This window comes from Esox lucius, chromosome 19 (genome assembly GCF_011004845.1).
Source record: "Esox lucius isolate fEsoLuc1 chromosome 19, fEsoLuc1.pri, whole genome shotgun sequence".
Taxonomy (NCBI): domain Eukaryota; kingdom Metazoa; phylum Chordata; class Actinopteri; order Esociformes; family Esocidae; genus Esox; species Esox lucius.
This window is the reverse complement of record NC_047587.1, coordinates 43,907,533-44,195,890: the sequence shown is the minus strand read 5'-3', so window position 1 is coordinate 44,195,890 and position 288,358 is coordinate 43,907,533. Positions and strand designations below refer to the sequence as shown.

Sequence of the window (288,358 nt, the reverse complement as noted above, 5' to 3'; positions counted from 1 at the left end):
TGTGGTATAAGTGGGACATCACCTTGGAAAAATGAACTGTCTCTTTGCATCGTCCACTATTCCATTATGTACAGAATGTCAGTGTTTATCCCTAACTTATTGTTTACTTGACACTGCTATTGTGCATTGTCAAAGCGTGGAAAACATTTGATATAGATAGAAAATATATAGTTGTCTTTGTACTTGGCTTGACACAGATAGCGTTGGTCTTTAGAAATATGCACTTGATTTCATTTGCGCTGTTAAAACAAATAATTTCATAGCCCACAGAATTATAGCTAATGTAATTACACACATGCAATCCCACCATCCCCGGGTCGCCTGTCTGAACCCTGAGTGTTTTGAAAGTCTGGTGACACGCCTGGTTACCAAATACGAAAGACAGACATGGACTGTTCTGCCCTTCAGGCATTTAAGTTGAATTTGTATGCATTTAACTTGGCATACTTTCAGTTTCATGCAGACTCTTATTTTGACATTTGTTTACTGTGCTAAAACCGGAAGTAGGAAATCACGTTAGAATTCACCATGTTAGAAACGTATTAGAAACGGCGGACTGGTTAAAAACATTCAGACGTTCATTGCGCCAGTGGAAATGCATCCTGTCCGTTGACTCCCCAGCAGAAGCATCGCATGTATGTATATAATCTTTGTTCTGACTAAGTTAACTTTTAAGCATGTTGATTTTTTGCTGTAAAAGTAACGTTCACTGTAAGCTAGGTGGCTTAGCTAATTATAGTATTTTGCTGTTTGTTTCCTAGTTTCACTCTCTCGTCTCTAATCACACATCTCATGTGTATGGATTCAGCACAATGTGAAGAAAATAAATCTGCATACAAAGAATTCAGGATTTCTTCATGTTCATAAATAGGGAGAGTTTAGCTCACTGTTTAGTTGGAGTTGCTACCCCTCAGCGATAACAGTACAGTGAAAAAGCGTAAACCAGATGAAGTTACAACGTCTTGAGAAGCAAGTAGAGAAGTAAAATGGAATCAGAAAGGACTGACAATGCATCTGCCCGCACAAGGAAATCAAAGAGCTCTCAGTCATTGGCATCGAGTGCAGCAGTAAGGGCGCGCGCCAAAGAAGAGGCGGCGAAGGCACGAGCAGCGTTTGCTGAGAAAGAAGCAGAGCTGAAGGTACAAAGGGCAGCGAAGGAAGCAGAGCTACAATTAGGAAAAGCAAAGCTGGAAGCCGAACTAGGTGCACTTGAACTTCAAAGAGAGGCAGCCGCAGCTATTGCCCAAGCTGAGGCATTAGAAGCGGCTGAATTGGATCTAGAAGATTCAGTCAAGACCGATGTATCTTCTCAAGCAAATTTAAATAATGAAATTGTAACACGCACTAAAGAATATGTTGAAGCACAAGCTGACATGAACTCAAGCATCTGCCCATGCAACATTACGTGAGGCAGCATCGTCAGAAGGGAGCTACGTCACATGGAATTCTCTATCAAGACACAACTTACAGTTATAGGAAGGGCAAGAAGAGGTTGAAACCCATAATAAACCATCTGAGCATAAGACAGCACCGGAAAAAACATTCTTCAGTAACCATGCTAAATTCAGGGATGTAACCCACATCAGCACACCACTTAAGGGAGGTCATACAGGCCTGTTAAGATATGATGGACACCATACAACACCCGTTATAGACAGTGGACTTTACATAACACCTGCTAGAGACAGTGGACACCCAGCAAAACCCAAGACAATACATCAACCTCTCAAATCACAACTTAAGGCAGCAGCTCCATCATATGTGCCTGTGCATGCACCATCCATCCCAAGAGTGACACCTGAAACAGAACACCTGGCACGATATCTAGCTCGTCGTGATTACAAGTACAAGTCTCTACCAATTGGATGATAAACCTGAAAATTATTTAGCATGGCAGTCATCTTTCAGCAATGCTACTACAGGCTTAGAACTCACCTCCACTGAAATGTTGGATTTGCTTATTAAGTGGCTCAGACCAGAGTCTGTGAAACACATCAAAAGGATTCACTCTGTGCATGTCGGGAACCCAGGTGCAGCCCTTAAAAAGGCCTGGGAGCGCCTCCAAGAGTGCTATGCTGCACCTGAAGTAATGGAGAAGTCTCTTTTTGAGAGATTGGATGAATTCCCAAGAATATCAACAAAAGATTATGGGAAGCTGAGGGACCTAGGCGATCTTCTTACGGAACTCCAGGGTGCCAGAGAAGAAGGTTACCTCACAGGATTGTCCTACCTGGATACCGCCAGGGGCATTGGGCCCATCGTGGAGAAACTCCCTCACAGGCTACAGGAGAAATGGCTCTCAGTCGGCTCAAAGTTTAAAGAAGATAACAATGGCTACTTTCCTCTATTTGATTACTTTGCCGACTTCATCTGCCATGAAGCACGCCGGAGGAATGATCCCAGTTTCATCCTTCTATGCGCCAGCACCATCGGACCAAAGTCAGACAAAGCAGTCTCAAATACTTATGGAAGAAAAATATCTGTTCACAAGACAGACATCTCTTCAGGTAAAAACCCACCTGCAAACTCACCTGAGAGAAAGCCCGGTGGGCCAGAGAACTGTCTCATTCACAACAAACCACATTTGCTAAGGAAATGCAGAGTATTTAGAGGTAAGACTCTTGAAGAAAGAAAGAGCATTCTCAAGAAGAATGGAATATGTTTCAAGTGCTGCACATCAGCTAGTCATCTTGCAAGAGACTGTAAGGCGACAGTAAAGTGCATGGAGTGCGACAGCGAACGACATCATGCTGCTATGAATCCAGGGCCACCACCTCAAGTCTACAGAAGGCCTACACCCCCACCAGACAATGGCGGGGAGGAAGAGGAACATGCTGGCGAGAGCACAGCTATCTCCTCACACTGCACCCAGGTATGTGGTCCAGAGCAAACAGGAAGATCCTGCTCGAAGATCTGTCTGGTACGAATATACCCTCAAGGTCAACGTGAGAAGGCAACCAACATGAATGTCGTTTTGGATGATCAAAGCAACTGTTCACTGGTGCGATCAGACTTCTTTGAGCTTTTCAACATCAAAAGCCAACCATTCCCCTACTCACTGAAGACCTGTGCCGGATTGGTTGAGACGTCAGGCAGGAAGGCAGAGGGTTTTCAGGTTGAATCGCTTGATGGGCAGACTAGCCTACTGCTACCACCGCTAATTGAGTGTAATGACATTCTCATTGATCGCTCTGATATACCGACGCCTGATGCAGCCCGTCACCATCCACACCTACGAAGTGTAGCAGCACACATACCAGAACTTGACCCCAAGGCGGAAATCCTCATCTTGCTAGGCAGAGACATTGTGAGGGTCCATAAAGTCCGACAGCAAATGAACGGACCTCACAACTCCCTCTTTGCACAAAGACTGGATTTGGGATGGGTCCTGGTAGGAGACATGTGCCTAGGGAACGCACACAAACCAGCTGTGAGCACGTTCAAGACAAGTGTGCTGGAGAATGGCCAACCCTCTATTCTCAGACCATGTGAAGGCTTCATGAAGCTGACTGAAGATGTGTCCCATAGCAGGGAGCAGAAGAACAAACCACACAAGGCATCGTTAGAGGCTCTTGGACTACAGGTCTTCAATGAGACTGAGTCCGACAACAAACCCGCCCTGTCCATGGAGGACACAATCTTTTTGGAAATCATGGACCAAGAAATGTGTAAAGACACATCAAACAACTTGGTCGCTCCTCTCCCCTTTAAAGTTCCCCGTCAACGTTTATCCAACAATCGTGAAAAGGTGTTCACTCGCTTCACCTCCCTGGAGAAAACGCAGCGGAGGAAAACTGAGATGAGAGACCAGTTTCTAGAATTCATGAAGAAAATATTTGACAACAGACATGCTGAAGTGGCTCCTCCATTAGAGGAGAACGAAGAGTGTTGGTACCTGCCTACCTTCGGAGTCTACCACCCGCAAAAGCCTGGAAGCATCCGTGTGGTGTTCGACTCCAGTGCAAAGTACTTCGGCACATCTCTAAATGGTGTTCTTCTGTCAGGCCCAGACCTCAATAATTCACTCAATGGGGTGGTGATCCGCTTTCGCAAGGAACAGGTAGCAGTGATCGCTGACATACAGCAGATGTTCCACTGCTTTCTTGTCCGCAGAGACCACATGAACTATCTGAGGTTTTTGTGGTACAGAGACAATGACATGTCTAAAGACATCATCGACTACAGGATGAGGGTCCATGTGTTCGGCAACAGTCCGTCACCATCCATAGCCATCTATGGACTAAGCAGAGCCATCCATGAAGGTGCACACAAACATGGAGAAGACACGGTCCAGTTCGTCAAACATCATTTTTACGTAGATGACGGGCTCATCAGTGTGCCAACTGAAGCTGAAGCCATCAGTCTCCTACAGAGAATGCAGGCCTCTCTCAGTGAATCGAACCTGAGGCTTCACAAGTTTGCCTCAAATAGCGAAGCCGTCCTTCAGGCGTTCGCACCAGAGGATAGAGCAGTTCTGAAAGACCTTGACCTAAGCGGTGAAGCTACACCAGTGCAACGCAGCTTGGGACTGCTGTGGGAGACAACGACAGACACCTTCCCATTCGCAGTCTCAGAACACAAGAAACCCTTCACTCGCAGGGGAGTTCTGTCAACAGTGAATAGTGTATTTGATCCTTTAGGCATGGTTGCACCGGTGACTATTGAAGGCAAAAGTCTCTTGAGGGAACTAAGTGTCAACACTTGCGACTGGGATGCTCCGCTTCCAGAACAAAAACTGAAGCAATGGGAAACATGGCGCGAGTCACTGCATGACTTAAGCAAGCTGCATATCCCACATTCATACACAGCAACATCCCTTTCCAAGGTTGTACACACAGAGCTATGTGTTTTTTCCGACGCGCCCACAAAGGCCATTGGAGTTGTGACGTATCTCAGGACCATTCAAGCTGAGGGACAAGTCGAAGTAGGATTCATCTTAGGGAAGGCTAAGCTGGCTCCACAGTCCGAACCTACCATTCCTCGGTTGGAATTGTGTGTCGCAGTGCTAGCCGTGAAAGTCGCTGAACTCATCCAAGATGAACTGGACCTGAAGCTTGATGCGATCAAGTTCTATTGTGACAGCAAGGTCGTGCTTGGATATATTTACAATCAGACAAAAAGCTTCAATGTCTACTTCACAATCGAGTCCGACAAATTCGTCAGTCCACAAGACCTAACCAATGGTTCTACGTCAACACAGAGGACAACCCAGCTGACCACGCATCCAGGTCAGTTCCTGCGTCCCAACTGACAAAGACTATGTGGTTCACTGGACCAGCTTTTTTGCACAAACCAAATCCATCTGACACAGATACAAGCCGGACGTTTGAACTCGTTAACCCAGACATGGAAATACGACCTGAAGTGAGTAGTTTTGTGAGTAGTTTTCTTACTCAGACTCACAATCAGGGCCTTATCGCTACGCGGTTACAGCGCTTTTCAAGCATGCGTTTCCTCACCAGGGATATTGCTCTACTCGTCCATATAGCCAGCGCTTACAGACACAACAAGTCCAGTGAATGTAAAGGATGGCACCACTGCAACCTCCCACGCACTCCGGATGAGTTGTCTCAGGTGAGACACATCATAATCAGAGCTGCACAGGAAGATATCTTTGCAAAAGAGCTCACATCTCTTGAGCTTGGACAAACCGAAACAAAAGACAGTTCCCTTCACAAGCTCAGACCTGTTCTTGAAGGTGATCTGATTTGTGTTGGTGGCAGATTAAAAGACGCTGACTTGAGTACTCAAGAAAAAAATCCAATCATCTTGCCCAAGACCAGCCACGTTTCTTTGCTGTTGGTGCGACGGTATTACAAAGAGGTAAAGCATCAAGGCCGCCACCTCACCGAAGGGCCCCTGAGAGCAGCGGGCTTCTGGGTCATAGGTGGAAAACGACTTATTGCCTCTGTCTTGCACAACTGTGTAGTGTGCCGAAAGTTACGCCGAAGAACAGAGGAACAACTCATGGCAGACTTACCTCCAGAATGCTTGCACACATGCCCACCCTTCACCTATGTAGGAGTGGATGTGTTTGGACCATGGCAAATCGTCTCCAGGCGTACACGAGGCGGATAGGCCCAAAGCAAAAGATGGGCGATGCTCTTCTGCTGCATGAGCTCCCGTGCCGTGCACATCGAGATCATCGACTCCCTAGACATGTCCAGTTGCATTAATGCATTGAGACGTTTCTTTGCCATACGGGGACCTGTAAAGCAGATAAGATCAGACTGCGGAACAAACTTTGTAGCCGCTGCAAAGGAATTGGGACTAAGCCAACAAAAACCTGACATCACAGTGCAGAACTTCTTGAGTCAATATGGGTGCTCATGGGTGTTTAATCCTCCTCATGCGTCCCATATGGGAGGATCATGGGAATGTATGATAGGCCTGTCAAGACGGATCCTCGATGGAATCTTGCTCCAAGAGAACATCCAACTCACCCACAACGTCTTGTGCACACTCATGGTGGAAGTGACTGCGATAATCAATGCCAGACCTCTCGTTCCAGTCTCCACTGACCCAGAGTCACTGTTCATATTGTCTCCTGCAATGATACTTACCCAGAAGGTTGGGGTTGCCCCACCGCACGGAGACTTCACAGACAAGGATCTTCTCAGCAGACAATGGAAACAAGTTGAAGCTCTCGCTGACAGATTCTGGCGTCGCTGTCGTCAGGAGTTCCTCCCCACTCTGCAAGCCCGCTGCAAATGGAAAGATGCCCAACGGGACTTGAAAGAAGGGGACATTGTGCTCCTGAAGAATAGTCAAACTGCACGTAACACGGGGCCTATGGCAAGGATCACAGCTGTCTTCCCTGGGAGAGACGGCAAAGTAAGGAAGGTGGAACTCAAGACATCGGACCAAGTTTCTGTGAAGGTGTTCTTGAGACCAGTGTCAGAAGTAGTTCTTCTTCTGCCCGAAGACTGAAGGTTCAGAGACATTTGATAGTTAATAGTGACCTTTAAGGTCAGACGGGGAGTGTTCTGCCCTTCAGGCATTTAAGTTGTATTTGTATGCATTTAACTTGGCATGCAGACTTTCATGCAGACTGTTGTTTTGACATTTGTTTACTGAGCTAAAACCGGAAGTAGGAAATCACGTTAGAATTCACCATGTTAGAAACGTATTAGAAACAGCGGACTGGTTAAAAACATCCAGACGTTCATTGCGCCAGTGGAAATGCATCCTGTCCGTTGACTCCCCAGCAGAAGAATCGCTTGTATGTATATAATCTTTGTTCTGACTAAGTTAACTTTTACGCATGTAGATTTTTTGCTGTAAAAGTAACGTTCACTGTAAGCTAGGTGGCTTAGCTAATTATAGTATTTTGCTGTTTGTTTCCTAGTTTCACTCTCTCGTCTCTAATCACACATCTCATGTGTATGGATTCAGCACAATGTGAAGAAAATAAATCTGCATACAAAGAATTCAGGATTTCTTCATGTTCATGAATAGGGAGAGTTTAGCTCACTGTTTAGTTGGAGTTGCTACACCTCAGCGAGAACAGTACATGGACATCGACCTTATGTGGGGAAATGCTGCACTCTCCCAACATGAAGCCCTCTACTTATCAAATGTACAATTCTCCTTGACAGCTACAGCTGTCAAGTTTTCAGGACCAAAGGATATTTGGCAAATTTTCAGGACCAAAGGATATTTGGCAAATTTTGAATGATTCAAGTTTGCCGACCTTGCAGCTTTTATCTCTAAATCGTTGCCACAACCTTACCAGCAACCATTGCACAGATTCCAATCGTGGTTTTGTAGTAAGTCAAATTCTGTTAAAAACTGTTTTATTTCAAATATCTTGTGAAGTCCAAATATATTGTGGAATTGAATACTGTATAAATTAATTAGTCATGTTGAAGATAGAATACACTCCAGTGGAAGTGTTTGTTTTGTTTTTGTTGTGCCCAGTGTTTTATGTGTCTACAATGTTTTTATAAATGTTAAGACCACCCATTTTTGTCTGTGCCTGTGCAGGGAACTACAATGTTTGACTGTTCTATGAGTCTTGAGGAACACATTTGAAACAGCCAGAGTAATGCTGTACCAACTGAGCCATACAGCACTAATCATTCAGTCAGTGAAATACAATTTGAAACAAACACACTTTGTCTGCAATGCTGCGTATCCAATAACAACCAAACCTCAAAATATCTAAGCTAATCTTGCAGCAAAATCTTGCATTACTCCTGTAATGATATGGTGAGAGATAAGAGACAAGATTAGATATATAAATACTTGAATTAAACTCATTCTCAAAAACTTGAAGCCCAGACTTTTACTCAATTACTCATAACTCAGATTCAAATACTTAAAACTTGACTTATAATGTGCCATCCTATAATATTAGCACCCTATGTAAATATGACCAAAATGGGCTGTGCATTTTTTCTTATCGTAACGCAGTTTTTTTTTGCAAATATATGTCTGCCAGATCTATTGGCACTCCTTCATTTAATACTTTGTGCAACCTCCCTTTGTCAAGATATCAGCACTTCTCCTATAATGCGTAATTAGGTTGGAGAACCTCCCTTCAGACCCTTCAGATTCTTTCCACTTTGTGGAATCTCCAATTCAACTCATCCCTCAGGTTTTCTATGGGGTTCTGGTATTTGATGGAGTCCATGATATCATATATCCTAACAAGTTGTCCTGGGCCTTGGGAAGAAAAACAGCCCCACAACATTTACTTAATCGTGGGGATGAGGTGCATGGCAATATTTCTGTCTATACCAAATATACCTCTGGTGTTTGTTTCCAGAACGCTCTATTTTGATCTCATCGTACCATAGAACCCAGTCCCATTTAAAGTTCTGGTAACGTTTGGCAAACAGTAGACACTTGAGTCTGTTGTGTGATGACAGCAAAGGTATTTTTATGGCAAACCTCCCACACAACTTGTGGTTATGTAGGTGGGGTCAGACTGACCCCAAAAATCCAGCTAAATTTTTTGCCCACACAAACCATCCTCCTCTCTGTGTGTAGTGTCAGTACAGACTAGGGCTGTCACAATATCATATTTTCACCACACGATTATTGTGGCCAAAATAATTCACGGTTACGATATTGACGTGATATCTATAAAATAAATTGAAGAAAGAAAATGCTATCAGTCAAATTCATCTTCAACTTTTTAATACGTTTTTTCTCTTTTTTGGCAAATTAATTACACTCAATATACAAGTGTATGGAGGTGGAGAGAATCTGTAACCATAACTGTACAAATAAAAAATGTAAGCGTACAAAAAGAACAATTGCACTTTATGGATAGTGAAAAGGTAACCAGATGAACTGTTAAACACGAGCCACAAGGCCGAGTGGAGTTTTTGAAATATTACAAAACATTTGCCCTGATAACAGGCCATTTTCAACCATTGAGCTATTTTCTTATGGCCGTTTCTGGATTTGTTCAGCTCCAAAAAAATTTTTGCATATCATTACTGTATTCATTCATAATTCGTCTTTCCAATTGTGATTGATGAAAAAAAATGAAAGATGTGGTATATACGCATGCAAAATTATTTTGTCCTGTGTGTTATTTATATTTATATTCTACTGAAACAGTTCCTCTTCATCTTATCACAATGCCATACTGGTTACAAATGAACCTTATGTATCTGGCAGAGCCTTGAACTGAGTGCAAAAAACAACAATTAACCACCTGACAGTTTGAAGGGAGTTGAGACGCTGCAGTTATTGGAAGATTATGTGCTTTACATTTTGTGTGTTTGTGTAAGTTTACGATTCGTATTGAGAGCCAAAGTTTTGATTCACTATCAGACAACATTGCAAAATACTGTATATATACAGTTAAGCGCAAAAGTATTAATACCCATGCCAAATATTGAGCCATAGTGAATTTTTATTTGACCAATATGTTTCTTCTGGTTGGAAATGACATAAACAACTGACAAAACATGGTAAGACATTGTGGTGGAGATACAAATTAATAACATACAGTGGGGAGAACAAGTATTTGATACACTGCGGATTTTGCAGGTTTTCCCACTTACAAAGCATGTAGAAGTCTGTAATTTTTATCATAGGAACTCTTCAACTGTGAGTGACGGAATCTAAAACAAAAATCCAGAAAATCACATTGTATGATTTTTAAGTAATTAATTTGCATTTTATTGCATGACATAATTATTTGATACATCAGAAAAGCAGAACTTAATATTTGGTACAGAAACCTTTGTTTGCAATTACAGAGATCGTACGTTTTCTGTAGTTCTTGACCAGGTTTGTACATACTGCAGCAGGGATTTTGGCTCACTCCTCCATACAGACCTTCTCCAGATTCTTCAGGTTTCGGGGCTGTCGCTGGGCAATACAGACTTTTAGCTCCCTCCAAAGATTTTCTATTGGGTTCAGGTCTGGAGACTGGCTAGGCCACTCCAGGACCTTGAGATGCTTCTTACGGAGCCACTCCTTAGTTGCCCTGGCTGTGTGTTTCAGGTCGTTGTCATGCTGGAAGACCCAGCCACGACCCATCTTCAATGCTCTTACTGAGGGAAGGAGGTTGTTGGCCAAGATCTCTCGATACATGGCCCCATCCAAAAGCATCCCGAAAGAATGATGTTTCCACCTTCCTGCTTCACGGTTGGGATGGTGTTCTTGGGGTTGTACTCATCCTTCTTCTTCCTCCAAACACGGCGAGTGGAGTTTAGACCAAAAAGCTCTATTTTTGTCTCATCAGACCACATGACCTTCTCCCGTTCCTCCTCTGGATTTTCCAGATGGACATTGGCAAACTTCAGGTGGGCCTGGACATGCGCTGGGTTGAGCAGGGGGACCTTGCGTGCGCTGCAGGGTTTTAATCCATGACAGCGTAGTGTGTTACTAATGGTTTTCTTTGAGACTGTGGTCCCAGCTCTATTCAGGTCATTGACCAGGTCCTGCCGTGTAGTTCTGGGCTGATCCCTCACCTTCCTCATGATCATTGATGCCCCACGAGGTGAGATCTTGCATGGATCCCCAGACCGAGGGAGATTGACCATCATCTTGAACTTCTTCCATTTTCTAATAATTGCGCCAACAGTTGTTGCCTTCTCACCAAGCTGCTTGCCTTCTCGCCAAGCTGCTTGCCTATTGTCCTGTAGCCCATCACATCCTTGTGCAGGTCTACAATTTTATCCTCTCTGGTCTTGGCCATTGTGGAGAGTTTGGAGTCTGTTTGATTGATTGTGTGGACAGGTGTCTTTTATACAGGTAACGAGTTCAAACAGGTGCAGTTAATACAGGTAATGAGTGGAGAACAGGAGGGTTTTTTAAAGAAAAACGAACAGGTCTGGGAGAGCCGGAATTCTTACTGGTTGGTAGGTGATCAAATACTTATATCATGCAATAAAATGCAAATTAATTATTTCAAAATCATACAATGTGATTTTCTGGATTACAGACCTCTACATGTTTTGTAAGTAGAAAAACCTGCAACATCGGCAGTGTATCAAATACTTGTTCTCCCAGCTGTAAGTAAGGATAATATTTTTAAGGTAAGATTACAGAAATTAAACTTGGCTAAGCTAAAGAAAAATGTCTGGAGTCCTGTCCTCAAATGCCCAACTGTATTCAAAGACTTGAGAACTCACCTTAATGTTACCCAAGGACTTGAGAGTAGACACAGAAAGTGGCCCTTTTCTGTCTTCTAGGATTCATACTGGGTGGCTGGTGTAATTGCAAAGCTTGCAGTTCTGTTGTATCCAGTGTTTTTTTAGTTTTTTTTAAGCTGTTAATTGTTAACAAAATTCCATATATTTGCACTGTATGCCACTGGTTATTTCCCTTTCAATATCTGTTCTAGCAGTGAGGCCAGCTGTTGACCTTGCGATTGCAATGTTTCTTTATTTTGGTCAAATTCCTCTTCACCATCCCACTATGCCCCACTAGTTACAAATGAACCCTGTGTATCTGGCAGAAACCTGCAGAAACCACCAATTAACCACCTGACAGAGTCTGGAAGGAGGATAGACACAGTTGTTCTAGGAAGAGTGTGTGTTTCAGAATGTGTGTTTATGTGTGAGAGCGTGTACATTTAGGATTGTTATTCTATAAGGGTACTTTTTTAGGGCAGCAATATATTTAAGAAAATTATGCAATATATAAAGTATTTGTGCACACTTAATATGTAACGTTTATGCTTGTCTAATAATAATATATGCATCCGAGCACTTTTCCGAGCACTAAAAAGCATTAAGAAGTGGATTCCAAAGTTGCTTTAAAAACAAAGTTCTGGCAGTGGAATTTGACTTGGCGATGGTCTTCCCCAGCTGATTGTGATGAAACAACTGAGTGTTGAGGCAGTTTAGAAAGGCAGTATTTGTCGAGGGAGCTATATGTTTAAAGTAAGGTAAAATTTCCTACTCCAAAACATGTGAGAATAATGTGTTTCTAAGATGCTGACCGGCTCATTTAATTATGCTGAGTATTGTCATGTCTGTGGACTTTTCCTCCAGGTCCAAAATAAAAGTCAAGTGGGAAGGCATTTCAGTAATGCACTGATAGAAAATTTCAGGTCATAGAGATAATGAATCCAGATCTGCTGGTTTGTTGTCTTATATATACACTAACCCAATGCAATTAGACAATTTACATATAATGAAGACCCCATATGAGGCAACATTTGACCCTTGTCTTCCTCTGGGAAACACATTGTGCTTGGAAGTCATCATGCAATGACCCTGTGACCACATAAAAAATTACTTTATTTATGGCATAACCACATAGACCTACCCAGACTATCCCACACGTTTTTTTCTTCCATTCACTTATGACTAAATCATCAATGACCCTACAGAAGACAGTTTGAATAATAATTCAAAATGCCTCATTCAATACATTGGCATTTAGAATATGGTCCATATTGAGTAATGAGTTTAGATGGTGTATTTCTATATGGCTTTAAAAATTTACCAGATAGATTGACTTTTTTATTTGATTTTAATTGTAAACATTAATCTGCAAAACAACTAATCCATGTACACCTTGATTACAGCTGCCCCCCCCCCCCCCCAAAATGAAAATGTTCTGTTTTGACCTTTGAACTAATTTCATGTAGTTAGTAGAACAAGTTTAAAAATGCACATGTGAAGGTAACTCACAGAACACTACAAGACCTTGCTAACCTTGCTAATGAATTTTTCCATTAGCACTCCACCACAAAGTTTTATGCCTCCTCACCAAATCTAGTCCCCCTTTCCTGTCATTGTTTACAAGTCAGAAACTATGGTTACATAATTAGGAAGGCCTCCTCGCAGGGCCTGGCTGATTAGGAGTTGACAATTAGATGGCTTTGTGGGGCACTGAAGAAACACAAGCTCTTCTTTATGCCTTAGCCCTGTGCTAAATAACAGAACACGGCCCCAGGGATGTGGAGTGAAACTGATTTCATTATGAAATCAGTCCCTTTGGAAGGAGAGACAGCAGAGCTATCATGATTTCATTTCATTTACTCTACCTTTCTGTAGCAATAGGTAGAGCACAAAAGGAGAGAGATCATCGGGATGCACACATCGCCAAACTAGCCCACAGGGTTTCAAGGGGTTTGAACAGTTTGTCCTGGTCAGAGAGTCGGTGGGGTGACCCCCTTTCCATCTCTCTCTCTCTCTCTCTCTCTCTCTCTCTCTCCCTCTCTTTGCTCTCGCTTTTTCTTCACTTCCTCTGTCTTTTGAGTCCAGAGCAATTAGAGAGGCAGCGAGGGGACAGGAATGTGTGAGCACGCTTTCCCCAGGAGAGAGAGGGAAAGAATGGGGATTATCAATACAAGAGAGAATGAAAGATAGAGAGGAGCAGAGATTGATAAAGTAAGGTAAGATGGAGAAAGACAGAGAGAGAGAGTGGTAATGTTAGAGAAAGAGGGAGACTACATTTTAAATGAAAGAGGAGGGGACAGAGTCCTGGCGTTTGCTGGTTGTGGCAAAGCCTTTGTGGCTGGGATGAGATTGCCAAACCCTGTATTTCAATAGTTGGCTTGGGCTTCTGTGCATCCCGTGCGTCCGGCCAACCACAACTAACACCAGTGAGCTCTTTGGCAGTTTCCAATGTCAGGGGCCTGGGAGAGCTGTGTCACCCACACTTATTTTCTTTTCCTTTCTTCTTCTCCCTTCTCTTCTTTTCTCTACTTACCCCTCTCAAGGCCTCTATCAATGCCAATGCCCAGCCCTTCCTAAGTCCACCTGTGTTTGCAATCCTGGCTGCACTCACAAGATACACTGAATGACAACCTGAAACTGTAAATAAGCCCAGTGATGCATTTCTATATTAAACAGACTAAAGCTGGATGTCTGCCTGGACAATAACTCCCCTAGTTGGAGTGATGGCATGAGCATCTCATCATTACATACAGATCTCTCCTTTGGCAGCATGTGTGTTTAGCCTTCGATGAGTAGGGACTGTCACTGCAATATACTTGTAGGCACTCATTTCTGATAGCTGTCACAGTCAAACAGTGACAGTATGAAACTCATGTTGATTCCCAGTGCTATGCTAGATGACATGTAACATCATTTCGGTAGCATACTAACAGCTGTGGTGTGTGTTGAAGTTTTGTACCTAATGTAACCAAACTATACTTCCCGTACTAGGGTTAGCTAGCTAACCAACCTCTCTTTTTCAGTGCAGTGTGAATTTTCTGAGTATTGACCTGTCCGCTTCTAGAGCTAATTCAAGTGTCTACTTTTTTGGCAGACAGTTTATAACAAAGCTCTACAGGCTCAATTGGTCATTTTCATACAGTCCCCCAATATCAGTATATATTGTTATATTTGTATATGTGTTTCAGTACATGATTGTCTTTGAGTGTGACATCATGTATTATTTTCACTATGCCTTCTTTTTGATATGTAACTCAGTAATGCTAGTGCATTTTTTTCAATAAAATGGAACTCAACCTTGTGTCCTATGTACATGTTAGTGATTTCTGACCCAATGTCGACATTTGGTTGCCAGAATAAGTAATCAGTATACAGATGGCCTTCTTTAACTTTCTTTTTCACTCAGAAAAAGTTTCTAGAACATTTTTGTAATTTATGATCTGTCCATTTGTCTTTGTCCATATATGCAGTGACAGCTTAACAAAATATATATTTTCCATCCATCCATCCATCCATCATCTTCCGCTTATCCGGGGCCAGGTCGCGGGGGCAGCAGTCTAAGCAGGGATGCCCAGACTTCCCTCTCCCCAGACACTTCCTCTAGCTCTTCCGGGGTGACACCGAGGCGTTCCCAGGCCAGCCGGGAGACATAGTCCCTCCAGCGTGTCCTAGGTCTTCCCCGGGGTCTCCTCCCGGTGGGACGGGACCGGAACACCTTCCCAGAAAGGCGTTCCGGAGGCATCCGAAACAGATGCCCAAGCCACCTCAGCTGACCCCTCTCGATGTGGAGGAGCAGCGGCTCTACTCTGAGCTCCTCCCGGGTGACCGAGCTTCTCACCCTATCTCTAAGGGATCGCCCGGCCACCCTGCAGAGAAAGCTCATTTCGGCCGCCTGTATCCGGGATCTTGTCCTTTCGGTCATGACCCAAAGCTCATGACCATAGGTGAGAGTAGGAACGTAGATTGACTGGTAAATCGAGAGCTTCGCCTTGCGGCTCAGCTCTTTCTTCACCACGACAGACCGATACATCGACTGCATTACTGCAGAAGCTGCACTGATCCGTATGTCAATCTCCCGTTCCATCCTTCCCTCACTCGTGAACAAGACCCCTAGATACTTAAACTCCTCCACTTGAGGCAGGCACTCTCCACCAACCTGAAGTGGGCAAGCCACCCTTTTCCGACTGAGGACCATGGCCTCGGATTTGGAGGTACTGATTTTCATCCCCACCGCTTCACACTCGGCTGCAAACCGTCCCAGTGCATGCTGAAGGTCTTGGTTAGAAGGGGCCAACACGACAACATCATCTGCAAAAAGCAGAGACGATATATATATATATTTTCCAGTCATCTCAATTCAACTGAAGCTAGGAACATACTGTCATTGTCATTCTGCTTAACTGCATGATTTGCATGATTTGTGCATCTTGGCAAAGAGATTTTTCCCGCCTCTCTCAACAGCCTGCCTCTTACTTGATCATCTTTAATGCCACAAAGGATTCTATCTCTTGCTAATGACTCATACATTTGATTGAACACAGTATTCTGCTTTATTCTTCAAGTCAGTGACATAGGCATCAATACTTTCTGATTGCCTCTGAGTCCTTGTGAAAAACGTGTTGAATGTAAGGCAGTGGTGTCGTTAGGCCTGGGCGTTCAGATCTCACATTGACCCCCCCCGGAAAAAAAAGAATATATAGCCCCTGATCTATTCATCTGTAATTCCGATTGCGCATTTTGACAATGTAGACTTGTAGGCCGCTAGCGTGTACATCGAAATGTTCCGAATGTACATTCTAAACCCTGTACTTTCTGTCCCAGGCCGAATGGGTAGGTGGGCTAAGCCCTGAATGTATTGTAATCCTAGCAACGCCTCTGATGTAAGGTACTGGACCATCTATCTTGAGTTATATGATAAACCAGGTAAAACATGGATTTTTAATCTTTGAATCTGTGTAATGGTTGATGCCATTATATAAACACATTGCACTTGTTATTTACACAATAAGGCACAAGGTTGTGTGTTATTTGGCCAACCTACCACTGCTAAAAGCTGTTCTTAGGCACGACACATTGTGGAGTGCTTGTAAACAACATTAAGCTGTGGTGTATTGTATGAAGGGTCATAATATATTTTGTTTTGTAGAAATGTTGTAAATATGTGTTATGTAGCAAAACTATTCTGGGGGCATACCCCGAGACCCACGCCAGGCTGTCCTCCCCACTTCTAAACCAATATTTGCATCTCATCTCTTAAAAGGCCAATTCCAGCCATTTAATAATGTTGAGATATACGATAATAATAATAATATTTAATTAAACATTTGTAAAGCACTTTTTATTATAGTGGAACAATCTCAAAGTGAATGAAAAAGAAAATAAGAATTTATAATATTAAATAAATAAAATAAATATTAATAGAAATTAAATTAAATATACATACACAATATAGATACTAAACTATAATGATAACAGTAAACTAAAATGATTATACATATATTGTAATATAATAAAGTACAGTATCATTTGATTAAAGGGAATGGTAGGCTAACTGATAAAGGGGAGACTTAAGGCTTGTTTTAAAAGCCATGAATGCCTGTGCAGCCCATAAGCTGTCAGGAATGGAGTACCTAATGTAAGAAAATGTGAGGCCTCCCATTTTTTGGAGCCGGGTTCTTGGTTCATTGAGCCGATTGGCATTGCTAAACTGTAGAGGGCGTCAAGGTTCTTAGGAGGTGAGCAGGTCAGATAAACAGACAGGTCCCAAGCCACTGATAGCTTTATAGACTAAAAGGATCATTTTAAAGTCAAATCTTTGAGGGACAGAAAGCCAATGAAGGTCAACAAGGAGAGGTGTGATGTGGGCAGATTCTTTTGATTGTCTAAGGATCCTTGCAGCAATGTTTTGGTACACAGACAATACTAGAGCACTTAAGCAAGCCTCCAGGAAATTGGAGCGAAAGTGGCGCTCCACCAAGTTGGAAGTATTTAGACTAGCCTGGATAGACAGTACACTACCATTTCGAAAATCACTCACGTCTGCTCGATCAGCTTATTTCTCCAACCTGATTGAGGTGAACAAAAATAATCCAAAATTTCTCTTTGATACAGTTGCAAAGTTAACAAAAAAGCAAAGCTTAGCAAGTGAAGTGGGTCTTCACTTTAGTTGTAATGAATACATGAACCACTTTGATGAAAAGATCATCACCATTAGAAAACAAATAACTGACTCCTCCTTAAATAGTTATAGTCCTCAGAATTGTCCTAAAGAGTTGTCCTAAAGATTTCCTAAACCTCCCTGACCAGGTGTCAATGGGGACACTTGAGTTTTTTGATACCGTATCGCTCGACACATTTACAAAATTTGTAATGAGTTCTAAACCCACAAACTCTCAGCTAGACCCGATTCAACAAAATTACTTAAGGAGCTATTTCCTGTGCTAGGTCAAACAATGCTGAACATAATAACTTGCTCCCTTTCCTCCGGATGTGTACCAAACTCACTAAAAATAGCGGAATTTAAGCCTCTTCTAAAAAAATCTAATCTGGATCCCGACATATTAAACAATTATAGGCCAAAATCAAACCTCCCGTTCCTCTCAAAAATCGTAGAAAAATGTGTTTCCCAACAACTGAATGCCTTCCTAAAGACAAATAACATTTATGAAATACTCCAGTCCGGTTTCAGATCCCATCATAGTACTGAGACTGCACTCGTGAAGGTAACAAATGACCTTCTAATGACCTCGGACAAAGGTTCCGCATCCGTCCTGTTGCTTCTTGATCTTAGTGCTGCTTTTGACACTATTGATCACTCCCTTCTCTTAGAGAGACTGGAAACCCATATTGGGCTACGTGGACATGTTCTAGCCTGGTTTAAATCTTATTTATCTGAAAGATATCAGTTTGTTAGTGTGGATGGCATATCCTCTGACAGGTCAAAGGTATGCTTTAGTGTTCCTCAAGGCTTGGTTCTGGGCCCATTATTGTTCTCACTATATATGCTCCCTCTGGGCGATGTAATCCGAAATCACAATGTAAACTTTCACTGTTTACGCTGATGACACAGTTATATATTTCAATGAAGCATGGAGAAGCCCCTAAATTAGCTACTTTGGAAGCTTGCGTTTCAGATATTAGGAAGTGGATGACAGAGAATTTCTTGCTCTTAAACTCAAGAAAAACAGAAATGCTAGTTTTAGGACCCAAGAAACAAAGAGCGTTGTTAGCAGATCTCACTGTGAACATCGACGGCTGCAATGTCGTATCCCAAAAAACTGTAAAAAACTTACCCTTGACCCTGACCTCTCCTTTGAAGAACATATAAAATACATCTCAAGAGTTCCTTATTTTCATCTTCGAAACATTGCAAAAACTTTCTATCAAAAACTGATGCAGAAAAATTAATCCATGCTTTTGTTACTTCTAGACTAGATTACTGCAATGCTCTTCTCTTTGGTTATCCAGACAAACTTATGAATAAACTTCAATTAGTGCTGCACACGGCTGCTAGAATCCTAACTAGAACAAAAAAATGTGACCACATTACTCCTGTCCTAGCGTCCTTACACTGGCTGCCTGTTAGGGTTAGGGCTGATTCTAAGGATTTACTCTTAACCTATAAATCAACACATGGTCTTGCTCCTACTTACCTTGCTGAAATGATCCAGCCATACATATCTACACGTAACCTACGATCGCAAGATGCAGGCCTTTTAATTGTACCTAGAATTTCTAAACAAACAGCTGGCGGCAGGGCTTTTTCTCATAGAGCTCCACTACTGTGGAATGATCTGCCAATTAAGGTTAGAAATGCAAACTCAGTGCAAACTTTCAAGTGTCTACTAAAAACTCATCTCTACAGCATGGTTTATAATTAGGTGTAGTCTGGCCCGGGGGCGTGAAGTTGACCAGTAGGCTTGATACTGTCCACCCTTGCTGTCTTGCCAGGTGGGCTCTCGTCGCCACTGGGATGCCCTCCCTCCAATGCCTTTCGGGGGAAGAGTCACTGGCTTGTTGTTGTCTCTCTGTTGCGCACTTGTGCAATTGGGCTGTATGCTGCTGGCAATACTCGGCCCTCTTTCAGGGGGGTTGCAGTTGGTGGGTGTCCCTTTGGTTGATGCCTGGCAATGTGGGTGGATTGATTTCCTGCCTATTGGGCCCTGTCCGGGGCCTCCCCCGGGTAGGGCCACAGTGTCGCTGGACCCCCCCGTCTCAGTTCCTAGGTCTTACGCTGCTATATTAGTGTGCTGGGGGATTGGGTCAGTTCTCCTTCCCCACAAAGTCCTCCTTCTCCACTATAAATCGTTGTTGATATGAGGAATGCATTTTCTGAATTTTCCCAGTCTTCTCCCATTTTAATCTTTAGGAGGACATGAGGTCCTGGTCCACACCTGTGGAGTACTTGGTTTGGGGGACCGGTTGCTGTCCCTGTCCTTGTCCACCTGATCATACTTTTGACCAAGTCTAGAATCAAATAGACTCTGGATTTAGCCCAGAGAAATGTATTTATTATTCTAATTTGACTTAATATCTCACCCGGCACAGCCAGAAGAGGACTGGTCACCCCTCTGAGCCTGGGTCCTCTCTAGGTTTCTTCCTAAAATTCGGCCTTCTTAGGGAGTTTTTCCTAGTCACTGAAATCCAACACTACTGTTGTTTGCTCCTTGGGGTTTAAGGCCGGGTGTCTCTGTAAAGCACTTTGTGACAACTGCTGTTGTAAAAAGGGCTTATAAATACATTTGATTGATTGATTGATTTTGGATGAGCTGTATTTTATTAATTGAATTTGCTGGCAGGCCCCACATTACTGCATTCCCATAATCAATTATGGGGGAAACAAATGAATGGATAAGCTTTTCTGTATCAGAGAAGGTGAGAGAAGGTCTAAGGTGGGAAATGTTTTTAAATTTTAAAAATTATGTTTTACAGACATGTCTAATAAGGGTCTTAAAAGAAAGAGTAGGCTATTGAGTTGGAAGAATTTGTTCTGCATCCAATGTTTTACCTCATTAATTTTGGTAACACAGGGTTCACATGGCAGATGTTTTGTCAGGTTTGGTTTTAATGAACACCTGTGTGTCATCTGTTTAGCAGTGGAATTGAACACTGTGATTTCGGAAGATCTGTTCAAGTGGGTGCAAGTATAGCAGGAAGAGAATAGGTCCTAGCATTGACCCTTGTGGGACACCACAGGTTAATGTGAACTCCTCTGATCTTGCCTCACCAAGAGAAACATGCTGCTTGCGATTAGAGAGGTAAGAGGTGAATCAATTTAAGGCAGTCCCAGAGATGGCAGTGTGCTCCAGTTTGAGGCAGTCCCAGAGATGGCAGTAGAATGGTGTGATCTACTGAGTCAAAAGCAACGCTGAGTTCCAGAAGAATCTGTATGGAGGGGGATCCTGTATCTGAAGACATGAGCAGATAATTTACAACCTTCATCAATGCTGTCTCAGTACTATGCAATGGCATGAAGCCACACTGAAAAACCTCATAAAGTTGGTTAGCACTGAGGTGTGAGTGGAGTTGAGTTGCCACAATCTTCTCTAGTTCTTTAGATAAGAATGGGAGTTTGCAAATAAGTCTATAGTTTGAAAGAATGTCTGGGTCAAGGGAAGGTTTCTGTCAAGGGGGAGACGACTGCCATCTTGAAAAGTGACGGTACCTGCCCAGTGTGCAGGAACTTGGTGAACAAATAAGTAACAAAATCAATTAGAGTGGCTGAGCATTTTTTAAATAGTGATGTTGGAATAAGGTCAAAACGGCCGCTGGAAGATTTTAATATGTTTTCCAGAACAGTACCAGGAGTCACCAGAGGAAAGTCACTTGGGTGAATGGGAAGGAGCCTGAAGGGGATTAGGGTTACAGGATAGAATGTTCTCTCTTATATGGTTGATTTTATTCTTGAAGTATTCCACAGATGTATTGCACTGTTTGGTGGTTCCATTGGGAGGTCCAGAGTCTGTAGGTTGGGGGAGGTGACTGTCCTAGGGTTATATTTGCCATTCACTATCAAAGAAGAGTAGAAACTAGAGTGTGCTGCTCTTAAAGCTTTAAAATAACAATCCTGATGATCTTCATATGCCAATAGGTGGACCGTTAAGCCAGGTGCTCCAATGACGTTCTATTTTGCAACCATGGGTTTTCATGCTGCTCAGCTCATCTGTGAACCATGGGGAAGACTGTTGGAATGATACTTGATGGGATTTTATAGGGGGAAGAATGTTTAAGATGTTCCTCAATGTGCTGTTATACAGGTCAAACATCTCATCAGCAGTGGACTTGTGATAGTCAGATAGTAGGGCAGGCTGTACTGACTTCTGGAAGACAGACGTATCAAGAGACTTGATAGTGCTGGAGAAATTACGGATAATGTCACAACCCTATGGTCAGAGACACCAAACTCATGTACATCCAGGTCTAATGATGGGACTTCTACAATTGTGTTTGGGGATGTTGAGATTCTGTGTCAGGTTAAGACAGACCAGCAGGTTCAGGAAATCAGTGGCAAAGGAACATTTTGTTGAATCAATATGAATAGGCAACATTTTCAGGACTAAAAAATCTTTGTGGAAAACCACCAGACCACCACACCTGCCATGGGCATGTGCCTTTTCCAGATGGTTATAGCCAGGTGGACATGTTTCGTTTAGTATGAAGAAATAAAAATTTCTGTGCCACGTTTCTGTCAAGCCAAAAAGTCCTACGTGTCCTAGATAAACTCTTGTAATTATAGAGTTTTGTTTGTTAGAGACTGCACATTAAACAGTGCCAGTCTTATAGGTGCATGATTTAGAAATGGAACAAGGACATGTTTAACTTGCTAAAGACAGTCAGATTCTACATTTTGTAAATCTGGTAGAGCTGAAAATAGGGCAATGTACAGTACTTTGTGTTGTTTCTTGAATTATGTATTTATACAGTTAGGTGCTGAAATATTTGGACAATGACATAATGTTTTATAATTTTGTCTCTGTACGCCACCACAATGGATTTGAAATGAAACAACCGAGATGCAATTGAAGTGCAAGGGGTTTAAAAAAATATTGTTTGAAACGTTTAGAAATTGCAACCATTTTCATACAGTCCCCTTATTTCAGAGGCTCAAATGTAATTGGACAAAATTACACAATCATAAATAAAATGTTATTTTTTAATCTTTTGCAGGCAATGAATGCATGAAGTCTGGAATGAATGGACATGCACACCAAACATTGGGTTTCCTCTTTGTAATGCTTTGCCAGGCCTTTACTGCAGCTGTCTTCAGTTGTTGTTTGTTCGTGGGTCTTTTTGCCTTAAGTTTTGTCTTCAGGAATGGAAATGCATGCTCGATTAGGTTGAGATCAGGTGATTGACTCGGCCATTGCAGAATATTCCACTTATTTGCCTTTAAAAAATCCTGGTTTGCTTTTGCAGTGTATTTTGGGTTATTATCCATCTGTTCCGTGAAGCGCCATCCAATCAACATTGCTGAATCTGAGCAGATAGTATACACCTATACACTTCAGAATTCATTCGGCTGCTTCTGTCGCATCATCAAAAAACACTTGCGACCCAGTGCCATTGGAAACCATCAAACTGCCATCACACTGCCTCCACCGTATTTTACAGATGATGTGGTTTTCTTCGGATCATGAGCCGTTCCAAGCCTTCTCTGTACTTCCCATCATTCTGGTAAGAGTTGATCTTCGTTTAATCTGTCCAAAGAATGCTGTTCCAGAACTGGGCTGGCTTTTTAACATATTTTTTGGCAAATTCTAATCTGGCCTTTGAGGCTAATCTGGTTCTTGAGTTTTAGGAATGGTTTGCACCTTGTGGTGAGCTCTGTGTATTGGCTCTCGTGAAGTCTTCTCTTCATGGTAGACTTGGATAATGATATGCCTACCTCCTGGAGAGTGTTCTTTTACTTGGCTGGATGTTGTGAAGGGGTTTTTCTTTACCATGGAAAGGATCCTACGATCATCCACCAGTGTTGTCTTCTGTGGACATCAGCCCTTTTTGTGTTGCAGAGATAACCAGTGTGTTCTTTTTTCTCAGAATGTACCAAACTATTCATTTGGCCACTCCTAATGTTCCTGCTATCTCTCTGACAGATTTTTCTTGCCTGTTTCACATGCATTGAGTGCTCCTTTGACCGCATGTTGTGGGTTCACAGCAACAGCTTCCAAATGCGAATACCACACCTGGAATCAACTCCTTTCACCAGCTTAATTGATGAAGAAATAATGAAGGAAAGCCCACACCCTGTCCATGAAACAGCTTTTGAGTCAATTGGGCAATTCATTTCATCCCTTGAAAAAGAGGGGGCTACATATTAAAGAGCTGTAATTCCTAAACCCTTCCTCCAGTTCGAATGTGTATTCCCTCAAATTAAAGCAGAGAGACTGCACTTATTAATTATTTAACTGTAACTTGAATATATTCTGGTAAAAATAACAAATAAAGTGTCCAATTATTTCCGGACCTAACACACTACCACTCACATTTTTCGTCCTTTAAAATAACATCAAATTTATCAGAAATACAGTGTAGACATTGTTAATGTTGTGAATGACAACTGTAGCTGGAAATGTCTGATTTTTAATGGGATGTCTACATAGTCATACATAGACTCATTATCAGCAACCATCAGTCAAGTGTTCCAATGGCACATTGTGTTTTCATTTGGTCTGCACTTCACAAAATTTTTTATTTGTGGTCCTAACACTTTTTTCCAATCTTCCTCTGTCCAGTATTTGTGTTCTTTTGCCCATCTTAATATTTTAGTTTTTATTGGCCTGTCTGAGATATGGCTTTTTCTTTGCAACTCTGCCTTGAAGGCCAGCAACCCGGAGTCGCCTTTTCAGTGTTGATGTTGAGACTGGGGTTTTGCGAGTGCTATCTGCCAGTTGAGTACCTGTGAGGTGTCTGTTTCTCAAACTAGAGGCAAATATTTTTATCCTCTAGCTCAGTTGTGCACCAGGGCTTCCCACATCTCGTTCTGGTTAGAGCCAGTTTGCGCTGTTCTGTAAAGGGAGTAGTACACAGCATTGTATGAGATCTTCCGTTTCTTGGCAATTTCTTGCATGGAATAGCCTTCCTTTCTCAGAACAAGAATAGACTAATAAGTTCTTTATTTTCAGCCTGTAATTGAACCCACAATTGCTGATGCTCCAGATACTCATCTAGTCTAAAGAAGGTCAATTTTATTGCTTCTTTAATCAGCAACAGTTTTCAGTCGTGCAAACATAATTGCAAAAGTGTTTTCTAATGATCAATTAGACTTTGAAAATTATGAACTTGGATTAGCAAACAAAATGTGCCATTGGAATACAAGACTGATGGTTGCTGATAATGGGCCTCTTTTCTGCTTATGTAGATATTCCATATTCCTGTTTCCAGCTACAATAGCAATTTAGAAAATTGACAATGTTTATACTGTATTTCTGATCAATTTGATGTTATTTTAATTGACAAAATAATTGCTTTTATTTCAAAAACAAGAAAATGTATAAGTGACCCAATACATTGGAATGGTAGTGGATATATACAGTGGATATAAATAGGTCTATACACCCCTGTTAAAATGCCAAGTTTTTGTGATGTAAAAGAATAAGACAAACATAAAAAATTTCAGAACTTTTTCCACTTTTAATGTGACCTATAATGTGAACAATTCAACTGAAAAACAAACTGCAATCTTCGAGGGGGAAAAATGAAAAATAAAAACCTTACAATAACCTGGTTGCATAAGTGTGCACAGCCTCTTATAACTGGGGATGTGGCTGTGTTGAGAATTAACCAATCACATTCAAACTCATGTTAAATAGAAGTAATTACACACCTGCCATCATTTAAAGTGACTCTGATTAATCACAAATAAAGTTCAGAGCAAAAGCCATGGTCCGCAGAGAGTTTCCAAAGCATCAAAGGGATCTCATTGTTGAAAGATATCAGCCAGGAGAAGGGTACAAAATAATTTCCAAAGCATTAGATATACCATGGAACACAGTGAAGACTGTCATCATCAAGTGGAGAAAATATGGTATTACCAAGAACTGGATGTCCCTCCAAAAGTTATGAAAAGACGTGAAGAAATCTGGTCATGGAGGCTTCCAGGAGGCCTACAGCAACATTAAAGGAACTGCAGGAATTTCTGGCAAGTACTGGCTGTGTGCTATATGTGACAACAATATCCCGTATTCTTCATATGAATGTGCTATGGGGTACTGTGGCAAGACGGAAGACTTTTCTTAACAAAGAAAAACATCCAAGCCAGGCTGAAGGTTGCAAAAACAAAAATCTAATTACACAAAAGCATGTGGGAAAATGTGTTATGGTCTGATGAAACAAAGTTTGAACTTGGACATAATTCCTAAAGGTGTTTGGCGCAAATACAACACTGCATATCACCCAGAGAACATCATATCCACAGTGAAGCATGGTGGTGGTAGCAACGGGCCCCCCCGTCTCAGTTCCAAGGTGTTACGCTGCTATATTATTGTGCTGGGGGATATGAGGGATGTACTACTAACTTTTCTCAGTTTCCTCCAGTTTTACATTTTAGAAGGAGATGAGGTCCTGGTCCACACCTGCGGATTACCTGGTTTGGGGGGCCCGTTGCTGTCCCTGTCCTTGTCCCACCTGGTCATACTTCTGACCTAGTCTAAAATCAAATAGACTCTGGATTTAGCCCAGAGAAATGTATTTATTATTCCAATTGGACTCTTAATATCTCACCCGGCACAGCCAGAAGAGGACTGGTCACCCCTCTGAGCCTGGGTTTCTGAGTTTTTCCTAGCCACTGAAATTCAACACTACTGTTGTTTGCTCCTTGGGGTTTAAGGCCGGGTGTCTCTGTAAAGCACTTTGTGACAACTGCTGTTGTAAAAAGGGCTTTATAAATAAATTTGATTGATTGATTGATCATAATTTGGGGCTGTTTTTCTTCAGCTGGAACCGGGGCCTTAGTCAGGGTAGAGGGAATTATGAACAGTTCCAAATACCAGGCAAGTATTGCAAAAAACCTTCAGGCGTCCAAGCATGGCTTCACCAGAGGAGCATTAACGTTTTGGAATGGCCCAGCCAGAGCCCAGACCTGAATCCAATTGAACATCTGTGGGGTGATCTGAAGAGGGCTGTGCACAGGAGATGTCCTTGCAATCCAACTGATTTGCAGCGGTTTTGCAAAGAAGAGTGGGCAAATATTTCCACGTCAAGATGTGCCATGCTAATAGATTCCTACCCAAAAAGACTGAGTGCTGTAATAAAATCAAAAGGTTCTTCAACAAAGTATTAGTTTAAGGGTGTGCACACTTATGCAACCAGGTTATTTTGAGTTTTTTATTTTTCCCCCTAAATAATTTTCTATTGAATTGTTCACGTTATAGGTCACATTAAAGGTGGAAAAAGTTCTTACATGATTTTTCCCCCTTAAAGATTTCAGTTCAATTTATCAATTGAATAGTTCACGTTATACAGTGGGGAGAACAAATATTTGATACACCACCGATTTTGCAGGTTTTCCTACTTACAAAGCATGTAGCGATCTGTAATTTTTATCATAGGTACACTTCAACTGTGAGAGATGGAATCTAAAAAAGAAAATCCAGAAAATCACATTGTATGATTTTTAAATTATTAATTTGCATTTTATTGCATGACATAAGTATTTGATCACCTACCAACCAGTAAGAATTCCGGCTCTCAAAGACCCATTCGTTTTTCTTTAAGAAGCCCTCCTGTTCTCCGCTCATTACCTGTATTTACTGCACCTGTTTGAACCCGTTACCTGTATAAAAGACACCTGTCCACACACTCCATCAAACAGACTCCAACCTCTCCACAATGGCCAAGACCAGAGAGCTGTGTAAGGACATCAGAGATAAAATTGTAGACCTGCACAAGGCTGGGATGGGCTACAGGACAATAGGCAAGCAGCTTGGTGCGAAGGCAACAACTGTTGGCGCAATTATTAGAAAATGGAAGAAGTTCAAGATGACGGTCAGTCTCCCTCGGTCTGGGGCTCCATGCAAGATCTCACCTCGTGGGGCATCAATGATCATGAGGAAGGTGAGGGATCAGCCCAGAACCACACGGCAGGCCCTGGTCAATGACCTGAAGAGAGCTGGGACCACAGTCTCAAAGAAAACCATTAGTAACACACCATGCCGTCATGGATTAAAATCCTGCAGCACACGCAAGGTCCCCCTGCTCAAGCCAGCGCATGTCCAGGCCCGTCTGAAGTTTGCCAATGTCCATCTGGATGATCCAGAGGAGGAATGGGAGAAGGTCATGTGGTCTGATGAGACAGAAATTGAGCTTTTTGGTCTAAACTCCACTCATCATGTTTGGAGGAAGAAGAAGAATGAGTACAACCCCAAGAACACCATCCCAACCATGAAGCATGGAGGTGGAAACATCATTCTTCGGGGATGCTTTTCTACAAAGGGGACGACTGCACCGTATTGAGGGGAGGATGGATGGGACCATCTATTGCGAGATCTTGGCCAACAACCTCCATCTCTCAGTAAGAGCATTGAAGATGGGTCGTGGCTGGGTCTTCCAGCATGACAACGACCCGAAACACACAGCCAGGGCAACTAAGGAGTAGGTCCGTAAGAAGCAACTCAAGGTCCTGGAGTGGCCTAGCCAATCTCCAGACCTGAACCCAATAGAAAATCTTTGGAGGGAGCTGAAAGTCCGTATTGCCCAGCAACAGCCCCGAAACCTGAAGGATCTGGAGAATGTCTGTATGGAGGAGTGGGCCAAGATCCCTGCTGCAGTGTGTACAAACCTGGTCAAGAACTACAGGAAACGTATGATCTCTGTAATTGCAAACAAAGGTTTCGGTACCAAATATTAAGTTCTGCTTTTTTGATGTATCAAATACTTGTCATGCAATAAAATGCTAATTAATTACTTAAAAATCATACAATGTTTTAGATTCCGTCACTCACAGTTGAAGAGTACCTATGATAAAAATGACAGACCTCTACATGCTTTGTAAGTGGGAAAACCTGTAAAATCAGCAGTGTATCAAATACTTGTTCTCCCCACTGTATGACCAAATGGGTCAGACTTTAAAGTGCCATGTCATGTGTCCTGAGAATGCCCTGTTCCATTAGTCATGGTATATTGACTATATACCATCCTCTGACTATATTCTTATTCTGTACATTACAATGAAAAACACTATGCTATCATTGCATGACAGTATTATGTATACTTTGTGAAGCCTCAATTGAATATCATTCTTAATTAATTAAATTTTTAACTAAGCTGTTCCTATGCCACCCTTCATGAAGCACAGGTTTATGTAACATTTGACAGTGGTATTTGTGGCACATAATTATGTCATGTTAAACCTTTTAAAAATGACAACATATTGTAATATATGCTTTATAACACATGTGAATAGTGCTTATGAAGGCAATATGAAGCATTTATAAGCTCAACATCATTTAACGCTAGGCCAAGAGAAAATACCATGTGCTCATGTGCTTTCTATTTCTACTGCGCGCCTACTATAGCTTCTGTTCTGAACCTGGGATCTGTGAAGAGACTTCTAGTTACAATGCACAAAAGGGTAATTCCCCTTGCTGCTCTGTAGGCAATGTAGAATAGTATGAATGTATGCTTTTTATGTACAACAGAACATTTGTTTATCCGTACGCAGGAAGTCACGTTCAGTCAAAGTGCAACAGTAATTAGCCAATGGGCTTACAGTGTGTTGTGTATTCTGGATTGCGATGTGTATAAAAAAGAAGACGATCGGAAGTTTGAGATAGATCAATTTGTAAAAACGAGTTTGTAAGATTGTGTCTGTAACATCATGAACAACAGACTATCGAATGCTGCAATAAATAAATGAATTACTTACTCCCTTGACGACCGGGTACGCGATCATTATTTCACCACTATACGAATGGCTGATTTCTAACAGCAAGCACCATGTTCTTATAGTGGATAAAACCAGTTGAGTGCAGTGGCGCAGGAGGACACCAGGAAACTTGGGAGGGTTCAAAATCAGGCAGGCATGCTGCAGTGTTCTGTGAGTTGCAATAGTCCTAAATAGAGATAGCACATGGGTGGATTCGAATAGGCTCAATTGGATACATGTTTACAAGTATGTTTACAAATTAGATGAAAAGCAATTAAAGCAACTGTAATATACTTTCAGTATACGTAGGTATATAACATCTGATTTAATTTGTCTACAGGTGTACTCTAGGGCTAATCATTTTGATTGTCATTTCCTTCTTCTGCAAACTGAAGCAAAACATTAGAGTGGCCTTTTATTGTGGCCAGCCTAAGGCACACCTGTGCAATAATCATGCTGTTTAATCAGCATCTTGATATGCCACACCTGTGAGGTGGATGGATTATCTCGGCAAAGGAGAAGTGCTCACTAACACAGATTTAGACAGATTTGTGAACAATATTTGAGAGAAATAGGCCTTTTGTGTACATAGAGAAAGTCTTAGATCTTCGAGTTCAGCTCATAATAAATTGGGGGCAAAAACAAAAGTGTTGCGTTTATAATTTTGCTCAGTGTATAAACATCTGTAGGGCATGGGCACACACACCAAGACCAGCTCTGGTCTGGAATTGTCACGGTTAAGGGTAGGCAGGACACAAGGCACAGAGCGAGTGTAGGGTAACATCCTTTTATTTCGTACTGACAAAAACAAAAGGAGAGACAATCCCCAAACTGAAGCAAAACATAATTGGCACAAACAGTGAACCACCCAGGGTGTGGAAACTACTTAACTTAAATAGGGTCCCCAATTAGAGGCAACACGGGGCAACTGCCTCTAAATGCCTAGAGGCACCTCAGCGGTCAGGCCCTGACTGTGGCCCCCAGGCGTATCGTAATGGCTAGAGGCCCACAGCCATGGCTTGACAGTACACCCCCGAAGGTGTGGGCTCCCAACCACAAGACCGGATCAGGAAGGGACGCTGGAACAGGTGGATGTTCCACCCCTGGAGCAGGACAGGGTGCAGGAGTGGAGTGGGAGGAGGTAGCAATGGAAGGGGCTCGTCAGACCACCACTCCGGAGGCAGTGGCGACAGTGACTCGTCGCCGCACCCCTCCGAGGGTGGCACTGATTGCTCCGGCCAGGTTCGGGAAACTGGCGTTGGGGGCTCAGGGCAGGGGAACAGCACTGAAGCCCTGGTTGCGGGGACACCGGCACTGAAGCCCTGGTTGCGGGGACACCGGCACTGAAGCCCTGGTTGCGGGGACACCGGCACTGAAGCCCTGGTTGCGGGGACACCGGCACTGGATCCCTGGTTGCGGGGACACCGGCACTGAAGCCCTGGTTGCGGGGACACCGGCACTGAAACCCTAGTTGCCGGGAACCGGCACTGGAGCCCTGGTTGCAGGGAACCGGCACTGGAGCCCTGGTTGCAGGGAACCGGCACTGGAACCCTGGTTGTGGGAAACCGGTGCAAAGGGTACCGGGCTAGGAACCGGCAAGCTTTTCTTGGTCCTGGTAATGTGGATAATTCTGTCATGGTTTAGGGTAGGCAGGATACGAGGCGCAGAGCGAGTGTAGGGTAACATCCTTTTAGACGCTTACATTTTTTTGGGGGGGGCACCTCCATTAGTCACATTGTTTCCATTGTTGTCAACATTCTAATTGTATTTTCCTTTTGTGAATTTTTGTGCATATTTTTTTTACTCTAATGTAAATAAATGAATAAATGTATGTTGCAACAATTAAAGCAATATTTCTTTGACAGCTTAACGAAAAGACTTGGGAAGAAAATGTTTTGTGGGATTGCTGCAGTTTGCAAATTATATTGTGCTTGTTATCCTAATGAAGGTTGAGCTTCTGTCAAACCAGACATTCTACAGAAGGAATTTTGGATGCGGCCAAAACAACTGACCTAAAGTTGTTTCTAAACTATCCTGTTAATTGTATTAATATACTTCCCATCAAAACATTTACATCCACATTTACAATTCTCAGTCACAAATGATTGTTGTAATAAGCACCATATGGTGAATCATGACTGTTGTAAATGTCCAGTTCATCCTTTGCTGGTAGGAGGTTTTGGGTGCTCTGGGTATTACTGAGTCAAATAAACAAAATTTGAAAATATATTGTATTAGGAGCTCTTAAAGTAGCAGCTAATCCTTCTGGAATCTTGGAAAATGGTTTTACTTCAACTCAAAAGCCATATATTTTGTATAATTACACAATAGGGCCTTGGAAATATGAGACAAATATGTAGTATACTGTAAGCTATTTAGAAAATAAATGTAAGTTTGATAACAAAATACCCGGCAACTTTAAATTTTTGTAGCTCGCTAATGTCCTGATGTAGTGAATCTAGTCAAAAATGTTTTTGTATGAATCATTAGTAATGTCATTGTGGTTCCAACAGTAATGTACTTTAGACCACAAAAATATTGTGACATAACATGCAAACCAAGAAAACATTCTAGACCAATGCTTACCTAATCTGAAAATGGGAACTAGGCATATATATCTACAAATCACTCACTAAAAGTGGACTCTGATAATGTAAACTTCTGTTATTCGTTATCCTGACATGTATTTTGTAGTTGGCATAACAGAGATGAAGGTGGAGATGGTAGAAACCAGGGGTGGAAGTGAAAAAGGATTCTCTAAAACCGCGTTTCTTAATTCTGGTCCTCGGCACCCAAACGGGTGCACATTTTTGTTTTTGCCCTAGCACTCATGCACCTGACTCACTCAGGGCCTGACTGTAGAGGTGCCTCTGGGCATCTCCATGTGCACGACTGTTTAATTATCCCCAATCTGAGGCAGCTGCTCTCTATTGCCTCTGATTGGGGATCTTATTTAAGTTGCCCTGTTGTTCCCTGGGTGGTTGGTCATTGTTTTGAGTTAGTGTGGTTGCCTGCGCTTCAGTTTTCGGTTTGTACCGCTCCTATTGTTGTTTTCTGTTTTTACAATTAAAACAATGTTCATTAGCTCTTTGCCTCGTGTCCTGCCTACACTGAACCATGACACTCAGATTCTATGTAAAAAGCTTTTCAATATAATTAAACTTCAGGAGTGTCAGACAAATCCAATGAACCAGCATACATTTTTAGGTTTATGATGTTGGTCCCATCAATAAAACCACCAAGCAGATTGTGTTTTTTATGTTGTATGTGTGTGTTGTTGTTTATTATTACCATTATAACTGACATACAAGCAATTATTTGGCTTAGTTCTATTATTTAGCAACAGGTTTTCTATAGGATGAAGTAGCTCCTGACCCGTAGTCAGTTTTGGATATTCTCCATTAATTGCGGATGTGGAAGCTGATCCTAAATCTCTACTCAAAAAATATTTTACCCCTGAGCCATTTTTCCCAGTTAATGATGTCCTGAATATACCCACAAGTTTCCTGAGACAAAAACGTACTGTACATATAGAAACAGCATTTAGCTATTATGATTGTTCTGCAGATATTGTGTTCTGCTGAACACAGCATTGGTGTGGTGTGTGGAGTAGAGGGTGAGTTCCCCAGTAGTTAAGGTTGGGGTCCGGGGGAAGCGAAACTGATCCTACATCTTTACCCAGGGGAAACCTCACCCCAGTGCGTGATGTGCTTTGGAGGGACAAGGCAAGTGAGTGCCGGACGGTTTTTTCACAGCCTTCTGAGTGCATGCTGCTTTGCACATTGGCATGCTTTCCCCATATCACACAGCAGCTTGGCCAGAGAGAGGGAGCTAAAAGCAGCAGCAGAGATGAGGTATTATTTTTAAAGGCCTAGATATGTACAAAATAATTTATGCCGAACATATGCCGAAAAATGTATATCCAAAAAGGTGCCTTTACTCAACACTATTTTGTTCTCACAGTCTCCTTCTACTTTTTGCTTTTACACACACACACACACACAAACACACACTTATGACGCACACATATGCACAAATACAAAACACAAACAGAACACAGCAAAAAAAAAGAAACATAACAGATTCCAGATGTTTGATAAAATGTTTTTTCTTTTATTGATATTAAAAATGAAAGTACATGAATTGTGCATTTCGGACGTTCTAGCGTGCAGAGGTTAAATCAATAAAATACACACAGGCTGAGCGGGTTACTGACACAAAACAAAATGTAGCCGAGGCTCGGCAAGAGATCCCTTCATATCAAGCGCAAAAGAAGTGGTTTTCTTTCACGCCATTCAAAAGAACACAAGAGTAGCCTTCTTGAACAAAAAAATTGTGAATGCAGTCCTAGCAGAAAAATCATTTAAAATAAAATAAACCTTGTCATTTTTACTGTCTGGAAAAAAGAGATAGATAACCGTCTGGGAAATCTAATGATAATTGCACTGCTTTGTTACACAACTGAAGTAGACTATAGAATCAAAGACAGGACATATAGGCATGGGGGTCATATAGGTTGTACGGTAGGTCAGGGCCCTCTTAAATGAGGGGACAGGAAAGGATATTCAGAGTTGGCTCAATTCACCTCTGCCCCATTGGGACAAGTATCCATAAAGTAATCTATTCATATCATATCAAAGGCAACTAAAACATGTAGCACAGACTTCCAAGGAGTCTATCATTAGGTGCTGGTGTTTTGGTTGTTATGCAGAATCATTTGACGAAACAACCGAAATGCCTGGCCCTACTAATAGTACACTGGACCCAGTTGCATGTCACCTGGAATACAGCTGTCACTTGCAACCAGAAACAGGTAGCCACTCCTTGTTGCCCCAGTCCCGCCATACTAATTCATCCCATCTACTTAACAACAGCTTCACATCTCCCTCTTTAGAAACCATAGATTTTCCTGAGTAGTTCAACTGCTTCAAAAATGGTTCAGTATGGTAGCCCTTGATCGATTACATGTTGACGATTGATCATGGAGAGGGTTTAATGTGGAGGGACTGCCCCTTTTCTAATGGCAAAAGGCAGACAGATTGAAAGAAAGTCTGTGGCATGTTGTTGAAGGAGAGGGACTGAAAGAGCATGAGAGCTCTGGGTCAAACATCATAGTGACTTCAATGGGGATGACACAGTTACGAGATCACCTCCCAGAGAGCACACCACACTGACAGACTAATCATTGTCACATGCAAGTTAACCAGACTCTGGACTTGGAAGACAGGAAGGAAGCTTGTCAGTCCCAACAACGAATCAGAACAGACATCTCCCAAACAATTATGGCAACAGGTCCAGCTTTTCATACTATAAATGGCACCAGATATTAATGTAAAGGCTCTTTATACATCATGATTGGCCATCATGCACATTGATAAAGAGACAAAAGAAAATGTAAATGCAGAATAATTCCCCCGCCAGCAATACTAAAGTGGTTTAAAAACAGTGGGTTGAGTACAATCAATGTGTGATGTGTAACTGATTGCTCATCAGGTCAGGACATGGTCCTTTATCAAAGTCAGCCTGTCCAGACTTCTAAATGTCCAGGCCGACCAGTGTAGTCAGAGTATGTGCCTATTTCTGTGACATGACATGTCTAAGCAATCCAGACTATTTTGCTTTAAAATACTAATTTAAAGTAATTCTGTGGCAAACCCCCAAAAAAAGAAAAGAAATATTTTTGGTACAAAGCATCTACAAAAAGCAGTTACAAGTCGAATGGGAAAAAAAGATCATACAAAATAAATCTGTCAGTTGAGCATCAGTGCTTTGTATATTATTTGGACCAATTTTTCATATATATTTTTATAACAAAATAAATAATGCCTTTATACAGTGCCCTTAATTGTATTTCAACAAACAAACAAAAAAGCTTGGCGGCTCATTACGCAAGATACAGCTCAGACTAAAGAAAATAACACAACGTCCCTGGAAACTAATTATATATATATATATATATATATATATATATTCAAGTATTTGTTTTCAGGCAAAAGCATGTGAATACTACTGATATACAATAAAAATAAAATGTTAGTTGACATTATTGCTGTTTTTTCCCTTTGAATTGAAATTTGTGCCTTTCTTAAAAACGGTATCATAATATTATAACAACCATGGAAAAAAACAATAAAACCAAAAAAATTCTATCTCACTAAAAACAGGAATGTCACGGTACCAGAAACTGACAGGCTTTTCCTTTGTTCTCCTTAAAACACGGATATGAAAAAAAAAAAGAAATGATAAAAAAAAAATATATATATATAATAATTATCCCACTCGTTCTGTGTCCATGTTAACATGTCACTTCCTGCAAGAGCAGGCCCAAAGTTCTACAAAGCCATGACAAAACAGGAAGTACTGTCCCGGAAAAGGAAGTCAAAGTACTTTATTAATCCAGGCGGTTCAAATTGTCCTGTTTTTGTCCCCACACTGCTCCTCCTTTTCCTAGGGCACTGGGACCATCGGAGTAGGAGCAAGGAGTGGGTCTCATGTGCCCCATTCCACTTCATCCGGTGAGCAGTTAGCGTTGACTGCTAGCACACGCTGTTAGCTATGACGGTGATGCACTCTACGGCTCTTCTCAGTGACATATCCCCCTTTAACTCTGACACAGCCAGGTACTCCCCTTGCTTTATTCTCCTTTTTAAAGTCACACTTTCCTTAAAACGGAAAGTTTTAATATTTATTCAAAGGAGAAAAAAAACGTGCGTTCAACCTCTTCTTCTTTGAGTCCATTCCCAAAGCTAGCACCATGACATTTTTTTAAGCTACACGATCATTGTTCATAAAAAAATAGTGCCTTTTTTCTTTACTTTGACGTAATCCGTGGCGATGTGCAATTTTGCAGACTTCTTCTGCTTTTTGTTTGTGATAAAAAGGTGCTGGAACAGGAATCTAGTTTCATAAAATAATTCCTTACAATGTGGGAGTCCCTTTATAGTTAGAGGTGCAATCTAATAAGAAAAAGCACTAACAGATATATTATTTTTCTGCCTCAGTAAAGCGTTGTAGAATGGAATCTTTCATGCAAACCGTTTCTTCACTTTTTGTTGTCTTCCACAAGGACAAAAAACATTCCATCGGCTGTCCTCTTGACACTTGCAAGCCATCAAGCTCTTATTTTCTTTTTTCTTTCTTCCTTTCTCTTTTAGGATCTACCTGAATTGTATTCAGCCTAATTGTTAACTATTTGCTTATCATTTGCATTGGTGCCTTTTGTGTCTATAAATGAAAGAGGGAGAAAGCGAGAGAGAAAAAAGAGAATCGGAACAGGAAGAATGTGAATGTATGTTTGAGTGTCTGGGTGAGGGGGGGGGGGGCTAGGGTGGTTCAGGGCAGGGGGTCAATAAGTAGTTAATGGGGATAGAGGTTGGGGTAGGTTGGTTGGTGGGCTCGGAGAGGCTTGGGGGTGGGCTGGTTGGTTAGGAGAGAGGCCAATCGAGGACTTGCCACAGAAATGACGTCAGAGACAAAGCTATAATCCCCTAGTCTTTTTTTTCCATCTCCCTCCAAACTCGTTGTCTGTGCAAAGGGCTTGCGATGTGGGGGCTGGGGTGCTGGTGGGAAAGCTCAGTTGTGGCTGACGTAGTTGTCTGTGGGGTGCAGGACTGGGGGAAGCTTGCTGGGCAGGGTGATCAATGGCCGGTGGAACATTGCCTGTTCCCGAGCCTTGATCTTCTCCGCCTCCCTCCGAAACTTTCGGGCCCTAAGGATGGCCGGGACGCCCCTCCGGAGTCGCTGAGCAGCCTTCCTTTGCCACACCTCATATTTGGTATACTTCATAATCACATGCTTTCTCTGGGCATCCTGTGGAGTCATAGAGGAAAAAAAGAGAGAATGGAGTTAAAAGGTGTGTCAGTGGCCACAATTAATTGAAGGTCACTGCCGATTCCGATTACAACAGCTAGTTTCTAAACCACAACCCCTACAAAAAGTTGTCAACAGCAAGGCTCCGCCCCCTCATCACGATGTCTAAGGGAATGCGGGAGACTCCCTCGATGCATACTAGCAACCAGACATTCATTGTTTGCTAAATTATGCTTTAGCTAACCCACCCCCCCACAGGCACACAAAACAAACACATACACCTATCTTTGCAGTAAACACATTCTGTAAAAAAAATAGCTGGCCAACTCCTTAAATCAGTGAGACTGCTTTCACAAGACAGGGGGATTATTTGTGTGTGTGTTTGCATGTGAAAGACACGAAGATACAGACATAGGGAATGGGGGGCAGAATTTATGTGCAACAAGTACTCTTACTGAATGGCTTGTTTTGGTCCTGCCACTTTGAGAGTACTCAGGAGAAAGAGAGACACTTTCACACTAACAAACACATAAACGCACAAAACTATTTCTTCTTAATCCACATCCCAGCCGAGAGAGAGAGAGAGAGATCCATGGTTTGCAGCCCTTCAGCCCAACTTGTCTTACTGCCAGGACATGACTGGGGATGTGTCTAAACATATTCCCCTCGCACTTACAACACCTAGTGTACCATTAGTCTTTAACAGCTATAAACATAGTCCTAAATAGTCTTACAGAAAGTCACTCAAATGTCTCTGGTAATCGTAATTATGCGTAGTCATTTGCAGTCCTAAAAAGTCTTATTACCTTCTCCATCTTTCACAACTGATCTTAACATTAAATAGCAGATGAAAGTCATAACTGCGCAATATCTATCCACCAGGGTATCAAGGAGATAGTTGTAAAAGAACACAAGATGTGGTGGAAGACGTAAGAAATTTGGATTGCAGTCCACAGATTCGGCTGTTTTTATTGAGAGTGAAAAAGCCTGCAGCTTTGTTTGAATTGTTTTTCACGTGCACGCCTGCAGCGTATGATTCACAGCAAATTGTTTCTCAGGGCAAGGTAGCTGGTGCTGTTTCGTCTGCGGGTGCCAAATATATGCAAGTTTGGGAACATCTAGTGTTCCGTGACTAATCGAGTCCCGCTCCAAACTTTCAAAGAAGGAACTTGATGTTCTTTTGTTTTGGTAGTTTTTGAAGGACGCCGGTTGAGCCTGACATTAAACATTCAAGTGTAACGTGGCACAAAAACATTTTCTTATCTGCCCAATTTCTCACCAGCTGTGAGCTTAACCCAAACAGGCACACAAACACACACCTGAAGTTGACCCTGCAACAATGTACACACATTTATTCTTTAGCTCTATCTTTTTCCACAACGGTCAGCAGTCTTGGTAAAGAGATACTTGCTTTTCACAAGATAACAGCCATCAGATGGCTTTATCACCACTCCCACAGACGGGAGCATACGGGTTCAGCACGCAATGGAACAAAGGGGACTGAGATGAAGGGACAGATAAGGACACACAAGGACAGGTTAAGGTCGAAGGAGAGTTTCTGGTCTTGTTTCCTAGTTTTCCTAGCAGAGAGGTTGTTTACATACCGGTCTCAGTGCTGGCATCATGGGTATGGCCTGTAAAGATGTGGCCGACACGTCCCTCTCTGACTTGGCAGGTTTGGCACAATACTGCTCCAACAGGTTAAGGTCACAGCTACGGAAGCAGCACTCCTCCACGATCCCACGGTTTTGGGGACGTCTGCTATTGGATCTGCTGGTTGGCCTACCTGCGTAGGGGGGGCAAGAAAGAGGTCATAAGTAGAGGAGAGACACGGCCTAAAGGAATTAATAGCAGATTAGGAAAGCAGAATTGGAATTTTGTCAAAATCCATTATGTCCAGATTTACTTTGACCAAACAAAATTAAAGACTGTCTGAGGCCAGCTGTGACAGAAGTTATTTGATGGTTGGTACGATTGTTTCTGGAAATGCAAATCTTGTTAACGTATCGAACGTATCAAAAGCCTTTCAGTTGGTAAATACCTAGCTAAGTAAACACTCCTCACACACTGGAGACTGCCGATACAACACAATACAGAGAGAGACATCCAAGCACAGACACAAATAACTAAACACAGAGTCAGGACACAGTGGGGACAATCACTCACAGCCAAGTACTCTACGAAGGGGACTAAACTTTAGGGGACTAAACCCTGCAAAATGGACGCTATCCTTTGACCTTGTCCTTGCCAAGTCAGTACAGATGTTGCAGATATCTGAAAGACAGAAAGGAAGGGAGGGCTAATAGAGAGGAACAGGAACAGAAGTAAGGAACAGCATCAAGAAATAAAGACTATAGAGGAATAAACATAGGAGGTATAAAAATATAAAAAAAGGCTGTGTGAGATTGATAAATCAAGGGGACGCAAACCAAAATGGACTTAAAGAGAAGACATAGGAGACTGAGGTATGAGATACAAGAGAAAAAAAGGGGGTATGAAAAAGAGAGGGAGAGGGATTGGTGATGGGTTAAGTAAGATATAGCATAGGGGGGGTATTATGTACGATCAATACGGCCTTGTTTGAAGTCCTTTACTGCATACACACAATGTTGGTGAAACCTCAGGAGAGGCCAGGGCCGTATTTGATTGCAGGAAAAGAGTAGAAAGAAAGGGTGAACCAGAGGGTGGATGTTGGGGGGGGGGGGGCATCCATGTTGGCCTAAATTGGATAATGACCTAGGGTGGAGAGGGCTTCCGTGGCAAGCAGGAGCACAAAGGAGCGAACTGTTTGTCAATGCCAGTGGGTGGGATGGCAAATGTTTAAAAAGTTTTGTTCACCTTTTGTTTTTTGCTGTGTATATCAAAGGGAGAAGGAGCAAAGAGAACTCTATTTGTTCAACAGTAAATACTACATGGTTAAAATGTAATTAATTTTGATCAACTGTTTATAAAATCCCATGGATGTAACTATGCTATAGATACCTTAAGTCCAATCAAAGTGTAAAAACTCTTAATATACCAATCTTAATCTTAATAGACCAGTAGGCTAATAATCCATGCTCAATGAAATAATTGAATCATTCAGATCTAGATCAAACGCAGTGTAGTGCAGTCTGGGAACATTCGTGGTGAGGTGACTGGTATGCCTCTTGGGTGCTATTACATTCCCCAGTGGAATGCGCTGGTAAACAAGGGGCCCATTGTGTCACATTGAGTCGTGTGTGTCTCTACGCGCCGCCCTTTCATATGCAATCAGAGGTAGGCTATAGCGGCAGAATGCGTCCACTCAGCAGTATCGCAAAGGCTTGCGTCTTCAGACACATAACAGCGATGTACAGCTGGCTATAATAAGCTGTGCGTGCGTGCTTGTTTAACAAAGAAAGAGAAAGCGAACAAACATATGCGTATACCACACACTGACAGACACAAACATGCACGCGCGAAAAAGAATAGCCAGCGGGAGACAATTTTTCTGTTTGGAAGCCCCCCTAAAGGAATTGAAAACAATATTGGATCAAGGTTAACATGGGAAGAAGGGAAACCTACTGAAATAGAATCCTCTATCTTCACAGACGAACTGCAGCGCGTCCACCAATTCTCCTCCACATAGTGTTTCTGCCGAGGCCACTTCAACTATGTACAGAGTCACTGCGAGCGCAATGACCAGCACTCGACTGGACGAAGACATCTTCTTGACCTGAGGAGGGAATATGTTTACATAGGCAACAATAAAAGGAACACTGCCTACGTGAAACGGGAATTGTTAATTATTGGTGCCTTTCTTGACTTCTTAAATATCGAAAAACGGAATAACGGCTCCAAAGTCAGAAATCAATATCATACGTTAACCACCCACACAAATTACACAAGGCGTAAAAAATCTATTAAAAACGATTTAATATGATACGTGGGATTTTCTGGTTGTTAAAAGTTAGCTTGCACAAGAAACAACATGGGCACTGAAGGTGTATCTTCCAGTCACCAGCTGTTAGCGCCCTATTGCACCTCAAGGAGTTGCTTATTCCAAAGGAAAATGACCATATCTCTGCTGCAGCACTCTTGCACAACGTGCTCAACAAGTTGCACGACTTCAATAGTCAACTATCTTAATCCTCATACTCAGCACATTATTTTCCCTAGCTCTCCCCTCTGGTAAGGAGCAGACAGAGCTCTATGTCCCGCTGGACTCTCGCCTCCTAGCGGCCTTCAATGTATCTCCTGTTAGTCCAGAGTTCAGAGAAGGGACGCACAAAAATACGTGAGTGAAGATGAGAACAGTGAACGGATCTAAAAAGTTACGCTATTGTAGCCGATAGTAACTAAATGCGAGAAAAAAACATTCATGTTTTATGTTCTATTAAGTTATATGTCTGTGTTCTGAAAGTGTCCACTCCAAAATGGAGAGTAAAGCTTTTTGCATAAAAGCATAGACCGTGTTTGCCGGCCGACGTATTCGACAACGGATGTCTTTTCAATGGAGAAACGGTCTTGTTTAACGTGCAAAAAAAATCAGAAGAGCAAGAATGTGAGGTCTCCATAAATTACCTTCATTCTTGTGTTTTCCATTCTCCGGCAGGTGTGGCAGACTGAGGGGTGTCCGTGTCTTTGCTGGGTTTCCATTGTCAGTTGGCAGTAGTCTAATGTTGAGCGTTATTTGGTTGGATATTTTGCAGGTGAGTTAGTTTCCCAGTTGGTGAAGGCGATAAAGACGTTGAGTGAGAGGCTGTCCCAAAGACAAGGCGACAGGCAAAAGTTCTCAGGGAGACGTATTATATACCAAACACGCCCCTTCTCCATTGCCCCCTCCTCGCGCATGTCTGAACCGACGATTGGAGGGCTCGCTGGGATAAAAGTGCACAACGACGCTCGGAAAAGTGCGAGAGAAAAAGTCTTGTGTGCGTGAGTGAGTCGACTGCCCTAAATGGAGAAAAAAAGTAATTTTCAAGAATTACGTCTGGAGTAGGCTACAATGCAAAGGTTTTCAAGCCTCTTATATCCTACGTAAACGCCAAGCGGCAATAGATGTAAAATATTCAAATTCCAATATCCTACCAGCTGAACACAATACCGCAGTCACACGAGACAGCAGATTTCAACAGCGCTAGTTTATTTCAATGGAGGGCTGCTGCCAACAAGTAATTTGGCTTAGTTTGTGACATCGCATTGACATTGACACAGTGGGAGCCGTTGGCTAGTGTTGTAGAAGCCAGAAAAATGGCAGACAGAGACACAGCTCTCTGCAAATTGACAGTGGACTTTGATATGTGAGCCTACGACAAAACTATGTATGGCTGTATATGTTGTGGAAGAAAGATTTGATCTGCACATTTTGCTCAATTTACTGAAATAATAAATAAAAAATGTAAATGTATTACATTTAAATTAATTTAAATACATAATTTGTATTATCAGAGGAAGAACACAATGTTTGGAAAATGTATTATTAAATCGAAAGAGATTCCCCTTAGCAATTTATTGAGTATTCCATCTGAAAACATCAATTTAATTACAAGAGAAATAAACCATTCGTGCCTAGTGCTTCAGTCTATCTTGAAATTAGTCTTTAATTACTTCTGTGTATCAATAAAACAAACCAGTGTTCAGTGCCTGTCTAACAATGTTAATCTAATTATTCCTCATAATCAACATAGGAAGACTGGCATTCTGTAACAAGGTCATAAAAAATCATTATAAAAGTCATAAATTGTTATCAGTCATAAATTATATTGATTGATTCAGGAGTACATTTAAAAATAGCATACTAAATTAACACACACACACACACACATATATATATATATATATATACTGAATCAACTAATGGCGCCTAAACTAATTTCACACACCCATATTGCACACATAGTTCTGTGTTATATAAGCACAATATTGGAGTTTGTGAGCTGTTGTCAGCCAAGAGCTTGGTTTCCTTGGTAATTGGAGCAAATGTCATGCAAATCTATGCATTTTTTCCATCTGGTAGAGAAACCTTTTTGAACAAACTTAAATGAGGCTAAATGGGGTAAACAGTCCTTTTTTTCAAAATCGTATTTAACTAGTTTTTCATAAGTTGATTTTCATAATGTGTAGGTTACCCTCTTGTAGCTATCAGCGAGCTATGGCAGGTTATTTGGGGAATGTGTAGATATGGCAATCGTGGACAAGCTATTTTGCGACTGGGAAAATATATTTATGATTCACCATCCTTCTTCTAAAGTAATGCCTAGCTAGACTATTAAATTAGACAAATTAAATGGAATATACAACTGACTAACCCCTAAACCTCTGACTCCCACTCCTAAATGTGTATGCTGTCGACTGCTTATACTACAGTAAGCCTAGAGCTACCAGTGTTAGTTAGTCTTTAAATATGCACAAACTACAGTCATTGTGACCATTTTGGCTCTATGAAATCCTCACAATCTTTTTTAAATGTTTTGTGGTATATGATTTTTCTTCAGTAATTCTTTAGTGTAAAATATATATTTCAAAACTGAAAACATTCTTGGCAATTGTAGTGTTATAGAGGCATCATTGTCAACAATTTGCATGTTATACCACACATGCCTAATACATTTGCATAAATTATTTTCCAATAATATTTCAGTAAAACATTTATTGATTTGATTGTGATAGTCATAATCATTTCAGTAGATCAGTTTACAGTACACTGTAACAGTACACCAGTTTACAATAATATGTATGAAACAACTATTTCAGTAGTTGGTTTATTGAAAAGATAACGTCACAAATTATGTCCTTCAAAGTCATGTACAAATATGGCTATGAAGTCACAAGGTTGTTGCATCATATTTTGATGTTTGATCATTGGTGCCATTTGTGAGGATGTGGCGTACAGGGTAAAAATTCCCTAACGAGAGACAGATAGATATAGATAGATGGAGGATGCCCTTAGTGGCTAATACTGATTGCCAAAATAGGCAACTGATTTGATTGAATTCCTCCGAAGTCCAAGGTTGTGTTGCATTTTTTATATTGCTGGTTCTGGGGTTCAAACACACATCATTTTGATTACCAAATGTACATTTGAACATTGAGATATGAAAACAATGAGTCAGATGATTCCTGAAAAGGATTGGTTTCAAATCTACTGAGAGCCTTGCCATTACTGACACCTGGTGGCCATGCCAAGCACTCCCAACAAAACATTGGTGTTTCTAGTGTTCCATCTGCACAAGCCTGTTAACTTTAGTACGGACTATTTCAACATGCATCGTGTTTTCCTACTTGTCTTGAAGTAAATCACTAATCTGACCTAAACTGGAGTAGTGGAAGGTGGTGGAACCTTTACTTTCCCCTATCCAATCTTTTGAAATATATTCAAGATAAGGGATTGGCAATTCTTTTTTTAAGGTATTTACTGGAAGCAGAAAAACATTCTCTCTCTCTCTTTCATACGAAAGCAGAGGTTAGGTTTGGAAAGTGCTATCTGACTCTTCATCTGCTGTCAGGTGCAACTTGACAAAAAGCATTACATGTACAACACCAAAGTCTGTTGTCAAAATACTTCATAGGTCATTTTTGTGTGGTATTTTAAAATGAGTCAAAAGTTCCATACATACAGTGCTGCTTGAAAGTATGTGAACTGGACCCTACTAAAGATGGTCATTATTTTTGTATAAAATATAAAAATAAACAAATATATGTTACATGCCCTTGGTTTTTGTGTGTGCATATTCCACTCAATGCCCACAGGTGCCTTTTTGTGATTGGACGCCTTTTTCTCACCAGTCGTTACCCTTCCAATCCAGGCCAATCATCTGTCTTTTCCTCCCACATAAAAGAGCTGTCAACATTTCCCTTTAGAATTGTAGTTTTTCTTTGATCTTGGTGATTCTGTGATTTTCTGGTTGTGTTTGGTCACTTACAACATATATATTTTTGGTTGATCTCTAGTGGTTTTGTTATTCTTTTATTTAGCATACATGGCACAACTTACTGCAGGGGAAATAGTTGACAAATTTGCTTACACATAGGTCATTTCTCTTTGTATTAGTCCATTAGTGTAGCAGGTTAGACGGCGGTTGTCACACTTATGTATTAGATAGGGTTAGATAGTGTAGATAGTGTAGATAATGTAGTTAGTGTAGTCAGTTAGGGTTTGCCAAGTGATATGAGTTAGGTAAGAATTCTTCTTCAAGACTAGTTAGAGTAGGGATCTCATTTTCTGTGTTTCAGTAATATGAGGCACCGCCCCAGTATTTTTCCCCTGTATGTCAGTTTGAATCACTGATCAGTTGAAGTTCCTCGCACTGTAGTTCTATTCGCTGTGTATCTTTGGATAATATGCTAGTGAAGTGTAGGTATTACGTTTCCACTCTCCCCTGGCGTAAAGCCGTTGGGGTATACAGTGGATATAAAAAGTGTACACACCCCTGTTAAAATGCCAGGTTCTTGTGATGTAAAAGAATGATACAAAGATATAGCATGTCAGAACCCTTTTCCACCTTTAATGTGACCTATAATGTGAATAATTCAATTGAAAAACAAACTGAAATCTTTGAGGATTTCCCCCCCCCCAATAACCTGGTTGCATAAGTGTGCACACCCTTAAACTAATACTTTGTTGAAGCATCTTTTGATTTTATTACAGCACTCAGTCATTTTGGGTAGGAGTCTATTAGCATGGCACATCTTGACATGGCAATATTTTTGCAAAAGCGCTACAGATTGCGAGGACATCTCCTGTGCACAGCCCTATTCAGATCACCCCACAGATGTTCAATTGGATTCAGGTCTGGGCTCTGGATGGGCCATTCCAAAACATTAATCTTCTGGTGAAGCCATGCTTTTATGGATTTGAATGTGTGCTTTGGGTTGTTGTCGTGCTTAAAGAATGCCACGTAGAACATGGTCAGAAATAATGCTCAGGTAGGCTGTGGCATTTAAACGATGCCCAATTGGCACTAAGGGGAAAACATCCCCCACAGCATTACACCACCACCACCAGCCTGCACAGTGGTAACAAGGCATGATGGATCCATGTTCTCATTTTGTTTACGCCATTCTACCATCTGAATGTCTCAACAGAAATCGAGACTCATCAGACCAGGCAACATTCTTCCAGTCTTCAACTGTCCAATGTTGGTGAGCTCGTGCAAATTGTAGCCTCTTTTTCCTATTTGTAGTGGAGATGAGTGGTACCTGGTGGGGTCTTCTGCTGTTGTAGCCCATCCGCCTCAAGGTTGTGCGTGTTGTGGCTTCACAAATGCTTTGCTGCATACCTCGGTTGTAACGAGTGGTTTTTTCAGTTAAAGTTGCTCTTCTATCAGCTTGAATCAGTCGGCCCATTCTCCTCTGAACTCTAGCATCAACAAGGCATTTTCGCCCACAGGACTGCCGCATACTGGATGTTTTTCCATTTTCACACCATTCTTTGTAAACCCTAGAAATGGTTGTGCGTGAAAATCCCAGTAACTGATTGTGAAATACTCAGATCGGCCCGTCTGGCACCAACAACCATGCCACGCTCAAAATTGCTTAAATCAACTTTCTTTCCCATTCTGACATTCAGTTTGGAGTTCAGGAGATTGTCATTACCAGGACCACACCCCTAAATGCATTGAAGCAACTGCCATGTGATTGGTTGATTAGATAATTGCATTAATGAGAAATTGAACAGGTGTTCCTAATAATCCTTTAGGTGAGTATATATATATATATATATACATACACTTTATCTAAACTGTTTTGAAATAATTAAAGACATTCCAAATGTCACAAAGAAAAGGACACAAAGAAAAACATGATATTTGTATTATTTAATATAAGTGGTTTATTTAACAAAAACTCAGATTTCAGGTTTGCAAAAAATATATGAACCCCTTGATTCAATAGCTTGTTTGCACCTCCATTAGCAGCAATAACGTGGAAACAACGTCTGATATAGCTACTAATCACTCTGACACCTTTTTTGAGATTCTCTCTACTGGATTATGATCAGTAATTTAACTTGGCCAATTCAACAAACACATTATCTTTCTCCTGAACCATTCTTTGGTTTAAGTAGCCACCCCTGAGCTTGAAATACGCACCACCGGTCTTGACGGTTGGGATAAGGTTGTTTTGGCATTAGGCAATGTTGGGTTCTAGCCAAACATAGCAGTTTTGATTGTGACCAAAAAACTATATTTGGCACTTACCTGTTCAGAGAATGGACTTTCAGAAACTTTCAGGTTCAAGCTTCTTTCTAGCTACCCTCCCATGAAGGGCATTTTGATTCATTTCTTATTGTTGAAGCATATACAGTAACATGAGATGCATCAAGGGTTCTTTAAATCTCCAAAATGTTTAGATTGGCATTTACTGGATTTTTTTTGGTGCTAATTTGTGGTTTGCATTTAGCTATTATTTTTCTTGTGGCTCTTGGGGAAATCTTAGTATTAAGTTAAATGCTCTACATTTGTAAATTATTTGCCTTCCAGTGGACTGATGGAGATCAAATAGTTGTACAAATTGTATAGACTGATGTGCTCTCACTACCCACTTCCTGATGTCCTCTGAGATCTCCTTTCCTCCCAGCATGGTGTGTTCTGCGTTCATCTGTGTGGGTATTATCTAACTGACCAGAGGGCAGTACTACGAAGGGAGTTCAACCTAATCAGTTTAACTCTGGGTTATCAAGGAAAGTCAGGGTTGACAAACTCTGATTGCCTAAATTGGTATTAAACGGTATTACGATGGTGATTATGATCTTTGTTAGTTGACCGGGTGTTAACTTAATTAGAGTTTGTGTACTTTCGTCTAAACCAAATGCAAGCTGAGTTATTGCACAATGGCTCGTAAGAGCAGTGTTCTTGTCATATGTTCTCTATTTTCTCGTACAGACTCTTCTTTTATTTTTAGTATGATTGAGATATAAGTACAAGTAAAACAGTCTATTTAAACATGTAAAAACAATTAAGATAATTCAATTATGGCCTACACATGGGCTACATCTCTGATATTGACACATTACTCACTGTTAATGATTTAAGATCTACTCCATAAAGCACCTAGGTTGTAAGGCTACCTGTATGAATTTAATGATCTATTACCTGAACATTAATGTTGTGAAATTAATTCCTATTCACATAACCCCCCTCATGTTCTCCCAGGGACGCTCTAATTAAAATACGCGTACAGTCAATCGCACCAACCACCCTCGGGATTCCTATGGAACAAAATGTGTTCTGAATATAGCCTATGCAGTCTTTTTTGTGAGTTACTAGTTATCACATAAAAAACAAAGTATTAGATTTTTTTAATGCTTAAATGGCCAGGGAACTACACGGCATACAGTATTCTTGCTCCGATGTTCAGCATCACCTATGGAATACATGAAATATCCGCTGGCAAAATACTGCAAAGCAAGGCCCACTTCTCTGTTCAACAGTGAGGGCATTACTCCAGTGAGTGGTATTGGAGACATCTGGCCCTAGAAGCTGGCAAAGGTACAGAAATCCCTCAGATGAGAATTTATATCTTTATTAGAGAACATCATCGGGGTAAACTAGTATCTAAACACCCTCGCCCTGTGGAGTGAGCCTCAATCATCAATGTCGATTTCTGTGGGCAGAGGGGCAGTGTTTATGTTGGGTAACATCGAGTTAACCATGAAGATAACCTACTCAGCACAGGTTAGAAGTGCAATGTAAATTGCTATGAGAGCATACCTCGGGTAAAATGTATTCACCCTGTTACCTAGCTTTGTAGTACACCCCTCAGGTTTCTTGTCTGTATTCATCAGTCCTGATTCAAATTTCTTAAATATCCATGCTTTCAGAGGTTCATTTGTTAGGTAGTTAACTATCCACCTGATTGTACTTACCTGCTTTAACCAATGCAACTTGAGGTTCATTTATGTTCATACCTTTTTCATTTTGTTTTTCTGCTATACGCATGATGTCCTTCAAACCAATATGGAATTGGTAACTACGTCAGATAAAAAGGACTGATTCTGATTAAATAAAGATGAAATGGTGAACACAAAAAATTATATAATAACACAAGTGGATCACATACTTTCACCATATGTTACTTAAAAAACTGATTAGAGAAAGACTGCGGTTGGGTGTAACAATTTAACCTCATATCTTTAGAAAAATAAAACCCATGAAGTTTCTTAAATGCCCAGAATATTATGGTACATTTCAACCAAATCCGATTTGCAGTTGCTTTGTCATATTAACTAATTAATCTAGGTTTCAGGTACTTATAAAAATATACAAATATACAAGTGTGTATTCACTTCAAAATTCTAGATCTGTGGGCATGGGATGAAAACATAAAACATTACTACGGCAGGTTTGAATAAAACCAATCCTTCATCTCATAAACAACTTATGTGTAAACATTTTAGACGCTTACAGGAGTGTCATTAGTATTGAGTGACTTGCTGCTTGATTTGGAATGATATGCCCATGCTGACATCCCCCTCAAGTGGTAGAAAGGTGTAGTCACACCTATATTTTTTGTTATCAGAAAGGAAGTACTATTAGGGATGGACCGTTAGCCAACAACTAGCAAACTTGTCAACAAGTTTGGCTAACATGTTGGAATGCAAGAATCTGATGGTTAATAGCCACATTACACATAATTGTCAGCAGAAGAGAGAGGCCTTGTCCCATCGTAACCCCTCGTACCATCCACTGATATCTCCAGCCAATGCCTGTAACCCTAACAGTCATCTCCAGGGAGCTTGCCATGGTGGTTAGAATGCTGGAGGGTCCCCTGAGAGAAACACTTAGCTTAAAGACCAGCAATGAACCTTCTGCCAGGGATGTTTCCATCCACTGAGACACAGATATAGTCGCTATACAGTTATTGTATGGATCTGAAATTACAGGATAGATGAAAGCCATAAAGTCGAGTACAAAACTAGACTGAACCATGTGGCAATATATGGCAGAGCATATTGTCTGCGGGCTGGAAATATTCCAATAATTTGTACTGTGCAAATGACCAAAAGTGAGCCCAAAAGATTTTATTTGAAATAAAAAAATAAATGTATACTTTTATAAATCCTTTTCCATTTTTTTGAATAGGTAGGAATATATTCCATTCACATTTAGTCATATAGCACAGATACAGATTCCATGAATGAAACACATTTTTACAGACCAAGACCAATAATTCAGTAAACAATGTTCATTTGGGCTGTCAAACAGGGACACAGACAGGAATCTAAGGGCCCAGGAAATAATTGAATATTTAGGACCCATATCACAGGCCAAAAAATAAATGAATAGTAATGTTATTACTGTCCAAAAAACAGGTCATACATTTTTTGTTGTTTAAATGTTTTAATTCATAACTAGACCACATTCAAATCACTTTGTTTTCATCCATCCATCTTCTTCCGCTTATCTGGGGCCGGGTCGCGGAGGCAGCAGTCTAAGCAGAGATGCCCAGACTTCCCTCTCCCTAGACACTTCCTCCAGCTCTTCCGGGGGGACACCGAGTTGTTCCCAGGCCAGCCGGGAGACATAGTCCCTCCAGCGTGTCCTAGGTCTTCCCCGGGGTCTCCTCCCGGTGGGACGGGCCCAGAACACCTTCCCGGGAAGGCGTTCAGGAGGCATCCAGAACAGATGCCCAAGCCACCTCAGCTGACCCCTCTCGATGTGGAGGAGCAGCGGCTCTATTTTGAGCTCCTCCCGGGTGACCGAGCCATCATTTCGGCCGCCTGTATCCGGGATCTTGTCATTTCGGTCATGACCCAAAGCTCATGACCATAGGTGAGAGTAGGAAAGTAGATTGACCGCTAAATTGAGAGCTTCGCCTTGCGGCTCAGCTCTTTCTTCACCACGACAGACCGATACATCGACCGCATTACTGCAGAAGCTGCACCAATCCGTCTGTCAATCTCCCGTTCCATCCTTCCCTCACTCGTGAACAAGACCCCTAGATACTTAAACTCCTCCACTTGAGGCAGGCACTCTCCACCAACCTGAAGTGGGCAAGCCACCCTTTTCCGACTGAGGACCATGGCCTCGGATTTGGAGGTACTGATTTTCATCCCCACCGCTTCACACTCGGCTGCAAACCGTCTCAGTACATGCTGAAGGGCCTGGTTTTAAGGTCCCAACACGACAACATCATCCGCAAAAAGCAGATACGAAATCGTGTGGTCCCCAAACCTGACACCCTCCGGCCCCTGGCTGCACCTAGTAATTCTGTCCATAAAAATTACGAACAGAACCGGCGACAAAGGGCAGCCCTGCTGGAGTCCAACATGCACTGGGAACAAGTCTGACTTACTGCCGGCAATGCGGACCAAGCTCCTGCTTCGGTCATACAGGGACCTGACAGCCCTTAGCAAAGGACCCAGGACCCCATATTCCCGAACCACCCTCCACAGGATGCCGCGAGGGACACAGTCGAATGCCTTCTCCAAATCCACAAAACACATGTGGATTGGTTGGGCAAACTCCCATGAACCCTGCAGCACCCCATAGACTAGAGGGTATAGAGCTGGTCCAGTGTTCCACGGCCCGGATGAAAACCACACTGTTCCTCCTGAATCCGAGGTTCTACTATCGGCCGTATTCTCCTCTCCAGGCATAGACTTTCCCGGGGAGGCTGATCAAGTGTGATCCCCCTGTAGTTGAAACACACCCTCTGGTCCCCCTTCTTAAAAAGAGGGACCACCACCCCGGTCTGCCATCCCATAGGCACTGTCCCCGACCGCCACGCAATTTTGCACAGGCGTGTCAACCAAGACAGCCCCACAACATCCAGAGACTTGAGGTACTCAGGGCGGATCTCATCCACCCCCGGTGCCTTGCCACAGAGGTAGTCAAGAAACTCCAATTTGTTTTCAACACAGGTAATTTATTAGACTATGTCACGTCTTTTCAGTTCATAACCTACTCAGTCACAATCAACCATTACTTAACTGCAACATATTATCATGTTCTCTTCTAGATGTTGTCCTTCCATTTCTGTGTTACTTGTTTTGGTTGCATGGTTACAATGTTTTAGCCAGATAGCTACTGCAATGGTGGCAATGTTTCAGTCAGATAGCTACTGTAATACACATTTATGTGGGTTAAATTAGATTTTTGTTTTCGTAAATCTGCACTATAAATTCAGTAAAAAAAAGAAATCAGCATTTTGCAATTACTCACCAGTCAGAAAGTGGTTCCGCACCAATGCCTTATAGAGAATGACGTTCAAAATAAAAATATGAAAACTATAATTACCTGTTCCAGAAAAAGCTGTAACTCAGAGTTAGTCTTATCCTTAGCCTTGCATATGGTTCCTGGTAGCTAGCTATAGAGAATTGGTCTAAGTCTTTCTTTCGCTTCTTTAACGTTTTTGTTGTTTATGCTGTGGTAGACAAGGGAGGAATTGACAGTTTGTCATCCTGGTCTCAAGCTGCCATTATAGTTTCTTACTGTAAGCGAACTTCACTCCTTATGGCCAACAAAGTTGCTTTGGCGCTGGTGTTAGGGTATCACTGAATGGGTGTAGGTGTAACTTTAATTAATAATTAAGCCAAGCAAATGGGCACCCCCAGGCCTGGGCCTGGGACTACGCTCACAGTTGTCCCCCCTGTTGGTGTCACTGCTGTCAAAAACTGTTGCAGACTGATATGTAATACTACAATCCAACTGACCAATCTAGTATCAAGGCCTGTTACAGGTCTGGAAAAAATTAAGAGACCACTCCTAATTTTTCTTAAATGAGCATCTCTGCATGTATGGCAGCCATTCCATTGTAGTGTCTGTTAAATTCCAACACAGGCACACCTCATTTTACTTAATGAGATATTGATTAGGTGATTACCTGAACCAAATCTGATTTAACAAGGAAAAGTATGACAACCACTGCTGTGGTCATCACTATCCTCTTGCAATAGGACCAGCTGGATGGCAAAAACAGTGCAAAGGTAATTTGAATAAAAAAATAACTATTCAGCAAGACAAAAGAGTTGAAAAGAAAAGCTTTGAATGAGGAAAAGAAGGGTTCAATTCTGGCTTTACTGGCAGAAGGATAAGACGCCGGTTCATAAGAACACGGTCAAAAAGTCACCCAACAGCAATGTGACAGAATGGTGGAGAGTCTGTCACATTGACATAAATACTCTAAATGACAATATTTTGGGGGGAATTTGGGAGTAATGTTGTCAGTAGTTTATAGATTAAAACAAACACATACCTATGAATAGTAAATCCAGATAAACTGATAGTTTTGCATTGATCTCTTGCAGTGGTTCTCTTTTTCCAGAGCTGTATGTCGTGGAGCTCTGCCCCCTAGAGGGATTAGCTCCTAGTGGTTGACCCCAGCGCATACACAGCATAAATTAATTATGCACATGGCTCAACCAATCGGAGCACGCCTGCCCCTATAAGTACAGAGCATACCCTACACTCACCCTCCATTTTTTTTTATTACGGTCTCAACGTTACTGGACTACTGCACTTCTTGAGATTTTTTTTCTCAGTATTTATTTATTACCAGCGTCTCAAGCTACGAAGAGTTTTTTGCCAACGCCTGTCATTGTGCTGCTCTAGGTACCTTGCGTGTGTCCTGCTGGGGTCCTGCGCATGTGCGTGATGGTCTCACCGGCCCTCCGGTTTGCCCCTGTAAGAGAGCTAGCTTCTTTGAGGAGGAAGTGAACATCAACAGCATCCTCAGCTCTTCTTCTGACCATGGCGCATCTACACGAAGACCTTGAGGAAGGAGCGGAAGGGCCCGTCTCCTCTGACGAAGGCTGATCCACTACCCTCCCGCTGCGGGGAGGGAGCATGGAGCTGCTTTTCCCAGTGCATCTTGTGTTAATGTTCGACGACGACTTCTCCTTCATGATGCTGTCCACTCTGCCATTGAGACCTTCAAACAAGTTGACGAGGATGTTTAAGTGTATGTTTAGTTTACAACAGAAGATCTGTTTATCCATACACAGGAAGTCATGTTCAGTGACTTCCTGATAACGACAGTAATCAACTAATGGGCTTACAGTACTGTGATGTGTATTCTATAAAGTAGATGTACAACCGGAGGTTATTTGAGATTGAGTGAGATGAGATTGAGTCTGTAACATCATGGAAAAACTCTCTCCCTTGACGACCAAATAATGCATTTGGATGTGTTAACTATGCGCGAAATGGACACCAACAGGAACGAAAAGGATCATTAATCAAATCAATCAAATGTATTTATAAAGCCCTTTTTACATCAGCAAATGTCACAAAGTGCTTTTACAAAACACCAGGCCTTAAACCCCAAGGAGCAAACAACAGTAGTGCTGAATTTCAGTGGCTAGGAAAAACTCCCTAAGAATGCCAAAATCTAGGAAGAAACCTAGAGAGGACCCAGGCTCAGAAGGGTGATCAGTCCTCTTCTGGCTGTGCCAGGTGAACATATTAAGATTACAATTGTAATAATTAATAAATGTGTATGGGCTGAGTCTAGGGTCTATTTCAACTTAGTGCAGGTCGGAAGCATGACCAGATGGACAAGGAAAGGGACAACACGGGGTAGGGTGAGGAGTCAGCACAGTGGCAGCTGAAATCGTCAAGCATCGTCTCAATCTGCAACACAACCAGGAGGACTTTGGATAGGGACAGCAACGGGTCCCCCAAGCCAGGTACTCCCCAGATGTGGGCCAGGACCTCATGCCATCCTAAATTCAAAACGGGAGGAGACTGGGAAAATTCAGAAAATGCGTTCCTCATATCAACAAGGAAAAGGGTGGCTTGCCCACTTCAGGTTGGTGGAGGAGTTTAAGTATCTAGGGGTCTTGTTCACGAGTGAGGGAAGGATGGAACGGGAGATTGACAGACGGATCGGTGCAGCTTCTGCAGTAATGCGGTCGATGTATGGGTCTGTCATGGTGAAGAAAGAGCTGAGCCGCAAGGCGAAGCTCTCGAAATCTACTTTCCTACTCTCACCTATGGTCATGAGCTTTGGGTCATGACCGAAAGGACAAGATCCCTGATACAGGTGGCCGAAATGAGCTTTCACCGCAGGGTGGCTGGGGGATCCCTTAGAGATAGGGTGAGAAGCTCGGTCACCCGGGAGGAGCTCAGAGTAGAGCCACTGCTCCTCCACATCGAGAGGGGTCAGCTGAGGTGGCTTGGGCATCTGTTCCGGATGCCTCCTGAACGCCTTCCCGGGAAGGTGTTCCGGTCCCATCCCACCGGGAGGAGACCCCGGGGAAGACCTAGGACACGCTGGAGGGACTATGTCTCCCGGCTGGCCTGGGAACGCCTCAGTGTCCCCCCGGAAGAGCTGGAGGAAGTGTCTAGGGAGAGGAAAGTCTGGGCATCTCTGCTTAGACTGCTGCCCCCGCGACCTGGCCCCGGATGAAGCGGAAGAAGATGGTATATCAACAAGGATTTATAATGGAGAAGGAGAACATACCCTACTCCCCCAGCACAATAATACAGCAGCATAAGACCTTGGGACTGAGGTGGGGGGGGGGGGGGGGTATGGGGTTCTGGCAACACTGTGGCCCTATCTGGGGGAGGCCCTGGACAAGGCCCAACAGGCAGGAAATCAATCCATCCACATTGCCAAGCATCAACCAAAGGCACACCCACCAACTGCAACCACCCTGAAAGAGGGCCGAGTATTTCCAGCAGAGTACAGCCCAAGTGCGCAACAGAGAGACAACAACAAGCCAGTGACTCCGCCCCCAAATGGCATTGGAGGGAGGGATCTCAGTGGCGATGAAAGCCCACCTGGCAAGACAGTAAGGGTGGACAGTATCAAGCCTTTCTGGTCACCTTCACGCCCCTGGGCCAGGCTACACCTAATCATAGACCATGCTGTAGAGATGAGTCTTTAGTAGACACTTGAAAGTTTGCACTGATTTTGCATTTCTAACCTTAATTGGCAAATCATTCCACAGTAGTGGAGCTCTATTAGAAAAGGCCCTGCCTCCGGCTGTTTGTTTAGAGATTCTAGGACCAATTAAAAGGCCTGCATCTTGCGATCGTAGGTATGTATGGCTGGATCATTTCAGCGAGGTAAGTAGGAGCAAGTCCATGTGTTGATTTATAGGCTAACAATAAAACCTTAAAATCAGCCCTAACCCTAACAGGCAGCCAGTGTAAAGAGGCTAGTACACAAGTAATGTGTTCAAATGTTTTTGTTCTAGTTAGGATTGTAGCAGCCATGTGCAGCACTAATTGAGCTTTATTTATTGATTTGTCATTAGCAATGATGCCTGGAATCGAAATAGATAGAAAGATAAAGAAGATGGATTCTGAGGAAGACGTGAATGGGTAAAGACGAAGTTGGAACAAAGGAAACTTAAAATGGCTGAGAGAGGACAAGTCGTAAGGCAAGAAAGAAGACAAAGGAGACAATCAAAATGGATAAAGATACTTTTTGTTTGACCACCTGCCCGACCAACAAGTCACAAGATGTCTCTGTCATGGGACCCCGGAATCATGGACAATATAAGGTACATGACGTGAGCTTTCATAGTGACTGATTCAGAGTTCTTAAATGTTTATTTCCAAAAATATACATACATTTTTGGAAATAAATATGTATGCATACATAAACTTAAGTGAAGCTGGAACATATCAAGGAAACCTGATCAGTTTCCTCGTTAATAGCCAGGTTTAGAATGAAGAATCCACATGATCATAGTCTTCAATGTTAAAACATACTGTGTACTATAAGGACTGCATTTGAATCTAGTATAGTCATAGCCTACAAAAGAGGGTAAAACAGCCAAAGAGATTTTATACCCCACAATAAAATTTGAGATATTTTAAATGCTGAATTGAGTTTGGTTAAATAAAATAGTTTTTTTTGGTTTATGTTTACATATGATAACTGAGATAGTATTTGTGTTTTGAAAACCAACATCTGATACTCGTTAATGGAGTTTAAATTCTAAAATGGTAAATTGACTTATTAAATGGTAAACTGTATTATTCATGTACCTTGATTTTGGTGACATCATACACCTGTTTTCTGTGAACATCACCATTCTTACAACTTTTCTTAATTTCCACCTGAATGTTGAGTTGCTGTGTAGATATGATGAGCACATTTTTACAAAGCGCAACATTCTTAGATGGTTAGGACAATAAATCTGAATCTTCAGTTAACGAAGGATATCCGCTAAGTTGAAAGAATAACATATCTAGACTCTGGATTTAGCCAAGAGAAATTTATGAATTATTCCAATTGGACTCTTAATATCTCACCCGGCACAGCCAGAAGAGGACTGGTCACCCCTCTGAGCCTGGGTCCTCTCTAGGTTTCTGAGTTTTTCCTAGCCACTGAAATCCAACACTACTGTTGTTTGCTCCTTGGGGTTTAAGGCCGGGTGTCTCTGTAAAGCACTTTGTGACAACTGCTGTTGTAAAAAGGGCTGGGCGGGGGTTGGGATACTCACTAGCCCCCGGCTGAGTGCCGCTATGTTGGAGTTTACCCCAGTGGATGAGAGAGTCGCCTCCCTACGCCTACGGGGTGTGGGGGGGAATCTCTGACTGTTGTTTGTGCATATGCCCCGAACAGCAGTTCAGAGTACTTGGCCTTCTTGGAGACCCTGAATGGAGTCCTGTATGGGGCTCCAGTAGGGGACTCCATAATTCTGCTGGGGGACTTCAACGCACACGTGGGCAATGATGGAGACACCTGGAGAGGCGTGATAGGGAGGAACGGCCTCCCTGATCTGAACTCGAGTGGTCGTTTGTTGTTAGAGTTCTGTGCTAGTCATGGATTATCTATAACGAACACCATGTTCGAACATAAGGATGCTCATAAGGGTACGTGGTACCAGAGCACCCTAGGCCGAAGGTCAATGATTGATTTTGTGATCGTGTCATCGGATCTGAGACCGCATGTTTTGGACACTCGGGTAAAGAGAGGGGTGGAGCTGTCAACCGATCACCATCTGGTGGTGAGTTGGGTCAGGGGGTGGGGGAAGACTCTGGACAGACCGGGAAAACCCAAACGGTAGTGTGGGTGAACTGGGAACGTCTGGAGGAGGCCCCTGTCTGAAAGATCTTCAACTCACACCTCCGGCAGAGCTTTTCTGGCATCCCTGTGGAGGTTGGGGGCATTGAACCTGAGTGGTCGAAGTTCAAAACCTCCATTGCCGAAGCTGCTGTGGTCTAAAGGTCTTAGGTGCATCAAGGGGTGGTAACCCTCGACCACCTTGGTGGACACCGGTGGTCAGGGAAGCCGTCCGACTGAAGAAGGAGGCCTTCCAGTATATGTTATCCCGGAGGACTCCGGAGACGGTTGCAGTGTACCGACAGACCCGAAGGGCTGCGACCTCTGCTTTGAAAGAGGCAAAACAGCGGGTGTGGGAGGAGTTTGGGTAAGCCATGGAGAAAGACTTTCGGTCGGCACCAAGGTGTTTCTGGAAAACCGTCTGCCACCTCAGGAGGGGAAAACGGGGAACTATCCAAGCTGTGTTCTCAGTAAGGATGGGACAATGTTGACCTCAACTGAGGTGGCAGACGGTTTTCCAGAAACACCTTGGTGCCGACCGAAAGTCATTGGAACTCCTAAATCCCACTAACACACCCTCTTTAGTGGAGGCAGAGCTGGATGGGGAAGCATCGTCAATCTCCATGGCAGAAGTCACTGAGGTAGTCAAACAACTCCACAGTGGCAAAGCTCCGGGGATTGACGAGATCCGTCCCGAAATGTTGAACGCTTTGAGTGTGGAGGGGATGTCTTGGATGACACGCCTCTTCAACATTGCGTGGAAGTCAGGGAAAGTGCCTAAGGAGTGGCCGACCGGGGTGGTGGTTCCCCTGTTCAAAAAGGGGGACCAGAGGGTGTGTGCCAATTACAGGAGTATCACACTTCTCAGCCTCCCTGGGAAAGTCTACTCAAAGGTACTGGAAAGGAAGGTTCGGCAGATAGTCGAACCTCAGATTGAAGAGGAACAATGCGGATTCCGTCCTGGTCGCGGAACAACCGACCAGCTCTTTACTCTTGCAAGGATCCTGGAGAGGGCCCATCCTGTCTACGTGTTTTGTGGATCTGGAGAAGGCGTATGACCGGGTCCCCCGGGAGATACTGTGGAAGGTGCTGCGGGAGTATGGGGTGAGGAGGTCCCTTTTAAGGGCTATCCAATCCCTGTACGTCCAAAGTGAGAGATGTGTTCGGGTTCTCGGTAGTAAATCGGACTCGTTCCAGGTAGGGGTTGGCCTCTGCCAGGGCTGCGCTTTGTCACCAATCCTGTTTGTAACTTTTATGGACAGGATATCGAGGCGTAGTCAGGGTGGGAAGGGGTTGCAGTTCGGTGCCCTGGGGATCTCATCGCTGCATTTTGCGGATGATGTGGTCCTGATGGCATCAACCCTCTGTGACCTTCAGCACTCACTGGACCCGTTCGCAGGAGAGTGCGAAGCGGTTGGGATGAGGATTAGCAGCTCTAAATCTGAGGCCACGGTTCTCAGCAGGAAACCGATGGAGGGCCTTCTCCAGGTAGGGAATGAGGCGTTACCCCAAGTTAAGGAGTTCAAGTATCTCAGGTTCTTGTTCGCGAGTGAGGGGACAATGGAGCGGGAGATTGGCCAGAGAATCGGAGCAGCAGGGGCGGTATTGCATTCGATTTACTGAGCCGGAAGGCAAAGCTCTTGATATACCGGTCAATTTTCCTTCCTACCCTCACCTATGGTCATGAAGGCTGGGTCATGAACGAAAGAACAAGATCGCGAGTACAAGCGGCTGAAATTTGTTTTCTCAGAAGGGTGGCTGGCTTCTCCCTTAGGGATAGGGTGAGAAGCTCAGCCATCCGTGAGGAACTCGGAGTAGAGCCGCTGCTCGTTTGCGTCGAAAGGAGCCAGTTGAGGTGGTTCGGGCATCTGGTAAGGATGCCCCCAGGACGTCTCCCTAGGGAGGTGTTCCAGGCACGTCCAGCTGGGAGGAGACCTCGGGGTAGGCCCAGGACCAGGTGGAGAGATTATATTTCGACACTGGCCTAGGAACGCCTTGGGATCCCCCAGTCAGAGCTGGCAAATGTGGCTCGGGAAAGGGAAATTTGGGGTCCCCTGCTGGAGCTGCTGCCCCCGCGACCCGATACGGATAAGCGGATGAAGATGAGATGAGTATTTTTTTCTTCTCAATAGCTTTAATATCGAAATTTACAATTTTAAAACCAACTGAAGTGAGGGTAGAGACCTAAAGTCATCCCCCGTTGCTGACTATAGAACAATCGTAATGTCGATGGAACCACAGACGTGGTCAAAATATGCATGAAAGCAAGCTGGACAGATGAAAGTTGTGATTTTGGTTTTGGATGACCACCACTATTTGGAATAAAAATGAATCAAAATTGGAGAATTTCCCTAATATTTAGGAGGTTAATCAAGACATTGTTTGTCATGAGGTAGTTTGGCCGTTTCCTGTAAAAATGCTACATTTGGGTGATGCAGATATGCTAAAACAATCGCCCTGGTGGTTGGAACAGGTAAATCACTGAGACAAAGGGCTGAAGTTTTTCTTTACTACAATTTAGTTGCGCAACTTATCCCCTAGTGGGCAAACTGATTATTTTGTCAAGACTGTACCAAGAAACTACAGGAGATTATGAATGCATGATAGTCAATTTCGTAGACCTGTGGGAAGGTACTGAGGTAAAGTCAAACTTAAGAGCTGTTTAGCTATGTAAGACAAATTTGTCAATAGGTTAAATGGTTTATAATTCCTTCGTACAAGCGACCATGTTGCATATTGATATCTTTGTGTTTGTGAATGTTTGTATTTTTAACATTTCCACTGTTTTTTGATTAATATACAGTATATGTTAGATCCGTGAGTCCCACATGTGCTCGTCTCTCTCCCTAGCACACCACGCACTCACAGGCACCTGGCCACACCCACTCTGGCAGATCTCATTCCCCTGAATTCTGATTAATCCTGATCACCTGGCGCTTGTTATCTGCTTCCAGCCAAAGTACTTAAGCCAGGAGTCCCTGCCAGACCACCGTGAGATTGTTTAACCATGTGTGCTTTCTTTTGTTACAGTGACCTGGATATTCGTTTACGACCCTTGCTTTGGACCTATCGCACCGACTACGTCTTCCACCTTAGACCTCCGGTATCGTCGGCTAGCTTTCCTGTCCTCGCCAATGTCTGATCCCGGTCTGATGACTACGATTCCTGCCTCGCTCCACTGGTACCTTAGCCCGCTGTTTATGACCCTACCTGACGGCTACGATTCCTGCGTCACCCTTTGTGCTCTGCAATAAACGTTGTGTTCTGCACTTGAATCCTTCTCCGTTCCCTTGATTCCATACAGTATGCAACTCCGTATTGAATGGATTGTAGTTGTCCGTCCCAAAATGATGGCCAGTGCAGGTTCATAATAGCGCCTCCTGTGGCCGTATTTGTCATTGTTCTGCTTTTACTCATGGTGTCACTTTCCATTGACTTAATGTAGTGAAAGAATGGGGGTATACAGTGTGTTCACAATTGTTACGTAAATTGTATTCCTCAAGATTTATTTTATTGTTGAACAAACACAATGCCCTCAGTCAATCCAAAATATAATTGAACCTCAAACCTGAATGTTTAACAAAGTAAAAGTGAGTTTTGATGTTTCTCAGGGGAATACATAAGAGTGCAGATTTATTAGGCAACAATTGGTGTGCAGAATTATTAGGCAACTAATTAAATTCTCCCAACTCACGTGTTTATTCTCAATTATTAAAGTATAACAATTAAGTAACACAAAATGACAAAGATTTTGTCAATATACTCAGTGACCAATATAATCACCCATTTCAATAACTGCCATGAGCCCTCAATCCATGGAGTCTGTCAGTTTCTTGATCAACTTTCGCTAAAGCAGCAACCACAGCCTCCCAAATGCTGTTCAAAGAGGTGTATTGTCTTCCCTTATTGTAAATCTCACATTTGAGAAGGGCCCACAAATTCTCAGTAGGATTTAAGTCAGGTAAGGAAGGGGGCCAAGTCATTATTCGGGCATCTTTGTGGCCCTTGCTGGCTAGCCAAGCAGTGGAGTACTTGGATGCATGTGATGGAGCATTGTTCTGCATGAAGATCATGGCCTTCTTGAATGCTGAGGACTTCTTCCTATACCACTGCTTGAAGAAAGTATCTTCCAGAAACTGGCAGTAGGTTTGGGAGTTCAGTTTCAGTCCCTCTTCAACCCGAAAAGGTCCAACTACCTCATCCTTAATGATAGCAGCATATACCCCTCCTCCACCTGGCTGGTGCCTGACTGAAGTGGTGCCGTGTGTCCATTAGTGATCCAGCCACGGGCCCATTCATCTGGTCCATCAAGAGTCACTCTCATTTAATAGGTCTATAAAACCTTTGTCTTCAGGTATTTCTTTGCCCAATCTATACAGTACATTTCAAATCTTATTCAGTGGTGGTCATGTTTCAGCCTTCTTGATCTGGGCCATGTCTCTGAGCACTTGACACCTTGTACTTCTGGACACTCCAGGTAAGTTGCAGTTGTGAAATATGATGGCACTGGAGGACAATAAGTTCCTGGTAGCTTCACGTTTAATTCTTCTCAAGTCTTTTGCAGTTAATTTCTGTCTTTTCATCTCTGTGCATTTTTTGCACACCAGTTGACTATTCGTCACAAAACCTTGATTGTCCACAACTCATTTATTTGTGGACTCACTATTTCAAGAATGTTGCATCCATCTGAAAATCATTAAAAAAAATACTTTTCAGTGTCTGTTAAATCTCTTTTTTGGCCCATTTTACCTGAGGTCATGAAGCTGCCTAATAATTTACCACACCTTGATATTAGGTGTATGTTTTATTATTAGGGTTTCGGCAGTTCACTGGTGAAACCTTATTGTGTTTGTTCCAGTTCATTATTAGTGTTCCTCCCAAGGAACATATTTGCAATTGGGACTCATTAAGTCAGGCATAATGGTTTTTCAGCAATTCTGAATTTGTGAAAAATGCTTCAAATGCTACTTCTATAGCATCAAATGACAGATTTAAGCCTTTTCACAAGTACATTTTAAAATATTACTGAAGGCCCCTCAGCGTGATTTTTTTATGCACATTACTTCAGTATGCACAGAAAACTCAAGAATTGTACACTCACCTAAAGGATTATTAGGAACACCATACTAATACTTTGTTTGACCCCCTTTCGCCTTCAGAACTGCCTTAATTCTACGTGGCATTGATTCAACAAGGTGCTGAAAGCATTCTTTAGAAATGTTGGCCCATATTGATAGGATAGCATCTTGCAGTTGATGGAGATTTGTGGGATGCACATCCAGGGCACGAAGCTCCCGTTCCACCACACCCCAAAGATGCTCTATTGGGTTGAGATCTGGTGACTGTGGGGGCCATTTCAGTACAGTGAACTCATTGTCATGTTCAAGAAACCAATTTGAAGTGTGTATATATTGACAACAAAAATTGCCACCACAGCAGCCCATAAACATATTGTTGCTTATTAGATATGGAGCAGTATTCTGATTTCAACTGGTTAAAATTATATTTTGTAACTATTGAGGGCAGTAGTACTGTTAAATATTATACTGAATATTTATTGAGCAACCTTGTAAGATGTGTTATTTTCCTGTATCTATAAAACTTGTGTCAATAAAACATATGCTAACCAAAAGACAATGGTTTTTGTGTTAATAATGCCTTTATTTACGTGATTATTCACAATTTCACTAAAGATGGTGAAAAATAATGAATTCCAATTCTTGCAAATTTAGTAATGGACAAATACGATCAGTGAAAAACATCTCTATGAAGTTTATATGGAGCTTGTTTGGCTAATTACTGTTTATGTGCGCAGCCATTTTTGTTTTAATTCCACTGAATTCTGGGACTAAATGTCTCTGCGATCAAAGATGGTTGAACAAGACGATTCACCAATCTGACTTTATATTTATTTTAAAAAGGGCTTTTGAAGCATAAAGTGTAATAGGCAAGTTATTCCAAAACACTGCGATATTACAATTTCATTAAATACACTACTACACTTCATACATTTATTATTTGGCTCTGAGAAGAGCCTTTGTTTTTGTAGTAAGCATACGCATATTTTTATACCTTAGAAGTCAGTCCTTCCAGAGTTTTTAGCATATATTTATTTATATATTTTTTTACCTTTATTTAACCAGGAAAATACTTGTTGAGAATAAAAATCTCTTTTTCAAGAGTGTCCTGGCCAAGACAGGCAGCAGTACAACCATACATACAACAAAGAATACACAAGAACATAAAACAACTAAATTAGCAAATCCATCAACCACAAATATCATGCAGAACAACTACAGCCAGATGTGGCTTCTTCCAAGTCAATTAATATCCTCATAGAGACAAGAAGATTGAAACACAACGCTTGAAGGACGCTCCTGACCTTTACTGTTTTCTGATAATGATTTGATCGTTTTCCAAAATTTTGATGGGTTATTCAGGTTATGAGTGGTTTGAGAAAGAAAATAATCAGCTTTGGCTTTTTTTGAGAATTTTGAGAGTACATGCATTGCGCAGCTGCCTGAAAAGCAGCCAGTCAGAGTTCTCATTAGATTTTCTGCCCTTTTCCCATGCCACATTGCGCTCATGGAGGATATTTGCTAAATCCAGAGAAAACCAAGCATTGTTTCGGCCTTTAACTCTGTATTTCTTTAGAGGAGCGTACTTATTAATTATATTTACAAAGCCTTCATGAAAGAGGTTCCAGGCACTATCAACATCTGCACTGTTTTAAATTTTTTCCCAGTCAAAATTAGATAAATCATGAAGAAAGTCTTATTCTGAGAAGTGCTTCATATTACGCTAGACAATAATACATGGTTTGGTTTTAGATATTTTAGTATTTCTAACTGTTTCTATGACACAGTGGTCACTGATGTCGTTTGCAAATATGGAAGCAGTTGAGTACTTATGAGGAACGTTAGTTAAAATTACATCTAATAGAGACGATTTTTCCGGGTTTTTAAAGTTTGGCTGTGTGGAACTGTCAACAATTTGAAAGAGATTTAGTGAATCACAATTAGCTCTAAAATCATCAGATATTGGTTGTAACCAATTCTAATTTAGGTCTCCGAAGGCTACTAATTCTTTAGAGTTAAAATCTGAAAGGAGTTGCATTAAGGAGGGCAGAGCACTGTTAACAGCTGAAGGAGTCCTGTAACAACCAATGACCGTTATAAAAAGTGATTTAGAGATTTTAAGCTCCAATGCTAAAAATTCAAACTGTTTAACTAATGATATTGACCGCAATACATTAACATGATACTGTTTTTTGATGTAGATTGCTACACACCCACCTCTATTAGGGCGGTCAGTCCTAAAAACTTTATAACCGCTTACATTGATTACTTTATCTGAAACCGATTTACTTAACCAGGTTTCAGACAAGACAATTACATCGGAATCTGTAGAGTGAGCCCAGATACGCAACATGTCCATTTTAGGAACAAGACTGCGTACATTCAAGTGAAAAAAACCAAGACATGACCTTTCTTTAAAATCTGCTGGGGTGTTAAAGCCTATAGGGGTGTCTGGGCCTGGGTTTGGCTGCACATTTCCTGACATCAACAGTAATAAAGCAATTAGACATTTTATCTTAACTGATTTCTTGTACGATTCATTGCTTCTACTATTAAAATGGGAGTCATCATGGAGCACACAAGAGACAGTGGTAAAGTTGTCACATAACGTCATGATACTAGACAAACAGAAGGTGTCAGAAGGGAAGAATAGGCACGTGCCCTTATGTGATTTACACAATATTGGGAACACTGGACTGGAGTATCCATTCCAGTAATAGGTGTCCCCAGAAATAAATAAGGACAATGAAAAAATAAAACAAAGAGAGGCAAGGAGCAAACACTTCTTTCTCTCCATACCCGTAGTACCACTCAGACATGTAAAGACAAAATATTACTTAAGAAATAAAACAAATAATAAAACAGTCCAGATCAACAACGGAGAAGTCCAATATGGGTTATCAGTTTCTCTGCAGCGACCAATGATGTTACGTGTTGTCACTTGTAAACAGGAAGCCCAATGAGTGAAGCAATGCTGCGGGTAAAAGAGTTTAATCAAAACCAGCCGTCTCTAAAACATCAGGCTATATCTTAAAAACCAGCAGTAAGAACAAAGAAGCACTTTCCTTCATTGTAGGGAGATCAAGCCCATCAAACTCTGACACGTCTGCACTCGAGCTCCAGTAGATAAGTAGGCTCCAGGCACCGACCAGTCAGCATGAAACAGATCCTCCAAAAACAGAGCAGTTCCAGGTAAATTTCCGTACCAGCTTGGTGGTCGTAACCACTTGTTCAGACTGGGATTTTATGGATACTGTGTGTTTTCAGACTGCGCTGCTATTAGCACAATGCCAGTACACTGAGGATGTCACACCCGACTAAAACTATACGGATTTGTGTCATAAAACAACCATTGAGTATGACAAATACCGACTCTACATTATAGTTATATTGCACGAAAGCTCATAAAATGCTCAATTTGTAATTTTCCCATAAACAAATATCAATCACAGACAATCACAGACAGAGAGACAAGCTGCCATCTTGGATCAGACCCTTAACTTGAATCAAACTAACTATAACATTTTGGTTCTTAATATTCCCTCTTTTATTAGTTACTTATGGTCCAACTGTCAACATCATTAAACCATGGGAGGACTGAAAACTATTTCTGATTACCCAAAAAAAATTCCCTTTGTTTCAATTTGAATACAGGGAAGGAAAAAAGAGCAAAGCTATCCTAAACATATTACTAATGAATACACATGTACCGATCAGGTAAAAACATTTTTTATTTAAATTAGTTGGTCAGTATTGTTGGGGGCTTGTTTCACATCACACCGATCAGCTTCTTTCAAGCCTTTAGATCCTATCACTGTGGCCTTAGACTGGAGTTAAGCACATGTCTAAATCTTAAATCTTATTATTTACTTATTTGTGTTTTCACTGGCTTATACTTCCCTATTTTAGTTGTCAAGTGCCTAAGCAGGACAGCAGGACCAGGAAGGACCAGGAGAGAAAACTTGGCAAAACCTGTGAGATTTGAATTGGGCAAGACAAAAACTTCACAAATGCTGGGCAAACAACCCGACAAGTGTTACGCAGGATAGAGCCTCTACTAATGAGGACAATATTAAAAGTCATACTAACATTATACAGAACCTCAATATAACTACTACAAAAACAGTATATACACATACACTCACCTAAAGGATTATTAGGAACACCATACTAACACTGTGTTAGACCCCCTTTCGCCTTCAGAACTGCCTTAATTCTATGTGGCATTGATTCAACAAGGTGCGGAAAGCATTCTTTAGAAATGTTGGCCCAAATGGATAGGATTGCAGTTGATGGAGATTTGTGGGATGCACATCCAGGGCACGAAGCTCCCGTTCCACCACATCCCAAAGATGCTCTATTGGGTTGAGATCTGGTGACTGTGGGGGCCATTTCAGTACAGTGAACTCATTGTCATGTTCGAGAAACCAATTTGATATGATTCAAGCTTTGTGACATGGTGCATTATCCTGCTGGAAGTAGCCATCAGAGGATGGGTACATGGTGGTCATAAAGGGATGGACATGGTCAGAAACAATGCTCAGGTAGGCCGTGGCATTTAAACGATGCCCAATTGGCACTAAGGGGCCTAAAGTGTGCCAAGAAAACATCCCCCACACCATTACACCACCACCATCAGCCTGCACAGTGGTAACAAGGCATGATGGATCCATGTTCTCATTCTGTTTACGCCAAATTCTGACTCTACCATCTGAATGTCTCAACAGAAATCGAGACTCATCAGACCAGGCAACATTCTTCCAGTCTTCAACTGTCCAATTTTGGTGAGCTTGTGCATATTGTAGCCTCTTTTTCCTATTTGTAGTGGAGATGAGTGGTACCCGGTGAGGTCTTCTGCTGTTGTAGCCCATCCACCTCAAGGTTGTGCATGTTGTGGCTTCACAAATGCTTTGCTGCATACCTCGGTTGTAATGAGTGGTTATTTCAATCAAAGTTGCTCTTCTATCAGCTTGAATCAGTCAGCCCATTCTCCTCTGACCTCTAGCATCAACAAGGCATTTTTGCCCACAGGACAGCCGCATACTGGATGTTTTTCCCTTTTCACACCATTCTTTGTAAACCCTAGAAATGGTTGTGTGTGAAAATCCCAGTAACTGAGCAGATAGCAATACTCAGACCGGCCCATCTGGCAACACCTTTCTTTCCCATTCTGACATTCAGTTTGGAGTTCAGGAGATTGTCTTGACCAGGACCACACCCCTACATGCATTGAAGCAACTGCCATGTGATTGGTTGATTAGATAATTGCATTAATGAGAAATTGAACAGGTGTTCCTAATAATCCTTTAGGTGACTGTACATTGCCAATGTACATGAGTAACCTTACCAGATGTGTGCCATTTGTAATGTAAAGGAATGGGTAGGAAATACTGCCTCATTGTACAGTGTAGAAAAGGCTTACAATGCTTAGTTTTAAAATCTATTGAAAGTGCCTCTTGATGTTCGAAGGATCCAACTCCAATGTCTCTAAGTGGTATACTTCTTTTATACAATTGGGCAGTATTTCCTACCCATTCATATGCATTGCCAATGTACATGTGTCAGCCTACCAGACTTGTGCCATGTGTAATGTAAACGAATGGGTAGGAAATATTGCCCAATTGTACAACATAAAAAAGGCTTACAATGCTTGCTTTTAAGGCCTATTGAAAGTGCCTCTTGATGTATGCTTGGAAAATCCAACTCCTATGTCTCTCAGAGGTCTACTTCTGTTGTCCAAATGGGCAGTATTTCGTATATTCATATACATTGCTATTGGATGGTGTACGTTTGCAGTTTATTACATTGCCGTTGGCAGTGTATTATATTGCCGTTGGCAGTGTATTACACTGTAAGTGGCAATGATAAACCCTTCAACAGTACATAGTCCAAATTTAACAATGGGTAGGAATATCTGCCCAATTCTAGAAGGAAAAGATGTCTTAATATGCTTAATTGTACGGCCTATTGAAAGGGCCTCTTGTTATATGCTTGGATAATATAGCTCCGACGTCTCTAAGAGGTTTACTTCCTTTGTCCAATTGGGCAGTATTTCCAACCCATTCATATACTTGGCAATTGGATACATTTGCAGTTTATTACATCACCATTGGTGGTGTATTACATTGCAACTGGCAGGTTATTTCATTGCCTGTGTATTACACTGTACAGTTGAAGTGTTTATCATTGCCACTGACAAAGTCCAATTGCAGTCTATATCAATGGGTAGGAATTGCTCCCCAATTCTAGAAGGTAAAGAAGTCTCAATATGCTTAATTTGCGGCCTATTGGAAGGGCCTCTTGTTATATGCTTGTATAATATAGCTCCCACGTCTCTAAGAGGTTTACTTCCTTTGTCCAATTGGGCAGTATTTGAAAAACAACAAATAATTTGTTGTCTTAACCTAAAAATCTATAATTCTTGTTTAAACTTTACTCTTTGAATGGGACTAAAAAATTGCCTCCAAAATCTATGTAAAAAATATTATTTTGGAACCACTTTTCTTGTACTTTAAATACTATTTTAAACCATGTAATTTACTAAATATATTTAAATGTATTAAAATGGACTCTATTGTATTTAAAATATATTGTATACAACATTTTGAAATAACTGGGTCCATTTTCCGTCACTGAACTACTTCAATACTAATTTGTGTCCTAACAGTGGTCCCAAAATAATACACTTATGCCTTGTTTCCACTCGTGCCAAACTCTGGTGTTTTACCCAAACATCCAGAAATCTTTGCTTTTCCTTTGACATGGGCCAGCTAGTCGGCCCCGGACATTATGACTTAGGGCAGGGTTTGCAAGTTGACGCCTTACGTACTGCGAGAATATGACATGAACAGCTTGATCTATACTTAATAATAATACAATTTTAGAAACTGCATAATGTCCCTAATCCATCTTGTGAAGTTAGGGGGTGCTTTATCCCTCCTTGAATGAAGAATGAGACATCTGGCAATCACAGATGTGAATGCTATAATCACACGAGCCTGTAAGAAAACAAGTTTCAGGGGTAAATCCAAATAGAGCACAAATGGGGTTGATAGTAATATCTTTTTGAAACATCTTAGTATAGGCATTGAACATTCTGACCTAATATATGTTGAGGTTGGGGCAGGAACACATGTTTATATAGACAGCTGGTTGACCCCCACTATGGGGGCATGAAGGGTCTATATCGGGAAATATTTTAGCCAGTCTTGCCATGGTCATGTGAGCTCTCATGACAATTTTTAGTTGTATTAACTTGTGCCTAGTGCAAGGGGAGGTGGTGTGAATTAAGTGAAGCACTTCCTCCCACTGATCATCTTCCATTTCTTTTCCAAGGTCATTCTCCCAATGTCCCCTTACCTCATGTAGTGAGTGAGGGACAATATTGCATATATTGTTGTGAATAGTAGAAACAAGACCGATGCAATATAGAGACAAAGATAGAGTTTGATCAACCGGGTTGTTTGTCGGAGGTTTGGGGAAGGAAGCTATACTTCTCCAGGCAAAGTGTCTAGCTTGGAGATATCTACAGAAGTGAGAGTTTGGTAAATCGAATAATTGAGGGAGCTGTGCAAACGACCCAAACTTGCCATCAACATATAGATTAGAAATAGATTTAATATCCCTTGAGGCCCAAATTCCAAGGTAGAGTCAGAAAGAGAGGGTGAAAGGTTATGATTGTTCTTGATGGAGAAGTGCACAGATGTTGTGTGCAATTTGAAATGGTTTCTAAATTGTGAACAATTTCTAAGTGAATGCTGAACCACTGGGTTAGAACAAAATTTACTTTGAGGGAAGGGTGATGCGCATATTAAAGAACCTAGGATAAGTTGACTAATTGCATACACCATTTGCACCCAGGCCTCACATTTACCAGGTAACATCTTTATATTGCATGCCCAATAATAATACAATTAGGTAGGGACAGGCCAGCAAGGTTTTTTGGTCTCTGTAGGGCACTCATCTTAATTCTATGCGGTCTACCATTCCAGATAAACAAAGTTAGTTAAAGAAAGATTTTTTTAATCAGGATGGGAATGTTTTGAAAAAGATAGAGACATTTTGATAATGTGATTATTAGTTAATTCGACCTGTTATGGATAATGGGAGAGACATCTATCTAGCCATATCTTTTTTACATTTTTCAAATAAAATGCAAGAAAATTTTGCAAAAGTGGAAGAAAAAGTGGGAGTGATCTCAACGACATGATATTTAAAGCATTTCCTGATGATTCTAAATGGAAAGTGAGATGCAGGGAGTAGAGTGACTGTCCGATTAAGAGGGAACATTTCATGTTTTTCGTAATTCATTTTATAACCTGAGGATTTTCCAAATCTATCTAGGATATTGAGAATAAAGGGAATATAGTTTAAGGGGTCTAAGACAAATAAAAGGAGGTTGTCTGCATTTAGTGACAATTTGTACAATACCGCCTCGTTCTATACCTAGGAGCAATGGCTAAGGGTTCAATGGCAATGGCAAAGAGTAGTGGCAATAAATTGCAGCCATAGCGTGTCTCTGCCAAGAGAAAAATATCAGATTGTTGTCCATTTCTATGTACTGCAGCTAGGGGGTTAGAGTAGAGATGTTTTATCCAACAAATAAAATTAAATATTGCCATTCTACTCTGTCAAATGCTTTTTCCTCATCAAGTGATAACACCAATTCAGGGGAAGAGCAAGAAGATTGAAAAGCATTCTGAGGTTTGAGATGGAGTGTCTATTCATAATGAAGTCTATTTGGTCTGGTGAAATTATTTGTGGTATAATCTTCTCCAGTCTCGTTGCCAAAATCTTGGACAAAAGTTTGTAATACACATTCAATCAAGAAATGGGACGAAAGGAGGCACACTGGAGCGGGTCTGTACCTAGTTTTGGTAGGAGTGTTATAGCAGCTTGACGTAAAGTCGGCGGAAGATGACCAGGCGATAGATATTCAATAAACATGGTTTGGAGGAGTGGGTATAACTCAGGTGCAAATTTATTATAAAATTCTGAGGTATAACCATCAGGCCCAGGTGCTTTGCTGCATTTTTCGGATTTGTTGGCTTCTAGAATCTCTGTGATGGGAATCTCACCTCCCAACAAAGAGTTTTGGTCAGGTGGAACAGATGGGAAGATTAGGCTATCAAGGAAGAGGTTAAGTTGTGTGGAGTTATGATCATATTCAGAACTATATAAGTTGCTATGGTATCGCATGAAGGTGTTATTGATTTCTGAATGGTCCGTAATTATTTCCCCCGATGTACTACAAATCTTGGGGATAAGACAAGAGGATTGAGCGTGCCGTGCTCACTGGGCCAGCAGCTTGCCAGCCTTATCACCTGAATCATATATATTGTATCAAGCTTTCGTGATTAAGTATGTAGCTTTGTTGGTAGAAAGTAAGTTATATTCTGTCTGCAGTCATAGCCTCTCTTTAAAGAGTTCTGGGGAAGGGGAGTAAAGTCTATCAATCTTTGCTATATATTTAGAGATGTACTTAAGTTTGGAGTCCCTTTCTTTCTTCGCCCGAGTGGAGTATTAAATTATTTGCCCATGACGATAGCCCTTAAGGGTCTCCCAGAGGGGAGGCATTAGTGTCAACGAAAAATGTAATTAGAGAGGAAACAGAGTTTAAAAATTATTCATCAGCTAGGAGGAGGGGGTAAAGACTGCAATTGCGAGAGGCTCTGGGGCAGTTGGGTCGGGCTAATTTAAATGAAACAGCACCATGGTATGACATTGTAATACTGTGATAAGAGCATGAGCTAATATTTCTCAGTAATCTATTGTCCAAAAGGAAGTAATCCATGCGGGTATGTGTGATGGTCATTGGAGAAGGAAAATACTTTTTTGTCGTTAAATTTAAATCTCTGAATATCCGAAACACCATTCTGAGCGATGTAATTGTTGACAATTTTAGCAGACTTTGTTAGGGATTTAGTCCTGTTTGATGGTCTGTCTAATCCGGTGTGAAGTACGCAGTTAAAGTCACCCCCTGTTATCAAGTTGTAGTTGTTATGACTGGGTATTTTATAGAATAGCATGTTGAAAAAACAAAAATCACAATCGACATAGTTTGGAGCGTAAACATTGACCAACGTAACAAAACTGGCGAACAACCATCTGCAGCTTGAAAAGGAACCTCCTTGTGTATAAACATTGTTGCCCCTCAAGCTTTGGTATTGAACTGGGAGTGGTAAAGCTGGCCAACCCAACCTCTTAAGATATTTGACATGGTTAATTTTAAGGTGTGTTTCTTGTGGGAAAGCGATATCTGAATTTAAGTGCTGTGGATAAGATCCTACTTTATGTAATTTCATACCTGTAGAATTTAAAGAGACAAGGTGGAGGGGCCGATTTTCACTGTGGTTAGATATTGTTTTCATATCTGATAAGGGAATAGGATAATTGGTGAGGGCATCAAATGCGTAGAGGTTGAGAGGGGGGAAGGGAGGGGAGAGAGTGAGAGATAAGGGTAAAAAAAAGTTATAAAAAAAGTTATATAAAGAAACACAAAACTGAAGCACAACAGCATCTGGGGATGATGGGGGCTTGACCAACGCTCACCATTATTAACACCAGAACTGCCAAACCTTTCAGACGATTATCATCAGCCAGAGCCAAATGACATTTGTCATTATTAGCATACCAATCGACCTTTTTGCGACAATCAAAGGATATCCGCATGAATAGCCATACAAAGGCCTAAAGAACGGTTGCTTGATAAGCACGATACATTTAATAAATAAATAAAAGAAAGGATGATTTACAGTAGCTTTCACTGTCACAGTGCCTCCTGTGATCACGCCAGCCTCCAGCTGCTAGCTCCGCATTCACAGAACACCCTTGACTCTCCAGGATTACACACACCTGTTCTTTATCACATCACCCCAGACTTCCCATCATTACAGCTTATGACTGCCCTTCATGCCCTTCTCTTCAAGTAAAAACATTGTAGTGTATTATTCAATTAATTTTATTTGTAAATTCGATTAGCAGAGTAAAGGGATGATCAAAGGATGATTTACAGTAGCCTACATGAAAATATAAAAAACACATATGTCGATTGTATTGATGAAAAACAGTAACGTGCTATACATTTGCAGATTTGAGTATTGGTGATCGTTGGTATTTCGTTTTGTGAATAATTATTTAGCCTAATACATTTGCAGAATCATACTCTTCTGTAAAATAAGCTGAGAACATTTATTTGAGAGATGATAGGATGTGTATGCAATATTGTTTTTCTCTCCTAATAAAAACAGTAATGTGTTTGTTGAATTAGCGATTGCTAAAGATTGTCTGGTATTTCATTTTGTCAATATGTTTTTGGATTGATATTTTAGATTTACATTTGATTAATTAGCCTCCACAAGAATGCTGAATCTCCTATTGAAAAACAGCAAAGTGCGATACATATGTTGAATTTTTCAAGTAGCCTATATCGTTTGCATTATGTATCAATAATAGCCTAATTAAATAGTTGAATGGTCATGGAAATCTTGTATTTCATTTGTAAATTCATTCAAATTCAACCACGACTACCACTAATCTGGGAGTACCACATATTCTTCCATTGACATCATGCATTCAGTAAGGGGTGATTAGCGCCTGGGTACCATTTGGGTACCAAAGCCAAGTGCTGTGTGCTATTAGCGATAAAGTCGGAAAACATGGTAAAAAAACAGGTAAATAGTTTTCCGTTTGTGAGTTTAGAATTCTGACAACCGAACAATGTACTATATGCTTATTTAGGAATAGTCATGGAAGGAGGAGGGTGTAACTTTCAAAATGGCAGTTTTATTTTAATTACAAACTCAAAAGCTAACTCCCATAGGTGTTAAGAGCACCAAACTCACACATGAACTCTATTTTTACAGATACTTTTTAACAGGTTGAACATTATATAGTATAAACTTGCAAGGCAGTAGAATCATCGTATGACGTTTCCAATTGACCACATTTGTGCTTATAAAAAAGTTTGTCAATGAGTTTGTTAGCTCTCATTCGGATTCAATGAGCAGGCTAGATACTGAGCCAGGGAAGCAGAAAAGAACTGTCAAAAAACCTGAGTAACAAGTGTTAGATTCTATCCATTTCTGATCCATGAACAAAATTAATGCAACCGGAAGTCAGGGGAGAGACATCTTTATTCAACATGAGGTTACAATGTTAACCTTCCTTCTTTCATTTTTCTCTCTCCAATGATTACAACATAAAAAGTATTTTATACCAGGACACACAGGAGGTGGTCATTGTTCATAGCCAACCATTACACAGACTATTATAAGAAATTGTTTATCTACGAAATACCCTTGTATAGTGTATTCCAACCCATGACCCAAGGGTCTATTCAGAGAGTCCTATGACAGTCACATACACAGTTCCTAGCAGGTGGTATGGACAGGGTGTTTGGGACCCATCACTAATGGGGCATCACATTTCCTTCCTAGTGTCCTCCATACAGAGATGGTACTCTCATACATTGTGTCAAGCTTAATCCAATTACTTTTCATGCCCAATCTCTCACACAAGGTAAGGTAACATTATAAAGATGCAAAAGGATATACAAATATATCCAAAGCCTTGCAAATGCCAGTCAGTACTGTTCAATCACTTATTAAGAAGTGGGAAATTCGGGGATCTCTTCATACCAAGCCAAGGTCAGGTAGACTAAGAAAGATTTCAGCCAAAAATGCCAGAATAATGTTTTGGGATATAAAAAAAAGCCACAGGTAACCTCAGGAGAAATACAGGCTGCTTTGGAAAAAGATGGTGTGGTTGTTTCAAGGAGCACAATACGACAATACTTGAACAAAAATTAGCTGCATGGTCAAGTTGCCAGAAAGAAGCCTTTACTGCGCTAGTGCCACAAAAAGCCTGGTTACAATATGCCCGACAAAATCTTCACATGCCTCACAGCTTCTGGCACACTTTAGTTTGAGCTCTAAAGGCACGGGGAATCTTGTAAAAATGTATGGCAAGTTGAATGCAGCATGTTATCAGAAAATACTGGCAGACAATATGCTTTCTTCTGCACGAAAGCTGCACATGGGACGCTCTTTTCAGCACAACAATGTCCAAGTCCAAGTTATCCCTCCAGTGGTTACAGCAGAAAAAGCTGAGGGTTCTGGAGTGGCCATCACAGTCTCCTGACCTTAAAATCATCGAGCCACTCTGGGGAGATCTCAAACGTGTAGTTCATGCAAGATGACCAAAGACTTTGCATGACCTGGAGGCATTTTGCCCAGACGAACGGGCAGCTATACCACCTGCATGAATTTGGTGCCTCATTGAGAAATATTACAAAAGACTGCATGCTGTCATTGAAGGGGGCAATACACAGTATTAAGAACTAAGGGTATGCACACTTTTGAACGGGGGTCAGTTCATTTTCTACTTTGTTGCCATGTTTTGTTTTATGCTATGACCTGCAGAACAGAATGGCAGACCTACCAACATAAACACATACACATATACATAGACAAATACATAAACATACATACAGCTGCACATCTATATACATACAGTGGGGAGAACAAGTATTTGATACACTGCAGATCTTGCAGGTTTTCCCACTTGTAAAGCATGTAGAAGTCTGTATTTTTTATCAAATGTACTCTTCAACTGTGAGTGATGGAATCTAAAACAAATCCAGAAATTCACATCGTATGATTTGTAAGTAATTCATTTGCATTTTATTGCATGACATAAGTATTTGATACATCAGACAAGCAGAACTTAATATTTGGTACAGAAACCTTTGTTTGCAATTACAGAGATCATACGTTTCCTGTAGTTCTTGACCAGGTTTGCACACACTGTAGCAGGGATTTTGGCCCACTCCTCCATACAGACCTTCTCCAGATCCTTCAGGTTTCGGGGCAGTCACTGAGCAATACGGACTTTCAGCTCCCTCCAAAGATTTTCTATTGGGTTCAGGTCTGGAGACTGGCTAGGCCATTCCAGGACCTTGAAATGCTTCTTACGGAGCCACTCCTTAGTTGCCCTGGCTGTGTGTTTTGGGTCGTTGTCATGCTGGAAGACCAAGCCACGAGCCATCTTCAATGCTCTTACTGAGGGAAGGAGGTTGTTGGCCAAGATCACACGATACATGGCCCCATCCATCCCCCCTTCAATATGTTGCAGTCGTCCTGTCACCTTTGCAGAAAAGCATCCCCAAAGAATGATGTTTCCACCTCCATGCTTCACGGTTGGGATGGTGTTCTTGGGGTTGTACTCATCCTTCTTCTTCTTCCAAACACGGCGAGTGGAGTTTAGACCAAAAAGCTCTATTTTTGTCTCATCAGACCACATGACCTTCTCTCATTCCTCCTCTGGATCATCCAGATGGTCATTGGCAAACTTCAGACAGGCCTGGACATGCGCTGGCTTGAGCAGAGGGACCTTGCATGCGCTGCAGGATTTTAATCCATGACGGCATAGTGTGTTACTAATGGTTTTCTTTGAGACTGTGGTCCCAGCTCCCTTCAGGTCATTGACCAGGTCCTGTCGTGTAGTTCTGGGCTGATCCCTCACCTTCCTCATGATCATTGATGGCCCAAAAGGTGAGATCTTGCATGTAGCCCCATCTTGAACTTCTTCCATTTTCTAATAATTGCGCCAACAGTTGTTGCCTTCTCACCAAGCTGCTTGCCTATTGTACTGTAGGCCATCCCAGCCTTGTGCAGGTCTACAATTTTATCCCAGCTCTCTATGTCCTTTTACACAGCTCTCTGGTCTTGGCCATTGTGGAGAGGTTGGAATCTGTTTGATTGAGTGTGTGGACAGGTGTCTTTTATACAGGTAACAAGTTCAAACAGGTGCAGTTAATACAGGTAATGAGTGGAGAACAGGAGGGCTTCTTAAAGAAAAACTAAACAGGTCTGTGAGAGCTGGAATTCTTCCTGGTTGGTAGGTGATCAAATACTTATGTCATGCAATGAAATGCAAATTAATTATTTAAAAATCATACAATGTGATTTTCTGGATATTTGTTTTAGATTCCGTCTCTCACAGTTGAAGTGTACCTATGATAAAACAGACCTTACATGCTTTGTAAGTAGGAAAACCTGCATAATCGGCAGTGTATCATATACAAATCCCCATGGTATGTGGTGTAATGAAAGGTGTGTTTTGGAAGGTTTATGGAGGTGCCATTTTGTCTGGTGTCCCAAATGAGTGGGAAATCCTAATCTCACACCAATGGGCCTATTTTCTTCCTGAAAGGAAAGGACATACATGATGGTGGCCAAGGAAGCCCCATCCACTCAGACAAACCAGGTGTGAGGATGGACAAATCAACTAAGTAGAAATATGACTTGTTGTATCAACTGCACTGAGGTTTCATTTTTTAACGTGTTTCTCATAAATGATGAACTCTCCAATAGGTTTCAATGCTGTACATGTGATGTATAATTTGTTACTGGTAAACCTTTACTGGATGAAGAATCCTGCAAGACCAAGGGTCTAGCTTTGGATGGTGCTAATTGAATATCAGTAAAGGTGTGAATGTCAGTTTCTTTTTTTCCCCATTGTTTTACCCAAGGTGAGGTGATCCTAATATAGATGCAATGGGGGAGTTTAGAATAAGCCTGTCTGGGTGGGATTAACAGGGATGCTTGACATGGTTTTTGGAGTCTATCTTTAAAATAAGTTCCTAGCACACCTTTGTGCTATAGTGTTTTAAATTCTTATGGTAGACTAGTTGGGAGGACATTGAATTGTGTTGTTAGGTAACTATGTTTTGTATTGTAACTACATTACTTGATTGGAATAAATTGTAATACTTTGGAATATAGATTACTACGACATTCCTCTTTCATTTTCATACTCAAACTCGAAGGGTTAAATGACCAACACTTTATGGGCACACATGGTAACTGATATAGGCACACACACATACGTAAATCGAAGTGATCAGACTGGTCGTCACTTAGCTCCAGGTTCCTTCACAATCCCTTGTTTTCTGTACTTGATGAGGAGCACTGAGGATAACACAGGCCGTGAAACACATGATCATGATCAGATTATTAGATATTAAATTGTCAAGTAGGTCATAGATTCTCACAGCACACATTTTTCTTCCTGTCCACTTAATAGCATTCAAAAGGGGTTTACCTTTATCCCCCATACAACATATACACACTGAATGAGATAGCGAACGCATTTATAGTATAAACTGTAACAGCAGCATGAGAACTAACAATAATAGTCTGGCGATAGTTTGTGGAACAAGTTTGCCTTGAGTGAATAACTTTCAAACCTGGGTCGATTGTCAAACTCTGTGTTCGGTCTATGAGCTATAGAAAAGGGAACATGACAGCTTTTTCATTATTATTATTACTCACCAGTACGCAAATAGTTTCCACAGTATTTCATGAAATAGTTGGAGTGCGAGATGTGCCAGGTTGGCTGTTTGAGAGAAAGGAGGAAACCTCTCCAGGTGAAAGAAAAGTAATTTTTTGGCCATTCTTGTCTGTGACTTGGAGTTTGACAGAGAACAACTTCCTATACCCGATTCCAGTGTTTCTCTCCTGGGATTTGACAGCGAAGTATGCTGCTCTTTTCTTGGAGATTTCAGCGCTATAGTCGGGGTAGATGTGTACAGCGGATCCACGAAATGAGAGACAGCCGACCTCCCTACCCAGTTTACGGACACATTCCTTGGTCTGGTAGTGGTGAATCCGGGCAATAATCTGGCATGGAGGGTCATCTTGTTTCTATGAGCCCTGTCAACAGCTAGAGGGGTGGGAAAAGCATCTGCACCAAATGTTTCCTTCAGGAATATGAAGGAGGTTGGACGAGAGCCCTCAATTTTCTCAGGTATGCCAGTTATCCGGATGTTGTTGTGCCTTGATATATTTTCTAGATCTCATTTTCCTTGGACAGAGCCAAGCAGGCGGATTCAAAGGCAACCAGTCCATCTCCATATCGTTGAGAAATGTTTCAGCTTCTTGAATTGTTTGTTCGTGACAGTCAATGATCGCTCAGTCAGCAGAATATGTGCAGACAGTTTAGCAATAACACAATCCTCCATTATATCAGCAGCTTTTCCATGACCGTGTGATGGCAATTCCATCGATCAACACTCTTAAAGGAGTAAGAATAGAGACAAAATTATCTTGGCACAATTTAACAGTTTTATTAATTATTTGCAAATAAGAGACGTGTCAAACGCTTATGAACATAATCGTCTGAGGAGTCTCTAAAGTAATACATGAACAATCTGTATTTATTACAGTTAAAAGGGGTGTGGTAAGTTGTTGCCCATCTCTCTCGTGTCACATAGGATTTTACCCAAAGGGTGGGCTGTCCCCCCACCTTATCCTTCCTGCCATAATGTTTACTGTTGTGTTTACCTAAAGGGGCCAACTGACCCCAAGGACCACATTCCCTTTGTTCTATTACTACACAAAGGGCAAGCTATCCTCCCCCACATGGGTAACCTGTTCAACTCTAGGAGGAGACTCACAGCATCTGGACCAACAACAGATAGACACTGATGGGTTACACAGATTTACGAGTAACCCTATAATCTGCAGATACCAGTCAATAATGACCCTAAACACCAGATCCCCCTCTCCTACATTCCTTTTCTTATCCAAACATGGGTACTCAGTACTTTTAACTAGTAACCCATTCATACATGTATAGGACCATCAGTTCATAAATTTCCACAACAATATACAAGTGAGGTAGGGGAGTGGTCTGACAGCAGTATGCTGTTATAGTTACATTCTATCACAGGAAATAATCTATTCGTGAGTATGACTAAAATCGGGGAGAATAACAGGAGAATTCTAATGTATCTGGGTTTAGTCTCCTCCAGGGGTCACAAATTCAGATCATTTATATACTGTAAGTTTCTTCCTACTTTGTATATGAGAGGAATACATGCCATTGGACCGATCCAATTTAGGATCTAAAGTGCAGTTGAAACCACCTGCTATAGAGCCTTTCCTGTGAGAGAAGCAATTAATAAAAATAAATTTTCAAAGAATTTGGGATTGTCTTCGTTTGGGGCATATACATTAATTATTTTTATCTTCTCATTTATCAATTTACCCTGGACAATCAGGTACCTACACCCCATGTCACGGATGACATTGTCCAATTCAAGGGGTATCAATTTATGGATCAGGATCATCACCCCTCGGGTGTGTGATAAGTAGGAGGCTGACATTACTTGCCCTGGCCATCTCCTTTTTATCTTTATCACTTCATCTGACAATAAATGGGTTTCTTGGAGATACTATATACACAACTTCACCATACCTCTAACATTCCAGGATGTAAACTTCAAATTTAGATTAGAAGACATAAAAAGAAAATCTAGCATAAATGGTTTCAAACAGGCCACATATGTAATAGGAAGGAGTGATGTCAACTGTAATATCATTCTTAAAAGAAATTGGAGTGTATGTCGTTATCCCGAATTGCGAAATAAAATGTAAATTTATAACCCCTAAACTTAATCCCAGCACTGTCTCTCCAAATGAGATGGCTTACCTTCCCTGGTAGCATTAAGAGCGAGCTATACGCTCAACTGATCCACTAACAACGAGGAGCAGTTATAATCTGATAAATCACACACTAACCCCTCCGCTCACAATTGGCTTAATGCAATAAGCGAACAAAATATGCGCAACTGTCTGTGTAGGATTTAAACCACGTCAGCGTATAGTGATAATCAGGTGCAGCCTGGTAAAGCATCGTTACAGTACCTTTTATTAGTAGGTGGAAAAACAAAGTTCATATTAAATGATCACATCGTCTGTTGACGTTAAAAAGTCCTGTCACGGACAGAGGTCCTCAGTGTAATCATGTTAGCTAGCCGTGGTCAACTTGCTAGGTGTCCAATTCTTTAATAAAAGACTCCACACCTGCAGGATCATCAAACAAACGAGGTCTCCCTCCGTGGAGCAGCTTGAGTTTTACAGGGTAGTCTATCTTCACTTCCCGTAGTCGTTGTTTCACATCATCAAATCGCTTTCTTTTCCAGTGCAGTTCAGAGGAGATGTCTTGGAAAAGCATGACATGTGGCCTTCATACATGATCTTGCCCTTCTTTCTGGCTGCCTGCATGACTCGGCTCTTGTCTCAGAAGTTTAAAAACTTCAGTATCATGACCCGCGGAGCAGAGGATTGTGGCGAACCGGGTAGTCTATGAGCTCTTTCGATAATCAGCGGGGCAGGAAAAGACATCGCCTTTTTCAACTTTCTCTGGGAGATTCACCAGTCTGAGATTTGAACGACGGCTCCTGTTTTCCAGGTCAACCACCTTAGTGGAGAGCTCAGACACCTGCATCTCCAGTATTGTGATTCTGGTTTTCTCATTAGCAATATCATCTTCCATGTCACCAATACTTTTGGTTCCAGTCTCCCTGAAAAGTCTTTAAAGTCTGACTTAATCTTGTTGATTTGGAGCTGAAGTCATTTTTCAGGGCTGCAATAGCCTCTAAAATCCCTGCTGCTCCGGGAGCATGCACATCAGTGGTTAGCATGCTGGCATCTTCCCCGGTTTCTTCGAGCCGGTCAGCCTAATTCTGAGCCTTTTTTTGATGGCCCGAGTTGGTTTTAGATTGTTTGGTCGACATGTCTTAGATTACAGAGGCACTAAACTTCAGTTTGGTGAAGGAGTGCGTTTGCTTCTAACTCAGGATAAGTACATTTTGCCGATTCCAATGGAGAGATCGAAAATGCGACCACTCTGCTCCGCGCCATAGCCACTCCCCTCCAATATTGTAAATTCCCAAGTGAAAAAATAGCTGTTTATAATATACTTAAGTATTATATTTCCATTATACTTAAGTATAAACAAACTTAAATTAAAGGGTATTAAATTGACCCAGCTTAAATTGTGTTAAAGTTGTTTTAAATACACTAAACCTGTACTTAATATTTATTTTAATTCAATATATTAAATTGGTTTGACTTAATTTATAATAAAGTATATATCAGGTGATTAACTGTATTTTAAATACATTTCTGCCTCAAAATGTTGCATTATGTAAATCTTTATAGGTTTTGCCAAATTTCCACTGTACAGAAAAATCCAAGATGGTGGACTTTATGGGTTCTAGAGTATTTTTTGTTCACCACGAGAAATGAGGTATGTACACAAAGAATCAGCATTCTAGATCATTCAGGGTCAAAAGGGCACCATTGTGAAAAAACTGAATGTGGTAGGTATATGTAGTCTATATTTTCAGTGGTCCAATTTATATAATTATGGTAGGTATACGTGGTCTATATTTTCAGTGGTCCAATTTATATAATTTTTCACCAAGGACTTTAGTTGTTAATCAGTTTCAAGGAAAAATAATAATAATAAAACATAAATATAGTTGCAAGCAACCATGGAACAGGGTTCTCCTGTGACATGGTGACCATGGGGAAGCAGTCATAACAACATTGTAAGTATACGGCAGCAGAAATAATCCCATGGTATGCACTTTAATACACACTAACATTTTTATAGGTTTCATAAAATGTTGCAGTGTTGCATCGCCTGGGGAATTAGGCATGAAGACAAAGAATTAGCATTCTAGGTCATTCGGTGTGGAAATAATGTAATTGTGAGAAAAATGCATTAAGGCGTGGCCTGTGGCGCCCATTGTGGAGGAATTGGTTCGGGTGTCTGTGGTAGGTATACATGGTCTATATTTTCATTTTGCTATAATGTAATGCTTATTTTAATTTTATGGATGCGTTTGTTTTACACTGGTCAGCCATTTAGTCCGCCATCTTGTATTTTATCTCTTAGCTGTGAACACCCTATAGGGAGACGTATAAGACACATGGTTGCCGACTGCCAGGTCAATCAGAGTTATTGTTGAATTTATGTAGATTTGTATTGATTTCACGAACATTTTAATATACAAAATATCAAAGATGGCAGACATGATTGGTCCTTGATGCAGTATTGCGCCCCCTGGGGATTCAGGCATGTAGACAAACACTGCATGAAAAGGCCTGTTTTGGAGTGTGTTAACGGTTAACTTACCATCAGATTATAAGGGTCGAGAAACATTTTGACATCAATAGGCTAACGGTGTTCAGCAGAAAATCAGATGAAAAAAATTACATCATGATGAAACATTCCCCCCTTGAAAACAATCAAAACCCCACTTGTCCGTATCATGATCCATGCTACAATATCATACAAAAGACTCATGCATATCCTGTTGTACCTGTGAAAGATTCTACCTTTAAAATAGGGAAAACATATACCTTTGACAGGGACCACCTATAATAGGGAACAATTCACTATCCAAACATACCATTATAGCAGTCATAATGTAGATCATTAAGCATCGTCACAAAATACGCCAAAGTCCAATATTGGGATTGTCATCATACAGAGTTTCCCACCTGTTTTGCGAGAAACAAATCTTCATACATACGAAATCATCATATCAGTTAATTTAATAAAGTCTTATATTGTAAGGAAAGAAGTTAGTTTCCAATCAAGTGTCCTTTAGTTCTTGTCTTCAGTTCTTTGTCTTGCGTCAGTGAAAGTTCCAAAATCAGTTATTGACGTCAGTGTGATGTGGACCCAGCAAACTGCCTGGTTGTTTCCTAACAAGTCAGTTTAGCTGTATAATGCAACAGTGAGTTTCCAAAACTTCACTAATTCATGATTAACACCACAAAAGTGTCTTCCACTGTGTTGGGACCATGTGACCTTTCTAGTCAACTGGCCCATGGTACTCTGACCAGTAGTATGTGGAGTCCAACTGGTATGTAAACTGCTAATTATGCCAAGAGAATTATGTCTCTTTACTTACACCTTTAAGAGTTACAATTGATGGAATTACCATCACAACTCAGTTTTGTTGTCTACTGTCCCAATATTTATTTGTTTTGAATTAATATACGTAAAATATTTTCTTGTAACCCTTCTGTTGAACATTCTGTTGTTGCATCAGTGTGAGGGTACATAAAAGCATTTTATTGTCGAACTTGTTTACACTACTTTGACAATTGTACATATGTTTATTTGTACACATTCATTGTGAAATACTGTATTTTTTTGCACTTAAAAAATGAAAGCATTTTACTGGTATACGCTGTGGCTGAGTAAACATGGGGGGGGGGGGGGGTAGGAAAGAGAACAGGGGGATAAGAGGGGGGTTGAAAAGTGGGGGTTAAGGGGTAAAAGTAATGAAAATCCTAATGTCTTTACTGGTGGACACTCAATAAAAGTCAAGGTCTGGAATCATTGCCAGTCACAATCTGTCCTCTACTGATATGTTAATACCTCACAGCAGGAGGTGGGGTTTTAACAATGGTGAGGTTTGTGTGTCGCGATGTCCTAATGCCCAGTGGTGGGGTTCCCCTTAAAAGTAGGGAAGAGTAGAAGAATGTCCTATGCTGGTGCTGTTGCCAGTCAGGATTCTAACAGTTTTTGACTGTTGATAGTTCCTATGCGGTTCCACTTCGTGAAAATTTGAGACATAAACCGGCTTTGGAGTGTTGAGTAATTAAAGACTATTTCTCACGACTGGCCTGGAATTGGCAACATTCGTAAGAGGTGTCAAGATAACTAGGACTACGAAACAGGGGTATTTGGTGCAGTGAAAGAATCAGCATTCTAGGTTAATCAGGGTGGAAATTGTGTCATTGTGAAAATAATGAATTAGGATGTGGCCTGTGGCGCCCTCTGTGGAGAAATCGGGTCCGCTGTCTGTGTGGTAGGTATACATCAAGCGTGCCGCACAAGCCCTGAAAAGTGAAGCCAAAACGTCTCGATTGCCTCCTGGTGAGTGGTCCCAGTATAGGTCATAAACCCCGCCCTCCCCATGTTATTCAATGGGACGCGAGACCAACTAAAAAATTAAATTACCCTTCAAATATATTTTTTCCGAAGCTGGTTTCCGTCATTTACTGTAGTTTGTATCACGCTAATGTAAATTCAAGAGTTTGTTTTAAAAATAAGTTTGTTTTTAGTTAGTTATTTAATGCTCTAAAAACGGTGGTGTGACGTCGTGATTCACAGCTGTGATAGACAGCTATCTGAGCCGAGGAGCCACTGAATCTTCGGAGGACTGAGGAGATTGGAACTTTACATTTAATCTCTAAATTTCTATAATTGATATAATTTCACACGGACATAATGGGTTGTTCTGCAGTACATTGTGCTAACCGATCTGGCATTTCCAATCGATCTTTGAATTTTTTTCGGTAAGTTACATTTATAAGCTATTTAATTAGTAAATAAATGTAATGGGCTAGCTAACGTTAGCTAAAAGACAACAAGCCTCGTTAATAGCCATGTTAATAGCTAGCAGGTGATCATTAGCTAGAAGTTACCAATTATTTTTGTATTAGGCCTATTCTAAATTAAGGTTAAACATGATGTAAGTTAGGCTATAACATATCGTCTAGGTTTAACAAGCAAAGGTTGTACTGTACTTGGACTTGCGATTGATTACGGTATGCGCATTCTGCGAGGGAGAGTGAGGGCGGGGCACAGGGGTGGGGCCGTTGATTTCGCGGCTTTACGGCTTTACGGCTTTACTTCCTTCTCGCTACTGCGCATAACTACTGCGCAGAACTGGTCCCAAGATCGCTATCTGCGCAGACGCAAGTCCAAGATGTCAGCACCGTATCAGGACACTGGTGGCTTCATTTTTCACCAATGGAAAAGAGCGAAAGGGCGTCGTCCATTATTTATACAGTCTATGGTATACATGGTCTATATTTTAATTGTGCCATAATGTAATGCGCTCAAAAGTATATGGATGCATTTGTTTTACACTGGTCAGCAATTTTGTCTTGTTTTTTGTTCGTAACTTTGAACACCCTATAGGGAAACATATGGTATCATATATGACACATGGTTGCAGATTGGCAGGTCAATCAGAATTATTGTTGATTTTAGAATCAGCATTCTAGGTGAATCAGGGTGGATTTGGCATAAATATGGAAAAATTTATTATTGCGGGGCCTGTTGGGCGCCCCTTGTGGAGGTATCAGGTTGGGTGTCTATGTGGATGATATACCTGATCGATCTGTATATTCATTGTGCCATAATGTAACGCACACATAAGGTGCATGTATCGATACGTTTTACACTGGTCAGCCATTAGGTCTGCAATCTTGTAATATCTATTATTCTTAACACTATAGGGAGGCACATATGAGACGCCTGTACACCAACAATCTGGTCAATCAGACATTTTTATAGTGGTCATTAGAGTTAGCATAAAGGACTAACTTTGTGAAGTCATTGTTCTGTCGACTTTTGCAATCAGTTACATTATCAGCCCTGTTCAGAAGTATGGCCTAGATTCTGAAAATGTACTATCCGATGTACGGTTCAGGAGAAGAGTTGTAAATGCATTTATTAGCATCAGCATTTATAGCATTAGCATTGTGCTGAAAATTGTCAGATTTCTGGCAGCTGCCGTTTCACCGTCCTTTGAGATATCAGCAAACAAATGCACATGGTGTTATATGGGGGTGGTGTCACAAGGCAAAATGAATATGAAGGGTATAGGTAATTGTTCCATAAAGCAATGCAGATATGAATATTTTACATACATATATTGTGTAGTAATCAACCATTTTCTCCGCCATCTTGCAAGATATCTCTAATTCCTGAAATCAGTGTAGTAAAAGCAGAAACAATTGGAAGATTTTGCCAAATTCTCACTGTACAGAAAAATCCAAGATTGCGGATTTGATGTTTTTTTTTTGGCTTTTTTGTTCCTCATAAGATAAGAGGTCTGTACACAAAGATGCAGTACCATAGGTCAAATGGTAGAAATGCCATCATTTAGAAATTAATAAATTGAATGATTGTCTGTAGTGCATAACTCTTGTAGTAAGTACTCGTAAATTCTGAACAAAATGATGTGTTGACGTTCAAGTGAAAATATCAATTTATAATATACTTAAGTATTATATTTCTATGGCCATTAATTTCTTATGACCCAGCTTAAATTGTGTTAAAGTTTTTTTAAATACACTAAACTGTATTGTACTAAATATAAAAAAAAAAATAATGACTATACTTATTATATTGGTACCATAATAAAATATACTTTCAGGTGAATAACTAGGATTAACTGTATTTGAAATACAGTGGATACAAAAAGTCTACACATCCCTGTTAAAATGCCAGGTTCTTGTGATATAAAAGAATGTGTCAAAGATAAATCATGGCAGAACTTACTCAACCTTTAATGTGACCTATAACGTGAACAATTCAATTGAAAAACAAACTGAAATCTTTGAGGGAGAAATATAACAAATGTAAAACTCACAACATCTGGCACTTTTGGCTGAAATCTTTCTTGGTCTATCTGACCTTGGCTTGGTATCAAAAGATCCCTGAATTTTCCACTTCTCAATAAGTGATTAAACAGTACTGATTAGCATTTGCAAGGCTTTGGAAATCGTTTTATTTCCGTCTTTATAAAGATACATTTCCTTGTTACGCAGGTCTCTTGGCAATTTAAAAGCCACAGGTACAGGAAATTCACCTTTAATTGCCATTTCTACCTGTGTGTGCCACCTTGTGTGTCTGTAACAAGGCCAAACCATCAAGGGTATGTAAACTTTTGATCAGGGCCATTTGGGTGATTTCTGTAATGATAATGATTTAAAAAAGAGACAACTATGTGATAATAAATGGCTTCATATGATCACTATCCTTAAATGAAAGACATTTGCATGATCAGTCGTATTTTCAAAATCAATGCCAAAATTTCACTATATTACCTATTATATTTATTTTGTCATTGTGACAGTTCAATGGTCAGGTTTTTGACCAAAACAGCCTATACAGTAGCACTCCCTTATCCACTAATGTAATTTATTACAGTACTGTTTTGAATGTCTTTTGCCACGGTTGTCCTGAAAGGGTTATCTGGATAGTCAGTGCTGTGATTTTATTTCTTTGAAAACGTATTCTTCTTATTCTTGGTGTTTGACAACAGTCCCGCATAAAATAGACAATGTAACAGCCTACAATGATGGGGTGCAATGACATCAGAAATGCAAATGTAGCTTTATGCTTGAAGAGTACATGTTTTTATCACATTTGTAATTTCGTGCTGCCTGTTTTTGTCCCCACACTATATGTTTATCAGACCAAAGCAAATTCCTTGTATGTGAATAACTACTTGGTAATACATCCGATTGTGATTCTTTGTGCTATTCTGCTTTATGTGATATACAAGATAATATTGTAGTTATTATTAGAAATTATACAGATAAAATAGATTATACAGTTGTTCTGTCTCTAGACATTTGTGGACCACCTACAATGGTCTGTCTCCAACACGTGCACATGTGGGGTAATTAGAATATGATACACATTTTGAAATACAATTGGTGACTGTAGGTCAAAGGTGTTCAAATATATGGTTATTTCAAAACCTCAAGTTTAATGATGCACATGTAGCATCCCACAAACATATTTGGTAAGTTATTTGGTGGTTATAGGCCTTTAAACTAAAGAAGTATCGTGTCAGTGGCCCATATGCCCCATCACTTTCTAAAAGGCTGTTGGTGACCACTTGTCAGTCAGTTTAAGGTAATCCACTTGAAACCTCATCAACATTCTGACTGTTTAAGATGATGTCCACATTCAGCAAATTTTCAGGACAAAGCACAATGAGATTTTAGCCCTAATCCCTCATTTGTAAGAACAGACACATACTTGGTAAGGTGTACTGTAGGCATTTCACTGTGTATGAGATTTTGACACCCACATTTGGATTTAGTGTTGTCATTTTCCAAAGTCTGGCTAATAGTTATAGTCACATTTTAGTTGTTTCATTTTGATTTAGTCTAGGTACTGTCAAGTCGACAGAATCACTGATCATTCTAGTCCAATCAATATTCTTTCAATTTAGTCATTCAATTTAGTCTTACTTAAAAACACCAGTATTACACGTTAAACAACAGAAGACCCCACCGGGTACCACTCATCTCCACTACAAATAGGAAAAAAGAGGCTACAATTTGCACAAGCTCACCAAAATTGGACAGTTGAAGACTGGAAGAATGTTGCCTGGTCTGATGAGTCTCCATTTCTGTCGAGACATTCAGATGGTAGAGTCAGAATTTGGCGTTAACAGAATGAGAACATGGAACCATCATACTTTGCTATTACTGTGCAGGCTGGTGGTGGTGTAATGGTGTGGGGGACGTTTTCTTAGCACACTTTAGGCCCCTTAGTGCCAATTGGGCATCGTTTAAATGCCACGGCCTACCTGAGCATTGTTTCTGACCATGTCCATCCCTTTATGACCACCATGTACCCATCCTCTGATGGCTACTTCCAGCAGGATAATGCACCATGTCACAAAGCTTGAATCATTTCAAATTGGTTTCTTGAACATGACAATGAATTCACTGTACTGAAATGGCCCCCACAATCACCAGATCTCAACCAAATAGAGCATCTTTGGGATGTGGTGGAACGGGAGCTTTGTGCCCTGGATGTGCATCCCACAAATCTCCATCAACTGCAAGATGCTATGCTATCAATATGGGCCAACATTTCTAAAGAATGCTTTCAGCACCTTGTTGAATCAATGCCACGTAGAATTAAGGCAGTTCTGACGGCGAAAGGGGTTCTTAATAATCCTTTAGGTGAGTGTATATGTTTTTTTTATTTTAAGTAGGGTGGTTCTGTCATGCCCTCTACTGCCCATTGAGCAATCGATGGCGGCCCTCCAGTATTTTACTGCTGGGTATAATGTCCTGCAGCCAGCGGCCCACCAGTTTTTGCCGCTTTTCTCCTGATCTCAATTTGCATACGCTAATTTCCTTCTTTTTAAAGGGTTTTGAACCGCTCTTAGTCTGACCCGTCGCCTAGGACCTGTTTGCCTTGGGAGACCCTACCAGGGGCACATAGCCCCAGACAACATAGCTCCTAGGGTCACTCGGGTACTCAAACCCCTCCACCACGTTAAGGTGGCAGTTTATGGAAGGGTTCAAAACCCTTTAATGATGAATTACATTTCAAGCACAGTGACGTCGCCCGGTATGGGGCAGCCGGGGCCCCACCCTGGAGCCAGGCCCAGGGTTGGGGCTCGTACGCGAGCGCCTGGGGGCCGGGCCTTTCCGCATGGGGCCCGGCCAGGCTCAGCCCGAACGAGCGACGTGGGGCCGCCTTCCCGTGGGCTCACCACCTCCAGGAGGGACCATAAGGGGTCGGTGCGGAGAGGATCGGGCAGCAGTCGAAGGTGGGGGCCTTGACAACCCGATCCCTGGACATGGAAACTAGCTCTAGGGATGTGGAACGTCACCTCGCTGGCGGGGAAGGAGCCTGAGATCGTGCATGAGGTTGAGAGGTTCCGACTAGAGATAGTCGGGATCACCTCTACGCACGACTTGGGCTCTGGAACCACAATCCTTGAGAGAGGATGGACTCTTCACCACTCTGGAGTTGCCCATGGTGAGAGGCAGCTGGCTGGTTTGGGTTTGCTTATAGCTCCCCAGCTCTGCCGCCATGTGTTGGAGTTTACCCCGGTGAACGAGAGGGTCGTTTCCCTGCACCTACGGGTCGGTGATAGGTCTCTAACTGTTGTTTCTGCCTACGGGCCGAACGGCAGTGCAGAATACCCAACCTTCTTGGAGTCTCTGGGAGGGGTGCTGGAAAGTGCTCCGAGGTACTGATTTTCATCCCCACCGCTTCACACTCGGCTGCAAACCGTCCCAGTGCATGCTGAAGGTCCTGGTTTGAAGGGGCCAACACAACAACATCATCCGTAAAGAGCAGAGACGATTTTCTGTGGCCAAACCTGACACTTTCCGGCCCCTGGCTGCGCCTAGATATTCTGTCCATAAAAATTATGAACAGAACCGGCGACAAAGGGCATCCCTGCCGGAGTCCAACATGCACTGGGGACAAGTCTGACTTACTGCCGGCAAAGTGGACCAAGCTCCTGCTTCGGTCGTACAGGGATCTGACTGCCCTTAGCAAAGGACCCAGGACCCCATATTCCAGAAGCACATTGCTATAGCACATATTATGGTAAGCAATGGCGAGAGACTATTTTCCCGAACGAATGGCCATTTTCCACTGCATGGTACCGACTCAACTACTCGCCTATAGCCTCGACTTCAATGCTTCATGGGGGACAGTTCTTTACTGTGTTTAAACACCGCTGTGTCCGTAGATGGCGCTATAGCAAATGTAAAATTGCACGTAAGGTAGGACAATCGCCATTTTGAAAGCTAGGAATCCCACGCTGTAGTACAGTGAAAACTAGTAGGATAATTTGAGTGACTTGGTTCTTTCGTTCAGGGACAGGAACAACTCTTGTTCAAAGTGTGTAAGGTATAAGCTATAAATGCTCTAAATTGGACAATACAATATGTGGATTATGACATTGTTTTACTACAATTTGATGAAGTCCCGAAACAATTGAAGATCAATACTTTTTTGGACATCGGACCGAGCTCCATAGCTATGGTGAGTTCTGTTATGTGCTAGTACAAATAACAAGCGTTAAGTGTTGTTAGGATACTGAGTAAGAGCATAATGACTGTTTTGCATTAAAATAGGACTGTTTGCAATATTCTATTAACATTCAAATTCTTTAGTCAAAGTCACTGGTAGCTGAACACAAGTTCTAAACCATTGTTTAGAACAAGTTATATAAACTGAGCTTGAAAAAACAGCTTTGGCCTGAGATGAAATACCTACAGTAAGCCTTGTTTCTTTGTGTGTCAAGTTTGGTTGCTTACTATTTTTTGTTTCTTCCTTTACCCTCAAGTTAGGATGTTTTGTGCTTCTTCGCAAATCAACAGTTGAACATGTATGCTACAGGTTAGCCAACTTGTCTTAATTGTGTTTCTTAGTGTATCAACAAGTTATAATGTTATAATGTGCTTATTCCTTGTAGCTAAATCATGTTTCTTTGTATAACATTATCCACATCATCGTAGATGTGGAATCTGAGCATTAACAATTACAATATCTATGTACGTTTCATTGGAAGTGAATGTGCCTAGATAATGAGAACAACAGAAACATCTGTCTAGATTCTCTCTCTGTAGGTTGTGCTCTAATGACCACAGGAATGTTCACATTGACCATTTAGCATGGGGGTTACTGTCTTGGAAACCTGATCTTTGTTAGGTAGACACACACTTCAATGTATATATCAGCTTGTAACCAACACTACAGTGAGAAGATAATGGAACGTTCACCGATGTAATACATCAGTGCTGCAATTTTTCAAAAAACTTGAGCGAACTTCTCCCTCGATTTGATACAGGTTTTACATTATTTGACCACTATACAAAACCACTGATTTCTAACACGGATAACGTTACTCTTGGCAGTAAATTTAGCTAGACTAGCTAAACCTGCACTTGTTACAATTCCGTTACTGAGGTCTCTTTGTGTATCCACATTGTTCTTAGCTAGCCTGTGTGTGTGTCTTAGGCTGCCGTTTTTTAAACCTCTTTTCAAAACATTTTCTGTAGTTTTGTTCATGGAGGAGGATGACTGTGTGGCAGTGGTTCCACGCCAGTGGCTCAAAGAGGGACTTTGCTACTTGCCACCACACAGCATCACCAACAGGAAATCCTTCAGCCATAACTTGTTATAAGCTCATCAAGAATGCAGGTGAATTTGAAAACGTAATAACAATTTAAAACTTGGAATGAAAATCTGTTTTGCAGGTTAAGTGCTTACAAAACCTTAACTTTGCCTAGACACGTGAGAGAATGGATCTGTGTATCGCCAAAGGAGCGAAAATCATTCCAGCGTGGGCCCCTACTACCCCAAGGATGCAAATCTACACCACAACACCCTGTGGATTGCAGCCCTGGTGGTATTTGAATTACATGTTGATCTCGTAATTGCTGCAATGTTTACTTGGTTTCACCATATTTATCTGTTCACCAACTTGTGTATTTTTAGGATGGAGCAAGCACAGTACTCCAAGGCACAAGAGAGGTACTCCACGCTACCATGTAGAGGATTGCTACACAGGTAAGTGTGGGTTCATTCACTTCACCCAGATGCTTCCAATTTTATTTGTCAATTTCATTGCTTCAATTTATTTTTAAGGACAAGAAAGCAGAGGTAGGGGGAAGTTTTAGCTCTCCACATGAAGGTAAAAATGGAGAAGATCAAGCGGCTGACTGAAGAGAAGGTTGAGCTGTGGGCACAGCTGGCTCTACAATCAGGTAAAAACAAGACTATAGTCACGCTAGCATTCCTTCATGAAACTGCATTTGTCTGAACGTGCCCTTTACTAAAATGCGACATTGTACAGCTTTCTGAAATTACATGGCAGTTTTATTTATTTCACTATTAAGCAATTGACATTTCATTGTGCTTTTTAGCTTCTGAGAAACGTCTGACTGAAGAGAATGTCAAGCTGAGGGCACAGCTGGCTCTACAATCAGGTAAAAACAAGACTATAGTTGCACTAGCATGTTGTCTTCATGAAACATTTCATTTGTCTTGAATGTCATGCAATTCTCAAAATCATGTCAGACCATTTAAGAATTCTTCCAACCAGGATGCCAATGACAAGGTTGTCCAGAACCAGGTCCCCAGGTACCAGAAAGGGGCAGTTGACCGTGTAGGTGGGAGAAGACGTTGCGATGGTACAAGGGACCTGCAGTGAATATGCAGCACAACCAATATTGCTGCTAAGCTAAAGTACTCTCTCTTTTTTTTTTTTTTACTGCTGCTGCTATATACAGTGTTATACACTCACCTAAAGGAATATTAGGAACACCATACTAATACTGTGTTTGACCCCCTTTCGCCTTCAGAACTGCCTTAATTCTACATGGCATTGATTCTACCAGGTGCTGAAAGCATTCTTTAGAAATGTTGCCCCATATTGATAGGATAGCATAGCATCTTGCAATTGATGGAGATTTGTGGGATGCACATCCAGGGCACGAAGCTCCCGTTCCACCACATCCCAAAGATGCTCTATTGGGTTGAGATCTGGTGACTGTGGGGGCCATTTCAGTACAGTGAACTCATTGTCATGTTCAAGAAACCAATTTGAAATGATTCAAGCTTTGTGACATGGTGCATTATCCTGCTGGAAGTAGCCATCAGAGGATGGGTACATGGTGGTCATAAAGGGATGGACATGGTCAGAAACAATGCTCAGGTAGGCCGTGGCATTTAAACGATGCCCAATTGGCACTAAGAGGCCTAAAGTGTGCCAAGAAAACATCCCCCACACCATTATACCACCACCACCACCAGCCTGCACAGTGGTAACAAGGCATGATGGATCCATGTTCTCATTCGGTTTACGCCAAATTCTGACTCTACCATCTGAATGTCTCAACAGAAATGGAGACTCCTCAGACCAGGCAACATTCTTCTAGTCTTCAACTGTCCAAATTTGGTGAGCTTGTGCAAATTGTATCCTCTTTTTCCTATTTGTAGTGGAGATGAGTGGTACCCGGTGGGGTCTTCTGCTGTTGTAGCCCATCCGCCTCAAGGTTGTGCGTGTTGTGGCTTCACAAATGCTTTGCTGCATACCTCGGTTGTAACGAGTGGTTATTTCAGTCAAAGTTGCTCTTCTATCAGCTTGAATCAGTCGGCCCATTCTCCTCTGACCTCTAGCATCAAAAGGCATTTTCCCTTTTCACACCATTTTTTGTAAACCCTAGAAATGGTTGTGCGTGAAAATCCCAGTAACTGAGCAGATTGTGAAATACTCAGACAGGCCCGTCTGGCACCAACAACCATGCCATGCTCAAAATTGCTTAAATCACCTTTCTTTCCCATTCTGACATTCAGTTTGGAGTTCAGGAGATTGTCTTGACCAGGACCACACCCCTACATGCATTGAAGCAACTGCCATGTGATTGGTTGATTAGATAATTGCATTAATGAGAAATTGAACAGGTGTTCCTAATAATCCTTTAGGTGAGGGTATATATGATCGCATTATACTCAATATATTTATAGCTCTATGTGAATGTTCTTAATTCTGACTGTAGTTGCAGTTTTATGCCACCATTCATAAGCTTACTTAACTGATGTATCTATGGTATTTAATAACAATTGATTGCTGCTAGGTCATACCTATGTATAATACTGCCATTCTAGCCCTTGTTTATTTTGTATTGTGTTTATTTTGTACTTTCACAAATACTGTAATTTTACTAGATCTGTTGCTGGACACGTTTTCTTGCACTATTTGATAAAAATGTATTTCAATTCATTTGCATATGTTTATTTTGTATGCTTGCTGCATAATGCATTATTTCTGTATGCATCTTGCACTATTTGAAATAAATTGTTTAGATTTTATTCAGTTCATTGTCATTTGTGATATGACCAAAATTATTGTCAAGGATTACTATAAATAAAACCTAATATTGGGGCGAGAGTCATCCCGCTGGGTTTAGTGCATATAAGCGGCTAGCCGGACGCTTTGCAGAATCACTCAGGGGCCACAGTGTTATATTGTATACTGTTATATTGCGACTGTTTCTGGCATGGAAAAGTCTTCAGTCTCATTAGCAAATACTAAATATAGGATGTTGTGTCAGAATGGAGACTTATGACCCTGGAGGGTGGGTGTTCCAGATTGATGTGACAGGTGGTCGGGACATCCGGTTGGTAGGGTGTGACTTCCGGTGTGACGTATGGACTTCCTGTATGACGTGTGTTAGGGCGGGACTTGTGGAGTGACGTATGCATGTCCGGTGATTTTGTAATTCATGATTGCATTCATTGTGTTTGATGTTTTACAACAACTGATGAACAACCCAGACTAGTGTTAGAACAGGGTTATATTTGATGATTCATTGGTACAACAGATGTCCTACAACTGGTGGTTATGGGATGATTTGCTTGGTCTGTATATTTAAACCACGCAGACAACGGTGATGGTCATTCAGTATTGCCCGAGTAAACTTTCCTACACAATACAAAACATGGCGGATTGTGCGGGGATCAATGTTTGGGGTGAAACACAGTTGAAAGCTAACATTTTAACAGCAGCTCAGAGATTTGGTAAGAAATTACAAATGGACAGCAGAGAAGCATTCAACATGGCAGCCCAGAAGAAACCGATGTGGAGTTTAACACAAATCCATAGTCATCACCAGGATATGTTGGCACAGGATTGGAAGTTGAACAATGGTCGGATCGGTGGATACATTTTCAACCCAGAGATACCGGAGGTTGCATTTTATGAATTACCCGAAGGCCAAGAGTTTAAGACCAGTGAGACTGATGAAGTGGTTTTTAATGCATGTTTAAGGAACACTTTTCAAAAAGTGATTTATTTGGGGCCAAAACAGGGTACACATAATACGGTAGATGTACTGTTTAAAGTTGTCGAGGGGATGAAACAGTGACTCTGTTAGATTGGAACTATATCCGTAAAATGTCAGCAGGTTAGATTATGACTGCGACTGCTCGACTGACGTAAAACCCTGAAGCCCTGCCTTAAGCTAACACAGTCCTCAACACAGGATAAAAACAGATTTACTGACTGTGACTATCAAGCAGTTGGAAGAATTTACGAAACGTCTCAAGATTACAACCAAGCAGAGATTGAAGAACCCAAGGCTGAGGACTGGCTTTGTGACGCCTGGGATGATAACATTGAAGCCTTCTACGGAACCCCTGACCCCGACATATATCAGCCTGTGTGTAATGAATGAATATAATATACAAGTTTCACTTTTTGAATGGAATTACTGAAATAAAATCAACTTTTGTATGATATTCTAATTATATGACCAGCACCTGTATGTATCCTGGGCGAGCAGACACTCATCGGTTTAGCTATTTTTGAGGATCTCTCCACCCACATAAGTACCAGGGTTTGCCGGGTTGTAGTAAATACTTTTCATAACCTGTTCAGACATCGTAATACACATTTAACAGTGTTTATTTGAGTTTTCGAAATTATACATCATCCAAGAAATTCCGAATAGTTACACAAACATTCAGATTTCTGCTGATTAGAAATTCTGTAAACACTTTAGAAATACAATCTACTTCCACAACATCATTACTTAAATTTTGTCACACAAACATCGGTTACATACGTAAACAAACATAACAGGTTCCCGATTTTAAAGTCTTTGTTGTAAACATTTGAAAATGTTAGAAGTTAATACATTAAGTTGTTTAGGACTGTTGATTCAGCACTGTATGACAACAATTGCCACTAATCATCAGAGGTCTTCCTGACTGTTTCCATATGATTGTTCAGATTATTAAAAAAACGTATACCGACATGGTCATGGTTATTTAAAGGTCTATAAACATCAATACCGCTCTTGATAGTTTTGTGGATCAACTGCTTAATTGCTAAACCCACATAGGATTTGTTTATATACAGGTGCTGGTCATATAATTCAAATATCATAAAAAAGTTCATTTATTTCAGTAATTCCATTCAAAAAGTTAAACTTGTATATGTATACATTCATTCCACACAGACTGATATATTTAATTTTGATGATTATAACTGACAACTAATGAAAACCCCAAATTCAGTATCTCAGAAAATTTGAATATTACTTAAAACCAACACAAAAAAGTATTTTTTGAAATGTTGGCCAACTGAAAAGTATGAACATGAAAAGTATGAGCATGTACAGCACTCAATACTTAGTTGGGGCTCCTTTTGCCTGAATTACTGCAGCAATGCGGCGTGGCATGGAGTCGATCAGTCTGTGGCACTGCTCATGTGTTATGAGAGACCAGGTTGCTCTGATAATGGCCTTCAGCGCTTCTGCATTGTTGGGTCTGGCGTATCGCATCTTCCTCTTCACAATACCCCATAGATTTTCTATAGGGTTAAGGTCAGGTGAGTTTTAAGATTAAGAACCAATTAAGAACAGGGATACCACGGTCCTTAAACAGGTATTGGTAGCTTTGGCACTGTGTACAGGTGCCAAGTCCTGTTGGAAAATGAAATCTGCATCTCCACAAAGTTCGTCAGCAGCAGAAAGCATGAAGTGCTCTAAAACTTCCTGGTAGACGGCTGCATTGACCTTGGACCTCAGAAAACACAGTGGACCAAAACCACCACTGACTGTGGAAACTTTAATCTGGACCTCAAGCAACGTGGATTCTGTGCCTCTCCTCTCTTCCTCCAGACTCTGGGACCTTGATTTCCAAAGGAAATGCAAAATGTACTTTCATCAGAGAACATAACTCAGCAGCAGTCCAGTCCTTTTTGTCTTTAGCCCAGGTGAGACCCTTCTGACACTGTCTTGACACAAGGAATGGAACAGCTGAAACCCAATATGGCAATATGGTATGTAGGGTAAAAAACTGCACACGTGTACAAACATTAAGCCAATGTTGGATGTTTTTTCCTGTCCAATTGTGACCCCATGTAGATTTTTTTTAAATACTGGTCTGGTTTATACAACACTTGAAGACCTTCATACATAGATACCAAATGTCAAACTACATCAAGATTGGTCATTTGCACTTTGAAGATTGTAAATAAAAACAACAATGTGTTTACACACAAATCAAATGCATTAATATAAAAAATATGCATAAGTATACATTCTAGTGATTTAGTAGACACTTATCCAGAGCGACTTACAATAAGTACAGGTACACTTTCCTGGAATAAATTAAGGGGGAGTGCCATGCCCTAGGACACATTTGGTTCCATTGGGAATCAAACAGAACGTAATTACAAATTTTACTCTAACTATAGAGCCACTTGAACACACAAGGACAGGCTCCACACCCAAAGACACGCACAAAACATTCTGCATGAATCAAGGTTTGCGTGGCATCTATAAAACAAATATCGTTAGTCAATTTGATGGAATTTTATGGAAACCTTTATTTTAGCCATGGGATTGATCTGAAATCTAACAGGACAATAAAAGTAACACTGCAGTTCAAAAGTTTGAAATAATTTATAAACGTTGTTGTGAAAGGACATTTTTACTTTAATTCACCAACGTGGAATTCAACTGATCAAAGTATATAAAAAACATGACTATTTAAGTATTTTTGATTAAATCTACACAGACCTCATTTCCAAGAACCATTACTCCAACACCTTATCATTGAGTGATCATGCCAAATTGCTAATGTGGTATTAGAACATCACTTAATTATATCAAACAGCTAAAAGCTATTTTCTTTGATAAATTTATATAGTCTGAGTTTGTGTTGCCACAGTCTGGAGTAGACTGGTATGTGTTGACGTCAATATTAGGTCAAAAAGCGCAAAAAAGCAACAGCTCACTGTAGAAACCAGTCAGTCAATCAATGTTTTGAGGAATGAAAGCTGTGGAAGGAGCAAATGTACAACTCAAGTACATCAGAATGTCTAATTTCTGAAATAGGCGCTTCACATCTTTAGCTTCATTTAAATCCTTTCTGCCATTTTAACCTTATACCTACCTTAACACATGCCAGTGCATTACATACTGTGACAACTCAATAACAGACAATGTTAAGTTTAATATAAATAAACCAAATAGTTTCCAGCCGAGTTTAATATAATGAAAAAAAAAAATCTAATACCAAACAAACATTTTTGAATTAAGGATGAATAACATCCCTTAGTGTCTTTCACCTAGCAAATGTACACTGAAAAAGGAAAACACTATTGGAAAGATAGTTAAAAAATATTTAAAAATTAGCCAAGCAACATTAAAATTTAAGTTGGTAAGATCCAGCGCAGGAACTTTTGTGTTTTTAAGGGTGACACATTTTTGTAAAGCTCCTGAATTCTAATATTGTACAAACTGAACATCCTGCTGAGACATGGTGCACCAAGTCATGTAAGCTGAATTACCATGACTGTGAAACATGTAAAACAATTACAGCTGACAGAATGTTTTAATATTAAATAATTTGGTAGATAGCCGAAAGACCATCTGATAACTCTCATATTACCGGTCGTCGATCGCTTAGATTATATAATCTTTACTGATGCTAGATGAATGATCTATAGCCGGTCTTGAAACAGCTTTGTTAGCAGTCTATAGCGTAGCTCTCCAGCACAGCACTAATCAACTAGCTAGCAAACTTCATGTAGCTCAATTAATAAATTAGCTAGCTACAATAACGCATACAAAATAGTAGCAAGATATTTGGTTGTTATCTGCCATCAGCCTTGTTTGAAACAGGAACTAGCTCGCTACATCAATGAGAGAGCGGGCAATGTATGCTTTACCTGCTTATGCACAACATTGTGAGAAATCAGGTTGCTAACTAGCTCAATCAAACTCACCTTACTATGCGATAATGCTTCGCTTCAGGAAAACTCATGCCCAAGCAGCTTCTGTTGGAAAGAAGTCTAACTGCACAAACCAGTACCAGAAACGATTATGAAACAAAGAGGCGAGATGTCAGAGTTTGAGTATTTTTTTTTATGCTTTGGCCTGCCTGCCTCTCTGAAATTACTGCAGGTGCTAAAGCACGTCGTCCTAATTTGGAAGAGGCGACAAAGTCCCTAATGAAATGTCCGCCTTCGTAAGATACCATTTTCAAAAATGTAACTTTCCAATAGCTTGTTAAACAGCTTCCATTTCCAGTGTACAGGCTACATTAGATCACTTTTGCCGGGAAATATTGCAACAATTAAGTCTATTATATTTATAAACAATAAAAAACTCGTTTCCAAAATATACAACAACAATTTACCAAATAGGCTAATATCCCCATTAAAAGCTTCATTTTAAACTTACCCACAAATCCAACAGGCCTACTTACAGGCTCATAATCTTCCGAAATACTACCACCCTGTAAAAGGGAGCAGGTGTGACCTAATGAACAATTTAAGATGTCAATGGGAGTGGACGTGACAAGGTCATTGATTTATAATTGACAGGAAGTCAAATGGCAAAAAACCTGACCGGCTTACCAAGGGAAATTAGAAAACAGATCTGCTAAAAACATATATCTATGTGTACAATAATATATGATCTGTGTAATATTTAACAAGAAACTAACCTCACTGGACACAGACCTTTTTTTAAAAAAAACAGACACAACCCAGAGAGCAAAAAATATCCGCACAGCTTCTTTTTGCCGCCGGCCCTAAGCTGTGGGCTATAGGTGAGTCCTGCTGGCAGGGATGAAACGTTTGCCGCCGAATACGTCACTCCCATTTCTTGCGAGATGCCGCGGGCAATCAGCCGGAGGTCTGACTGCTTCATTTTCTCTGGCGGTTGCCTCGGTCTAATGGACCGCGGTCGTCCAGCGGCAAGACACTTTTAAATACAAGGCTACTCTCAAAATCGACCAGCCATGTTGGTTTGGACACACATTCGCATCAGTTCGTTGCTCAATCGCGAGTTACAGCCTGCAGTTTGCTAGCTAGCAAAGTCATCGACTACCATCGTTTAAGTACATGTTTCCTTTTTGTGTAACGCAATATTATGTTTACATTGTTTTTAGTTTATATATTTAAAATGTGTAGTCATCTTTGTTCTTGCCTAACTAGCTAAAGTAGCTTTGTTTACGCAATGTTGCTAGTACATGTAGAATTTTAACGAGCTATAATAGGTAGCAAAAGCTTTACATCTAGAAAGACTAAGTTGAACTTTTAGTGTTTTCTTACAAAAATAAGGATGTATATATGTTGTTTAAATTATTTTGTTTGCCTGAACAAGTATGCTGTTAGTCCAGTAGCGAGAGTGGCTTGTAAGTGTTAGATAACACATGCTGTTTTGCCTTTGTTACAGTACACACTGTGGCTAGCAAGTTTTGTGCTGTGTTGCCACTGTACTGGATTTAAGGCGATTATGAACTGCTGTACTTTTTATGTTTGAGGAAAATTCTGTGTTCACTTGAATCACAACACTCGGTGAATACATTTTATTTTTAACAATTTCACTGTTCCACATTTGGCTGATAATGTTTCCCCCCCACAGCATAGCTACTGTATATTCCTAACGTTAACAATCCGGTTTTGTTCACGTTTTCTTGCAGATACCTTGGCCAGAGCATAACCAGTTATCTTCACCCAAGAGACCTACTGTTAGTCAATCGTTTTGGCTTTAAAGGTAAATGCATTGTTAGTCACAATGTCTAGTTACTGGGCCAAAAGGAAAATAATATTTAAAAGAGTTGAGAGGGACAAACAGGACATTCACTTGAATCACTACATGCTACAGAAGTTGCATCGATTCCAGAAAACCAGGAAAATGTTGAGCCATCTGTAGACTTCAGAGCTGGTATGTAAAATGTATTGCTGTGATGCTAAATTTGTGATCCTGTGACTAAACTATACACTTTGTTAGATTTTCTAATTTCTGTTCCCTCTTTCTCAGAACCAGGTTTGTCCCCAGTAATCCAGACTCCACTTTACAGAGCCAAGAGTTTGAGTACAAGTAAGTGATGTTATTTGTGAAGTTTTTTGTCTTGGAAACTATTGCTTCTATTTAAGATTAGGAATCCTTTTATCCATAATCTGTTTTTCATTAGGGCACTTGACTTTCTGGATAAAAGGTATGCAATCTCTGCAGTGAAATTAAAGCTGTTATGTTTGTTCCCTGTGGATATACTGATTGTATAAGTTGTTGAACTGTTGTGAGCAATGAAGCAAAATATTAAGTGTCTGTAGCATGAGCTGAAACTGAAGGTGTAAGTAGGAGAACAGGAAATCTTATTCAGGCTGTTGCTGGGCAGAGAAAGATTTAGCATGTCTGTCTTTGTCAAACAGGAAACAAGTTAACGACACACACACACATAGTCTGGAACAGGGCTGAATTAAGAATAGACACAAGACAGAAACCACAAAGGGCAAGAGGATGCTTGTGCTGCATTTATACATATAAGGTACAAAGTTTTCAGCTATGAAGGTATATTCTAGGCCTATGTCTTATTGTCCAGTGTTTTAACAGTATTGAAAATATTGCCTTTAATAGTTGTTTAAAAAAAAAAAAAAAAAGTAGATTCCCAGAGATTTCTGGAGAGGAGAATACGGCCGATAGTAGAACCTCGGATTCAGGCAATGTGCTTCGGGAGTATGGGGTCCTGGGTCCTTTGCTAAGGGCTGTCAGGTCCCTGTACGACCGAAGCAGGAACTTGGTCCGCATTGCCGGCAGTAAGTCAGACTTGTTCCCAGTGCATGTTGGACTCCGCAGGGCTGCCCTTTGTCTCTCGATTTACCGGTCTATCTACATTCCTACTCTCACCTATGGTCATGAGCTTTTGGGTGACAGCTTTTGGTGCGCCATACCGGGCGACATCATGGTCCTCAAAATGTTTTCCGTCATTAAAGGGTTTTGAACTGCTCTTAGTCTGACCCGTCGCCTAGGACCTGTTTGCCTTGGGAGAAGGCAAACAGGTCATAGCTCCTAGGGTCAGTCGGGTACTCAAATCCCTCCACCACGTTAAGGTGGCAGTTCATGGAGGAGTATTTTACAATTCATAAATGCTCAAAGTTGTCAGTGTTGTTGTAGCACCCCCTTAAGGTCTATTTGGTCAATACTGCACAGGTCCATCCATGGACTTGTTGTTTAGTGCTATGTTAAAGGGGGTAAGTCTCGGATATTCCTGACAGGAAATATAGCCTGACAAAGTGCCACACCCATGTAAAAGCAATTGGCCTATTACTCGTGCATCGTTTGAGATATCAAAATTCCAAAGTATTGAAGATACTGGTCCCAGGGTCCATCTCGGCGAACGGTGTGCAAATCCGTTCAGCGGTTTCTGAGGAGATGTCGTTAACGAGTTTTTCACCAAATTCAAAATGGAGGCCATATTGTTTGAGAGATGAACTTTTCTTATGTAACTTTTAAAGACAATGGTCCAGTGGTCCTTTACACTGATTGTCAACCAAATCGGTTCAGCGGTTTCGGAGGAGATGTCGTTTAAGTGTGTTTTTGTTAACAGCAAAATCGTGAGAAACATCGGTGATATTCATAGCGCCCCCAAGAGGTATTTCTGTATGGGACTTTTTCTGTCCATTCGTGACAGACATTTACGTGTATGTTTCATTTCATAGCTGTTTGATGTTCCATTTGGGATTAATGGACTTCTAAATTCATAGACCCGCCCAGCTCAATTTAATTCGCTGATTTCGGCCATACTATTTGAGATATAAACTTTTCTTATATAACTTTTAAAGATAATGGTTCAAAGGTCCTTCACACCAAACGGCATGCAAATCCGTTCAGCGGTCTTGGAGGAGATGTCGTTAACGTGTTTTTCACGTTAACGACATCTCAGGCCATATCTGAATTCTCAGGCCATAAAAACCAGGGACCAAGTGAATAATCTTGGTGTTCTGACTCAGATCTCACATTTAACATTCATATCAAAGCAGTCACCAAAACAGCATTCTATCATCTTAAAAATATAGCAAGGGCTTGGTGTCCCAAAAGTACCAAGAGAAGCTCATCCATGCTTTTATCTCTAGCGTGGTTGACTACTGTAATGGCTTCTTAACTGGACAAAAAGACTGTAAAACAGCTGCAACTCATTCAAAATGTTGCTGCTAGAATGTTAACCATGACCAAGAGAACTGAGCACATCACTCCGGTTCTTAAATCTTTGCACTGGCTTCCACTCAGTTACAGGATAGATTTTAAAGTGTTGCTTTTAGTTTATAGATCACTGCATGTTTTAGGCCCCGAATACATTTCTGATATGTTTGAACAATATAAACCAAGCAGGGCTCTTAGAGTCCAAACTAAACATGGCCATTCTGTGTTTAGCAGTTATGCTGCCCACAACTGTAATAAACTACCAGAAGATATTTGACGTGCCCCAAATTTGACGTGCCCCAAATCAGTTTGTAAATCCAGGTTAAAAACCCTTCTCTTTTCACACGCCTATGACTGAGCACTTAAAGTTAACCGTACTGTTTAGCCTTATAGCTGTAACCGTTTTTATTCTAATTCTATTTTCTTATTCTCTTTTCTTATTACAATGTTGTTAGATGTTTGAGTATTTGTTTTTATGCTATTGTATTTTTAAATTTTTGCCGGACCACATAAGCGGAGCTGGCCTAGAATAATTAATGTATCTTACTGAGTGAGTGAGTGAGTGAGTGACTGAGTACCCCTTGTTAAATAGCGTAGTGGTTAGAGAAGTGAACCTGCAAACTATCGGTCCCGTGTTTGTATCTCCTCACAGTCAAAACAAAGTATGTGTTATGAATTATTCCGTATAGATGAAAACCTTGCTGCCTATAACCTTCAGTATCTACATTATAGTAACCCTGAAATAAAACAATTTGCGGTGGTTCTGCAACTGTTTCTGGCATGGAAAAGTTAATCTTCAGTCTCGGTAGCAATTGCTCAAATGATAATGACTATTCCTAGGTGGTTAGTAGATACTAGTAAGCCTATTACTGGCTAATAAGCTGTTATAACGGCCGGAGGCAAAAGCCATACAGTTCATAGACGCTATGATGAAATTAATAAGAAATGTTAGCCAGTTTAACACAGTGCTTAATGGTGTCTAGCCAGGGGTAAGTGTGTAGTGCCGTAGCATAGTGGTTAAAGACAATACCTCTCAAGCGAGAGACCCTGGTTTGAATCTGGTGAGGGCAACAGGATTTATAAATTTTTGTTGTGGGCCGGCTGAACTAGGCTTGCCTGGTACCTTTTCTGGTTTCTTTTTCTTTGTAAAGCACATTGAATTGCTTTTATGTATGTGCTATATAAATAAACTTGCTTGCTTGCTAAGTGATTTGCACATCATTGCATTCTGTTTTTATTTGCGTATTACACAGCGTCCAAACTTTTTGGGAAACGAGTTTGTAATTAAGCCACTATTTAACTTTTTTCTTCATTTGCTCACTCAGCCAGTAGCTAGCCAAATATCAGTTCCCTTCAATTGTCAATATAAACTCACTACATCCTTGTTCAACTACACCCTCAGCACTCCACATTCAATGGCGAAAATGTGCAATATATTTGAAAGGTAAATGTATTTATATAATCTTATAGCTTGAACCAGAAAGAGAATAAAGGGGTTCTAACTGCAAAGCAAGTTTATGATTGATTTATTTAGGCTTGTCAATTCCCTATTGTCTGTGAGGTCTGTCGTCAGGTCGCATTTTCCAACTCCAAACCACATAACTTGAATGCTCATTGTATTGAATAATTTTCAAGTAAAATGTATTGGTGTAATGAGGGAGGGCTTGGCAACAGTGAATAACACCTAATATCAAGGTGTGCATAATTATTATGCAGCTTCATGACCTTAGGTAAAATGGGCCAAAAAAGAGATTTCACTGACACTGAAAAGTCAATAATGTTCAGACTGATGCAACACTCTTGAAATAGCTAAATTATTGAGGCATGACCACGGGACAATCAAAGGTTTTGTTGCGAATAGTCAACGGGCATGCAAAAAACACATGGAGAAGAAAAGTTAATTGCAAAAGACTTGAGAAGAATTAAACGTGAAGCTATCAGGAACCCATTATCCTCCAGTGCCATCATATTTCACAACTGCAACCTACCTGGAGTGTCCAGAAGTACAAGGTGTCAAGTGCTCAGAGACATGGCCAAGGTCAAGAAGGCTGAAACATGACCACCACTAAATAAGATTTGAAATGTGCTGTATAGATTGTGCAAAGAAATACCTAAAGACAGATTTTTCAGAGCTATTATGGACAGATGAATGAATGAATAAATGAGAGTGACTCTTGATGGACCAGATGAATGGGCCCGTGGCTGGATCACTAATGGACACAGCACCACTTCAGTCAGGCGCCAGCCAGGTGGAGGAGGGGTACTGGTATTGGCTGCTATCATTAAGGATGAGGTAGTTGGACCTTTTCGGTTGAAGATGGACTGAAAGTGAACTCCCAAACCTACTGCCACTTTCTGGAATATACTTTCTTCAAACAGTGGTACAGGAATAGGTCCTCATCATTCAAGAAGGCCATGATCTTCATGCAGGACAATGCTCCATCACATGCATCCAAGTACTCCACTGCTTGGCTCGCCAGCAAGGGCCACAAAGATACCCAGATAATGACCAGTTTTTGACCTGTGTTTGTTCAACAACAAAATAGATCTTGAGGAATACGATTTGCCTAATGATTGTGCACACAGTGTATATTTCAGTTCAGTTCCCCAGGTTGTTTGGGATGTATCGCTAGTTTATCTGCATTCTGAGCATTCATAGTGGTTATCTGTATTTCAGTCTCCTGGTTACAAACTTCAGCTTATCTGTCTTACGACCTTGTCTCCTGCCTGCTCCATTTGTACTGTTACTCTCCGTGGACTGTCTACCTGTGTTTTGGATTCCTACTGCCTGCATTTTTTACTTTGACTACTGCCCTGTGTTCTGTATCTTGAAATAAACAGCGCTTCTGTGCTTGGATCCAACCTCCCGACTCTGTATTCATTACGTTCTCTAAATAATTTTTGCCTCAAATTATATTAACCGTGAGAATGACTCCATAATCAATTAATGATATTATTTATTACTGAAATTAAATTAATATTAAAATTAATAGTTTGAGTTGTCAAGAACATTTCAGAAAGTTTGCATTTTTTATTTAGTACAGTTTACTTAATTTAACATGTACAGAGGTTATAAAAAGCCCCAACTGTAATTTTATTTTTATTTTGTTCCCTTACAGCCTAAAATGCCTAAAAACACAAAATATTTTTCCCAATTATATTTACACATAGTATCTTAGTAATGAAAAATATCCCCAAACATGCCAAATTGATTAAAAACAATACCCTATTTAGATAAGTGAACAACCTCTTAGGATTGCAATTGTGAACTTGCTGAGATACAACCAACCACCTTCCATATTACAAATCAAGCTAATTGGCTTCCATCTGTGATCAATTATAACTTTGATTAGTTCTGAAAAATAGCAGTGGTTCATAGAGGACTCCACTGTTTGGTAGTGCAATTCAAAGCAAATAATCCACTATGAGCGGAAATTCACTTTTAAAAGCTCTATGACATATAATTGTGGAAAGGCACAAGTTAGGGGATGGATATAAAAAAGATTTCAAAGGCTTTGCCTATCTCTTTGAGCACAGTTAAAACCATTATCAAGAAGTGGAAGGCGTGTGGCACCACCCAGACCTTGCATAGATCAGGTTGTCCCTCCAAACTGGATGACTGGGCAAGAAAGAGACTGATCAGAGAGGCTTACAAGACGCCAATGGCAGCTTTGGAAGGGGGTATTTCACTTCAGCAGGGACTAGAGCACTTGTCAGGATAGAAGGGAAAATGGACAGTGCAAAATACCGACTGATTCATGAGGAGAACCTGCCATCTGGCAGGATGTTGAAAACCGGAAGATGGTTCAACTTATAACATGACAATGATCCAAATCACATTGTATATTGGCTGAAGGACAAGAAGGTAATATCCTTGAGTGGACTAGTCAGAACTAGGGATGTCCAAATCCGATCACATGATCGGAAATCAGGCCCGATCACGTGGTTTCAGACTCGATCAGAATCGGACATTACCTCCCGATCAAGACTCGAACAGATATGTATATATATTCTCATAATTTTTTAACACATCTATAGTTAGGCGGTGGCACAGAGTTAGACCCTTTTGACTCCACTTAGAAACAGCAACGCGTGCGGCATGACATCACTTTGTTGCAGAGACACTATTGGTTAAATGCTGGCAAAGTAGAACATGGAAGCAGCTTGTAGCTGAAAAACACGAGTATATCTGCGGTCTGGAGGTATTATAAATTTGATGACAACAACATTGCCAGAGCAAACTGTGAGATATATAAACTTGGGATTGCAAGAGGTGGAAAGGAAAAGGCTACATTTAACACAACAAACCAGATACGGCACCTCAAAAACAAACACCCGACACAATACAGCAAGTTTACCCAGGCAACCCAGCCGATGACAGCGCGAAGGCATAGGACATCACAGCCAAGATAGCACAAATGATCGCAATGAGTGACCTGCCATTCGCCTTTGTACCTAAAAGCACATTACTGGCTTTGCAAACACAGTGGCACTTTTCTTTTTTTATTTGTTTACATGCCTGCCGGGTATTTTAAGGTGAGGTGCAATTTGTTTTTATATTAGACTAAAGTCCAAAAATGAAGAATTGATGTTATTACTTGATTGTTCAAGCTACCTCACAGAAGTGCTCTGTTTGTTAACAGAGTTGTTGAATGTTAAAATAAGATGAATTAAATAAAAAATAAGGAAAATCCTGGATCTGTTTTTTCGCTCTTCTTAATTCTATTTTTATATATTATAAGTATCAGATCGGGACTCGGTATCGGTAGATACTCAAAATCTAATGACTCTGACTCGAGGGCAAAAAAACCTGATCGGGACATCCCTAGTCAGAACCCTGACCTAAATACCAGAATCTGTGGAATTACTTGTATAGTGCAGTCCATAAGCGGTCATCGGGCAATATGACTGAGTTTGAACAATTCTGCGAGGGAGAAAGGGATAAAAATTGCACAGTTTAGGTGTGCAAAATTAGTAGAGACCTATTCAAAGAGTTATGGCTGTAATTTGAAGGTAGTCCCACCAGGTGTTCATGTTTCCAAAGTAGGTTACTGTTAGAATTATAATACATTTTCAGATGTTTTTCACATTTTATTTTCACTTGGATATTCAGGGGGGACTGTGTGTTAATAAAGTTTCTTATCTCATACATAACGTCAAGTTGATGACCTTGGGGTACTGACTCCTACTCCTTTGGGACTCACTACTTCCTAACTGAATATGTCTGCCTCTAAATTAAGATCAGATTGTATGTCCTCTATGCCAGGAGGCACTGCTGCTCCATTTGGAGAACATCAGTATTGTTCTTCTCCATCAGATTCCTCTGTTCACTCTTCTTGATGGCCCCCACTTGGGTATTTTGATCACATGTCCACATTTTTCATGGTCACCACGGTTGGATAGTACTCCATTGAGGTTTTACATCCCATCGCTGCCACGAATTGTTGGTAATAGGGATGTGGATTTGTGTTGGGTAGGGTCGCTTACTAGCACAGCGAGAAAGAGTGTGTCTGTGGACTAAAGCCACTCACGCTCGTGGCAGGAGCACTTTCTTTTAGGTAGTGCTTTGAGTGTTATATAAATCAGAAACTCTGTCTGCAGACTGGTTGCCTGGCAGTGTTCTCGGTGGTGATGTTAAGAAATTCATCCTTGCAGGAATCACTGTTGGAAAGTGCTAGATCAATCTCCTTGGTTACACGGGACGGGCTGCAAAGGAGGATCTGTGACGTTCACATCCATAATCAAAGTCTCCGGTCATGAATTCACGGTGGAGAGATCTGCTCAGGTAGGTATCCATATCTGTTTTATTTGGTCCCAATTGTGTGTTGTTAATCTACTTGATTAGAGCGGGAGTAACACACATAGGTCACATGCATTTGACACCCATGATAAACCAGGCACTCATTAAAACAAAATAAGCGGGAAAGGTTATGCTGACCCTTCAAATTACAGCCCGTTACTTACAGGGTAGTTCCCACGTAACTACGTAGTAACAAGAATGTAAGTATGTGGTAATAATGTGTAGTTATGTAGGAACAATATAGGTGTTACGTGTACTTATGAATGATACTACTCCAAAACGACTTACTAAACGGATTTTGCAATTTTGTAAGTATATAATTCTTATTCGTGCTTATGAATTGACTTTTAATTAACATGAAATAACTTTATTGCAAGTTTGCTCACAGAATTAATGATTTAAGAGAAAAGAAAGATGAAGCGCTTTTCTCCGCTTTGCACAACAATTCACGGCCAAAACACGTTCTTGCCAAACCAAAAGCCGCATTAACATCAGTCACAAATGTATGAATTGATTATAGATGTGTATTACGAATCAAGCCACAGAAAGAACTTATCTGTTGGGTGTCCTACAGCCCCCAACGCTTATCCTCATAATAGGAGACCACATCAAAAAAAAATCTCCAATATGCCAGATCAAATTAAAGCACTCCAATGTAGGCTGTTATTTAATTGCGTTGAAAGCGAGAAGCTGACGAAAGAAAAGTATAGGCTTACTGAGCGCTATTGATGCACGGGCGCGTCAATTTTTTGTATTTTTATTCACTGCTTCGTAACCGTAGAAGTTAGATGCTTCATTCTTCTTCGATGTTAATAGGGATATTCTGCTGCAAATAACTACATTCTTTGTGTACTTTCGTCAACCAGAAGCTCCACAATCGCGATCACAAAACCTCAAGTTGAGGCACCCACGTGTCTAGGTCACACATTTTTATTCATTGCTCCGGAACGGTAGAGGTTTGAGCCTACATTTGTTTTAGTGGAATTACTAGGCCTATATGATAACCTAATATAACGGTAAGGTAGCCAGTGGTCAAATGTGCGCCTACGCTGTGTTGTCTAGAGTGTCACCTGTGGATCTAACCATCCAAAGGAAGACTGGACACATCCCTGTTTTAATCTCCACCACTTATGGCACATGGAGGGAATTCCAAAGGAAATAAAGGCACCCCCTATTCAAAACACCCCACAGAGTTAAAAAAATTAAAGGACTGCCATCTAGTGGTGGCTTTTGGAAGTACAACATGACAGAATAAGTTCAGTGAACCCATATGGGCCTTTTCAATGATTATCAGAATATCTGCAAAATAAATTATTTGGATGAAAAAAATGCCATGTTCATTTTATTTTATAAATTCAAAACCATTCAACTTGTAGTTATTATGAACCCCTGGGGGTATCCAAATATAATGTAAAACAGGTTAACAATTAGATTTAACTATTTGATTTCATAATAAAACCAAAATATGTGAACTTGCGTTACATTTTTCTGACTATTTCACATTATTACTCATGACTTTTGTTTTCAATACATCCTTCATGTAGCTGAGAGACTGCAGAATCCCAGAACATAAAGCACTTCCTTCTACTGTAAAAGATGACCATAACAAATAAGAATTTGTCAGATTTTATTGTTGTTGACAATTGGACAATTAAACTCTAACATTGGAAGGCATACTTTAATGTGGAAAACCAAAGGTGCATGGCTCACTATGCAAAGCTCCTAAATATTGTTTCCAAATGTAGATACAAATAAGATCCATTAGCTTGTTGTGGAAATACACATTAAACATTTTGTAATAACACCAGATCTAAATAAAACAAAAATGGTAAATTATCATTTGTTTTCAGTTAATACACCGTAACATACCATCACGCCATCATGCTGTTGTAGCGGATTCTTTCCTATACCTTGTGAACAACCTTACTTAGTTCCTAGTAAGTCCATCATCTTCAACTAGTGCTTATACGGTACCAAAAACACTTAGTGTAACTACTAGTAAAGTAATTTAAAACGGTATCTGTTCACAAATAGTTACAGTGTAATTACAAGGAAAGAGGGCTGTAATTTGAAGCAGTGTTTGTTCCCATGTAAATACACTGTAGATACAGGGTAAGAGTGCTGTAATTTGAAGCAGTGTCTCTTCCCACATAGATACAGTGTAGTTACAAGGAAAGAGGGCTATAATTTGAAGCTGTTTCTGTTCTCACAAAAACACACTGTACTTACAAGGAAAGAGGGCTGTAATTTAAAGCAGTGTTTCTACCCACACAGTTACAGTGTAGTTACAAGGAAAGAGGGCTGTAATTTGAAGCAGAGTCTCTTCCCATGTAAATACACTGCAGTTACAGGGAAAGAGGGCTGTAATTTGAAATGTCTCTTCCCACATAGTTACAGTGTAGTTACAGGGAAAGAGGGATATAATTTGAAGCTGTATCGGTTCTCATGAAAATACAATGTACTTACAAGGAAAGAGCACTGTAATTTGAAGCAGTGTCTGTTACCAAGTAAATACACTGTAGTTACAAGGAAAAAAAGGCTGTAATTTAAAGCGGTATCTCTACCCACATAGTTACAGTGTAGTTACAAGGAAAGAGGGCTCTAATTTGAAGCAGTGTCTGTTCCCACATAATTACAATGTAGTTACAAGAGGGCTGTAGTTTGAAGCGGTGTCTGTTCCCACTTAAATACACTGTAGTTACAAGGAAAGAGGAATTAAATTTGAAGGAGTGTCGGTTCCCACATAGTTACAGTGTAGGTACAAGGAAAGAGGGCTGTAATTTGAAGCAGGGTCTCTTCCCACATAGTTACACTGTAGTTACAAGGAAAGAGGGCTTTAATTTGATGCTTTATCTGTTCTCACGAAAATACACTTTACATACAAGGAAAGAGGGCAGTAATTTGAAGCAGGGTCTGTTCCGACTTATTTACAGTGTAGTTACAAGGAAAACGGGGCTGTAATTTGATGCTTTATCTGTTCTCACGAAAATACACTTTACATACAAGGAAAGAGGGCAGTAATTTGAAGCAGGGTCTGTTCCGACTTATTTACAGTGTAGTTACAAGGAAAACGGGGCTATAATTTGATGCTTTATCTGTTCTCACGAAAATACACTTTACATACAAGGAAAGAGGGCAGTAATTTGAAGCAGGGTCTGTTCCGACTTATTTACAGTGTAGTTACAAGGAAAACGGGGCTGTAATTTGAAGTGGTGTCCCTTACACCATAGTTATAATGTAGTTACAAGCAAAGATGGCTGTATTTTGAAGCGGTCTCCCTAATAAATACACTGTAGTTACAAGGAAAGAGGGCTGTAATTTGAAGCGGTGTCTGTTCCCACGTAAAAACACTGTAGTTACATGGAAAGAGGGCTGTAATTTTAAGCGGTGTCTGTTCCCACGTAAATACATTGTCGTTACAAGGAAAGAGGGCTGTAATTTAAAGCGGTGTCTGTTCCCATGTAAATTCACTGTAATTAAAATGAAAGAGGGCAGTAATTTGAAGCAGGGTCTGTTCCCACGTAAATACACTGTAATTAAAATGAAAGAGGGCTGTAATTTGAAGCAATATCTTTTCCCACATAGTTACAGTGTAGTTACAAGGTAAGTGTGCTGTCATTTGAAGCAGTGTCTCTTCCCACATAGATACAGTGTAGTTACAAGGAAATAGGGCTGTAATTTGATGCAGAGTCTGTCCCCAAATAGTTACAGTGTACTTCCAAGTAAAAATGGCAGCAATTTGAAGTGGTGCCTGTTCCCATTTAGTTACAGTGTAGTGACAAGTAAAGAGGTCTGTAATTTGAAGCATTGTCTGTTCCCACATAGTTACAGTATAGTTACATGGAAAGAGGGCTGTACTTTGAAGCGGTGTCTGTCCCCACATTGTTACAATGTAGTCACAAGAGGGCTGTCATTTTAAGTGTTGTCTGTTTCCACATAGTTACAATGTAGTTGCAAGGAAAGAGGGCTGTAATTTGGGCTGTAAACCACACAGTCATTAATGTCTAAACCGCTGGCAACAGAAATGAGTACACCTGTAAGTGCAAATTTCCAAATTGGGCCCAATTAGTAATTTCCCTCCCCCATATCATGTGACTCCTTAGTGTTACAAGATCTCAGGTGTGAATGGGGAGAATTTGTGTTATATTTGGTGTTATCGCTCTCACACTCCCTCATACTGGTCACTGGAAGTTCAACATGGCACCTCATTGCAAAGAACTGTCTGTGAGGATCTGAAAAAAGAATTGTTGCTCTGCATAAAGATGGCCTAGGCTATAAGAAGAAACTGAGCTGCATCATGGTGGTCAGGACCATCCAGAGATTGAACAGGACAGGTTCCACTCAGAACAGACCTCACCATGGTCGACCAAAGAAGTTGAGTGCACATGCTCAGCGTCATTTCCAGAGGTTGTCTTTTGGGAAATAGATGTATGAGTGTAGAATGGGTGGCGTGTAAGCCTGTCTGTGCTCAGACCATATGTCACACAATGCATCATTTTGGTCTGCTTGGCTGTCGTCCCAGAAGGAAGCCTCTTCTAAAGATAATGAACAAGAAAGCCCACAAACAGTTTGCTGAAGACAAGCAGATTAAGGACATGGATTACTGGAACCATGTCCTGTGGTCTGAAGAGACCAAGACTAACTTATTTGGTTCAGATGGTGTCAAGTGTGTGTGGTGACAACCAAGTGAGGAGTAAAAAGACAAGTGTGTCTTGCCAAATCAAGCATGGTGGTGGGATTGTACAAGCACTGGGGAGCTACAGTTCATTGAGGAACCATGAATACCAACATGTACTGTGATGTACTGAAGCAGAGCATGATCTCCCTCCCTTCTGAGACTGGGCCCAGGGCAGTATTCCAACATGATAACAACCCCAGAAACACCTCAAAGACAACCACTGCCTTGCTAAAGAAGCTGAGGGTAAAGGTGATGGACTGGCCAAGCATGTCTCCAGACCTAAACCCCATTGAGCATCCGTGGGGCATTCTCAAATGGAAGGTGGAGTTGCGCAAAGTCTCTAACATCCACCAGCTCCAGTGGCAACATGTGAAGCTCTGGTGAACTCCATGCCCTAGAGGGTAAAGGGTAATTGTTAGCAATTCAGAGTTCATCTTCATCCAAAAGGTTGCTTTGCTGGTCCGGTGTGCTGAAATTCTGTGTAACCACACAGCCTCTATCCAGCTTGGTATAGAGGGGGAGTCCCAAAGTCTTCCCTTTTAGGAGAGATCTCACCCTGTATAGAGAAGTTCCGTAAAAAACATTTTTGTTTACTATACAATTACTGGACTTGTCATTGACAATAACAAAAACAACTGTGAGCATGACATTTTTTTATAATTTACCATTGTCTGCTAAAATTATACTGAAATCATATTTTACACATCCCATTATGATGACACCAGTGTGTACAAATGTTTTAAAGAATGCTTTTTTGCATCTTGTTGAATACATAACAGAAATATCTGTCATTTTCTCATGTTGCGCTGGTCTTACAGAGAGCTGGATTCAAACTCACATCGAAAATGAAAGAAAACATTTGAAATCACAGGCTGTTCCAATTTACTTGAATTTCATCACAGCAACTCATAATGTGACTCAAGAGTGTGTATGGGCCCCAGGTGCCTGCATGCGCTCCTGGCAACATATGGGAATGCTCCTGATGAGACAGTGGAAGGTGTCCTGGGGGATCACCTCCCAGAGCAGAATCAGTGCATCAGTGAGCTTCTGTACAAGCTGTGGTGCTACGTGGCGGCGTCAGATGCACCGATACATAACATCCCAGAGGTTCACAATTGGATTCAGGTCTGGGGCACGTGAGGGCCAGTCAATGCAATCAATGCCTTATTCATCCAGGAACTGCCTACACACTCTGGCAACACGAGGCCGGGCATTGTCCTGCACCAGGATGATGCCCACTGCACCAGCATGAGGTTTGGCGATGGGTCTGAGGATTTCATCCCAATATATAATAGCATCCAGGGTACCATTGGCTAGCACGTGGAGGTCTTTGCAACCCTGCAAGGATATGCCTCCCCATGCCCACCAAACCAGTCATGCTTGATGATTTTGCAGGTAGCACAATGTTCTTTCACGTCTGTCACATGCTCAGTGTGAACCTGCTCTCATCTGTGAAGAGAACAGGGCACCAATGACCGACCTGCCAATTCTGGTGTTCTCTGATAAATGGCAATCGAGCTACACAGTGCTGGGCTGTGTGCACAGGTCCCACTACAGACACCGCATCAAATTACAGCCCTCTTTCCTTGTAACTACACTGTAACTGGGTGAGGACAGACACCGCTTCAAATTACAGCCCTGTTTCTTTGTAACTACACTGTAACTATGTGGGACCAGACACTGCTTCAAATAAAAGCCCTCTTTCCTTGTAACTACAGCGTATTTACGTGGGAACAAAGACTGCTTCAAATTACAGCCCTCTTTCTTTATAACCACAGTTAATTTAAGTGAGAACAGACACTGCTTCAAATTACAGCCCTTTTCCTTGTAACTACACTGTATCTGTGTGGGAACAGACACCACTTCAAATTACAGCCATCTTTTCTTTTATCTACTGTGTATTTACGTGGGAACAGACACCGCTTAAAATAACAGCCCTATTTTTTTTAACTACACTGTATCTATATGGGGACAGACAGCGCTTTAAATTACAGCCCTCTTTCCTTGTAACTACACTAACTACGTGGGAACAGAAACTGCTCCAAATTACATCCCTTATTCCCTGTAACTGCAGTCTATTTACGTGGGAACAGACACCGCTTCAAATTACAGCCCTCTTTCCTTGTAACTACACTGTAACTACATGGGAACAGACACTGCTTCAAATTACAGACCTCTTTTAACTACATTGTAACTATGTGAGGACAGACACTGCTACAAATTACAGCCCTGTTTCTTTGTAACTACACTGTAACTATGTAGGAACAGACACTGCTTCAAATAACATCCCTCGTTCCTTGTCACTACACTGTAATTACGTGGGAACCGACACTGCTTCAAATTATGGCCCTCCTTCCAATAACTACACTGTAACCATGTGGGTAGACGTACCGATTCAAATTACAACCCTTTTTCCTTGTAACTACTGTGTGTTTATGTGGGAAAGACACTGCTTCAAATTACAGCCCTCCTTCCCATTAACTACACTGTGACCATGTGGGAAGATTCACAGCTTCATATTACTGCCGTATTTCCTTGTATCTACACTGTAACTGGGTGATGACAGAGATCGCTTCAAAATACAGCCCTCTTTCCTTGTATCCACAGTATATTTAAGTGGGAACAGACACCGCTTCAAATTACAGCCCTCCATCTTTGTAACTATACTGTATCTATGTTGGAACAGACACCACTTCAAATTATAGCCTTTTGTCCTTGTAACTACACTGTAACTACTTGGGAATAGACACCACTTCAAATTGCAGTGCTCTTATCTTGTAACTACTGTGTATTTATGTGGGAAGAGACATTGCTTCAAATTACAGCCCTCTTTCCTTGTAACTACACTGTAACTATGTGGGAACAGACACTGCTTCAAATTCCATCCCTCTTTCCTTGTAACTACAATGTTATCATGTGGGAAGAGACATTGCTTCAAATTATAGCCCTTATTCCCTTTAACTACAGTGTATTTACGTGGGAACAGACACCGCTTAAATTAAAGCCCTCTTTCCTAGTACTTACACTATGTTGTTGGTACCGTATAAGAACTAATTAAAGATGATGGACTTATTAGGAACTTACGTGGTAAGTAAGGGTGATGTTTACAAGGTATAGGAAAGAATAAACTACAACAGGATGATGGCGTGATGGTAAGTTATGGAGTATTAACTGAAAACAAATGATCATTTGCCAAATATATTTTCTTTTGATCAGGTGTTATTACGAAATAAACTATTTTTAATGTGTATTTCCACCACAAACTAATGGATCTTATTTGTATTTACATTTGGAAACAACAACATTTATGAGATTTGCATTGTGAGCCAGGCACCTTTGGTTATCCGCATTAAAGTATGCCTTCTTATGTTAGAGGTTAATTGTTCTCAACAACAATAACATCTGACAAACTCTTATCTGTTACGCCTATCCGTTTCTTTTTTCAGCTTCTCTCTTTCAACGTGACGAATTAACAGCCTACATTGGAACACTCTGATCCCGCATTTTGGAAAAATAAATGTTTACATGGCCACCTATAATGAGGAGAAGCATTGGGGGCTGTAGAACACTCAACAGATAAGGTCTTTCTGTGGCTTGATTCGTAACACGCATTTAATATCAATTCATACATTTGTGATTGATGTCAATTCAGCTTTTTGTTTGGAAGAACCGATTGTCCAAAGTGTGTATTGGCGGTGAAAATGTGTGCAAAGCAGAGAAATGCACATCATCTTTCTTTTATCTTAAATCCTTAATTCTGTGAGCAAACTTGCAATAAAATAATTAAATATGATTTAAAAAATTTCACATTTAATTGGTAAATTCATAAGCACGAATAGGAATGACAATTAAATACTTTCAAAATTGCATTTTTCACCTGTCAGTTTACTATGTGGTTTTGGAGTAGTATCGTTCTTTGTTCATAAGTCCACGTAACACCTACATTGTTTCTGAACCCTTTATCTGTGGCAAATGTATAAAAAAGCTTTTGATAGAAAATGTTTGAGGCCGCTGCCATTTCTGGTGTACCCTGACTGTACCTCTTAAATGGGCAGAATCAGAAAATATAGTGATCATCTGCTGTTCTCAAGGTTTGCAGATGTCATCGATGACAACCAACAGAGATATCTGATATTTATTATGAAACTCATATAAGAAAAGCTCAAAAAACAATCCTTTAAAATGTTCCTGTTTTACAGACTTCTGCCTGATTTGCTAATTTACTGCAATTTTACATATTCTGTAGTAGAGTGGTGGTTGGGAGACACATGGGACTTGCCCTGCATGCCTGTTCAGTAATCTGGCCTTGCGTGGGCCCAAGAAAAAACATAAACACTATGCCCCGCTGGTGGCAATGGCTGATTTCATTGGTGGCAATGGCTGTTTTTCATGCTCAATGTTCACACTTGGAGAAGGAGTGAGTTCATGCATGCCACCCGGCAGCCCTGCGGCTATTAATAGTCTGGGGGCGAATTGGCTAGAAGGATGGATGGATGGGGGAGGTAAATTTAGACCCTCCCCCTGGATGTTCAGTTGATGTCTTCACACTGACCTTTGACCTGGGAGCAGGGCATCCACACAGCTGATGTTGAACTTGAATTTCAGTGGAAAGGGAGACACATACATAAATAGATACATTCATTTATACAACACACATGCATATGCATATGCAGTCAAGTTATTTGTACACCTAGACGCTGGCACACACACATGTGCACGCTAATGACTGTGGTTTCTGGTGCTGTAGTGCAGTTTAGAGGACTTGTTGCTGAGACACACACGTAAACTAATGTTTGGGATAATAAGATAGGGCACACAGAGCGTGAGGTTCCCACAGCCTTATCCAGTGACTGTGACCCTGCCAGAGGCATGTGGTGGATCAGGAAGCTTCACATACACCAACAGGGCCATGGGACACTGATCTTCAAGGCATTTGAGCCGACACTCACTGGCTACACGCCGCACCAGCACTGACCCATGACAGCTCCAAAAGGACACTAAATTACATATCAATGAATACCTTATAATGTCTAAGGCCTTTCTCTTGTCTGTACATGAAAGGGCAGTGGTCTAAACTTATAATGACTTGAAAGAAAAATATGTGTATATGTTACCTAAATATATCTGAATTACTAAAGTGTTACGTATATTTTTTGTTAATATATAGTGCAAGAAAAAATACTTCCCTTAAACATACTCTGAAGCATTGGAAGAGGAAGGGCCAGAGTGGGACTCATTTTCAGCCTGGGAGTTGCATGGCACACCAGCCTATTTAAAGTGGGAGTGTGGGGGGGACATGCTCAATGCTTCATTAAGTGTACTAATGAAAACCACACACATTTTGGGGCACTTAAGTGTTTTATTGTACAAATATAAATATAGATAACATAGAACATGACTATACATGAAATATATAAAAAGTAGTGATAGTCATCAGAGGTGGGGGACTCGAGTCACATGACTTGACTCAAGTCTGACTCCAGTCACAATTTTCAGGACTTGTGACATGCTTGATTAAAGTATGAAAATGACTTGACTTGACTTTGACTTGAGAACAAGTTACTTGAGACTTGACTTGAAGTGGAAGACTCGACAATGACTTGAACTTATAATAAACAAACAGCAATAAAATTATTTTATATGTTGTGACATCAGCAGTATGTGCCTTTAACGCTGCACAATTCAAACCGCGCCAAACATGGCGGACAGTAACGTTAGTGAAGCTCCACAAATAGTATCGTTTGGATACAAGGACTTTGAACTGGAACGTGTGAATAAAAAAAGATTTGCCAGATGCAAAATATGCAACAACGTCAAATTTCATTCGTCATTTTAAGAACCACAAGGAAAGGTAAGAAAGTAATCTCTTTATTCAGTTTCACTAAGATCTATAACGATTAAGTAATGAATTAATCTTTTGTTTGTCATAATTTGGCCTTGGTTGCATATTTTATTTTATTTTTTCTTGTTAGAAATGTGACCATTATCATTACAGAATACATCTGGTAAATAGATGTAAGGGAATCTGACTATAACAGTGGCAGAGCCTGAATTTTAATGTTGATGGGCATCTTAAAATGAGCGGGCATGTATATTATTACACGTAGGCCATAATGTCTGTATTAAATGTGCGCATTTTCAAGTGTTTGTGGACTGCGTTTGGAAACTAAAAAGCATTGTGCTTACACCATAACAGTTAACTTTACTGCATGAAAGGCTAACATGGAGGCGCCGATGTGATTACTAGCACCTAAACATTTCGAAGAGGTTTTTTTTTTTTACTCATACAGACAAGAATAATTACAGCGCAATTACATATTAGGCAGTTTTTCAGTCACAATAATTAGTTTATAAGGTTGTTATTATTAGCCCTTATTACATGTATTGGCTGAATTCCAGTGCAGAATGCGTGTTATTTCTTGATAACAGACCGTTCCAATGAAAAACAGCGCGTTGCTATGGACGCAGCAGGATTCTAACCAGAGACGGAACGGAAGCAATACAATCGTTTTTAAATCAATAAATTCCTTTTGAAATCAATATTTTGTGTCAAATTATTGATTTATTTGGTAGGTAGCCATGTAATAAGCGGGATAAGGTATAGCGAGGCGGTTGTTATAGCGAATACAACCCCTTCAGGCTAATTCAAGATCCCTCCGCTTCGTCCCCCCAAAAAATTGTACCGCGGAGGAGAAAAAAAAAAAAATTGAAATCGAGCTTCGCACCAAGCGCACGTCAGAAACAGAGGACAGTGTGTGTGTGTTCATCTCTTTAGTACTGTGACTTGACTTGAAACTTATAAGGACTCGACTTGACTTGCTTAGGGTGAACCCTTGACTTGACTTGCCTGATTTATCTGAACTGTGACTTGAGACTTGACTCGAGACTTGATGGTTAAGACTTGAGACTTGCTTGGACTTGACCATGTGTGACTTGTCCCCATCTCTGATAGTCATACAATTTAATAATCAATCGCAATTAATATCATTATCTTTTGTAGTTAATTGCCATTCATTTACATTTTAAAATGTGTTCAAATTATGCCCTTAATACACACTTTTCTGTTTACAAATCAGTGCATTATGTTAAAGACAAACTGTATTACATTGTAAATTAAGGACAGTGCTTGTCTTGGAATTGAATAAATGCAAGTTGTCACAACCCTTAAATGTCAGTCCATAACTTACCAAAATGACTGACAGCATCCACATGTAGCCGATGTAAATCTAAATAGAAGGTTGCTAGTCTATGATCCCGTAGTTCTACCATCTTATATTGTCCTTTTGATTAAGGTACCAAGAACAAAAACTGTTATGTTAGGCTACTGTATAAAACACATATTAGCCTTTCTTATCTTGAAAGCTGCAGGGTGTGCAGGCATTTGATGCACGACTGAATCACACCTAAGCTTTTCAAGGTATTGTACTTTGATGTTTAAGCTGAAATGTGGTTAGAATGGAGTTCAGGTGGGGGCATGTAAACATTTGTCTGTGTTAAATTATTCCCAAAATCAAACAAATACATAAAACAGGCTACTTGAATAGGCAATGGCATGAAGTCAAGGTTGCTAGAGATGTTTATCTACAATAATTAACCAGAGGAGATCTGAAATTTGTTTGTTAACTCCTTAGAATATACTTTGGTGGAAATGTGACTGATGATGACATTATTGCTTAGCTTAGCAAAATCGCTAAATAATTAAAACTTACCAGTCTACAAGCAAGATCTTAACAGGTGGATTCACGCAACATAACGTCTCGGGACCAGTTTGTGAGGACAGTTCGAAATAGGGGAGGCACGGCTTACCTTTTCGTTCTAAGGACTTTTGGAGGGAGATTGGAATGTTGTTAGATATCTGCCAAATGGTTAAGTGTACATATTGTTTGGATCATAAGAAAATCCATACATAAATTAGTATGAACATAAAAAAAGTCATAAGTAAAACATGAATCTAGATAGGTCATTCTACAGAAATGGTGGTATCTGGGTGATACCAGTGTGCTGAAATGTGTTCCGTCTTACATACCTAACACTTCTTTAATAGCAATAACTAACTTTGAAACTTGATGAATCCACAACAGTAGAGCTTAACATATTTTAATATTTTTATACATTTAATTAAAGTTTTCATGTGCCATTTCTTTGTCATTGGTTTTTATTTAAAAAAAAATCTTATTACAATCAACAAACAAAATATTTCTATTAAAAAAAAAAACATACAGTGGATATAAAAAGTATACACACTCCTGTGAACATGCCAGGTTGTAGTGAGTTTTTATTTTTCCCCCTAATAGATTTCAGTAGGTTTTTCAATTGAATTGTTCACATTATAGGTCACATTAAAGGTGGAAAAATTGCTGACATGATGTATCTTATTCTTTTACATCACAAGAACCTGGCATTTTAACAGGGCTGTGTAGAATTCTAATGTATATAATATCACATCACTGAAACAAAACATGTAGTAACACCAGTGATGCAATATAACACCAATGACACAGATGTTGAAAACATTTGAGTACCAAGATTAGAACAGATTGTCAATACAAATTAACAATATAGAACATCAGCATTAGACATTGTTTAAAACATGACTTATTGTGAAGAACTTCAAACATGGTGTTTCCATTATATAATGTCTACTTCAAAGTCCCAACATTTCTTTCACGTATGCCCAAGTCTTTTCATCCACCTGTATGGATCTTTTGCTCACATTAACTGGCTCTGGCATTAAGCACATGATTTGATCTTCTCTGTACCACTTCATTTGGGGATGGCCAGTAGAACGTGTTCTAGTCATATCGGCTGGTCCTGTGCATGCTCTCGATTTTAACATTATGTTCCTCCACCTCCAAGATAATGCCAGGGTATGGCTGGTCATCATATCGAACAATACACCACTGCCCACAATGATTAATCTCGATCACATCTGGTCGGTGTGGCAGTGTTTGAGGCTCTGACTGGTCTCCCTCTGTAGGCGGAGCAGCGCCAACAATGACATCTTGCAGACCATAACATGGCCAATCCCACACATCCTCTACGGTCTGGCAGAAACAACAACTGTCTCTGTATTTGAGGATTCCAGGTGTCATGCTCAACACTTTTCATAGTCCCCTTTATTGGCAAAAGAAGGACATCTAGCATTTTCTTTGCTCTTGCCCGCGACATCTTTGTTGCTTACATAGTTTCACATTCGTATCTGACTCCGTAAGTGCCTGATGAAGAGTCTTAGCATCAGCAGACCTCTTTAAATACCAAGGCATCAGCAGACCTCTTTAAAACCACTCCCACCCCGTCGGGAGCCCCCTTGCTGTGGCTTGCTTTAAAGAAGTTCCACATTGTTTTGGGGAAGACTTTTGGTTAGGTTCACCAAAAAAAAGTTGCCTTTCTACTTATATTGTGTTGCAGGTCTATCGGAAAAGAAATGAAGGTGTTGGACATCAGGGTTTTGCCTCTTTAACATCTCCAGGATAGGGTCAAGATGAGCCCATATAGCCATTGGGTCATGCCTTCTACTCAGTGAGATGGTGGTAAAGGACATGGGTGGCTGGTCGTGCACATAAAGAACTCCAGGAGGGTTGCTTGCTCGTGTGACCCCCCCGAAGTGCACAGACTGTATTTCTCTTGCATATTTGCAATTGTATTTCTCACTAAAATCAATATGAATGAGGCAGTCCTTTGAGGTCAGATTTTTCGCAAGTTTCTGTAGGCATTGTACTGCCACCAAATGTTGAATATGTGCCTATGAAATTTGAGGAGCCTGTCTTGAAACTGACCTGCAAGCTTGTTGTTCTGTTAAAGTCACATCTTTCTTGACAATGACTGTGCTTCGTTTCTCAGGTTCTTCACCTTGTTTGGAGTCAGAGTAACCTCATCAGTGGATGGTGGTTTGGTATGGGGGTATGTTGTGTGTTTGCATCCCCTGCAGTCACCATAGGCACGTAACTTGACATTGCATAGTGGCATGCCATTGCAAACAGTAATGTCAGCCATTTGATCCAGATTTTTTGAATCTGAGAGGCCATGTTTGTACAATGTGTCAAACATTGTACAAAAAGTGTGTCAGCCATGAAGTCCCAAAGTAACCTTCTCCGTTTCCTGACCTTGTGCATGGTGATTCTGTTTTTCTTCCCCGTCGTCAGTAGGGCTGTCAAAATTCCTCAAAAATGACGTTCGAAAATTCCCTCTAAAAAAACACATAATATTTGAACTATTCGAACATCTGGTTGCGCATGCGCATTTTGTCAAGGACGCGCATTACGTCAGTAACAGGACAGATTTATACAAAGAGACATAAATAGACTACCTATACAAGTAGTTAAGTTTAAACATATTTGACAACGTATTACCTACACAAAAACAAGTAAATCAAATGATGACCAAGACCGCAGACCTCACGCTCGCTTGCTCAAGCACTTTCTCTCTCTCGCTCTCTGCACAATAATGGTTTAAAATGAACAACAATAAACACATTTTGAATGCTGATCAAGAGTTTTGTGCAAGCTATATAACAATATAACAATATAAGGTTGCGACTATTGTCCCAAATATAGCAGGCTTCATTCAGTGATTGAAACAAATATTAACATTAATTGAAGTTTCACAGTTGTAGAGTATCCAGTAGAAGTAGACGAATATCTTTCAAACTAACCTTTGTTGAGCTGAAATGAAGACAGATTCAGCAACTGCATGGCCTATTTCTCGCTTAAAATGTTTTCAGAAACACGTTTCAGTGAACTATTTTTGTATAATACGAGATCGTATTCTCAACGAGCCGCCATGACACTGTTGAAATTCTCAAGTAGCCAGACCCACATCAAGCGTTCATCCAATCAGCTGCTGGTCAGGGGCATGGAGCATCAACCATGTATGTATGATGTCGCGACACCACGCTTCAGTTGTGTCGGACATATGGATCTGTACCGTCAGGCACGCTAGCGCGCCCACTCGCAAAGCAGACAGCCAGACAACCTCTGCTACCGCAAATGTTTTTTTCCAATTTTTTTTTTTTTTAATATTAATATTCACCTTCGAAATTCTTTTTTTTTTAACTATTCGAATATATATTCCAATTTAGAATATTCGTTGACAGCCCTAGTTGTCAGTCTACTGACATTGTCTCTCAGGTAGAACTGTCTAACCGAAGTCCTTTTTCTTGAAGTGTCTTTAGACCTGCTTCTCAGTAGTTTCCCAGCTTTGTATGAGAAGCCAAAGCTCTTCTGACACAGCGAATGGAATTTGTGTCTTGCAATTTGTCTCCCTGTTTGAATTGAAGCAATATTCCCCTTTGCCTGTGTCTCTCTGGATGCTTTGTATTTTGCTCTCAAATCATCAACCAGAGCATAGTGGAGAGTCAGTGTTTTTTTAATTGGAGAGATGATATACTAACCTTGAAGTATTTTGTCTACACTTGTGGCTGGACTCCCAGGAATCTCAGAATTCTCCGGATTTGCGGTTTGCTGTTGCTTTATGAAACGGAAGTATCTCTTTTTGTATTCATTGCGTGACTTGTTTTAGTTTCTCCTCCAACTCCTGGATTTCTCTTTGTCTCCTTTGGCTATTGCTCCTATGGACTTTCTTTCCTTGTTGTCGTTGCCTGTCAAAAACATTGATGACAAACGTCAGAATATTAACGGAGTCCTATTTTTGAAAATGACAATTCCTGTCCCAAGCCAAGCAATTGAAATATGGTTTAAAACAATGAAGGCCTCACTTTTGATGTTTAAAAACCCAAATCTTATGAAAGGATCTCAGTGAAATAAAATATTGGAAAACTTACACACACACACATCCTTTTTTGTAACTTGCGGGGACCAGAAAAACGAAATTCCATGCTCCTTTGCCCTAATCTTAACCCTAAACCTAACTCTAACCGCAACCTAACCGTAACCCTAACCTTAACCTCAATAAAGTAACATTTATGCCTAAACTTTACCTAGATGTAATGCCTTACCTTAACCCTAAACTTAACCAAGAACGCCTGGACCTCAAAGAAACCCCAATTCTAACTCTAAAGTTAAAAGTTTGACCATAAACCTAAACACTGAGCCGGAAATTGACATTTGATTCATGGGGACCAGAAAAAGTTCCCCACAAGTGACACAGTTCAGGTTTTACTATACTTATGGGGACAAAATAGCCACACAAGTGATGAAAACAAGACCACACACAAACGCACTGTGTGTGTGTGTCATATTTTACCGGGTCTTCCAATATTGTATTTCATTTATATACAGTATAAATATACATTACAAACATTCTATTCCTGTTAAATTCTACTAACATGCTTCAGGTCTACCTTGGGATGCTGGGTGATCTTTCTGGTGAAGATTGGGAGTCAATACTGTCTGTACTGCACTCTGTACATCTTTTATCAAATGTCTGTGTCTTGCTTGGTTAATGCGCAATGCCTTTCTCTGAGCTCTCCTTTCCCTTTCACTCAGATCTCCTGCTTTCTTCCTCTTTTTGGTCAAGATATCATTGACATAATCCTGATGCCCTTTTGTCAAGTACTCTGCCCTATGTGTAGGGTCTGCATCTCTCCGCTGCCTGTATAGTTTTTGCTTTTCAGCAGCACTCAATTTCACCATACCTGACAAAAGGAAAAATACTTATACTTATAAGTAGCCTATTTATACTATTGTACTCTGCCCTATGATAACAATAGACAATGATTAGAACATATGCACTTTCTTTTCTCCTCCTAATGTATTTTTACAGCATTTATGTGGCTAATTTTTACAGGAACGTCACTGGTGTTGCTGGTGTTCCCAGGAAGAGGAGTAACACAAGTGACTGTAACACCAGTGACGATTTGGAGACAAAACATTTTACAAAATGGCTGCCATGTGTCAGACCACATGTCTTCAGTCTTTTAAAAATCATGAAACTATTCGATGTATTACATTTTTACGTAGATTTTTTAAAATCTATGTAAATGAGTAACACAAATGACAGATTTAAAAGCTTTGTGCAAAATTTTAAAGGAAATCATTTTAAACAAATGAAGCAAGACATCTGACTTGACATATGCCTTTGTCCACTGTACTTCCTCCAATGACCTCTTGACCCAGGAAGAACTTCAAAGAGTCAGTGCATTATTTAAAAATATGCATGTTTTGTGTAGCATTAACACAATTACGTTATTTGGTATGACTGTTATTTATTTTATACTATTAATAGTAATTTGCTATTTTTGACCATTCAAATGTTCTATTTATTATATGAAATGTTAATGAAAATGTAAAAAAAATTGAAAATATGTCTCCACTTCCATGTATGATCAAAGTGACCAGACATTTCTTTGAACATGGCATTTAAAATCAATTTAAATGTTTAAAAACATTTAAATATGTAACATTAGATTAATAAACTTGGTTTTATTATTGCAAGGGCAGTCTTTATTTATTGACCATATATATTTAATGTGATTATTAGGTTAACTTAAAGGATTTTGGTGTCTTCAAAAGTAAGTGATAGCATGGACTCTTCACCACTCTGGAGTTGCCCATGGTGAGAGGCGGCGGGCTGGTGTGGGTTTGCTTATAGCTCCCCAGCTCTGCCGCCATGTGTTGGAGTTTACCCCGGTGAACGAGAGGGTCGTTTCCCTGCGCCTTCGGGTCGGGGATAGGTCTCTCACTGTTGTTTGTGCCTATGGGCCGAACGGCAGTGCAGAGTACCCGACCTTCTTGGAGTCTCTGGGAGGGGTGCTGGAAAGTGCTCCAACTGGGGACTCTATCGTTCTACTGGGGGACTTCAACGCCCACGTGGGCAACGACAGTGACACCTGGAGGGGTGTGATTGGGAGGAACGGCCCCCCTGATCTGAACCCGAGTGGTGTTCAGTTATTGGACTTCTGTGCTAGTCACAGTTTGTCCATAACGAACACCATGTTCAAGCATAAGGGTGTCCATCAGTGCACATGGCACCAGGACACCCTAGGCCGCAGGTCGATGATCGACTTTGTTGTCGTTTCATCTGACCTGCGGCCGTATGTCTTGCACACTCGGGTGAAGAGAGGGGCAGAGCTGTCAACTGATCACCACCTGGTGGTGAGCTGGATCCGATGGCGGGGGAGGAAGCTGGACAGACTCGGCAGGCCCAAGCGTACTGTAAGGGTCTGCTGGGAACGTCTGGCCGAGTCTCCTGTCAGAGAGATCTTTAACTCCCACCTCCGACAGAGCTTCGACTGGATCCCGAGGGAGGCTGGAGATATTGAGTCCGAGTGGACCATGTTCTCCACCGCCATTGTCGAAGCGGCCGTTCGGAGCTGTGGACGTAAGGTCTCCGGTGCCTGTCGAGGCGGCAATCCCCGAACCCGGTGGTGGACACCGGAAGTAAGGGATGCCGTCAAGCTGAAGAAGGAGTCCTATCAGGCCTGGTTGGCTTGTGGGACTCCTGAGGCAGCTGACGGGTACCGACAGGCCAAGCGGACTGCAGCCCGGGTGGTTGTGGAGGCAAAAACTCGGGCCTGGGAGGAGTTCGGTGAGGCCATGGAGAAGGACTATCGGCTGGCCTCGAAGAGATTCTGGCAAACCGTCCGGCGCCTCAGGAGAGGGAAACAGTGCCCTACCAACGCTGTTTACAGTAGAGGTGGCCAGCTGTTGACCTCAACTGGGGATGTCGTCGGGCGGTGGAAGGAGTACTTCGAGGATCTCCTCAATCCCGCCGTCACATCTTCCATTGAGGAAGCAGAGGATGAGGGCTCAGAGGTGGACTCGTCCATCACCCGGGCTGAAGTCACTGAGGTGGTCAAGAAACTCCTCGGTGGCAAGGCACCGGGGGTGGATGAGATCCGCCCTGAGTACCTCAAGTCTCTGGATGTTGTGGGGCTGTCTTGGTTGACACGCCTGTGCAACATCGCGTGGCGGTCGGGGACAGTGCCTTTGGGATGGCAGACCGGGGTGGTGGTCCCTCTTTTTAAGAAGGGGGACCGGAGGGTGTGTTCCAACTACAGGGGGATCACACTTCTCAGCCTCCCCGGGAAAGTCTATGCCAGGGTTCTGGAGAGGAGAATACGGCCGATAGTAGAACCTCGGATTCAGGAGGAACAGTGTGGTTTTCAGTCCGGGCCGTGGAACACTGGACCAGCTCTATACCCTCTACGGGGTGTTGGAGGGTTCATGGGAGTTTGCCCAACCAATCCACATGTGTTTTGTGGATTTGGAGAAGGCATTCGACTGTGTCCCTCGCGGCATCCTGTGGAGAGTGCTTCGGGAATATGGGGTCCTGGGTCCTTTGCTAAGGGCTGTCAGGTCCCTGTACGACCGAAGCAGGAGCTTGGTCCGCATTGCCGGCAGTAAGTCAGACTTGTTCCCAGTGCATGTTGGACTCCGGCAGGGCTGCCCTTTGTCACCGGTTCTGTTCATAATTTTTATGGACAGAATTTCTAGGCGCAGCCAGGGGCCGGAGGGTGTCAGGTTTGGGGACCACACGATTTTGTCTCTGCTCTTTGCGGATGATGTTGTCGTGTTGGCCTCTTCAAACCAGGACCTTCAGCATGCGCTGGGACGGTTTGCAGCCGAGTGTGAAGCGGTGGGGATGAGAATCAGTACCTCCAAATCTGAGGCCATGGTCCTCAGTCGGAAAAGGGTGGCTTGCTCACTTCAGGTTGGTGGAGAGTGCCTGCCTCAAGTGGAGGAGTTTAAGTATCTAGGGGTCTTGTTCACGAGTGAGGGAAGGATGGAACGGGAGATTGACAGACGGATCGGTGCAGCTTCTGCAGTAATGCGGTCGATGTATCGGTCTGTCGTGGTGAAGAAAGAGCTGAGCCGCAAGGCGAAGCTCTCGATTTACCGGTCAATCTACGTTCCTACTCTCACCTATGGTCATGAGCTTTGGGTCATGACCGAAAGGACAAGATCCCGGATACAGGCGGCCGAAATGAGCTTTCTCCGCAGGGTGGCTGGGCGTTCCCTTAGAGATAGGGTGAGAAGCTCGGTCACCCGGGAGGAGCTCAGAGTAGAGCCGCTGCTCCTCCACATCGAGAGGGGTCAGCTGAGGTGGCTTGGGCATCTGTTTCGGATGCCTCCGGAACGCCTTCCTGGGAAGGTGTTTCCGGTCCCGTCCCACCGGGAGGAGACCCCGGGGAAGACCTAGGACACGCTGGAGGGACTATGTCTCCCGGCTGGCCTGGGAACGCCTCGGTGTCCCCCCGGAAGAGCTGGAGGAAGTGTCTGGGGAGAGGGAAGTCTGGGCATCCCTGCTTAGACTGCTGCCCCCGCGACCCGGCCCCGGATGAAGCGGAAGAAGATGATGATGATGATGATGGTTCCTTTAAGTGCTTTTCTAAGGGGTTCATGTACTTCTCATTAAGAGGGCTGGGTCTTACAGTTGGGTGGGTCTGTTTATCCGGGTGGGATGTCTCGCGGCGAGGTGGCAGGTCTGGGGGGCTTGTTGGACAGCAGGGGTATGTCTAAGGTTTCCCAGGCTGTAGCTTATATAAGACAGGATTTTGGTGGCCATCGGCCTCTTTTGGCTCCATTCCTGTGTGTAACAGAGAACCGTGTACCTGTGAGATACTTGGTGAGCCAGTTACAGTCCTACTGTTCTTAGAGAGAGCTTGCTGAGTGCCTATGGCGGGTTTGCTGTTTGGGTTAGGGCATAGACAGTGGCCAACAGCTGTCTGTGTTTAGGTTAATAAATTCTACTCACTGCTCTTTACCTCTGACTCTGTCTCTTGATTTAGCATCCCGGCCATGGGTGTTACAATACTTTGCCGCTCAGATGGATATTCTATGCAAGGCTTTTCTATGTCCTTGTATCCTTGTAATTTTCACACACAAGTATTATACTTAATACCCAAATGCATTATAGTCTACTGGTGTAATGTTGTTACGCAGTCTTAAAATCCAGCTACAGACTTTTATTTTGAACATGAAATAGGGAATCGCAACGTTGCTAGCTTCACAGCTTTGAAAAGCTATTTTCGGGTCATGTTTTTGCAGATGCCACATTACTGACAAATGTTTGTACATAGAAAAATGATCTGTAAGCAAATAAATGGAGACAGAAAGTAAGGAGTTAATGTCTAAATAGTTTTAAAAGGGTTTGTAAGAGCCAAATAGGGACTAGTTCATCTAAAATAATAATTTAGTTTAAAAACAGTTAAAATGGTAAAAAAAACTATTTCATGAAAACTCATAAATGTATTGGTTTAAAATGCATGATTTAGTAATGTTTAGGTTTGATAATATTTCAGTATTTTGAGCTTCCAGTCAGATAGCACTACGTCATAGCGAAATTGATTGGATGTAGTTAGTTTTAGTTTGAAGTTAGAGACGTTGGAAGCAACACAGTTTTTTGACCGTGTATAATTTTGTGTTTTATAAGTAAACATTTAAAACGAAGAACGTTTGGTTTGCTCGTGTTTCAAATACTGGTTGTAGTTAGACTGACTTCAAAAGGTGGCATAGAAGAATTAGAAGCAACTAGGTGCTACTACATTTAGTCAGAAAACATGCTAAACGAAGTTACGCTGGATTACCTGGATAACGAGAAGGACGTGGCTAGCTTGTTGCTGGATGAAGGAGCGGTGTGACTTTAGTGCCGCAAACGAGCCACGGAGAAGGAACAAAAACAAAGTTTTCCTAACTACAGTCGCTATTAACCAAAACACCTCAAAAATAACTTCCATTTACCATACTTTCTTAAATCCAACAAATCTGACATACAAAAACCAACAACATTGTTTACTAAAGCATATGAAAACTGTATTAAGGAACAATCTCACCGGTCGATGCTCCTCCGGTCCGTCTCCTGCATGACCGTACGCACCCCTCCCTCAGGCGGTTCAGCGTTCCTGCGTGTTCCCGTTGGATCGCTCATGGCGAAGCCAAAGAGAAGCCGAAACTGTCTCAATTCTTGCGGGAACAATACATCTGTACAGCCGTTGTTTTGATTCGCACAGACATCTTCCCAAATCCAATGTCTAGTGGTAGCTTCATAACTTTAAACGTAGCGGTTAGCACAGTCTCTTCCTCAACCCCGGGTCTGTAGTCTTCTTTGGTCATAGCCGCAAACACCGGAGATTACGGATGTGTACACCTGGTGTGTACAACTCCCCACTTTTGGAACTTTTCTTGACTCGAACAACGAAAAGGCCCATAGAGCTTGGCCACGTCGACTGTACTACTCCAACGATGCAGTCGCCGGGCAGGATGGGACCATGTATCGGTCCGGCTGAACTCCGCGGGGTGGGGTGGCGGGTGATCAGAGGGAAACGAGCCATCTACCTTAGGAAAAAAAACTACAACACAGATCAATATACTCCACACAAACTTTCCCAAAGCTTCCATCAGTCAACACTTTCTACACACTGTTGAAGTCAACACTTCTCCGATTTGGTTTGTTGGAAAGGAGAATAAAACACCAGGAGTCAGGTCAATTATCGTATCGTATATCCATTTATTACAGAAGCTTCTGGTGACAAGTGTCGCCGCACAATGTCCAAAGATCAACAGTCAAAACAGCATTATTTATACTTCAAATACGCCCAAAAGATAGAGGCGTTAAGTTAGCAAAGCAAGTGTGTCATTGGTCCAATTTATGTTCTATACCTTATATGTGTAAATGCAGCCCCAAGCATCATCTTTGCCCTTTGTGGATTTCTGTCTGTCTATTCTGAACTCAGTTCCAGACTATGTGTGTGTGTCGTTAACCTGTTTCCTGTTTGTCAAAAGACAGACATGCTAAATCTTTCTCTCCCCGGCAAAAGCTTGAACAGGATTTCCTATTCTCCTACTTACACCTTCAGTTTTAGCTCATGTTACAAACACTTAATATTTTGCTTCATTGCCTACAACAGTTCAATAACTTATACAATCAATATCTACAATTCCCCCTTTTGATCTCTCCCCAGAGAGATCACCCCTATTCGCCAAGCTCCAGTTCTCCCGGGTCATGCTGCTCCAGTAGAGGAATCAGCATCCCTGGTGGCGGTCCTGGAGCCTTCTCAATGGCTGTAGAGATCACTCTCATGGCAAGCCTTCTTATGCATGGGATACAACAACACTCACAAGTAACCATTATAGCACAAAATGTAGCAAGCGATAAAAGAACAGACATTATCAAACCTTTCCACTGGCCGAACATCGAGGTCATCCATTCCTCCAGCGGATTATCTATCCCAGAATGCTCGTATGCAACCCCTTGTTAAGTCCAATTCAATGCCCCCAAATTTCCTCAAACAGGTGTCCTCAGGTGGGGTCGCGAACCTCTTCGCTGGGGGAATGAAGACCCGATGCCAACCTGGGATACCTGTAACAACATACAACACCAATATATTCCACCAATGTCCAAATACCACTTAATTCTATTATCATCTCCCCAGACCTTTCTCTGTGACCCTGTAATCTTGGTACGAGTGGTAGGAGCCACTCGGTGTCCTATACCCCCTTTTGTTACAGTATTCTTCAGTTCCTTCCCCTAAGAGTCTATTCCCCTGGCGTCGTCCTTTGTCTCCTTCTCTGGCTCGTAGTCCCGCAGTGTCCTGGTGTCCGCTCCTGGCACCAGTCCGGCTGGTTCTGGTCCTCCTTCCGTCCACACTGGGGCAAGCTCCTCCTTCCCGGTTTGGATGAGGTCCGTCAGCAACCTCCCTGGCTCCTGCGCTGGTGTACACTGGCTCCAATGGGACCACGTCTCTCCTTTGTCCCTCAGGCGGACCGTATGGCTCGTTCTCTCCACCACCTGATGAGGACCCGTCCACCTTGGCTCTGACCACTTTTGCTTGATGACCTTCAGCAGCACCCACTCCGCCTGGGGCAGGTTCTGTTCCAGAGGGTGCAGGTTCCTCCGTTCTCCAACTCTATTGGAGAATTCTGAAACGATCAAAATACACTCTGTGATCTTTGGGCCACTTTTCCCCTTCCGGGACCGCAGGCCCCGCGGCTGGTCCTGGAAACTGTCTCCCCGTCAGCAGCTCGTATGGGGTGAACCCAGTGGTCTGATTTAATGAGCATCGAATCGTCATGAGTGCCAGTGGCAGTGCATCCACCCAGTTCAATTTAGTCTGTGCACATATCTTAGCCAACTTGTTTTTTAAGTTTTGGTTCATCCTTTCTACCTTTTCCTGGGACTGTGGGTGGTATACAGTGCCAAAAGCATGTTTTAGGACCAATAAGCTCTCTACCTTCTGTAAATCACTGTTCTTAAAGTGAGTCCCATTGTCTGACCTGATTTTCTCTGGGAAGCCGTGTCTGGGAATGTACTGGTTCACTAAACACTTGATCACTGTCTGACTGTCCTCCCTTCTTGCCGGCCAGGTTTCTGGCCACCCTGTGAACATGTCCACACACACTAACATGTAACGGCACCCCCATACAGTTTCCCCCATGTCCGTGTAGTCTATCACTATCTCTTGTCCAGGTCTCGTCGTCATGGGGAACGCCCCCATCTCAGGTTTGATCGTTTTGGATTGTGGTGAGTGCAGATGGTGCATGTCCTAGTGTAGTTGCGTACCATGTCTACCATAAACGGGTGCCACCAATGGCACAGGTTCCTCAACATCTGCGCTGGCCCTACATGGCCCAACCCATGGGCTTCTGCAAATTTATCTCCCCGCATGGCTGGTTGAAGTATTACTCTACCGTCTGGCCCTCTCCAGAGCCCTCTCGTCTCTGTTGCTCCTCTCTGTCGCCAAATTTTTTCTCTTGTGGGGAAGCCCCCTTTTGATGTCTCACTAGCTCGTCTCTCTCAGAGCCTTCTCCCCACCCCACTTCCTCTTCTGCTCTTACCACCATCACTCGCGGAGTGTACCCTGCTGCCTGTTTTGCTGCTGTGTCTGCTGCTTGATTTCCCTGAGCTACTACATTATTTGAATTATTGTGTCCTTTGCATTTTATGATGGCTACCTTTTCGGGCAGGTCTAGGGCCTCGGCTAGTTCTCTCATCTCTGCCTCGTGTTTAATTGGTTTGTCTCCTGCTGTTCTAAACCCAGCTTTTAACCACTGTCCTAGCTCCACGTGCGCTGCGCCTACTGCGTATGCCGAATCTGTGTAAATCACTGCTCTCACTTCTATCACTGCTCTCACTTCTGCTCTCTGAGCTGACTGAAGCCCCTGGAGCCTCTCTGCTTTCAGTGTGACTAAACCCTCTGGTGTTAGTTTCACTACCGCAAATGCCGCCCTCAGCCCATCTCTTTCGTGTCTAAAACAGCACCCATCAGTGAAGAGGTCCTCTGCCCCTGGGAGGGGTTCTGCCTCCAGATCGGTTTGTGTCTTACTCTCCCTCACTACCTCTTGCGCGCACTCATGTGGTAGCCCCGTCCCCATTCGGTCTGCCATATTTATCCCTTCATGTGTGAAAGTCAAATTTGGAGCCCTGAGAATTTTGCTTAGGTGTTGTTGCCTGAGGGAAGTCATAGTGAACATCTGTGAATTTACATACGCTACTACATTGTGTGTTGTGAGTATCTGAAGTTGATGTCCCATCACTATGTGTGTGCATTTTTGAATGAGTCTTGCTAACCCCCGCTGCATGCTGTGTGCAGATGGGGTGCCTTTTTTCGGTTTTGTCAAATCCTACGCTTATGTACATAAGGATGTTCCTATCTCCCCCTTTTTTCTGAAACAGGACCCCGTTCATGACTTGTCCTGTTTCAGAAACATCTAGAAAAAAGGGTTTTGTGTAGTCTGGTATGGCCAGATCAGCTGCGGTGGCTAGTTGTTGTTTCAGCAAAATGAAGGCCTGGTCGGCCGGGCAAGTCCAATTGAGAGTGGCTTTAAGTTTACGCATTCCCTGCTCTTTAACTAGCGCTCTAAGTGGCTCTGTGAGCCCTGAATAGTTTGGGATGTAATTGCGGCTGTACCCCGTGAGCCCCAGGATTGATAGCATTTCCTGAACAGTAGTGGGTTTAGGATGGTGGAGGATGGTTGTGCGGTGTGCTGCGGAAAGCCCCGCTCCCTTCTGCAAGATTACTCTGCCCAGAAAGGAGACCTGTGTTCTTAACAGCTGTAGCTTTTCTTTTGACACCTTGAACCCTTTCTCAGCCAGTCTGGTGAGGACCGTCATTGTAGCTTGAATGCAGGCGGCCACCGTCGGGGCCGCCAGCAGCAGGTCGTCTACGTACTGGACCAAAGTTACCCCTGTCGGCAAGCAGCATCCCTGCAGCGCTTCTCTCAGTACCTGGTTGAATAAGCCAGGGGAAAGCGCGAACCCCTGTGGTAGCCATTGTTGACCCCTATGTGTGAAAGAAAAAATATCACAAAGTTCCTCTGCTAGTGGGAGACAGAAAAAAGCATTAGCCAGGTCAATGCAGGTGAACCATTTTTGATCAGGGGTCAAATTAGTGAGTGCTACATACGGGTTAGGTACCGGTATGGTGGGTGTGAGTAAAATGTCGTTAATGGCTCTGAGGTCATGGGCCATACAGTATTTCCCTGTCCCTTTCTACCGGGAGGATAGGCGTGTTCCACGTGGAACATGACTCCTCCAACACCCCTGTGGACCACAAACCATTCAATGTCACATCCAACCCTTCCACTGCCTCTGGTTTGTGTGGGTATTGGGGCAGCCATATGGGCTCTCCCGGTCTGATTTTAAAGGTGACCGGTGGGCAATCGGTGAGCCCCACGTCCGTGGGGCCCTTGGACCACAGTGAGTCCGGTAACTCATTAAGTCTGGCCGTGGCTACAGGGTGATCCATCTTTTCCCTCCCATGATCCCGGGTTATCTCCCTTCGCTCTAAATATACCCAATCCGTCCCTGGTGCCTCTAACCGATAAGTCTTACAGCTGGGTGAGTACCATACGTTTGGCGATTGAGTGTCCAATCAGTGCATTCGACCGCCCTTTTAACCATGGGCCCCAGGTCTTTTGCTTGGTGTTTAGGATGCAGGGCCAGTGACACATGTGGGACGGACTCCTCCGCCATCATGTACCACTGATCCTGCTCGTCTTTCAACTGTACATCTGCCGCTACCCCTTCAGGGCCTACATATATGAATTTAGACCCGACCTGCCACGTGTCCCCACACACTACATCCCCAAACCCCTCTCTATACACCTTATCGCCCTGTCGATCATAAAATAGGGTTACATGTGGGGGTTCTGGCAGAGGAAAGTACGGCTCGAGGAGGGAGATCCACGGCCTCCACTTGAAGTACTGGGACAAAATACCCTGTTTGTTCGGCTTTTCCGGTATCAATAGTCCCCAGTATATCTCCGCTATTTCACCCTTCACCGGTTGTACCAGGTACTGCCCTTTGCGTGTGGTTTCAGGTCCGCACACCGCCGACGTCCCGTCTAGTAACGTGACAGTTAGTCCATCTGGAGAACACAAGATATTAGCCCCCAGTTTTATCAAGTCTCTCCCCAATAAGTTCACTGGCGTGTTTGCCGACACCACATACGGATGGCTGAGGGCCTGTTTACCCAGAATCGTTTTAAGAGTAAATGTCACTGGCAAAGTCTGTCCCACCCCTTCAAACCCCACAATTTCCACTGTCTTGGAGGATAGTAGTCCTGTGACGGGAGGGGCGGTGATGGTGGAAAAAGTGGCACCTGTGTCAACCAGAAAGGGGAAGTCCTTCCCGTCGACATTCAGGGACAGCATGGGGTCTGCCTTTCCCCCGCTGTCCCCTCCCCTCCCTGTAGACCGTCATTCCTGGTCCCACCCTCCCTCATAAGAGAGTGGGTATTGTCCAGGTGCACTAGGTGGTGGGACAGTGTATGTGTTGGGAACTGGAGCTGCCCCTTGGTTTGGGTTTCCTCTGCCCCTTGCAGCGTTCTGTGGGCACTCTCTTGACCAGTGGTTTGGGTCACCACATGTAAAGCAGGCTCCGTATGGGACTTGGGCTCCTGGAGCCCCTCTGCCTCTACCCCGCCCCCTCCCCCTACCAAAACCTCCCCTGGGAGTCCCTGGTCGATAGGGCGCGGTGAATGCCCTCCGGCCACCGTGAGGTTGGGGTGCCCATGTGGGAACAGGTTATAAGTCGGGTGTATCAGGTTCTGTCGAGCCTAGAGCTGCCATCTGTCTGTTTCTTTTTCCCTTCATTGTACCTCCCTTTGGCTTCACCCAGCTGTAAGCGCAACAGTTTCTCTTTCAGTTCCTGTATCTGTTTGTCTTTCTCTGTCTCCTCGCCTTTAGCCCTCTGTAAATTATGCACTACATGTCTTTCCCATACGTGTGATTCACTACCCGGCAAGTCAGGATTTGCCATCATTGCCTCTTTTATTTTCTCTGGAAGTCCCTTTAAGACCGCCCTTCTAAACCACTCCTGCTGCAGACCTCCCTTCCCCGGGTGGTGCCCTGTGTGTTTGGTCCATGTTTCTTTACATGCTTCTAGATACTGTCTAGGGTGTTGGTCTTTTTCCCAAGGTAACTTGGGCATCGGGGCCCCAGCGGGCAAGGGAAATCGTTCCCTCAGGGCCGTGGCTATGCGCCTGACCACCTGACTGAAAGGGGTGTCGTCAGTGTTCCGCCTAGTGGCGGCCCCTTTTTCTATCTCAGTCATAGCCTGGGCGGACATGGCTCGAGCGGCTACTGCCCTCCAGTCCCCCAGTGCCAACATTTGACCAGCTGTGAGTTTATCAAATTGTGCCAATCATAGTCCACCTCCCTCTCCCATCGGGGGTAATTTATCTACCAGTGCCTGTACGTCTCCCAGACCCAATGGTTTATATCGAGGTTCGCTGCCTCCCACTCTAAAGAGAGGCAGCTGAAACCCAGCACAACTAGCTTCCCCTGCTTGTGACCACGTATACATTTTATTTTTAGTCCTTTGAATCGATTCTAATGCGGCATGGTGTAGTTTTTGTTCTGGTGGGGGCGAACGCGGCATAGGGTCTACATCTACGTCTCCCTTGCTCCAATCTTCACTACTGTCTGCGTCGGGGTCTTCGTCTGAGTCAGTCCATCTCCCTACTGCTTTCCCCGTGAGTAACACCCGTCCTCTATGTGAATTTCCTTTTTTCTGCCTATTTTTTGTCCTTCTCACTGTGTCACTATCGTCCGACCCCGACCTTGTGTCCTCACCTAACCTGCCTTTAGTACTGCCTGACATTTTCTTCCTGGCCCCTGTAACCTCATCCTGTTTATTCTCTCCTAGTTTTTTCCCCTTCTCGCTCCTCTCCTCATACCTCCCGTACTCTCTCTCTGCCCTTGCCTTGAAGGTTTCACCTCCCCCTCAGTGTCTGTCTCACTCTCTGACTCCGCCTTCCTACTCAACTTTCTCTTATCTTGCTTTCCTGTGAATTGAGTTACGGGCTTGCTGTTCTGTGGGTCTAAAGAGAATATCCCACTTTTTAAACGTAACACTGGATACAGTGGTACAAGCGGTGCACTAGGCGACACCGGGTCATCTTCATATGCTGGGGGTTCTATCTCTCTTCCCTTTTTCTCCTCCTTAATTTTCTGCTCCTTTTTCTCTTTGTTCAAATGTTCTACACCCTGACACCACACTGCTAATTTACACCATTCTTTTCTGTGCTTTTCCCATTCCTTCTCCTGATCTCTATATCTCCCTCTCTTGACCAAATTTGCTGTTTCTTTTTTGTCCCTAATTCTATCTCGATTTTTGGCACAATCCTTCTCCTTATTCCACAAAATAACATGTAATGGTCTCCTTTCCTCCATCCTTAATCCATTCACCACTTGTCGCAATTTCTCTTCTATCTCTTCCTTTTCTTTCTGAATTGGGTCCATCCTGCCTACAACTGTCATTACATTTGCCACCTGTATCCCCAATTGTTTCCACTTTCCCATACCTAGACCCCACCCATCGTCATCTACTTCTCTCTCATACTCACCGTCCATCTCCTTACTAGTGTTTATCTATATGTGAGATTCTATCTCACCCGTTATGTTCGAGGTGTCCCTATCTCCTCGGGCCGTTCACCCAACTGATTGTCAAGTCTCCTGCTTACAATCTCCACCGTCCCCGTCGGGAAGTGGTCTGGGGTAGTCAACCCGAGAACAAATACCAATTGCCTCGCCCTCCTGAACTTAAACCAGTACCCCACTACGTTTTCCACAGGTTCACAATTTAGTTCATAGCCAATATGCAAATTTAGATATAACAGGCTCTGCTTACCTTTATCATGAGCCGGCTCGGAACCTGTGAATCTCGTGTAGGTTGTCTGGACCGGGTCGAATTCCTTTTCCTTTTTCCAATCCCGGACCGAGCCCCCAAAATTGTTGAAATCAACACTTCCCCGAGTTGGTTTGTTGGAAAGGAGAACAAAACACCAGGAGTCAGGTCAATTATCATATCGTATATCCATTTATTACAGAAGCTTCTGGAGACAAGTGTCGCCGCAAAATGTCCAAAGATCAACAGTCAAAACAGCATTATTTATACTTCAAATACGCCCAAAAGATAGAGGCGTTAAGTTAGCAAAGCAAGTGTGTCATTGGTCCAATTTATGTTCTATACCTTATATGTGTAAATGCAGCCCCAAGCGTCATCTTTGCCCTTTGTGGTTTTCTGTCTGTCTATTCTGAACTCAGTTGCAGACTATGTGTGTGTGTCGTTAACCTGTTTCCTGTTTGTCAAAAGACAGACATGCTAAATCTTTCCCTCCCCGGCAACAGCTTGAACAGGATTTCCTATTCTCCTACTTACACCTTCAGTTTTAGCTCATGTTACAAACACTTAATATTTTGCTTCATTGCCTACAACAGTTCAATAACTTATACAATCAATATATCTACAACACCGTAGCCTACGCTTTCCAAACAACCACACATACGTTACCACGTCCTTCTACCTCCAATCAGCCCGACAGGCCGAGCATCCATCACCGAACGAAAACGCCAGTCGCCGGAAAAACCTAATAACACTCGAAGAAACTTCTGGTCACATATTCCAAACACCATAAACCTCAGGTAACTAATTAATTCATTTATTTATTTATCGTTGTAGTTGGTCTTGTCACGGCCCACATTCCCAATTTACCCAGAAAATCCAATTTAAAAGGGTCCAACCTTATTGTAGATCGAAAAAGATCCAATCTCACAAAAAGCATAGCTTTTGCTACAGATTTTGAAAGGTCCAACCTCCCACTGCAGATCTAAAGAAATCCAATTTATCAAAAAGTCCAACTCTTGCTGCAGATTTTTATCGATAAGGTCTAACCTTAGCTGCAGATTTAAAATGTGCCCTAACACATATACTTGCGCCCTAACGCAAAAAGGAGCCCTAACCCCTGTATAAATGCGCCCAAAACGCAAACTAAAGTGCCCTTATCTCCCGAGTTCGAAAGTGAAGCCCGGGTACCTGTACTGAGGAATCCCAAAATGTAGGAGACCACAGGATCAGTAACCGAGGACGAGCCCCCAAATTGTGATGGAAATTCCATTGTATCGACACTCGGAGTAAGGAACACAGAGACAAAGTTCTTTTTGTACATTCGTTTTATTAACCATTATGTACATATGAGAGACGCGTCAACCGCTTACACACACATAATCGTCTGAGGAGTCTCTGACTCAAAACATTTCAACAGTATGTATTACATAGAAAAAGGGGTGTGGTAAGATGCTGCCATCTGTCTCATGTCAATCAAACACATTTGTTCTATCACACAAGTCAAATGCTATCTTCCCCCACCTTATCCTTCCTGCCATAATGTTTACTACTGTGTTTACCTAAGCTTCACACAAAGGACAGCTCTCCTTCCGGCCATAAGTAACTTCTTCAATTCTAAGAGTTCTTACAGCATCTGGACAAACAATAGATGCCCCCTATGCAAATACCAGCTCCCCCACATTCCTTTACCTATCTAAACAATGGGACTCAAGTCCTTTAATCAGTAAGAATGCATCAGGCTTCAGAAACTTCCCCACCAGACTTCACTCTAACAAATTGGATGAGCAATAGCAGGAAGGTGTTAATGTCAATCCCTGAAGTACATAGAGCCAGCGAAGTGAAAGACCTGGATCTAAGACATGATGCTTTGCCAGTCGAGAGGACACTCGGTGTACAGTGGGACACAGAAACTAATACTTTCACCTACCGTATGAAGTTGCAAGATAAGCCGATGACCAGAAGAGGCATTTTATCAGTCGTGAATTCCATCTACGACCCCCTTGGCTTTTTGGCTCCCATCATCTTGCCTGCTAAACTCCTGCTGAAAGATCTTTGTAAAGAACAATATGGATGGGACAAGAACATTGGCGGAAAACACGCTTAAGTTTGGAAAGGATGGATCAAAGATGTCAGTGATCTCTCTACCTTCCATATGAGCAGGTGTTTGAAGCCTACAGATTTTGGATGCACTGCAGCAGCAAAGTTACATTTTTCAGATGCTTCAGAGTCCGCATACGGCACTGTCACTTATCTGCTGCTAGAGAATAGTCAAGGTGAGAAGCGTTGTGCATTCCTCATGGGGAAGTCAAGATTGGCCCCACTCAAATTGGTCACCATCCCCAGACTTGAGTTGATTGCAGCAGTTGTCGCTGTTAAAATAGACAAGATGTTACATCAAGAGCTTTAAATTCCCCTGCGACAATCTGTTTTCTGGACAGCTAGCACTACAGTGCTCCGATACATTGACAGTGAAACTGCTCGTTTCAAAACCTTCGTTGCAAACAAAATTTTGTTGATCCGAGAAGCAACCAAGCCATCACAATGGAAGTATGTCTGAACAACGGAAAATCCAGCAGATCAAGCCAGCAGTGGCCTTAAAGCTAAGAGTTTGGTGCAAGGAGGAACATGGATCAATGGGCCGGACTTCTTGCTGAACAATGAATGTGACTTGTCAGAACAGCCTGTGTGAAGGAAAGAAAGCCTTCAAAATGATCCAGAAGTCAAGAATGGAGCTACAGTCAACATGATAAAGGTTGAAGAAAACATGGAACCAATTGACAAACTGATCAACCATTACTCGGACTGACATAAACTAAAAAGATCAGTGGCCTGGATTTTAAAGGTGAAGGAAAATCTGTGGAAACTGAAAGAGGAAAGAAAGAAAATATCAAGAGCAATCAGGCAAACTGAAAAGGAGCCTGAAAGGGAAAGATCAAAGTTAGAACAACAAATGAAGAAATTCAAGACAACAGAAAATAAATCACTTACTTTGGACGACCTGGTTGCCGCAGAATCAGAAATAATCCAATGCAGTCAAAGACAACAGTTTGGAGAAGAAATCAAACTACTGGAAAAGGGTAAACCGCTCAGTCGCCGCAGTCAGCTGTTCAAATTGGATCCAATTCTTCAAGATGGCACGTTAAGGGTTGGCGGAAGACTCAACAAGTCTGCCATGCCAGAAAATGCTAAACATCAAGCAATTCTTTCAAAGCTAAGCAGAGTTGCTACACTGGTTTTGAGCGACATACACCAAAGAACAGGACACTGTGGACGCAGTTATGTATTGGCAAAACTGAGATGCAGGTATTGGATCCTACAAGCCAATTCTGCAATTCGAAAAATAATCAACAAATGTACAGTGTGCCGCAGGATTAATGGAAAGGTTGGTGAGCAAAAAATGGCAAACCTGCCTGAAGATAGGCTCTTGCCAGATAAGCCTCCCTTCACAAATACCGGCGTTGATTTCTTCGGGCCTTTTGATGTCAAGCCTTTTGATGTCAAGTGTGGCCGGGGTACAGTCAAAAGGTACGGCGTGATGTTTACTTGTCTCACTCTCCGAGCGGTGCACATTGAAGTTGCAGATAGCCTCGACACCGACTCCTGCATTAATGCAATTCATCGCTTTGTGTGTAGGAGAGGTCAAGTCACCATCATGCGTTCTGACAACGGCACAAATTTTGTGGCAGCTGAAAGAGTGTTGAGAGAAGCCATTCAACAGCTGGACAATGACAAGATTGAAAAGGCCTTGCAGCCAAAGGGAATAAAATTGATATTCAACAGCCCAGTTTGGGAACGACAAATTCGGACTGTGCGAAGAATTCTTAACTCCCTTTTGAAAGAACAAACAGTGAACGATGATTGTCTTCTGACAATAATGTGCGAGGTTGAAAGCATCATTAACGGCAGGCCGCTTACAAATGTTTCAGATGATGTGAATGACGTAACACCCAATCACTTATTGCTGTTGAAATCTCAACCCAATATGCCTCCAGGGATTTTCAGCAAAGATGACATGTACACAAGAAAGAGATGGAAGCAAGTGCAATATCTTGTGGATTTATTTTGGACTAGATGGACGCGTGAATACCTTCCACTTCTTCTGGAGTGCCAGAAATGGCTGAAGCCAAGAAGAAACTTCATGACGGGAGTTGTTGTGCTACTAGTAGACAGTTCTTCCCCACGGAACTCCTGGCTCATAGGAAAGGTAGTTGAAATGTTGCCGGACTCCAATGGAACAGTGCGAAGAGTGAAGATAAAGACCAAGACCAGCACTCTGGAAAGGCCTGTAAACAAACTGTGCTTGTTGGAAAAGGCGACATCAGAAGAGTGAAGAAAGAAGAAACAAGTTAATAATTTCTGGACATTTAGAAATTGTTTTGCTCCCAGTGTTTAAGTTTATAATTGCTTAGTCCTCCTGCCTAACCAATTAGGGGCCGGGTAATGTAAGAGCCAAATAGGGACTAGTTCAACTAATAATTTAGTTTAAAAACAGTTAAAATGGTAAAAAACTATTTCATGAAAACTCATAAATGTATTGGTTTAAAATGCATGATTTAGTAATGTTTAGGTTTGATAATATTTCAGTATTTTGAGCTTCCAGTCAGATAGCACTACGTCATAGCGAAATTGATTAGATGTAGTTAGTTTTATTTTGAAGTTATTGACCGTGTATAATTTTGTGTTTTATAAGTAAACATTTAAAACGAAGAACGTTTGGTTTGCTCGTGTTTCAAATACTGGTTGTAGTTAGACTGACTTCAAAAGGTGGCATAGAAGAATTAGAAGCAACTAGGTGCTACTACATTTAGTCAGAAAACATGCTAAACGAAGTTACGCTGGATTACCTGGATAACGAGAAGGACGTGGCTAGCTTGTTGCTGGATGAAGGAGCGGTGTTACTTTAGTGCCGCAAACGAGCCACGGAGAAGTGACGCTGCGCGCTGAAGTAGGGACTGCTTTCTTCAGAAGACTGAGAGGAGGAGAAAAGGTCAGGAACTTACCAAAGAAGCTAGCATTGAAACAGGTGATCCTCTAAGGCATTCTCCAAGATACGGTGGTAAAAACGACTCTTTATCTATGTGGATTGTCAAAGAAAGATGTAATACGGATGCATGAAGAATATGAGTGAGTTTGAAAGAAAACAAAAGTAGTAACTTCTGACTTCAAAAGACTGACTTCAAAAGGTAGCATAGAAGAATTAGAAGCAACTAGGTGCTACTACAGGGTTTGTACATTCACAGTTCTAATTTTAATGCCTAAGTTTCACATTTTGCGTATGAGTTATTTTACGATCATACTCATATAGATTTCCATACAATCCCAACAATACGTACAGAGTGCAAAAGTTTGCATCCCCCTGTTATGACATGTCAAAAATAATCAAACAAAGCCATGTATTTAATCAATAAGCCATTTAATGTGACTTCATGTTTTACAAATGTCCTCTCATTATCACATTGGGGGAAATATTCAAAATAATAAAATTTGCATCCGCTTTTTTGGTTTTATTGTTAATAGCTAGTATGTCCTTCCTTTGTCTTTATAACTTCCTCCAACCTCCCTCTGAGAAGCCTTTGGATTCTCTCAGTTGTAATTTTCGCTCTTTCAAGATGCTTGGCCGTCTGTCATGCACTGCCTTCTTCAGATCAATCCAGAGATTTTCTATTAAATTCCAGTCTGGAGACTGGGAGGGCCATGGCAACACATTAACTTTGTTCTAGTTGTCAGGTTCTGGCGCTTGTCAAACCATTTCTCTGTAGATTTTGCCTTATGTTTTGGATAATTTTCTTGTTGCAGGACCAATCAATCTAATTTATTTATAAAGCCCTTTTTACATCAGCACCCAGATAGCACATGATTCCGGGCCACATGTGACAATTAACCGGCACTGCTGGCCCAGACTCAGCTACGGCCGGTGTTATGTGGCACAAAAATGGGCCGAGCATGGGATTCAATTCCTTGTTTATCACTGCACGCCAATTCTGGCCCACCTAATACTGGCCGTAGCCGAGCCTAGGTCAGCAGCGCCGTTTACTTGCTGCATGTGCATATACTTTTTTGATACCTCCCAATGTAAATATGTGCAATTTGCTTTTGCAATTTGCTTTCTATACCTCAAAGATACTACTAAATTCAAGAGAGATTGAGAAGCCATTCTCCATCTTATTACACTGCTAAATCAACCGGACATTTTGGCACTTTGGAGGAGGGTGTATGTTCTGGCCAATAACAAGCATAATTTAGCTTGCAGCTACATTACTTATTGCATCATTGATTATAGCAAATATAATTCAAGTGAACCTATTTAAGAAAACCGATTTGTCATATCAAAACGTACAAAAGGGTGTTAAAATTCCAGAATTCCGGCCCTACAGATAAGCTACCGGACATATGTTTTAAATAGCTATACTGTGTAATAGCCTACACTTAAATAGCAATAAAACACTAACTCTGTGATCCAAAAAAAAAAATTATGTATTAGCAGAATGAGCTCTTCACAATTTTTCTGAACCAAGCATTAATGGACTGTAATTCCCCCCCCAAAAAACATTTTTGGGTAAACATTTTTGTGTTTATTTGTTAAGTAAAATCAATTAAATTGTACTGGCCTAGTCTGTTGTTATTGCTCCAAATCCATGTGTTTGATATTTCCCAATGAAAAAACTGTTGGCCCAAAAGAGGCTTTCTGAGGGCAGACATTCATTTCGAAGCTGGCAAATACGGCCTAGTTCTAGCTTGATTAAGGGACCTTGCTGAATTACTGGCTGACATGCAGTTACAGTGGGGAGAACAAGTATTTCATACTCTGCCGATTTTACAGGTTTACCCACTTACAAAGCATGTAGAAGTCTGTAATTTTTATCATTGGTACTCTTCAACTGTGAGTGACGGAATCTAAAACAAAAATCCAGAAAATCACATTAAGTATTTGATACATCAGAAAAGCAGAACTTAGTATTTGGTACAGAAACCTTTGTTTGCAATTACAGAGATCATATGTTTCCTGTAGTTCTTGACCAGGTTTGCACACACTGCAGCAGGGACTTTGGCCCACTCCTCCATACAGACCTTTGGCCCACTCCTCCACAACACGGACTTTCAGCTCCATCCAAAGATTTTCTATTGGGTTCAGGTCTGGAGACTGGCTAGGCCACTCCAGGACCTTGAGATGCTTCTTACGGAGCCACTCCTTAGTCGCCCTGGCTGTGTGTTTCGGGTCGTAGTCATGCTGGAAGACCCAGCCACGACCCATCTTCAATGCTCTTACTGAGGGAAGGAGGTTGTTGGCCAAGATCTCGCGATACATGGCCCCATCCATCCCCCCTTCAATACGGTGCAGTCGTCCTGTCACCTTTGCAGAAAAGCATCCCCAAAGAATGATGTTTCCACCTCCATGCTTCACGGTTGGGATGGTGTTCTTGGGGTTGAACTCATCCTTCTTCTTCTTCTTCCAAACACGGCGAGTGGAGTTTAGACCAAAAAGCTCTCTTTTTGTCTCATCAGACCACATGACCTTCTCTCATTCCTCCTCTTGTTCATCCAGATTGTCATTGGCAAACTTCAGACGGGCCTGGACATGCGCTGGCTTGAGCAGGGGGACCTTGCGTGCGCTGCAGGATTTTAATCCATGACGGCGTGGTGTGTTACTAATGGTTTTCTTTGAGACTGTGGTCCCATCTCTCTTCAGGTCATTGACCAGGTCCTGCCGTGTAGTTCTGGGCTGATCCCTCACCTTCCTCATGATCATTGATGCCCCACGAGGTGAGATCTTGCATGGAGCACCAGACCGAGGGAGATTGACCGTCATCTTGAACTGCTTCCATTTTCTAATAATTGCACCAACAGAGCGAGCCGGAATTCTTACTGGTTGGTAGGTGATCAAATACTTATTTTCTCGGAAGCAGCAGATGAATTCAGCGTAGTTGCCCTGGGTGGGTCCTTTGATGTTCCATACGGCGGTGGCCCACTCCAGGGCTTTCCCGGACAGGCAGGAGACGAGCGAGGAGATCTTCTGGGCGTCTGTCGGCCCAGGATGGATCGCCTGGAGTGCGATGTCGACCTGCAGCAGGGGGGAATGATGAGGATGAGAACCAGGTGCGCTAAACAAGACAACAGGTGAAATGCGTGAATGAGATGGGCGGTGGTGTTAGAAGACCGGTGACGTTGAAGCTGGAGCCTGCCTGCTGCAGGGGGAAGAGCGGCAGCAGAGGGCGCAGTCGTCACAGCCTCTTTGTAAAACTATTTCATTTCAGGTCTTCTGAATATTAAGTATTTTCCGGTAGATAAATTGTATGATAGAGGTTCATTTTTATAGTTTTCATTTTGAAACCAAGGGGGATGCAAACTTTTGCACCCAACTGTACACATAACCTTTTGACAGATATCTAACTCTATAATCTATAGATTGGGTTGTGGGACGCAAGGAGAGATATTCCAATTTCCACACATCCATTCACGGATGTGTAGTCTACTAACGCGTTGTTAGGAAGGATTAATAAAATACAACTGAGTAAACAATAGAGCCAAGCATTCATGACATGAATGCCGACTCTCCAATAATATATATTGAAAACAATATCTGTGAAGCGCTCAGGACAAGTCAACCACCAAGACATTTACTGATAAACAGTAAGTGCAGACGAGTACTGCAATACTGACAGCTTCCACTGAAGTCAAGCACTTACTATGGATGGCTCTGAGTTTCCAAAATATAAAATGTGTTAACGGGACAAAGAAATTACCAGCATTAGGTATTTTAAATAAAATGCATGCATTAACTTTGACAGCCATAATAATAATTTAAATAATAAAGTACATTTAATCTGGTTGTGTTTTGCTATGATACCTTTCTTTTTTTAACCTTGCCTTTTACGCTTCTCCTTTTCTCTTTTTGTTCTCCATTTCTTAATATGTTATCAGTCACTTGTCAGTCTGTCTCTCCGATGTAAACTTGTATTTACGTCTGGTCAGGAGACTGACATAGGGCCGCTCATTTAGTGTGTGCTACGCAGGCATGCCAACACTGTTTGCAGTGTTTGTTTGTGTATGAACATTGCTCAGAGAGTGTGCTGCACTACCAGAAATCAGCATGGCAATGATACAATTGCTTTTCCCAATGCTCTTCAAACAGTGGTCAAGCGGGAATGCTCATGATTCTCACAATTATTCACCCCGGTCAGATGAGATCAGGCAGTGAAAGAATCAGAGAGAGAGAGAGTCAATGCAATTAAAAGGAAATGCCATGAATTCTCCAGAAAGGCACTGTTACACTGATTAAAAGGTGAACGTAGACTGCCATGATAGTGCAAGTATTGGTATGTCTGCCAATAGCTCAATGGTTCTGCTTCAATTGGAGATACTAATGGTAATGTGCACATCCTCTGACCACACCACTACTGTTTCAGAGGGAGAAGACTTCAGCTGGTGTTTTGATTCCATACACAATGGCTGTTTAATCCCACTTGATCATAAACACCATTCTGGACTCCAAATGCTTCTTATTAATACCACTTTTAAATGACGGATCCCCTCAATTGACACAACACTAGCTAACACTAAACTATGCCTCTCATAATTACACAGAAAAAAAGTATCTAGTGAATCACTAGTATCTAGTGAATCAAAGCTGCATTGCAGTATTGACACAGCCCCCCTAGTGTTGGCATCAGATTAATTGTTGCTTAAATAAAGAGCATGATTAAAGTGGCATGGTTTTTACTCTACTACTAGTGTAAATACAAATATAATGATGAGTAAACATCTGCAATTAATGTTTTTAGTTAATGTTTCAAATAATCATTTTCAACAAAATGATTCAAGTAGCTGCGAGATTCCCCATTTATACTTTCTTGCTGGTGTGTCTACCAGTTTACATTGACGTGTAATCTCCTTATACTCACTTTACACACTCACAGTACTCTTCTCCCAACTCTAAAAACCACGCTGGACTAGCTAATACTATTGCAGGTCTCATTTAAAAAAAGGAAAACGAAGAGAACTTTAAAATCTTTAAAAATCTTTGAATCTATGTGCTTTATCTGAGTGTCTTTCAAATGACAAATACAGAAAACATGTTGTCTCGCATGATGCCCCTAACCCCATTTGAAACATTGCGTGTAGATAACTTACTCATCTATCTTAATAAATAATATACCCATCGCTGTTGATACACCCACATTTTCTACCCACTGCTGTTGATCCTCCCACTTTTTCCACAACAATTGCTGCTGATCCTCCCTCTTCTTTTACACCCATCTCTGTTGATCCTCCCTCTTTTTTCAAGTCCATCATAGTTGATCCACCCACTTTTTACGCCCACTTTCAGACGAAGTCCCGGGTATGCAGTTACTCATACTTGTGTTAAGCCAAGCTCTGCGCGTCTACCGGCTCCCTAATCGTTCTCTCCTCTACCTTCCTAAAGAAACAGTCTAGCTCTACGTCAGACCTGGGCAAAAGTGCAGGGCAAGCAAGTCAGTCTCTAAGGAGCTATTCGTAGGCATTGCCAAACCTGGGTTAAGGCTGCTCACTCACTCCTCAGTGTTCAGTGCTGTTTAAAAAGGAACACTTTTAAACTGCTGCAGCATGTGGTAAGTCACCTTTTCTCTGATTAATTTTCCCATCTGTTGGGAATTTTAAAGTTTTCAATCACATGACAGAACTCTGTGACTGGCAGAATTGGTAAAAAAACAGCCGTAACACGGTGTGTTGGAGACTTTACAAAACTCAGCTAGCAGATATTGAGTGATTTTGAAACCAATACCATGACATGATGACTTGTGATCCAAACTTTTTAACAACATCATACAGAGATTTTTTTCATCATTTTTCAATTTGAATCTTGCTCATCTCAAAACAAACATGCCTCATGCTCGAAATAGGAACCCAAGCCCCATCCCTGAGGTAACATGGGATACGGGATTGAAGGAGATGAACGAAACTTGGAAGGGAGCTATCGCCTGTCTCGGAGTGGCAATCTTCTTTGTAATGACCATTGGGATCATATACTGGCAAGTGGTGGATCAGCCCAACAAAAACTGGATCCTTAAGGGGAGCTATAGCGGACTCATCTGGGAGCGACGGACTCACTCTCTGGTCCTACAGACACTGACGGAAGATAAAACTTATGCAGAGATTGATGTGGGCAATGTGGGAAACCCTGATATTGAAGTGCCATTTGTTAGGAACCTGTGCTGGCTCAATAAGACAGAGTTCTGCTACACGTGGGATTCGGTAGCAGATGTTAAAATCTCCTTGGAGGTGAATGAAGAGATGGAGACTGAGTGTTACAGCATAACCTGGTCACCTGTACACTGTCATGTGGAGCTGAAGGTATAGAACATTTTTTCTCTATTTGTGACACACACATATTCAGCTGGTTAAATAAATATCAGATACCTTTTAATCCTCTTACTAATAATAATATTAATAATAATACATTGGATTTGTATTGCATTTTTCAAGGATTCAAAGTCCCACCCAGAGTTAACTAGCATTACACAAAACAAAAAATTAAGGGGCAGCCATCAGGATATATATATATATATATATTTATTTTTTTAATTGAATCAAATTCACACATAAAACTTCTGCACTAAGGCTGCTTAACAGCCAAATGCATAAGTAACAGCCTGTCCAGTAAGCATTTATGCAGAAAGCCTATTTAATCTATTAAAATGTGCTTTCTTTTTTATTCCTGTATTTTATTATTGTTGCATGTTCAAACAAATATACACCTATGCTTTTTGGACTTATGAAACATTTGTAGAATTTTGGGCAATGACACATGTACATTTTTAAACATCACCTGGAAATATATATATTTTTTTCCAAGACATTTCGAATATTTTTTTGTCAACACTATGGAAGGAAAGCAGGTTCTAAAATGTCCGGTCTACTTCGTTAGGGTACTGGGTCCTAAGACAACAGAATTACTGCACTTCAGTCCCTTGTGTTGCCTAATGATCCTTGTATTGGTACATTCCTTGTAAGTCTCAAATCATTTTAGGCCTATAGGCATACTTCTCAGGTGAACAGCTGAATTGAGAAGAATCATAATATGGCACTTATATTCATGCAGAATCATATTACCTGCCATCCAAGAATGGTTGTATTCCATTGCTTGGACGCCGCGTCAGAATAATCCTTATTTGCTAAGTACATTTACACATACCCAGAATTTCACTTTCTGTAAAGGTGCTGCTGGTGATGGACAACAAATAGACAGAATACACAAATGACCACATAAATTTGACAAAAGTACATTTAAAAAAAATCAAGGTCAATCCTTCAACCTTGATTTTTTTTATTCCTAGACAAAGCTTAATCTGTGTCTGTGAAACCAATCCTAAGTGGTGAGTATATGAGATGAAGAGACATGACATGCATACATTTTCAGATATGAGACTATTTACCCATATTAACCTAGACCTTTAGCCATATGAAATGTTTGTTATAATCAAATCACATTATAATATCATTATACAGGGCAAACGTTTGATCCTAGCTGAACAGGCTGAAAAGACAGCTTTTAGAATAAGTGTTGTATCTTGATGTTCACGATTTCAGAGTGATATTTTTACCATTGAAATATTGATATACAACCCTGTTTCCAAAAAAGTTGTGATGCTGTGTAAAATGCAAATAAAAACAGAATGCAAATATGTGCAAATCATTTAATCCTACTATAATGAAAATAATACAAAGACAATATACCAAAGGTTGAACCAGAGAAATGTCATAATTTTTGGAAGAATATATGCCCAGTTTGAATTCAATGCCAGTTTTTCACATTTTCAAAGATTGTGGGACAGGGGCATATTTATTACTATGTTGCATCTCCTCTTGTTTTTTATAATGCTCTATAAGCGTTTGAGAATGGAGGAGACCAATTGCTGTAGTTGTGGAAGTTAAAGCTGCTCAACATTTTGGGTTCTCCTTTGTTGTATTTGTTTTTATAATGTACCAAATGTCAAAAGTCACAGTCTTTTATTTGTCAAGTGCACCGAATAACATGCGGCATTCTGAATAATAAAATTATTGTGATATGGTACGCAAAATCTACATAGTAATTAAGGAATGTATAAAGCAAAAATTGTCAAAGAAAATACTATATATATAGATATACAAAGGATTATTAGGAACACCATACTAATACTGTGTTTGACCCCCTTTCGCCTTCAGAACTGCCTTAATTCTACGTGGCATTGATTCAACAAGGTGCTGAAAGCATTCTTTAGAAATGTTGGCCCATATTGATAGGATAGCATCTTGCAGTTGATGGAGATTTGTGGGATCCACATCCAGGGCTCCCGTTCCACCACATCCCAAAGATGCTCTATTGGGTTGAAATCTGGTGACTGTGGGGGCCATTTCAGTACAGTGAACTCATTGTCATGTTCAAGAAACCAATTTGGAATGATTCGAGTTTTGTGACATGGTGCATTATCCTGCTGGAAGTAGCCATCAGTGGATGGGTACATGGTGGTCATAAAGGGATGGACATGGTCAGAACCAATGCTCAGGTAGGCCGTGGCATTTAAACGATGCCCAATTGGCACGAAGGGGCCTAAAGTGTGCCAAGAAAACATCCCCCACACCATTACACCACCACCACCAGCCTGCACAGTGGTAACAAGGCATGATGGATCCATGTTCTCATTCTGTTTACGCCAAATTCTGACTCTACCATCTGAATGTCTCAACAGAAATCGAGACTCATCAGACCAGGCAACATTCTTCCAGTCTTCAACTGTCCAATTTTGGTGAGCTTGTGCAAATTGTAGGCTCTTTTTCCTATTTGTAGTGGAGATGAGTGGTACCCGGTGGGGTCTTCTGCTGTTGTAGCCCATCCGCCTCAAGGTTGTGCATGTTGTGGCTTCACAAATGCTTTGCTGCATACCTCGGTTGTAACGAGTGGTTATTTCAGTCAAAGTTGCTCTTCTATCAGCTTGAATCAGTCGGCCCATTCTCCTCTGACCTCTAGCATCAACAAGGCATTTTCGCCCACAGGACAGCCGCATACTGGATGTTTTTCCCTTTTCACACCCTTCTTTGTAAACCCTAGAAATGGTTATGCGTGAAAATCCCAGTAACTGAGCAGATTGTGAAATACTCAGACCGGCCCGTCTGGCACCAACAACCATGCCACGCTCCAAATTGCTTAAATCACCTTTCTTTCCCATTCTGACATTCAGTTTGGAGTTCAGGAGATTGTCTTGACCAGGGCCACATCCCTAAATGCATTGAAGCAAATGCCATGTGATTGGTTGATTTAGATAATTGCATTAATGAGAAATTGAACAGGTGTTCCTAATAATCCTTTAGGTGAGTGTACATATATATATTAAAAAAATATATATATATAAATATATATAAAAATTAATAGAAGCAAATTCAAATAATTTAGAATTGGGAATATGGACAGTATGAATAGTAATCTAAAATATTATAAATATAGGTATTGTAGTGCCAAAAAGGGATGCATTACAATGTGCTGTAACACTTTATTTTGAGAGTCCCAAAAGTGTGCTTGTAGATGCTCTACAGTTTGTCAACTGACTACCTGTAACATTTTAACTATCCACTAACCCTAACCTTTACCTATATCTTAACCCTAACTTTTATTCTATCCCTAACCTTAACCAATACCCTAAACCTTATTCTAAACCTAACCATAACAAGCAATTGTTTATGAACCAATAGTTTTTTGAAAGTTTTTTGATAGTATTACTATGTACAGAACATCTACAGATGGAAAATGGGATTAAAAAAAAAGTGTAACCAAATGTGCATGAATGTGAACAGAGCATATGAAGTGATCATGTGATCAATAGATCAGTGTTGCTGGTTGAGGAGCCTTATGGTCTGGGAATAAAAAGACGGCAGCAGTGTGAACAGACCATTCCCTGTGTGGTTGTAGTCTTTTATGATGTCCTTGCTTTCATAAGGCATTGTGTGTGGTAGATGCGTTGCATGGAAGGGAGATGGCAGCCAATGATACACAACGCTGACCTCACCACCCTGGAGGTTTTTGCGGTCAGCAGCAGAGCTGCTGCCGTAAGAGGCAGTAATGCAGCCTGAGAGGATGCTCTCAATGGTGCAGTGTTTTTGCAGACATGCCAAACATCTTGAGTGTCCACCCATTGAATTTTTTTTCAATGGGTGACAGGTCTGGATTGCAGGCAGTTTAGCACCCAGACTCTTTTACTACGGGGCCATGCTGTTGTAAAACTTGCAGTATGTGGTTTGGCATTGTCTTGCTGAACAAAGGATGGCCTACCCTGAAAAAGACATTGGCCCTCATTCATGAAATTTACATTTGATTAAATTTGGTCTTAAAATGATTGTATGATAATTTCTCAGACAGAGCTGGTATTTATCAATATTATCTTTGTCGAATTCTTACGATCAAACTCATGTCCGGTCGGAGACTGTGTAAACCAACTTCCTCGGGACCCAAAGGGGTCCACGTTTTTGTATTTGCCCAAGCACTCACACACCTGTTTTAAATGTTACCCTACCACTTACACACTTGATTGACATAATCAACCTATCATCAATTCTTTCATTTGGATCAGGTGTGTGAATGACAATTGGTTAATTAGTTGTTTCGGGCTATATTTTATATCGCCTCAGTCCATCTTAAATGAGCTCGGGCCCAGATAACACAGCAGCGTTCCTGGATCTTGTTTATATCGTATTTCTTCTTTGCATGGTACTGTATTAACTTGCATTTGTGGATACAGCAACAAAAACTTTGTTCACAGACAATGGTTTTCGGAAGTCTTCCTGAGCACATGCAGTGATATCCACTACAGAAACATGTCTCCTTTTAATGTAGTGCTGTCCGAGGGCCCGAAGATCATAAGCATCCAATATTGGTTTTCGGCCTTGTCCCTTGTGTACAGAGATTTCTCCAGATTCTCTGAATCTTTTAATGAAATGATGTACCCTAGATTATCCCCAAACTCTTTTCAATTTTACATTGAGAAACATTATTCTTAAATTGATGCACTTTTTGCCTACGTGGAGTCTCCACTCCACACCTTCTGAAAGACCCATCCTCTGGGAATATACCAATCATGTTACTGACTTGTTGCCAATTAACCTAATTAGTTGTGTTCCACCAGGTTCTATTTTTTCAGTCTTGATATGTCGTCTTATGTGCTATTTCAATTTAATATTGTGTTTAAATTATTTGCACACATCTTTGCATAATTTTTTTCATTTTACACAGCATCCCAACTTTATGGAAAAGGGATTGCATAACAAAAACAGAGGACAACTTTTGTAATTGCACCTTTAAATCACAGCTTTTGGTAGAAACATTTGTTGTCTAGTCACAATTATCTCAATATTGGAGACTGCTTTGGATTTTACATTTCATGCATTTGAGCAGATGCTCTCATCCAGGGTGACTGAGCTATTATGACCTCTTTAGACTTTTCACCTAGGTCTAAATCTCTCTTTTTCTGTCTGTTTTTAATCATCCAACTCATTCCCAGGCCCCTCCCTTTTTCACTCTGTTTTAAGTCACCTCTGTCTCCCACATTTTGTGTTGAGAAATATGTTGTATTTGTGCCCTTCTTTTTCATAACCCCTGTCTCTCTTTCTCTCACTCTCTTCTGCTGATTAATCATATCTCTCCTCTGCCTTTCCCTCCATGTTCCTTTATTTATTTCTCTCAAGCGCTGTCTGTATTTGAAGAGAATGTTGTTATTAGTTATTTTACTGTGTGTGTGTGTGTGCATTTGGATCTTCCCACTCCCCAGGACTGCTTCTCCATGGCTAACGTGTCTTGGTATGGCGGTGCCAGTGTCCAAAACCAGAGTTGGCCAATCAACGAGCAGAATGTAACCATGCAGCCTTTTGCCGTCAGCAACCTCAGGGACAACCCTTCTGGCTTTGGTTCTGTCCTGGAGCGCTACTTCCTGGGCTCATCAGGTGAGGGGTCACTGGTCTGATAACGTGCGGATTGAGAATGTTGTGCTTAAATTTGCCCCAATACTGACACAGGGTCAGATGCATTTTCCATCCCCTTAATGGTTATGGTTAGAATTCAGGGAAGGGAAATCTGATCTTTGATGTGGGTAACTCGATGAGTCACAGTGACAGGGGAAAGCCCTGTGCTTGTTGTTCTGTTGACTTTTTGTATCACTTACTGTTTTTGCCCGAAAGGACAAAAGTCACCCTAACCCAACTTGAAACCCTGTCTGCTATGGGACACCTGCTCTGTAAATAGAATGTAACAAAATACAGGTTGCCCCTTAGTTCATTAATTGAGAGATTAGACTACAAAGGGCAGCAAATGACCATCTTAAGTTAGCTTCTATGGATGATGTAATGATTGTCTTTTGTTCCTATTATAAGTGAGCCATAGTTGATTTAATAACTCGACAGGTTATTTTGGTGGGTGTCGGTTTTATCGGGATAGGATAGGGATAGGTCTCTCAGGAGAAATGCCATGCAAATGGTCCCAGGCAGATGTAAATGGTTACTGCAACTGGTGTAGTGTGTGTGTGTGTGTGTGTGTGTGTGAGTTTGTGTGACCTCTGGGGACAATAGACCACCAAGCCTGCTATTTGTGGCATGTTTGACAGGGCAGCTGAGCTCCAAACCAGTACATGGCTAAGATTAAGCCATATGTAAACACACTCTCTAACACACACACACACACACACTCACACACAATTCTCTGACACATACAAACTCACAAACACACACCCACGCACACACACACACACACATTTTAAAAATCCCTATCCATGTGGGGCCACAAAAGGTGGTTCCCTCAAAATCCTATTTACCCTATACCCTAAACCTAACCTTTCTAACCTAACTTTATTCACAATTGTAACATTTACCCTAAACCCTGAACCAGAAATTTACTTTTTCATTGTGGGGAATTACTTTCTACTATATATATATATATATATAGTATATATGTGTGTGTGTGAAGTTTAATGTCCCCTCCAACATTTACAATACAAGTGGGAAACAAAACCAAAAGAGAAGGGCATATTACAAAGCATATCACCTGACATCAGTAGGGTGATATGTAACCTGTGTGCTTCTACTTTGAGGACTCCCTTCAATCTTTCATGAACACACACTGAACATGTTTTTAATTATTGCACCAAAAATACAATTGTAAACATCGTGATGGTATACTGTGTGACAACCAACCCTGTATGTAGCTGTTTGTCACCAGTATGTGGTGTGTTGACAGCTTATAACTACATATTGAAAATATATAAGGATGCGTAGGTTTCCCCTTTCAACCCAATACCTTGGACTTTCATTTATTATTGAGTAGATTATTGTAAGATATTCTGTTGCAGAAATTCACTAAAATATAAAAAATAATTCTAAATTCAACGTGTGTGTTTGTGTGTACACATGTGCATATCTGTGAGCTTAAAGGTGAACATGCTTATCTTTGTCCCAGACAGCTTTGCCAGTCTAGATCAGAGCATGGGGCATGACCTCAGCTAAAGGCCATAATTATCATCATGTGATACAAACAAAGACCCATTATGATTACTTAGACTGTTGTTAACCCCCGCCACCACACATTCACACACAAACACACACACAAAACTGCACATGTGCACACACACAAACACACTGCACCACCACTACAACCACAGTCTTACAAAAAACAGTAACAGGGGCTTAACCAAGGGAGAGAGTCGCATGACTTAAATCCCTTTTTTCCACCTTCTTTGAGGACAATGTCCAGAACATTTTAACCCTCTGTCTATCCCTTTGCTTTGAAAGGAAATATCAAAATATTTTTAAGTTCCACTTACAGAATAAAATACAGGGTCCATTTAAGGCTGGAATTGTTATTTATTCACAATATTCATCATGTGCACACAAACATCCCAACAGTGAAAGTGTTCATGTGATAGAGGTCATACTGGTGGAAGAGCCAATAAGAAAAAATATGTGACCTAATTGGACCATTGGAAAAATGGCTACTGCTTAAATATATTTCATAATAATGTTTGGAACTTACCCTTTATGTTTGGGATTAAGTAACATTTTGTAACACTGTAACATTGTGTTTGTTCAAGTACATTTAACAAAAACGCTTATCCAAAGTAACTTACAGCAGTGAGTACATACATTTTCATACTTTTTCTTATTGGAAAAAGTATCTCAAAATTCATTTTCGATACACTTTTTAGTTCAGCCTAATCTGTTACTGAGAAACCAGGTCATAATGTATGGAGCACATGTTGAAAGAGACAGTGAGAGCAAAGAAATCAAGAGAGCACAGGAGCAATGAGGAAAAAAGGTTTACAGAGACTACAGACAAGTGATAGCACAGGATAGGGAGGGATAGAGAGGGAGAGAGAGACGCAGAGTGACATTTGAGCTAGTTGCCAACTGGAGGAGCTTGTCATAGGCCCACCTGTCTTAAACTGTACAGAACAACTCGAAGTACTAGAGTGCAGATTAGATATCGCTGAGACAAGCAGTCAAAAGCCCTAAGGCTTTTTTCCTATAGAGTATTTACACATAATGTAATGTAGACACACGTTACCAACTAAGACGTAAGCATTATTGGTGTAAAGTTGGATAGGTGATATGCTATAGATTGATAATGGTCATAGCGTAGTCATATTAGATATCAGTCAGCTGAGTGCTTGATTTGTCAGAGCAGAGCAAGCAGCACCCACAGAGTGGTTGTTTGGCAGAGGAACTGCGTCAGAGAAGTCAAATCCACAAGCTGATCCTTGTGTTTGCTTACCACGGACAATGCCATAGAATGCAATGAAACTACTTGGGTTGATATTATGTTAAATCCCAAGTAACTGAGAAAGAATATACAGACCGCATATGCAGTGTTCATCTTCACATTGATTAGAAAAATAAACCTATCTGATCAGCCCCTTGTCCAAATAAACATGAAATCATGCAACAGGCTCCTGCTTCCTGTGGCCATTTTGAAGGGAATGGTTTGTGACATGCAGCAGCTCTCATTTATTTGTCAGTTCATACTTCACTTCTACCTATGACTGCGCCAGATTAATCTGATTGAATCTAGGCATTACACAATGTCAGGATTCAATCCGAGCCGCATTGTTGATCACTTAACAGAACTCAGCCAGATTAGGCCAACCTATGCAGATGACCGTGAACATGCCCTCTGCAAACATTTGGAACATTGCCTTGAAAAGGTACATTGTTGGCAGAATAGCGTTCACAGATGAGCTATACCTGGAGAAATAAATATCTGCAAGACTGATTTAGTACTGAATGGAAAAATGGATGTTTGGCCAAGGAAAGTTTTTTCTCTGTCAGAACTTTATAGATGTTTATCTTGCATTTGAAACTCTGAAGCACAGCAACAGATTCCTGTAATGTGAGAATCATTGTCAGGTAATAATCCAAGGACTTTGGGTGCTTGTGAATGTATGTGTATGTTTGCGGGTTTAGTAATGTTTGCAACTCTATACGTTGTCTTGACTGCCAGTAACAGGATTTAATGTTATATATGATTTCATTAGAATTCCAACATTTAGGAGACATTGTATCATAGCATAGTTTTTTCCCTCAAATGTAATTAGCCTTTTTTTCCATTCTACGCTTTTCTTTCTGGAGGTCCATAATTCACAGACAAAGGGTTTCTTTTCAAATCCCTCTATGCTAACATACCTAAATAAGACAGATCGCTTGGCTCTCCTAAAAGTTTCCACAACCCATCATTACATGCAGCCTAGGATAGATCATGTCCCTCTTTGTTTTCCTAGCAGGCTCTTGTAAATGATGGCGTGATAGCCCCTCTGAAGACATCACCTTTCTCTGAATCAGTCAGTAACCAATAAAAGTTATAAATTCAACTGTATTCTGACATCTTCTCTTTCTAACGCTGTTCACTGCTTCTCTCTCATTTGTGAAGTTGCTATCAGTGATTCACATCCAAGCTCTCAGATCAACTCACGTTCCACTTTGTCTCTCTTATTCTCTCAAATTGTCTCATTGTCTTTGCTCATTCTCTCTTTGTTCCTCTCTACCTTTCTCTCCATCTCAAACTGTTTTTCTTGTTTGCTGTCTGTCTTTCTATTTATCTATCTGTCATTCTATCTCAAGCTCTATCTTTGCATGCAGTATGTTGAACTCAGAGAAAAGAACACAGCTAGGAGAGTAGTAAAAGCAGAATGTGATTTTATGTCTTTCTTTTTTAAGCAATAACGTCTGCTATTTCAAATGCATAAAATGTTTTACCTTCAGGCTATTCCTCTCTAAAGCCCTAGAAACCTGGGTTGCGTTGATTAGCCACCAAACAGAGGAACATTTACTAAAAAGGAATTGACAATATGGAAGACAAAAAACACATTTTAATTTCACTTTATAAAAGGTCTTAAAATGTTGTTTGCTGCATGCCCTAATTAACATATCCTGGCTGAAAATATTGGAGAAGTAAAGGGATACGTCTGAGGACGCCTTAACTAAAAGTGGGGATGCCTCGATTACTGCTTAGTGAGGACAGTTCATAGTATATAAATAGCAGAACAACCGTACACTTTGCATAATGTCTGGTTATTTTCCTGGATTGCACACACATACACACAAATAAATGGATGCCAAAGCCATCGAGAAGAACAAGAACATTTTATAAAACCCTGTAGGTACTTCACCCTGCACTTCCCGTCTCTAGCAAAAGGTGAAAGGTGAAATTGGATGTGACCCTTTGCACCTTGTTAGAGGTCAGGTGGGTTTTACAGCAGTGGCTAATCCCTGAAGAATAGTGGGACTGGGGGTGAACGCTCCATCCTGACTTCTGCTGTCGTCCAGATGGGCTGGAGTCTTTTACCTGTCAAATGTCCCCCATGATTTACAACTTCTGCAAAAATAAAATAAAACTGAAGGTAGTTCACCCTGGATTTATACAAACCTGTTTTCAAAAGCTGAGTGAGAATGTGTTTGTGTGTGTGTGTGTGTGTGTCTGTGTGCATACACAAGTGAACTGGTGTGAGTGCGTGTGCATGAGCGAATCTTGGGTGTATGTGCAGAGAGAGAAAGAGACAGCATGTGATTTGTATTCCTGCACAACAGCCATAAAAGTGTTACACGTTTGTGCACTGTATCATTCATATATATTACTTAGATTTTTACTTCTGTGCATCTGCCGGCTTCAGTACAGTTAAAACTATGCAGTTTGTCTGGTAGTCTTTTTTTGTACTCTTAAGAGAGAATTTTGGCAATTTTAGCATTTTCTGAGCAATATGGTCTGTTCCCCTTTACCTCCTGAGGAAACCACTTTGGTTATTACTCAAACCAGCAAACTCTTAAATGATGAAAAATGACAGTTATTGATTCTCCCTGCTGTGTGGATTCCACTCAGGCCACTGTGTACGCAATCCAAAATACACAGAGTACAGTACAAAAATTATCTGGGTTGAGGTTTAAAAAATCTGCTGTTGGTATTCAGTTGGTATTTAGTCTGTGGTGAAGCCTAACCTGGGTACCCCAGTTACCAGTTTTGATTGAGCAGCCTTATCTATTAAAGCAGCGATTCTCAAACAGAGATACTGCAGGGGTTCCATAGCCAGATATTTGCTCATGATAATTTTTTCAATTAATAATTACTAAGATTACATTATTTTGGTCACATGATCTATAATATTGACACAAACATATTGTTTAATATATACAATGTGGAGAACAAGAATTTGATACACTGCTGATTTTGCAGGTTTTCCCACTTACAAAGCATGTAGAAGTATGTAATGTTTATCATAGGTACTCTTCTACTGTGAGTGACGGTATCTAAAACAAAAATCCAGAAAATCTCATTGATTTTTAAGTAATTAATTTGCATTTTATTGCATGATATAAGTATTTGATACATTAGAAAAGCAGAATCTAATATTTGGTACAGAAACCTTTGTTTGCAATTACAGAGATCATACATTTCCTGTATTTCTTGACCGGGTTTGCACACACTGCAGCAGGGATTTTGGCCCACTCCTCCATACAGACCTTCTCCAGATCCTTCAGGTTTCGGGACTGTCACTGGGCAATACGGACTTTCAGCTCCCTCCAAAGATTTTCTATTGGGTTCAGGTTTGGAGACTGGCTAGGCCATTCCAGGACCTTGAAATGCTTCTTATGGAGCCACTCCTTAGTTGCCCTGGCTGTGTGTTTTGAGTCGTTGTCATGCTGGAAGACCCAGCCACGACCCATCTTGAATGCTCTTACTGAGGGCAGGAGGTTGTTGGCCAAGATCACACGATACATGGCCCCATCCATCCTCCCCTCAATACGATGTAGTCGTCCTGTCCCCTTTGCATAAAAGCATCCCCAAAGAATGATGTTTCCACCTCCATGCTTCGTGGTTGGGATGGTGTTCTTGGGGTTGTACTCATCCTTCTTCTCCCTCCAAACACGATGAGTGGAGTTTAAACCAAAAAGCTCTATTTTTGTCTCATCAGACCACATGACCTTCTCCCGTTCCTCCTCTGGATCATCCAGATGGTCACTGGCAAACTTCAGATGGGCCTGGACATGTGCTGGCTTGAGCATGGGAACCTTGGGTGCACTGCAGGATTTTAATCCATGACGGCGTAGTGTGTTACTAATGGTTTTCTTTGAGACTGTGGTCCCAGCTCTCTTCAGGTCATTGACCAGACCTTGCTGTGTAGTTCTGGTCTGATCCCTCACCTTCCTCATGATCACTGATGCCCCATGAGGTGAGATCTTGCATGGAGCCCCAGATCGAGGGAGATTGACCGTCACCTTGAACTGCTTCCATTTTTTAATAATTGCGCCAACAGTTGTTGCCTTCTCACCAAACTGCTTGCCTATTGTTCTGTAGGCCATCCCAGCCTTATCCCTGATCTCCTTACACAGCTCTCTGGTCTTGGCCATTGTGGAGAGGTTGGAGACTGTGATTGAGTGTGTGGACAGGTGTCTTTTATATATGTAATGAGTTCAAACAGTTGCGGTTAATACAGGTAATGAGTGGAGAACAGGAGGGCTTCTTAAAGAAAAACTAACAGATCTGTGAGAGCCGGAATTCTTACTGGATGGTAGGTGATCAAATACTTATGTCATGCAATAAAATGCAAATTAATTAAAAAAAAATGATTTTCTGGATTTTTGTTTTAGATTCCATCTCTCACAGTTGAAGTGTGCCTATGATAAAAATTACAGACCTCTACATGTTTTGTAAGTAGAAAAACCTGCAAAATCGGCACTGTATCAAATACTTGTTCTCCTCACTGTATATATATATTTTTTGTGGCTTTTCTTCTCTCTACATCATGACAATGTGTAGAATAATAGAAAGTGTGCTTAAGTGTGTGCATCTGTGCAATATGTTCTTTCTGTTATACATTTTAAATGTTAATTCCCTGGGCCCAATACTTGATTTGTTTAGCCATGCACTGCCATGGTGAAAATCCTTATGCTAAAAGGTGGCTCATTTTGGGTTCTGATAATTAATTTAATTGATTCAGTGCCAAAAAGGGGTCCATTGTCTTACCAAATATGGCATTCATTTTATTATTTTTTTGCATATTTTATTTATTAAGCAGACCCAGAGAAACTTACAGGAGCAATTTAAACCAGCAACTGACTGTGTCACCAGCAGGTGGCAATTACACAGATAGCAGATTATGCTTGGACTTGAAAAACTGTGGTATGCTTATACAATGCATTAGAGCCAAAGGGAGCATCAATTACCATCTTGTATGCTTATGAATGTCACTGGGAGTCAGACATTGCCATCAAATCAATTTTCATGCTTCCTTTGAAATGAATTAAAGCTGCAGCATTGCCTATGGCAGCATACAAGTCAGAGTATGGCAAAGGGTTGATCCTCAAAGGCTGACACCCACATTCGTTCTATCTTATGTATGGATATTATTATTGGATGGTTTCTTGTGTAGCATGTTTAGTAGAGTTGAATAGATAGAGGTTATATTTTATCCCAAGTCAAGCTTTGAGGAATTATAATTATAATTGTTAGAGTTTTCATAGCTAGACATTACTGTACTGTATGTTGCATTTTGCTTTATGCAGGTAGGTATGTTTCTAACCCTTTGATTTCTACTTAAAATCAGATTATATGATTGACTATAGATTTACATGTCAGAATTCTTGTCATGCAGTCATTAAATAACACTGATCTTCAATAATGTGGCTTGGAAATATTAATAACATTATTGATATTAGCTATTAGATATAAAATATGAATTACCTGAACATAACCCTGAAACTAAATCTTTTTCTAGTCATAGTGGTCAGATTGCTTCAAAAACGTGTTGTTAAAAGAAATGCTGCTCTTATGGATTTGGACACTATGGAAAAGTCCTATGGGTCTGAAAAACTGTGACCACATCCTGTATTTCCTTTTTTTTTATGAGTGTGGAAACTCCATCTTATTCTTTTTATTGTCTGTAGGAATCAGAGTTGTGACACAAAGACACAAAGATAAAGAAACAGGTATTGAACCCCAGTCTCTGGTGGATTCATATGTGCATTGTGCCTAGAGTGTTTGCAATGGACCATAACTCAGCATACTGCATTTTGTATGAAACTATCGTTAATGTTTCAGCTTTTGAAGTCTATTAAAATTGATCAAGTTGGATTAGGATTTATGGCTTCTGACGACTGAATTCAGATGGTTGGAACAAATATTTCACATGGGCTGTAAATGCTCGTGTTCAGATGAATTCTTACACGAGAGAGCTTTCTGCTCTTGTTGTTGCGCCAAACATACCTTTTGGAATTATGACCAAAAAGTTCAACATTGGTTTCATCAGACCATAAGACATTTTCCCACGTGCTTGTGGGGGACTTGATGTCTGTTTTTGCAACCTTAAGCTGGACTTGGATGTTTTTCTTTGTAAGAAAAGGCTTCCGTCTTGCCACCTTACCCCATAGCCCATTCATATGAAGAATACGGGAGATTGTTGTCACATTTAGCAAACAGCCAGTACTTGCCAGAAATTCCTGCAGTTCCTTTAATGTTGCTGTAGGCCTCTTGGAAGCCTCCCTGACCAGTTTTCCTCTCGTTTTTTCATACATTTTGGAGGGACGTCCAGTTCTTGGTAATGTCTCTGTTGTGCCATATTTTCTCCACTTGATGATGACTGTCTTCACTGTGTTCCATGGTATATCTAATGCATTGGAAATTATTTTGTTCCCTTCTCCTGACTGATATCTTTCAACAATGAGATCCCTCTGATGCCTTTTAAGCTCTCTGCGGACCATGGCTTTTGCTCTGAGATGCGACTAAGAAAATGTCAGGAAAATCCTAATAGAACAGCTGAACTTTATTTGTGATTAATCAGAGTCACTTTAAATGATGGCAGATGTGTAATGCCTTCTATTGAACATGAGTTTGAATGTGATTGGTTAATTCTGATTGGTTAATTATTTTTCATTTATTTGTCACTGTAGGTGACATCATAAGTGTGCATATGCACCCACACCTGGACATATGCATTCTTATGTGAAACTTTTATTTTGAAATCTTCTATCTTCTTCCTATCACCTTTAATATTGTTCAATGCATAACATGTATGCAGGGCTTTGAATATAGCAACACTGGCTGATTGTCAGTGTTTGTGTTCTGCATGCTTTTCAAAGAGTGCACACTGGAATATGGAATCTCTTTAAAAGGAGAGGGATACTGAATAACATCTGCGTCAACAAGATGCTTGCGTAGACAAGCCCACCTGTGACCATACAGATATTTTTTGTCAGTGCAACATTGCTCTAGTTTGCAATGATCAGATAAATGATGAACCCAATTACAGTACTACTGAAGTGAGTACAATTAGTTCGTATTAAAGTGGACTGAAACTACTTGTTTTGGGTCCCCCCAAGAGTCCATATACAGCTCTGAAAAAAATTAAGAGACCACTGCACCTTTTTCTTTCCTTTCCAAAAATTTCAAAAAGGAAGGTTTTGAGTGAGGATCTGAAGGGTTAAAATTTAGGGACCACAGCAAATTGAACACTTCTGTTCCTCACTCAAAACTTTTCTTTTCAACTTTTTTGGAAAGGAAATAAAAAGGTGCTGTGATCTCTTAATTTTTTCCGGAGCTGTATGTATGTGTTTGCTGACATTATTGCAGTTAACAATTCAAGATATAGTTAGTTTGAGAACTGGAGCAATATAAGCACAAAAACCTCAAGCACTGTTATAAATGTAACGGTCACTTCAGGCGAAAAGAAACTACCCCTGTATGTATTTTGTATTTAACAGTTGGATGGTGACTTAATACCTTGAGAAAGGCGACTGAAGTGTTACCACTATCCGTTTGACATTCTCCATTCCACACCCAGGACTCACGCTGTTATTTTATTGAAAATGTATGAACTTATTTTGGACCATAATTTCGGATTGCGTGGTGAAAATGTCAGCCGACCGATGCAAGCTGCTTCTCATGAGGTTTCAGTTACAGAGAATGGTCATTCAGGAATGCTATGGATGGTTAAATGTAAACAATCGGAACCACTTGTATTTTCAATTCCAAGTTGTCTGGTTTGGAGATTATATTTGGCAGTTATAACATCACAATGCGGAGTGCCTGGTATATTGACTTTATTGCTATTATAAACCATTAACCAATGCAATGTATTGTCAATTCCACAGTATACACTCTCAAGCAGGCACCGCAGGTTCAGCGTTCAAGGTCGAACTTCCTGTTTTATAACAGAATTCAGACAGCACAGAAGACATCAGTACAATACAGCAGGCTATAAAAAAGATAGACCTTCAATTTTAATTTTATGGAGATTGGTACCCCGGCTCTTGTATACAGGCCAGAAAGATTAAGCACATATTTAAGATCAGCCCACCCTTATGTATTGTAACCTAAAACCGTAAGGGTACTAAGGCCAAACATGACTTTTGATCATTCTGTGTAGGTATGAGTCAAGGCAGGGAAGAGAGATAGGTAGGGTATAGAGATGTGAATGGTGGAAAAGACAATGGTGGAAGAAGGAGGAAACCTGAGAGTCAGGAGGCATTCCTGGCAAGGCAGTTATACATCTGTGGACACAATTATCTGGTTCACATAATCTCATAATTTCATATTGAGGCTAAGAACCATATAAATAAAAACAGGAGTGTTTTATTTTGACATTTAATTCACCTGTCTGTCTATTTCTATCATTTGTGGTTTTGAGCTCCTCCGGTAAGCTTGGAAGAAACGTGAGACAAATGCTTCAATTTGAGCGAAGATATAGGTTCACTGGCTCAAGAATACAATTGCTAACTTAAGTGTTAGTTGTCTGAGCATGATTGAGCACTATAAAATGATGAATGTAGGGGCACCCATTTTTATACAGTGCCTAAGAACAGGATGGGATTTTTACCTCCTGCAGATGCATTTTCCATCACCATGCCCTGAGCTCAGTAGACTGAGTCACATCACCTTTTCCCCTTTACTCCAATCTAACACTGTTACCCCTCTCGATTCATAACACAATGTCACTGCACAGGCATCTGACTGTCAATTCCAGAGCCTGTGACACTCAAATGTTTCGGAATCATGATTTGGTATTCACATTAAAGCTCTCAAAGTTGGGCCGTAACACAAAATGTATGCTTTGACATTTCTGTGCAACAATACAGGTTTTTAGAAGCTTTATAAATATAGTGTAATTTCAAAGAACGTTACATTCCACTTACTCATGAGACAAAAAAATCAAGGAATGCGGAGGAGTTGAATTACTGGCCTACTATTAGAAATGACAAATGTGCTTTAAACTTACTGTTATACATAACTATTGTGTGCATAAGCAATAGCCTATACAACAAACTATTTAAATGAAAACACAGAGAGCACATTTTGGTGAGAGATATTAAGAAAAGGTTTCTACAATTTAAGTTAGTAAAAAGCTAAGCTGCAGACAGTAAACCAATTAAGATAAAATGCTTGTGAAACATGAATGTAAACTGCCAAACAGATGGCTTTTGTGAGAATAAAGCAGACATTTTGCATCTTGTGAGTAACTATTTAGATATGATTGTGCCTCATCTAAGACATATTTCAGACTGAATATGGACAACCTACAGTCTAAAGTCTCATTTAGGCGTATTTTTCTAACTGTGACCTTGCCATTCTATTCTTGAGGCTTACTGATAGTTTGGATCATGTAGTAAATCCTCAAGTCCTACTGGTGTATTTGTATGTTAGTTATTGACACATCTAAATGTTTTGAGTCTTTACTGCACAATAGCCTCCAATAGCACAAAAAGGCCTGGTAACAGTATGCTGACAACACCTTGACACACCTCACAGCTTCTGCCACACTGTAATTTGGAGTGATGTGACAAAAATAGAGCTTTATGGTCACAACCATTAGTGTTATGTTTGAGAGGTGTCAACAAGGCCTATAGTGAACAGAATACCATCCCTACTGTGAAGCATAGTGGTGGCCCACTGGTGTTTTGGGGGTGTGTGAGCTCTAAAGGCATTGGGAATTATGGGAACATTTGAATGCAGCATTTTATCAGAAAATACTGTCAGATAATTTGCATTGTTCTGCACGAAAGCTGCGCATGGAACACTCTTGGACTTTCCAGCATGACAATAACAATAAGCACAAGGCCAAGTTGACCCTCCAGTGGTTACAGTAAAAAAAGGTGATGGTTCTGGAGTGGCCATCACAATCTCCTGACCTTAATATCATCGAGTCACTCTAGGGAGATCTAAAACATGCGGTCCATGCAATATGACCAAAGACTTTGCATTACCTGGAGGCATTTTGCCAAGACAAACGGGCAGCTATACCACCTGCAAGAATTTGGGGCCTCATAGACAACAATAACAAAAGACTGAAAACCCCGAAAGAAATAAAAGACTTGTTTTGCATGCTCACTAATGCTTCTTTTACAAATGGTACATACAGAAGACCACTGCAAATTGAACGCTTTTCAACTTTTTTGGAAAGGAAACAAAAAGGTGCAGTGGTCTCTTAATTTTTTCCAGAGCTGTATATGACCAATTCTCTAAGGGTCTGCAAACTATTGAGCACAACTGTGCACTTTAGCTCATTGTTTCCCCCACCCATGCATAGTTAGACTACATGTCTCCCTAGCTCTTCTGCTGAGATTGGCATAAGATGTCAATGGCCCTTGAGAAATGAGATGTGTTGCCTATAGATGCATTGATTTCAGTTGTCTATTGTAGTACATTAAAATATTGTGGCCTAGTGGCAGAATATGTAAACAATGTTGTCACAATTATCTTGTCATAAGTCAAGTTCAGACACATTCCCAGCTGCTGTCAATAGTTAGGCTAGTAAGCATGCTGAAAGTGGTGAATGTAATTGTCACATTTTGGTTAAGCAGGACTCCAGGCACAGATTTAACAGACAACAAAAAACGTTTAATAAGGAAACGGAGGGGTCAAAAATCAGAAAACGTCAGCAACACAGGAACAAGGCAGGCAGGCAAAACCACAGACCCATGGCAGGCAAGACACAAACACAAAAAAGACTCAACCAAGGGCTGACAGAATTGGGCAAACTAAATAGGGTGCTAACGAGTGCTAAACAACAAACAGGTGAGAACAAAAAGGACAGGCTACGTTTAAGAACCAAGGGGAAAAAACGAACAGAAACAGCTACATTCAAGAACAAATGCAAAAGCTAACAGAACAGAACCTCACAGTATGTGTCGATATCCTTCTTTTCACGTTGAGCGTAAGTCTGTAAGTATGCATATTAAAATTGAAAAGTAAAGGTGATCATTTTGTGGCAACAATGTTAGTAGTTAAATGTTAGGTAGCTAAGCTAAAGCAAGAATACTTCTGTGTACAGTGCTGTAGCCTACCAATCATGAATAATGTGACTAGATAATTTGAATAATTGATGATTCAAGTGAATTGTAACTCTTTTATTTCTGTAGATTTCATCGCAGTTTTACCTGGGAAAAATGTCAGTAAAGAAAAATCTATTGTAATTTGTCTTGGAAATTATTGAATGGGTTAAGGTATCTGCCTAGCTTGTTAACGAGCTAGCTATACACCTCGTGAAAGCAGAATAGTAAAAAGACATTTAGCATCAGGCTCACCATCAAAGAAGTTGAACCACATACATACTCCAAGACCGTGACTTCAGCAAACTTGCTGTACAGCTTGTAATGCAGCAACCAGATCAAGTCGGCTACATTTGGGACCAGGTCAAAGTGCTCAAGCTCCAGACATTTGAGCCAATCTGTTGCATCATCAGCCAGCGGTGCAGCCACAATGGCAAGAACCAAAGCAGAGGCTGCACATGCCCAAGTTCTGTTTGCCAAACAAGAAGCAGCGTTTCAAGCAACCCTGCACATGCTTCAAGTGGTTATAAGGCTGCTGCAGCAGCAATAGCTGAGGCTGAGGTATTTGAAGCCACCAGGGAAAGCGAAAGTGGAGAAAAATGTTGCCACATTGAAACTGAATTGATTCCATTCAACCCAGCCCAATGCACCAATGAATACGTAAAGGAACAAACCTTATGGTCAAAAGTCACACCAAGCCACCAGAAGTGTCTACATCATCAAATTATCAGCCAGTTATGTTCGATGAGGAGGTAGCCTGTATTATTAGGGTTGACACCAACCTAAAATACACACCGAGCACTAGTATGGCTGCTCCTTATATACAAACGACTGCAGCTCCTAGAGAAAGGCATCAAGGTGTAAGATAGGAGACAGAAAATAGATTACAGAAAATAGCCCAACACAGCCGTCCTTCCAACCGCTCCCTGTTTCAACACACAGCCCATACTCTCCCAACCACATCAGACTTGGCAAAGTATCTGATTCGTCGAGAGATAGTAAGCTCTGGTCTACTGATGTTTAATGATCTCCCTGAGAACTACTGGCTGTGGAAATTGTCATTCCTCCGCTCCACTAGAGTTAAACTTGACTCCTGGAGAGGAGTTAGATCAGCTGTCAAAGTGTCTCGGACCTGAGTCAGCCAAACAAGCTAAGAGAATCAGGTCAGTACACTTACACAGCCCGACTGGTATGGCAGAGATTGGAGAAGACATATAGAGCACCAGACATTATCGAACACTCTCTAACACTCAATAACCGGTTTAGAAAAGGTTTAGAGACACAGTTCCTTATGGAACTGGAAGCTGCCAAATTAGATGGATATCTGCCAGGTCTGGCTTACTTTGATACAGCTTGTGGAGTCAACCCCATTGTCGAGAAATGTCCCACATGGAAAACATATTTATGCACATGTATGTAGAGGATTTCTCAAAAGATGTTTACATATGTGCCCTGAATATGTTAATGAAATATATAACTTGCGCTTCTCAAAATATCATAACACGATGCATGTTGTATATTTAACGAGGAATATTATGTGAAATAATAGAAAAATGAATATACAGTACTTCAAGCATTTCTCAACAAACAAATACAATTATTATCTTTTACAAACAAGAGCCATTTGTATATTGTACAGTATGTATTTACCATAATTTCTATTAAATACATTGTCAATGCAAGTAAAGAGAAAACTGTTTAGAGTCAGTCATCTTAATTTAATAAGGACCTTTATTCACAGTATCATACAACTGACATTGTGTCACAATATAATGATAAACCTTTTTCAGTTTCAATATAATGAAGCACTTTGTACTCCAAGTTTACATTTCAAAAGGGACTCATTATGAAAACAATATGCATACATTTTAACACAGTATCAAAATGCTGTTCCTCTCTGTAAAATTACTTCAAAGAAATGACTAGTTAACATAATGAACACATGGAAACAATACAAATATAGAAATACATTCACCTAAAGGATTATCAGGAACACCATACTAATACTGTGTTTGACCCCCTTTCGCCTTCAGAACTGCCTTAATTCTATGTGGCATTGATTCAACAAGTGCTGGCCCATATTGATAGGATAGCATCTTGCAGTTGATGGAGATTTGTGGGATGCACATCCAGGGCACAAAGCCCCCGTTCCACCACATCCCAAAGATGCTCTATTGGGTTGAGATCTGGTGACTGTGGGGGCCATTTCAGTACAGTGAACTCATTGTCATGTTCAAGAAACCAATTTGAAATGATTCGAGCTTTGTGACACCTAAATGATTATTAGGAACACCTGTTCAATTTCTCATTAATGCAATTATCTAATCAACCAATCACATGGCAGTTGCTTTAATGCATTTAGGGGAGTGGTCCTGGTCAAGACAATCTCCTGAACTCCAAACTGAATGTCACATTGGGAAAGAAAGGTGATTTAAGTAATTTTGAGCGTGGCATGGTTGTTGGTGCCAGACGGGCCGGTCTGAGTATTTCACAATTTGCTCAGTTACTGGGATTTTCACCCACAACCATTTCTAGGGTTTACAAAGAATGGTGTGAAAAGGGAGAAACATCCAGTATGCGGCAGTCCTTTGGGCGAAAATGCCTTGTTGATTCTAGAGGTCAGAGGAGAATGGGCCGACTGATTCAAGCTGATAGAAGTGCAACTTTGACTGAAATAACCACTTGTTACAACCGAGGTATGCAGCAAAGCATTTGTGAAGCCACAACACGCACAACCTTGAGGCAGATGGACTACAACAGCAGAAGACCCCACCGGGTACCACTCATCTCCACTACAAATAGGAAAAAGAGCCTACAATTTACACAAGCTCACCCAAATTGGACAGTTGAAGACTGGAAGAATGTTGCCTGGTCTGATGAGTCTCAATTTCTGTTGAGACATTCAGATGGTAGAGTCAGAATTTGGCATAAACAGAATGAGAACATGGATCCATCATGCCTTGTTACCACTGTGCAGGCTGGTGGTGGTAGTGTAAAGGTGTGGGGGATGTTTTCTTGGCACACTTTAGGCCCCTTATTACCAATTGGGCATCGTTTAAATGCCACGGCCTACCTGAGCATTGTTTCTGACCATGTCCATCCCTTTATGACCACCATGTACCCATCCTCTGATGGCTACTTCCAGTAGGATAATGCACCATGTCACAAAGCTCGAATCATTTCAAATTGGTTTCTTGAACATGACAATGAGTTCACTGTACTGAAATGGCCCCCACAGTCACCAGATCTCAACCCAATAGAGCATCTTTGGGATGTGGTGGAATGGGAGCTTCGTGCCCTGGATGTGCATCCTACAAATCTCCATCAACTGAAAGATGCTATCCTATCAATATGGGCCAACATTTCTAAAAAATGCTTTCAGCACCTTGTTGAATCAATGCCACATAGAATTAAGGCAGTTCTGAAGGTGAAAGGGGGTCAAACACAGTATTAGTATGGTGTTCCTAATAATCCTTTAGGTGAGTGTGTGTGTATATATATATATATATAAGTATATGTTTAAAAAGAATATAGGCACATATTAAAAATATGTTTTTGAAATATATGTACATTTCTAATACTTCCGTGTGGGTTCCCTACAACTTGGTAGAGAAATGGAACATCCTGAGTATACACTATAAAGAGCAACATAGTTTCACTTACCCTTCTTTCTCCTTCTTTGTGAAGTTCAACTCTGATGTGGCAAAAGCTCGTAATGACCTCAGCTTCTCTCCTGCCAACAACCTACAATATATTAAAACAGAGAAACCTCTGAAGCACAATAACCATATTCCAGTGTTGGTACATAAGATGGATATCTCTGCAGAGTAGAAGACAGACTGAAGGAAAAAAGAACAGGATCCAGAGAAACAGTGTATGCTACACAATAAGCATCATCCCTGGAAAAAAAAAAAAATCTTCCGGACCAAGCCTCTAAAAGAGTTTAGGTGTTACCTCAAAGACAACAAGATCTGCTACAGATGCTATGCTTCCACCATATGGCTAAAGACTGTGATAACTGATAACTGAGATAACAGTGCCGTGTATAGGGTGTAACAGTGATACGTACCTGTCTGCACTGCAACCGGGACCAGCCCCATGGAGATAGTCACTCCTGCAGTAACCTCCAAGTGCACTGAGATATGTGGTGACACAGGTAGCTCGAGATCTTGTTCCACAATATGTTTGGTCAGAGTGTATCCTGCTGGCCACAGAGAAATGACAGCTAGCTGTATGCTGTCTTAAATGAACAGAGCAACAAATCCCTAGTTCAGTGTGAGTTTTTAAAAATATTTTTTTCCATCAGAGGAGCCTCAGCCCCATACACCCTTAAAACATGTTCTTGAGTATTGGAGACTGCCGAGCGGAGTTGGTTCTACAATTATGTTGTAGAACCAACTGAGCAACACACATCGCTCTCCAATCCTCTCATCGGATGTGATATGCTTCCTGACGATAGATCAGAGATTCCCTGTCCTGAAGTAGCACATCGCTATCCTCATCTCAAGATAGCAGCAGACAAGATCATGACTTTGACGCTGACATCCTCATCTTGTTGGGAAGAGATTTGGCGAGAGTACATAAGGTCAGAGAACAATACAAAGAGCTCCCAAATGAATCCAATGCTCAGCGGCTTGACCTTGGCTGAGTGATCATCGGAGAGGTATGTCTAGGGGAAGCTCATAAGCCTGACAATGTAAGCATCTAGAAGACAAATGTGCTACAGAATGGACAAACGTGATTTCTCACCCCCTGCACCAACAGCTTGTACATCAAAGAGAAAGCTGATACAGGAACACAGCGATTTCTCTCCCAAACCAGCCTTGAGACTGCTGTCTCAGCAAAAGAAAAAAAAGATATAGGGGTCACAATGTTTATCAGTCAAGGATTCAGTCTTCCTCAGAACCATGGAGAGGGAAATGTATATAGATGAGTCAAACAGCTGGGTGGCACCTCTACCATTCCATTCCCCTGACCCTGCCTTCCCAACAATAGAGATCATGCAGTAAAGCATCTCTTTTCACTGCGTCAATTCCTAGAGAAAATGCCCAACATGAAAGAACACTTTGTCAGCTTTGCAGACAATGTTTGACACCAATCAAGCAGAGCCACCCCCTCAGTAAGAGAACAAACAGGAGTGTTTGTACTTCCCCACAATTGGAGTATATCATCCACATAAACCAGGCCAAACACTTGTAGTATTTGAATCTAGTGCCAAGCATGTATGTCTCAATGAAGTTTTGCTCAGTGGACCAGATCTGAATAATACTCTCCAAGGTGTTCTCATCAGGTTTCATAAAGAGCCATCGCAATCACAGCAGATGTTCAACAAATGTTCTACTCTTTCACCGTCCATGAAGACCACCGAGATTACCTAGGTTTATTATGGTACAAAGATGCCTTGCGGATCTGGAACTCGGAGTTGAACCACTACCTTCTCAGCGTAGCTTTGTGCTGAACTGGAACTTAGAAAAGGACAGCTGTTCTGTGTGTCAAGAGAAAAGAAGGAATTCACTAGAAGAGTTACTCTATCCAACATGAATTGCCTGTATGACCCCCTAGGGTTTGTAGCACCTATAACAGCCCCCATAAGGCAAGGCTCTGGTGAGAACTCTCCAAGGAACACTTTGATTGGGATACTCCACTTCCTAAAGAGAATGAAACATATTGGGAAATGTGGAAGGACTCATTGACAGAATGTGAACAACTCAACATCCAGAGAGCCTATGTTCATGTCTGTCAATCTTCTACACAGCATAGAGAACTTTGTGTTTTTTCAGATGCTTCCACTATGGCAACAGCTGCTGTAGCCTTTCTTAGAGTAGTTGACATAGAAAGACAGTGTCATGTGTGTTTTGTTATGGGAAAATCCGAACTCGCTTTGCAACCTGCTCACACTGTTTCTCGACTAGAGATTTGTGCAGCTGTCCTAACTGTTGTGATGGCTGACTTGATATTAGATGAGATGGACATTACCATTCACACAGTTACGTTTGTCACTGACAGGAATATTGTGCTTGGTTATCTTCTAGAAGATTTTATGTGTATGTTTCCAACAGGGTGACATATCCCGTATCTGAAATTTCACTCACCCCAAACAATGGCACCATGTCAGCACTGACCACAATCCTACAGATCACGGAACCAAACCTATTCCAGCAGCTCACCTGAAACACACCACTTGGTTGACAGGGCCATCCTTCCTAAAGATTTCACACAAGAGAGGCTACACAATCAAAGCGCTGTGAGATACTGGAACCAGACACTGATACAGAGATTCGCCCACAGGTGACCACATTTGCCACTAAAGTTAGAGGAAATCAACTTGGATCACATAGATTTGAGAGATTTTACAGCTGGAAGTCACTCACACGAACTGTAGCAATTGTCCACAAACTCATCCACAAAATCAAGTTCTTCTCCAAAACCAAAGCAAAGGAGAACAACTGTAACAAGCTCACACAAGCAGAACACACAGTTACTAGGTGTGTACAACAAGAAGCTTTTATAGAATAATTTAAAAGCCTCACGGAAGGAGAAGATGTACGAAAGCACTGCCCTCTCAAGAAATTAAATCCTATAATGGAGGAAGATGTTCTGATCAGAGTAGGGGGTCGCATTTAATTTGTAGATATGTCATGGGAGGAGAAAGACACTCTTATTATTCCTAAGGGTCACCCTGTTGCTGTACTATTGATAAGACCTTTCCATGATAAAGTTGCACATCAAGGTCAGCACTTCACTGAAGCTGCTGTCTGATCATCTGGACTGTGGACAGTAGATGTTTAAAGATTGATTTCCAGTTGGATTCCCAGGTGTGATCTGTAGGAAATTAAGAAATAAAATGGAAGAATAGAAAATGTGAAGATCTTCTGAAGGACAGACACACAATAGATCCAACATCCACTCATGTTGGAATGGATGTTTTTTTGGGCCCTGGAAAATCACTTCATGTCAGACCAGAAGAGGCAGTGCCAAAACATTGGGCTGTCCTTTTCACATGCCTGAGCAAAAGAGCATGGTAAAGATATATTGTCAATGTCTACCTATAGCTTTATTTATGTCTTGAGAAGATTAATATCTGTCAGAGGGCCAGTAAAACATTTCCGCTCAGATCGAGGTACTAATTTCATAGGAACCTGCAAAGAGTTAAGAATAAACACAGAAAACACAGTTAAAAAGTTACCCGTGGGACAACGAATGCTCATCATGATCAGAATGCCTAGCATGGCTTTTCTACTTAAGCAAACACTTGTTGTACTATATAATTATATCATTACAATAAAAATCAAATACTACATTAATTAAGGTAGGCCATGCATCTAATTAATGGCAAACATTGGAACCAAGTTCAATGTCCTGCAGAAATGGTTCTGGAAACAATTGAGGCAAGAGTTCTTAGTGACACTACGGTCTTGCAAAAGAATGGTAAGAGGACAAGCCAAATCTGAAGGCAGAATTAATGAAAGACATACAAGTCATTAGAAATGAGTGGCCAGTTAGGCTCATAAAAAGAACTATTCTCATAAAGGATAATTGAGTCCGTAAAGTGGACGATAAGATTGTGAGACAGTGAACACCAAGGGCATTCAACAAGGCCTGTTTCAGAAGTAGTGGTACTCCTGTCAATAGAGTTATAGTGGTATAATGTAGTTCACTATACTAGACGGGGAGTGTGTTGCCTGTAGATACATTGATTTCTGTTGTCTATTGTAATACATTGATAGATTGTCGCCTAGTGGCTTAACCATTTTGTCACTATCATCTTGCTGTATGTCAGGTTCAGACGCAGTATGTCAAGTCCTAGCTGCTATCAATAGTTAGGCTAGTGAGCATGCTGAAAGCGGTGAATGTGTGTCGATATCTTTATTTGCACATTGAGTGTAGACAATCATGTCTTTAATTATGTATATTGAAAAAACAAAAGTAAAAATTTTTGTAGCAACACTGTTAGTTTAATGTTAGGTAGCTAAGAAAAAAGCGAGCATACTTCTGCGTACAGTACTGTAGCCTACCAAGCGCAAAAAACATCCATCCATCCATCCATCATCTTCCGTTTATCCGGGGCCGGGTCGCGGGGGCAGCAGTCTAAGGGGGGATGCCCAGACTTCCCTCTCCCCAGACACTTCCTCTAGCTCTTCCGGGGGGACACTGAGGCGTTCCCAGGCCAGCCGGGAGACATAGTCCCTCCAGCGTGTCCTAGGTCTTCCCCGGGGTCTCCTCCCGGTGGGACGGGACCGGAACACCTTCCCAGGAAGGCGTTCCGGAGGCATCCGAAACAGATGCCCAAGCCACCTCAGCTGACCCCTCTCGATGTGGAGGAGCAGCGGCTCTACTCTGAGCTCCTCCCGGGTGACCGAGCTTCTCACCCTATCTCTAAGGGATCGCCCAGCCACCTTGTGGAGAAAGCTCATTTCGGCCGCCTGTATCCGGGATCTTGTCCTTTCGGTCATGACCCAAAGCTCATGACCATAGGTGAGAGTAGGAACGTAGATTGACCGGTAAATCGAGAGCTTCGCCTTGCGGCTCAGCTCTTTCTTCACCACGACAGACCGATACATCGACTGCATTACTGCAGAAGCTGCACCGATCCGTCTGTCAATCTCCCGTTCCATCCTTCCCTCACTCGTGAACAAGACCCCTAAATACTTAAACTCCTCCACTTGAGGCAGGCACTCTCCACCAACCTGAAGTGGGCAAGCTACCCTTTTCCGACTGAGGACCATGGCCTCGGATTTGGAGGTACTGATTTTTATCCCCACCACTTCACACTCGGCTGCAAACCGTCCCAGTGCATGCTGAAGGTCCTGGTTAGAAGGGGCCAACACGACAACATCATCCGCAAAGAGCAGAGACGAAATTGTGTGGTCCCCAAACCTGACACCCTCCGGCCCCTGGCTGCGCCTAGAAATTCTGTCCATAAAAATTACGAACAGAACCGGCGATAAAGGGCAGCCCTGCCGGAGTCCAACATGCACTGGGAACAAGTCTGACTTACTGCCGGCAATGCGGACCAAGCTCCTGCTTCGGTGACAGGGACCTGACAGCCCTTAGCAAAGGACCCAGGACCCCATATTCCCGAAGCACTCTCCACAGGATGCCGCGAGGGACACAGTCGAATGCCTTCTCCAAATCCACAAAACACGTGGATTGGTTGGGCAAACTCCCATGAACCCTCCAACACCCCATAGAGGGTATAGAGCTGGTCCAGTGTTCCACGGCCTGGACGAAAACCACACTGTTCCTCCTGAATCCGAGGTTCTACTATCGGCCGTATTCTCCTCTCCAGAACCCTGGCATAGACTTTCCCGGGGAGGCTGAGAAGTGTGATCCCCCTATAGTTGGAACACACCCTCTGGTCCCCCTTCTTAAAAAGAGGAACCACCACCCCGGTCTGCCATCCCAGAGGCACTGTCCCCGACCGCCACGCAATGTTGCACAGGCGTATCAACCAAGACAGCCCCACAACATCCAGAGACTTGAGGTACTCAGGGCGGATCTCATCCACCCCCGGTGCCTTGCCACCGAGGAGTTTCTTGACCACCTCTGTGACTTCAGCCCGGGTGATGGACGAGTCCACCTCTGAGAGTCGAAGACGTGACAGCGGGATTGAGGAGATCCTCGAAGTACTCCTTCCACCGCCCGACGACATCCCCAGTTGAGGTCAATAGCTGGCCACCTCTACTGTAAACAGCGTTGGTAGGGCACTGTTTCCCTCTCCTGAGGTGCCGCATGGTTTGCCAGAATCTCTTCGAGCCCAGCCGGTAGTCCTGCTCCATGGACTCACCGAACTCCTCCCAGGCCCGAGTTTTTGCCTCCACAACCACCCGGGCTGCAGCCCGCTTGGCCTGTCGGTACCCGTCAGCTGCCTCAGGAGTCCCACAAGCCAACCAGGCCTGATAGGACTTCTTCAGCTTGACGGCATCCCTTACTTCCGGTGTCCACCATCGGGTTCGGGGATTGCCGCCTCGACAGGCACCGGAGACCTTACGGCCACAGCTCCGAGTGGCCGCTTCGACAATGGCGGTGGAGAACATGGTCCACTCGGACTCAATATCTCCAGCCTCCCTCGGGATCCAGTCGAAGCTCTGCCAGGGGTGGGAGTTAAAGATCTCTCTGACAGGAGACTCGGCCAGACGTTCCCAGCAGACCCTTACAGTACGCTTGGGTGTGTCCAGCTTCCTCCCCCGCCATCGGATCCAACTCACCACCAGGTGGTGATCAGTTGACAGCTCCGCCCCTCTCTTCACCGATTGTCCAAGACATACAGCCGCAGGTCAGATGAGACGACAAACAAAGTCGATCATCGACCTGCGGCCTAGGGTGTCCTGGCGCCACGTGCACTGAGGTCAAGGTCAAGGATACTTTATTGTCCCCGAGGGGCAATTATTTGTACAGCCAGCAGAAAAAAACACAAAAACACAACACACATACACCATAGTGTAGAAGCACACATAATCTCTAAGCCTCTAAAACACACTATTTAGAAAACAATACAATAAAAATCATCTTAAAACAGTTCTGACAATTTGTTTAAAATCGAGATAGAAGTCGGGATAAGAGAGTTTCTAAATCTATTTGACTTCAATGTAATTAGAACTAAGTACATTTTCCATCACAGGGTTCATTTTCTTCACCAGAAAAAAATGTATTCACTATAATGGTCTTGTTTGGTCTAAGCCATTTTACCCTGCTAAACATCCAGGGCTTTGTACCAAACAGTTGATTTTGGCACACTTAATGTTTTGGCTATGTCCCAGATATGTCATTTCCATAGATTTTTTAAGAGGTTCCTTGACAACTGGAATCTGGTTGGGCTCCACCTGTGATTCAGTTGTCAAGTATGCTATCATCCGGAAGGAAATTGTGCAAGAGGTTTTCTAGCCCCACCACTGTTGCCTCACAAGTGCTGGATAGAACCTTCCATGTCGTTGATCACAGAAGACTGGGAAATGGTGTGTCCAGGAGAGAGGCAAGGAATCCTTTCCTTTGTAAATAAAAAAAATACTTGTAAAATTACTCCAGGAAAATTACATTAGGCTATAATTAATTTCATAGAATGAGAGATAGACATGTGTAGATGTTTGAAAGAGCGCCAGGTTTTGGCTTGTTGAAATCCTGCATCAATAGTAAATCAACCCTGATACTAGATTTTTATTTTGAGGTGATTGTATTTAATTTTTTGAATTAAATACAAGAGGTGACTGAAAAGTGACCAAGTTTCAAAAAGCAGAGCCCTCCAGCAGGCTACTGACCTCCAGCAGGCTACTGGTGGGCATGTTTCTGACAAAACTGTCAGAAACAGATCAATCAATCAAATTGATTTATAAAGCCCTTTTTGCATCAGCAATTGTCACAAAGTGCTTTTACAAAACACCTGGCCTTACAGACTCCATGAGGGTGGCATGAGGGCCGATGTCCTCTAGTTGGACCTGTGCTCACAGCTTCAGTGGCATTCACCAGAGAACACCAGAATTGGCAGGTTCTCTTCACAGTTGAGAGCAGGTTCACACTGAGCACATGTGATAGACGTGAAAGAGGCTGGATATGCTTTGGTGAACGTTATGCTGCCTGCAAGACCAGTTTGGCGGTGGGTTAGTGATGGTTTGGGGAGGCATATCCTTGGAGGGTTGCACAAACCTCCACATGCTAGTCAACAGTACCTTGACTACTGTTAGGTACCGACATGAAATCCTGAGACCAAATCGTCAGACCTTACGCTGGTGCAGTGGGGCCCCCAGGACACTATCTGCCGTCTCATCAGGAGCATACCCAGATGTTATCAGGATTGCATACAGGCATGTGGGTGCCATACACATACACATACTATTGTTACATTATAAGTTGCTGTGATGAAATTCACGTTGGAACAGCCTTTGATTTCAGTTGTTTGCTTTGATTTTTGGTGTGAGTTTGAATCCAGCCCTCAATTGGTTGGTGATTTTGGTTTCCATTGACCGTTGTTACGTCATTTTGTTCTCAACGAATTACACAATGTACAGTACAGATTTTGATATTTAATGTATTTCCTTCATTGAGACTCGATGTGTGATTTAAGTGTTCCCTTAATTTTTTGGAGCAGTGTATATTCAATATGTCTTGATCCAAGTGTTTATTGCCCTCTCTCCTTTACCTCTTTTTGTATTTCTCCTTATCCCTATCCCTTGTTCCTCCAGGTGTAGCTGTGCTGGTGTCGCCGGAAGTTCCTCTGCAGATGGGAATGGAGGGCCGACACAATTTTTGCCTACAGTCTCCCTCTAGTTTGGAGCGCACGCCTTTGCAGTACACTGTGTGTGTGGGTCGCAACCTTAGGGCTGTGCATCAGGAGGTTCTAAAGCAGCTCTCTCCACACAGAGAGCTGCCCAACATGGATGTCCTACGGTACGCCTTCCTCTTTACTATCCAGTCATTAACAAATATTCAACAATGCTCTAAAAATGTAATGTTTCATTGGCTAGCAGGACATACTACAATGTTTTAACACTAATCACATACAAAGTTGAATGTTTATTATTTATCCTGTTGCTTATTCACCTGTACATAAACCTTAAAGGGTCTGCATTTAGAATTTATGAATTTTAATATCAGAAAATGTCTATGTATACTACATCAAGAGTAATAGTGGAATAAGTGTTTCACATTTACTCACCAGCAGTGATATGGGTGCATACACATCCTAAAATGCAAGATTTTTACTATACAAAATATGGTGCATCTGGCTTCTGTTGGCCAATGGAAGGTGCAGTAGATACAGTGCCCTTCACTAATATTGACAACCTTGGTAAATGTGAGCAAAACGGGCTGTAAGAAAAATGTATTTGCTGTTTATTTATATTGCAATATAGTTTTTTCCGGGTCATTACGGTTTCAGCAGTTCACTGTTGAAAGCCAATTGTACACATTACTGTTCATTTTGGTTATCATTAAGTGTTTATTCAGCAGTTTAACTAAATTTGCCTTATTGTGGCGCTGTAACCTGCCTCTGGAGTGACCAACTTGGCAAGCTCACCATGCCCTCTCTGTTTGATCTAGAGTCTTGTAAACATTGAATTTTCCACCATTTGAGTCGTTCCTACAATCCAGTGACTTTTGACCTTGTAACTTGGTCCTAAAAAAAGTAAATAATTTCTGTGTATGTATAGCTGTATAGCCGGCCAAGACAAGCAAATTTATTTTACTGAGTGACTGACTCAGTGACTGACTCAGTGAGTGAGTGACTGACTACCTCTTGTTAAATAATATAGTGCCTAGTGATGTGGATTGCCATACACGCGACCTGTGTTTGAGCTTCGTCTCTTTCAAAATATATTATGCATTAGGATTTGTTCATGATAGACAAAAACTTTGCTGGCTGCAACCTTCACTAGCTACCTTATTGTAAGCCTAAAATGAATCTGTTTGCTGTAATATTGCGACTATTTCTGGTGGATTTTCGAAGTACACATCCGTGTACTGTCATGCTTTTTGGGGTAACCTTTCTTTTCAAAAATTCAGTTATCGTCACCTATATTGATAGTTATTGTATCAATGTAATTCAAAAATGAAAGAAAAATGAACAGTTTTTGTGCCATGAAATGAAATAGCACAAAACCAATTATACATTAGGATGTGTTCAAGATGGCAAAAACTTTGCTGATTCTCTCGTCTTTTTATTTGATGAAAAAGTCAGTTATAGTCACCTGTATTGATAGTTATAGTTATCAGTGTAATTCACGGCTAAAAGAACAATGAACATTGTTGTGCCATTGTTGTTCCCTGAAATAGTTTAGACAGTGTAAAGTTCATCTTCAGTCTCCCTAGTAATTGTTAAATTCTTATGACTATTCCAAGTAGTAAGTTAGTAGATACTAGTAAGCCTATTACTGGCTAATAAGCTGTTAAAATGTCCAGTGGCAAAAGACATACAGTTCATAGATGCATTTTGTTCTGGAGGTAAACTTAATAACTTAATAACTGACGTTAGTCAGTTTAACACAATGCTTAATGGTGTCTAGCAAAATATTCCTACTTGTTGTGATGTAAATGCATGGTAAACATACAGTGGGGAGAACAAGTATTTGATACACTGCCGGTTTTGGCCCACTCCTCCATACAGACTTTCTCTGGATCCTTCAGGTTTTGGGGCTGTCACTGGGCAATACGGACTTTCAGCTCCTTCCAAAGATTTTCTATTGGGTTCAGGTCTGGAGACTGGCTAGGCCACTCCAGGACCTTGAGATGCTTCTTACGGAGCCACTCCTTAGTTGCCCTGACTGTGTGTTTTGAGTCGTTGTCATGCTGGAAGACCCAGCCACGACCCATCTTCAATGCTTTTACTGAGGGCAGGAGGTTGTTGGCCAAGATCTCGCGATACATGGCCCCATCCATCCTCCCCTCAATACGGTGCAGTCGTCCTGTCCCCTTTGCAGAAAAGCATCCCCAAAGAATCATGTTTCCACCTCCATGCTTCACGGCTGGGATGGTGTTTTTGGGGTTGTACTCATCCTTCTTCTTCCTCCAAACCCTGCGAGTGGAGTTTAGACCAAAAAGCTCTATTTCTGTCTCATCAGACCCCATGACATTCTCCCTTTCCTCCTCTGGATCATCCAGATGGTCATTGGTAAACTTCAGACAGGCCTGGACATGCGCTGGCTTGAGCAGGGGGGACCTTGCGTGCGCTGCAGGATTTTAATCCATGACAGCGTAGTGTGTTAATAATGGTTTTCTTTGAGATTGTGGTCCCAGCTCTCTTCAGGTCATTGACCAGGTCCTGCCATGTAGTTCTGGGCTGATCCCTCACCTTCCTCATGATCATTGATGCCCCACGAGGTGAGATCTTGCATGGAGCCCCAGACCGAGGGAGATTGACCATCATCTTGAACTTCTTCCATTTTCTAATAATTGCGCCAACAGTTGTTGCCTTCTCACCAAGCTGTTTGCCTATTGTTCTGTAGGCCATCCCAGCCTTATCCCTGATGTCCTTACACAGCTCTCTAGTCTTGGCCATTGTGGAGAGGTTGGAGTCTGATTGATTGAATGTGTGGACAGGTGCGGTTAATACAGGTAATGAGTGGAGAACAGGAGGGCTTCTTAAAGAAAAACTAACAGGTCTGTGAGAGCCGGAATTCTTACTGGTTGGTAGGTGATCAAATACTTATGTCATGCAATAAAATGCAAATAAATTATTTAAAAATCATATAATGTGTTTTTCTGGATTTCTGTTTTAGATTCCGTGTATCAGAAGTGTACCTCTGATAAAAATGACAGACCTCTACATGATTTGTAAGTAGGAAAACCTGCAAAATCGGCAGTGTATCAAATACTTGTTCTCCCCACTGTATTTCATAGAGTCCAGTGAGGGCATTCATTCCTTTAAATTGTAGGCCGGCCGAACTAGACTTGCCTGGTTCTTTTTCTTGTTTATCTTTCTATCACAAATAGGATATGTTTAATTACCAGAATTACGTAGTGGTCCAGCTCAGGCCTATAAATCCTAATAGTTATGGGCAAATTATTCACACATGAAGTATCGCCCTGTTAAGGGACATATGTATATCTATTAGAATTTTTTTTTATGCATGTGACTGTTTAATGTATGACACTGTTCACTGTTTTCTATGCAATCGAGTGTCCCCCTATTAACCATGCTAATTTATACTCATCAAAGTTATTTTAAACAATTATTAAGTAGGAAAACATGTTTTCTATGATAATGTAAAGCCATTTGGATCCTACTTTTCTATAATAACCATAGATATAATTATACTTTTTTGAATGTGTTGTTTACTGATCAAAGTCATTTTATTAACATAATATAATGGAAACAGGAACATAGATAAAACATGAAAATATAGCTTTATATAGCTATAACTTTGATGTAATCAATTTAATTAAAATTAATACTACTATTTTACTAACTCAATCATTTATCTATCAACTTCAATTGGAAGTCGGAGGATTACATACACCTCAGCCAAATACATTTAAACTCAGTTGTTTACAATTCCTGACATTTAATCTTAATAAAATTCCCTGTCTTAAATCAATTAGGATCACCATGTTATTTTAAGAATGTGAAATGACAGAATGATAGTAGAAATAATGATTGAATTTCTCCAAAAAGTATGGTCTTTGTCCCTATGTGCAGTTGCAAACTGTAGTCTGGCGTTTTTAGGGAGGTATTGGAGCAGTGGCTTTTTCCTTGCTGAGCGGCCATTCAAGTTATGTCAATATAGGACTTGTTTTACTGTGGATATAGATGCTTTTTTCCCTGTTTCCTCCAGCATCTTCACAAGGTCCCTTGCTGTTGTTCTGGGACTGATTCGTACTTTTTGCACCAAAGTACTTTGATCTCTATGAGAGAGAACTCATCTCCTTCCTGAGCAGTATGATGGCTGCATGGTCCCATGGTGTTTATACTTGCGTACTATTGTTTGTACACATGACCGTGATACCTTCAGGCATTTGGAAATTGCTCCCAAGAATGAACTAGACCTTTGTAGTTCTACAATCTTTTTTCTAACGTCTTGGCTGAGTTATTTTGATTTTCCCATGATGTCAAGCAAAGAGGCACTGAGTTTGAAGGTAGGCCTTGAAATACTTCCACTGGTACACCTCCAATTGACTCAGAAGCTTCTAAAGCCATGGCATAATTTTCTGGAATTTTCTGAGCTGTTTAACGGCAGAGTTAACTTTGTGTATGTACATTTCTGACCAACTGGAGTTGTGATATAGTAAATTATAAATGAAATAATCTGTCTGTACACTATTGTTGGAAAAATAACTTGCACATATTAGAGGTCCTAACCGACTTAGGACCTCTAGGAATAAAAAGGTCCTAACCGCCAAAACAATGGTTGGTAAATATGACATGTGTGGAGTCATTTAACTCTAGAAGCATTGGAAGGGGTCAATTTGACCCAGAGGTACCTACAAAAAAAAGTTATCACCGCACTATATAAACTTCCAGGAAGCTCTTTTTAGGAATGCTCCAAGATGCATGCTTTATCACCCAGTATTTTTTTGATGTGAAAATAACCACTGGAATAGCGAATTTAAAGCAATTTCGCTGAAATTTCAGAAATGTTCTCTTTTTTTAAAGCTAAAATTCTCCTTCTCTGTCACCAGATGGTGCATATAAATGGCTTATTTGCCACCAGATGGCGCAACATTTTGTTAATAGTGATTAGTGTGTGTGTGTGTCAGGGTTTATGTTAGTCTGCAAATGTAGGCGGTATCACATGTAGTTGTCATGCAGATGAAAATCAAATCAACAGCCAAAATGTCCGGTGGAAAATATGCCAAATAAATAAATACATTGATAAAAAGTATATTAAATAGCCTAATATTGCGTGACCTATATGATATGTTGACAAAAAAACTGCGAGCCACCTCTCGCTCATACAGTAAGACATTAGTGAGTGTTTGGTTGTGTGACTCAGCAAAATATGTTCCTAACCAAACGATTTTCAGTAAATGATCTGAGCCTATAACTTAAAACCCTTATTAAGATTAGAAACATGACTATGGAATCAAAATATTGTGCAAGAAGATCGTTGTGTATAAGAATAATTGTCATATGGCTCAAATAAATGCAATCAGACAGTTATGTAATAATTGTGACTGCCCTAGAGCCTATTATGCTCACCCAGCAAAGATTGAGAAGAGTTCATTCTGCTGACTAATTTAAATAAAAAACATTTGTTGGAAAAGTGAAAGACAAATTACAGCCTTGCAAATGCATATAGATGGCCTAAAAGTAACGTTTTTACACAATCATGTACACTATTCAATGACACTGTTCAATGACATTAGAGTTGATTCTAATCTCATGTACACTATGCAGAGACCACTGCACCTTTTTCTTTCCTTTCCAAAAAAGTCGAAAAGGAAGGTTTTGAGTGAGGAACAAAAGGGTTAAAATTAAGAGACTTTTGAGTGAGGAACACTTTCCTTTTCAACTTTTTTTGGAAAGGAAAGAAAAAGGTGCAGTGGTCCCTTAATTTTTTCCGGTGCTATATGTACACTATGAATATATATATACTGTACATTATCATGTATATAGACTATTAGTAATCATAGGGATCTATAAAAATGTTGTTCATAGATATTCTTGAAAATGTGAAACACATCAGCCTCTCAGCATTTTCCTGCTACAATAACTAAATTAAATAAACTAGATAAAAAAAATAGGAACTTCCGAACAGTTTTGGATTACTAAGACACATTTTGTGCCGTTTTCCTTCCATCAGTAAACCCAACCCTCCAACTAATTACCATGCTACATCCACACTCAATGCAGACTTTTGGTGCGTTTCAAGTAAAACTGGTAAACAATACCAACCCCCAAATACCACGGTCCAGTGTCAATGCATCAGTGTCCATGTCTGATGCATTGTGCTCAAAATACTGAATGTTTCTTTGCTTTTGCTTGGTAAATCGTAAGTGTAGAATTCCCAGACTTCAGAACTATTTTTTAGACTGTGCCTGTGTACAGGGTGGCATTCCTCATCTGATTTTATTCATTGTACCAACAAGTCTGGTTTTGTTTGCCAAAAGATTGCCTACCTACTGATTTTATTAGCCATTTACTGTGTGAATCGACAGCGTGCTTTGGCAGGGAATAGCTGTTCACCAACAGTTAGGTTCGCACTGGGCTTGTTAGAAGCACCCAAGTGATTTTCACAAATGTATCAAAGATCTCAGATATCATGGCAAATATTGTACCCTTCTGGACATTGTAAGGAAATACGCCACCGGCCAAACCATACCACCACTCTTATTGTGTAGCAATCTACACAGTGAACTTCAGCCACACACACTACTTCATAGCACTAAACGATTAAGAAATTGTACTGTGAATAAAATTTTCCTAACAGCTCCGCCCATTCAGTTTATCAATAACATTTTACATTTCTCCCTGTGTTTTCGATAGGCTTTTATAGCCTATTGATTAGTAAATGACTGTTGCCATCTATGCCCCATCTCCTTACACAATTTTTTTATTTGCTTTTAGAAAATAATCACAATATATTATCCTTACGTAATAATGCTATAAATTAACTATTTAAAAAATTTGATCAGTCGATGTAGATCAGTATTCTACGTTTCCGATTTTGGTCATCACAAATGACAATGAACTGAATTAAATCTAAACAATTTATTTCAAAAAGTGCAAGATGCATATAAAAAATGTGTGCATTATACAGCAAGCATACAAAATAAACATGTGCAAATTAAATGAAATAAAAAAATTAAACATGTGCAATATACATCTGTCCAGAAACCGATCTAGAAAAATCACAGTATTTGAATGTGAAAAAGTACATAATAAACCTAATCAATACTAAATAAGCAAGGGCTGGAATCCAAGTGTTGCAGCATTGTGGTTTTGAGCTGGAGCTGTGTCATTCATATTCACAGCAGGTCCCTTGTACCTCCGCGACGTCTTCTCCCACCTACACTGTCAGCTGCCCTTTTCAGGTACATGGTGATCTGGTTCTGCCTTTTCAGTGGCATTCCGGGTGGAAAAATTAATCATTATTGCTCCTGTAATACAGTAATCAGATGTTGTACTCACATGATTTTGATATAAAAAGTCATAAATTAACCACAAGAATCTAATAGCCATGTACAAAATAACCTTGAAGAATAGTCCTGAGCAAAAGGTCCTTAAAGCTGGCCCTGTGCCTTCAGCTCAGCACTCTCTTCAGTCAGCCACTTGATCATCTCCAAATGTTCTTAAAGTAAAGACAAATAGTTAATTATAAATAAAATTGAAGGCAGCATGCTTTAATAACATAAGTTAAGCATTCGGTTGAATGTACCCACACATACTTATGTAGCAGTCCTCCACATGGTGCCGTGGAGTAACTCTGGTGCCGTGGAGTACTGTGCTTGCTCCATTCTAAAAAAAAAAAAAAAAAAGTTGGTGAATAGGTAAATATGGTGAAAACAAGTAAATATTGTTGATATGCATCCTTGGGGTGGTAGGGGCCCACACTGGAAAGATTTTAGCTACTCTGGTGATACCCACATGCGTTCTCCCACATATCTAGGAAAAATGTTGTGGTCCACCCGCCCCAGAGGGGCTTTAGCTCCTCGTGGTTTACACTTGCTGTGTTAGCGGCAGTACTGAAAACTCATTATGCAAGATGCAACAGCCAATCAGGGCACGCCTGCCCCTATGTAGGACCCATGAGCCCAGAGAACGCCCTCCCTTTTTATTCAGCCTTGCTGAGTTCTAACTGAATTTTTGCCAGCAACGTTCTTCAGATCGACATCTCTAGAATAATACTTTAGCTGCTGCCTGCCGTTGCGCCGACCTGACAGGTCGTGCTTCTCCTGCCTGAGACCGGCTCACGTTTCACCGACCCCCGGCTTGATCCGCCTGCGCCGCTTTTCGAGGAAAAAGTGGGCATCTCCGCCATGCTGGACTCCAGCGGGGACGACGTTGAGATGTCTGAGGACGAGGAGGAAGGTCCTATGCAGGGCCCGACTCCTCTGACTCAGAAGGACCCACTCCCTCCCCATGTGGGGTCTGGTGGCAGGTCTCCTGCTCCTCCCTCTTTCCTGGGAGAATTAGATGACGACCTCTCCTCTGCCTCTTCCCTCCTCACGCCCCCTCTCCGCGTGGAGTTTGCGGGCATGATCAAGAGGGCGGCTCTATGAATTCCGCTGTCCCTGCCTCCTCTCCGATGCCAAAGGAACCTTCTTACATGTCATTCGGCTCCTGGGCTGAACACATCAAGCCAGTGCACTCCCCGGCGCCTGAGGTCTGAGGTTTTAAGGCTTTCGCAGAGGGTTGCTGATCCACTCCAGCTCCGGTGAAATCCTACATTACTTTCACCAGGGTCGGCGGTAGGCAGACTCCCATCAGCTTGGCCGTCCCTCCTCTGGAGCCCGAGTTGGCTGCGCATTTCCTGCCTTCCCTAGGCTGGTCTGGTAAGAAGCCCGCCTTACCATCTACCAAGAACCGCTACACAGGGCAGCTATGGGACAATACTTAGGTCCTAGGATCACAGGCCTTGTCCTCAGCGAACAACGTTGCTCTCCTCGCGTTGGTGGCCTCCCATATTTTAGACCATTCACCTACCCCTGTCATCACGTGACTTGAGAAGGTAGTGGGATATCTTAAGGCTATCCTCCACCTGAACCAGGCACAGACAGTTTGTGCCGGGCAATCAGTGGCTACATCTGTGGTTGGACATCGACACCTTTGGCTATCTCTGTCTTCCCTGCGCGCACCCCTCCTAAATGCACCATTGTCCCAGGAGGACTTATTTGGCAATGCCGTCCACACTGCCATCGCTTCTTTCAAGGAGACTGACGAGTGACGGAAGGGCTTCATGACCCTCTACTCATCGCCTGGATTCCTCCGCTAAATGACGTCAGTGCCGCCAAGCCTCCGCTGCTGCCTCAACTGCTGCCCCGGCTCCTCCTCCGGCTGCTGTGGCTCCTGCTCCTCTTCCCGTGTGACGCATACAACCCGCCCCCAGACTGGATACTCCGTGGCCGTCTAAAGCCTCTTGAGGGTAAATGACGAACTTGAGATTTCCGCCTATACTGCCATTCCCCTTTATAACTGCAATTCATGTGCACATATGTTGTCAGAACATGTGAAGGTATTCTATATGAAATACACCTGGGAGATTATGAGGAATTCATCAGAATATAGATTGGAAGAAAAAAGGTTTTCATGCACAAGCTAAAACACACACCAAAAAAATAAAACGTTTTAACCTTTTCTATTCCTTCATGGACAGGCAAAAACTCAAATACTGATCCTATGGTTTCCCAAACAAGTCAACATTATCAGAAAACTATTGGGGATAGACAGACATCAGCGCTAGATCTGGGCAGCTATTTTAGTAAGTGGTGTCAAGAGCCATTTCCAAGTGTCCTCTAACCTTAAATCTGTATATTACATAATTCCATTGTTGTTTAGTATAGAAAACCATTTTCTACAATAAAAACACAAACATTCTCATCCCATTGACTTTCCATGGGATCTTCGACCTATTGCACAACAAGGATCAATATAGAGGCTCTTCCCCGCCTGGGAAATTTGCCTACCACTGAAGGGACAATCTAATTGGCTACTAGACTTGTTAATCAAACCTGTAGCACGTAACTCTTAGGACAATCGATATGTCTTATCAGTCATACATGATCGGATAACATTGGCAATAGGCTGGCTAAGATCCTACGCAACTACTCATTTGGTACCGAAGTTTAAGCTTGATCTCAAGCACAGACCAAACCAGAGCTTACCGTGTAAGAGGAAAGTGTTCCATGAAAACGGATTTTCCAATAAAGATGTCACCTCTCGGATGTCTGGATCGATAAAGGTAAGTCCCAGGCATCCAAAATATATGTCCTTATGATCGATGGAGTGTCTGGCTTCATTGTGAATGAAACTTTAGACTCTGTTCGTCGGACAGCTCCCTTGTTTACAAGTGACAGCTGAGCCGGCGCGAGCAAGGCCTACACCAGAGATGTTTTACTCTGCCGGAAAGGGAAGATCCGCAACATTCAGAAACAACTGCAGCAAATTGAAGCCCAGACTGTCCTGACTAGGCATGGAGCGGGCAGTGGGTGGAGCCCTTTAGGCCCCCATGTCTCCCTCCCTCCGCCACGTACGGGCCGAGTCTGACAGTGTTGCAGATCCGGCCCTCCAAACTTTTTCCTTCAATAATAAGGTTAAATGGTGCTTTGGTGTAAGTTGTTGCTTTTGTGCAGGCTCAGGTGGTGTCTGAGTCGGTTGAACCTTTTGCATGCACTAGTTTGCCTCCATCAGTGGCTATTAGAGACTCAGCGAGCACTCTCTCTGTCTCTATGTCTGCCCCGTTAGATAGGAGCAGTGGCGCAAGTGAGCGGCTTCTCCCTCACTCTCACCCTGCAGCCTGCCGGTTTTCAAATAAGTAAGTTTGTGCACGATCTATTCCCTTCCCCTTTCAGTGTAATGGTAAGAGCTGTGTCAGCGATGTACAGGGTAGTTCGTTTTCTCAGGGGGTTATAGGTATAACTACTCTATCCTCTCAACCCTCCCATCTCCCATAGGATTAAGCGCCGGCTAGCGGGTTTAGATACATCTCTGCTGGCCATTCCTGAGTGTACTTGCTATAAGAGTACAGCCTGGCATTGCCATGATGATGTCCAATCGCCTTCAGCTAAACGTCCGCATATGCAAATGCAGGGCTCCTCTCTTTCCTGTCTTTCGCGGGCTACTGAGCGTTCTGAAATTTCACAGGAGGGCAGAGAGGGAATTTGAGCTTTTCCTGACCAACTAAAAGCTTTTCCTCGCTCAGAGCATTATTAGGAGTGGTGTCATCACTGTACTATGTCAGCCTGTCTCGATCGAACGATCAGACTGGGTTATCTAATTCAGTTTCGCTCAGCTCCCCCTCCCTTCTCGGGAATAGTGGAGACAGAGATGTCATCGCCTGACAGAGCGTTTGCTGTCCTGTTGGAGATTACAGAACTGTTGAGCAAAGGTGCAATCTCAGAGGTCCTGAAAGATCTCAGGCAGGACGGTTTCTGCTCTTGTTATTTCCTGGTTGCCAAGAAAATGGTAGGGGTGAGACCGATCTTGGATCTGAGCAATCTGAATGCACACGTAGCCAAACGACCATCCCGTACATTCACCACTACTCGCCTGTTGGATGCCTTTCCACCAGGAGATTTCTGTGTAAGCATAGACCTAGTCGAGGGCCGTGATGTCCTGATTCGCTCAGACAATCGGGCCATGGTTGCTTACATCAATCGCCGGGTGGGATCAGGTCTCCTGCACTACACCGGTCGGTGACTCAACTTTGGCTTTGGGCACATGTCCACCTTCGCTCCCTAGCGGCAACTCACATTCCGGGCCATCTCAATGTGGGCGTGGACCAAATGTCTCGGGGAGGCCTCCATCACGACGAGTGGACATTTGGGGAAACCCAGGTGGACCTATTTGCATCCGGACAGAACGCACATTGCCGTCTGTGTTTCTCCCTGTCTCAGACAGATCGCCCCCCTCTGGGGCTTCTGGTCATTCTGTTGGCTCCTGATCGCCCCGCGGCTATCTGGTATCCAGAGATGATCCTGTTGCTTGCAGACCACCCATGATTCTACAACCTCCATCGCTGGCAGGGAGTCTAATGGTCAGGCCCCTGAACGGGATAGGCCCCCCTAGACCTGTTGCCCTGCTTTCCCACGGGTTATGCTGAATAAACCCGGGAGGGCGTTCTCTGGCTTTGAAATCAACTCGTTAGCCCCACTAGAACACCCGGGAGAGATTCGCAAAGACGTGCCGTTTTTGCCTATTCACATGGGGAAAAAAGGACGTTGTATTTTTCCAAAATCTCCTCTCGGTTTATCCATAGCCTATTCATAGCCTATTCATCCATAGCCTATTCATGGTCCATTTCAGTACAGTGAACTCATTGTCATGTTCAAGAAACCAATTTGAAATGATTCAAGCTTTGTGACATGGTGCATTATCCTGCTGGAAGTAGCCATCAGAGGATGGGTACATGGTGGTCATAAAGGGATGGACATGGTCAGAAACAATGCTCAGGTAGGCCATGGCATTTAAACGATGCCCAATTGGCACTAAGGGGCCTAAAGTGTGCCAATAAAACATCCCCCACACTATTACACTACCACCACCAGCCTGCACAGTGGTAACAAGGCATGATGGATCCATGTTCTCATTCAGTTTACGCCAAATTCTGACTCTACCCTCTGAATGTCTCAACAGAAATCGAGACTCATCAGACCAGGCAACATTCTTCCAGTCTTCAACTGTCCAATTTTGGTGAGCTCGTGCAAATTGTAGCTTTTTCCTATTTGTAGTGGAGATGAGTGGTACCCGGTGGGGTCTTCTGCTGTTGTAGCCCATCTGCCTCAAGGTTGTGCATGTTGTGGCTTCACAAATGCTTTGCTGCATACCTCGGTTGTAACGAGTGGTTATTTCAGTCAAAGTTGCTCTTCTATCAGCTTGAATCAGTCGGCCCATTCTCCTCTGACCTCTACCATCAACAAGGCATTTTCGACCACAGGACTGCCGCATACTGGATGTTTTTCCCTTTTCACACCATTCTTTGTAAACCCTGGAAATGGTTGTGCGTGAAAATCCCAGTAACTGAGCAGATTGTGATATCTGCCACGCTCCAAATTGCTTAAATCACCTTTCTTTCCCATTCTGACATTCAGTTTGGAGTTCAGGAGATTGTCTTGACCAGGACCACACCCCCAAATGCATTGAAGCAACTGCCATGTGATTGGTTGATTAGATAATTGCATTAATGAGAAATTGAACAGGTGTTCCTAATAATCCTTTAGGTGAGTGTATACACTAGTGTTTGAATTAACGCTTTTTCGTAGCCTATTCACTGGGTGAAATTTTTTCCAAAAACTCCTCTCAGTGTTAGGCCTTGTGGATTTTCATCTGGTTACCTGGTCATTGTTCTTTTTGTATGCTTTTATTTTTATATTTGTACAGTTTTGGTTACTGACTCTCTCCACCTCCATACGCTTGTATTTTGAGTGCAATTAATTTGCCGAAAAAAGAGTAAAAAAACACATTAAACAAAGTTGAAGATTAATTTGACTGATAGCATTTTCTTTCTTCACATTTTCTATAGATAACACAATATTATCGTTACCGTGAATTATTTTGGCTACGATAATCGTGTAGTGAAAATCTGATATTGTCACAGCCCTAATCTGAAAGCAATGTTTAGAAAAGAGGTTTAGAAAAAAGGCCAGTTGCAAGTGTTACAGCAGCATAAGACATACAGGCTATCTAAGGAGCACCTATAGATACACAAAGATACACACAAGACACCTTAGTAAGGGAATTGTAACAAGTGCAGGTTTAGCTAGTCTTGATAACAACTGACAACGCTACTGCCAAGAGTTAGCTATCGCACATGTGGATAACGTTACACAAAGAAACACGATTTAGCTAACGTTATGTACCAGTTGATATAAGTTATGAGGAATAAGCACAACATATTCTAACTTGTTGATCCGCTAAGGAATGCGATTTAGCTAAGTTAGCTAACGTTACCATACCTATTCAACTGTTGATATGTGAACAAGCACAAAAGATCCAAACTTGAGGATAAACAAAGAAACACAAAATAATAAGCTACTGAACATGTGGACACATGAAGAAACACAAGGGTTAGGTATTGCATCTCAGGCCAATGCTGTTTTTGTTGATTTTATTCACCAAGCTCAATTTCTATAACATGTTATAGCGCCTTTGGTTTAGAACTTCAAGTCAGCTACAAGTGACATTGACTAATTAATTTGAATTTTAATAAAATATTGTAAACAGTCATTGTTTAATACAAAACAGTCATATTGTTCTTACTCAGTAGCCTAAGAACACTTAACGTTAGTAATTTGTAATAAAGCATAACAGAACTCACCTGTATCTATGTACTGTGTATATATATACATTATCTCACAAAAGTGAGTACACCCCTCGCATTTTCGTAAATATTTGAGTATATCTTTTCATGAGACAACAGTGAAGAAATTACACTTTGTTACAAGGTACATCTTGTACATCTTGTTTAACAGTGTAAATTTGCTGTCCCCCAAAATAACTCAACACACAGCCATTAATGTCTAAACAGCTGGAAAAAAAAGAGTGAAAATGTCCACTCAAAAGAGCCCTACTCTTCCCTGCCCCTTCCCTGTCTAGCACTCTCTAACCTACCACATCTCTAACCTACCTGCTACATAAAACCAATGATGACACTCGCTCATGTCTATCCTAGGGTTTTTAACAGTGGTTATGTGTGAGCGTATGTAAACCCCAGGGTGGTATACCAGACCCTTCTCCTAAGGGTTAGACAAATGAGTAGCATTTAGGAGGTAACAAATGAGTAACATATAGGAGTCGACAAACTAGTAGCATACAGGAGGTAACAAACAAGTAGCATAGAGGACAGTGTATGGCAGCAGGTACATGACGATATCTCTTGATCTGTGTCTTACACTGTAATTACATATGGCACAAACGTTCAGGGTTAAGAATCTAGCTATTATATGAACTATCGATCAATTTGGCTAAATGAGGGCAGGATAAATCATCCATGCATAATTTTGTAAATGTATTATATAGTATGAATGCTGAAAGCCCTTCAATGCTTCTTGCAGCTTAAATTAAAATAATCTGTTGTGAATGCATTCCTTGAGTTACAATTTACCTAGTTGTTTTTCATTGTCATTTACTAAGTAACATTTTAACTCTGCATTGTTAGAACAGGGCAAATAACAGAATATAACTTTTAGTCAACACCAGCAGTTTAGATTGTAATAAATTTGTCTTGATTTGATGTGCTCTGATTTTATGTCAAAAACGTGAGTTATGGTATAGATCTCAAGATAGAATTCTGGCCTAATAGCAAATAACAGTTTGTCTAAACCCCTTCCAGGTTGCCTTTCTGGAAGCTGCTGGCTAGTGTGGACTCTGGGCTGAAGGTAGAGAGGGAGTTAAGGACCTTCTCCAATCGTCTCAGGAGGCACCAGCTGGGGGAGGGGGTCATCAGCCTCAATGAACATTCCACTGCCCTCCTTGCCGACATGGTAGGTCCTTCTTCATTATTAATCTTTACACTTTCTCTTTTTTCTGTTCCTTTCTTTCTTTATAATTAATTTTTTGTAACACTTCACTGCCCAGTTCAAGCTTACAGAAACAATAGATACGTTTAGATATAAGGATACTTTAAAAAATGAAAAACAATTGCTTACTTCCTGCTGTCATGAAATATTATTATGTTTGTCTCAACATAATCTTGCTTTGCCCAAGAACTAGGGTCAAGTAATTGGTCAGGTGCTTGATCAAGTCATGAAAAAAGTTGGGATGCTGTGTAAAATGCAAATAAAAACAGAATGCAATAATGTGCAAATCATTTACCCTATATATACTTGAAAATACTATGAAGACAATAAAACAAATGTTGTATTGTTTTTGGAAAAATACATGCCCATTTTGAATTTAATTTAAACTTTACATTTCAAAAAATGTGGGACTGGGGCATGTGTACTACTGTGTTGCATCACCTCTTCTTTTAACACCACATTTCCACTGGTGCCAAACACTGGTGTTTTACCCTAAAGTCCAGATTTGCACAGGCCAGGGCCAGTCAGCCACTAGGCCATGGCCAAGTAGCCCAGCTCTCACTTGGTGCAAACCCCAGACTTAAGGGTGGGGTTTGCGGATTGATGTGATACGTGGTGTAAAAACACGGCATGTTGTTCTATTCTAATAGCGATGTGTATAATTTGCTTAGTCTTAAGGCTTCTCGTAATGGTTTTCATCCGATCTAACAAACAGATTCCTATAAACATTAAGAAAAGGAAGCAACAGTACAGAGAAGCTAAGACTAAGTACGTAAAGAGTTGGAACGACCGAATGTGGTACGATACCATTGACTCAATTGAAAAACGGAGCAATGCAAAATTACCTCAGAATTCTTCCAAATCTTCTATTAAATGTAGATAGTTCTGACAAAATACTTATCAAACTAAGTAATGAATACATTGGCTTACAGTTGCGGTGTTACGAGTGTAGGTGGAGAAGGTTAGATTTATTACACAAGTTCAAACGCGGTATTTTAAACAAATTGAGCATGGTGTTATTTATTTTTAATTTTATTACCAGACAAATATTGTCTTTTATTTTTTGTAACCGGAAAATTGCATTGATAGTTACCTCTTCCCTCCCCACCTGAGCCCCTCCTCAAGTCCTTGGTACCAAATGTATAGTGGAAACAGAAAAGTCTGGAGCCAACATTAGCATAAATCACCGGTGTAACAATGGTGCCGGGTTAAAGCAGCAGTGGAAATGCGGCATAGAAGCACCACGCCTTTCAGACCCCCAGTATCCATCAGAGCTGAAAGCCGTTTGGCATCATTATTAGCATGCACATTCTCCTTCGCAGCATCACCATCCAGCCAGAGCATCAGTTCATTTCCTGGGTCATTATCAAACTATAAAGAATAGTCCAAAAAAATTATGAATAACAGAATTTGTTTGTTTTTCATTCATTTATTAGGCCCTACAAATGTACAAAATGAAAATTACACAGCCAATATATAGGTGACATGAATAAGATAAAAAGGCTATGTGAATGGCACGTCTTTGCAGGTCTCTCTCGGGGGTTCTAGTGGGGCAATCCAGTTGATTTCAACGCCAATATACATGCTATAGTCTCCTAGATTACTGACATATAAGGTTTGTCTATAGGTGGCATGAATAATTCATCGAAAAATGGAGAGGAGTTATTAGAAAAAGACGAGGTCCATTTCTTCAAATGAATAGACAATAAACAGGGCATCTTTGCAGGTCTCTCCCGGGGGTTCTAATGGGGCTATCGAGTTGAATTGTCGAGTAGTCTATATTGTTTGTATTATGTTTCAATAACAGCCTAATTAATTTGTGGAATGATCATGGAAAGCTTGTATTTAATTGGTAAGTTCAATCAAATTCAACCAAGGCTCTGATCGTTCATCTGGGAGCATCCATTGACGTCATGCATTCAGTGAGGGGTGATTAGCGCCTGGGTACCATTAGCGGCTGCCTGGGTACCAACGATAAGTGGCGTGTGCTTTTGGTGGATTAAATCGGAAAACGGGGTAGAAAAAAAGGTAAATAGTCTCTAAATAGTTTTGCGTTTGTGAGTTTAGAATTATGACTTTGAAACAATGTAATATGCACCTATTTAGGTAAAGATTTTAGGAGGAGTGTGTAGCTTTCAAAATGTCAGTTTTATTTGATTAATTTATTAGATTATTTTATTAATTGGCGTTAGCATTTGGCAATTCTAGTGTGAACAATACTCTATAAGCGTTTGCGAACTGATTGCTGTAGTTTTGAATGTGAAATATATTCCCATTCCTTTTTGATATAGGATTGCAGCTGCTCAACAGTTTGGGGTCTCCTTTGTCATATTTTTCGTTTCATAATGCGCCAAATGTTTTAATTGGATGACAGGTCTGGACTGCAGGCCAGTTTAGCACCCGGACTCTTTTACTACAAAGCCATGCTGTTGTAATAAGTGCAGAATGTGGTTTGGCATTGTCTTGCTGAAATAAGTATGTCTGGATAGCAGCATATGTTGCTCCAAAACCTGTGTATATTGATCAGCATTAATGGTGCCTTCACAGATGTGCATGTCACCCATGCCTTCCCCATTCCATCACAGATGCTGTGTTTTGAATTGTGCGCTGATAACAAGCTGGATGGTCCCTCTTTGGTCCAGAAGAAGTGGCATCCATGATTCCCAAAAATAATTAAAGGTTTGATTTGTCAGACCACAGGACAGTTTTCCACTTCACCTCTGTCCATCTCAAATGAGCTTGGGCCCAGAGAAGGCGGCGGTGGTTCTGGATCTTGTTTATAAATGATTTCTTCTTTGCATGGTAGAGGTTTAACTTGCATTTGTGAATGCAGCGACGTACTTTGTTCACAGACAATGGTTTTCAGAAGTGATCCTGTATTATAGTGGTTTTTGGCCTTGTACCTTGCATACAGAGATTTCTCCGGATTCTCTGAATCTTTTAATTATATTGTGTACCGTAGATGATGAGACCCCTAAACTGTTTGAAATTTTACATGTTGAGAAACGTTATTCTTACATTTTCCTGAGCAGTTTTTCACAGATTGTTGAACCCATCCTCATGACAGACCCATCCTCTCATCTTTTAATACCCAATCACGTTACTGACCTGTTGCCAATTGACCTCATTAGTAGTATGATATTGCACCAGGTTTAGTTTTTTACCATTGCACAATTTTTACAGTATTTTGTTGCCTCTGTCCCAACTTTTTTGAAACGTGTTGCAAGCATCAAATTCAGCATATATTTTCCAAGAAACAATAAAATGTCCCAGTTTCAACATTTGTTATGTTGTCTTTATACTATTTTATATTGAATATAGGGTATAAATGATTTGCACATCATTGCATTCTGTTTTTATTTCCATTTTACGCAGCGTTTTTGGAAACGGGGTTGTATGTGAAGAAACAATCGAGGATAGCCTCGTCCTCAGGCTATTACGCACAGAACATAAGAGCCTGGAACACCTACCATTTGAAGTTGGCCTTTATTAAGGGACCATGTTGGTGTGTACAACCACACAATTTTGTGATCATTGTTGTGTGGTCCCTGCAGTGTACACACTCATAAATGTGATTACATCATAAGCAATAGACGTTGGTTTACAATATAATATGGTTTAGAAAAGAGATGTCTTAGCTAAAAAGTGTCTTGATTTCTAATTAAAACAAAAGAGGGTGAATAGAGGAAGATATCTACTCTACCCCCAATCCATTAGTTCTAATCTGTCCTGGCGTGCAATATCAAGCCAGATATTTTCTGCTTGGTTACTGTTCTCATATAGTTCATTGTTTATATAACATATATGGTAATACAGAAATGTATGTGAATGACACTAACGATAATAGAAAATACTGCTTTGCCCTTAGTTAGCCGAGAATTAGTTAGCCGAGAATTAGCACAATCAACATAACCTTCAAAAACATATTTTACAAACGTCATACGTTATAATAAAACATGGCATCAATCAATAAGGAATATTGAGTCGCTTCACTATCCTATAGCACAGTGATGTGCGTCAACCCTCATGGATCCATCCAAGGAAATATCCACACACACCAAAAAAAAAAAGTATTATCATAGATCCTATGTGCAGTTACCTCATGCCGGCTAAACTATTCATTCTAATGAAGCAAACTCCGAGCTCAAGGGTAGCGCCATCTTGTTAATCTCCATCATAAAAAATAGACTAGCCATCAGACATGGTGCTGCAGCACTCCTTTATATAGAACTAAAGTGTACTATTGTACAAAGATTACTGTAGGTGGCTAGCTAATAGCTGTACAGTACTTATAATGAAAACAATGACTCCAATCACTCCATGGCTGGTTTGTTTCTTTAGAAAACAATAAAACAAGGGGGCACATAATGCTATTATTCTTTAAATATGTGAGATTCATGGTATTAAAGAGTGGATATACAGTAGGGAGAACAAGTATTTGATACACTGCCGATTTTGCAGGTTTTCCCACTTACAAAGCATGTAGAATTCTGTAATTTTAATCATAAGTACTCTTCAACTGTGAGTGACAAAATCAAAAAATCCAGAAAATCACATTGTATGATTTTTAAGTAATTAATTAGCATATTTGGTACAAAAACCTTTATTTGCAATTACAGAGATCATACGTTTCCTGTTGTTCTTGACCAGGTTTGCACACACTGCAGCAGGGATTCTGGCCCATTCCTCCATACAGACCTTCTCCAGATCCTTCAGGTTTCGGGGCTGTCGCTGGGCAATACGGACTTTCAGCTCCGTCCAAAGATTTTTTATTGGGTTCAGGTCTGGAGACTGGATAGGCCACTCCAGAACCTTGAGATGCTTCTTACGGAGCCACTCCTTAGTTGCCCTGGCTGTGTGTTTTGGGTCGTTGTCATGCTGGAAGACCCAGCCACGAGCCATCTTCAATGCTCTTACTGAGGGAAGGAGGTTGTTGGCCAAGATCACACGATACATGGCCCCATCCATCCTCCCGTCAATACGGTGCACTTGTCCTGTTCCCTTTGCAGAAAATCATTCTGTTTTCTTGGGGTTGTACTCATCCTTCTTCTTCCTCCAAACATGGCGAGTGGAGTTTAGACCAAAAAGCTCTATTCTTGTCTCACCAGACCACATGACCTACTCCCATTCCTCCTCTGGATCATCCAGATGGTCATTGGTTACTAATGTTTTTCTTTGAGACTCTGGTCCCAGCTCTCTTCAGGTCATTGACCAGGTCCTGCCATGTAGTTTTGGGCTGATCCCTCACCTTCTTCATGATCATTTATGCCCCATGAGGTGAGATCTTCCATGGAGCCCCAGACAGAGGGAGATTGACCGTCATCTTGAACTTCTTCCATTTTCTAATAATTGCGCCAACAGTTGTTGACTTCTCACCAAGCTGCTTGCCTATTGTCCTGTAGCCCATCCCAGCCTTGTGCAGGTCTACAATTGTATCCCTGATGTCCTTACACACCTCTGTGGTTTCGGCCATTGTGGAGAGGTTGGAGTCTATTTGATTGAGTGTTTGCACAGGTGTCTTTTATACAGGTAACGAGTTCAAACAGATGCAATTAATACAGGTAATGAGTGGAGAACAGGAGGGCTTCTTAAAGAACAAATAACAGGTCTGTGAGAGCCGGAATTCTTACATATGTCATGCAATAAAATGCAAATTAATTATTTAGAAATCATGGAATGTGATTTTCTGAATTTCTTTTTTCGATTCCGTCTCTCACAGTTGAAGTGTACCTATGATAAATACAGACCTCAGACCTCTACATGCTATGTAAGTAGGAAAACCTGCAAAATCGGCAGTGTATCAAATACTTGTTCTCCCCACTGTATATTGTTGTGCGAGAGCTGAAAAATACTGAGTGCATAAATATTTCTGATTGGAATGTCTGAGTGGGGAGTCGAACCGGGGTCAAAATATTGAAGGTCAGGGATATTTCCATAAGACCACCACGACCTGCTGGTACACACTACAGCTCTGTATCATCTTGAAATGTAACTTAAAATGTAACCACTGCACCTTTTTCTTTCCTTTCCAAAAAAGTTGAAGAGGAAGGTTTTGAGTTAGGAACAGAAGGGTTAAAATTAAGACACCGCTGCAAATTGAACACTTCTGTTCCTCACTCTGTTCCTCACTTTTTTGGAAAGGAAAGAAAAAGGTGCAGGGGTCTCTTAATTTTTTTTTGATTAATAAAAACAATGACTCCAATCACTCCATGGTTGGTTTGTTTCTTTAGAAAACAATAACAGTATAAAAGGGTCATGTAATACAATTACTCTCTTAAATATTGTGAGAATCATGGTATTACAGAGTGGATATACAGTGGATATAAGAAGTCTACACACCCCTGTGAAAATGCCAGGTTTTTGGGACGTAAAAGAATGAGACAAAGATAATTAATGTCAGAACTTTTTCCACTTTTAACGTGACCTATAATGTGAACAATTCAATTGAAAAAAATTGAAAAAAATTGAATTCTTCCAGGGGGAAAAATGAAAAATAAAAACCTTACAATAACCTGGTTGCATAAGTGTGCACACCCTCTTATACCTCGGGATGTGGCTGTGTTCAGAATTAACCAATTACATTCAAACTTTTAAATAGAAGTCATTACACACCTGCCATCATTTAAAGTGACTCGGATTAATCACAAATAAAGTTCAGCTGTTTTAGGTCCGCAGAGAGCTTCCAGAGCATCAGAAGGATATACCATGGAACACAGTGAAGACAGTAATCATCAAATGGAGAAAATATGGCAGAGACATTACCAAGAACTGGACATCCCTCCAAAATGTATGAAAAGACAAGAAGAAAACTGGTCAGGGAGGCTTCCAAGAGGCCTACAGCAACATTAAAGGAACTGCAGGAATTTCTGGCAAGTACTGGCTGTGTGCTACATGTATCAACATTCTCCCGTATTATTCATATGAATGGGCTTTGGGGAGGGTGGCAAGACGGAAGCCATTTCATACAAAGAAAAGCATCCAAGCCAAGCTGAAGCTTGCAAAAACTGTCTCCCACAAGCATGTGGGAAAATGTGTTATGGTCTGATGAAACCAAGGTTGAACTTTTTGACCATTATTCCAAAAGGTATGTTTGGCGTAAAAACAACACTGCACATCACCCAAAGAACACCATACACACAGAGAAGAATGGTGGTGGCAGCATCATGCTTTTGGGTCTGTTTTTCTTCAGGTGGAACCGGGACCTTAGTCAGGGTGGAGGGAATTATGAACAGTTCCAAATACCAGGCAATTTTGGCACAAAACCTTCAGGCGTCCATTACAAAGCTGAAGATGAAGTTCATCTTTCAGCACTACATCGACCCAAAGAACACATCCAAATCCACAGAAGTATGGCTTCACCAGAAGAAGATTAAAATTTTGGAATGGCCCAGCAAGAGCCCAGACCTGAATCCAATTGAACATCTGTGGGGTGTTCTGAAGAGGGAGATGTTCTGAAGCACAGGAGATGTCCTCGCAATCAGACAGATTTGGAGAGCTTTCGCAAAGAAGAGTGGGCAAATATTGCCACCTCAAGATGTGCCATGCTAATAGACTCCTACCAAAAAAGACTGAGTGCTGTAATCAAAAGGTGCTTCAACAAAGTATACGTTTAAGGTTGTGCACACTTATGCAACAAAGGTTATTGTGAGTTTTTACTTTTTATTTTTCCCCGTCAAAGATTTCAGTTTGAATTGTTCATGTTATAGGTCACATTAAAGGTGGAAAAAGTTCTGACATGATTTATCTTTGTCTCATTCTTTTACATCACAAGAACCTGGCATTTTAACAGGGTTGTGTAGAATTTTTATAGCCACTGTATACTGTTGTGAGATGGCCGAAAAGTACAGAGTGGATAAACATTTCTGAGAAACAAAAAAAAGAAGGTTTGAAAGGGGAATCAAACCAGAATCACAAATTGAAAGACAGGGATGTAACCTCTATACCACAGAGCCTGCTGGTAGTCCGTGCACCTCTGTATAATCTCCTGGGATTGTTATCTATATTACTCCAAAACACATACACAGATGCGTACTTCGAAAATCCACCAGAAATATTAGTAATAGAACCATAAACTGTTTTGTTTTAAGCTTACTATAATGCACCTACTGTTAGTTGTAGCCAGCTAATTTTTTGTCTATTCTGGACAAATCCTAATGCATAATTTATTTTGTTTACAGTAACGCTGGTCGGCTGAATGGGCAGTCTGTGTCTATAACCACTACGCAATTTAACAAGGGTTAGTTAGCCAGTCACTCAGTCAGAGCCATTTGCTCTTCGTGGCCATTTGCTCTCCGGCTCTGCTTACGCTGTCCAGCAACAACCTGAGAATAGAGTGGAGAATGTGTGTGTGTTATGTGTAGAGATACGGGAAATAGTGTTTGTGAGGGAGGAGTGTGGTTTCTTGAATTTAAATAAGAATATCTGTATGCTGAGTGACAGGAGAATGTGTGTGTGATTTTCAGAGGTGGGGGACTCGAGTCACATGACTTGACTCGAGTCTGACTCGAGTCACAATTTTCAGGACTTGTGACTTGCTTGATTAAAGTATGAAAATGACTTGACTTGACTTTGACTTGAGAACAAGTTACTTGAGACTTGACTTGACTTGAAGTGGAAGACTCGACAATGACTTGAACTTATAATAAACAAACAGCAATAAAATTATTTTATATGTTGTGACATCAGCACCACTAATCAGCGTATGTGCCTTTAACGCTGCACAATTCAAACCGCGGCAGACAGTAACGTTAGTCGAGCTCCACAAATAGTATCGTTTGGATACAAGGACTTTGAACTGGACCGTGTGAATAAAAAAAGATTTGCCAGATGCTAAATATGCAACAACGTCAAATTTCATTCGTCATTTTAAGAACCACAAGGAAAGGTAAGAAAGTATATTCAGTTTCACTAAGATCTATAACGATTAAGTTACTAATGTAATGAATTAATCTTTTGTTTGTCATAATTTGGCCTTGGTTGCATATTATGTTTGTTTTTTTCTTATTAGAAATGTGACCATTATCATTACTGAATAAATCTGGTAAATAGATGTAAGGGAATTTGACTATAACAGTGGCATAGCCTGAATTTTAATGTTGATGGGCATCTTAAAATGAGCGGGCATGTATATAATTACACGTAGGCTATAATGTCTGTATTAAATGTGCGCATTTTCAAGTGTTTGTGGACTGCGCGTGGAAACTAAAAAGCATTGTGCTTACACCGTAACAGTTAACTTTACTGCATGAAAGGCTAACATGGAGGCGCCGATGTGATTACTAGCACCTAAACATTTCGAAGAGTGTATTCGGAGGGAGGGAAAACAAGTGTCTAAGACACACTATGATGTTTTTTGATGTGTTGAAAGAGAAAATAATGTGTTAGTGGGGTGTAGGGGGTCAAGAAAGTGAAAAATGGTTTACATTAAGTATCAAAGATACATCATCCATCCATCTTCTCCCGCTTATCCGGGGCCGGGTCGCGGGGGCAGCAGTCTAAGCAGGGATGCCCAGACTTCCCTCTCCCCAGACACTTCCTCTAGCTCTTCCGGGGGGACACCGAGGCGTTCCCAGGCCAGCCGGGAGACATAGTCCCTCCAGCGTGTCCTAGGTCTTCCCCGGGGTCTCCTCCCGGTGGGACGGGACCGGAACACCTTCCCAGGAAGGCGTTCCGGAGGCATCCGAAAAAGATGCCCAAGCCACCTCAGCTGACCCCTCTCGATGTGGAGGAGCAGTGGCTCTACTCTGAGCTCCTCCCGGGTGACCGAGCTTCTCACCCTATCTCTAAGGGATCGCCCAGCCACCCTGCGGAGAAAACTCATTTCGGCCGCCTGTATCCGGGATCTTGTCCTTTCGGTCATGACCCAAAGCTCATGACCATAGGTGAGAGTAGGAACGTAGATTGACTGGTAAATCGAGAGCTTCGCCTTGCGGCTCAGCTCTTTCTTCACCACGACAGACCGATACATCGACTGCATTACTGCAGAAGCTGCACCGATCCGTCTGTCAATCTCCCGTTCCATCCTTCCCTCACTCGTGAACAAGACCCCTAGATACTTAAACTCCTCCACTTGAGGCAGGCACTCTCCACCAACCTGAAGTGGGCAAGCCACCCTTTTCCGACTGAGGACCATGGCCTCGGATTTGGAGGTACTGATTTTCATCCCCACCGCTTCACACTCGGCTGCAAACCGTCCCAGTGCATGCTGAAGGTCCTGGTTAGAAGGGGCCAACACGACAACATCATCTGCAAAGAGCAGAGACGAAATCGTGTGGTCCCCAAACCTGACACCCTCCGGCCCCTGGCTGCGCCTAGAAATTCTGTCCATAAAAATTACAAACAGAACCGGTGACAAAGGGCAGCCCTGCCGGAGTCCAACATGCACTGGGAACATGTCTGACTTACTGCCGGCAATGCGGACCAAGCTCCTGCTTCGGTCGTATAGGGACCTGACAGCCCTTAGCAAAGGACCCAGGACCCCATATTCCCCAAGCACCCTCCACAAGATGCCGCGAGGGACACAGTCGAATGCCTTCTCCAAATCCACAAAACACATGTGGATTGGTTGGGCAAACTCCCATGAACCCTCCAACACCCCGTAGAGGGTATAGAGCTGGTCCAGTGTTCCACGGCCCGGACGAAAACCACACTGTTCCTCCTGAATCCGAGGTTCTACTATCGGCCGTATTCTCCTCTCCAGAACCCTGGCATAGACTTTCCCGGGCAGGCTGAGAAGTGTGATCCCCCTGTAGTTGGAACACACCCTCCGGTCCCCCTTCTTAAAAAGAGGGACCACCACCCCGGTCTGCCATCCCAGAGGCACTGTCCCCGACCGCCACGCGATGTTGCACAGGCGTGTCAACCAAGACAGCCCCACAACATCCAGAGACTTGAGGTACTCAGGGCGGATCTCATCCACCCCCGGTGCCTTGCCACCGAGGAGTTTCTTGACCACCTCTGTGACTTCAGCCCGGGTGATGGACGAGTTCACCTCTGAGCCCTCATCCTCTGCTTCCTCAATGGAAGACATGTCAGCGGGATTGAGGAGATCCTCGAAGTACTCCTTCCACCGCCCGACGACATCCTCAGTTGAGGTCAACAGCTGCCCACCTCTACTGTAAACAGCGGTGGTAGGGCACTGTTTCCCTCTCCTGAGGCACCGGATGGTTTGCCAGAATCTCTTCGAGGCCAGCCGAAAGTCCTTCTCCATGGCCTCACCGAACTCCTCCCAGGCCCGAGTTTTTGCCTCCACAACCACCCGGGCTGCAGCCCGCTTGGCCTGTCGGTACCCGTCAGCTGCCTCAGGAGTCCCACAAGCCAACCAGGCCTGATAGGACTCCTTCTTCAGCTTGACGGCATCCCTTACTTCCGGTGTCCACCACCGGGTTCGGGGATTGCCGCCTCGACAGGCACCGGAGACCTTACGGCCACAGCTCCAAGCGGCCGCTTCGACAATGGCGGTGGAGAACATGGTCCACTCGGACTCAATATCTCCAACCTCCCTCGGGATCCAGTCGAAGCTCTGCCGGAGGTGGAAGTTAAAGATCTCTCTGACAGGAGACTCGGCCAGACGTTCCCAGCAGACCCTTACAGTACGCTTGGGCCTGCCGAGTCTGTCCAGATTCCTCCCCCGCCATCGGATCCAACTCACCACCAGGTGGTGATCAGTTGACAGCTCCGCCCCTCTCTTCACCCGAGTGTCCAAGACATACGGCCGCAGGTCAGATGAGACGACAACGAAGTCGATCATCGACCTGCGGCCTAGGGTGTCCTGGTGCCACGTGCACTGATGGACACCCTTATGTTTGAACATGGTGTTCGTTATGGACAAACTGTGACTAGCACAGAAGTCCAATAACTGAACACCACTCGGGTTCAGATCAGGGGGGCCGTTCCTCCCAATCACGCCCCTCCAGGTGTCACTGTCGTTGCCCACGTGGGCGTTGAAGTCCCCCAGTAGAACAATAGAGTCCCCAGTCGGAGCACTTTCCAGCACCCCTCCCAGAGACTCCAAGAAGGTCGGGTACTCTGCACTGCCGTTAGGCCCGTAGGCACAAACAACAGTGAGAGACCTATCCCCGACCCGTAGGCGCAGGGAAACGACCCTCTCGTTCACCGGGGTAAACTCCAACACATGGCGGCAGAGCTGGGGAGCTATGAGCAAACCCACACCAGCCCGCCGCCTCTCACCATGGGCAACTCCAGAGTGGTGAAGAGTCCATCCTCTCTCAAGGAGTGTGGTTCCAGAGCCCAAGCCGTGCGTAGAGGTGATCCCGACTACCTCTAATCGGAACCTCTCAACCTCACGCACTAACTCAGGCTCCTTCCCCGCCAGCGAGGTGACATTCCACGTCCCTAGAGCCAGTTTCCGTGTCCAGAGATCGGGTTGTCTAGGCCCCTGCCTTCGACTGCCGCCCGATCCTCTTTGCACCGGCCCCTTATGGTCCCTCCTGTGGGTGGTGAGCCCACGGGAGGGCGGCCCCACGTCACCCGTTCGGGCTGAGCCCGGCCGGGCCCCATGGGGGAAGGCCCGGCCACCAGGCGCTCGCATTCGAGCCCCAACCCCGGGCCTGGCTCCGGGGTGGGGCCCCGGCTGCGCCATACCGGGCGACGTCACGGTACTCAAAATTGAATTCTTCATTAAGGGGTTTTGAATCATGTATTGATTATCTTCAACAGCAAATTTTGTATGGCAGAATTTCTGTGAATACCGGTGACATTTATAGGTGCTATAAAGCCATTACATTGCCATCACATAGGTTCAAAGTGACAAAGATGTTAGCCACCTTGCGTTAGTTACCTAGCTTTAACAACATTGCTTTAGCCACCTAACGTTAGCCACAAAGCGTAAGCCAACTGGCATTAGCCACCTAGTGTTAGCCACATAGCATGAGTCACCTTGGGTTTGCCATATAACATTAGCCACATTGAGTTAGCCATGTAGCGTAGCCACCTAGCATTAGTCACCTTGCGTTTTGCCACCTAGCATTAGCCACCCTGCGTTAGCCTCCTCGCATTAGCCACCATGCGTCAACCACCTAACCTTGAGCTGTCTAGCCACCTGAGTGACAGATAAAACCCTCTTCCTCTACGTCACATGCACACGCAGTGACCAAATTATACGACACCAGGGTTGAATTCCTAATACCATTGACTTTGAATGGGAAAAGGTTTAGCTTCTAAGCTGAAGAATCCTTGGCTCCATCGATGTAAACAACTGCAAACATTGAGTGTCTCGGTTATCTCATTTCGTGATTAATATCGCTAGTAAGTTATATGTCTCTGACATATTTGGCAGATTTTTTGTGAATTTCTTAAAATCAGTGAGGTTTATAGTACCACCATGAGAGCTAGCTGTTTGTACCTTTCAGTGTTCATTCCTGGCCTTGGTGTTTTTCTGTAAAGCAAGTAGCATCTTGGATATTCCTTTTAGGATTTATAGCTATTTATAAATATTTTGCCAAAACTATGTCAAATTCAACTGCGGATTGTGGCCACATTGATTGAGTTATCAACTTTTTTACACCCTTAATGGTCCACAGATCCTTCACAGCAAATGACATGCTAATCCATTCAACAGAGATGTAATTTAAGATTTAAAAATAATGCAAAGCATTGGTGAGATTTATAGCACCCCCATAAGGTCATTCTATACTTCCATGTCCATTTGTGGCAGAGATGTTAATGGGCATGATTAGTTTTGTAGCTGTCGGATAATCTCATGGGGATTTATGGGCTTATACAGTCATAGTCACCTCAATTATAGTTTCTGATTTCAGCCATATTGTTTGACAATTCAAATTTCCTTATATAACTTCTAAATATAATGGTTCAAAGATCCATCACACCCAATGACATGCAAATCTGTTCAGCGTTCTTAGAGCGTTTTTTCAAATGAGTCAAAATGGAGACCATATTGTTGCTGATTTCAGCCATATTGTTTGACATATAAAATTTTCTTATGTAGCTTTTAAAGACAATGGTCCTTCACATCTGTTGTCATCCAAATCGGTTCAACGGTTTCGGAAGAGATGTAGTTTAAGTAGGTTTTTATTAATGGCAAAATCGTGACAAACATTGGTGATGTTAATAGCGCCCCCAAGAGATATTCCTGCCAGCCTAGAAGAGTGAATGTCTCTTACTGAGTCTGTCTGTCTGTCCCTGACTGAGTGACTGACTGACTACCCTTTGTTAAATAGCGTAGTGGTTGGGGACGCGGGCAATGGAACAACAGGTCCCATGTTCAACTCCTGTAACAGTCAGGATCAGAATCAGCTTTATTCGCCAGGTATGTGAACACATATGAGGAATTTGACTCTGGATTATACAGGCTCACAATGTGCTTTCTCATAAAAAACTTAAACTAAGGACACACAACAAGAGTCACCGACTGCAATATACAGTACACATAATAAACTAAACAACAACATAGATTATGCCTGAGGTTAAGGACACCCAAAAAGTTGTTGGCTATAACTTCATGTAGCTACATAAAAGGAAGCCTACAATAAAACAGTTCTGGTGGATATAAGGATTTCTTCAGGATAGACAAACACTTTGCAACCTACACGATTCTCTTTTCTTTTCACTTGACAAAAAAATCTGTTATCGTCACCTATATTGATAAATACTCAATGTCATTCACAAATGGCTAATTAGCTGTTAAAATGGCCAGTGGTAAAAAGAGGATTTGTTTAAAATAGACAAAAACATGGCCACAACCTTCTGTAGCTACGGGAAGCCTAAAATGAAACCGTTTACAGCAATGATGGCCAAACAAGGCTTCATTAGCATTATTTTAGCAGCAGGATATTATGCTGGCAGCACTAAGATTTTCATTATCACAATAAAAGCCATAATTGACATTTATAAGGCCATATAGTTAACAATCTAGTATGTAAAAAAAGAACAGAAAATGAAAACATTGGAACGCACATTAAAAACATAAAATGACAGACTAGATTGACAGACTAGATTGTTAACTATATCGCCTTATATAATTCAATGATGGCTTTTATTTTGAAAATGAAAATCTGAGTTAGCACTGCTAGCGTGATATCCTGCTGCTAGAAGAACGGACATCACTAGTTTACTGTTATATTGCAACTATTTCTGGTAGATATTCGAATTATGTCTTAGCATTTCTTCAGGATAGTCAAACACTTTGCTGGCTACACGATTCTCTCATCTTTTCTTTGACGTAAAAGTCTGTTATCGTCACCTATATTGATACATTAGTTATTGTATCAATGTCATGCACGAATGGCAAATAAGATGTTAAATGTCCAGTGGCAAAAGCCAAACAGTTAATTCATGCCATTTGTGGTGGAGTTAAACATAATAAGAAACGTTACTAAGTTTGACACAATGTGTAATGGCGTCTAGCGACATTTTACTGGCTAATAAGCTTTTAAAACGGCCAGTGGGAAAAGTCATACAATTCCTAGATACTATTGGTGGTGGATGTAAACTTCATAAGAAACGTTACTCAGTTTAACACGATGGTTAATGGTGTCTAATGAAATATTCAAACATGGCATGATGTTAATGCTATCAATATGCTATACTGACCCCCGGCAAATTGTCAGCTCTGTGGTGTTGTGGTTAAAGACACAGCCTTTCATGTGGGCGACCTAGGTTAGAATCTTGAGAAGGCAGCCATGATCAACACTTTTTATTGCGGGCCGGCTGAACTAGGCTTCCCTGGTTGCTTATTTCCATTCCTGGCGGACACATTTACGGGTATGCTTTTTTCGTAGCTGTTTGATATTCCTTTTGGGATTAATTAACTTCTAAAGACATAGACCCGCCCAGCTTAATTTCATTAGCTGTTTTCGGCCTATTTTTTCATCCTATTGTTTGACTTAACTTTCCTTATATAATATTTAAAGATAAAGGTTCAAAGGTCCTTCACACCAAACAGCATACAAATCTGTTTAGCGTTCTCTGAGGAGATGTCGTTAACACATTTTTCACAAAAAGGAAAATCCATGGGGCGGATTTGAAAGACCCCAGAGACATTTTTTGTCAGCATGAGAAGGGTCATATCTGGAACTTGCGGGTCTCTATGACATAAAATGTATGAGTTATGAGCTTCACTTTTTCCATTTTCGACTGAGTGCTACAGCGCCACCATGATGTGTATCAGTACCATAATGGCCAAGGTCCTTCGAACCAGTGAGGGTTGATTAGTGCCGGGGTACCATTGTTAAGTGGCATGTGCTGTTGGCTGAGTATGTCGGAAAACAGTGTAAAAAAACAAAACGAGTAAATAGTCTTCTGTTCATCAGTTTAGAATTCCGTCACAGGAACAATGTAATATACGCCTATTTAGGAAAAGTCATGGAAAGAGGAAGGTGTAGCTTTCAAAATTTTGTTTTTATTCTAGTTGCAAACTCAAACGCCAATTTGAGTAGGCATTTGGCGTTTCTAGTGTTAAACTAGCCTTTTTTAGACAAGTTCAGTATCTTCAGCATCAACGATTATGGGTTCGATTACAGGCTCAATATGGCCAGAATCAAATAAAGTATTTGGGCTATTCCATGCGAGAAGTACTGTGAAATTGAAGATCTCATACAATGATGTGCAGTACTCCCTTCACAGCACAGCGCAAACTTGCTATATAGATAGAAAGAGGAGTGGGACATTGGTCACCGTCACATCTAGCATTGTTGTTAAGCCTAGTCCAAAACAGAGAAGAAAACAAATAATACAGCAAACTTTAATATACATGTGCATCTCCAAAAAATACTTTCCCAGGGAGGCTGAGAAGTGTGATACCCCTGTAATTGGCACACACCCTCTGGTCCCCTTTTTTGAACAGGGGAACCACCACCCCGGTCCGCAACTCCTTAGGCACTGTCCCCACGCAGTGTTGAAGAGGCATGTCATCCAAGACATCCCCTCCACATCCAAAGCTTTCAGCAATTCTGGACAGATCTCATCAATCCCCGGAGCTTTGCCACTGAGGAGTTGTTTGACTACTTCAGTGACTTCTGCCAGGGAAATTGACAATGCTCCCCCATCAGCCTCCAGCTCTGCCTCTGCTATAGAGGGTGTGTTAGTGGGATTAAGGAGTTCCTCAAAGTGTTCCTTCCATCGCCCAATAATCTCCTTAGTTGAGATCAACAGTGTCACATCCTTACTGTACACAGCTTGGATGGTTCCCCCGTTTCCCCTTCCTGAGGTGGTGGACGGTTTTCCAGAAGCACCTTGGGGCTGACTGAAAGTCCTTCTCCATGGCTTCCCCGAACTCCTCCCACACCCGCTGTTTTGCCTCTTTCACGGCAGAGGCTGCAGCCCTTCGGTACCTTGCAACAGCCTCCGGAGTTCTCCAAGACAACAAATCCAGGAAGGCCTCCTTCTTCAGTTGGACGGCTTCCCTGACCACTGGTGTCCACCACAGTGTTCGAGCATTAACGCCCCTTGAGGTACCTAAAACCATTAGACTACAGCTTTGATCATCGACCACTCAGGTTCAATGCCCGAAACCTCCTCAGGAATGCCAAAAAGGCTTGACCGGAGGTGTGAGTTGAGGATCTTTCGGACAGGGGCCTCCTCGAGACATTCCCAGTTCACCCGCACTACCCGTTTGAGCTCTCCCGGTCTGTCCAGAGTCTTCCCCCAACCCCTGACCCAACTCACCACTAGATGGTGATCGGTTGACAGCTCAGCCCCTGTCTTCACTCGTGTGTCCAAAACATGCGGCCTCAGATCAGCTGACTCGATCAAAAAATCAATCATCGACCTTCGGCCTAGGGTGCTCTTGTATCATGTATACTTATGAGCCTCCTCCGCCTGGCGCCTGTGATGGCAATTCCATCGATCAACACTCCTAAAGGAGTAAGAACAGAGACAAAATTATCTTTGTACAATTTAACAGTTTCATTCATTATTTGCAAATAAGAGAGACGTGTCAAACGCTTACAGACATAATTTTCCGAGGAGTCTCTAACTTAATACATGAACAGTCCGTATTTATTGCAGTTAAAAGGGGTGTGGTAAGTTGTTTTCCATCTGTCTCGTGTCACATAGGTTTTTACCCAAGGGGCGGGCTTTCCCCCCACCTTATCCTTCCTGCCATAACAGAAAGGACTGACACCCTTCTTTGTCTAGGCAGGAGAAAATGGCCCAAATACCTAATAATCCTCTGATATTATACAGACGTGTGTCACAATCAAAGTAAAGATGTACATACCAGCCAGTGGAAAGACAGACATTTCTCAAATGTACCTTGGTTCAAATTTTCCATAACAATCCATCCTCTTGATACCAAAGCAACCCTTGGTATCAATCCTTACACAGTTTACCCATTAGGATGTAGACTGCAACAAAACAGTATTCTTTAACAACATGACCCAGTCAATATCATTACCCTTAATGATCAGAGAACGGAACAAATCTGAAATGTCTGGATCCTCATTTAAATGCTTCTAGACCATTACCTTCGTATGGTCTCCAAGATCACACATTTTCATTATGCAGAATTATAACATAGTACAGCAAAACCTTTTATGTTAAAATCATTGGTCAAAGGAATAATTTCAGGTGACATATATTAACAGTATGGGGTGTGTAGCATCGACATGAATACATCCTTCAATTTGTTACCGGTACAAAGTCCTCTCATGCCAATTACTTGATTCACTGAAAAGTCCTCTCATGGTTCCAATTAGATGTACTTCCAAAGTCATCACAAATGTTCTGCTCCTTCAAACGTCAGACAGTCAGTTATGAACCATTTCTTGCCAGGCCGGTGTAACAGAATGTAAAAGTCAGATGTATATTCCAAGGTGTTGTCCTTCATAGCTCAACTGCAGGTTACCATGACACAGCTGTAGTTGTCTCCAAACTACCTGCTTTAACAGCCAGGTCAGGAGAATCTGTGTGTTCTCCTTTGTAAATGCTAGAATGACCAGTTTAACTAAAGGCTCAATAGCTGCAGGCCGGGTCGGAAGTGATGGTTACTAGCACCAGAAAATGTTCCCTCAGTGACTTCACTTTTCCCTCAGTGACTTCAATTCACTGTGCCTAAGCCCTCCTGTAGCGTGTGTCGTCGACCCCAGGTTCCTCTCTCAGCTACCTGGACCGCAGATGAGATATACCTGGTATGGACCTAACCAGCATGGCATAATGTCGTGCAGTTGGTCTTTCCGTGCCCCAGTAAACGTTGTCCAGAACCTGAGCTTTCTTTAGTCTCCATCCTCTCGGTTGGAGGTTGCCTTCTCCATCTCATGGCAGAATCGTCAGGACTAGAATTAGTCCAGCTCAGGAACCAGGCATCACTGTAGACGTGCAGCACCCCAGGGTAGAGATCACTCGTAGCTGTAGGACATTCTGTGTGTATGTGTGTGTCTGTGAGATCATCTCATCTCAGCCGTCCTCACTGTTGTCCTTTAAGCCAAACTCAGTCTCTCTGGGCTCCAACCAGTCCTCTATTGCTGAATCGCTTTCAAGGGTCCTGTACCTGTCAGTGAATTTTCCTTGAGAAGAATAGTTGCAACTGCACACAGTACACCATCACAAATATGTCCATTACATTAGCTCGTTGCATCTTGCTATTGCATTAGAACCCAGTCCTACCAAACACTCGACTATATTTCCAATGTCTTTCTGCTTCCTTTGTCTAAATAGATTAGAACAGTTGTAAACAGTAACAGTACAGTTAAAACATAAACATTTCTTGTGCTTCTGTTCTGCTAGTGTTGCAAAATAACAATTCCACTCTTTTAACAACCAACAAATAACAAACCAACACAAAGAACAGAAGAACACAATTTCCCATTACTGTTCCAATTACTTATCAGTTAAGATAGTTTGCTTACATTGTGTATTACTCTCAAAGAGTAGTTCATGAACAATTCTCAGTTCACCTATATAATTTACATCTGATTGTGTTGTATCGGAACTACAATCAAATTCATCATTGTTTCACATAAATGATCAAATACCTTATTGCAAATCAAAACATATGACACCATCTTGAAGGTCAGCTAACATTAATGTTATTTAGCCTAATTTCTCTACAAGATGAAACTCAGTGTGAATTTGTCTAAATCTCTTCTTATCATCCTAGCACATCAAAGACACTGTAATCCTGTCATACATCATGACCCCCCCCCCTTTATGCCCTATCTCCCCAGAGCTCACCCTGAAGTGGGGTATGGTTAACTAACCTAAGGATAACAGACCATGTTCTTGAAGAATGGTCCCCTTATCAATTAGGGACACGTTGTTATCTTGAGAAACAACCCATGCCAGACAATAGCAAACAAACCTTTTTGTCTCATCATTCACCTCAAAGAAACATCTGTTAACCATTAACATTCCAATGATTGCCTACTCTTCTGAAGAGTTCAAACAAGTCAAATACCCATTTCAAACTGCCCCCCCACCCCACAGACTGGTATTTGTGTGAGTGAGTGGAGCACTCCAGGGGGTCTGTACCTATCTTTACAATTTAGACTATGTAAAACTTCTTAACTTGGTTTTCTAGAATAGAACTTGATGCAGAATTACTTTCTCAGTATTAATTAAAACTTGGCAAAACTTGTAAAGAATAACCAACATGGCAAAACATGTAAAGAATAACCAAATGTGCTCCCTGAACCTTTTTACCCACTTATTCCACAATGCATGAGATTAATATGATTACTTCTAATCAAATGTCAAACAAACTGAACAGTAACAACCCCATAGTAATTTATTCATTCCATCAAATAAGTTATTTTTACTAAACCATTTCAAAATGGTAAGATTTTGCATCAATTTTCTGAAAAACTAAATTCTTCATGTAACTCTTTTAAATACTTATTTAATTTGCTTTGAACTCTAAGTTCAACTCTTTTTCATCATAGATAATTTCATACAGTCCCCCCCTGCTTACACGACAGAGTCAACAGAAAATTACTCCAAGCATGAAAGCAGAATCATTACAGGACGGACATGAAAAGAAAATCGATAGTTGGGATGAAGCTAACCCATAAAACCTATAAACAAAGCAAAACACCCAAATTAGCATATCAAAATTTGCATTTCCACAGGTAATGGCCAAACAAAGCAGAGACAACACATTTATCATGACTCAATGAACCTCCTAAAGTCTAGGGAATTTACTCAACTTAGATGCAAGTCTATGTCATTCAAAATAGTGGCAGTCAGCCAAAATCGCTACTTTCACGCAATTAACAATGTTGGATGACTTTAGGTCTCCACCCTTACTACAAATACATTTAAAAACCATACATTTCGACAGAAAAGCTATAGGTAGTTTGCACTTAACGTGTGATTAAAACAAAACCAAATATACTCATATTGGGGAAATAACCACAGGTGAGAACAGTCAGAACACTCTAGTAAGAGACGTCATGCTTTCAACTTATCCGATATCCCACATTAACTGAAAGTTCAGAGTTATTGCTCTACCCATCTAATATCGTTGCTGTTTGTAAAAAAAAAACACTTATCTCATCAACACAGCAACAGTAGGGAGAACAAACTATCAAGAAAGGCCAAGGTAACAGAGAACAGATGCATGAAGTCACTAAAATCAAGGAACAATAAAGGAGTGATCCCCAGGATACTCCAGCCTAGATCTCTAAACACAGTCACATCAATCCACCAGATTCGTCAGTTTACTAGGCTAGAATTGAAACGCTAGTAACGAGCATCAGGCGTAGGTCTGAAAACACAAGTATTATCCCAGTTATCATTGTAAATACAAACAAAGCGAAACTACATACCAACCAAATCCAATTGAAAATTTAAATAGGACGTTTCATTTTACGGGCTTTGGCTATTCTGGGAATAAACAGGCCGTGGCCATTTTACCCTCTGTTGCAGGCTATGACTATATTGGCTGCGCATCCAGTCTTCATGGAAAACTGTGTGTTATCGTAATTTTAAAGACTTTCCCCATGTTCTGCATTCTACTCCATACAAGGAGAGAGAAAACACTATTTTAACCCCTCATAACGAAACCACGAGATCATAGTTTACCAAATTAGAGAAGCATCATTATACCAATTTCCAATCTATCCCTCTAATTGAATTCAGGACATTATTCTCGTATACAATCCTAAGTTAGCAGGCGAACACCTCCACGTGTGCCAGCCACCAGCACAACACTAGAAGGCAAATTTCAATTACGCGGACTCGGCACTAAGGCAAAAGCCGAAAAAGTGGGCCCCGCAAAAAAACCACGACAACGAAGCAATGAATGCGTTCACCCAAGTGCACACCCAACAAAGCAAAACCTTGCGATTTCAAAACTTCCAGGTCAACAACAACCTTGGTAAACAAGATCAAATATCCCACCAAGGAACACACAATGCAGCCAATCGGAACCCTCGTGCACAGGGAATACCAAAATGGAAATGCATGTACTAGGTCGACCATAACCAGGTATTGACAATTCAATTATCCAAAAACCATTATATACAGGAGCAAACTCTACTCCATCTCGCAGTCTAATTACCGCAGTCCAACTTATTTTAAATCTTTACTGGGAAAATAGGAGTGCGACAGGGGCTTTTGGGACATGGAACAAATATGCCTTTCTCTAATAATCCTTTAAACATGGGAGCTATCCTATCAATAGCCCCTGCTTGCAGTGGGTATTGAGTCTGGCATGGTCTATGGGGTCCTGTAGGTGTAATTACAAGAGTCAGTGCATCGTTTAATAGCCCAACATCATAGTTATGCTGCGACCACAGGGAGAGTGGAACTTCCGCTAATCTAGCAGCCACCTGGACTGCACAGACCTGACGGACCCAGTCGTCATGTGGCAGAAGATGTACTTCCCGTTTACCCAAAACAGTGCACCCAAATCTTTCTCTATCGGCTTGGGCTGCCTTGGAAAATTCAACTCCCACCATAATAAGGGACCCAGTCCACTTATTCACACCACCACCGCACACAGGGACCCAAGCTTTCCCATGTACTAAACACAGGTGTAGCGAGGGGGACATTGGGGTCCAACCCCTCCACTTCGAAAAAGCGAGACACCTCTCTCACATTTCGTTTAGACCAAGCGCAAACCCCCCCCCCCTCCCCGAAGACTAGTATACATATTCACCCGAAAAAAATAAATCAAACCACACTTTCTCAGAACCAACATCCTGACTTTCTCAAAACTTAGCCGAACAACGCAAGTTGCCCATATCCATAAACTGGCCCGAACTTGTTTCTACTCTATTCATCGCCTTATTTATCAACTCATGTGAAACAGCTCTAGGCCGTGTTTTTTCCAAATCCCATGAATAACAATAATCAACAGGCTGCACACCATTTTGATCTGCTTGCAAAACAGTACGTTTAATTCACCTGCCTTTGCCTGAACATTTTAGTGTGATCCCTAACTGTCATCAAATCCCTAGCTAACAAATTAACTGGACATCAATTGGAAAACAGAAATTAATGTCTTAGGGAACGCTTGCCCTCATCGTCTACAACCGACAGAGGGGTAGTAAACCACTCAGTGATCAGTCCTCCACTAGCCCCTACCGTAATTATGGTTCTACCACTCAATTTCGGGAAGCGGGTGCTATTACTAAAGAAAGAATATCCCGCTCCAGAATATCCCGCTCCAGGTAAGTAGGAAGGTATCCTTCCTGCCATAATGTTTACTGTTGTGTTTACCAAAAGGGGCCAATTGACCTTACTTCCACCCAAGGACCACTTTCCTAAGGAACAGAAAGGACTGACACCCTTCTTTGTCTAGGCAGGAAAACATGGCCCAAATACCTAATAATGCTCTGATATTATACAGACGTGTGTTACAGTCAAAGTAAAGATTTACATACCAGCCAATTGAAAGACAGACATTTCTCAAATGTACCTTGGTTCAAAATGTCCATAACACGCCTCACACTCTGTGCAACTGCAGAGAAGAATAGAGTCCATCCCCTATCCAGGAGTACAGTTCCAGAACCGAGACTGTGCATAGATGTAAGCCCCACTAGATTTTACTGGTAGCGCTCCAACTCCCTCACAAGTTCTGGCTCCTTCCCCCACAGAGAGGGGACATTCCACGTACCCAGAGCCAGCCCCTGCTGCTCGGGTCTGGTTTGTCAAGGCCCCTGGCCTTCACTGCCACCCATATGGAGCACTAAGCCCAGGTTCATAGGAACACACACCTCACCACCACGATAAGGTGATGGTTCCCAGTGATGGTTCCCAGATAGGGCAGATTGTCGAACCTCAGATTGAAGAGGAACAATGTGGATTCCGTCCTGGTCGTGGAACAACAGATCAGCTATTTACTCTTGCAAGGATCCTGGAGGGGGCCTGGGAATATGCCCATCCAGTTTACATGTGTTTTGTGGATCTGGAGAAGGCGTATGGCCGGGTCCCCCAGGAGATACTGTGGAAGGTGCTGACTGTGGAAGGTGCTGTGAGAGTATGGGGTGAGGAGGTCCCTTCTTAGGGCTATCCAATCCCTGTACGTCCAAAGCGAGAGTTGTGTCTGGGTTCTCGGGAGTAAGTTGGACTCGTTCCAGGTGGGGCTTGGCCTCTGCCAGGGATGTGCTTTGTCACCAATCCTGTTTGTGATTTTCATGGACAGGATATCGAGGCAAAGTCAGGCTGGGGAGGGGTTGCAGTTCGGTGGGCTGGGGATCTCATTGCTGCTTTTTGCAGATGATGTGGTCCTGATGGCATCATCGGTCTGTGACCTTCAGCACTCACTGGACCGCAGCCGAGTGCGAATCGGTTGGGATGAGGATTAGCACGTCGAAATCTGAGGCCATGGTTCTCAGCAGGAAACCAATGAAGTGCCTCCTCCGGTTAGGGAATGAGGCATTACCCCAAGTGAAGGAGTTCGAGTATCTCAGGGTCTTGTACGTGAGTGAGGGGACAATGGAGCGGGAGATTGGCTGGGGGAATCGGAGCAGCGGGGGCGGTATTGCAATCGCTTTACCGCACCGTTATGACAAAAAGAGAGCTGAGCCGGAAGACTCATTTTCTTTCCTACCCTCATCTATGGTCATGAAGGCTGGGTCATGACCAAAATAACTAGATTGCGGGGACAAGCGGCTGAAATGGGTTTTCTCATGGTATCTCCCTCAGTCATCCATGAGGAACTCAGAGTAGAGCCGGTGCTCCTTTGCATCAATATGAGCCAATTGAGGTGGTTCGGGCATCTGGTAAGGATGCCCCCGGGACGTCTCCCTAGGGAGATGGTTCCAGGCATGTCCAGCTTGGAGGAGACCTTGGGGTAGACCCAGGACTAGGTGGTAGACCCAGGACTAGGTGGTTTTAGGAGATTATATCTCAACACTGGCCTAGGAATGCCTCAGGATCCCCCAGTCAGAGCTGACTAATGTGGCTTGGGAAAGGTATATTTGGGGTCCCCTGCTGGAGCTGCTGCCCCCGTGACCTGATACCGGATAAGCGGATGAAGATGATCTCCAAATAATTTGACTATTTGAATGTGAAGGTGGAAAAGTTAAATATTGACACCTTCATATATTCTAGATTAATTACACATAAAGTGAAATATTTTAAGCCTTTTTTGTTTCAATCTCTGAATACGGCTTACAGCTCTTGGAAATCAAAAATCCAGTATCTCAAAATATTAGAACAAAAAAATTTACTATACACAAATGTCGACCTCAGAAGAGCTCTAATCAGCTAATTTACTCAAAACGCCTGCAAAGTTCTCCTAAGGATGTTAATTTATGCACACAATATTTGGTCAGGTCTCCTTTTGCACAAATTACTGTATGGAGGCAATCAGCCTGTGGCACTGCTGAGGTGTTATGGAAGCCCAGATTGCTTTGAAACAAAAAAGGCTTAAAATGTTTCACTTTTTTTTTCTTTTTGTGCAGATCAGTCATTAATGTCAACCAGGTCAATACTGTCCTTATTAGCATATTTTCTTTTTCTAATGCGTACTTTCATACTCATTCACACAAACTCACACAAAAACACAAAATATAGACAAACACAATAATATATAAGTGGGGCATCGTCTCTTGCTTTTATATCCGAGAGATGTGAGGATCCACGCACCACAAAAACAATTGGCACGCGGGTTGGTGCACCAGTTTCAAGTAAGACTGTAACAATGTGTGCAGTGGGGAATCCAGTGCATGTGTCTGAGTGATACTCAACAACCTCCCCAGACCTGGAAAGCAGTACATGTTCATGGTCTAGTCATTGTGCTATTTGTTCAGCACAGATCCTGTTTCTGGGTAACAAACAAATGTACCTCAGGTATGTACATACCCTGGCAGAAATTGTGGAAAATATGAATGATCATACAAACAAACTGTCTTTTATTTAGGAACAGTTATCATATGATAACAGAAAATCATTATAACAGAAATCAGACAAATGGCCCTGATCAAAAGTTCCGTGAATGTTTGGCCTTGATACAGACACACAAGGTGACACACAGAAGTGAAAATTGCAATTAAAGGTGAATTTCCCACACCTGTGGCTTTTTAAAGTGCAATTAGTGTCTGTATGAATAGTGAATTATTTTGTTATCTATCACATGGATGCACTGAGCAGGCTAGATACTGAGCCATGGGGAGCAGAAGAGAACTGTCAAAAGACCTGAGTAACAAGGTAATGGAACTTTATAAAGATGGAAAAGGATTTAACCCACCATGGTCCGAGGGGATTTTGGCCGGATTTCACTACTTGGACATTTTGGGTCCTAGATTCATTTCTGTAACAGATACCATGGAGTATTGCATATCCTGGTATTCACCCCATTCTCAGCTACAATAGTAACACATAAAAACAGACTTATGGGTCACCATTTAGAAATCTGTTGGAAAGGCCATTCAGCATAATGATTTTTTTTGAAAGCATTATGAAGTTTTGTGTCAATGGTATTCCCTGATAGCTTCATGCCTTTACTGTCATATTACATTGCATTGAGTTAAAACTAATGAATAAAACAAATAATAAAAGGTCAAAAATATAGGCACCCCAAAAAAATGTGGTTCTTGTACCTAGAAATAAAACATTATAAAACTGATGATGCCAAACTGATGATATTCAGACTTTATGAAATCAGAAATATTAACAACTTTCCCAAAAACCCATGAACATCCTCATACTATGTTGACAAAATAAAAAATGTATAATACAAACGACATAATAGGTTGCCATTTCTCAAAAATAGTGATGTACTCACTTATAATCTGGATGCGTCACCTTGTCTGAGCTGGTTGGTCATTGCGCGTGCCTGGTAGAAAGTGTTCCTGGACAGAATAACCTTCCTCTGCCTCTTGATTATGTCAAATATGTTCTAAAACGTTTTGGATGAAAACAAAGAGCTATCTTGCATAAACGGAACAAAAACTACTAATCGCCGTTATTGATCAGTGATCAATGATATCCACAATGTTGTTTATCGTCTCTATGGAAGTGACTTCTATGACTTACCCTCATTCCTAGGTTGCAGAGATCATGTTTCCCTATGGTGCTATTTGTGATTCGGGCAACAAATAAACTTGGCTAATGCAATGCGTAATGGTGACCGGTTTGGTCCAAATCTACCAGGCGGACTCTACTATCTATATATATACAAACTCTTATTCAGTCACTTCGTTAGGATGCCTAGATATTAGCAAAAGCCTGCCGTAACATCCTGTCGATTATTTTTCAGGATAATTGTGGAAATGTAGCCTACGCTATGCGCTTCGGTTAGCAACAATTTTGTGGAGTCTGTTTGGCTGTTTATTACCATAGGGACAAATGTTCCTTTTGTTTATCCACAAACGGAACGCTTCACGAATATGTCTACATATAATCCCAAATAAAACTACATCATAAATCATAACAGCCTTCTGAGAAACTCATTATAATGTAAACTCACCTAAAGGTTTATTAGGAAGACCATACTAATACTGTGTTTGACCCCCTTTCGCTTCAGAACTGCCTTAATTCTATGTGGCATTGATTCGACAATGTGCTGAAAGCATTCTTTAGAAATTTTGGCCCATATTGATAGGATAGCATCTTGCAGTTGATGGAGATTTGTGGGATGCACATCCAGGGCACGAAGCTCCCGTTCCACCACATCCCAAAGATGCTCTATTGGGTTGAGATCTGGTGACTGTGGGGGCCATTTCAGTACAGTGAACTCATTGTCATGTTCAAGGAACCAATTTGAAATGATTCGAGCTTTGTGACATGGTGCATTATCCTGCTGGAAGTAGCCATCAGAGGATGGGTACCTGGTGGTCATAAAGGGATGGACATGGTCAGAACCAATGCTCAGGTAGGCCGTGGCATTTAAACGATGCCCAATTGGCACGAAGGGGCCTAAAGTGTGCCAAGAAAACATCCCCCACACCATTACACCACCACCACCAGCCTGCACAGTGGTAACAAGGCATGATGGATCCATGTTCTCATTCTGTTTACGCCAAATTCTGACTCTATCATCTGAATGTCTCAACAGAAATCGAAACTCATCAGACCAGGCAACATTCTTCCAGTCTTCAACTGTCCAATTTTGGTGAGCTCGTGCAAATTGTAGCCTCTTTTTCCTATTTGTAGTGGAGATGAGTGGTACCCGGTGGGGTCTTCTGCTGTTGTAGCCCATCCGCCTCAAGGTTGTGCGTGTTGTGGCTTCACAAATGCTTTGCTGCATACCTTGGTTGTAACGAATGGTTATTTCAGTCAAAGTTGCTCTTCTATCAGCTTGAATCAGTCGGCCCATTCTCCTCTGACCTCTAGCATCAACAAGGCATTTTCGCCCACAGGACTGCCGCATACTGGATGTTTCTCCCTTTTCACACCATTCTTTGTAAACCCTAGAAATGGTTGTGCGTGAAAATCCCAGTAACTGAGCAGATTGTGAAATACTCAGACTGGCCCGTCTGGCACCAACAACCATGCCATGCTCAAAATTGCTTAAATCACCTTTCTTTCCCATTCTGACATTCAGTTTGGAGTTCAGGAGATTGTCTTGACCAGGACCACACCCCGTTGTCATGCTGGAAGACCCAGCCACGACCCATCTTCAATGCTCTTACTGAGGGAAGGAGGTTGTTGGCCAAGATCTCACGATACATGGCCCCATCCATCCCCCCTTCAATACGGTGCAGTCGTCCTGTCCCCTTTGCAGAAAAGCATCCCCAAAGAATCATGTTTCCACCTCCATGCTTCACAGTTGAGATGGTGTTCTTGGGGTTGTACTCATCCTTCTTCTTCCTCCAAACACAGCGAGAGGAGTTTAGACCAAAAAGCTCTATTTTTGTCTCACCAGACCACATGACCTTCTCCAATTCCTCCTCTGGATCATCCAGATGGTCATTGGCGAACTTCAGACGGGCCTGGACATGCTCTGGCTTGAGCAGGGGGGCCTTGCGTGCACTGCAGGATTTTAATACATGATGGCAAGTGTGTTACTAATGTTTTTCTTTGAGACCGTGGTCCCAGCTCTCTTCAGGTCATTGACCAGGTCCTGCCATGTAGTTCTGGGCTGATCCCTCACCTTCCTCATGATCATTCTTTAGAGTTTTATCAACGCAATATTTATCTGTTGACCTCTTACCCAACTTTTCTACACCGGGACTCTTTTTGGACATAATTAACAGAACTACTCACCCCTGAACACCGGAGGCTAAGTATCATTACAATGCCTTTTCACTGTAATTGTTGTAGCAACAACACGGAGGAGAATGTTCGTCTTAAGTTAAAGATAGCAGAGTTAGAGGCTCGGCTTCTGACGCAAATGCCAGGCAAGGATTATGCTAGTGTAGAAATAGAAAAATCTGCGTCAGTGCCACCAGGTAGAAACGATAGTTTTGTTAGCCCCCCGGCACAGCTCCTGCAGCCGTGCAATAACTTTCTCTTGGTCACTGGGAAGAAATGCCGTCGACCAGTTAAACCTGAATCGTTGCTAAAACCAACTGAGACTTTGAACAGGTTTTCCCCACTGGAGTCGGAGTCAAGGCCCGAGCCGTCTTCGGAGGGGAATGGTCGGCAGGCATGTTCTACCGGTGGACTTGAAAAACTGAAAACTTTAGTCATTGGCGATTCCATCACACGCAGTATTAGACTAAAGAATCAGCCGGCGATCGTACATTGTTTACCGGGGGGCAGAGCCACCGACGTAGCCGCAAATCTGGGGTTGGTGCTAGCGAAGTCTAAAACTGGCAAGTATAGAGAGTACAGAGATATTGTTATCCACGTTGGCACCAACGATGTTAGGATGAAACAGTCAGAGGTTACGCAGCAGAACATAGCATCAGCGTGTAAATTAGCTAGAAAGATGTGTCGGCATCGAGTAATTGTCTCTGGCCCCCTCCCAGCTAGGGGTGGTGACGAGCTCTACAGCAGACTTGCGCAACTCAATCGCTGGCTGAAAACGGAGTTCTGCCCGTCGCAGGAGGTAGAGTTTGTAGATAACTGGCCTTCTTTTTGGGACTCTCCCAGAAATAGGGCCAGGCCTGATCTGCTGAGGAGCGACGGACTCCATCCTAGCTGGAGTGGTGCTCTTCTTTTGTCTAGGAACATTGACAGGAGTCTCACTCCTATAGCTTTAACATGAAATAGGGAGCAGGTCAGGCTGCAGGCTGTTAGCCAGCCTGCTAGCATAGTGGAGTCTGTCAATAGCATAGCCAGAGTAGTTAGTACAGCTTTACCTATTGTCACTGTGACTTGTTCCAGGCTGAGAAAAGTTAAACAAGGTAGTGCTAACAAAAACAACCTTATTAAGATAAAGCCTTCCTCCACCTCGGTCAAAAATAAAAATAATTGTATCACTTCGCATCTCTAAATGGGACTCCTAAATATTAGATCTCTTGCTCCAAAGGCAGTTGCGGTAAATGAATTAATCTCTGATCATAAACTAGATGCTATTGGTTTATGTGAAACGTGGCTAAAGCCTAATGAATTCACTGCCTTAAATGAGGCCTCTCCTCCTGGCTATACTAGTGATCATATCCCTCGTGCGTCCCGAAAAGGAGGGGGTGTCGCTAATATTTATGACAGTAAATATAAACTTACTCTCAAACATATCACAGAGTTTCATTCTTTCGAAGTTTTACTCATGAAAGTTAACCAGGCCGATAAATCATTTTACATAGCTACTATTTATAGGCCCCCCGGGCCATACACATTGGCCCTCATTTATCATTCTTGCGTAGAAACGGGCGTATATGTTGGCGTAAGATTTTGCTTACACTCCTCTCATCGCCTGATTTATGAAACTGTGCGTACCTTCAAAATCCAGGTGTACGCAATACCTTCCCTTGATAAATGCCGCGGATGAAAACGATCGTCATTAGAATGACACGCCCCTATATATTCAAGTCTCCGCTTCCCCCACGCCCTCATTTTACGCCATGGACACACGGAAGACGGCAAAAAAGAGAAACTTCTCTGACGTGGAGATTGAGACGATCACCAGGGAGGTAGAAATAAATAAAATTGTTTCATTTGGCAGTTTAAAAAGCGGAATAAAAGATGATGATGTGATGTGGAGTACCATTCATTCACATTAATAACTGCATGACAATTTGTAATATTCGTCTTATTATTTCATGATATTTATCAATGACGTTTATTGTTATTTAGAAGAAGAATGTCGTTATTATTATTATTTCTATTATTGTCTAAAAGAAGAAGAATGTCATTTTTATTATTTTGTCAGTCTGAATTATATTTTGGTAATTCAAAGCCTTTTATTACTGAACCCAGTCCATGCACAACTGCCGGGCCTAACCCTGAAACGTCATGTAAAGCGCACAGACTCGCATCTGAAGGAATACATGTAAGTCAAATGCTTTGGTAAAGTCACACAAATGAAATTTTGAAGTCCATGTTGCACAAAAATAAACACTGAAGTTTGTAATTATGTTGTTGTTTTTTTTACAGTAGGTCATAATATATCACATCTTTTTGTTTGTCAGTGCGTTAGGATTTTCTTTTCTGCGCTGTTAAGGTTTCATTTCTCTCCGCCATGTCCATGTGCAATATTTTGTTGTCATCCATCCACCAAAGATCACTCCAAATATAACTATTAATACTGTTTTATTTTCAGTTTACATCTCTGCACTGGCATAACATCAGTGCACGAGGGAACTGCAGCAGGGGCTGAGTATATACGGCTACACATTTTTTACTTGAGACAGGTCAAAATAAAAGTCCTGTCTTTTCACACATGCGCACAATTAACTCTTGCACAATATTGGGTATACAACAGTCAGTATCATAATTAAACAACATAATATAACATAAATGATGAGAACATATAACTCAACATGCGCACTAACTCAAAACGTGCGTACACCACCTCCTGAGCTGGCGTAGGATTTGAGAGTGCCGTACGCCAACATCCATATTGATAAATCTCAAAGTCACCGTGGTTTTGGGTGTACGCCAGGTGTACGCTGGAAATTTGGTGTACGCACTTTTGATAAATGAGGGCCAATGTTCCTCAGTGAGTTTCCAGAATTCTTGTCTAACCTTGTAGTCATGGCAGATAGTATTCTAATTTTTGGCAATTTCAATATCCATATGGAAAACCCCAATGATCCTCTTCAAAAAGCCTTTCAAGCCATAATCGACTCAATGGGTTTCATCCAACATGTCTCAGGTCCAACACATTGCCACAATCATACCTTAGATTTAGTCCTGTCACGAGAAATAGATATTGTAGATCTAATAATTTACCCCCAAAATCCTGGATTATCGGATCACTGTCTTATTACATTTACCGTTAAAACAAGAAATCCACTTGCCCCCCAAACAATGAGTTTCAAAAGCCGTACTATAAATTCTCGGATTACAAATAAATTCCTTGATATTCTTACTAGTTCGCTCATGAATGACAGAGTAAATAAATCTGTTAACGATCAAATCGAGGATCTAAACTCAATACTGCGAAATACATTAGACATAGTTGCACCACTAAAAACTAAAGAAATACGCAATAAGAAACTTGCTCCTTGGTACACCGACAATACTAGAGCACTTAAGCAAGCCTCCAGAAAATTGGAGCGAAAGTGGCGCTCCACCAAGTTGGAAGTATTTAGACTAGCCTGGATAGACAGTACAGTACAATACCGAAAATCACTCACGTCTGCTCGATCAGCTTATTTCTCCAACCTGATTGAGGCGAACAAAAACAATCCAAAATGTCTCTTTGATACAGTTGCAAAGTTAACAAAAAAGCAAAGCTTAGCAAGTGAAGTGGGTCTTCACTTTAGTTGTAATGAATACATGAACTACTTTGATGAAAAGATCGTCACCATTAGAAAACAAATAACTGAATCCTTAAATAGTTATGGTCCTAAAAATCTCAGTTGTCCAAAAAATTTCCGGAACCTCCATGATCAGGTGTCAATGGGGACACTTGAGTTTTTTGATACCGTATCGCTCGACACATTTACAAAATTTGTAATGAGTTCTAAACCCACAAACTCTCAGCTAGACCCGATTCCTACAAAATTACTTAAGGAGTTATTTCCTGTGCTAGGTCAGCCAATGCTGAACATAATAAATTGCTCCCTTTCCTCCGGATGCGTACCAAACTCATAAAAAATTGCGGAAATTAAGCCTCTTCTAAAAAAATCTAATCTAGATCCCGACATATTAAACAATTATAGGCCAATATCGAACCTCCCGTTCCTCTCAAAAATCTTTCCCAACAACTGAATGCCTTCCTAAAGACAAAAAACATTTATGAAATATTCCAGTCTGGTTTCAGTTCGTTGGATGGCATATCCTCTGACAAGGCAAAGGTATGCTTTGGAGTTCCTCAAGGCTCGGTTCTGGGCCCATTACTTTTCTCACTATACATGCTCCCTCTGGGCGATGTAATCCGAAATCACAATATTAACTTTCACTGTTATGCTGATGACACACAGTTATATATTTCAATGAAGCATGGAGAAGCCCCTAAATTAGCTATTTTGGAAGCATGCGTTTCAGATATTAGGAAGTGGATGACAGAGAATTTCTTGCTCTTAAACTCAAATAAAACAGAAATGCTCCTTTTAGGACCCAAAAAACAAAGAGCGTTGTTAGCAGATCTCACTGTGAACCTCGACGGCTGCATGGTCGTATCCCAAAAAAACTGTAAACAACCTTGGCGTTACCCTTGACCCTGACCTCTCCTTTGAAGAACATATAAAATATGTCTCAAGAGTTGCTTATTTTCATCTTCGAAACATCGCAAAAATTAGAAACTTTCTATCAAAGACTGATGCAGAAAAATTAATTCATGCTTTCGTTACTTCTAGATTAGATTACTGCAATGCTCTTCTCTCTGGTTATCCAGACAAATTAATAAATAAACTTCAATTAGTGCTGCACACAGCTGCTAGAATCCTAACTAGAACAAAAAAATTTGAACACATTACTCCTGTCCTGGCATCCTTACATTGGCTGCCTGTTAGGGTTAGGGCTGATTTTAAGGTTTTACTCTTAACCTATAAATCAATACATGGACTTGCTCCTACTTACCTTGCTGAAATGATCCAGCCATACATACCTACACGTAACCTTAGATCGCAAGATGCAGGCCTTTTAATTGTACCTAGAATTTCTAAACAAACAGTTGGCGGCAGGGCCTTTTCTCATAGAGCTCCACTCCTGTGGAATGATCTGCCAATTAAGGTTAGAAATGCAAACTCAGTGCAAACTTTCAAGTGTCTACTAAAAACTCATCTCTACAGCACGGTTTATAATTAGGTGTAGCCTGGCACGGGGGCGTGAAGGTGACCAGTAGGCTTGATACTGTCCACCCTTGCTGTCTTGCCAGGTGGGCTCTCGTCGCCACTGGGATGCCCTCCCTCCAATGCCCTTCGGGGGAAGAGTCACTGGCTAGTTGTTGACTCTCTATTGCGCACTTGTGCAGTTGGGCTGTACGCTGCTAGCAATACTCGGCCCTCATTCAGGGGGGTTGCGGTTGGTGGGTGTCCCTTTGGTTGATGCCTGGCAATGTGGTTGGATTGATTTCCTGCCTGTTGGGCCCTGTCCGGGGCCTCCCCCGGGTAGGGCCACAGTGTCACCGGACCCCCCCGTCTCAGTTTCCAAGGTGTTACGCTGCTATATTATTGTGCTGGGGGACATGAGGGATGTACAACTAACTTTTCTCAGTTTCCTCCAATTTTAAATTTTAGAAGGAGATGAGGTCCTGGTCCACACCTGCGGATTACCTGGTTTGGGGGGACCGTTGCTGTTCCTGTCCTTGTCCACCTGGTCATACTTCTGACCTAGTCTAAAATCGAATATACTCTGGATTTAGCCAAGAGAAATGTATTTATTATTCCAATTGGACTCTTAATATCTCACCGGCACAGCCAGAAGAGAGGACTGGTCACCCCTCTGAGCCTGGGTCCTCTCTAGGTTTCTTCCTAAAATTCGACCTTCTTAGGGAGTTTTTCCTAGCCACTGAAATTCAACACTACTGTTGTTTGCTCCTTGGGGTTTAAGGCCGGGTGTCTCTGTAAAGCACTTTGTGACAACTGCTGTTGTAAAAAGCGCTTTATAAATAAATTTTGATTGATTGATTGATTTATGCCCCATGAGGTAAGATCTTGCATGGAGCCCCAGACCGAGGGAGATTGACCGTCATCTTGAACTTCTTCAATTTTCTAATAACTGTGCCAACATTTGTTGCCTTCTCACCAAGCTGCTTGGCTATTGTCCTGTAGCCCATCCCAGCCTTGTGCAGGTTAATAATTTTATCCCTGATGTCCTTACACACCTCTCTGGTCTTGGCCACTGTGGAGAGGTTGGAGTCTGTTTGATTGAGTGTGTGGACAGGTGTCTTTTATACAGGTAATGAGTTCAAACAGGTGTGGTTAATACAAGCAATGAGTGGAGAACAGGAGAAAAACTAACAGGTCTGTGAGAGCTAGAATTCTTACTGGTTGGTAGGTGATCAAATACTTATGTCATGCAATAAAATGCTAAATAATTATTTAATAATCCTACAATGTGATTTTCTGGATTTTTGTTTAGATTCTGTCGCTCACAGTTGAAGTGTATCTATGATAAATGGCCCTGGAAGTCAGGAGTAACAGATGGGCGGGACATCCGGTTTGTAGGGTGGGACTTCCTGTATGACGTGTGTTTGGCCGGGACTTCAGGAGTGACATATGCATGTCCGGTGACTTCGTATTTTATGACTACATTGATGTGTCCGTGTTTGATGTTTTACAACGCCTGATGATCAAAACAGACTAGTGTTATAACAGGAGGGTTATGTAAGATGATTAACAAATGGGCCTTAGGGTTCCGGAATGTTAAATTCCCTGACAGTAATAAGAGTTGTGTCAGTGGTAAGATGTTTGGTGTTCAACAAAAGGGTGCCATGGTTCCACTGCCATGTGTTGCAACAGATGGCCTACAACCTTTGGTTGTTAACCTTTCATGTTTTATGGGATGATTGGCGTGGTCTGTGTATTTAAATCACACAGACATCGGTGATGGTCATTCAGTCTTGCCTGAGCAAACTTACCTACACAATACAAAACATGGAGGATTGTGCAGCGATCAATGTTTTCGGTGAAACACCGTTGAAAGCTAACATCTTAAACGCAGCTCAGCAATTTGGTTAGAAATTGCAAATGGACCGCAGAGATGCAATCAACATGCCAGCCCCGAAGAAACCGATGCAGAGTTTAACCTGAATCCATCAACTACACCAGGATATGTTCACACAGGAATGGAAATTGGACGATGGTCAGATCGGTGGATACATCTTCAACCCAGAGCTACCGGAGGTGGCATTTTATGAATTACCCGAAAGCCATGAGTTTAAGACTGGTGTGACTGATCAAATGGTTTTTAATGCCAAATTATGGGGCACCTTTCGAAAAGTGTTTTATGTGGGGCCAAAACAAGGCCCACATAATACGGTAGATGTACTGTTTAAAGTTGCAGAGGGGCTGAAAGACTATGACTCTGTTAGATTGGAACTATTTCCGAAAAATGTCAGTGGGTTATATTTTGACTGTGGACTGTTCGACTGACATAAGACCCTGAAGCCCTGCCTTACGTTAGCACCGTCATCAACACAGCATCAAAACAGACAGACCGCCTGTGACTATCAAGCAGTCGGTAGAATTTACGAAACATGTCTCAAGATGTTCAAAACCCCTTAATGATGATAAATATTTTGAGCTCCGTGACGTCGCCCGGTATGGCGCAGCCGGGGCCCCATCCTGGAGCCAGGCCTGTGGTTGGGGCTCTTACGCGAGCGCCTGGTGGCCGGGCCTTTCCCCATGGGGCCCGGCCGGGCTCAGCCCGAAGGAGCGACGTGGGGTCGCCTTCCCGTGGGCTCACCACCCACAGGAGGGACCATAAGGGGCCGATGCGGAGAGGATCGGGCGGAAGTCGAAGGCAGGGGCCTAGATAGCCCGATCCCTGGACACGGAAACTAGCTCTAGGGACGTGGAACGTCACCTCGCTGGCGGGGAAGGAGCCTGAGATCGTGCGAGAGGTTGAGAGGTTCCGACTAGAGGTAGTCGGGATCACCTCTACGCACGGCTTGGGCTCTGGAACCACACTCCTTGAGAGAGGACGGACTCTTCACCACTCTGGAGTTGCCCATGGTGAGAGGCGGCAGGCTGGTGTGGTTTTTGCATATAGCTCCCCAGCTTTGCCGCCATGTGTTGGAGTTTACCCCGGTGAACGAGAGGGTAGTTTCCCAACGCCTACGGGTCGGGGTTAGGTCTCTCACTGTTGTTTGTGCCTACGGGCCGAACGGCAGTGCAGAGTACCCAACCTTCTTGGAGTCTCTGGGAGGGGTGCTGGAAAGTGCTCCGACTGGGGACTCTTGGGGACTTAAACGCCCACGTGGGCAACGACAGTGACACCTGGAGGGGCGTGATTGGGAGGAACGGCCCCCCTGATCTGAACCCGAGCGGTGTTCAGTTATTGGACTTCTATGCTAGTCACAGTTTGTCCATAACGAACACCATGTTCGAGCATAAGGGTGTCCATCAGTGCATGTGGCACCAGGACGCCGCAGGTCGATGATCGACTTTGTTGTCGTTTCATCTGAGCTGCGGCCATATGTCTTGGAAACTCGGGTGAAGAGAGGGGCGGAGCTGTCAACTGATCACCACCTGGTGGTGAGTTGGATCCGATGGCGGGGGAGGAAGCTGGACACACCCAAGCGTACTGTAAGGGTCTGCTGGGAACGTCTGGCCGAGTCTCCTGTCAGAGAGATCTTTAATTCCCACCTCCGGCAGAGCTTCGACTGGATCCCGAGGGAGGCTGGAGATATTGAGTCCGAGTGGACCATGTTCTCTACCGCCATTGTTGAAGCGGCCGCTCGGAGCTGTGGCCGTAAGGTCTCCGGTGCCTGTCGAGGCGGCAATCCCCGAACCCGGTGGTGGACACAGAAAGTAAGGGATGCCGTCAAGCTGAAGGAGTCCTATCAGGCCTAATTGGCTTGTGGGACTCCTGAGGCAGCTGACGGTTACCGGCAGGCCAAGCGGACTGCAGCCTGGGTTGTTGTGGAGGCAAAAACTCGGGCCTGGGAGGAGTTCGGTGAGGCCATGGAGAAGGACTATCGGCTGGCCTTGAACAGATTCTGGCAAACCGTCCAGCGCCTCAGGAGAGGGAAACAGTGCCCTACCAACACTGTTTACAGTAGGTGGGCAGCTGTTGACCTCAACTGGGGATGTCGTCGGGCGGTGGAAGTAATACTTTGAGGATCTCCTCAATCCCGCCGTCACGTCTTCCATTGAGGAAGCAGAGGATGAGGGCTCAGAGGTGGACTCGTCCATCACCCGGGCTGAAGTCACAGAGGTAGTCAAGAAACTCCTCGGTGGCAAGGCACCGGGGGTGGATGAGATCCACCCTGAGTACCTCAAGTCTCTGGATGTTGTGGGGCTGTCTTGGTTGACACGCCTGTGCAATATCGCGTGGCGGTCGGGGACAGTGCCTCTGGGATGGCAGACCGGGGTGGTGGTCCTTGTTTTTAAGAAGGGGGACCGGAGGGTGTGTTCCAACTATAGGGGGATCACACTTCTCAGCCTCCCTGGGAAAGTCTATGCCAGGGTTCTGGAGAGGAGAATACGGCCGATAAAAGAACCTCGGATTCAGGAGGAACAGTGGTTTTTGTCCGGGGCCCGTGGAACACTGGACCAGCTCTATACCCTCTACGGGTTGTTGGAGGGTTCATGGGAGTTCGCCCAACCAATCCACATGTGTTTTGTGGATTTGGAGAAGGCATTCGACTGTGTCCCTCGCGGCATCCTATGGAGAGTGCTTCGGGAATATGGGTTCCTGGGTCCTTTGCTAAGGGCTGTCAGGTCCCTGTACAACCGAAGCAGGAGCTTGGTCCGCATTGCCAGCAGTAAGTCAGACTTGTTCCCAGTGCATGTTGGACTCCGGCATGGCTGCCCTTTGTCGCCGGTTCTGTTCGTAATTTTTATGGACAGAATTTCTAGGCGTAGCCAGGGGCCGGAGGGTGTCAGGTTTGGGGACCACACGATTTCGTCTCTGCTCTTTGTGGATGATGTTGTCGGGTTGGCCCCTTCAAACCAGGACCTTCAGCATGCACTAGGATGGTTTGCAGCCGAGTGTGAAGCAGTGGGGATGAAAATCAGTACCTCCAAATCTGAGGCCATGGTCCTCAATCGGAAAAGGGTGGCTTGCCCACTTCAGGTTGGTGCAGAGTGCCTGCCTCAAGTGGAGGAGTTTAAGTATCTAGGGGTCTTGTTCACGAGTGAGGGAAGGATGGAACGGGAGATTGACAGACGGATCGGTGCAGCTTCTGCAGTAATGCGGTCGATGTATCAGTGTGTCTTGGTGAAGAAAGAGCTGAGCCGCAAGGCGATCTACGTTCCTACTCTCACCTATGGTCATGAGCTTTGGGTCATGACCGAAAGGACAAGATCCCGGATACAGGCGGCCGAAATGAGCTTTCTCCGCAGGGTGGCTGGGCGATCCCTTAGAGATAGGGTGAGAAGCTCGGTCACCTGGGAGGAGCTCAGAGTAGAGCCGCTGCTCCTCCACATCGAGAGGGGTCAGCTGAGGTGGCTTGGGCATCTGTTCCGGATGCCTCCGGAACGCCTTTCTGGGAAGGTGTTCCGGTCCCATCCCACCGTGAGGAGACCCCAGGGAAGACCTAGGACACGCTGGAGGGACTTTGTCTCCCGGCTGGCCTGGGAAGACCTCCGTATCCCCCCGGAAGAGCTGGAGGAAGTGTCCAGGAAGAGGGATGTCTGGACATCTCTGCTTAGACTGCTGCCCCCGCGACCCGGCCCCGGATAAGCGGAAGATGATGATGATGATTACATGATGTCTCAAGATTACACCCAAGCGGTGATTGAAGATCCCAAGGCTGAGGACTGGCAGTGTCACGCCTGGGATGACAACGCTGAAGCCTTCTACGGAACCCCTGACCCAGACAGCTCGATTCCACCGGCATACCCAACAAGAAACTACCATTGGATTGACAGGGTTGGTGATCAACTAGGTTCTCTTAACCTGTCATACCTTTCAAATGCTAACAAGAGTTATCACAAAATGGACAAACCAAAAGTTTTAAAGATCATTAAAGCAACATTAGGTATGATTCTGGGAAACATTTTTGGGGCTATTCTACACAAAGCATGCATCGGATGTGAAGTGGACCACACGAGCCCGACAAGACATTCTTGTCTCGAACCGTCTGATTATTTTTTTGAGACCCATTTTGATGACATTGTGGAGACAGTTTTAACACCGCGACTGAAACGTGTTGGTCAAGGCTTTGAACACATCAGGTTTTCACGCACCGATGACTGATGTTCACAAGGTCACAGAACTTTCTGCATGAGCTCAAGTTGGAGCCAAACATCGCACAGAGACTGAGTGAGAACAAGGATGAATACATGGACAAATTTAATGAGGATGCTGTATGTGACCCAGTGGCGTAATCGTAAATTACAAAGTCACCGGACATGCATACGTCACTCCGGAATCCCGCCCGAACACACGTCATACAGGAAGTCCCAGCCTAACACACGTCACAACGGAAGTCCCACCCTACAAACCGGATGTCCCGCCCATCTGTCACATCAATTTGGATCTCCCACCTTCCAGGGCCATAAATCACCATTCTGACACATTATACCCTACATTTACTACTATTGAATTAATTGGAATGACTGAATATCTGACAGACCTTTAGTGTGTAATGTAGAGATTTAGCCCAATCATATTTAAATAAAAAGCAATGGTTTAGAAACCATTGCTTTTCGCGTATAAACTAAATCTGCAGTAGTCGGATGATTTGCTCAACAACCAACATAGTGAAAATGTTGCAGAAACCCCCCGCCACGTGAATGCACGTTTGCAATCATAAACACTCACATATAAATAAGATTTACCCGCGCAACCTTAACCTGCGATTATTATGGCCACCCGTGACAGAGTTTTCAAAACGCAAATGAAAGAAATAAACTGTGATTATTAACCTGCACTCTTAGCTTAAAGTAAATGACGTCAGCAGCCAATGATGACCAATTAACACAATTTTCTGAGATGCAAAGCTGGCAGAATCACATGGCCTACCTGTATGGACGCGTCAAATGCAAATAATCATCCTTTGGCAGAATGCTTCCCAACACAACTTTTCTCCTCAAATGTCCTGGTAAATTCCATACAATCAATGTTCTGAGAATTATGCTTTGAGTAGATAACTAAATAATAATGTATATGACTCGCCTTATATTATTGAAGATATACTTTGTTTTTACCAGCCATTCAACCAACCAAAACCAGAGAAATTTAAACTAGCGCTTTCTCCATCACTAAACTGGTTGTGCACGTCCACTTTTGCGCGCATGATGATCACACACACAACTGAGGCGCGCAATTCATATTTTGGTTTAAATAACAATGTTTTTATAACATTAAAAATGTTAAATATAACACCTATTCTTTTTCAATTGAAGTCATCAAAAGTAAACATACATTTTTTCAAAAGTTTCTATAATCCACAATATTTTATTACAATATTTCTGTTGGTAACGTAACTGATTACAGTTAGTTTATTTTTTTATCCATTACATTTTTTAAATCCATTACGCCCTAACTCACAATATATGCTGATATCATCCGGAAATGCAATGAGAACGTTCACTACTAAACAGATGGCAAACATTTGTAAGATTCAATGAAACAGATCAATACTCCCAAATTGCCTACAGTTAGAAGCCTGTGTTAAAGACAAAGTAGTGAATGCCAGAACATTGTTTACTTTTTAACTGTTTTAGGTCCCAAGAAACAATGAGATTTGCTTTATACCACAGTGAACCTCTGAGGTTCAGTTATCTCCTCAAAAACCTGTGAAGGTCTTCAGTGTAACTATAAACCCTAATCTCTTTTGGTGAACATCCAAAACATTTCACAAGAAGTTTTTTCCATGTCCGGAAAATGCTTAATGCAGAAGCTAATCCATGCTTTTTAGATTGGACAATTGCAATGTTTGTGTCTTCTACTATGACACTAAATAAACTTGAATTAGTGCTAAATATGACTGCTAGATTCTTGAATAGAACCAAAATATTTGATCACATTACTCTAATACTACCCTCTCTAAACGGGCTGCTAAGGCTGATTTTTATAGTTTTATTGCTAACCTACAAAACATTATGTAGGATTGCTCCTACTTATCTCTCTGAATTGGTCCTGCCATACATAACATACAGTATACGTGCGCAATAGTCACAAGATGCAGGACTCCTTACCGTTCCTAACATTTCTAAACCGCTAGACAGAGTGCTTTCTCCCATAGAGCTCCATTATTATGGAATCATCTGCTGATTTATTTGTAGACATAGTCAGTGTCAACCATTAAGTCTTTACTGAAGACTAATCTCTTCAGTAGGGTCTATGAATAAGTGTAGTCTTGCCCAGTGTTGTGAAGGTGAAACTGTAGCAAGGCACTTGATTGATGATCCATCCTTTCTGACTTTGCTTGGTGAGCTCCCCTCTTTCCAATGGGATATCCTCTATCCAATGCTATTACTAGGGCTGAGTCACTGACTTGTTTTACCATGTGCCGTCCCTAATGTTTATGTGTTGGGACAGAACTCTGCAGGCTATACTCAGCCCTGTGTCAGGGTGGTTTGAGGTTGGTTGGTGTCCCTTATAGGTGACCATGACACAATCATTTTAGAATGTTCTAAAAACTTATTTGATCACCCTGACAGGGTTCTGACATGCTCCAACGGGACATCCTTGGGAATTAGAGGGATCAACACAAATGTCCCCAGAGAACTTTAGATCATCATGCAACTTCCTAGGGACTAGTAAAATGTACATCCTTATAACATACAAACGTCCTGACCTCATCTATAATGTCTTACTGAAACTTAAAATGGATTACATAAGGTCCCCCAGATAACATGTAACATCATAAATATATCATAAATATACAGACTATCATAAATATACATAGCATCTCACCAAAAAGGGACCGAATTGAAATGACGTAAAAGGGATACAACATTTTCTAGAATGTCTTCATCTTGACTGTCAAACATTTAGGGTGTATACTCTATGGACCAATGTTGCCGGTCAAGCTTATCAGAAAAGCATAGAAACAACAACCTAACAAACATGAGGTTTGGATATCTTGGTGTTAATGGTTGATTTAAATTGTAATAATTGGGTCTACACTCCAAGTTTGCTGCAATAATTAGATCTGATTAAGACATACATTTTTGCAAATTAAAATAATTCCAAGCCCTCTGGCTGATAGTTGAATAGCAGAGGCATTGTCGACACTGGGCTAGTTGGGGCAGGGAGCCAAGAGCAACTAGCTCAGGTGAACCTGACACCAAGCTAGTGCAGTGGTCTGCCTGAGCTACATAGAAGAGGAGTCGCAAGTTCACATACTGTTATTCTAAATTCTGTGTTCATCAGAATTTGGTTTCCATCTCCACATTTTCTTTCCCACAGGTGGGAGGGATAGTGTGAGCAAAGAGCGGGAGAAGGAGACAGAAAGCAGGGAAGGGAGAGGAAGAAAGGGCGACAGGGTGAAAAGAGCAATAGGAGCAGGCAGGGTTCGAATTACGGGGGGAATTTGGGAGGTTTGACCCCCCTGTCTCTTAAAATAGGTAAAAACAAAAGGTTGTGGGGGGGGGGGGGTCGAAACATTTATCGTTCGTAGCTGTAATCGTATATATTACAATATATTTACCATGTTCATGCCTGGAATATGATTTCAGACACCCCTAAAGTGGAACATATCATTTCTTATCCTTGACTTCAGAATGTCTCGTCTGCCTGCTTCATTCCCAACGTCTCAGTGACTTTATAGTGAAAGCCGAACCTGCTACAACAGGTAAACCGGAACTATGAAGACATGTTCATTCATTTAATATAAGCTTGGCGATACACAGATATTTAGATTTTGTGGCAGAGAAAATGACACTCTATTATACTGCTATAGAGTCAACATTCGTGTATCATGGTCAGTCAATGGAAAATATTATTGTTCTGTTGGGAAACATTTTACCCTTTAAGACTACACCTGAAAAGATGGTATGAATGGAAAGGTTAAAATATCAAGTAAAGCATCACAGCAAGACCAAGAGATATATTGTGGTAGAAATAATGATCCGTACCCGGATGTCAAGGGAGAGAGTAATTCATTTATTTATTGCAGCATTTGATAATCGATTGCTCATTATGTTTGTGGCTCAATACTCATCTTACAAACTCAAGCTCACTCATTCTCATCTCAAAGTATCTTCCGGTTTTACCTCAGCTTTATAGACATTCCATACTGAATACACATTAGCCTATTGGCTATTTACTGTCGAGCATTAAATTAACGTGACTTCCTGTGTACGGACAAACAGATGTACAGACAAACATATCTAAACAAGCATAAACCCTGACAATTGTATGTCATATGGGTGTTTAAGTATAAACAAGATTAGGTATGTGTGTATATGTGTATGTGTGTATACACTGATGAGCCAAAACATTATGACCATTTATAGGTGAATTGAATAACGTCTCTTAACAAGGATATGTGTGAACAATCAGTTCTTGTAGTTAACGTGTTGGATGCAGGAGTAAAGACCTGAGTAACTTTAACATGGGCCAAATTGTCAAATAAGCCTTGGGCACCCACACAATCGTGACAATCAATGCGTGATGGCAACAAAGGATACCCCGTCTGGTCCAAACCAACAGAAGTTCTACTGTGGCACAAGTCAAAGAAATTGTTAATGATAGTTATGGGAGGAATGTGTCACAACATGGGGATCAACTGCATATTAGGCAAGTAGTCATAATGTTTCATATACACTCACCTAAAGGATTATTAGGAACACCATACTAATACTGTGACCCCCTTTTGCCTTCAGAACTGCCTTAATTCTACGTGGCATTGATTCAACAAGGTGCTGAAAGCATTCTTTAGAAATGTTGGCCCATATTGATAGGATAGCATCTTGCAGTTGATGGAGATTTGTGGGATGCACATCCAGGGCACGAAGCTCCCGTTCCACCACATCCCAAAGATGCTCTATTGGGTTGAGATCTGGTGACTGTGGGGGCCATTTCAGTACAGTGAACTCATTGTCATGTTCAAGAAACCAATTTCAAATGATTCGATCTTTGTGACATGGTGCATTATCCTGCTGGAAGTAGCCATCAGAGGATGGGTACATGGTGGTCATAAAGGGATGGACATGGTCAGAAACAATGCTCAGGTAGGCCGTGGCATTTAAACAATGCCCAATTGGCACTAAGGGGCGTAAAGTGTGCCAATAAAACATCCCGCACACCATTACACCACCACCACCAGCCTGCACAGTGGTAAAAAGGCATGATGGATCCATGTTCTCATTCTGTTTACGCCAAATTCTGACTCTATCATCTGAATGTCTCAACAGAAATCGAGACTCCTCAGACCAGGCAACATTCTTCCAGTCATCAACTGTCCAATTTTGGTAAACTTGTGCAAATTGTAGCCTCTTTTTCCTATTTGTAGTGGAGATGAGTGGTACCCGGTGGGGTCTTCTGCTGTTGTAGCCCATCCGCCTCAAGGTTGTGCGTGTTGTGGCTTCACAAATGCTTTGCTGCATACCTTGGTTGTAACGAGTGGTTATTTCAGTCAAAGTTGCTCTTCCATCAGCTTGAATCAGTCGGCCCATTCTCCTCTGACCTCTAGGATCAACAAGGCATTTTCGCCCACAGGACTGCCGCATACTGGATGTTTTTCCCTTTTCACACCATTCTTTGTAAACCCTAGAAATGGTTGTGTGTGAAAATCCCAGTAACTGAGCAGATTGTGAAATTAATGAGAAATTGAACAGGTGTTCCTAATAATCCTTTAGGTGAGTGTATATACACATCTCTGGAAAAAAAAAGTTGAAAAGGAAAGTTTTAAGTGATAAGTATTCAATTTGCAGTGGTCTCCCTTCTGTTCTTCACTCAAAACCTTCCTTTCCGACTTTTTTGGAAAGGAAAGAAAATGGTGCAGTGGTCTCTTAATTTTTCCTGAGTTGAGTATATATATACATATCAGTGGTTCCTCTGGAAAATTTTCTTGCTGTTTGGGGAATGTTGTTGGGGGGGCACTATAGTTCTTATCATTGATGTGGAGGCCGTTGAGGAAGAGCCACATGTATGGCTAGGTGGCATACTTCTTTCCTTTCTTCCTCTCCACTTTCTTCCTATTCCCTTCTCTCCATCTACTCTCTCTTCTCCTCTTCTCTGTTACACTCTGGTCTATTCTCTCCTCTTCCATGTCCCCTGCTGGCTTTCTGCTTTGTACTATTATGTCTCTCACTTTCAAGATTTTGTGTCTTCCCGGCCTAGTAATGCGTACACTTTTTATAAAAAACATAGAGCAAAGGTTATTTAGGTTCAAGTGAATACATCATTTAATTCAGACTTTCATCAAACTAGATTAAGTTACCTGTTACTATTGTCTATGCTTACCTTTTTCCCCTCTCTTTTTGCTGCAACTGATTAAAACAATTAAACAAACACAACTTAAGAAATAAAAATCGCATAAAAAACACTGGATGAACAACTAGTGAGCATGGCAAAAAAAAGTGGTTAGCTAGCAAAACTTGCTTTGCCTAAGGTCTTTGTTTCTCAATGTAACTGGGGCTACCATTGAGGCAGCAGTGGCGTTAGATTAAGGGGACAATGGGTACAAAGTATATAGGGCCCTAACATGTAGAGGGGCCTTCAAAAATCTTTGTATCTTGAATAAAAAGAGGAGGGGCCCTCAGAGACCACCTATGTATACAGCCCAGAATTTGGCAGCAATATTGATCGCCACATCTAAATGCGATGAGAATAATTTGTGTTATTTTTATGGGAATAATGTGTTATTAACATAGTCAAGCAAGCAAACGGCTGGTACCTTCAATGTGTGTTCCTCTGGTGATCTCTAATAACATTAACATTTGTGTTGTTTTGTGATAATCAGTTTGATATTGAGCATATCAGATGGTGCAACCAGTCATAGTCAGGTGGTACAACCAGCAAATTTACATTTAAAAACATAATTTTTTATTGCAACTTTAAAGTTGAGACATAAATATAATTGAATCAATCAAATGTATTTATAAAGCCCTTTTTACAACAGCAGTTGCCGCAAAGTGCTTTACAGAGACACCCGGCCTTAAACCCCAAGGAGCAAACAACAGTAGTGTTGGATTTCAGTGGCTAGGAAAAACTCCCTAAGAAGGCCGAATTTTAGGAAGAAACCTAGAGAGGACCCAGGCTCAGAGGGGTGACCAGTCTTCTTCTGGCTGTGCCGTGTGAGATATTAAGAGTCCAATTGGAATAATTAATACATTTCTCTGGGCTAAATCCAGAGTCTATTTGATTTAGACTAGGTCAAAAGTATGACCAGGTGGACAGGGACAGCAACGGGCCCCCCAAACCAGGTACTCCGCAGGTGTGGACCAGGACCTCATGTCCTCCTAAAATTAAGAAATTGAGAAAAGTTATCCCCCAGCACAATAATATAGCAGCATAACACCTTGGAACTGAGATGGGGGTGTCCGGCGACACTGTGGCCCTACCCGGGGGAGGCCCCGGACAGGGCCCAACAGGCAGGAAATCAATCCACCCACATTGCCAGGCATCAACCAAAAGGACACCCACCAACCGCAACCTCCCTGAATGAGGGCAGAGTATTGCCAGCAATACACAAGTGCGCAACAGAGAGACAACAACAAGCCTGTGACTCTTCCCTCGAAAGGCGTTGGAGGGAGGGCATCCCAGTGGCGACGAGAGCCCACCTGGCAAGACAGCAAGGGTGGACAGTATTAAGCCTACTGGTCACCTTCCCGCCCCCGGGCCAGACTACACCTAATTATAAACCATGCTGTAGAGATACGTTTTTGTAGACACTTGAAAGTTTGCACTTGAGAGTTGGCAGATCATTCCACAGTAGTGGAGCTCTATGAAAAAAGGTCCTGCCGCCAGCTGTTTGTTTAGACATTCTAGGTACAATTAAAAGGCCTGCATCTTGCGATCGTAGGTTACGTGTGGGTATGTATGGCTGGATCATTTCAGCAAGGTAAGTAGGAGCAAGTCCATGTATTGATTTATAGGTTAACAGTAAAACCTTAAAATCAGCCCTAACCCTAACAGGCAGCCAGTTTAAGGACGCTAGGACAGGAGTAATGTGTTCAAATTTTTTTGTTCTAGTTAGGATTCTAGCAGCCGTGTGCAGCACTAATTGAAGTTTATTTATTAATTTGTCTGGATAACCAGAGAGAAGAGCATTGCAGTAATCTAGTCTAGAAGTAACGAAAGCATGATAGAAAGTTTCTAATTTTTGCAATGTTTCGAAGATGAAAATAAACAACTCTTGAGACATATGTTCTTCAAAGGAGAGGTCAGGGTAAAGGTTAACGCCAAGGTTTTTTACAGTTTTTTGGGATACGACCATGCAGCCTTCGAGGTACACAGTGAGGTCTGTTAACAACGCTCTTTGTTTTTTGGGTCCTAAAACGAGCATTTCTGTTTTCCTTGAGTTTAAGAGCAAGAAATTCTCTGCCATCCACTTCCTAATATCTGAAACGCATGCTTCCAAAGTAGCTAATTTTGGGGCTTCTCCATGCTTCATTGAAATACACTCACCTAAAAGATTATTAGGAACACCTGTTCAATTTCTCATTAATGCAATTAACTAATCAACCAATCACATGGCAGTTGCTTCAATGCATTTAGGAGTGTGGTCATGGTCAAGACAATCTCCTGAACTCCAAACTGAATGTCAGAATGGGAAAGAAAGGTGATTTAAGCAATTTTGAGCGTGGCATGATTGTTGGTGCCAGACGGGCCGGTCTGAGTATTTCACAATCTGCTCAGTTACTGGGATTTTCACGCACAACCATTTCTAGGGTTTACAAAGAATGGTGTGAAAAGGGAAAGACATCCAGTATGAGGCAGTCCTGTGGGCGAAAATGCCTTGTTGATGCTAGAGGTCAGAGGAGAATTGGCCGACTGATTCCAGCTGATAGAAGAGCAACTTTGACTGAAATAACCACTCGTTACAACCAAGGTTTGCAGCAAAGCATTTATGAAGCCACAACACGCACAACCTTGAGGCGGATGGGCTACAACAGCAGAAGACCCCACGGGGTACCACTCATCTCCACTACAAATAGGAAAAAGAGGCTACAATTTGCACAAGTTTACCAAAATTGGACAGTTGATGACTGGAAGAATGTTGCCTGGTCTGAGGAGTCTCGATTTCTGTTGAGACATTCAGATGATAGAGTCAGAATTTGGCGTAATCAGAATGAGAACATGGATCCATCATGCCTTTTTACCACTGTGCAGGCTGGTGGTGGTGTAATGGTGTGGGGGATGTTTTATTGGCACACTTTAGGCCCCTTAGTGCCAATTGGGCATCGTTTAAATGCCACGGCCTACCTGAGCATTGTTTCTGACCATGTCCATCCCTTTATGACCACCATGTACCCATCCTCTGATGGCTACTTCCAACAGGATAATGTCACAAAGTTTGAATCATTTCAAATTGGTTTCTTGAATATGACAATGAGTTCACTGTACTGAAATGGCCCCCACAGTCACCAGATCTCAACCCAATAGAGCATCTTTGGGATGTGGTGGAACGGGAGCTTCGTGCCCTGGATGTGCATCCCACAAATCTCCATCAACTGCAAGATGCTATCCTATCAATATGGGCCAACATTTCTAAAGAATGCTTTCGGCACCTTGTTGAATCAATGTCACGTAGAATTAAGGCAGTTCTGAAGGCGAAAGGGGGTCAAACACAGTATTAGTATGGTGTTCCTAATAATCCTTTAGGTGAGTGTATATGACTGTGTGTCATCAGCGTAACAGTGAAAATTTACATTGTGATTTCGGATTACATTGCCCAGAGGGAGCATATATAGTGAGAACAATAATGGGCCCAGAACCGAGCCTTGAGGAACACCAAAGTATACCTTTGACTTGTCAGAGGATATGCCATCCATACTAACAAACTGATATCTTTCGGATAAATAAGATTTAAACCAGGCTAGAACATGTCCATGAGCCCAATATGGGTTTCCAGTTTCTCTAAGAAAAGGGTGTTATCAATAGTGTCAAAAGCAGCACTAAGATCAAGAAGCAACAGGACGGATGCGGAACCTTTGTCTGAGGCCATTAGAAGGTCATTTGTTACCTTCACGAGTGCCGTCTCAGTACTATGATGGGATCTGAAACCGGACTGGAGTATTTCATAAATGTTATTTGTCTTCAGGAAGGCATTCAGTTGTTGGGAAACACATTTTTCTAAGATTTTTGAGAGGAAAGGGAGGTTTGATATTGGCTTATAATTGTTTAATATGCCGGGATACAGATTATAATTTTTTTACAAGAGGCTTAAAATTTAGTGAGTGTGGTACACATCCGGAGGAAAGGGAGCAATTTATTATGTTTAGCATTGGCTGACCTAGCACAGGAAATAGCTCCTTCAGTAATTTTGTTGGAATGAGGTCTAGCTGAGAGTTTGTGGGTTTAGAACTCATTACAAATTTTGTAAATGTGTCGAGCGATACGGTATCAAAAAATGTAAGTGTCCCCATTGACACCTGGTCGGGGAGGTTCAGGACATTTTTAGGACAACTGAGATTTTGAGGACCATAACTATTTAAGGAGGAGTCAGTTATTTTCTAATGGTGATGATCTTTTCATCAATGTATCAAAGCATCATGTATTCATTACAACTAAAGTGAAGACCCACTTCACTTGCTAAGCTTTGCTTTTGTTAACTTTGCAACTGTATCAAAGATAAATTTTTGATTGTTTTTGTTCACCTCAATCAGGTTGGAGAAATAAGCGGATCGAGCAGACGTGAGTGATTTTCGGTATTGTAGTGTACTGTCTATCCAGGCTACTCTGAATACTTCCAACTTGGAGGAGCGCCACTTTCGCTCCAATTTTCTGGAGGCTTGCTTATGTGCTCTAGTATTGTCTGTGTACCAGTTAGCAAGTTTCTTGTTGCGTATTTATTTTATTTTGAATGGTGCAACTGTGTCTAATGTATTTCAGTGTTGAGTTTAGATCCTTGATTTGATCGTTTACAGATTTATTTACTCTTTCGTTAATGAGCAAACTTGTAAGAATATCAAGGAATTTATTTGTAGACAGAGAATTTATAGTACGGCTTTTGAAACTCATTGTTTGCGGAGCAAGTGGATTTCTTGTTTTAATGGTAAATGTAATAAGACAGTGATCCGATAATCCAGGATTTTGGGGGGAAATTATTAGATCTACAATATCTATTTCTCGTGACAGGACTAAATCTAAGGTGTGTTTGTGGCAATGTGTTGGACCTGAGACATGTTGGATGAAACCCATTGAGTCAATTATGGCTTCAAAGGCTTTTTGAAGAGGATCATTGGACTTTTCCATATGAATATTGAAATCGCCAGAAATTTGAATACTATCTGCCATGACTACAAGGTTAGACAAGAATTTTGGTAACTCATTGAGGAACATTGTGTAAAACTATGTATCGGCCTGGTTAACTTTCATGAGTAAAACTTAAAAAGAATGAAACTCAGTGATATGTTTGAGAGTACATTTATATTTATTGTCATGAATATTAGCAACACCCCCTCCTTTTCGGGATGCACAAGGGATGTGATCACTAGTATAACCAGGAGGAGAGGCCTCATTTAAGGCAATGAACTAATTAGGCTTTAGCCACGTTTCACATAAACCAATAACATCTAGTTTATGATCAGAGATTAATTAATTTACTGCAACTGCCTTTGGAGCAAGGGATCTGACATTTAGGAGTCCCATTTTGAGATGCGGGGTGATACAGTCATTTGTATTTGTGACCGAGGTGGAGGAAGGCTTTATCTTAATAAGGTTGTTTTTGTTAGTACTACCTTGTTTAACTTTTCTCAGCCTGGAACGAGTGGCAATAGGTAAAGCTGTACTAACTACTCTGGCTATGCTATCGACAGACTCTACTATGCTAGCAGGCTGGCTAACAGCCTGCGGCCTGACCTGCAACCTATCTCATGGTGAGGCTATAGGAGTGAGACTCATTTCAATGTTCCTAGATAAAAGAAGAGCATCGCTCCTCAGCAGATCAGGCCTGGCCCTATTTCTGGGAGAGTCCCAAAAAAAAAGCCAGTTATCTACAAACTCTACCTCCTGCGACAGGCAGAACTCAGCCAGCGATTGAGTTGCGCAAGTCTGCTGTAGAGCTCGTCACCACCCCTAGCTGGGAGGGGGCCAGAGACAATTACTTGATGCCGACACATCTTTCTAGCTATTTTACACACTGATGCTATGTTCTGCTTCGTAACCTCTGACTGTTTCATCCTAACGTCGTTGGTGCCAACGTGAATAACAATATCTCTGTACTCTCTATACTTGCCAGTTTTAGACTTCGCTAGCACCAGACCCAGATTTGCGGCTATGTCGGTGGCTCTGCCCCCCGGTAAACAGTGTACGATCGCCGGTTGATTCTTTAGTCTAATACTGCGTGTAATGGAATCGCCTATGATTAAAGTTTTTAGTTTTTCAAGGCCACCGGTAGAACATGCCTACCAATCATTCCCCTCCGAAGACGGCTCGGGCCTTGACTCCGATTCCAGTGGGGGAAACCTGTTGAAAGTCTCAGTTGGATTTAGCAACGATTCAGTTTTAACTGGTCGACGGTATTTCTTCCCAGTGACCAAGAGAAAGTTCTTGCCCGGCTGCAGGAGCTGTGCCGGGGGGCTAATAAGACTATTGTTTCTTCCTGGTGGCACTGACGCAGTTTTTTCTATTTCTACACTAGCATAATCCTTGCCTGACATTTGCGTCAGTAGCCGAGCCTCTAACTCTGCTATCTTTAACTGAAGACGATAGTTCTCCTCCGTGTTGTTGCTACAATATAACACCTTATAAAATGAATACAAATCATTTTTACACTTTCAAATGTTTTTTCTTTATAACTATGGGAAATTGGATGTTTAAAAACATGTAATAAAATTGCCATAGATAAATAAATTTAAAGCAGACTTTATTATGTGTTATGTATTTTAGTCAGTACAATGATTTATATGTTTTTGTTTTCAGTTGTGGGAAATACATTAAAAGTATATTATTTACCATTCAAATACAGTTGCGCCACCTGACATTTCTTGGGTGGAAAATGCAAAAATCTTGTTAAGAAATTCATAAATGCCATCTTCAAACCTATAAAACAAACAAGAAATAAATTCTTGTGAACATAATTTTTGAACTTTTTTATTTTATTTTGAAAACCCATATATGGATGGTGGTGGTGGTGGTCAATGGAGTTCAAGCAAGGTGAAGTTCTTGCATCAAATTGCACATTCCCAGGGATTCAGGGGGGAAACATGGTGTCTGCTAGTATCTTGTGCAACATGCTCAATTGTGCAGACGGCACCTCCTCCTACAGTCCCTTATACAAGGCTGAGAATGGGGCCGGTGAAGAATGCTGGTTAGCCAAAGACATCTTTGAAACCAGGTCAACATAAGACAGGCACAGCCATGCATCTGGCCACATCATATATACGTACATATGTATACACATGCATACATATGTGTGTGTCTATATATAATTACAATGGATGTATTTAATGGACAGTGTATACATATGTATAAGTAAATGAAAACATCCTGACAGTTTTTCTTTTTGTCCATACAATTGTTAGTAATATTTATAAACATACAAGCAGCAGAAATGTATTCCCCCCTTAGAATGTTGCACATTTTATTGTGTTCCAGAATTTTAACACAAAAAATGTCATTATGTCAAAGTAAAAATAATCTAAAATTGGAATTTAATAACAAATACAAAACTGAAATTAATTGATTAAATAAATATTCACCTTTGGTCAGTATTTGGTAGGGACATCTTTGGTTGTTTTCTAGATGTTTTTTGTAATTGTCAATCAATCAAATGTATTTTATAAAGCCCTTTTAACATCAGCATTTGCCACAAAGTACTTTGACAGATACCCAGAATGAAACTCCAAAGAGCATGCAATGAGAGTTGCTAGGAAAAACTCCCTAGTATGGTCCAACATTTTGAAAAAACCTAGAGAGGAACCAGAGTCCAGTCCTCTTCTGGCTGTGCTGGGTGAAGATTAAAAGAGTACATGACCTTTTGGGCCACGTCAATGCTTTGGCATGATGAGAAGTAGGTCAATAAATGCAACTGGGCCCTGAAGTCCATTGCATAGCCAGGTGGGCAGGACAAGGACAATCAGATGGGCTATGGGCAGTGGACGCAGGAATCATCAGTCCGCAACCCGATCTGCAACACATCGAGGAGTACTTTGGACAGGGACAGCTATGAGTAATTAAGAGCTTGGTATTCTTGGGGCATGTCTTCCTAAGCTCGAACAGGACACCAGGAAAGTTGGATAGAGCATTCCTAGGACAAGGATACCTCAGCATACTATTTAACCATCCTGACAGTGGCGTAATGCACCACCATTAAGGTGGTTGGCATGGCATGGGGATGTGGTCAGTGGAGTGATAATAGGCAATGTTGGCCCGTCACCCTACAAAATGTACAAAATTATAGAGGCCCCTCCTAACCTTGACAATGTTTAAAACAATTTCTTCTATTTTCTTCTTTTGAAACAATTTCTTCTGTTGACATGGAAACATGGCTCATACATTCAGCATTTAAGTAGCTTTCCTATGTAATTATTGTTGCAACCAAATGTTCGGACAATAGCCGATTAGCAAAAAAATATTATCACACTGTTTTGGATATTTACAGGCGTGACGTAACTTATCCACTAGGTGGGGCACCAACAAAAAGTTGGGAGTTAATTTTAATAACCAACTCATTATGCCATCCACCTTATTAATAGCTCCCATGATACCTTGCCAGAATTTTGGGTACGACTTCCGGAGCTGGCGATTGCCATGAAATTCCACACTACTGTTGTTTGCTCCTTGGGGTTTAAGGCCGGGTGTCTCTGTAAAGCACTTTGTGACAACTGCTGTTGTAAAAAGGGCTTTATAAATAAATGTGATTGATTGATTTGATTGATGGTAATGGTCATAAACAGTCATTGCGGTACACTAATTGTCTTTCAGCATTTGGGAAATAAAACATGTGGGAACGCAGCCTGTTACACCTCAAAAGGGACAATGTGATAATACCTCTGCCTTCTACTATTGAGGGATGGGAGGACGACTTGAAAAAGGGGCCTTAGATAACGTACACTAGCATATTTAGCTACTTTATCAACTCTGTTGCTATGGACGGTGAAGCGATTAATTCAGGGTGGTTGCGGTTGGTGGGTGTCCCCTTGGTTAATGCCTGGCAATGTGGGTGGATTGATTTCCTACCTGTTGGGCCCTGTCCGGGACCTCCCCTGGGTAGGGCCACAGTGTCACCGGACCTCCCCCGTCTCAGTTCCAAGGTGTTACGCTGCTATACTATTGTGCTGGGGGATATGAGGAATGCACTTTCTAACTTTTCTCAGTCTCCTCCAGTTTTAAACTTTTGGAGGACATGAGGTCCTGGTCCACACCTTCAGAGTACCTGGTTTGGGGGGCCCATTGCGGTACCTGTCCTTGTCCACCTGGTCATACTTTTGACCTAGTCTAAAGCAAATAGACTCTGGATTTAGCCCAGAGAAATGTATTCATAATTTATTTTAAAAAAAACTCCATGAACTGCCACCTTAACGTGGTGGAGGGGTTTGAGTACCTGAGTGACCCTAGGACCTATGTTGTCTGGGGCTATATGCCCCTGGTAGGGTCTCCCAAGTCAAACAGGTCCTAGGTGACGGGTCAGACTAAGAGCGGTGTAAAACCCCCTTAATGAAGAATAACATTTTGAGTTCTGTGACGTCGCCCGGTATGGCGCAACCGGGGACCCACCCTGGAGCCAGGCCCGGGGTTGGGGCTCGTATGCGAGCGCCTGGTGGCCGGGCCTTTCCACATGGGGCCCGGCCCGGCTCAGCCCGAAGGAGCGATGTGGGGCCGCCTTCCTGTGGGCTCACCACCCACATGAGGGACCAGTGCGGAGAGGACACGGAAACTAGCTCTAGGGACGTGGAATGTCACCTCCCTGGCGGGGAAGGAGCCTGAGATCGTGCATGCGGTTGAGAGGTTCCGATTAGAGGTAGTCGGGATCACCTCTACGCACGGCTTGGGCTCTGGAACCACACTCCTTGAGAGAGGATGGACTCTTCACCACTCTGGAGTTGCCTATGGTGAGAGGCGGCGGGCTGGTGTGGGTTTGCTTATTGCTCCCCAGCTCTGCCGCCATGTGTTGGAGTTTACCCCGGTGAACGAGAGGGTAGTTTCCCTGCGCCTACGAGTCGGGGATAGGTCTCTCACTGTTGTTTGTGCCTACGGGCCGAACGGCAGTGCAGAGTACCCGACCTTCTTGGAGTCTCTGGGAGGGGTGCTGGAAAGTGCTCCGACTGGGGACTCTATCGTTCTACTGGGGGACTTCAACGCCCACCTGGGCAATGACAGTGACACCTGGAGGGGCGTGATTGGGAGGAACGGCCCCCCTGATCTGAACCCAAGTGGTGTTCAGTTATTGGACTTCTGTGCTAGTCACATTTTGTCCATAACGAACACCATGTTCAAGCATAAGGATGTCCATCAGTGCACGTGGCACCAGGACACCCTAGGCCGCAGGTCGATGATCGACTTTGTTGTCGTTTCATCTGACCTGCGGCCGTATGTCTTGGACACTCGGGTGAAGAGAGGGGCGGAGCTGTCAACTGATCACCACCTGGTGGTGAGTTGGATCCGATGGCGGGGGAGGAAGCTGGACAGACTCGACAGGCCCAAGCGTACTGTAAGGGTCTGCTGGGAACGTCTGGCCGAGTCTCCTGTCAGAGAGATCTTTAACTCCCACCTCCGGCAGAGCTTCGACTGGACCCCGAGGGAGGCTGGAGATATTGAGTCCGACTGGACCATGTTCTCCACCTCCATTGTCAAAGTGGCCGCTCGGAGCCTGTCGAGGCGGCAATCCCCGAACCCGGTGGTGGACTCCGGAAGTAAGGCATGCCGTCAAGTGGAAGAAGGAGTCCTATCAGGCCTGGTTGGCTTGTGGGACTCCTGAGGCAGCTGACGGGTACCGGCAGGCCAAGTGGACTGCAGCATGGGTGGTTATGGAGGCAAAAACTTGGGCCTGGGAGGAGTTTGGTGAGGCCAAGGAGAAGGACTGTCGCCTTGAGGCAAACCATCCGGCGCCTCAAGAGAGGGAAACAGTGCCCTACCAACGCTGTTTACAGTGGAGGTGGGCTGCTGTTGACCTCAACTGGGTTGTCGTCAGGTGGTGGAAGGAGTACTTCAAGGATCTCCTCAATCCCGCCGTCACGTCTTCCATTGAGGAAGCAGGGGATGAGATCCACCCTGAGTACCCCAAGTCTCTGGATGTTGTGGGGCTGTCTTGGTTGATACGCCTCTGCAGCATCGCGTGGCGGTCGGGGACAGTGCCTCTGGGATGGAAGGCCGGGGTGGTGGTCCCTCTTTTTAAGAAGGGGGACCGCAGGGTGTGTTCCAACTACAGGGGGATCACACTTCTCAGCCTCCCCGGGAAAGTCTATGCCAGGGTACTGGAGAGGAGGACCGGCTGATAGAAGAACCTCGGATTCAGGAGGAACAGTGTGGTTTTCGTCCGGGCCATGGAACACTGGACCAGCTCTATACCCTCTACAGGGTGATTGAGGGTTCATGGGAGTTTGCCCAACCAATCCACATGTGTTTTATGGATTTGGAGAAGGCATTCGACTGTGTCCCTCGCTGCATCCTGTGGAGGGTGCTTCGGGAGTAAGGGGTCCTGGGTCCTTTGCTAAGGGCTCTCAGGTCCCTGTACGACCGAAGCAGGAGCTTGGTTCGCATTGCCGGCACTAAGTCGGACTTGTTCCCAGTGCATGTTGGACTCCGGCAGAGCTGCCCTTTGTCGCCGGTTCTGTTTGTAATTTTTATGGACAGAATTTCAAGGAGCTGCCAGGGGCCGGAGGGTGTCAGGTTTTGGGACCACACGATTTCGTCTCTGCTCTATGCGGATGATGTTGTCGTGTTGGCCCCTTCAAACCAGGACCTTCAGCATGCACTAGGACGGTTTGCAGCCAAGTGTGAAGCGGTTGGGATGAAAATCAGTACCTCCAAATCCGAGGCCATGGTCCTCAGTCAGAAAAGGGTGGCTTGCCCACTTCAGGTTGGTGGAGAGTGCCTGCCTCAAGTGGAGGAGTTTAAGTATCTAGGGGTTTTGTTCACAAGTGAGGGAAGGATGGAACGGGAGATTGACAGATGGATCGGTGCAGCTTTTGCAGTAATGCGGTCGATGTATCAGTCTGTCGTAGTGAAGAAAGAGCTGAGCCGCAAGGCGAAGCTCTCGATTTACCGGTCAATCTACGTTCCTACTCTCACCTATGGTCATGAGCTTTGGGTGGCTGGGCGATCCCTTAGAGATAGGGTGAGAAGCTCTGTCACCCGGGAGAAGCTCAGAGTAGAGCCGCTGTTCCTGCACATCGAGAGGGGTCAGCTGAGGTGGCTTGGGCATCTGTTTCGGATGCCTCCTGAACGCCTTCCCCGGGAAGGTGTTTCCGGGCCCGTCCCACTGGGAGGAGATCCCGGCGAAGACCTAGGACACGCTGGAGGGACTATGTCTCCCGTCTGGCCTGGGAACGCCTCGGTGTCCCCCCGGGAAGAGCTAGAGGAAGTGTCTAGGGAGAGGGAAGTCTGGGCATCTCTGCTTAGACTCCTGCCCCCGTGACCCGGCCCTGGATAAGCAGAAGAAGATGAATGAATGAAATGTTTTAATTATTACAATTGGACTCTTAATATCTCACCCGGCACAGCCAGAAGAGGACTGGTCACCCCTCTGAGCCTGGTTCCTTTCTAGGTTTCTTCCTAAAATTCGGCCTTCTTAGGGAGTTTTTCCTAGCCACAGAAATCCAACACTACTGTTGTTTGCTCCTTGGGGTTTAAGGCCGGGTGTCTCTGTAAAGCACTTTGCGGCAACTGCTGTTGTAAAAAGGGCTTTATAAATACATTTGATTGATTGATTGATTGATTGATGGTGATGCTGTGGAGGAGAATGTGTATGGTAGTTTTGATGACATGTAGCCTATTTTAGCTTTAGTTTCTGAGGCTAGGCTATATATATAGATCTGGGGAGAGTAATAAAAAAAAATGTACCATGAACTAACTGAATTAACTGGTTGTCATTAACATTACCAAACAAACACTACAATGCTGTGTCATCTCTACACCTCCAATCATAGCCTTCCTGATGTTCTCCTGGCACTGCTGTCAATCCTTTTGAGGACCTGACGTCTCTTCTGTGGAGGTCTTTTGTAGCCCAACCACAAAGTAGGATGTGTGTTTTCCTCCATCAGCTTTTTATCCACAAAATGAAATGAGCACACATACAGGGTTTTGGGTGGTCTCTTCAAGGCTAGGTTTTTCAGCCACATTCTTTTGTATTCCTCATCTGTTGGCAGGCGATGGAAACTGTACTGTTTGTCACAAGAACAGTCCCTTTTTGTTGCGGGTGTGTGGTCAACACAATGTTGTTGAAGCCACAGATTTAGCTTTGTCTGGTTGTTAGTACAGCCGCGAACAGCGCAACTGGTACCAGAGCTCTGCAATTACATTTTATAAAAATAATAATAACACTGTTGAAGGCTGGCTGGGGCCTGAGTCATGTCTTTCTCTATCACTCTGGCTGGGGCTAACTTTAACTTTACTAGGAAATGGCTCATTCCGCTATCTCACCGGAAGTTGCACCCATAATCATTTCTACAGTAGAAAAGGTGGATAGGGCAGGGACGTCTCTAGAGAATCATGGATGGGGGGGTGGGGGGGGTGCATACTCCCCAAAACATTTTCATCATGTATTTTTATGACATTTTCACAACCTCAAAAAAAGGTTTTAACCTCCATACATTTCTATAAAAAATGTTGGTGGGCTAGCTGAAAGGTTATATTGATTAGCAAAACGTACCGTTGCTTTCCATTGCTATTACATTTTGAACTTGAACTTGAGGATTTACTTCTCCGACCACTAGAAATGTTTGAGCACCACCTGGAAGGGGGTCGGACCTGTGGAAGAATGGCATAGGGAATTATTCGTTCTGGGGCAGTACGTCAGGGTGAACTTGGAAGTGCTCGAGCCCGGCGGGGGTTGCCCTGACATATTTGAGGTTCCAGTAGTTGGTCAAGACAGTGAACGGCTCTTGGGTTCCGTCAAGCCAGTGTCTCCACACCTTCAATGCCAACTTTACTGCCAGTAGCTCCATGTCACCAAGGTCTTAGTTCCTCTCAAAATGACATAACAACGGTCATTGGAAATCAAAATCACCAACCGATTGAGGACTGGATTCCAGCTCAAACCGAAAATCTAAGTAAACAACTGAAATCCAAAGCTGTTCCAACTTGCGTGAATTTCATCACGGCAACTCATAATGTGACTCAGTAGTGTGCATGCCTGTATGCACTCCTGACATCTGGGCATGCTCCTGGTGAGATGTCCTGGGGGGATCTCCTACCAGACCTGGATCAGGGCATCAGTGAGCTCCTGGACAGTCTGTGGCGCTACTTGGTGGCAATGGATGCACCAATACATAACGTTCCAGAGGTTCTCAATTGGATTCAGGTCTGGGAAACGTGAGGGCCAGTCAATAGCATTAATGCCTTTGTCATCCAGGAAATGCCTACACACTCTGGCCACATGAGGCATTGTCCTGCAGTAGGAGGAACAGGGCCTACTTCACCAGCGTAAGATCTGGATTTCATCCTGTCACCTAACAGCAGTCAGGGTACCATTTGGCTAGCACGTGGAGGTGTGTGCGATCCTCCAAGTATCTCCCCAGACCATCACTGACCCACCACCAAATGGTCATGCTGGATGATGTTGCAGGCAGCATAACATTCACCATGATGCCTCCAGACTCTTTCACGTCTGTCACATGCTCAGTGTGGATCTCCTCTGTGAAGAGAACACAGCGCAAATGGCAGGCCTGTGAATTCTGGTGTTCTCTGACGAATGCCAATCAAGCTGTGACTGTACTGGAAGACACAGCAAACCGTTTTGCAAAGGCACGTATGGATGTGCCATCCTGGAGGAGCTGGACTACCTGTGGAACCTGAATGGGCTGCAGGTACCGCCTCATACTATTCTTCCTAACTAGAGAGATTGATCCCTGAAATTCAATTGAAAAACAAACTGAAATCTTCGAGGGGGAAAATGAAACATAAAAACCATGGGACCCAATCCCAATGCAGCCCTCTACTCTGTGCCCATTCAGCGTGGTTGCAGTTGGTGGGTATCCCTTTGGTTGATGCTTGGCATTGTGGGTGGATTGATTTCCTGCCTGTTGGGCCCTGTCAGCCAGAAGAGTACTGGTCACCCCTCTGATCCTGGATCCTGAGTTTTTCCTAGCCACTGAAATTCAACACTACTGTTATTTGTTCCTTGGGGTTTAAGGCCTGGTGTTTTGTAAAAGCACTTTGTGACATCTGCTGATGATTGATTGAAGAAGGAAGGAGATGTACTCGCAATCTGACAGATTTGGAGCACTTTTGCAAAGAAGAGTGGGCAAATATTGCCACGTCAAGATGTGCCATGCTAATAGACTCCTACCCAAAAAGACTGAGTGCTGTAATAAAATCAAAAGTTCCTTCAACAAAGTATTAGTTTAAGGGAATGCAACCAGGTTATTGTGAGTTTAAAAGTTTTTCCCCTCAAAGATTTGTTAATTTTTTAATTGAATTGTTCATGTTATAGGTGGAAAAATGTCTGACATGATTTATCTTTGTCATTCTTTTACATTTCAACAACCTAGCATTTTAACAAGGGTGTGTAAACTTTTTTTATATCCACTGTATAGTGAGCATTTTCATATACATCCAGCACCCTCTTCTTTATTCCTTCAGTTGCTCCTTGCAATACACTGGCTCCATGGTAACAAGCAAGTTTATTTATATAGCACAATTCATACAAAGAGGCAATTCAATGTGCTTTACAATGAAAAGAAAAATATAAAAATGCAATAGATAAAAAACCAGTCAGATTGTTAAAATTCTCCCTCCAGGGGGATCTCAATCCTTGCACTCCAGCGCTAAAATGAAGCCGTCAGTTCTTTGGTGAGATAATCTCTGCATCGATGTCTTACCCGTCTGCCACCAGGGGGACATTTATGCCATGTCCGTAAATACATTCAGTATTCATCCTCAATGAATTACAGTTCCCAGAACTGTTTACTTTACCACCCCCGTATGTCAAACCTCACACTCCAGTGCCTGAATAAACTTGTGAGTCCTTTTGTGAGATAATACCCTGCATTGATGTCTAAATGGCAACACAAGAACTTGCATTATCTGTCATCAGCAGGTTGTTATATTTACAGTTATTCTACTGAATTTGCATTACAGATAAAATTATTGGTAAATCATATATATTTTTAAATAGAATAACAATGAAATAAAAATATAGAATAACTAAATAGAATAAAAATAAAGAAAACAGAGTAGCAATTCAATATGCTTTACAAAGAAAAAGAAAAATATTGAGTTTGGGAGCACTGGCTTCATACTTAAAGCCAGCTGTCAGAAATGTGGGGGTTACTTTTGAATGCAATATGAAATTTGACAAGCAAATTAGCAATGTTGTTAGAATGAGCTTTTTCCAGCTCCGTCTACTAGCTAAAGTTAAGCCATTCCTTAACAGGCAAGATCTGGATAAGGCGATCCATGCTTTTATTAGTTCAGGGTTGGATTACTGTAATGCTCTCTATGTTGGTTTGAATCAAACCTCCATCTCACGCCTTCAACTTGTGCAAAATGCTGCTGCTCGATTTTTAACAAACACATCTAGACGTGCACACATCACTCCCGTTCTTTACACCCTATATTGGCTCCCTGTGCGTTTTAGAATAGATTTTAAGATTTTATTCTTTGTTTTTAAGGCCCTAAATGGCCTGGCCCCAGAGTACTTATCTGAGATTTTAACCTTGCGTGAGCACAGCCGGTCTTTGCGGTCTTCTAACCAACTGGTTTTAGAAGTCCCAAGGTCAAGGTACAAACGATGGGGTGATCAGGCTTTTGCGGTTGCTGCCCCGAGACTCTGGAATAAGTTACCCCCTGATATTCGCACAACTACAGGTGTGACAATTTCCTCTTCCTGTTTCTATGTAACCTTTTATGATTTTACTGTTTTCTATGTTTAAATTCTTCTTATTGCAATATATGTTGTTTTATTCTTGGTTCCTGATGTGAAGCACTTTGGATACCTGCTGGTTGTTGTAAAGCACTATATAAATACATTTTGATTGATTGATTGATTGATAATATTAAAACATTGAAATAAAAATATAAATATTTCATGAGGAAGCTATACATTCTGTAAGGCTAAAAAGTGTTAAGTTTAAGCGCTCAATTAAAGGCGTGTGAAAAGAGAAGTGTTTTTAAACAGGATAAAAAAAAATATACATTTGGTGCACGTCTAAAATCTTCTGGTAGTTTATTCCATTTGTGAGTAGCATAGCTGCTACACACAGCTTTGCCATGTTTAGTTTGGACTCTACTAGCCGACTTGAGATCATGGTTCTGAGAGCCCTGCTCAGTTGTTACTCTTCAAACATCATAAATGTATTCGGGGCCTAAACCATTCAGTGATTTATAGACTAAAAGCACCACTTTCAATCTATTGTGTAACTGACTGGAAGCCAGTCGGAGTGATGTGCTCTGTTCTCTTGGTCCTGGTTAACATTCTAGCAGCAGCATTCTGAATGAGCTGCAGCTGTTTTACAGTCTTTTCGGGGAGTCCAGTTAAAATTGTAGGCCTGTGCTATGAGTTTCTCCTTTTCTCCCTGTTGTCTAAGTTGTGCCATTTGGTCTAGGATTACGTTAGCAACAGTCTCAGCGTTAGCTGTCTGGATAGGAGTGAAGCTCCTGTAGGTTGTTTGTTTTCTACATAACATAACACTTGTACCGATTGACACTGTACGGATATACCTGCCGTTTCATTTGCCATAATAGAAAAATATTAAGCATTATTCACCTCTTCTATGATGGTGATTGTCATAACTTCTAACATGCAGGCCAGCCTTTCATTTTTAATTACATTCAATGTGCCCTTAAATACAGTATTTGTTTCCAGTTGCTGTTTCAAAACATTTTTAAAATGTATTTTCTGTATGCGATTGTATATTCTTTCCGTGTATTGAGTTGTTTTTGTCCCCACTGACTACGACTTCTGCATATTTTGTCTATCCTGACATCAACCCCTTGCCTGATATCACTAACCTTCTCTCATTCGATTTATACCAGTCTTGACTCCTACCTGTTTTTGCCCCTGACTATTCTCCTGGATTACACCTACAGTACCTTTACCATTGCCTTTAATAAATACTGCGCTCTGTTGTTGAATCCATACCTACCTTCCCAAGGTTCATTACAGATCAGTCTTCCTTTTTTGAAGTCCTTGGGAAATGTTTTTCATCTTGGTATGATGTATTAGCACACACCCTATGGTTTCCAAATTTCTAATCATTGGAAAAAGGGCCGCCTCCAGGAATAAGCCACATAAGCAGTCGCTTATGGCCCCCGAACACTAGGGGAGAGGGGGCCCCAAATACATTTTGATTAGGGCCCCCAAAAGGCTAGACCCGGCACTGCTTGGAAGCTGGGACACTCCCAAGTTATCAGTATGTGAATCCTGTTTTAAACAATAATATACATTCTAGATTCTGTCTTCAATCATGCAAAGAATGCTCGCATCTACACTCACCTAAAGGATTATTAGGAACACCTGTTCAATTTCTCATTAATGCAATTATCTAATCAACCAATCACATGGCAGTTGCTTCAATTAGGAGTGTGGTCCTGGTCAAGACAATCTCCTGAACTCCAAACTGAATGTCAGAATGGGAAAGAAAGGTGATTTAAGCAATTTTGAGCGTGGCATGGTTGTTGGTGCCAGACGGGCTGGTCTGAGTATTTCACAATTTGCTCATTTACTGGGATTTTCACGCACAACCATTTCTAGGGTTTACAAAGAATGGTGTGAAAAGGGAAAAACATCCAGAATGCCGCAGTCCTGTGGGCGAAAATGCCTTGTTGATGCTAGAGGTCAGAGGAGAATGGGCCGACTGATTCAAGCTGATAGAAGAGCAACCTTGACTGAAAAAACCACTCGTTACAACCGAGGTATGCAGCAAAGCATTTGTGAAGCCACAACATGCACAACCTTAAGGCGGATGGGCTACAACAGCAGAAGACCCCACTGGGTACCACTCATCTCCACTACAAATAGGAAAAAGAGGCTACAATTTGCACAAGCTCACCAAAATTGGACAGTTGAAGACTGGAAGAATGTTGCCTGGTCTGAGGAGTCTCCATTTCTGTTGAGACATTCAGATGATAGAGTCAGAATTTGGCGTAAACAGAATGAGAACATGGATCCATCATGCCTTGTTACCACTGTGCAGGCTGGTGGTGGTGGTGTAATGGTGTGGGGGATGTTTTCTTGGCACACTTTAGGCCCCTTAGTGCCAATTGGGCATTGTTTAAATGCCACGGCCTACCTGAGCATTGTTTCTGACCATGTCCATCCCTTTATGACCACCATGTACCCATCCTCTGATGGCTACTTCCAGCAGGATAATGCACCATGTCACAAAGATCGAATCATTTGAAATTGGTTTCTTGAACATGACAATGAGTTCACTGTACTGAAATGGCCCCCACAGTCACCAGATCTCAACCCAATAGAGCATCTTTGGGATGTGGTGGAACGGGAGCTTCGTGCCCTGGATGTGCATCCCACAAATCTCCATCAACTGCAAGATGCTATCCTATCAATATGGGCCAACATTTCTAAAGAAAGCAGCACCTAATGAAAGCAGCACCTTGTTGAATCAATGCCACGTAGAATTAAGGCAGTTCTGAAGGCCAAAGGGGGTCAAACACAGTATTAGTATGGTGTTCCTAATAATCCTTTAGGTGAGTGTATTTGCTTAAGTTAAAGTTAACAGCTATCTACATGGCTAATTTTCCTTTTTTCACTTAAAGTTTAGTCACTTAGATAGCTGTTTTGTTTCAATCAAATGACATGCCACATAGAAGAGATACATAATATGACATAAACTCTCTAATATTGCTATCATAAAAAACCTAAATTCTTTTAAAGAGTATCTGAAATAACTCAAAATCTAATAAAAAATAAAAGTTGATATAAGAAAACATGAAAACAGTATGTGCACATTTCATTTTCTGCTTAGGCCGTTACTACGGCAAATTACAATTTATGTTTTCTAGGACTGACATTGTTAATAATAATAATACATGTAATAATACATGTGCAATGGTTGACCTCAAGGGGTCACGCTCAAAACTCAACCACAGTATTATAAGACATCGTCTTAGTTATGAAATAAACAGCAATCCCATTATCCTTTTTGCTCTCAATAAATTATATTTTTAATGGTTGTGACTGGTAAGATCACCATAGTTTAGATTTGCATTTACAGTTGCAGCAGCCCTGTGCTTCAAAGACCACATGAATCAGTCTGTTATTTTATTGGATAGTAGAAGTATTAGAATTTCTGTTTTCATCATCAAATATTGTCTTTCATTGTAAACAGTATACTGTTTTTTTGAGGGGATTAATATTGTATGTAATATTATTGTAATAACTTGGTTAATAATATATTCCATTTAGTGCATTTTATGCGTGGTCAGCCTCAGAAGTCAAATGCACAATCGCTACCAACTAATCCATGGCAATCACTACCAACTAATCCATCCAAGGCCTATCACCCAAACAAAGTGAAAGTTAATAAAATAGTTAATAGTGGAAAAATGTTTTGGCCAATATGGTCTTTTTCAAATTGTAGTTAATTCCTTGCATTTATTACTCTTTCAGTTGTCTCTTCCAATATCTCTCTTTCTCTCTCCCTCTATTTCTCATACCCTACAGGACCATGACTACCTCACTGGCAGGAAAAGGGGGATGTCCAACAGACAGACCAGGGAACTCAGGGATCTCCCACTTGTCAAGCTTCTAAACATTTCCATCACCTTGTCACCGTTCCTGAGCGTGGACACCAACCAGTTCCACAAGTCCCTGCTGGACGGCGCTCAGGCCTACTGGCTCAGCCTCCAGGCAGCCCCACAGAGGCAACTGGTAAGCAACCTAGCCAATCCTTATCTGCCCTGGGTCCCGTGTTGGAACTTTAGTGGGGAGATTCACAGGGCCTAAGGGAGTTTATATTGGGTGTTGAGTGGTTATTTTTGGATGACAGAAAGAAAAATGTGCCTTTGTATGTCATTTTGACTCATGTCAGAGTCTGGCACGTTCATACATATTTGATACGGAAAGGTAATTCAGTTACATAATCCTCTCTCCCTCCACGTCTTGTTCAGGTCCCTGTGCTGACCCAGTGGCGAGGGCAGTTCTGCGTGAAGCTGAACATCAGCAACCCTGAGGCGGTCAGCTGGTTTCTGGACCAGGTGGGCTCACTCAAGGCCCGTCTTGGCATGGAGTACATCTTTCTGGAGGGGGCAGAAGAGAACCCGGTGGCTTTTGGCGGTGGGGACCAGTATATTGGCCAGCTAGCGGATGTAGCAGCCAAGATAGAAGAGCAGGCCATCATGACTGTAGGGACAAGGTGTGGGATAAGGGAGGATTATTTTTTGCATTCTTTCTTCAAACACACAAAAACACAATACGATATAGCATTACTATAACTTCTACCTGATAATGGTCTGAAACTGTTCTTCTTTCACTCTATTACTCTCTCTCATTTCTCGGTTCCACCAGGTCAAGCCACAAGCCTGTGTTTGTGCAGATGCCTCCTCTGCAGTCTGACTGGAGCTCGTCAGGACTGAAGGGCCTCATTCCGTCCTTGCTTCACCACACTCTGCTGGGGTACAACTTCCTAATTCCCGATGCAGTAGGTAATACCATGGCTATTCACCATTACTTTACCTTAGTTCAGAAACACCTAATCCTAACCATAACTGTTATGTAACATTTATTACATGAATTTCTTCCTTCAGGGCATACTATATCTGAAAAATTTGTGTCCTGTACAGTTGGTTATACTACAATAGTACATATAGAATCCACATTTGTGCCACTTTCTGCAATAGGATTCACAATCCCATTGCAGCTTTTTATAGTAGTAGTACTAGTTGCAGTGTGGTTAATCATCCTCTACGGACCTTTTGTTAACCAAACTGACAAACGTATTGTACATTGTTACCGTACAATATTACATTGACTCAACCTCGATTAAATCAAAAGTACAACCTATTGCAACTGTTGTACTTTCAATCAAACTCAATGCCATTTTGTTGAGAAAACACAATCCTATTTCAGCAGGTAGATTTCCAATTGTACTTTCAATTGACCTCAAGGCTGGCTTACAACGTGATACAATATGTAAATCACAACCCCTATTAGGATCCAGCCAGCATGAGGGAACCTTTTCACCTGCTACAACCTGCATTACACATAACTGCTAGGGTAGGAAATACTAATTATTGAGCACAAGAACTCCAAACAGTAACAGATTGGAATAATGTTTGATATTTGTGTAGCATAGAAAAAATAAACCAATCTGCAATGCGAAAACACAGGTATGACATTTTCTTTGGTTAAATTAGTCCCTGCCACAAATCAAATATTAGCATGTTCTGACCAAATTAAGAAATACAACATTTAGCAAAGTAAATTGCATGCCTATATAATCTCATAAAAGGATCTGTCTGTTGCTTTGTTTTGTCTTTCTTTCACTGCTAGTCCTGCAATTAAGACTTCAATCAGACCTGATAGTAACATCCATTGCATCACCTTTAAAATTAGGTTGGAAAACATTATCCCAAAGGTGAAACAGCCTTGGGTTTTGGCCCAAAAAAAAAAAAAAAGACATATTCCCCAAATACTAAAGATTCCAGTTAGGCAACATATCAGACAACCATTTACTTTGACGTGTAGAAAACTGAAATCTGTCTTTGATAGTAAGGATAGTTGGGTTGGAAATCACACTTCCATAACAATTTGATTCCATGGCTTCATTATAAGTCCATGGCATAAGTAGGCTGGTTTTCTAAATCTTCTCTCTTTCCTTCTTTTCCCTCTCCACTCAACAACTTTCCCTATTTCATCATCCCCTCTACTACTCTCTCTCTCTCTTGTTTTCTCTCTCATCACTCATCATACAACTCCTTCTCCATTTCTCTATTCCACACTTTCTCTCCACCCCTTCATATCTCTCGTTCCTTCATTTTAGGTGGTTCTCTGTCAGGGGACTTTGTGACAGATGAGGAGCTGTTCATTAGATGGCTGCAGATTGCAGCCTTTCTCCCCGTCATCAGCTTTGAGACACCTCCCTGGGTGTGTGGGGAGGACCGGGTAGGTGAACAAGGGCCTCAGCAGTGTTCATTTGCTCAACAAACATAGTGACGAAAATATTTCTTAAACACCTACACTCACCTAAAGGATTATTAGGAACACCATACTAATACTGTGTTTGACCCCCTTTGGCCTTCAGAACTGCCTTAATTCTACGTGGCATTGATTCAACAAGGTGCTGAAAGCATTCTTTAGAAATGTTGGCCCATATTGATAGGATAGCATCTTGCAGTTGATGGAGATTTGTGGGATGCACATCCAGGGGACAAAGCTCCCGTTCCACCACATCCCAAAGATGCTCTATTGGGTTGAGATCTGGTGACTGCGGGGGCCATTTCAGTACAGTGAACTCATTGTCATGTTCAAGAAACCAATTTGAAATGATACGAGCTTTGTGACATGGTGCATTATCCTGCTGGAAGTAGCCATCAGAGGATGGGTACCTGGTGGTCATAAAGGGATGGACATGGTCAGAAACAATGCTCAGGTAGGCCGTGGCATTTAAACGATGCCCAATTGGCACTAAGGGGCCTACAGTGTGCCAAGAAAACATCCCCCACACCATTACACCACCACCAGCAGCCTGCACAGTGGTAAAAAGGCATGATGGATCCATGTTCTGACTATACCATCTGAATGTCTCAACAGAAATCAAGACTCATCAAACCAGGTAACATTCTTCCAGTCATCAACTGTCCAATTTTGGTGAGCTCGTGCAAATTGTAGCCTCTTTTTCCTATTTGTAGTGGAGATGAGTGGTACCCGGTGGGGTCTTCTGCTGTTGTAGCCCATCTGCCTCAAGGTTGTGCGTGTTGTGGCTTCACATATGCTTTGCTGCATACCTCGGTTGTAACGAGTGGTTATTTCAGTCAAAGTTGCTCTTCTATCAGCTTGAATCAGTCGGCCCATTCTCCTCTGACCTCCAGCATCAACAAGGCATTTTTGCCCACAGGACTACCGCATACCGGATGTTTTTCCCTTTTCACACCATTCTTTGTAAACCCTAGAAAGGGTTGTGCGTGAAAATCTCAGTAACTGAGCAGATTGTGAAATACTCAGACCGGCCCGTCTGGCACCAACAACCATGCCACGCTCAAAATTGCTTAAATCACCTTTCTTTGCCCTTCTGAACATTCAGTTTGGAGTTCAGGAGATTGTCTTGACCAGGACCACACCCCTAAATGCATTGAAGCAACTGCCATGTGATTGGTTGATTAGATAATTGTATTAATGAGAAATTCAACAGGTGTTCCTAATAATCCTTTAGGTGAGTGTATATTTCAATTGTAGTCAATGAGACGATAACTATGGAATCCCAGGAATGACAAATGTCAGTAAAAGGTTATTTGATGAGTAAGTTATTTAAAATGATAATTAAATATATAAAACAGTTTAATCATTTCCTTTGCCTATTATAAGCCAACAAAATAAATAAATCATAAATGTTCCTTTTCCATTTATCATTTGCTCCCCCTTTCTATTTTTCAACACCTCACTTGTACTATTTTCAGTTGAATAACACTGTGTAACACATTTTTTTTGTACCTGGGTAGTGTTATTTCCTAATTGATTATGCCTCAAAAGTATAGAAAATGGCAATTATTCCCCAAAAATTTAGGTTTTGTGACCAGGACAGTGATATTATGAAATGTACCTATTCCAGAACAGTCCAGATAGATTCAGTGCTGAGTAAACCTGGATTAACTTCTAGATCTTTCTAGAACTTTCCAGTAATATAAATAGTGTAAATACGTGTATAGCTGCACAGTAAGATTAAAGATGCTGGTTAGCTACAGTATGTAGCTTGTTCTATTTACATAGTTTAGATTTTTTTCCCTTTCTGATTACCTGTCAACGCTGATTACCTGTCAACGCTGCCAGGCCCAGTACCTACATGTACTAAAAACACAAGGCCACTGAGGGCATTACACTTGTGTTTAAAGCAGTGTTCTTTGTGTTTGAGTGTCTTGTTATCTATGTCTTGTTTTGTCTCTACACTGTGTTTTTTCATTTTCTGCTTTGTTTCAATCATTGAACGTAAACTGTATATGTTAACATGTATATGCAGGGCCCGGCTGTAAAACAGACCTTGGTCTCAGTCTGTGTTCCTTGTTGAAATTATGATTTACTAGTGCTGGAGAGATTTCTCAGTCTCACAAGGTGCATAATTGCATTTTGAGTTAGGGTATGTGCTATGTCACTAGGCCTGATATTGTCATGGTGTGTTTGTTGATCTAACCCTAACCCCAGCTCTGTTCCCACTGTGTTAATCCGTCTGTCTTTCTGTCTCTCAGTCTGTCAGTCAGTCACTGTGTTTGTGGAAGGGATCATTGTACATTCAGCACATTGCCTCTGGATTTATCCAAATCCTGGCCTTTCTCTTCCCCTCCCTCCCTCCTTGCATTCTCCTCACTCTTCTTGCTTTCTGCCAGCTTGACACCAAATCACTCCCATCCCTCCCCTATGCTCCCCTCACCTTTCTGCTGGATATCCGAAATACACACTTCATAGAGTGGGAAAGTAAAACAATGACTTTGGGCTTCAAGGGCTATTTGATGGTGTCTGGTCACTAATATCAATATGTTTGTCTGTGTTGGAGACCAGGTTAGGTTTCACCCTGTATCTTTTTCTCTTGGTTCTCCATGTTTAGACTGGGGCTGGATTGGTGGCTATAGCTGCCATGCTGTGGTTGTGGCCAGAGAACAAAATAAATAATACAAGTGAAATATTGTGTACTAACAATAATACATGCTATTTGAGAACACAACATATTAACGCTCATCAATTTGTTAATTTTGATGTGGCTCATCTCATTTTGATGTGACACGTTCTGCTCTTTTTTTTCAATTCAAGATCCTGTTGCTCAGTAATGTGAAGTAAATTTCATAACAACAGTTGGAGCTGTCACGATATCAGATTTTCACTACACGATTATCGTGGCCAAAATAATTCACGGTAATGATATTATCGCGGTATCTATAGAAAATTTGAAGGAAAAATTTTCTTCAACTTAGTTTAATGTGGGTTTTTTTTCTCTCTTTTGGCAAAAGAATTACATTCAAAATACAAGTTTATGGAGGGTGAAGTGAGTCTGTAACCATAACTGTACAAATAAAAATTTAAAGCATACAAAAAGAACAATTACACTTAATGGATAGTGAAAAGGTAACCAAATGAAAAAGATCTACAAGGCCTTATACTGAGAGGAGTTTTGGTAAAAATACAAAACATTTTCGCTAAGTGAATAGGCTGCGAAAAAGCGTTAATTGAAATACTAGTGTATAGGTCCAGACTCATAGTTTAAGCAAATGCATTGTTTGTCCATGAATAAGCTATGGAAAAATCGGGGCATTTTTGGAGAATACAATGTCCTAATAACCATTTGAATAGGCAAAAACGGCATGTTATTGCAAATCTCTCCCAGGGGTTCTAGTGGGGCTAACAAGTTGATTTCAAGGCCAGTGCATAGGTCCAGTCTCATTGTTGAAGAACATGCATTGTTTGTCTATAGGTGACATGAATAAGGTATGGAAAAACCAAGAGGGTTTTTCTTGGAAAAATACAACTTCAGTTTCGCCTAGTGAATAGGATATTTTCAAATGTCTATTATTAACATGATATCAATATTACATTTTTAAATATCATGATTATCGTCAATACCTGTATATTGCAACACGCCTACCAACAGTAATCCTGTCTTTTAAAGAACAAATAATTTCTTACTTTTTTTACTTTTACCCCATTTTTCTCACCAATTTTGTGTTCACTGCAGCAACTCCTAATGGACTGGGACAGTTGATTTCAAGATTGTGATGAGTCTTCCCGAGTCACATCTCAAGCTGTTCTGGTTCTTATCAATCACGCTGCCAGTTACTTATGCACTGGATTGAAGGCATTCTCCAGTCTTTTACGTTGATTAAGCTTCTAGGCGCTCAAGCCACTACAAGGAGTCACTATCTAGAGTGTGATGAGACAAGACAACCATATTTGAATAGTTAACCTCCAATCCCCTATGGTGCTGGCCAGTTGAACTGCCCTCCTCAGGGCCCCTGGTCTAATAGGCATGCCGGAATTGAATCCGGGTCTTGCAATGAAGCCGCTTACTTAGAGGCATGACTTACAAAACATGTAACTTTGTAATGTAGAACGCTACAGATTTTAATACCCAAACAGCTTAATATTAAAAATGCAAGTACCGCTGTTCTGTTACTATTTGTATATTTTCAGAGTGGGTGGATGGTTGGATGGGGATAATAATAGTGATAGTTTACTTCCTCTTTATGGAAGTAAACTTTGGTCCCCTTCCCTCCCTTTCTCCTAGTTTCACCTGTGGTTAGAAGCCCATCTGGTCCGCATTATGGTCCTCCTCTAGATTTACAACTCTCTCACTCTCTAACCACAATGCGAGCCACTTCGACAGGAATGATAATGAATCTGAGGTCAAGTCTTGGAAAAATACTTTTGTGCAGTAATTAAGGTCCCCTCACGTTATTGAACACAGTGATGGGGTGGGTGAGATCAACACATTTTTCCACTTTTACGGAGAGAAGAGAGAAAATATTCAGAGAGGAACATATACTGTGTGACATTGAAAGGAATCAGAAATGTGAAAACATCAGTCAGTAGTGATGGAGGACCACATTTTTCATATCCTGTATTTCAAATGACATCTTCTTGCCCCATATGTTGCTCTTGGTCAAAAGTAGTGAACTAGGATGTCATTTGAGATGCCCCTCTTGTGTCTCAGAGAGCTTGAATGAAGTGACAGAAGAGAACTGCCTTTCTGTTGAATGCATGAATATAATAGAAAGTTGCTCACTCTATATGTTGCATTATATTATGCATACCTGAATAATCAGGTATTTTAGATAATATTGCATTTTTGTGAGAAATATGTTGGACACTCCTTACTCTCTATAGTGCGTTTGTGTGTATGTGCTTGTGTATGTGTCCATTATAGGTCCAAATAAGAATAAAATCCAGGGTTTAAACCGCATGCCTGTTTTCTCAATTAGAGTTCCAGTCATAGCCAGGCTATGGCAAATGTTTTCTCTACCCCTTGTCAAAATACATAGTTTTATGGTTGCGGTTGGTTTTTGTTTCCATCACGGGAGACTGGAGAGGATGTTATCCCGGGTGTGTGACCCTTCCTGGAATGTCAGAGGTTTGGCCTAAGCTGGAGGAGAGGAGACGGACAATGTTGGACCACAATGTCAACAATGCTCTGTTCTTTGTCTGCTGGTCTGAGAGAAGAACAGTAATGTAGGAGGCGGTCTACCTCTGTATTTTAATGGTTTCACAGTAATCTTGTATATGTGCATCTGAGAGAAGAGCAGTTTAGGAATTGGCCTACATACCTCTCTACTCTGAAGTATGTACAGGTCTTAAACATGGAAGCCAGTTTAGAATATAGTTGCTCATGTACTACAGCTGTAATTTAAATGCAATTAATGCAAAAAGCAAGAGCTAACAACACAAGATCAATAATTAAAGATTTAAATTCCCTGATAGGCACCAGAACGTCTGTTATTAAATACACATTTGAAAATTGTACTGTGATATGCTAAATGTAATTTATTTTTTACTTTTACTCAAGTAGGGCACTGACAACACAATTCCTTGAATGCCCTATTCATAAAAGATTGCAGTTGTGTCTAAAAAAATACTTGTGTGTACTCTAGTTCAACAAGAAATATCACGTCAGTACACCACTTTTGCAGCTTTAGCTGTCGAAATTTAGTATGTCTTCATGAGGATTTATATGTGAACCTACCTTATTTTCTCTAGGTTCTGAACATGACAAGGGCCATGATTGTGCAGCACCAGGACTTTGTAGTTCCATTGTTGATGAGGTACGCCGAGGACTGGATAACATCAGGGAACCCTATTTACCGGCCACTGTGGTGGCTCAGCCCTAATGATCCAGTGACGTTCACCATCAATGACCAGTTCCTCATTGGAGACGAGGTGATCGATTGATACTCAGACTGTTTCATTTATATTATTCTTCTGCTGGTTATGCAGTGGTTGGGATAATTGGGAGTGGGTAATGGGGTAATAAATGTTCTTATTCTACAAATTCAGGTACATCCTTCTCTTTTTCAAAACACATCTCCTGTCTGGAGTCTACTGATTGTGACCCTAGAGGCCTAGAACATCTACAGCGTGGATCCCACTTCTAACACCAAAATCATTTATTCAAAGTAATAGCCAATGTGATTGTCACCCACTAAAATATACTTTAGTAAAAATCTAAAAGTAGTTGGTTTTTAGAGCATTCAAAATGTATTCAAACCCCTGAATAGCCTGAATTAAAATTTATTAAATATGTTTTTTGGTCAATAATCTACACACAATACCCCAGAATGTCCATTTAGAAATGAATAATAAAAAGTAAAATACAGAAATATCTAATGTACGTAGGTATTCAGCCCTTGAGTCAATACTGTAGAAGCACCTTTGCCAGGGATTACAATTTACAGTCCTCATGGGCATGTCTGTACATCTGAATTTGGGGATTTTCTTTCATTCTTCCTTGCAGAGTTTTTCAAGCTCTATCAAGTTGGATCGGGAATGTCGCTGAACAGCAATCTTCAAGTCTTTAAAGATTCTCAATGGGATTCACATCTGGGCCTGGCTGAGGACTTTTCATTCTTATTCTGAAGCCATTCCAGTGTTGCATTGGCTGCATGGTTGGGGTTATTGTCCTGTTGAAATGTAAATCTTTGCCCCCATTCTAAGGTCATTTGCACACTGAAGCAGGTTCTTATCAAGTATTTGCTTGTATTTGGCCTGATTTATTTTTCTTTATACTTACAAGTTCCCACTCATTGCTGCCAAAAAGCACCATAGCATAATGCTGACACCACCATGCTTCATGTTAGGAATGGTGTTACTGTACATGGGAGATAAGCTGTTCCTGGTTTTTGCCAGATGTAGACATTAATATTCAGGCCAAATATTTTTTTATCTTATCAGGCCAGAGAATATTTTGACTTATGCTCGCTGTCTTTCACATGACTTTTAACAAACTACAGACATGCTGTCATGTGCCTTTGTTTCAGGAGGGGTTTCTGTCTGGCCACTCCCTCCTTCCATCAACAAAGGAACTTTTTAATTCTGTGCTCATTTGGTTCACATCAACTGCTCACATCTCTTGTCCAGTTGCTCAGTTTTGTTGGATGGACAGCTCTAGGACATTTTTCCCCGCAATGTTGATGCCAATTGTGCTCTTCGGAACTTTCCTCCCTCTAGAAGTAGATGTACACCTTTCCTCAGAAATATTCCTCCTCAAAAGTTTTACAAACTTTTCCTTGGATTTCATGGTCTAGTTTCATGTCAGACCTGAACTGTCGACTGGAGGAGCTTATACATGTTTTTTCTTCTAAATGATTTCCATGCATTTAAGTCCTGCATGTTTAAGTTGTTTTGGAACCAGACCTTTACTGCATTGGTTACCTCTATTCCAAAAACCACATGACAACCCACAAAAACAGATTTTTCTATCCGCATAGATTTAGTTCCAAAACCATTCTCATCCATAAAAAAAGCATGAATTAATTATTTTCTGCAAAAATAAATTATCTACCAAATTCTTAACTTCAATCTCCTACATTGATTCAGTTTAGGGGCTTACCTCTTTGAACCATTTAGAGGTACCATGTTAAGTAACCTTTTCCACTGATCAGAGCATTACAACAAACTAATTTCCATTCAGCCAAAGCACTGTGTGATTGTATAGGTAGTTAGAATATAGCTAGTATATAGTTGCTTATATAGCTAGTAATCAACTTGAACTAGCTAGCAATTATTGCCTTTAATGCACATTATTAGTTAGAGATAGTTAGACAGACAGATGCTATAGTTCAAATATCTAAGGTAAATCTGCCTAATCCAATGGCTAACTGATGGATATTTTTTAACTGTCAGGAGAGTATAGGTCTCTATACACCTGGCTCCTCATTGTGATTGTCATGCTTGCCATGGCTCTCTACAAATGTAATCTATTTCTGCATGTCTCCTGGGTTTTTAGGGAAGCTGAATAAAGATACATTACTAGTCTCTATTTTCCAAATGCTTTAGTCATATACAGCTCCGGAAAGAATTAAGAGACCACTGCACCTTTTTTTTTTCTTTCCAAGAAAGTCGAAAAGGAAGGTTCTAAGTGAAGAACAGAAGGGTTAAAATGAAGAGACCACTGCAAATTGAACACTTCTGTTCCTCACTCAAAACTTTGCTTTTCAACTTTTTTGGAAAGGAAAGAAAAAGGTGCAGTGGTCTCTTAATTTTGTCCGGAGCTGTAGTTATATGTGAACTGAAATTTTGTCATGGTGCACAAGGACAGAACTTACAATAGGGGGAGAATCCAATGAGCAAATCATTTTTGATAGATGTTTGGTTTTTGAACCCCTCTAGAAAATCCCATGAATTGAAGAGGGAAATGTTTCAGGTAACATTTCTCATAATATGAATGCATATTCATGAACACTTCAGTGGCGATTGTTGTAGGTCTACTTATATACTGACACCAGAGGATTGCAAAATTAAGTTAACCGTAAAGGTACTACACATAGGATGGATCCCCCATGTGGAAGATAAGTGAATTACATGAACATGGGGCTTGATTCATTCAAATTCAGTATACCACCCCATTCTTCACAACGCAAAGGAAGAGGGGAGGGGTGGAAATCAAAAGGCAAAATCTCCTACAATCAATTCTTATAACATAATTCCAGCATTTTCAGAAAATTACTATGCAAAACATAAATATTATAAAGTCATAAAATCCCCAGTAAAACTTAAATCTTGAAGTATATTTTCACAAAAAACAATGGTTATTGCCAGTGCCATATTGGAAATCCAAGCAGACTGTGGAGCAGACCGTTGAGCCTCATCCTCTTGGTCCTCTTGTTCTTGGTATTGAAGTTAGTGTGAGAATTGAAATCAACAGTGCTCATATCACCCCTTTTAATTTTAAGCTAGCCTTAGCTAAATCTAGCAGATCTTTATGACAAGTTAATTAAAACAGACCCATTTCTCCTGGCTCACAAACTACTTTCAGGGTAAGAAGCATTTTATAGTAAAAAAAAATTATTAAAGTATCATTTATTGTGTTGTTATTCCATATTTTCAGGTTCTGGTTGCTCCGGTAATAGAGAGGGGGGCAGTATGGAGAGATATTTACCTGCCCGATGGGGGCTTCCAGTGGCAGGACACCCGCAATGCCCAGGTGTTTGATGGGGGAACGCTCCTGGAGGACTATCCTGTAGCCCTTGAGGAAGTTGCCATTTTCTTACGAAGGAGATCATGAGGCTCTGCATTGCTTTTTATGTGACCTCACCGAGTACTCGTTTTTACTCTTTTTTTTTTTTAACTTGTGCTGTTATCAAGTTGCACTTTTCCACAAAGACCATTGACATTGTCTCAAGAAACCATCTTGAGATTAGATGTAGATATTTTTATACTTGCACTTTACAGTTCGAAAAATATTTTCTTAATGACATTTTCTTATCCCTTTTTTTTTTTTTTTTACATTAATTGCTTTTACCTTTCAGCTAATTGTTACATGTTTTTTTGCCTATTTTAATCAATACTTAACTCACTTTTTTGTATCTAAGTTAGGGCGAAAGAAACCTGTGTGTTTACATACAATTCATTTCTACAGTTTTACAACTTTAATCTGCTGCCGGGTTCTCATGGATACATGAGGTAACAAAGCTAGCCACTTGTTTGCATAAAAACAAAACATGAGTTTCTATAGACGACCAAAACAATGAAGAAACAGACTGAAGAATATAGTTTCTGCTAAAGGAGAGCCTGGAATGAATGAGATAAGCTTACCGTTAGCTTCAAATAAAGAAGTCTGAAGCACCTTCATTCATTAGACAGGCTTTTACTTGAACTTATCTAGCCTCGGAGCTGATGTATGAATGTACCTGAAGTTCAGTTTTTCATTGCTTTATTACTTAAATTACTCTGTCAATCGACACTTACACAATTCAAGACTTCAATTTTTTAGATTTACCTCACATTTTTAAAATTTGTAGAAGAAAATAGTAATAGTCTGAGATTTATAACCATAACCTAGCCTGTGAATGTTTACTCTAGTATGAACAACACATTTTCACCAAAACCACTGTCCCAGTCACAGCATGCACATGTGCAACATATAATTCCTAACTCAGCCTACATAACTCAACAAAACTACTTAAATCTGCTCTGTGTTTAAACCTGTTAATAGAATTATATTTAAATTTAACAGGCACTGCTGTTGTGTTGATGTGCTTTTAAAGAAAGAAAAAGTCTGTTATGAAACACTGGTGCAAGTCAGGAAGGATATTAAATTAAGGAAGATCCAAACAGAATAATGAGCCTCAAAGTTCCTGCATATTCTTAGTGTTGGAAATACTTATTCAGTATTATCTCAAAGAACGATTTCAGATTTAGAATAGCCATGTTCAACATCTATACACAGTTTTAGGCTCACTAGAGTTGGCGGACAATATCCACCATTGTAGTATGGATGAAGCCTGAGCTAGGATAACTGAAGATGTTATACATCACAGAAGCTTGAGTAGATCTAGCTTGCTTCATCATATGCTACTTTGGTTTTCCAGGTTGGTTAAATAAAAAACCCACTCATCTACCAAAGTTACCTACACCTAAGCTATGTCAATAAAACCAAAGCATTCTAGTCAAGTTTAGTTCTAGGAAAAAAAATCCCTAAAATCTGTTTTGTTAGAATACCTTTTTTCATGAATCTGGAGGTATCACCGGCCCTAAGGGACAAATCATGTCATTGGTTGCCTAAACGAGAAGCAGAGCTTACATTTCAAATGGGTTGCATCCTCTCAGAGAACATAACTTAGTTATTGTCTCTACCTAAAACCTGAACCTCTACACTTACCCTGACCCAGCTGTTCTCAAATCACTGTTGAATTGTGTATTTATAATTTTTTTTACATGAAAGAACTTAAATTGATGGCCTATGCAGTGTTAGAGGATTATTCATCTGGGGATTTCCTTTTCAACACCTGCAGTACCACCACCTGCAGTAACCCTCATCAGTTTCAATGAGGTGAAATCCAAGTATAAGCTCCCCCTCAACATTTTGTCTAACATTATTCAGAGTTGATGTCAGTGCCTTTATCTGGATATTATAAAGTTCTCTAGGTATCTCTAGGAATGTTTTACATCCCCTCACTTAAAAGCATCTGATTAAAGTACTGCGGTGCTAGTTTTTAAAAACAATATCCTTAAACGTCTTTTTTAAAGCTTCAAAGCAACTAAATGATCTACTGCATAGCTTTAGAATTAACATTTGATTGAATGGTCAATGTTGGTTAGTTCACATCAGGCTCAGGAGAGTCAAACAGAAAGATGTGTCCATCAATGCAAATCCTGCCCTTATGTTGTGCTTTGTTTTATACTGCCAGATCAAGGAAGTCTGCCGGAACCAACATTCTTGGAGAAAAGTGCTCCTCTGGCTATCGTCTTAATTTTGTTTGCTATAGAAATCTATTTGTAATTACACATATGCCCTGTGAGACAACATCTCAGATTGCTGTGCCACTTGGGAGCCCCCAGTCATTTTCTAATGAAAACTTTACAAAATGGATGTTGCTTAACAAATCAAGCCTTGGGACCTATTCTCTCTGGTTTGTTTGCCCTTCTGGGACCTGAACTGCATCACTTAATAACACATTTGATTTGTACAACTTTTAGGATTTACTTAAACTTTAACTGTACTTGTTTACTGTATATGAAAAAGAACACTCAGGTCTACTGTTCGTAGATAATACAATCACACAATGTCTTAGTGCCACAGCACAATGTGAACATGTGTCTTAAATGTCTTAAGCCCTATTAAAGCCGAATGTACCGAACTGTGATTGCTCCAATGTAGGCTAATAGAACTCATGTTTTCATTTAAATCGCAGTTTTTTTATGTTTTCTTCCTGATCATGTTTTTTTCCCCTGTACACACAATAGTACTGTAGATGTAACATGCGAAAAAAATAAATAAACAGTATTCCAACCACAAACTTAGCAAATGTGTACCCTGTTTTCAGCCTTAAGTATCAGAATGGAACAGGTCATATTGTAACCGCATCAACAAAGTACATATTTCAATGACTGTGCCATAATTTTTTTTTCTCTTCTGTAAATAGGAGAAATAGAATCAACAGTATAATAAAGTTTACATTTTCTTACGGTAACTGATCTTGTCTAATGATGTCTAATGCTGACAAGAAATCTGAGGATATGTCAAGGTTGGGTTGCTGTGCGACTCTGTATGCTTGGCAGTGTGTTTGATTTTTATTCTTCTGCAAATGTTATCATTAGCCTATTCATGATTCATTCATGAGTACACATATTAACATCCACACATGTGTTCTATTCTTATTTACAACAATTCAAAATGGCATTATTCACCTATACTATCTATTGGGCAAAATTGGAAGCACAACCAAACTAACTAAAAATATTTCCAAAGTTTCTAGTCAGCAGCTTGAGGTGGTCAGTGAATTTTAGGAATACATGAGCTACCAGTGACATTCTTTTCGCCTTGTTAACACATTTTAATAATTGAGGAAAAGCCCAAATAAAAAAATTGCCAATAAAGAGGTATTCACTTAATTGCTTGCATTTGTTTATGTGTTGTTATATCTGTATCTGCATGTAGCTTTTGTGGCTCTATGTGTACAATGCTCACCCATCACTCTGCCATGACTCTGCCAATGTGTCTGTCACAGTATATCTACGCCCATGCTGACGACTAACATCTCCACTAATGACTCTTAAAAGCTAATAAAAGTTATTTATAGTGGTAGTGAGCATGCGGTGGAAGCTGAGATTCTCTGGCGAATCACATTCACCCTGCAGTCCTCCTGAACTACCTTATAGCCCCCTGCCTGGCTGTGATCCACCCTAGGGCCCCTTTCTTGCTACGCTCCCCTCTTTCATTGCTCCTTCTTTCTCCTTTATTTTACATTTTCTATTCAAAAAGGATATATGTAAACCCTTCCACATCAAGTTGTTCCTAAAGCAGGTTCAATTAGTTAGCTTATTAGCTGTTTACTGGTTTACAAGTTAAGGTACATAACATGATCTCATTTGATGCCTTGTTGATCCCGGATAGCAGCCGGATATTCTGAGGCCTTTTTGGAAAGAGACCTGGGATCATGTTTCTCAGGGTCCGAATAGTGGGAAACAGAACGAAACAGAGAGAGTTCCTGGGGATGTCTAATAGGTTTTTCATTATGTGGCCTAAAAGGAAGTGATCCAGGCAGGACAGCATTGAAGGCCAAAATCATTAATCATGTTTTTTATTACACATTATGATAAGCTGATGCTCTCAGAAGAAAAGGTGTTGTCGGTTGACATGATTTTCCAATTTATCACCAAAGTCTCTTATTATTGAATAGGAATAGTTAAAGGTGCCCACCAAAAGACAATTTGTTTCCCTATTCTGATTGTTTTAGGCTGCATTTAACCTTTTCACAAGTGAGTTTCAAATATCTCTTAACGGCCCCCCGCACGTGATGTCAGTATGCGTTTATGATGCAAGAATACATTTCCCCAACAGCAGCCCAAAAACACCAAGTTGCTTACTAGTTATGTAGCTACTTCTTTATTTTAACTGGTTAAAATTGTTTGCAAACTACTACCATTAGTAATACTGCTAAAATGTTTTGTAATAATTATTGAGGAACCGTAAAAAATTTGTGCTTTTCCTGAGTATCGACGCTAAAGATATTGGCACGCTTCACTTGTATCAATGAAACATATGCTGAATGGAACTATCAGACAATCGGTTGTGTGTTAATAATTTATTCACGTTATTATTCAAAAGTTCTCAAAAGTTTGACAAATTATGAATTATTATTGCATATGTAGTAATGGACAAATACGATCAGACAAAATTTGTTTTCTTCAAGGTTACATTGCCATTTTAGCTAATTACTGTCTGTATGCGCAGGCATGTTTAATAAAATTGCACTGGATTCAAGGAGTTGTAAGGTACATCTGATCAAAGATGCTGTAATAAACAAGATTGATGTGATAAACAAATGGACCATTTTTCAAAAAAGACATTGTATATGATGTGAATGGCTATTGTATTCTTTGTGGAGGCCCATTATCGGCAACAATCAGTGCTGTGTTCCAATGGCACATTGTGTTTAATCCAAGTTTATCATTTTAAAAGGCTATGTGATAATTAGAAAAACATTTTGCAATTATGTTAGCACAGCTGAAAACTGTTGTGCTCATTAAGGAAGCAATAAAACTGCATTGGCAATTGTGGGTTTGATTACAGGCTCAAAATGGCCAGGAACAAAGAACTTTCTTATGAAACTCATAAGTCTATTCTTTTTCTGAGAAATGAAGGCTCTTCCATGCCAAGAAAATGAAGATATAGTACAATGCTGTGTACTACTGCCTTCACAGAACAGTGCAAACTGTTTCTAACCAGAATAGAAAGAGGAGTGGGAGGCCCCAGTGCAGTTTGATAAACAAATGTATCACAGGTCTTCATTAAATAGTACCCTCAAAACACCAGTGTCAGTGTCAACAGAGAAGGCGACTCTGGGATTCGGGCCTTCTAGGCAGAATTGCAAATAAAATGCCATATCTCATATTGGCCAATAAAAGTGAAAAGATTAAGATGGGCAAAAGAATACAGACACTTGACAGAGGAAGATTGGAAAAAAGTGAAATGGACAGACAAAGCTAGAGTTCAGATCACAAAAAAGATCATTTGTGAGATTCAGACCAAATAAAAAGATGCTGGAGGAGTGCTTGATGCATCTGTCAAGCGTGGTGGAGGCAATGTGATGGTGTGGAGGTCCGTTGGTGGTGGTGAACTTATTATACGGTAAAAGGGATCTTGCAGAAGCAAGGCTAACACTCCATTTTGCAACACCATGCCATTCCATGTGGACTGCACTTGATTGGAGTCAATTTCCTCCTACAACAGGAAAATGACCCAAAGCACAGCACCAAACTATGCAATAACTATTTAGGCAAGAAGAGTTAATTTGCCCACTTTCAGGGTTGTTGCGGTTGGTGTCAATTTGGTTGATGCTTGGCAATGGGGGTAGATTGACTTCCTGCCGGATAGAGCCACAGTGTCACTGGATCCCCCCGTCTCAGTTCCAAGGTTTAATGCTGCTATATTATTGTGCCGGGGGGTAAGGTCAGTTCTCGTTCTCAATTATAAATCTATTGTAGCACCGGCATCGCACCACTTACTGCGCCACTGGACCAGTTCTAGGTCCTAAGGAGTGGGGAGCAAAAAATAATTACACCAGAGACCGTTGCTTTAAATACAAAAGGCCGGCAATTTACTGAATGCAAAACACACATATTAAATACAGTACGCAAAACAAAAATACCCTGCAGGTTCTTAATATTGAGGTAAATATAATAGATGAAAGGGTATTTCACTCTCTTTTTGTTCTTTAGTTCACCTAAGTTATTTTAGTCAAACTAATCTAAGTTAAGTTAGACCAGTCTCTTTTTCCTAGGTTGCACCCATTTTAGAATTCCTATTTTTCTTCCTGAGTTAACTCCTTTTTCCTTTCTTTTACAGGTAAGAGAATACCTTCAATTACACAATCAAATCAAAATGGACCACAATCATTTTGAATCTCAATATGAAAATTAAAGTATAATACCTTAAATTCAAGTTCAAGTCCAAATGTTAGTTCAATTATTTAGTTCAATGAAAAGTTTCAGTTCGATTCAGTCCAAAAGTATTAATTCAATCAGTCCCAGTTAGTCCAAAACCAATTCCTGACACTCCTACCACTCTGGCAGCGAGTCACCATACTCAGGATTTCCTGAGTATGGTGAAGATGAGTTGCGATGGAGAAGATGAGTTGAAGGTCTGGGTCTGCCTCGCCATCATGAATCCCATCTATGCATGTGCACGCCCGCACACTGCAGACCAATCCATGCTCCGACCAAGCTTCAACCCGAGCAAAAAAACTGACCAAAACCGGTGTGGCTTAGTTCTCATAAAATCCCTGTCAGTTCCTGACCAGGTACAGTACAGGCCAAAAGTTTGGACACACCTTCTCATTCAATGCGTTTCCTTTATTATCATGACTAATATACATTGTAGATTCTCGCTGAAGGCATCAAAACTATGAATGAACACGTGGAATTATGTACTTAACAAAAAAGTGTGAAATAACTGAAAACATGTCTTATATTCTAGTTTCTTCAAAGTAGCCAAACATAAGTTATGTTATTCAACAGCAAAATCCAGTCTTTTCCCTGCTTATTAACCACCGCTCATTCTCTCCGATTTTCCTCTGCTCCCTCAGGTTTCTGCTGCAGCGTCACTGAGGTGCTGCATCTAGCGTCACTAGTCCCTTAAAGGGGCAGCGACATGAATTTTCTGTCAGCAAACGTTTAATCTTAAACATTAAATTATTGTTGTAAACATTTTTAACTCTGATGAATTACCTTACATTAAATTAATCACTTTTAACTTCCAAACTAATGCAAATTTTAAACTATTTATTCTTACTTATGTCATATTTTAACATGGGTTACATCCTCCCCTCTTTACTTAAGGCATGTCCCTGTGCATTCTGAATCTATACTGTCATAACTCTAGGGGTTTTCGGAAATTGTAGATATAATGATTGTATAAGTTAGTGAACTGTTGTAAGCTGTTGTAAGCAATGAAGCAAAATATTAATTGTTTGTAATATGAGCTAAAACGGAAGGTGCAAGTAGGAGAACAGGACACCCTGTTCAAGCGGTTGCCGGGGAGAGAACGATTTAGTATGTCTGTCTTTTGAGAAACAGGACACAGGTTAGAGACACACACACATAGTCGGACAGACAACACAGAAACCACAAGGGGGGCAAGGGGATACTTGCAGTTATCCTTATAAGGAATAGAACTGGGATTGGGCCAATGGCACACTTGCGTTGTTAACTTAACGCCTCTATCCTTTGGGCGTAGTTGAAGTATAAAATTATGTTTTGACTGTTGATCCTTAGACATTGTACGGCGTCACTTGTCTCCGGAAGCTTCTGTAATAAATGGATATACGATACGATAATTGACCTGACTCCTGGTTTTTTATTCTCCTTTCCAACAAACCAACTCGGGGAAGTGTTGACTTCAACAATTTTGGGGGCTCGTCCGGGATTGGAAAAAGGAGAAGGAATTCGACCCGGTCCAGACAACCTACATGAGATTCACAGGTTCCGAGCCGGCTCATGATAAAGGTAAGCAGAGCCTGTTATATCTAAATCTGCATATTGGCTGTGAACTAAGGGGCACCTTGAAATATTTATTGTGTGTAAAGGTTCACGTTCAGCTGGGTTAGAGGCCTGGGGAGTTTGGAACTCCCCGAATTTTTTATAAGAGAACTGGGTTCAAGTCCCAAAAGTGTTGGGTCAGGGACCCGTTAATCATTTGTTAATCATTCTGAGTCTGGGACGCACAGTAACATAAGTCAGGGAGAAATGGACAGGGAGTTTGAGAGAGAAGTAGATGACGATGGGTGGGGTCCAGGTACGGGAAAGTGGAAACAATTGGGGATACAGGTGGCAAATGTGGTGAGTGAGGCAGGATTAAGGTTGGAGGAAAGGAGACCATTACATGTTATTTTGTGGAATAAGGAGAAGGATTGTGCCAAAAATCGCGTTAGAGTTAGAGACAAGAAGGAAACAGCAAATTTGGTCAAGAGAGGGAGATATAGAGAACAGGAGAAGGAATGGGAAAAGCACAGAAAAGAATGGTGTAAATTAGCAGTGTGGTGTCAGGGTGTAGACCATTTGAACAAAGAGAAAAAGGAACAGAGAATTAAGTAGGAGAAAAAGGGAGGAGAGATAGAACCCCCAGCATATGAAGATGACCCGGTGGTGCCTGGTACACCGCGTGCACCATTGTATCCAGTGTTACGTTTAGAAAGTGGGATATTGTCTTTAGACCCACAGAACAGCAAGCCCGTAAC

General features: G+C 41.8%; 2 protein-coding genes across 2 annotated transcripts; one reads left to right on the top strand and one right to left on the bottom strand.

The window, feature by feature from the left end:
• Positions 1 to 33,792: 33,792 nt before the first annotated feature.
• Positions 33,793 to 42,003, bottom strand: igf2b (insulin-like growth factor 2b). Its single transcript, XM_010864269.5, has 4 exons — positions 41,815 to 42,003; positions 40,816 to 40,966; positions 38,874 to 39,055; positions 33,793 to 37,269 (listed from the first exon to the last, which is right to left on the bottom strand). The coding sequence occupies exons 1-4, from the start codon at positions 41,887 to 41,889 to the stop codon at positions 37,033 to 37,035; spliced, it is 645 nt and encodes a 214-aa protein (XP_010862571.1). The 5' UTR covers positions 41,890 to 42,003; the 3' UTR covers positions 33,793 to 37,032.
• A 110,548-nt stretch (positions 42,004 to 152,551) lies between these two features.
• On the top strand, positions 152,552 to 279,908 carry si:ch211-236l14.4 (SITS-binding protein). Its single transcript, XM_029114844.2, has 10 exons — positions 152,552 to 153,493; positions 158,935 to 159,106; positions 185,134 to 185,338; positions 200,374 to 200,524; positions 267,936 to 268,142; positions 268,382 to 268,626; positions 268,779 to 268,915; positions 270,253 to 270,374; positions 276,162 to 276,341; positions 279,508 to 279,908. Exons 1-10 carry the CDS (start codon positions 153,023 to 153,025, stop codon positions 279,682 to 279,684), a joined length of 2,067 nt encoding a protein of 688 aa, XP_028970677.1. The 5' UTR covers positions 152,552 to 153,022; the 3' UTR covers positions 279,685 to 279,908.
• Positions 279,909 to 288,358: the final 8,450 nt, after the last annotated feature.

Excerpts from the sequence above, each read along its gene's own strand:
- igf2b (XM_010864269.5), bottom strand. The coding sequence starts at position 41,889 with ATGGAAACCCAGCAAAGACACGGACACCCCTCAGTCTGCCACACCTGC. Across the intron at positions 40,967-41,814 it reads TGGAAAACACAAGAATGAAG|GTCAAGAAGATGTCTTCGTC; the intron begins GTAATTTATGGA and ends TTCCCTCCTCAG. Across the intron at positions 39,056-40,815 it reads AGATAGAGGATTCTATTTCA|GTAGGCCAACCAGCAGATCC; the intron begins GTAGGTTTCCCT and ends CCCCCTACGCAG.
- si:ch211-236l14.4 (XM_029114844.2), top strand. The coding sequence starts at position 153,023 with ATGCCTCATGCTCGAAATAGGAACCCAAGCCCCATCCCTGAGGTAACA. Across the intron at positions 159,107-185,133 it reads CTACTTCCTGGGCTCATCAG|GTGTAGCTGTGCTGGTGTCG; the intron begins GTGAGGGGTCAC and ends TTGTTCCTCCAG. Across the intron at positions 270,375-276,161 it reads GGGTGTGTGGGGAGGACCGG|GTTCTGAACATGACAAGGGC; the intron begins GTAGGTGAACAA and ends TATTTTCTCTAG.